General features: G+C 54.1%; 3 protein-coding genes and 2 non-coding genes across 23 annotated transcripts; 3 read left to right on the top strand and 2 right to left on the bottom strand.

Annotated features, from left to right (window-relative positions):
• The first annotated feature begins 15,155 nt into the window (after nt 1–15,155).
• MKI67 (marker of proliferation Ki-67) lies at nt 15,156–39,834 on the top strand. 3 transcript variants are annotated; one of them, XM_066238350.1, is made up of 15 exons: nt 15,156–15,376; nt 15,937–16,054; nt 18,806–18,884; nt 18,973–19,088; nt 22,732–22,798; nt 23,695–23,740; nt 24,240–25,250; nt 26,339–26,514; nt 27,278–27,596; nt 27,699–27,817; nt 27,923–28,094; nt 29,930–30,085; nt 31,188–36,913; nt 37,734–38,192; nt 38,648–39,834. In XM_066238350.1, exons 2-15 carry the CDS (start codon nt 15,963–15,965, stop codon nt 38,696–38,698), a joined length of 8,589 nt encoding a protein of 2,862 aa, XP_066094447.1. In that variant the 5' UTR covers nt 15,156–15,376; nt 15,937–15,962; the 3' UTR covers nt 38,699–39,834. The 3 variants fall into 3 exon arrangements, with proteins under 3 accessions (XP_066094447.1, XP_066094448.1, XP_066094446.1); XM_066238351.1 differs by having other exon boundaries at nt 15,905–16,054; nt 27,281–27,596; XM_066238349.1 differs by having other exon boundaries at nt 15,905–16,054.
• Nucleotides 19,632–19,707, bottom strand: TRNAA-UGC (transfer RNA alanine (anticodon UGC)). Its single transcript has one exon. It is a non-coding gene; the product is annotated as a tRNA-Ala (tRNA).
• Nucleotides 39,835–42,376: 2,542 nt separating the features above from the next.
• Nucleotides 42,377–181,517, bottom strand: PTPRE (protein tyrosine phosphatase receptor type E). 5 transcript variants are annotated; one of them, XM_066238543.1, is made up of 22 exons: nt 181,270–181,517; nt 124,085–124,107; nt 78,338–78,456; nt 73,794–73,890; nt 73,455–73,528; nt 71,441–71,577; nt 66,108–66,198; nt 62,348–62,424; nt 61,639–61,675; nt 61,058–61,155; nt 56,632–56,751; nt 55,251–55,414; nt 53,860–53,995; nt 53,438–53,587; nt 53,022–53,115; nt 51,872–51,948; nt 50,976–51,110; nt 47,306–47,431; nt 46,326–46,492; nt 45,149–45,284; nt 44,754–44,862; nt 42,377–44,503 (listed from the first exon to the last, which is right to left on the bottom strand). In XM_066238543.1, exons 3-21 carry the CDS (start codon nt 78,447–78,449, stop codon nt 44,788–44,790), a joined length of 2,103 nt encoding a protein of 700 aa, XP_066094640.1. In that variant the 5' UTR covers nt 78,450–78,456; nt 124,085–124,107; nt 181,270–181,517; the 3' UTR covers nt 42,377–44,503; nt 44,754–44,787. The 5 variants fall into 5 exon arrangements, with proteins under 5 accessions (XP_066094640.1, XP_066094641.1, XP_066094639.1 ...); XM_066238544.1 differs by having other exon boundaries at nt 42,377–44,203; XM_066238542.1 differs by having other exon boundaries at nt 42,377–44,862.
• Nucleotides 87,584–87,659, top strand: TRNAP-GGG (transfer RNA proline (anticodon GGG)). The gene has a single exon. It is a non-coding gene; the product is annotated as a tRNA-Pro (tRNA).
• A 10,069-nt stretch (nt 181,518–191,586) lies between the features above and the next one.
• Nucleotides 191,587–208,155, top strand: CLRN3 (clarin 3). 13 transcript variants are annotated; one of them, XR_010726666.1, is made up of 6 exons: nt 191,587–191,988; nt 199,288–199,467; nt 204,789–205,382; nt 206,678–206,756; nt 206,943–207,089; nt 207,607–208,155. XR_010726666.1 is itself a non-coding variant. In XM_066240173.1 (3 exons), exons 1-3 carry the CDS (start codon nt 191,760–191,762, stop codon nt 205,067–205,069), a joined length of 690 nt encoding a protein of 229 aa, XP_066096270.1. In that variant the 5' UTR covers nt 191,587–191,759; the 3' UTR covers nt 205,070–208,155. The 13 variants fall into 13 exon arrangements, 1 of the variants encoding a protein (XP_066096270.1); XR_010726660.1 differs by having other exon boundaries at nt 206,678–206,719; nt 206,983–208,155; XR_010726659.1 differs by having other exon boundaries at nt 206,959–208,155.
• Nucleotides 208,156–258,073: the final 49,918 nt, after the last annotated feature.

The raw sequence follows: 258,073 nt of genomic DNA, 5'->3' as shown, positions 1-258,073 counted from the left end.
TGTCAAGAATGAGTCTTAGACGGATGTAACAGAGAGAATCTGGTCATTTTTTAAAAATAAAACATCGTTCAGACTTAAATATAAATAAAACTTTCTCTGCAGACCGGTACCAAATGGCCCACAGACCAGTACCGGTCCACGGCTCGGGGGTTGGGGACCGCTTGCTCTACAAGCCAAGAAGAGAAACTCTAGGAGAAACCCACCCTGTGGACACCTTGAACTTAGACTTTCAGCCTCCAGAATGGTAAGGACGTGCATTTCTGTGGGTTAAGCCCCTCAGGCTGGGGTCCATAGTTATGGCAGCCTGAGCAAACCACGTCGGGGTCACACTCCTCACGCAGCTTTCGAGATGCTGCAGACTCTGGCCACCCCCACCCCCGTTTCCTTCCGTTCGCCCCCATCCCTGCTCCCCGACAGCCTTCTGCCCTCCAAACCCCACCTGCTCCCCGTGGGCCTCCCAGAACAGCGGTGGTGCAGACCACTCCACCACGGAACGATAAAAACTTTTGCATGTAATGCTGGCCTCTCAATCTAAATCTGAGATTTCTTTCGGCCTAAAGCCATGTATGTGCACTGCATCCCATCCAGCACCTTCGACTCAGGGGCAGGAGGGTCGCCTCACGACTTACGCAGTGACTGGGGGATTTCGCCTGCACAGAGATGACCGATCCGTTACATAAACAAGTTCAAGTATATCAATAGCGATATTCTTCACGTGGCTCTCACCATGTGAGCGGCTCGCTGCTAAATGCCTCGCCCGTATTAACTCATTTAATCCTCGTAAGGAGTCTGTGAGGGACCCGCCACTACGACTTCCCTTTGCAGACGAGGGACCTGTCAGGCTGGTAAGTGGCCCAGGAAGGAACACTGAACGCAACGCCCGTTCCTGTCTGGGCCACAAAGACCCGACGTGGGAAGAATCCCCAAAGGTGAGCTGTCTCAAGTCCCCCAACTCCCCAGTGGAACGAGGTCCGTCGGCTGGTATTTTTAACACGTCTCCACAGTTAGAAATTTCATCTGTCCATCCTTTTCTTTCCATCCTTAATACATGAGAAAGTATTAGACTTAAAAAAAAGGTTCATTTCTAAACTATCGTGTGTAAGCTAGGCAGATGATAGAGTTTGGGGTTAGCAGAAAAATTGGACGGAGAGTCCGGTGCAGGGGTCCTTCCCAAGGTGTGAGCCCCATCGAGAGGGGGGCAGCTTCCTGAGCCAGCTTCCCCCGGGCTCACCGCTATCACACTGAGAGTTAGCAGTGGGCACCGTCCTTCCCTGAGCCAAGGACTGCGGCCGGCATCCCTGTGAGGACTTGGCCATTACCAGTGGTCCTAATTTCCCAGAGAAGCCCAGGTACATCGTGCAGCCAGAGTTCACACTCAGTAAGAGGAAGAGGCGAATGAGGGCTGTGTCCCCAGCTTGGAAGGAGTATTTAGGAGCTTTGAAACTGAGACCCTCATACAGACTTCCTAAATACCCGCCCCCTGGGTCCCGTGAGGTCTGGTGTGAAACAGGTACTCTAAGTCACCAAGCGGTTGATGCCAATAGGAGCAAGACACAGTTCCTGACCTCAGGAAGGTCACAGATTTCTAGCATCTGCTGCCTCCCAGAAGAGGATTAAAGAAAAATAAAATAAAAAGAGATTATGAATCCCCAAGGGTTGTGTTCCAGGACTGGGAGAACAACCGTGTTAGTCTGTGAGGGCTGCCCCATCAAGTGCCACAGCCTGGGCAGACCATAGAAATGTATTTTCTTACCGCCCGGGAGGCTGGAAGTCCAAGGCTAATGTGTCCGCAGGGTTGGCTGCTCCTGAGGCCTCTCTCCTTGCTGTATCCTCCTTACGGTGTCCACGGTCACCTTCCTTCTGTGACCTCGTGTGGTCTTTCCTCTGTGTGTGTGTATCCTAGTCTCCTCTTTTTATTAGGGCCCCAGTCAGACTGGGTCGGGGCTCACCCCAATGACCTCATTTTAATTTCAGTTAGCTTTTTAGAGTCCTTATCTCCAAAACCAGTCGCATCCTGAGGTACTGGGGGTCAGGACTTCAGCACAGGAAGTGGCGAGGGGCATCATTTGGCTCAGAAGAGCCGTTTTACACATTTTATCTCATTGCAGTTCTCCAAAGAAACCCCAAACTCCAGTATTCCTGTTGCTGTCTTAGGAAGAATGTCCCCGCAGAGGGGACAGGTGAAGAAGGAATGTGACCACAGCTCCCATCTCGCTACACCTGCGGCTGACTCACAAAGGCTCATTTCCACGCCAGAAGACTTGTGGATATTATGCAGAATATGGGGGGGGGGGACCAGAAGGCTTATCACTTTTGTAACATTTTAGAAATAAACCTGGTTATTATTCCTAATTGGAACAAATATTCAATTACAAGTAGAGCTTGCTAATGGAAAAGGAAGGTTTTCAAAATGTTAAGCATGTGTTTAAACATTCAGTGCCCAGCGTCCATGTCCCAGCAGTGGGACCTCACGGCTCCAGCTGGTCCTGAGTCTGTTTCGAGGCAGATGGACCCATGGCCACCGAGGCTGGTGCTAGAGCCTCTGCCTTCCCCTCAGTCATTGCCTTATGTCAGGTGTCTGGGGCTGCAGAATCACAGAAAGTCCTGCACGTCCCCTGCTGCCCATGGCCCGTGTGGTGGGGACCCAGCTACATCCCTCTCTGAGCCTTAATGTCCCATCTGTGAGATAGGGATGACTCTTCTCCCCTGCGACCATCAGAAAGGTGAAGGAAGTGTAGGACACAAGATTGTCATCCTGGCTCGCAACACGCAAGAGATGCTGCTGCCACGGTCAGTGTTAACGGCGTCATTGTTTGTATTAAATGACAATAGGAAGCAAAGTGTCAGTCTCTGGTCAGGGCCAGCAGACTAGGCTGACCTCGGCGGGGTGAGAAAGGATGCTTCCCCGGCACAGGGCTGGTCCATGCTGCCCGTGGAAGCCTTCATCTCTCCGGATGGATGCTGAGCTCGAGGGTGGCCACTGGCCTCGGCGGCTGAGTCCCGACCCACCATTCTCTGCTCGGGCCATCACGGCTCCCGACGTTGGCAGGTGGACCCCAGAGTGCCTCCTCGACCGCTCCGTGCTCAAGTAAGCTGCCAACAGCTGACATACCTGGGGTGAAGAGGGTACTTAGGTAGCCTCAAAACAAAAATAAACCCTTTGGGAGCCATGAGAAAACACCACCTGACTTAGGTGTTCGGGGTAGATAGAGCCACAGGGTCCAGATGCCCGGCTTGGAAAGGTCTCAGCTGGGTGATCGTAAAAACATTACCAACCTCCCTGTGCACTGGTTTTTCCTTGTTTGTAAAACGGGAAACCGGGCCACATGAGAGGCACCAGGTGGTGTGACATTTAAAGAGCCCTCACTCTCGGAGTCCTGCAAGTGGAGGGTCAGCCCCGAGAGCCAACACCCAGGTGCCCCTCTCGCCCCACCCAGGTCCTGTCCGCGAAGGAACAACCACAGAACCTAGGGCACAGAGGAGACCCACAAGGCTCAGCAGAGCACGTGACAGAGGGCTCAGAACCCTGTAGCTAACCCGTCACGCCGTGAGCTCAAGCGAGCAGAGTCCAGCACCCCGCCCATGCCTCTCTCTCCGCTCAACCTTCCTCCAGAATTTGCCTGGAAAACATTTTGAGCAGCAGAGCAGGCAGAACGTGAGCAAAGGGGGCGTCGTGCACGTCCAGATCCCAAAGTGACATCTTCCTGGTGGTATTGCTGTCTGATTACGGAGAGCTTCTTCTGATGCCATGCCATGCGGTCCCTCTAGTGACACCCAGGACCTGCTAGAGTAGCATCTCGGGTACTAGTAAGACTCAGGGATGTTTCTCTCCTGCAGGCTCTGGGCCCTTTGACAACCTGGACTGTCCCCTTCATCTTCTTAACTCACTGCCTGGATAGATAGGAGACGCGGAAACACAAATTTACAAGTCGATACGTACGTAATAAAAGGTTCAAGGTTCCAAATAATACATTCGTATTATTCCAGCTGTAGTGAATTAATCCAAGGAATTAGCTCCACATGGTAACCACAACCCAAAGACTTCCTGAGACCATGAAAAGCCATTTCTCCCGTAACAGCTTGGAGCAGACTTGCACTCAACTCCAGGAAGCACTTTTCAGTTGAAAATGGTTCCCGCTACACACACTCACACTCACACACACACACACACGCACATACACACACACACCCACACGCACATACACACACACACACACACATGCACATACACATGCACACACATACACACACACACATACACACACACATGCACATACACACGCACACCCACACGCACATACACACACACACATACACACACATGCACATACACACGCACACACACGCACACACCAATCTGATTCCAGCAGCACTTGGTTTGGATGTTGTTTGGGGAGGATGAATGAGTCCAGAAATCTGAGCGGACAGTACACTTCCTGGAGGGGGGGGGTCCGGGAGTCTCCTGGTCCTTCCTCCCCAGGGTGACGTGCAGTCTGTGAGGAGGACAGCAGGGTCCCGGAGTGGGTGCTGGCTGCCTGTCTTCAACCCTTTATGTCAGCACGTTTCTGAAAAGTGCGATGACCGCAGGCATCCACGCTGGGTGGGACCATGGAACTGTCCTTTTCCCTATGTCACGTAAACGTGTGACGACACGGGGTCCTTAGCACCAGTTCCCGGACTGCAGCTCCCTGCTCTGGCTCTGCACCTGCTCTGGCTGGCCTTCTGCGCTCACACCCAGGGCGCTGCCGTTGTCAGCGGCGCGGTCACCAGATGGCGCTGCGGCCCCAGCCATGGCGCTCTGAGTCACATGGGCCCCGCCCGCAGCCCCGCGGAGGCGGCGGCGGGTCTCAGCCTGGGGGCGGAGCCAAGGCTCCCGCCACCGGGTGCTGGAGGCGGGCTGGATACCAGTGTCCTGATCTTTGGCTCTCAAGAGAGGCTAAAGGCTAAATTTTTGTTTGAAAAGCTACCGATTTTACTCTCCTTTAAATGTTTTAATAGAAGCCTCATGTGGACAAACAAAAAAACAAAATTCTGCAGAAAATAACCGCTCTGGGTGGTCCGATCATACATTTCTAACTGGGCAGGCCACTGCCATGCAATCCACACCCCCCACACTTTCTTCAGTCTTCCTTGTGTTCCCTCCTTCACTTCCAATGCGTAACAGAAACGGCAAAACTGATTTTCCAGAACATTTTAGATCTCATCCCCTGGCCTATGGAGTCGGTTTGGGCAAAATAAACTCCTTTAAAAAGTCTTCTACCAGTGTGGATGTTTCTTACCTGGGGACCCTTTTCTTAGGTGCAAGCAGGGTCGTGGCTTGGGGAAGCGGGGAGTGTCACAGCAGGGCTGAGGCTGCTCAGATGACGCAGGCACACCCACGTGGTCTCCCCCCCCCCCCCGCCCCCCAGAACCAGATGTGACCCCAGCCACTGATCTGACTTCTGTCACAGAAGAGTCTAGAAATTCACATGAACGAACATCATGTGTACTGGTCAGTGTCTGAGTTCTTTCGCCCAATGGGATAATGCTTTTAAGATTCAGCCACAAGGTCACATAGACCAATTTCTTGTTTGCTCCTCGGTGGTATTTCACCCTATGAATGTAACATTTGACACTGAAACATATTCTGTCAGGAAACATCTGGTTGCTGGAGAAGTGGATTATTCCCAGGTTTGGGGATGTAACAAATAAAGACCACATGCCAGTTATTTTGTGGCAAGGTGTCCATTTCTCTTGGTCAGAAGCCCAGGAATGGAATTGCTGGATAGAGCAAAGATGTACATTTAACTTTACAAGGAAGTGCCCAAGAGTTCTGCAGAGCGGTCACCCATTTCCATCCCTACCGCGACTGCGACATATGAGGGTCCCCCTCACTCCCCAGCTCCAGTCCTCACCAGCCTCTGCTGCTCTCTGTCTTATCCATTATAGCCATTCTGGTGGACGAGTAATGGTATCCGATTGCATTTCCCTGGTGTTTGGGGAATGAGTTCTAGTTCCCTCTATGTGTATTTATTTGAGAACGTCTTTATCTCACCTGCATTTTAACAGCATCTTTTCCTTGGGAATAAAAATCCAGGCAGATGGGTTTTTCTCCCAGCAGCTCTTTCCTATCCTACCAGGCCTTGCAGTCTCGCCCTGGACTTGTGAAATCCAGCCATTGGCCTGGACCCCTGCAGCACCCCCCCCCCCCCCCCCCCGCACCGGCCCGCCAGCTGTCTTTGCTGGCCCTCCTCCCTTTCCTGGGCCACTCCCCTCTTTCTCAGCAGTCCCAGCTCCACTCTCTGCTCCCTCTGCACAGTGCGCTCCCCACTTGGTCTCACCTCTCCGCACCCCCACGGAAATCAGAACGACCTTTCTGGAAGTAACTATGTGACTGTCCTGAGGCTCAGTTCACACAGGAAAAGATGGATGAATTCTTCCTTTCTTTGCCAGAATGGACTGGTTTCAATGAACTTCTTTTCTTTCATTCTTTTTTTTTAAGGAATTGCTGTGAACTTGAGGAATTCTCTCTATTTTATGTATGTCAGTTCACTGTGGTTATTATTTTTACTGAAAGTTAAAGCCCCCCCCCCTACTTTGCACAGAAAGGCCTCTTAACAGTGGCCCCTGGGTCCTTTAAATGTGATCCTTACTTTTCGGTGTGACCAGAGACTCTAAGGTCCATACCTGCCTGGGTATGGAATCTAATGTTTCCATGAGGAAACTGGGTTCCATTTAGTGGGAAATGACATTGAGAAACCATAAGGTAACAGGTGAGGACACATGTAACTGTTGGGTAAGGTCAAGGTTTGTCAGTGAATATATGAGGAAATCTGTCTTTTTAAGAAATTTTAAGAGTCAATGCATGATTAATTCATACTGACATTTCCAACTCCAAAGTAAGTCAATGAAGCAAGGAGTCAGACTCTCTTTGTTGATGTTTAACCGCTAACAGCACCGGGGCCCCACCTGCCTCTCCTGTCTGCCCCACATCTGAGCGAGCAGATGAGAAAGCCGGGGGCTTCCAGCCCCCAAGGCCCACCACCAGCTGCCTCTCTTGCTGCCCCCTCCCCTGACACAGGAACCCACAGTCAGTCTTGTTCCCTCAAGCCACGTGAGACCTACGTGAGAGGCCAGTCCTAGTCCCCAGTTCTGTCCCCAGTTCTAGTCCCCTCAGTTCTGTGAGTCACCAACTTTCCACACCCTCTGTGGAGGAGGGAACGGGGGGGATCATCAGTCTCTACACCCAAGCCAAGTTTGGGGCGAGGGTCCCTCCTGCTCTTGTAGGGGTCACCGTGGAACACCCCACTCTGGGTTCATGGTCAGAGCCTTTTCTCTTGCACTAAAAAACTGTCTTTCTTGTGTTCACATTATTACTTAATTGCTTTATCCTGTTATATATAAGTTCAGAATCTATTACTACCAATGCAATTACGGAATGATTATCAAGGGATGTACCATGAAGTTGTTGTGGTTTAGAGGTCTTTAAATCATTGTTCTCTGGGTGACTATGTGGGCTGCCTGGAATATACCGTTACTTTCATTTTAATTTCTACTTTTAGGGTTTTCTATTTTTTTATCCTTTTATTTAATTGGTTTTATATTTATGTAAATATTAACATGTTTCCAAAGTCAAATCTATCACAGACGTAGCTTCCCTCCTCAGCCCCCTCCTCCATTTTTATATTCTGTGACCTATCTTTCCAGCATTTATTATAACTAGAGCCAATATGCATATATGTCCATAAGCCCATTTATTAGATAAACAGCATGTGACAAACAATATTTTCCTCCTTACTTATTGCATTTGGTAATATTTGGAGGCAATCACTCCAAAGCAATACACAGAAACATTAAAATCTTGTGTTAATACATATAGAATAATTGAGGTCACTTAAAGTTTTTGGGTCAATTGGTATGTTAAATACCACTTCTGTTATATTTATATCTATATCTATATAATATCTATATTTACATAATACCTATATGATATCTATATCTATATGATATCTATATATATATAACAGAAGTGTTATAGCTATATATCTGTTATATATATTAGTGAGAGAAAGAGAGAGGGGGGGCAGACAGACAAGAAGGGAGAGATGAGAAGCATCAACTAGTGGTTGGGGCACCTTAGTTGTTCATTGATCTGTCTGTTACATTTCTGAAGATCTATAGATGTAGTTCTTAGTCTTTTACTACATGTTCCATGCTCTCTCTCCTGTGTGTTTTGATAGTGACAAGTGTTTGTAGTTAAGGTCTCATGATTACAGTTACACTAATGCCTGTGTATATTACCTTAGTCATTTCTCTGAGTCTACTGGTGCCTTAATATTAGCATTTGTTGAAAATTAGCTAAAACCTCCTCTGATACACTATTTAATTTGCAGTGACATTCTTCTCCTCCTTGTTCATACCTAGCAGGCAGTCGGGAGCCTCTATTTTCCCTGTGCTCTCTCCCTCTGCCCACGCCCCACAGCCGCTAGTGTGTGTGTGTGTGTGTGTGTGTGTGTGTGTGTGTGTGTGTGTCTACTTTGTCAGAGCACACACCCTCTGCGGAATACATCCTTCTCCTGAAAACCACTGCTGAGTCTTAGTTCTGTGCATAGATTCATACTTATCGTGTAACATTGAAACTTCGTGACCGTGTCTTCTTTCCTTTTGGTTCATGGAAGCTTGATCTGTAGTAATTTCTCCAAGTAAGGGTGAAGCACCACCATCACCGAGGTCTTCCAAGTTCAAGGTGCTTTTTCTGCAGCCTGGACACATGAAGGTTTCTTTGTAGACCTATCTTGTTGATATGCCTCTATTGTTCTCCAGGGGAATAATTCTCTTCACTTTTTTCTCCTTTGTTACAACACTTGGGCAGGACACTCCCCTGCAATACTTTTCTCTACCATTAGAGTGAGAGGGCTTTGCCTATTTACAGTATTAAGATAAGAGGTTAGACTTGGGGTCCCCAAACATTTTACACAGGGGGCCAGTTCACTGTCCCTCAGACCATTGAAGGGCCGGACTATAAAAAAAACAACTATGAACAAATCCCTATGCACACTGCATATATCTTATTTTAAAGTAAAAAAAACGAAACGAGAACAAATACAATATTTAAAATAAAGAACAAGTAAATTTAAATCAACAAACTGACCAGCATTTCAATGGGAACTATGGGCTTTCTTTTGGCTAATGAGATGGTCAATGTCTGGTTCCATATTTGTCACTGCTAGCTGTAACAAGTGATATGACACGCTTCCGGAGCCGTGATGCGTGCGTCCTGCATCACCGGAAGTAGTACTGTACGTGAGTGACGCCATGCTTTGCTTTCACTGACCACCAATGAAAGAAGTGCCCCTTCCGGGAGTGCAGCGGGGGGCCAAATAAATGGCCTCAGGGGGCCTCATGTAGCCCGCGGGCCTTAGTTTGGGGACCCCTGGGTTAGAGGACTGTAGTTTCTCCAAGTTGCCTGATTCCCTGGTTTATATGTGGACTCTCTCTAGTCTTTGCCACACCCAGAGGTAACAACAGTGATTTTATTGGCATCTTCTGAGTGTCCCCTATATGCTGACATTTGGGCTGTCATTTGCCTGTGGCTACCCCAGTGTCCTCCACTTGAACTGATGCTCTTCCTAGACAGGAATGGAAATGTACCCAATGTCCTTTCTAACTTTATTTTACTTTTATGTTTCCCACTTTAGAGTCAAGTGAACATACTCTGGGATTTGCACTGTGGGTTTTGGGGTCACCTCTGAAGATGGCTTTTTTTAAATCCCATCTGTCTCTGGTCCTAGCAGAAATGTCAGCCACACATAAAACTTTGTCAAAAGGGCTAGAGCGTTTTATTCTTTACACATACTGGCCCAAGCAATCCAACAAGGGGCTTCTCAGTATTCTTACGACTGACTTTTAATATCCTGCTAACTCTGCAGAACAAGAATTTATATATTGGTTAAATATATAAATTGATAAGGACAACTCAAGGACTTTAACCGATAAATAAGGAAATGGCATGCAGAGATTGTTATTAAAAAGATAAGATGTTTAAACAGGCAAGGGAAAATGTGCACCCTTACTAGCAATTTTTAAATTCAAGTTGAAACAAATATCCCATCTTTGGCTCATCAATGTAGCAGAAAATTGCAAATGCACAGAGCAGGTAGTAAAACTGGCTGTTCTCAAGCATTTAACTAGATACATGTTACAACCCTCTTAAAAAGCAAGCAATTCAGGGGTCCCCAAACTTTTTACACAGGAGGCCAGTTCACTGTCCCTCAGACCGTTGGAGGGCCACCACATACAGTGCTCCTCTCACTGACCACTAATGAAAGTGATGCACCTTCTGGAAGTGTGGCGGGGGCCGGATAAATGGCCTCAGGGGGCTGCATGCGGCCTGCGGGCCGTAGTTTGGGGACGCCTGAATTAGATGATAAGAAGCACATATTTTTTGATCCAGCAACTAGATTTGGGGAGATGTAAGCTGCAAACATAATCTGGTATAACAAAACAAGGATTTTGCTCAGTGTGTTCATCACACCATTATTTGTAATAATAAAATATAGGAGGGGAAATTTTTAAGTGTCCTAGCACAGGGAAGTAAGGTTCTGAAAGTGTTGCTCACCTAAAGTGAGTGTGAGGTGTTGTTATAATGCTAAAGGGAAGCCTAACACAGTGGTCTGTGCTTGTGTGCGGAGATAGGTAATGCCTCTAATGTAAAATAAAGGTTACACAGACAAAAAAACCAAACCACAAACCAACCATGATTCTATACGGTCTACCGGAAAGTTCTGTTTGTTTTTGGAATAAAACAAAATACAAATTTTTCTTACCGTCAATAAACTGTATTAAATAATATAATTGCCATTATTATTAATGATTTCTTGCCAGCGTGAGGGCAATTTGTATATCCCATTTTTGAAAAATGTTTTATCTTTTGATTTGAAAAATTGAGCCAGTGCTTGTTTGATATCTTCTTCATTTTTGAATTTTTTGCCCTTCAAAAAATTTTGTAAGGACAAAAACAAGTGATAGTCAGAGGGTGCTAAGTCCAGGGAATATGGTGGATGCAACAGACATGCTTCTGTAGCATTTCTTCCTTGTTGAAATTTATAAAAATTACAGTGGTGTAAATGAACTTTATCAGTAGCCATGGGTACACTATCGTTTCACACATAAGACTAACGTGAATCAACTTTGTTTTAGTTAATTTGCTACGTTGGTATGTATACATTAAATGATAAAAATAGAGAGGCACACATGCACCAAATAAACATGTGCTTACGTGTCGACACTTGTGATAGAAATAGACAGAACTTTCCGGTAGACCTTATATTTGTCGTGTGTGTTCAGATGACTTATTCTTCTTTCTACATTTGTATGGTTTTCGACTATCCTGTAACGACCTTATAGATTAGCTTCTTAAATTTAAAAAGTGTTTCAGAATTTTGTTCATGGTTTTCAATGCCACGTTTGGTCCCATTTTCTTTTTCTAAACTCGGAGAGTAGACCGTGAGGTCCCAGTTTTCCTTTGTGCAGGCTGAACAAGTGCAGGCATGTCCGGTTGATGAAGAAACCGCCTTGGCTGGAGCAGGTCGTCCCTGGTCAGGGCACCTCCAGGGTGATTCCACCCCAGGCTGGTTCTGAGAGTGGTTCATCCAGTCTGCAGGCCTGTCCTCTCCACTCCCAGGTTGGAGCTCCCGCTGGGAGGGAGGGGTTGAGGCTGGAAAGATCCGGGAACATTTGAGGAAGACAGAATCCCCGTAGCTGGAGCACAGAGAGACTGAGAGACCTCAAAGGCCACCTCTGGTTTCATAGGGTCTCAGAAGGAGTTTGGTTTCTATTCTGAAAGTAGTTAGCAGACTCGGAAGGGTATGTTGTAAGCCAGGAAGTCACACGATCGGGAGTTACTATGCAGCAGCTCACAACTGTCTATGGTGATCAACCTACCTACCCAGTGTCCTGAGTTGGGGTTCCAGAAGCCAGCAGGGTTGTCACACTACCTTCAGCGTGGGGACTTAGGGAATGGGGAAGTGCTGGCAGAACGGAGTCAGGGGAAGAGGCTGGTGCCACACGTGCTCAGGAAGAGTTGCACTAGATCAGAGGTCCCCAAACTTTTTACACAGGGGCCAGTTCACTGTCCCTCAGACCATTGGAGGGCCGGACTATAAAAAAAACTATGAACAAGTCCCTATGCACACTGCACATATCTTATTTTAAAGTAAAAAAACAAAATGGGAACAAATACAATATTTAAAATAAAGAACAAGTAAATTTAAATCAACAAACTGACCAGTATTTCAATGGGAACTATGCTCCTCTCACTGACCAGCAATGAAAGAGGTGCCCCTTCTGAAGTGCTGCGGGGGGTCGGATCCATGGCCTCAGGGGGCCGCATGCGGCCCTCGGGCCGTAGTTTGGGGACCCCTGCACTAGATGAACACCCAGACAGGCCAGGTGAAAACAAAAAACAAGGAAACCACGTAGGGACAGAGGCTGAGAAGTCAGGAAGGGGCAACGCCCCAGACCACCTAGTCACCCCACCTGTGGCATGCTGGTGAAAGGGAATGGTCAGTGAGGAATGCAGCTTCTGACCTGGGTGAAGAGCCACTGGGATGCTGGTCAGGGAGCCCATGCGCACAGGTGTGGACCACGTAGGCTTGGGGCCCGGGAAGTGAGTCCAACTTTGGGCTGATGCAGCCAGGCCAGTGCCCTGGTCCCAGGTCAGTGCCTGGGTGTAGTGTAGGGAAGGGGCTGGAGCTGACAGCGACCAGACATCTCGGGATCCCAGGGGCTCAGAGATGCAGCTGACCTCTGGGAGGGAGGGGAGAATGAGATCCATTGCAGAAGGGCAGCAGCCCACTCCGGGGCCACCTGTCCCCTCCCCCTGGCCCCCACTCTAAGGCCCTTGCTTCTGGATTGGAACTCTGGCTGGAGGAGGGGCGATTAAGAGGCAGGGAAGGGGAAGTGAAGTTGTGAGTCTAGGGGCTCCCCTGATCTTACTACAACCCCTTCCTGCAGCTGCCCCAGCGTCCCAGGGACGGAGTTTGTGAGATGATCTGGCAGGAAGTCCAGCACCTCCTAGATCCAATTAGGCTGCTTGAGAGGGGGTCACAGAACATCCCTGAATCTCTGAGAAGAAGCAGTCATTAGAGTAACGAAAGCAGCATTTCACCAAGTGATCAGGATGAGCTTGTTTTTGATGGTGGGGAAGCAGTTGGACAAGGAAACTCATCCCCTGAAGGTTAATGGCATCCATGCATTTAAATGAGTGCACCAGTGGGGAAGTCCCGGGTTTAATTCCCAGTCAGGGCACACAGGAGAAGCAATCATTTGCTTCTCCATCCTTCCCCTTCTCCTTTCTCTCTCTCTCTCTCTTCCCCTCCCGCAGACAAAGCTCCACTGGAACAAAGTTGGCCCGGGTGCTGAGGATGGCTCTATGGCCTCTGCCTCAGGCGCTAGAATGGCTCTGGATGCAACAGAGCAACGCCCCAGATGGACAGAGCATCACCCCCTGGTGGGCATGCCGGGTGGATCCTGGTCGAGCACATGGAGAGTCTGACTGCCTCCCTGCTTCTTATATCAGAAAAATACAAAAATAAATAAATAAGTAAATAAATAAGTGCACTGTCTTTGTCACAATTCACATCCCTCCTTAGGATTGTTTCAAAAGTCTCATGGGCTGCCAGTCTCTGAACTGTCACTCAGGAGCAGAAAGGTTCAAACTTGTTTGTCTCTGGGTTTCTTTACTGTCTTTAACACCTTTGAGGACCACTAAGAGTTTTGGTTTATGTAGGCTATTAACCGGATAATTTTTTAAAACTTTATTTGCCAATTGTAAAGCAGTGGTGAACTTGTTTCATGTTAAAATAAAAACAGATTTTTTAAAAAATGGGTGAGAAGAGCAGCATTATTTTATGTTTAGAAAAACATAGCCGGATTCTCACTTCTGCTTCTGCATGTGGGGAACCGCACCCTACATTCATGAGAAGCTGAGTGGAAGAGGCTGAGAGCATCTGGTGTTGTTACAAACGTGGTTTTCAGCTCATGGACCCCCCTGAAGGATCTCTGACACCTTCAGGTGACCATGCCGTGAGAATCCTGACCAAGGCTACCCAAGCTCCAGGGGGTGTGGGGTGAGATGGAGGGAGATGACAAGCAGGGCCAGCATGTTGTGGACCCATTCTCTTAACCTCCACGGGGGCCCAGAGAAGCCCCCACCCCACCCCTACCAGGCCAGTGACTGCAGGAAGAAATCCCATGGTTATTTAGAATGCATCCATTCTGTGGGGTTTCATGGGATAATAAATATTCTCTAACAGGAAACTGTAGTAAACCTGTGCGCGTAGTAGGGATAGTGTTTAGGTGAATGATGGCTTCTAAAGCCGAATCGTCTGCAGGCTCTCAGAAACAGAAGTAAATCGAAGGATGTGGTGGTGACCACATGGTGCTGTGTACAGATGATGGCTTGTAGAACTGTGCACCTGAAGCTTGTATCGTTTCATTAGCCAGAGTCACCGCCCCTACATCCAATTAGAAGATAATTTTAAAAAAAGACAAGGACAGGTTCAATACACACATAGCCTGTAGCCTCGGGGTTTATTCAGCAGAGAACATAAAATATAGAGCAATGTGTACATCAGGATCTTTTTGGGAAGAAAACAATACATGGATCATTGGGGAAGAGAGGCAGACATTGTTTATACTAGACTGCTCACAAAAATTAGGGGATCAGGGAACGTGCGAGTACTCCACTCATTTGCATATTCGAACAACTTATCATATGCTTTTCTGTTCTTGTTTAATTTAAAAAAAATCAGATGCTTTTTTTTATCGCTTCATCTTCATTTTGAAATATCCCCTAATTTTTGTGAGCAGTATAGATACTTGGTTATCTCTGAGGAGATACAGAAACTTAAAACAATAAAAAAGTTTAAACCTTCCAGCAGTGCCAGAGTGACAGAGGGTGCGGCGCACTGGGTCTTTTAAAAAAGGGGAGGCCAGAGGAGTTCCCGCCCTTTCCTGCAGCGCCCAGTGGGGTCGCGCGGGGAGCCCGCCCTCCAGCCCTCGACCCTCCTCATTGGTTAAGCGCCGCCCCGCTGCGTCCAATCGCAGCGCTGTGCGCCAAATGTGATTGGCTGTTTTCATTTGAATCGCGAGAGCGCGGCGGGCGGTTTCCGCGCGGGCGCGAGCAACGCCGGGCGAGTCCGGGAAGCGGCTGGCGGGCCCTCCGCGAAGGGCAGCGGGCACGGCGGGCACAGTGGACACGGGAATCCCGGGCGCTGCGGCGCGGGGCGGGCTGTGGACGCGAGCGGACGGGCTGTGGGCTCTTCCCGGCGCGGACCTGCGTGGCGCCCGGACGGGCGGCGGACGCACGAGTGGCGTGGCGGGCGGCTGGTCCTGGGTGAGTCGGGGCCCCGCGGCGGCTCCTTCCGGGGCGCGGACCCCAGGGTCTCTGGGTGGGGGGCAGAAGAGCTCTCGGGAGAGGGGACCCTGGCGGGCGACTCGTTCTGGCCGCGAGGCCCCGCAGGGGTCAGGTGCCACCACCGTGCGCGCATTGCGCCCGCACCCCCAGCCGGCCGCTGAGACCCCCGACTCCTGGGCTCTGATCTGAGTCCCCAGAGTGACAGCCCCCCGCGCGCATTGCGCCCGCACCCCCAGCCGGCCGCTGGGACCCCCGACTCCCGGGCTCTGATCTGAGCCCCAGGAGTGACACCTGCCCCGCGCGCATTGTGCCCGCACCCCCGGCCGCCCGCTGGGACCCCCGACTCCTGGGCTCTGATCTGAGTCCCCGGAGTGACACCTGCCCCGCGCGCATTGTGCCCGCACCCCCGGCCGCCCGCTGGGACCCCCGACTCCTGGGCTCTGATCTGAGTCCCCGGAGTGACACCCCCGTCCTCCGCCGCGCTTTCTGTATTTGCCATTTCTTCAGTGAGTTGGCTGCAGCCAGACCTTTTTGTACAGACGGCGCCCCAATATTTGTTGAGAACATGGGTCCCCCGGGACGCCTGGTGACCATCAGAAGGAGCGGGGTGGACGGCCTCCACTTCCCGCTGAGCCTGAGGACCTGCTCTTTCGGAAGGTGAGCCCTGTGCGCGCGCGCAGGGGGGAGCGGGGGGAGCGGGGGACGGAACCGGACAGTTTCGCTTAAAAAGACCTGAATAGCCTGGTCACAGGTGCGCGGGCTGGCACCAAGGTCACCTTAGCTGGGGACTTCCCGTGTATTTATTGTCAGCCTGACGGAGCTGTTGGTACAGAGCAGTTTGGAAAACAGTGCGTATGGGCCAGGTAGTCATGGGTGTTTGAGTAGAGCGTACATGTTCAAGTGGCCGCCATCAGCACCTTTACAGGGAGGAAAAGGTAGATGGTTGTCCCATCCTGATGCAGGGCAGGAAGACTGGAGGAGAGGGGGCTGCTCCTCTGAGCCCCTCCCCCCACCATGAGGCTTAGTTAATGAACGAGGGGGGCGCCTAGTGCTCTTGTCTGTCTATTGGGAAAAATGAACATGGAAGGGAAAGGCCGCCTGCTGGTGTTGGGAGAACTCCCCCTCTCTGGATGCCGCCCATGCTGTGCTTGGTGGTAGTGGTGACTGTGGCCCCTACAGAAAGCAGCAGGGTTAATTGCACCCCTCTGATTTTCTAACGGGTGCCCCTTTAACTCTACTATTTAAAAAATATATATTGATTGATTTGAGAGAGAGAAACATCAATTTGTTGTCCCATTTATCCATGTATTCATTGGTTAAGTCCTGTGTGTACCCTGACTGGGGATCAAACCTACAACCTTGGTGTATGGAGGTGACATTCTAGCCAAGTGAGCTACCGGGCCAGGGCTCACCTGTGCCCTTTTAGACAGATGATAGGTTACCCTCCCTGCAGAGCCCCACCTGGTGCCACCCCTGACCCTCCCCTTCAGCCTGCACCCCACCTTGGACATCCCAAGCTCTTGTTCTCTTGGGTGCTGTTAGCCAGTTTGAACTTTATGACTGGGGTGTCCCAGCTTATGTACGTGATTCCTTTCCATTTGATTGATGTACGTTTTAAACAACTTTCATTTTGTTTTAAACGTTACCTGAAGAGAAGCCTTGACTGAACACTGCTCTTTCCTAGCACCACCATAGTGATGGGTCTGGCTTGTCTGTCCCACCACCCAGCTCCCCAAGGCTAAGGCTGCTCAGTTAATAGTTTCGTCGTCAGGGCCTGGTGTGGGGTCTGGCAGGTGAGGTCGGCACTTGGCACTTGGGCTGGAGAACTGGGCTCAGTATATAGCCGCGGTTCTTAACTGAGGGGCACTGTGCTCCCAGGAGACATTACCCTGTCACCTGGATGTGGGAGGCTAAGGCCACTGGCACCAGTGAACAGAAATCAAGGACAGTCCCCATGATAAAGAGTCCTGTACCCCAGCATGTCAGCCACGCCCAGGTGAAGAACCACTGAACTACAGGGGTCCCAGTTGGCAGTCTCCTGCCTCACAATCGCTCAGTTCTAATGAGATGGCCTCTGTCTTGCTAGAATGTTCTTCCTACCTAGAAGTTAAATTTTCTAGCTGTTCACCTTCCATAGCTTCTTTCCTAAAGGGAAAAAAAATGTGTAAAAGCACGCTGGTATCAGGTGGTGGTAATTGTGGTTTATTAGGCAGCTGCAATTAAGTTTATTTTTGTGCACGTTTTTGTACTTTAGAAATCCATTCATAAGTGTTTGGTTGTGGGACGTGGGTAGGAAGGGAATTCTTAGACTCCAGAGGTTTATAATGAGAACAGAGTTCTCAGTAGAGTATATGTATTTTGAGTCTATACTCAAACAGAGTATAGAGTTCAAACTTATAAAACCACAGATGGTTTCGTGAACAGCCAGGGACCGCACCGGGGACTGCTGATGGGTCCCTGTGCTGCCTGCACAGGGCTGAGTCCAGAGAATGTTTTGTTGCTGCTGTCACTTGAAGATTAGTATTTTTAGTGAGACTTGTGAATCTGTCAGTTAAGGGAGTATAGTTTTAAAACAACAATAAAAAGTTCACCAGTAATAGTACTTACAATGGGCCAGGCAAATGACAGATGTGCATAACTCATTTAACCATCTGAAGAACACCATGACAGAGGAGCTAATGAAATTCTCTTTGGGTATGAAGAAACTGAGCACAGAGAGGTGCAGGCGTAAAATACAGCACTTAGGTGATGATTAAACCTTAAACTGCACATAACAAATAAACATACCCAAACCATTATGTCAAAAAAATAAAAAACCTCAGTGTATGAAAAGTAATTCATTCTCTAGACTGGTGTAAAATACTCCTTTAGTTGGGTCTTAACAAGCATAGATATTTTAGTAAAAGGCAAATAAATTTTATATTGTAACATTTTCTAATGTAATGATTTTTATCCCTTTGAGTAGTACGAACATTCATGTACGTCCTTATGCCTCCTGACCTTCCAGATAACAATCATTTTTATTTTAAAAATGTGTAAGGCAACATTAAAACAAGGCAAGTGTACTTCTTGTTTCCATCAATCGGTTATCAAACAAACATGATTTTAAGTTAATAAAACTGTAACTGGAACTAATTTCACTTTTTGAGAGAAAAAAAAACTCACTCCTGGGGGTCAGTGAGCATGAAAAGAACTCACTACTCGAAGGGTTAAATGCTCTAAGTTTTAAAGATTTAAATTATTTGTAAAATTTAGAGGTCCTTGATCTCACCCAGTTTGTTAATTTTTTTTTATATCATGACATTTATAGATCAAAGGTATAGTAGTCAAAGGCTGTTTAATTTTGAAACACTGATGTCATGTTTTCAAATGCGACAACCTAAAAAATCTTTATTCTTTTCAATTAAGGAGTATCGAATGTGACATTCGGATCCAGCTTCCAGTTGTGTCCAAACTGCACTGCAGAATTGAAATCAAGGAGCAGAAGGTTATTGGGGTTTTTTGGAAGCCTGTTTTCGAGAAGTATTTACTTATTACTGTGTATTACATGTTTCCCCCTCTTTTTCTACTTTCAGGCGGTCCTGACTAATTTCAGCTCCACAAACCCGACACAGGTGAATGGATCAGCCGTGGAAGGGCCCGTAGAGCTGAAACATGGGGACCTGATCACGATCATCGACCGCTCTTTCCGGTCAGTGGGCAGAACGGGCCTTCTGCGTCACCAGACACCACCTCGCAGACGCCCTGGTTCTTCTGTAACGTGGGGGAATGGCAAAGGGTCTGAGGGTGTCGTTCTCCACACTTGTTTCGAATCTGAAATCACATGGATGCGTGGGGCTCATGGGATCCAGCTCTAGGGTTTAAAATAGAGTGCCCATACCGTGCCAAAGAGGGGTGACCTGGTCCTATCGGACTTTTTCTTTGTTGTGTTGAGGAATTGTATTTATTTATTTATTTATTTTCTGAAGTTGGAAACGGGGAGGCAGTCAGACAGATTCCCGCATGCGCCCGACTGGGATCCACCCAGCATGCCCACCAGGGGGTGATGCTCTACCCATCTGGGGCGTAGCTGTCGCAACCAGAGGCATTCTAGTGCCTGAGGCAGAGGCCATGGAGCCATCCTCAGTGCCCGGGCCAACTTTGCTCCAATGGAGCCTCGGCTGTGGGAGGGGAAGAGAGACAGAGAGGAAGGAGAAGGGGAGGGGTGGAGAAGCAGATGGGCGCTTCTCCTGTGTGCCCTGGCTGGGAATCGAACCCAGGACTTCTGCACGCAAGGCCGACACTCTACCACTGAGCCAACCTGCCAGGGCTAGTCAATTGTTTTAAACTGAGTTATACTCATGGGCAAGGTTACAAAGCGAGATGAGGGGAACAGCTACCTGGGATCAACACATGTGATCATTTTGTGTGTGGAGGTGCTATAACCCCCGGACCACAGACCATGACTATATTTGGAGATAGGGCCTTTAAAAAGGGGATTAAGTCGAGGTGAGGCCTTCGGAGTAGGCCCCCATCCAACCTGACTGGTGTCCTTATAAGAGGAGGAGATGAGGAAATGGAGAACCAGGGGAGCAGTGGCGCAGAGGGACAATCGTGTACTGGTGACGAAGGGAAGTCAGCCAGGCCCAGAGGAAACCAGCTCTGCCGGCACCTTCGCCTTGGACTCTCAGCCCTCCAGAACTGGGAAGATACGTTGTTTCAGCCACGCTGGGTATCTTGTTATGGAAGCCCTAGCTAGCTAACCCACCACCCGAGACGTAACATTTCCGCGAGCTTCTTCATGTGTTTCCTAACCACTGCCTCTTTGCGTCACAAGCAAATCACTGCCGTTCCTTTCCGGCAGCACGAACGTCTCTGGAGTGTGATCCCCAAGCCTGCATCCCTAACTACTGCGGTTTTGTCCGTCTTGATTAAACCCCATCAATTTTTTTTTAATGACATCAATTGACAGAAATTGCAAGTAGAGATTTGGGTTTTTTGTTGTTGTTTATTTCTTTATTTATTCACTTTTAGAGAGGAGAGAGACAGAGAGGGAGAGAGGAGAGAGAGAAGGGGGGAGGAGCTGGAAGCATCAACTCCCATATGAGCCTTGGCCAGGCAAGCCTAGGGTTTCAAACCAGCAACCTCAGCATTTCCAGGTCGATACTTCATCCACTGCGCCACCACAGGTTAGGCCTAAACCCCATCAATTTAATGCCAGAATGAAGTGTGTGTTTGAAAGCACCTTCTGCTTGTCTGGTGGTGAGACTCGGAGCACGATGTCCCTCGCACTGTCCAAGCATCTCACTGACCTGATGTGCGTGGCTATGGACACAATCAAACACACTTGACCCACTCTGGATGGACAGTTGAGTCATTCCCAGTTTTGAAATGCATCGGGGCTGCTTTCTGATTGCACCTGGCTGATGTTTTACTACTCTCTGTGTTTGGAAAGCAGGGTGGTCCACAGCTGCCGGGTGCGGTGTTGTACAAGCAGGGGTCAAATTGCTCACTAGAATCGCAGTCATTCCCTCAGCCCTGCCCCCCATCTTAGCTGCTCCGACTGGTTAAGTTAAAATCCCACACTGAGGATACTTTATTCTTTTTCCTTTTGTGTTTTAGTTCTGTCAGTTTTCATTCTGTGAGGCAGCTCTACGGCGTGTTTGCCTTCAGAGTGATCTAGGTGGCTGAAGTGCGACCACTGATCACCTGGGTACCTTCTGTGCCTTTTGTAGTGATTTCAGGAGGGTGGCATGCTCTGGTCTTCTCTACTTGCATGCTTGAGGGTCAGGCAGCCTCTTAGAACCTGCCGTTAGGTGCACTTCTGTGTATAATTGGCGTGTCTTCTTGAGAGACGGACCGTGTTAACCGTGATGAAATGTGCTCCATCTCAGACAGGCTTTGCCTGCTCTGTCTAAGGTGAGCGTGGCCTCCCCAGCCATCCCCCGGGGGCTGTTTGCAGGTGTATCTCTTCCACCCTTCTCTGTCGTCCTATTTGTTTCTTTTTTTTTTTTTTTTTTCATTTTTCTGAAGCTGGAAACGGAGAGACAGTCAGACAGACTCCCGCATGCGCCCGACCGGGATCCACCCGGCACGCCCACCAGGGGCGATGCTCTGCCCATCCTGGGCATTGCCATGTTGCGACCAGAGCCACTCTAGCGCCTGGGGCAGAGGCCACAGAGCCATCCCCAGCGCCCGGGCCATCTTTGCTCCAATGGAGCCTTGGCTGCGAGAGGGGAAGAGAGAGACAGAGAGGGAAAGCGCGGCGGAGGGGTGGAGAAGCAAATGGGCGCTTCTCCTGTGTGCGCTGGCCGGGAATCGAACCCAGGTCCTCCGCACGCTAGGCCGATGCTCTATTTGTGTCTTGAATCTTGTGTCCCTTGTAGGAACATACTGTTGGACATTTCCCATCCCCTTTGCTGAGCAGAGCTCCGCCTTCTTGGCCTTCCCTAAATACTTTCTGTTGTTCCTTCCTAATGTCTGGGTCCTTTCTTCCCCTGAGCATTTTAGAGACTTGCTTCATTTGCAAAGGGCATCTGTATTTAAAGCTCTTTGTGGGAAGCATTTGATATGCCAGAACTATTTCCCCAAAGCCACAGTGCTGTCTTGAGTTTAGATTAATTGAGATGATAGAATATTCCCACAATGACTAGGAGACTGGTCTGAGGAAGAGGGACTTGATCCAGAACTCGGCTCTCCGTGAGAAACAGTCCCAGAAGCCTGGTCACACTCGGGGGCTTTGAAATTCAAATCAGGCCATTTCACGGGGGCACCCCGGTTCTGTCCACCTCTGAAAAGGTTTGTCTGTGGGTTGAGACCCGAGGCCTGTAAGTACAACTGTGCATCTTGCTGAATGTCTCATCTCCCTCCAGTGTGCCTGTCTTTGCTCAGATGGGGTCGGAGTAAATGGAAGGTGAAGAGATAGTGATCTGAAGTTGGAGCACACATAGCTCTGTGGTCCCCGTAAGTGAACATCCCTGTGGCTAAGGTGCCAGACGGCCACGGGCTTCCTGGTTAACCTTCCAGGCCGGCAGTCTCCATGAACGTGAGCTGGTGGAAACACAGCTCTGTGCTCACTGCCTTTGGTTTGCGGGAAGGAAGTCCTAATGGAGCTGGAATCTGCGTCCCCAACCTCAGACCCTGCTGTTCCGAAAGATACTTGAGACAACGTATCTGTCCGTTTGTTTTGTTTCTTTCCCGCTAAAGAGCACTTTCCTCACCCTAAATTTGTTTCCAGGAATCAGGTAACAAAATGAAGCGTGTCCCTTGCCCCTTAGGTATTAATCAGATACACAAGCTTTACCCTCGGTTACAGATCTGTCATCTGAGCACGTCTGTCGTTCTGTGCACTTCAGGTATGAGAATGACAGTCAGCAGATCAGAAGGAGGTCCGCTGAATTTCCAGGACAGAGACGTGAACAGGTGACTGACGAGGGTGTTATCAGACTTGGGGCTCTGATTCTGTTGTGTGAGGATGGGAAATCACTTATGCGCACATTGATGAACAGTTTCTCATGAGGGAGGGTGACTTTGCAGGTATAGTAGGAAAGGGTAACCAAGGTATGAAAACACATTGAATTTGGATTAAAATCACTTAAAACTACACTTCTGCATTTATTTAAAACGAGAGGTCTGAGTCTGTCTTACATTCTTGGCCCCAGAGTTCCTCATGCCCGATCTTGGAAGTCTTGGGCTGGGACAACCCCAGCATGTAAATAGAATGCCCAGTTTTGATAGGTGACCCCTGACTCTGGAAGAGTTACCGCCCTCTGTGGGGTGCTGGGTCTGACCCTGTGCTCCGAGCCGACCATGCCATGCGTGTGCGCTGTGGCTTCTGCCTTAAGTTCTGGGCTCAGACTGGCCCGCGGTGTCCGCCAGCCATGAGCACGCAGGCTGAGCGGAGCCTCAGCTCAACCCCAGGACCCGGAGCCGGGTTCTGATGAAACTGACTATAAAGTCAGGGCTTCTGTGCCTTTGGCAGGTGCACAGAGGCTGAGTGTGGGGGACGTTTAATTTTAACTTCCTTCAGATGATGAGGAGAAAAGTGTGCGGCAGTTGTAACAGCTGACTGGGCTTTTACTTACACAGTTTTCAGCATCAGGCCTGTCCCTTATTCCATCACTATGTTCTTAAATCCGCCAAGAAACACTCGTGCTTCTGAGTGCTGCCACCTGCCTGTCCCGGCTCACGTCTCAAAGTCTCTGAAAGTTCTCTGAGAACAGCTGGGCAGGGAGGACATCAGGAGGCAGAATGTTGGAGTAAGTTTGTCGGTTCCACGCAAGTTCCTTAATCGCTGTTCTTCCTTTGCCCGTTCCCAGGCATCTCCACGTCGGGTCTCGAGGTCAAGCTTCTCTTCCCAACTTGGTTAGTAGTTTTTCGCTTTGTTCGGATCCTACAAGGTCAGGCCTCTGTGTAGCATGAGGACGGGAAGGGGACAGCTAGACCACCAGTGTTCCATGTCCAGGCTCACAGAGGTTAGGGAATGTGTCATGTGATGTGACCCCATAGGCCTGGTCACATGCCCCTGAGTGGACTTTCTTCCCAAGTGCCGTGTGGGGTCCCGTGCTTATTGGAGAGTTTGCGTGTAAAGAAATGGTCTTGCTCAGTTGTCTGCTTAATTCTCAGTAGATCAGTAGCATTTGATATCTCTGATTGGTTCCAGGAGGCTAATGTGACTTATTTATTTGGATCATAATGTTAGCATCAGAACACTGTTAGGACACGTTCTGGGCATGCGGGAACCTGCAGGCTGAGTGAAAAGCTAGGTTATAAGGCAGTGCGAAACAGTTTGAGGCCGTGAACGCTGCCCATGACAGTTGAAAAAATCTTGAACTTGTTTTTTATTTCATAATTCACTGTCAAGGTGCCACTGACGGGGAAGTTCAAGGTGCCAGCGATGCCCGTGCGCAGCTCACTGGAAGTGTTCCAGGAGGGCCCCCAGGACCGACGGAGGATGTCGGGACGGCCCGCGCCAGCACCACACCCCAGGGTCGTCCCTCAGCTGCCCCCGCAGCGGGTGCCCCTGCTGGGGGCTCTGGAGAAGGCTGCCATGGGGCATCAGTGAGCGGGAACGGAGGACTGGGGTCTCTCCCCGCTGCACAGTGTCTCGAGAAGGATGGAGAGAACGAGTCTCCCTTTAGGAACCTTTATGAGTCTATGAAGGAAGAGTTAGATGCAAAGTCAGAGAAGAAGAATGTTCTGCAGAGTCGTAGACGATCAGGGTCACGGGGTCCTCGTGCAGCAGAAGCGGGTCGTGCTGGTGGTTCACAGGGCGAGGCACAGCTGTGGGTCTCACCCACGCCTGGGCGCAGATCCGGGTGGGGCACTCAAACCAAGGCCTCCCCAGCCCCGGGACAGCGAGGGAGCCGCCAGGCGGAGGAAGAGGGAGCAGGAGAGGGACCTGGTCCGATTGCCAAGGCCACCAGGAGTCCCAGCATCCCCCCCACAGAGACGACGAAAGCCAGGACCCCTGCCCAACATCCACACCCAAGTTCCTCCCGGAAACGCCTGAGCGGTGCGCTGAGGGCCAGGGCGGGGTGCAAGTCTGTGAGTCCGGGTAAGAGCAAAGGCCTCTGGGCGGACAGAATGGCGCTGACCCCGCAGAAGCCCTTTGCTAGTCCAACGCCCACCAAACCTGCACATGCTGGCGACTTCGGAAGCACACCAGAAAAAGTCTTTTCCAGAAAGCGGCGGATCAGCCTGCCCCCAAATGTCGACAGTCTTGTTACAGAAGCAGAAATTCGGAAGCAGTCCACGCTGGCTCCCCTGACTGTCCACCCGGAGAAGGTCAGAGGCGGTGCCCGCGGCTCGCCGGAGCGGCTGGGCACCTCGGCTGCGGCGCCTGGCCTCCATTCTGTCGATGTCAGCAACTTCGGTAAGTTTATTGAACTTGATTTTCTCCAGAAGTCCACATGTCCCTCTCGGCATGAGTTCCTGAGACCTTACCGATGTTTCTGTGCGGAGAGCCTGTCCCGCAGACCCGGGAAATGGGGCGGGGGTGACGTCCGGAGGCGCAGGTGGTTCGAGAGGGACAGATGTGGCGCGGGGGCTGAGGCTGCCGACGCCTCGTCCAGCTGCCACCGCCTAGGAAGGGGCACACTCGCTCTGCACAGGGGGCGCCATCGGAGCGACCAGGCAGCTGTCCCGTGAGTTTGATCCTCTTAGTCAGCGGAAGTCCCTTGGAAATCTGGTATTCCAGGGTGGCCCTCGGGGTCTCCGCCAAGCGGGTTCTCAGGAAACACAGCAGGAGCGCCCACAGGAACAGGGAGTGCTATGTCCACTTGCAAAGGGGGAAGCTGATGACCTCACTTCCCGCAGTGAGTGCAGAGGTAGGGCCTCTGCAGCTGGCTTGTGGCCCCAGGGCAGCTGCACTCTGCAGGGCTCTCCAGGCAGCTCCCGAGGGGCGCCCAGTGCAGAGGCATGCAGCTCCCTAACCTGAGGTCCGCGCTCCTCGGTCACAGTGTCCCTGCCCGTCTCGTGAAGGGCGCGGCACCGGGACAAGGACCGGTGGTGACCAGCGCTTTGTAAAGCCGTGTCATCGGGGTGGGGTCGCATGACTGACCCGTGAGAATCCCCTGCAGAAGTTCCCCAGGTCATTCTGCTCACCGGGCCGGTCCAGGTGAGGTCCAGGTGTGCGTCTTCCGGGGAAGTTTTCTCGGGTCAAGGCTGAAGCATCCACCTCCTGTCCCCGTTGTCCCCCAGTGCCCCAGGGAGAGCCAGCGCGCCAGGCCAACTCCTTTATGAGTCTGTCCCCAGAGGTCTTCCCACATTTTAATGGACACCTTGGTGCTGTCATGTGGTGACAGACATTTTGGTGGTGTGACCCCGATCCTTCCTGAGCCCCACGAGAGACTTGAAGCTGTGGAGTCAGGGTCGGGGGCTAGTGACTCCAGTACTTTGAGACAAGTCCTAAGTCCTGGAGTGGTTTTTCATCCCCGTTCCCATCTGTGCTCATTACTTTAGAGGAAGTTGAGGGGGTGCCCGTGAAGCGGAGACGCGTCTCCTTCGGGGGCCACCTGAGACCCGAGTTGTTTGATGAAAACTTACCTCCTAACACGCCTCTCAAAAGAGGGGAAACGCCGGTGATGGGGCGGTCCCTCGGAATGCACACCCCTACCTCCCTGAAGAGGATCATCAAGGTATGTCCGGCTGCTGGCTCTCCTGCCCTTCCCTGCCATCCGCGCCCAGGGTTACCGTGAAAGCTACCCACTGAACAGAATCTGAGCATGAAGTGGTTGTTTCTTTTAGAATTACAAGCCGAAAGGGAAATGCTCAGCCCTGAGCCGGCTCACTTAGACTGTGCCGTCCTGGTGCTAGGCCTCTAGACAGGTCTAGCCTCGCAGCTGACCCTCATCGGAGGCGGGGCCATCTTGAATTGCTTTTTATCCCGAAAGGCACAACAGGTGCCTCTGAGCCCTGGAAGTAAGCCCCACCCCCCATGCAGACAGCGGATGTGGTCACACCCCACCCCTGTTTGCTGGGGCTCGGGTCAGGGCCCAGCCTCTTCTCATGGCTCCCTGCACCTTTCCTCCCGGAAGACCCCAGCGAAGGCTCCTTTGCTGCCTTTGTTCTCTTTTCCCTTAAATGTTGGGGACGGGCCCCCACCTCTGCCTTGCCTTTGACAGACAGGTTGAAATGTTTTGGTGCTTCAAGATTTAAACAGCTACAATTTTTTATGTGTGTTCAACACCAGGCTGATGCAAATTGTTTGAGAATTTGGGAGCAGTACAAAGTGGTTCACGGTGTCGGTGGGGCATACTGGACATGAGTTTGTGTGTTGTGTTTGGTTGCGGGTTTTTCCTATGTTAGAACACCTAGATTCTTAATGGGGTAGAGCTTCGGGGGTCCTTGCAGGGGTGTGCTATCTGGTCAGCTTTCCTGAGAACCTTTCAATCACGTCAGAAGCAGCCCCAGCCAGCAGGAAACGAGGATTCTTCAGAAATCCCTTTGGAAGTGACCCCCTGGAACACGTTGGTGAGTTCCCCTGCTCGCAACCCTGTGAAAATGCTTCCAGTTGCCAACGGTGGGGGCCGGAGGTCGTCCAAGCCCCCCGCCTCCAGTGGCAGCGGGTCTACGCCTCAGACAGCCGTCCGTAAGCGGGCCAGGAGGCGGAGCAGTGGTGGGCCTTCCAGGAGGGCGTCCCTGGGTCGCAGCCCTCACGGCCTCCTGCAGATGACTCAGGCCCGGAGGAGGAGCAGGGCCTCGGAAGCCAGTTTAACAGGTGAGTGTCGCACTGCGGAGCGGGCTTCGCCGTGACTCCACCCCCTGCGGAGGGCGCCGGTTACGGGAAGCCTTTGTTTACATCGTCTGCTCCTCTTGGCAGTGGCAAAGTCGTGGGCAGACGTGGTGAAGCTGAGTGCCAAACCAGCACCGACCAAAGTCCGGAAGCACGGACCCCCAAGGCCACCGCTCAAAAGGCCGCGGAGGATGAGCACTCCCAAGGTGCGTGTTCTGCCGCGGCCCGCCCCTGCCCGTCACGCCGTTCGGGGTTACAGTAAGTGGGGGTCGGTGCCCTGACCTTCTGTGCTCTCCTGCCCTTTTGTCCAGAATCCTCTGGACAGTGTGCACAACGAGTTCAGCACGGGCCACGCCAACTCTCCCTGCACCATCGTAATCGGGAAAGCCCACGTCGAAAAGGTCGGCATGCCGGCTCGGCCCTACCGGATGCTCAACAGCTTCGTGCTCAGCAGGAAAATGGACTTCAGTGAAGACCTTTCAGGTAAACACATCGGGCTGGGTTCTTCCCAGCCATGGCCTTTAGACTCGCGACAGTGTGGGCTGCTGTTGACCTGCTCTGAGGGGGACGGGGGACCAGACATCCCAGTCAGTGTCCTGGAGTCCTGTCCACCCAAGAAGGGAAGCAAAGCGACATCAAGGAGCCAGGCTGGGCCTGTGGCATTTGGGGACAGTGTGTCCTGTGGGGAGTGGGTGGGAAAGGTAGATGCAACACCTTTGCCTTGGAGAGCCATGCAGGGGGGAGGCTGGAAGCTGCCCCGGGGGACCCTGGCAGACCTGCCCTTAAAACTGCTCCTTCCCTGCCCTTAGATGAGTCGATTGCCCCGAAGCTAGAGGAAACAGGTTGGAGCAATATTTTGCTTCAAGATTTCCTTTCCTTCCATGGAGCAGAAATGTTTCATGAACCCAAGGCCTGTGAAGAGGTCTCCTCCGAGCGGTCATAATGTCCAGCCAGTGCTACCGTTCTCATTAGAAGAACACTTAGAGTATAGCGGATCGGAACAAGGCAAGACCCAGGGTTAGGGCTTCATGCCACCCAGCTGGACCGGTGGTTCCCACTTTGCACATTTGTGGAGAGAAGGGAGCCTCGAATCTTTTAGGTGGAATTTTGTATTTATTTTGGGGCAGATTTTAACAGGAGAATTGTTGTATAAGCCGTCTAATGTACCCTCCGGTTAGAGTCACGTTGGATCTCAATGCATTTAGCTTAAAAAAAGAAAAGAGAAAAACTCAACAGGGTGGAACAGTGCAAACCAGTCTCCACGGAAGCTCCATGAGTGAAAGTGTGCCACGCCTGCACCACCCAGTACACAGGCATGTGTACCTGTGTGTCCTAGTAAACAACGAGCACGTGTGTGCGCTGATACATGTCAGGCAGCACTGGCAGCAAAGCTTCAAAAAGAATTTTAAGATAAAATAAGTGGGATTAACATACTCAGATACTTCCCTAGAGTCACCAACACCCACCCCCTGGTGTGGGCGTCTTCGTGGTCAGACACCAGCGTGTGCTGAAGGCTGAGGCCGGGGTGTTTGAGGTCAACGCTGGCTGAGGGGTGCTCACCTGAGCTTGCTGGTTGGGCGGACTCTGAACTGACACCCAGCACAGTCTGTAGACGGACTGGACAGTGTTCTGATCCAGAAGGAGGACCGTGAGGAGACTGGGCTGGCATGAGTTTTCATAGAGCTTGATTTCCATTTAAAGGTCTGTGTTCCTTTTGTTTCCCGTAAGATTACAGTAATACTACTATTTGGTGCTAAAATGAAAAGATGGTGATATTATTACCTGACTACTAAAAATGGGTAGCCCTGGTCACTTAAAATTTAGGGGTATTTCACTTGTACATAAAATTCAGAGCCGGGTAACCTCAAACTTTTTGACGTCATCCCGAGGTCGCAGGGTCTCTGGATGCCTGGGGGCAGGGCAGGCACTGGGGCCTCGTGTCTTCCGGCCGGTGGAGTCTGGGACAGCGTCCTCCACAGGGCAGGCACTGGGGCCTCGTGTCTTCCGGCCGGTGGAGTCTGGGACAGCGTCCTCCACAGGGCAGGCACTGGGGCCTCGTGTCTTCCGGCCAGTGGAGTCTGGGACAGCGTCCTCCGTGTTTTCTTCCCCAATAGAAAGGTGGAGGGGAGGACCTATAAGATTGGGACATCCCATTGCCTTCTTTTAAAACAATGGGTTATTATCAGTGTCCCCCTCTCTCTGGGACCCTCTTCTCCCAGGAGTGCTAGGGGGTGCGCCCTCAGGGGCGTCGGGACCCACAGAGTTGTTTGTGTAAGGAGCAGTGTTCTCATCGCTTTTCTGTTGTCCTCATGGAACAGGGCTCAGAGAAATGTTCAAGACCCCGGCGAAAGAGAAGTCACAGACAGTGAGCGGATGTCCCACCTCTTCCTCAGATTCAGAGGATTTGCTTGGAAAAAAGTTGCAAGTACCTCTTTCAGAAGAGAAACGCCTGCCAGGCACCCCCAAAACTTTTGGTTGGTTTACTTTTCTTCCCCCCTAACACTTTGATGTGCTGATGGTGGTTTTTTTGTTTTTATAATAGATATTGTATTATTTCTCTGCAACAGTTACTCCTGGTAAAATACTGTTTGCATATTCTCTGTTTTATTATATTTTAGGGAAATTCCTATTGGCAGTTCAGTGATTGGGTTAAAAGAAATCCCTTTAATAATCACGCTACCTGTGTACTTTATTTACTGTAAGAGGGTGATAAGCAGAAAAGCGTAATGATCTCGTGTCATACTTATATGCAAAGGACTCAGAGTCAAAATGACTGCAAATTACCGAGAGAAAGATGACAGTGTGGACACAGTGGTTACCCTGCAGCTCCTCTGGAGGGAGCGTGGCGCAGTGTGGGTGGGCAGTGCGAGACGGGGCTGTCTTGCTCTCCCATTTGGTGCTGAGTTTATGCTGTAGAGTGGACACCTCGCTACCCTGAAGATACTTCCTCAAGTTGCAAAGCAGGCGCGTCCAGTGTAACGTGGACACTGAGTTTCCTACCTGTAAGCCATATTGCATTGGTGGTTCAAAAGAAGAAAGAGCTGTTTCTCATGTTTGAAGAAAAAGAATGTCTATGTTCAGGTCACTAAGACATGGTGTGGTAGCCTTTAGGAGAGCCTTCTCTTTTTCAAAATTATTTATTTGAGAAAGAGGGGGGGCATGGGCTTGCTGCTCCACCCGTGTATGCATTCATCAGTTGACTCTTGTGCGTGTGCCCCAACCGGGGAGTGCACCTGCTACCTGGGGGAATCAGGGCAGTGCTCCAACCAAGGGAGCTACTCATCTGGGGCCAGGAGACCCTTGTGGAGGAAGTTTTTCCTTTAATGCCTGTGGATTCTAATCACCAGCTATGTATGTAGGGCCCTACTCTAAAAGACCAAATAACATTATTCTTGAGTGTGCATAGTTCATATATCAGACAGATTTATAACCACGTAAGCAAACTTACATTGTTAGTAAGGTGGAGATGAGGGTGAATTATTGTGTCTTACACAATATTTTATGAGGATAAAATAGCAAATTGACACGATACAGTGAAGGGAATGTACTTACTGTGTGTGTTTTCTTTTCTCATAGGCGAGAGGGTATTCCCCTGCGTTCAGAATGCACCAGAGGACACATCGGACAAAAGGTCTGCCAGCCCTGCCTCAAGACGACAGTGTGTTCCAGTGAACAGACGTTTGGAGACCCCGCCACCCAGGGCAGAGCCTCCAAAGGCAGCGTCCAGGGCAAAGAAGTTCCGGAGGTCCGTGGGGCTCAGAAACACACAGGCACCTGGGCCAGAGCTTGGAAAGGAAGACACAGACGTGGACACTGTTGGGACCGTCTCAGGAAGATGTCTGAGGAGCCCACCAGCACTACACCTAGAGGAGAGAGAGATGTGGGGGAGTGAAGGATCCTTTGAAGCATGTACGAAAAACATCGAATCAAAAGAAAATTCTGCCAAGACGATAGCTGTGAGGAGATCAGAAAGGTCCTCAGAGCTGAAATGTACACCGAGAGCAGACCTGGTCGCCATGCAGAGGTGGCAAGAGGCGGCGCGCAAGGAAGAGCCGCTGGGCTTCCATGGCTTCCTCCAAATCCCGGGTCCTGCTGGGGAAGCAGTGGACGTGCAGAAGAAAGCCATAGTGACGCACTGTGAGGCTCCCAGATCCGGGCCAGTTGGTACGCCAACCACGATGAACACACGGCTCAAGACGCCACCCCAGGCTGCGAGTGTAGATGCTCTCTCAGCACTCAGGAAGCCCACACACACCCCAGGGGTCCCAACACACACACACAGAGAACCAGTGGCTGGTGCCAAAAGCGCTAGCGCACTTCAGAAAACTCCAGAACAGAAACAGAACTCGGCAGAACCTGTAACAGGAAGCAGGAGGAGGTCACGAACTCCCAAGAGGAAGGTCCAACCTATGGAAGACCTGGCTGGCTTCAAAGAGCTCTTCCAAACACCAACTCACACAGGAGAATCAGTGACTGAGGAGGAAGTCACTAAAATATTGTTCCAGTCTTCACAGCCACAACCGGTCAGCACACCCACCAGCATGTCCAGGCGGCTCAAGAGGCCTCTGGGGAAACTGGACATGGAGGAAGAGCCCTCAGCACTCAGGAAGCCAACATCAACACCCAGGAAAACCATGTGCTCAGCCAGAGAATCAGTAGGTGATAGAGATACCAGAGCGTTTCAGGAAACTCCCAAACAGAAACTGGACTCAGCAGAACCTGTAACAGGAAGCAGGAGGAGGTCGAGAACTCCCAAGAGGAAGGTCCAACCCATGGAAGACCTGGCTGGCCTCAGAGAGCTCTTCCAAACACCCAATCATGCAGGATTGCCAATGACTGAGGAGGAAGTCACTAAAATACTGTCCCAGTCTCCACAGCCAGAACCAGTCAGCACACCCACCAGCACAAAGAGACACATCGGGACACCTCTGGGCAAAGTGGACGTGGAGGAAGAGCTCTCAGCACCAAGGAAGCTCAGACCAGCCCCCGGGGCATCCACCTGCTCACACAGAGAACCAGACATGGCTGATGAAGATGTCAAAGCATTTCAGGAAACTCCCAAACAGAAACTGGACTCAGCAGAACCTGTAACAGGAAGCAGGAGGAGGTCGAGAACTCCCAAGAGGAAGGTCCAACCCATAGAAGACCTGGCTGGCCTCAGAGAGCTCTTCCAAACACCCAATCATGCAGGATTGCCAATGACTGAGGAGGAAGTCACTAAAATACTGTCCCAGTCTCCACAGCCAGAACCAGTCAGCACACCCACCAGCACAAAGAGACACATCGGGACACCTCTGGGCAAAGTGGACGTGGAGGAAAAGCTGTCAGCACCAGGGAAGCTCAGACCAACACCAGGAAAATCCACCTGCTCACACAGAGAACCAGACATGGCTGATGAAGATGTCAAAGCATTTCAGGAAACTCCCAAACAGAAACTGGACTCAGCAGAACCTGTAACAGGAAGCAGGAGGAGGTCGAGAACTCCCAAGAGGAAGGTCCAACCCATAGAAGACCTGGCTGGCCTCAGAGAGCTCTTCCAAACACCCAATCACACAGGAGAGCCCATGACTGAGGAGGAAGTCACTAAAATACTGTCCCAGTCTTCACAGCCACAACTGGTCAGCACACCCACCAGCATGTCCAGACGGCTCAAGAGGCCTCTGGGGAAACTGGACATGGAGGAAGAGCCCTCAGCACTCAGGAAGCCAACACCAACACCCAAGAAAACCATGTGCTCAGCCAGAGAATCAGTAGGTGATAGAGATACCAGAGCGTTTCAGGAAACTCCCAAACAGAAACTGGACTCGGCAGAACCTGTAACAGGAAGCAGGAGGAGGTCGAGAACTCCCAAGAGGAAGGTCCAACCCATAGAAGACCTGGCTGGCCTCAGAGAGCTCTTCCAAACACCCAGTCACACAAGAGAACCAGCGACTGAGGAGGAAGTCACTAAAATACTGTTCCAGTCTCTGCAACCAGAACCAGTCAGCACACCCACCAGCATGTCCAGGCGGCTCAAGAGGCCTCTGGGGAAACTGGACATGGAGGAAGAGCCCTCAGCACTCAGGAAGCCAACACCAACACCCAGGAAAACCATGTGCTCAGCCAGAGAATCAGTAGGTGATAGAGATACCAGAGCATTTCAGGAAACTCCCAAACAGAAACTGGACTCAGCAGAACCTGTAACTGCTGTCACTGCAAGCAGGAGGAGGTCGAGAACACCCAAGAGGAAGGTCCAACCCATGGAAGACCTGGCTGGCCTCAGAGAGCTCTTCCAAACACCAACTCACATTGTGGAAACAGTGACTGATGGTGAAACTCAAACACCTTGCAAATCTCCACAAGCAAAACCAATTGTTACGCCAACTAGTATAAAGAACTATCTCAAGACATCTCTGTGGAAAGTGGATATAGAGGAAGAGCTCTCAGCACTGCGGACGCCTACACATTCACCAGGAAAAACACCCCGCTCACTCAGAGAACCAGGAGGGGGTGATAAAAGCATTGAATTCTTTCAGGAAACTTCAGCACAGAAACTGGACTCAGCAGAACCTGTAACTGCTGTCACTGCAAGCAGGAGGAGGTCGAGAACACCCAAGGGGAAGGTCCAACCCATAGAAGACCTGGCTGGCCTCAGAGAGCTCTTCCAAACACCCAATCACGCAGGAGAGCCAATGACTTATGAGGAAGTCACTAAAATACTGTCCCAGTCTCCACAGCCAGAACCAGTCAGCACACCCACCAGCACAAAGAGACGCTTCAGGACACCTCTGGGCAAAGTGGACGTGGAGGAAGAGCTCTCAGCACCAAGGAAGCTCAGACCAGCCCCCGGGGCATCCACCTGCTCACACAGAGAACCAGACATGGCTGATGAAGATGTCAAAGCATTTCAGGAAACTCCCAAACAGAAACTGGACTCAGCAGAACCTGTAACAGGAAGCAGGAGGAGGTCGAGAACTCCCAAGAGGAAGGTCCAACCCATAGAAGACCTGGTTGGCTTCAAAGAGCTCTTCCAAACACCAAATCACGCAGGAGAGCCAATGACTTATGAGGAAGTCATTAAAATACTGTCCCAGTCTCCACAGCCAGAACCAGTCAGCACACCCACCAGCATGTCCAGGCGGCTCAAGAGGCCTCTGGGGAAACTGGACATGGAGGAAGAGCCCTCAGCACTCAGGAAGCCAACACCAACACCCAAGAAAACCATGTGCTCAGCCAGAGAATCAGTAGGTGATAGAGATACCAGAGCGTTTCAGGAAACTCCCAAACAGAAACTGGACTCGGCAGAACCTGTAACAGGAAGCAGGAGGAGGTCGAGAACTCCCAAGAGGAAGGTCCAACCCATAGAAGACCTGGCTGGCCTCAGAGAGCTCTTCCAAACACCCAGTCACACAAGAGAACCAGCGACTGAGGAGGAAGTCACTAAAATACTGTTCCAGTCTCTGCAACCAGAACCAGTCAGCACACCCACCAGCATGTCCAGGCGGCTCAAGAGGCCTCTGGGGAAACTGGACATGGAGGAAGAGCCCTCAGCACTCAGGAAGCCAACACCAACACCCAGGAAAACCATGTGCTCAGCCAGAGAATCAGTAGGTGATAGAGATACCAGAGCGTTTCAGGAAACTCCCAAACAGAAACTGGACTCAGCAGAACCTGTAACTGCTGTCACTGCAAGCAGGAGGAGGTCGAGAACACCCAAGAGGAAGGTCCAATCCATGGAAGACCTGGCTGGCCTCAGAGAGCTCTTCCAAACACCCAATCACGCAGGAGAGCCAATGACTTATGAGGAAGTCACTAAAATACTGTCCCAGTCTCCACAGCCAGAACCAGTCAGCACACCCACCAGCACAAAGAGACACATCGGGACACCTCTGGGCAAAGTGGACGTGGAGGAAGAGCTCTCAGCACCAAGGAAGCTCAGACCAGCCCCCGGGGCATCCACCTGCTCACACAGAGAACCAGACATGGCTGATGAAGATGTCAAAGCATTTCAGGAAACTCCCAAACAGAAACTGGACTCAGCAGAACCTGTAACAGGAAGCAGGAGGAGGTCGAGAACACCCAAGAGGAAGGTCCAACGCATAGAAGACCTGGCTGGCCTCAGAGAGCTCTTCCAAACACCAACTCACACAGGAGAATCAGCAACTGATGGCCAAACTGAAATACCCTGGAAATCTCCACAGGCAAAACCATTTGCCATGCCTACGGGTAGAAACCGACGTCTCAGGGCAGCTACGAGGAAAGTGGCCGTAGAAGTTGTGCTCTCGGCACCTGGGCAGCCCACACAGACATCAGGGAAAACCATGCGGTCCCACAGACAACGAGAGGGTAGTGATAAAGATGTCAGATTATTTAAGGGAACTCCAGAACAGAAGTCAGACCCTGCAGAAAACCTCTCTGCAAACAGGAGGAGGCCAAGAACGCGTAAGGAAAAGACCCAGCCCCTGGAGGACCCGGCCAGCCTCCAAGAGCTCTCCCAAAACCCAAGTCACACAGATGAGCCCGTGACCATCGTCGAAACCACTAAAATCCACTCCAGATCTCTGCAGCCAGAAGCCATGGTCCTTCCAGCACGTACAAGGAGACGACTCAAGGCCCCTCCAGGAGGGGTGGATAAGCAGGAAGAGCCGTCGGCCCTCAGGAAGCCCACCCGGACGTCAGGGAAAACCACGCGGTCCCACAGGCAACCAGTAGAAGGTGAGAAAGACATCAAAGTGTGCGAGGGTTCTCCAGCGCAGGAACTGGGGCCTGCGGAGAGCACCATAGGCCGCCACGGTCAGCTAAGGTCACGGAAGGGAAAGGCTCAGCCCCCGGAAGGCCCGGCCCGCTGTGAGCAGCCCTTCCAAAGCTCAGATCAAGGCCAGGCACCGGGCCGAGATGCCGCGCACCTGACAAGTCCACCACGAACACCAGAACAGAGCAAATCCCTGGAACCATCCAGAAGAGTCCTCAGGGCCCTGACCGTAAAGCCCATGGGCGACCTGGTGGGCGGCACGGACCCGGTGCAGCCAGAAAGCAAAAGCCTCGTGTCCCTGTCCCTCAAGAAGAACCGTGAGGACGGCAGTGTCTCCAGCGCGAGGAGGAGGCTGCGCACCAGGGTAGGAGACCCTGCAGAGGAGAAGCTGCCTCAGAAGAGACGGCGGACAACCCCCTCAGGGAGCCGCGAGCCCCCCGAGGTCCCCGTCCTGAGGAAGAGGCAGAGAGCCTTGGCGGAAAGCTTGGAACCTGTGGTGGACCCGCCCAGCAAGACCATGACAGCTAAAGATGAGGGCTGCCCAGTGGAAGCCGTGACCTCTGCAGACAAGGTGAAGGGGGCCCCGGGGGACGGTGCCTGCTCCGAGCTGTACTGGGGGTAGATTGCTGGGACTCGAGGTGCCTCGCAGGGGTCCTTCCCCCAGGGGCCCGCCGCCCCTGCTGAGGAACTGCAGAGCCCAGAGCAGGGTCCTCGGGAGATTTCGAGAGGGCATTTGGGAGAATACCCAGCCGGAGTTACCACCCCAGATCCTGGCAGGTTTTTGCAGGAGGTGCATGAGTTGTGCTCATCCTCAAAGATGCAGGGAAAAGGGGACCCTGCAGCCGGGGTGGGGGGTGGGGGGTGTGTACCTCGTTAAACACCATCAGCGGAGGGACTTCCTGACAGGGACATAACTGTCCACTGTCCAGGCTGCTCGGTGGAGTGGTTACTGCTGTGTGCAGAGGTCTGCACACTTCCAGGAACTGATCCTTTCCTTTCTGCTCTAGTGACCGTTCCAGCAGCAGGAGTTCACTCACTGCCCAAACGAGGGGCGTTTTTCTAGAATGCCCTCCAATGCTTCTTCTTATGACCAGATGTAACGCCTGTGACACTGACATTTATACCAGATTCCTTGTTTATATGTATACTTTTTTTTTTTTAATTTTTAACTGATTCTGTGGCTTTATGTACGGTCTGTCGGCAGAGGAGGCAACCTCTCCACAGGGACAGTGACCGTCTTAGGTTACTCTGGCATCTTAGAAAATGAACCCCGTGAAATGTGCCCATGTGTTGTTCCCTGGAGTTGGCTTCTGACTTGGGTGGCCTGCTGGGCTCTCAGATGCGCGGTGCTCACTGTCGGTGCTTCCCGGGGTGTCTTTTGGATATTTTAGGGGCTGTCCCTGCGTTCCAGACGCCCAGGTAAAACAGAGGGGGCGGAGCCACGGCCCGAGATCCCGGTACCAGCAGAAAAGGTGAAGACCCGGAGGAACGGAAGGAAGCCCCTGAACACCTCCCAGGAGGCGCTGACCCCCTGCCCCGGAGGGGAGGCCGCAACGTCTGCGTCGTCGGGGCACGAGGGCCAGGGCAGACAGATGTCCCTGAGGTCCCGTGCGCGGAGGAAGACGCCCCTGCCTAGCGGGGCTGGGGACAAAGCCCGGGCAAGGGGCGCGGAGACCCCCGTGAAGACTCAGGACCAGACGGAAGGAGCCCCGCGTTCAGGCATCACGCGCTTGCGGTCCAGAAAGGCGACAGTCCCTCCGCCAGGCGACACTGTGGAGGAGAGGAGGCCTGAACCGAGAGAACTGAGAGTGACTCGGAACACCAAGAGGTCCACCGAGCCCAGGGAAAAGGCAAGTCGTTGACCGCTCTGCTTTTTAACTGGTCCTGCTCTAAGCGTTTGTGTGGATTTTCTTTTCTTTTTAAAATTAGGTATCAATTTAAAAGTAAGTTACAGACTTTTCCATCAGGAGACAAAATAAGTTTAAAAAAACTGAAGTCAACACAGTCAGAGGAACAAAAAGTACCTCTCTCAGGAGGGACAGGGCGGGGCCAATGGAGGTTGACAGCTGTTCGCATGGAAAATAGTACAGTCGTGAATAAACGGTCTTACAAACATGCGCTCTGTTCTGCGCCCTCCCCACTGCAAAGCTGCTTTTGCCCCAGCCTGTGTTTTAAAACTTGTCCCCGACCTCAAAATCAATTATCAGAAAGCATTGCCCCTAGGAAGGATTTGGGTGTTTGTAGAGTTGGTTACAAAAGTCGCTGTTTTAAATGACTGAGGAGGTGTACTTTTCTTCCCAAACAGGAACAGGAGGATGCGGGCATCCAGAGAGCGAGAACCAGAAGGCGGCGTTAGCGACGGAGCTGGGGAGGGAGAGGGAGCAGTGTGTTGGGTTCAGCTTTACGTTCCGGGGTGACATTGGCTGTAAATGTAGAAGTGAATCCTGTAAATAATTCTATTGGAGTGTTTTAAGGGACCAAAGCTTTTAAACATTAGTGGCTCTGCACGCTCCATTCAGGAACCCACACGGAGGTCATGAAGGGGGCTCCGGAGGCTCCCGAAATGATAAGAATTGGGGTTGGGAAGAGGGGTGGCAGTTTGAGCCAGGCTGTGGCCTTCAGCCTTGCCACACACAGTGCTGAATCAGTCCCCTGGCTCAACCCCAGGCTCGAGCACTTGCATTGTAAATACGTCTTCGTTTGTCCCTCATCGGGACCCCAAAGGCAGGGGCCGCAATCCTCAGGAAACGTTAGGGGTAGATGAGTGAGTAGGGGTTCACAGTGCTCACAGGATACGTCTTCCCAGTGGTGGACACGTGTGGCCTGTGCACGAGGGCTCTAGGTGACCTGCACAGGACAGTCCCACTCAGTGTCCTGACCACTGAAGGGAAGAGAAGTGGTTTAGAGGGTGGCTTGTGACCCCTTCTTCCTGGACAGGGGTCGCTACACAGGAGGGCTGACTGGCCGCGTGCCTCTTTCAGGTGAAGTGAATTTGCAGCAGCTGGGACGGCTCTCCTCTGAGGAGCCCCCGCCCCGGCCAGAGTGGGCTCGGTTCTGAGCGGAGACACTCCTGCTTGTGCTGTGGTGTCGTTTACACGTCCGTCCCAGGCTCTCCTCGGGCCCTGCCCCCACTTGGGCGCTTTCTGTGGGTGCCTGTCATCTCCTGGCACCCAGCGCCCACTGCGCACAGGAAGCAACACCAGGGCCGTTTCTGAGGGCCGCACGCGGCGGGGCCCTACCCCCAGAGGCCCACACTCATCGGCAAGCCCGTACCTTCTGGTCTCGCTAAGCCCAGCTTCTTCCTTCTGCATCAGGCCAAGATGCTCCTCTAGCTGCAGGGCATCTGTCACAGTCCACTGTGTCCTCCTGTCCCTCTGTGTCCCCTAAGGGCACACGTTTCATCCTGTCTGGAATCCTGTGCCCCTGTCTGTCCTCTTGTCTCTGTCTGGCATAAAGCAGGTTCAAATAAAAATAAACATTTTTGTTTATGAATTTAGTTGTCTGTCTCTGCTGGAAGCTGCTGTGGGCGTTCTGACTGCCACTGTGTGGTTCTGGACGGCGTTGTCTAAGCCCTAAGGGTTGGCAGGTTGAGGGAGGCGGGATGGGTAGGGCGTCAGGGTCCGTGTCCGGAGCTGGGCTGGTGACCGAGCTGTGGAGAGGAGTGGGACCCTGGTGAGCAGGTGGGGCAGGGTTTCAGGAAGTGCAGCCTCACCAGAAAGGCACTTCATTTGAAGGTGCATGGCGTGTCCCCAGGGAGGCCAGGTTCAAGGAAAGGAGAAGCAAGAACAGGGCTTTTCTCTGAAGGAGTTGCCCGTGAAGCTCACAGGCAGAAGCATGTCGGTGAGCCGCCCGCCTGGAGCACAGCATAGGCCGGTTAGTGAACGACCCCTAACCAGAACCTTGGAACTCGGGGCCCATCCCGGCCTGAGCTGCTGCCCACAGCGTTTCCAGAGCGGACGGGGTGGTCTGGGGGAGAACACTCCAGGGCCCCCAGAGTGCAGGCAGCAGCCGCAGGAGGCACCCTTCACTGTGCATTTTTGGGGGTGCAGGGGAAAATCAGACCAATTCTAACCAGCCAGGCTGAGAACAGACTCGCTGTGGGGCCGTGTAAGGGCTCAGCCAGGCGCTGCTCAGAGGGACTTGCTCTGACGGACGGTTCTCAGTGAGCAGAGCCAGTTTCACGTTCAGGCCTTCAGGGTTCTGACTGGCCTGTCTGGTCCAGTCTTTGCTCTAGGTACCAGCCCACTCGCACCTCGAGTAAGACCCGCCCCCACCCAACACGCGTGCACATACACTCACGCATGTACACGACACAGCCTCCTGAGGCCGTGGCTCGCTCGGGCTGGTTGAGTCCATTGGTCCCTGACTGATTGACGTCCTCTGTGCCCTTGAGGTCCGCCTCCTCGGGGTGTGGCTATGCCTCCACCTCTGCAGCAGGACGGCTGGGGGGAGGACGTCCACACCTAGAGTAGCAGCGAGGGGCCACTGACCTAAGGGGCGAGCAGGCAGGCCCACGAGGGACAACCAATAACTAAGGGCCCACAGGAGCAAACAGCATTTCCTTGCAGGTGATTTTTTTTTAGTAAGAGGAGGGGAGGCAGAGAGATTGACCAGCATGCACCCTGACCGGGACCCACCTGGCAAGCCCACTAAGGGGTGATGCTCTGCTGCCCATCTAGGACTCTTGCTCTGTTGCAACTTGAGCCATTTTTTAGAACCTGAGGTCCACGGAGCCGTCCTCAGTGCCCTGGGCCAACTTGCTCTAATTGAGCCATGGCTGCAGGAGGGGAAGAAAGAGAGAGAGAGAGAGAGAAGCGAGAGGGGGAGGGGTGGAGAAGCAGATGGGCACTTCTGTGTGCCCTGGTCGGGAATCGAACCTGGGACTCCTGAACGCCAGGCCAACGCTCTACCACTAACCCAACTGATCAGGGCCCTTATTATTATTATTATTATTTTAAAACAAACATAAGAAGGCTCGCAAACTTTATTAATCAATGCAGCGAATAATAAAAGCATGTTTCAATCCCACAGTAGGTCTAGGGTACCTGACAAGAAGCTGGTAGGGGGCAAGGAGGGAGTTGGAGGTGGACTGGACCAGGTGGAGAGAGCCAGGCACTGCTGGAACCACCAGGTGTAGGTATGAAGGGTGGCCTGACGCGGCTTCAGCCCTCAGGAGGGAAAGCAACAGGCAAGGACGTCCAGCTCCCCCTGGCAACGGACCTCAAGCGGGGCTGTTGTCCTTACAGATCTGAGACACCACTGCTCAGAGCTCCGATTCCTGCCTGGACGCCGGCAAAACACGGCTCCCTGAATGGCGAGCTGTGGCCCGGGGCTTCCTGTCTTCACGCTCAGGTCCCTGGACCCTCCGAGCGCTGGGGCCACCGTGCCCTCCCTCACCCCAGGGGCTGTTCCTCTGTCAGCTCTGAGCTATTCTATAGAAGTCCTCAAATGAATTGTCTGTATACATCAATGCTGATGTCCACGTGGTCTTGTCAGAAAGGACTTAAGGCAACAAGAATGACAGGAAGGGGTTTCCTCCAAGAATGAGACACAGGCTAGGAGTCAAAGGAAAGCTTTATCCTTGCATCGGAATGTTTTCGACCTTGCAGTTGCATATACACAGGATTCAGCAACATTCATGGGCATGGGCATTGCCATCATCAGAGCAAGATCAAAGGATCAAAGTCCAAGAAAGTGTGACAGTTGGATCTGGAGTGCATACATAGTGAGATTGCACACAAATTAAACGCAACGTAGTTAAACAAAAGTATCAGTAATCAGACATTTAAAAAAACATTAATGTGGTCATGTCTCCAAACGCTGAAACAGGTCAGGCTCATTTTTTAAAAGTTTTGTGTTTTTTTTAAACAAAACATAAAAATACTTTTAAAACACTGCTATGCATTCTTCATGAGCACGTGGAGAGAGTAAAAGTGAGTCACACAGTGACCGAGAAAGCACGCCGATCGAAACCGTAGTCTCCTGATCACGATTTGGCATTTGAATTCAACTGCATGCAACATAGAAAAACGCGTGGGGGGAGGGGGAGACTGAGGTCAGCAGGGCGCCGTTTTATGTCCAGTGGACTTTCTCTGACCGAAGGGGAAGCCGAGCTCGGTGTCCGGGCTGCAGAGACAGGCAGCGCATCTCCGCGTGCTTGCCAGGGCTGGACGGGGACCTAGAGCAGACAGACCTCCCAGGAAGGCCAGCGCTGCCCTCCTGCCTGGGGGAGGGGCCCTGTGTCCACAGGGCCGTGGCTTCTGCTTGGTTTCTGAAACCGGAAGGGCCCAATGGGGTGCCAGTACGCCGGCCGGCCGTGGACAGCAGCGATGGCCCAAGGGGGAACAGAGAACATGCCGATGGGGCCGCTCCCCTAGGCACTCTGAGCAGGACCCCTCTCCCCCAGGAGATGCCGGGCAGACCCGGAGAGGGCGTGGGGGACTCTGAGGAAGCCTCCAAATTTTGGACCCCAATCCGTGCCCTTCCTTTTGCTTGGACCCCTCAGATAAATGCCTCGTCGCCTTCATGGCCACCAGCCAGCTGTTTCTAGGGTGGGAGCAGGACCACAGCTCTGCTGTCTCCCCTCCTTCTGTCAGAGGAAGGCGCTGGGCGTGGACATGAGCAGCGGAAACCCGAGGGGCCCACCTGTCTCGCCGAGCGCCCCGCCTTTTCCTTGGGCGAGGTCCCTCTTGTAGTGGAGAAAGGGGCAGGGATGGCTCAGCCCAGGGCTTCGCTGGCTGGCGCAGGGCGGCCTTCACCAAGTTGTGCTTTTTCTTTCCCGCTGGGGCGGCTGCTGGGGCCCTTGGGTGGGGCTCAGGGACAGGCAGAAGCCTCGTGACCTGGGAGCCTGTCTAGAGCCCAGCCCGGCCGAGAAGGTGAGCGCTCACCGGCAGAGAGCCCAGGAGGAAGAGTGCCCTCTGTCCCGTGGAAATATCCAGTAAGGCCTTTGTACGTCCCTTTAAAATCAAGCTGCATGTGTGCCGTCTGCAGTCAGCGAGACCAGGTGCCTTTTCTTACATTGTGCTCATCTGCTGGGTACCGCACGGCCGTAGAAGGATCACTGTTACTAAATTAAACTTTTCTACATTCGTTCTCCCGCCTTGTTTTATTTACTTTTTTATTTTTACTCCATCAGCCAACTCTATGTGGCAGTATGACCACTATCATCCAGTGTCCAAGGACTCAGTAGCATTTCCATCCAAAAATAAGTTCATCTTTCGATTAAGGACGTCTCTTTTCTCTTAATTAAATATCGAGGAGTGGGACTTTAAAAAAACAACAACTGTATAAATCTAGATTTTAAGATTTCTTTTTTTTCCTTTCTTTTCTTTTTTTTTTTATTACAAACAGTCTTAAGCTCTTTTACAAGGAGGTTCTTGAAGTACCAAAACGCTTCTCGGGAAGTTGAAAAGCATAATTGCCTAGTCTCTACCAAGAGTGTGTGTATGTGTGTGTTTGTGTGTGTGTGCACGCGCGCTCCTGGCTTCTGCGGGTGTCGGACTCTGGATGGGAAGTGCTTGGAGGCCACCACCTGCTGGGGTGGGAGAGGGGAGGATACCTCCGGACCCCCCCACCCCGCGCTGGCAGCTGTAGCCACTGCAGGGGAGGGGAGTCAGAATGTCAGAGGGTTTCTTCTGAGTCAAACAGGCAGAGGACGCTGTGGGAGTGCAGCTCCGATGGCTGTTTTGGCTGCAGCCAAAACCAGGGGAGGAAACAGGACCACCTGCCCGGGTCTCCACCTGTGCGCTAGCCACGGAGGCACGGACACAGCCTTGGATAAGATGCTTATTCCAGTCTGGCTACACAGTCACCCGCTGCGCTGCTGTGTTTCATACCGGATGCGGGTTGTCAAGTCCTCCATCTTTAAAGGGTCAAAGGTAAAAAAACAAACAAACCACGTGGCCTGAGCCAAGGAAGTTGTCACAAAACGCCCTCTTTTCTTTATCTTGCGTCCTCTGGGGCCGCTGGGCTTCCAACACAGGCTGCCGCTTGGGCCCTACAACCAGCGTTAGGAAACTGAATTTTCAACTGGTTTCTGCGACCCAAACGGACTGCTTTCTCCTAACTGTTGTGTTTCAGATTTTGCATGAAGCACACTTGGCATATTAACGGTTTATAACATTTAGAGGTGCTGACTTGTGAAAAATTAAACAACAGGAACCTAATGAAAAATTAAAATATTGACTGACGTTAGCAGAAATATATCTATACATATAGATATAGATCTTTATAGGATATTATTTGACCTTAATACATTATTCCAGTTTTTAGGGGGGGGGGCGATATTCAAGACATAATAACTTTATAGCAGGCAGCCCTTCAAGCATAACAAAATATATACAAAGAAATTAGAAAGGATATTAAGGTCAACTATGAAATAAATTAACATGGTTTTTACAAAATATACTGACCATTAAATTAAAAAATATTTTAAGGCAGGAGTTTTCATTTGAAATTAGCATAATCAGAAAATATATCAATAAAATCTTGTACCACTTTGTAGCAGAATTCATACTGTTCCTGAAAAAGAAAACCAAGAATACATTAAAAATGGCATGCAAAGAATGGTTTGAATAATGTAATTAGGAGGAGCATTAAAAAAAGAAGACATAAAAAAAGTCTATTTATTAGAATACTACGTTCCTTTCTGCACATCTGCCTCTGTTACATAATTCAGTTTTCAGGCACTGAAGTTTCCAAATAAATCCCCCCACCCCCAGCCCCCCCGCGCCCGCCCGTAGACAATGCCAACGGTTAGTTTTAACTTAGCGTATTTTTCCGGAACCTTCCCTGGCCGGTCTCTTACCAGGGTTTGCACCATGTGTGGCCTCTGCAGCCTCAAGCTCTTCACGGCCTGGAACACATCCAGGAGGCCCTCGGCTTTCACTCTCTCCAGAATGTTGCTGAGCGCTATGAACGTCCCTGTCCGCCCGGCGCCCGCACTGCAGGGAGAGAGCGCTTCATGCAGGTGACCGCAGCCAGCACCCACGGCGGTGACCGGTGACGGTGGAACAAGGCCACCCTACATATGTCCCCTGCGGAGGCCCCTCGTGAAGGTGGTGGTGGGGCCTGTGGACTTTCAACGATCATTTATTGATATGCAGCTCAGCTTTTCAACAGCAGCAGCGTATCACAGACCTTGTCACATGCCCGTCTGATCACAGCAGACGATACCTCGCGAGTGGGGTCAGGGCCAGTCACCCAGTCACAGGAGTTTACGCTGCTGTAACCACGTCCCTCTTCCTGGTCTGGGCGAGGTCCCTGGATCTCCAACAGCACCGCAGGCCCAGGGCGGGGGGGGGGGGGTGATTTGTTAGAAACACAAACCCTCCCTGTTCGGGTCCCAGGGGAGGTAAGGGGCGGGCTGACTCTCAGATTCCTGTGCCCCTGCAGGGACCTGTCCCCGCGGCTGCCCTGTGGACCTCTTCACCTTTGTATCCCTGGTGCCCACCTTGTTCTGAAACTCAGACTGGGCTCTGGGGCGCAGCTCATGAAGGAACTCATTCCTAGTTTATTCTACTTAGGAGATGTCTATAGACACCTGGGGTTGAAAACAGAGGCTGTGCTCCCCCTTATGGGCAGGTGGGCAGTGTGCCCAGGTGCTCCCCAGGTGCGAGCCTTCCTGGGGTGGTGACGTCACGGCCCAGGAGGAAAGCATGCAGACGTGAGCCATCACCCCGAACCAGAACAATCTTTCAAAATGAAGACAAATGCCTTTAAGTTCAGGACTGTGTCTGTCTGAGTTGTGCTTGGGGACTTTTTCTTTGTTTTTTAGTTTTTGATGGCTTAAAAAGCAGAAGGAAATGTGCGTTTGAATCATTTCCTAACACCTCCCACTAAATGCATTCCCCACGTAGGATAAGGCGGCATGTATGTACAGGTGTGTGTGGAAGAGGAGGTGGGAACCGTCTAGGGACAACACTGCTGTCTGCGGTTGCCGGGAGCCGAGCCCGGTGCACGCCGGCCCCAGCAGGGGCGCTCACCTGCAGTGCACGGTGATGGGGTGGTTGCCCGTCTGCTGCTGCTGCTTCTGCACAGCCCCGATGAGGTCGATCATGCCCTTGCCCTCCGCGGGGATCCCGATCTCGGGCCAGCCGTGGAAGTGGAACTGGCGAACCACACGGGTCTGCTCCTCCTGGCGGGCCAGGGGCTGTAGCAGGACAGGGCGTGTCAGGCGTGCTGGGTCACCCGCCCGTCTCTGCCGGTCCTCCTGGGGACTCGGGACAAGACTCGGGGCTCGGAGGGGGCCTTTGGCACCACCTGGCCGGCCTGAGGGTCCTGGTCAGGCTGCTGTAGACTGTGGGCACCCTAAGGAGAGGCAGGCAGTGTCTCCCCCTGCGTGGGCAGGGTGCCCCAGGAGCCCCCTTTACAATGTATCCCTGGCAGGCCATCTTTCTTAAGAAGCCAGGACCCCATGTGACAAGACTGGACAGGAGTGGTCTGTGAGTCTGGTTTCTGGGTCGCTCTGTGACTGGCGTGGAGGGAACAGGTTTTGGGGTGAGCCGGGTCTCTGCTGGGGTGGCCGTCCTAAGCTCCGAACCAAGTCCTCTAGCTGAGTCCCCTTCCTCATGACCGACCCACAGGAGTTCCCATTCTTGCTCAAGAAGCAGAGCCCAGGACCCGGTGGGGACCGGGACAATCGGGGGCTCTGAGGAGGCACCTGGCAGAGAGCCCTGGAGAGGCTTGATGGCTTCGTCTGTCCCCTTTATTCCTCCTGCTCCTGGTCACCATCATGTTTCCTGAGTGGGGAGTGAGGCAGTGGCCATTCTGCCCCATCATCCTTGTGCCCCAGCAAGGAGGCAGGTGACCTTGGAGGTCTCGATAATGCAGCTCCCTAGACCCCACTCTGAGCTCTGGTACCAACGTGGGGTCCAGGAAGGGCCGGAGGAACAAAGACAGGCAGGGCCTCAGGGGCGGCCTCAGTGCACCCTGGCTGCGGTGCGAATCGCCAGGGCAGCCATACCTGACTGAAAGTGACCAGGAAGTCTCGTATACTGATGGCATCCAGAAGTGTGTCGCTCTTGATTTCGATCTTTATGTCTCCGTGCGTCACTGAGCCCTCTGCTGGCCAATACTGGTAGCATTTATCCTGGGGGGTTGTGGGGGGCAGAATAAAATTTTAAGTCTCGTCATAAGTAATTGGCTGCCCGCTGTTCTAACTCTATGATGCAGAGGCGCTCTCGAACCATTCTGACACACTGTGTCTGACCAAGGAAATGACACGGATACGTGTATCAGTGGCCATGAATGCCTGCTGACTGGGGAAATGGAACAGACGTGTGTATTTGGAGCTCTGACCAAGGACAGAAGGGAACCTCCCAGGAAGCGGAGATGATACCACACACGAAGCTGGAAGGCTGGGCTTCCATGGATCTGGGTTCTTAACTCACACACTAGAAGGGCTGGTACGAATGCCCAGCCTCTCCTGGCATCAGGCAGAGTATGACCTGCATGACCCTGTGCGGCTGTCTTAAATTTAAAAAAAAAAAAAAAAAACCTAAACAGGTTAGGACTTAAAAGTCAAAATCAAAATTGTGAAAGCCTTAGAAGCATTTTCATTTTGGGGAACAGAAGGATTTAAACAATAAGACTCCAAAAGAGGCCCTGGCCGGTTGGCTCAGCGGTAGAGCGTCGGCCTGGTGTGTGGGGGACCCGGGTTCGATTCCCGGCCAGGGCACATAGGAGAGGCGCCCATTTGCTTCTCCACCCCCCTCCCTCCTTCCTCTCTGTCTCTCTCTTCCCCTCCCGCAGCCAAGGCTCCATTGGAGCAAAGATGACCTGGGCGCTGGGGTGGCTCCTTGGCCTCTGCCCCAGGCGCTAGAGTGGCTCTGGTCACGGCAGAGCATCGCCCCCTGGTGGGTGTGCCGGGTGGATCCCGGTCGGGCGCATGCGGGAGTCTATCTGTCTCTCCCTGTTTCCAGCTTCAGAAAAGTGCAAAAAGAAAAAAAAAAAAGACTCCAAAAGAGTTAGCCAATCACAACAGAAAAGACTGCAACGTCAAATTACAATAAAATTCACGTCACTTTGTCAACAAGCATCATTGAGAGAGTGAAAAGGCCACCAGCCCTGGTAATAAGGTCCTTGTAATACGTCAAAGCAACCGAGGATTAGGATGAAGACTAGGGAAAGAAAACCCAGTAAACAGGAAAGGGCAGACACTCAACTAGAAAGACAGGCACAAGGCACAAAGGGGCCGCCTTGTGCGGAGGACACAGGCCGTCTCTAACCACGTGAGGTGACGCCTGACCTCACAGGACACAGAGAAGCACACCAAAGCCACAGAGAGGGAACGTCTCCACCCGCCCGATGATCAGGAATGAGGCTGGCTGACCCCACGGGCACGTGGACGAACGGAGCCTCCCAGAATCGCCGATGTCGGCTTGGGGAACTGCAGCCACCCAGGAGAGCGAGTCGGAACTACCCTCCAAGCGCACACTCGCTGACACTCTCCAATGTGGCCGGCTGCCCCTTTGGGACACAATGCCTTGTGCAGCATGAATCATGGACATGGATGTCCCCGTAGCCCTGCTTGTAAAACAACGAAATGAACCCACCCTGTGCCCACGACAGGAGAAGGGACAGCAAATGTGCCGGGTGTATGGACTATGTAGCTGAGCACGGCGAAATGGTGATGAATGAAAGCCGTAGGCGTCGGCACAGAAAAATATCACAGTGCAATTCTGAGCAGGAAAAGCAAGTCCCAGAAGAACCCATACTGAAATGATACCCTGTAAATATGGCAAAATAAAACAAGCAGGACTGATCGGTAGTTTCTCTCCACATACACACATACATGATATAAAAGATACTTTTTAAAGCAAGAACGCTTCCACTTGGATGGTTTGTGTGTGTGTGTGCGTGTGCGTGTGCGTGTGTGTGCATGCATGTTTATTGTCCACTAGGATGTCTTTAAGCAAAAAAGACAATAATCAGTGTTGGCGAGGGTAGGGAGATCAGACCCCTTGCACGTCGCTGGTGGGAACGTGAAACGAGGCGGCTGCTTTGGACAGCGGCCTGGCAGTCTCCAAACATGGTCAGTAATGGCAACTGCCGTGAATGGAGAGCGAGCATAGGGCCCAGCAACGCCACCCAGGCAGCCAGCCACTCTGGAGACATGAAAACCGGTGCTCAGGTAGAAACCTCTGAACATGAAATGCTCACACCAGGACGCGTAACAGTTCCAGAGCGGGGACAACTCAAGTGTCCATCGGCAGGGGAACGGACAGGCCGAGTGTGGCCCAGCTGTACCACGGAAGAGGATCTGTCCGTAAAAAACACATCAAAGGGCTCACTCATGCCACCACATGGCAGAACCCTGAACACATCATGCCAAGGCAAAGAACTCAGTCACAAAGACACACCATGTGATTTCATCTGTCTGAAGCGTCCAGAACAGGCCGATGCAGAGACAGAAAGTAGATCAGTGGTGGCTGGGGCTCCAGACAGGGGGAATGGGAGCGACTGGCTGCTCATGGGTCCGGGCGGGGTTTCTTTCCAGGGTGACAAGAATGCTGTGGAATCTATTAGAGATTGGTGATGCAGGCACAACTCTGTGAACAGGCTAACAGCCACTGAACTGTGTGTCCTTTAGAAAAGATAAGTTGAGGCCCTGGCCAGTTTCTTAGTAGTAGAGCATCAGCCTGGCGTGTGGATGTCCTGGGTTCGATTCCTGGTCAGGGCACACAGGAGAAGTGACCATCTGCTTCTCTACCCCTCCCCTGTTGCTTCTCTCTCTCCCCTCCTGCAGCCATGGCTGGATTGGAACAAGTTGGCCCCTGGCACTGAAGATGGCTTCATAGCCTCTGCCTCAGGCACTAAAAAGAGCTCAATTGCTGAGCAATGGAGCAATGCCCCAAATGGGCAGAGAATCACCCCCTCCTGGGCTTGCTGGATGGATCCGGTCAGGGCACATGCAGGAGTCTGTCTCTCTGCCTCCATGCTTCTCATTGAATTAAATATATGTGTGTGTGTGTGTGTGTGTGTGTGTGTGTGAATTAAATTTCAATAAGATTGTTTCTTTTTAAAGCAAAGAAATCAAAACACTGGTTCAGGGTCACGGTCACAACTCAGGGAAGCGCCTAGACAGAAGTGTGTTGCTGGCAACAAGTCTGGGTTGGCAGCTGCATGGTGGGTTCACAAATACTTACTGAGGTGTTAAAGGAACACAGAATACAGGAAGGCCGCAGGTGGAGCTCCAGGAAAGCGAAAGATTTCATTCCCTCCACTTGACCAGGACAATGTCAACTAGGCACATATACCAACACCTATGTCTTTATGTCTTAAAAAAAGTGAAAATGAGTCATGTGTGTGTGTGTGTGTGTGTGTGTGTGTGTCTGTGGCAAGTGCAAAATAGTGGAATTCCAAGGCAGGTTAAATAAAATCTAGCTGGGTAGTTATCGTAAAAGGAGGGAGGGAGGGAGGGAGGGAGGAAAGGAAGAAATGAGGAAGGAAGAAGGAAATGAAAGTGACACGAGACCTTCTGCAGCCCAGACCTCGCTCAGTATTCAATGCTGGGCCACCTCACGGGACAGCAGGTGGGACGTTGGCCATGAATCACTTGCCCATCACAGTGGGTGGGCGGGACCTCAGGGCAGACTGACCACCCCTGGAGCCTGGGCCGGGCAGCCCCTGACCTGCTCTCTTTCCTGCAGCTCGGTCAGCATCACGACAGTGTGGCACTTCCACTCCCAGATCATCCGCCAGAAATCCTCCACCGTGTGCGCCAGGGGCCCCTGCGTGGCGATGAAGTAGTCCTTCTGCCGGTAGCCCTGCGGGCGGAGCAGAGGGGACAGGCTCACTTTCTCCATCCGTCCCACCCCCGGCTGGGGCTGCAGGGCCGCTGGGACCACACGAGGGAAAGCACTCTCCCTGGGGACTCGGCCTGGGCTCAGCCCCCCCACGCCGTGCATACATGCACCCGCTCGGGAAACAGGTCAGGACACCCACGTCCTCTGCCCACGGGACGCCTCAACCTCAGCGCCTCTGAAAGGAGACTGGGAACCCCCAGGAGGCCAGCGCATGCCTCTGATTCTAACGCATTTTCTAAGTGTCCCAGCGGAGCTGGCGTTCTGCTTGTGCAAAGGAGCCTGGGTGCAGAGTTAGAAAAAGTGGGTTCAAATCCCAGTCCCTCCGCTCGGGCCCAGGACACCTCCAGCCCAGTATTCTCTTCCGTAAACTCTAACGCGGATGTGGCTCTGCGCCCGTCACACTGTCCTGCAGGAATGCACTGTGGACACCACAGGAGGGAAAGCCATATACAACTGGTGGCGACAGAGGCCCAAGAAAAATCACTATCTATGAAAAGCAAAATGAAAACAAAAACAGCAAATTGGCTGGCAGTGTGTCTGTCTCCTCTGTTTCCAAAGTTCATTATTCATTTTTTTGTTTTTGTTTTTAAAAGCAAGTCACTCTAACGAAAGCATTAGGATTTCTGGGGGCTTGACAAACCGGTCTGAGGGTGACACGGTCACCACAGGCCTGTGAGGCAGGGTCTCCCTCGCACACGGCGCCTCGGGGGCCCCGGACTTACGTCGATGAAGGACGCGTTGATGTAGTCCGTGTACTCCTGGCCCCGCTTCATGGACAGGATCACCCGGTTGAAATCGTCTGCAAGGGCAGTTTGTGCCTGTCGTTAGCGAAGCGCCACCCTGCCCAGCACACTGAGCCCGGTGGCCGCCAGCCTCCAGACCACGGCACTTGTCAACAAAGTCACTCAGCAAGGTCAACTCCTTGGAAGGCTGACCACACAGAACAGGCAAAGTCAAGCGGCCAGGGGAGGTCTGTGCTGTTTGTTAGTCAGTTTGTTTGTTTTTGCCAGGAAGCTCTGAAAAGAGCCCCGCGATGGTTTTCACACTGTCACGAAGTGAGATCGTTCACACCAACCCGTGCGCTGAGCGTGACAAATACCGTGTTTCAGGGGTAAAAGGAATGTGGTCTGGCAAGCAAGGCAGAGTGGTCAGAGGGGGACATCGTGGCCCCCACGGCTCCAGAGCCCAAGGCCAAGGAAGTCTGCACACAGACAGTCCCTGCACACGTTGTGTGCCCAGTGTGGCCTCTGGGACACGTCTGTCTACAACCCTGTGGGCATCACAGGCTGTGTGAGTCCTTTGGGGAGGGGTCTGCTTGAGGCACCCCCTTGTCTCAAGGCCAGCCCCTCCTCCCATGGTTCCTTGGATCACTGGGGTCCACTCTTTGGCCCTCCCTCACTCGAGACCCCGTGTGGGCCAGTGTGCCCAGCTCCACTCCTGCCCATGTGTTGCTACCCCAAGGCCTTTTCCTAGAAGGTCTCAGTTGAGTTTCTTCGAGTCTTGCCAGGCAGCCTGGGCCTGGACTTCTGCTCTGTGTAAAGGGGATGCCAGGCTTCCACCCAACCTTGGGGGAGGAGTCAAGAGAATGCAGAATCAGGCAGTCCCCTGAGTCATGCCTGAAGCAACTCTGCTTCCAGGAAGTCCTCCCTCTCCACCTCTGAGCCTGTCACAAGCTGCCCGCCTGACACACAGGAGGACAGTCAGGGTCCCTCGTGGCTTCACAGGTGGGCGTTCGCTTCCTGACACTTGACGGAGCCCCCAGGAGCCTGGCCCTTGGCCCTGGTGCAAGAAAGGAACCAGCCTGCCCCGTCCTCCCCCGCCCTACCCTGCCCGGCCCGCCGGGGGTTAACCTGAGGCCCCGGGCTGCCTTACATGGGATGATCTGGATGACCCGGGCCTTCTTCATGTTCGCTGGCAGGTTGCCTGTCCTCATGTTCTCCTTCATGATCCGGACATTGGTCAGTTTCTGCAGCCGAACAAGGACACCACCACGCAGTTACAATCTGGCATTCCCGAGCTCATCCTCAGCTTCCTAACTCAGAGCAGCCGTGTCCTCCTCCATCCCACACACTTGCTGGGTCCTGGGATGTTGACACGTATGACGGCACTGTCCCCAGCCCGGCTGGTGGCTGGGCTGCTGGGCTCCAAGAGCCCCGGTCACTCCTCCCTGGACAGTCACACAGGACCAGCTCCCCTGCCGTCTCTGGGCTCAGTCAGCGGGGCAGCGACAGAAAGCAGCTTCATTTTTACACGGTTGCCTCCCGCCTCCGGGGTCGGGGGCCACTCACCCTGAACTCTTCCTCCAGCCCGACCTTGTCGAAGTGGGTGGTGGTCCCCTGCAGCGTCTGCAGGTGCTTCTCCAGGGAGGACACGTCCAGTTCAGTGTCCCCATAGAGGTAGTACTCCAGTAAGGCTTGGTAGATGAACGTGTACTGCATCTGCGGAGACCACAGCAGGGGGCCCTGGAGTGTGCCTGGCAGCCCCGGGGGACACAGGGAGGTTTGGGGGCAAATCAGTGACCACGTAGAGCGACCTCGAGTCAGGGTCACAGACAGCCACATCACTGAGGATGGTCTCCTCCCGGGTTTCCCCAGGATGCTGTCCCCCATGCAGCACTGGGGGTGGGGGGGTAGCCTACATCGGGGCCCCTAAGGCGTCTGGCTTTGCTTTGTGAAGGAGCTCAGACCGGATTGGGGCGGGGGGGACTCACATCCGTCTGAACCATCTGAGGGCGCTGACTGCGGATTCTCGCTACGAACTCGAAGACGTCCACCTTCTGCTCTGCGTGCATCATGTCCATCATGGCGTCGATGACGATGAAGGTGCCCGTCCGGCCCACGCCCGCGCTTCAGGGACAAAAAAAATGATGCCACGCTGTGAGTCACATCCCCTCCCCCCCCACCCGTCACCGCACCCCGGAGCAAAGGACAGGGCCTGGGAACATGCCCACACTCCAGGATGCAGGGACAAGCCTGCCCTTCCTGGGGAGACTGACACCTCTTCCCTCAGCCCCACCGTGTTCCAGTGGTTAAAGCGCACATCTACAGCGAGGCCACCAGAGGGCGCCGCAATCCCAGTAAAGATGATCTAGAAACTATTCAGAAACCTTGCCTGTTCAACTCAGTGCTGTCTTCTCGTTACAACTCATGTAATTCCCTTTTTAAAAACATTGTCACCCTAGAGATGGCTTTTCCACTCTCTTCATGAGAAAAGAGGCCTCCTAGACCAGGGTCTGCTGGCCCATGAGCCAAGGTCACACCCATGGGGGGTCTCAGCCCGCTCTCTGGCGTCCCCCCCCCCCCCCGCCCCGCCCCGGACCCAGCCTAGGGTGCCTGCTCAGCCGTCTCCTCCCTGGGAAGCCACCTCGACTTGATTCTAGGGTTCGGACTCTCCCCCCCGCCAGCATCGTGCCCGCTCCCCCGCCCTCCCCTCCCCACCTTGGTCTCATCTGGCTTTCCAGCGGACGGCATGGACCGGCCACGTTGGCCTCCCCTCACCCAGGCCACGGCAGCGGGCCTTCCAGAACCTAAGGAACTATCCCAGCAGCAGATGGCGCTTACGGGGGTGAAAGCCCACCCCCAGACGCCAGCCCCAGGCCCCTCCAAGGCTGTCCTTCCCAATACGGACGAGGGAACCAGGGAAACTGAGGCTGGGCGGGGCGAAGTCCCACGGCGCGGGCAGCCTGGGTGCAGACCCGGGTCCCAGGTCACTGGCCTGGCCCTCTAGGCTATTAGCTCCCTGTGCCTGGGGCCGCGCAGCCCCTCTGAAAGACTTGGGGGGCTCCTCGTGGCCGTGTGGCCCCATCTCTGTTCCTGGGGTGACTCAAGGGCCTCATGGTTGGGAGGCCAAGGGGACCTGCCAGTCGCTGTCCCACCATCAGCCAGCCTCTCGGCTCGTCTGTTCTGGACATCGGGGTCCCCCTCACGGCCACAGAAGACAGGGCTCTGCAACCACGGGATGTGTGAGGCGGGTTCTCTGGGCTGCTGCCCAGTGACTGCGGGCTGGAGTGTCCCATCACTCGCCCGCCCCTCTGCCCACCCCACTATCGGCACATGGGGCCCGAGTCTGCGCACACAGCGGGCTCGGGGGCTCTGGACGCACCTGCAGTGGACCACGATGGGCCCGGAGTGTGCGAGGTTGAGAGCCTTCACTTTCTTCAGGAACTTGAGCATCCCAATGGGGGTGAACGGCACCCCGAAGTCGGGCCAGCTGGTGAAGTGTAGCTGGGACACGAGGCGGGGGGCCTTGCAGCCATCGGGGAGCTGCTGCAGGGACACGGAGAGGTGAGTGGGGACAGCTGTCCCTCCCCCTGCTCCCGACACCGTGGCTGTGGCAGCTGTGGGCACACAGGCAGGGAGGCCCCCTCAGTGGTGGCAGGACACCCCGAGCGGGCAAGCCCAATGGTTACCGCCTGCTCCGGACACACTGCGCTGCGTGTGGGGCCCCAGGAGCAGCATACAGGCACCTGTCCCACGACCAGGCCAGTGGGTCCCCAGGGCAGCCAGGTGCATACCTAAAGCTGGCGCAGGCCTCGGGGACCCCACGGGTAAGCAGGGGTCCTTGCCCTCCTTGCCTGGGATCTGGCGTGGTTACCCACGGTGCACCCGTCCACCCTCACATGACCTACTCTGGGGGGAAAGATGATGCTGGGGCCCCTCTTATAGGAAAGGCCACTTCAGAGCCCCTCAGACGTTGTTACCCAGAGCCCGTGAGATGGCTCTGGACCACGGTGGATCTGCGTGTGTGTGTGCGTGTGTCTAAATGTGCACGTGAGTTTCTGGGCGGCAGGCAAGCAGGGCAGCACAGGAGTGACCAGGCTGTGGCTTCCGGGAACCTCAGACTCATGGCTGTGCGTTCTGACTACACCAATCCTCCACTTTCCATTCTTGATGACCTTCTGTTTTTGCTGAAGTCTTTTTCTTTTTCCCCCTATCTCTCACATCTCTGCTCCATATGCCTTGGAGACACACAGGTATCTTTGCGGAAACTGCCTTAAAACCTCCTGGGGGAGAACCAGCCAGCAGGAAATATCAAGTGTGAGCAATAATGAGGAAGTGTCAGGCATAATTCTGAAACTGTGTAAACAAAGGCCCTGACTCATGATGCCAGTGTGTAAAGTGGCAGCTGTCACTAAGGGGAACCCACCCCTACGCCCCTCTGACTGACCCCCTTCCTCGTCCAGCGTGGTCCGTGGGAGCCAGGAGCATCCCACACTGTCCGGGGCTCGTGGGCACCTGCCTCTGGTCCTCCGCTGTAGATGACACACTTGGCGCACATACCCCTGTCCTGTCCCTACCTGGCACCTTGTCCGGCCTCAGCCCCCGCTCAACGAGAGCCACCACAATGCGGGGAACGGGGAGCAGAGCTGGAGGGAAGCAGGGAGAAGCCCTTCAAGTCACAAGCTGCAGACCCGTTTACTCCCGACCCCCCCACCCCCTTGGAAGAAGTGCCGCTCAAAGATGCGGTACCTTTGCGCACTTACCGACTGGATGCAGAACTTGCGGACAGTGTAGTCCACCAGGATCACGCAGTCCTCCACGCACACCCGGATGTGTCCGTAGGTCCAGCAGCCCTGGTCCGGCCAGTATTGATAGCACTTCTCCTGCACGGGGCAATTGAATAGAACAGGGGGCCTGTGGGCGCCTTTCATGGCCCTGGGGCCTGTCCCCTGCCATGTTCACAGGTCGCATGCCCATTAGGCTCCAATCAAACTGTGCTCAGAGCTGGGAGGGAGCACGAGGAGGTGTCTGCTTACAAATGGGGAAACTGAGGCCACGCAGCTGCCGCGGGGCATCCCCGTGCCTCTACCGGGGGGCCTTTCGGATTCCGACGCCTGATGTCTCATGCATTCATCCGCTCACCCCGCTGAGCCCACTCTGCAGGGCCGGGAACTTGGCCAGAAGGGGTCGGTCCCCAGGCCCCTGGTCTGTGTGTTCCCCGAACACTCCCACTGGGCTTAGCGGGGGGGTCCTGCTCAGCTCGGCTTGCTAAGGACCACTGCCGTCCACTGTGAGGGTGGGGAGCTGTGGCCACTCCACGAGCCTCATTTCTCCAACGAGAACAGGGCTGGTACAGCATGCGCAGGGCCTGGCCACGTTACTACGGAGAGGCCACTTACTGTCCCTCCCCTCCCTCCAAACTCCCAAGGGCCCCAACGCAAGCTCCCAGAGGGTGCGGCCCGGGCCACCCCAGCACCTAGCCAGCGGTCAGCCCTCCGGAACCTGAGGGCCCACGGAGAGGGGAGAGGGGTGCTCAACTCCAGTCTGGTTGTCCACAAGCCTCCTCAACAGTGAACAGTTCATCCTGAAGCGGTCAAATCACGAGAGCTAATCATCTCGGGCCCCAGAAGGCCTCTGGGTGTTTCCAAGGGCCCCGTGTTTGTGTTCTGACACCCACGGGACAACTTCCCTCCCTACTCCCTAGCCCTGGGTGTGTCCAAAGTGGCCTCAGGAGAAGCAAACCCCCAGAGGCTTGGTTAGGGCCTGTCTCAGACTCCAGGGGGTCCCTCAAGACCCTCCTGAGCTTCTCGCTTTGTAAGGCCCCCCCCCCGGGCCCCCCACCCACAGGGCTTGGTGTGTGAGGTCTGCACGCTGGGGGCCTCCCGGCCTGCCCATCACACCAGGGACGCCGCCCCTCCCTCTGCACCACCGGGCGGTGACAGGGCAGCGGCAGCCTTTCACAACAGGCGGCCAGGAGGCGGAAGCTGTGGGACAACCGCAGCAGAGGGCGAGCCACGCGGATAAGGGGCCTGGACTGAGAAACGAGTTCGCGGGAGCTGTGGGGCAAGCACAGCAGAGGGCGAGCCACGCGGAGAAGGGGCCTGGACTGAGAAACGAGTTCGCGGGAGCTGTGGGGCAAGCACAGCAGAGGGCGAGCCACGCGGAGAAGGGGCCTGGACTGAGAAACGAGTTCGCGGGAGCTGTGGGGCAAGCACAGCAGAGGGCGAGCCACACGGAGAAGGGGCCTGGATTGAGAAATGAGTTCGTGGAAATCAGGAAGCGAGCACCCTGCTCTGAGTCACAGACGTGGAAAAATCCAGAGGGAGGCTTCCAAGTGACTCCAGAGGGAAAACATCAAGTGACAGTCACGGAATGACTGGCGGGGGAGGTGGAGGCGTGCTCCGGGCCCCCTGCTTCTGCGCTGGTCTCCGGCCTCTGCCTCTGCGCTTCGTGTTGGGAAACAAGTCCCCCCCCACCCCAGCAAGGCTGGTCAAAGCCACATGGCTGCTCCCAGGGGGCCCCACGCTTCTACCCCCCTTCTTCCAGGGCTCTGCTCAGAGCGTGGGGCCCCTCTGGTGAATCCCCTCTGGGGATCCCCAGCCTCCTCTTGTCACTCTCTCCAGGGAGAGAGGACCTGGCCTGGGCAGGATCTCCCCCCGCCCCCGAGAAGGGCAGCTTCCCAGGCCCTGTCCCAACTCCTTCAAAAACACAACAGAAAACCTCCCTCTACCCAACAGGAAACGGTGGTTGGAGGCTATTTCCTGCACCTGCAGTGGTGGCAGTAGCTCTGGGGCCTCTTGGTGCCTCTGGGCTGGTCCTGCCTGTGGGCCTGGCCTGCTGCCCCCAAACCCAGTGGAGCTACCCAGCGCCTGTCATTTCCACTTCAACCCCCCACCCCTAGCCAAGCAGCCTGGGCTTGGCTGGGGACAGGCCAGCTTGTCCCATGACAGTGAGGGACAGAGGAGAAGCAGAGGCAGAGATCAGTACCTCTGAGGTCCCATGTCTGAACCCTGGGACAGATGGCTGTGGCCAAGCTGGGCCTTCCTCTCAGCCTGCTCCTGGGCTCTGACCCTCGGGCTAGAATGTCTAGAACAGTCTCCCAGCCTCTAACAAGTTTGCTTCCAGCTCCCAATGAGCTCACTTCCTAAGAGACAGAGCCCCGGAAGGCCCCCCTGCTCACCCTGTCTCAGCCCACCACTTGAGCCCCAGGCCTGGCTCCTTGCTGCCTTTCTAGCCCCTGCCCTGACGTGGCTCCCTGACAGGCCCCCTGATGTGGCGCCCTCCCTGACGTGGCCCCCTGACATGGCCCCCTGACGTGGTCCCCTGACGTGGGCCCCCGACGTGGCCCATGACATGGCCCCCTGACGTGGGCCCCCTGACGTGGCCCCCTGACGTGGGCCCCGACGTGGCCCATGACATGGCCCCCTGACGTGGGCCCCTGACGTGGCCCCCTGACGTGGCCCCCTGACGTGGTGCCCTGCGGGGGGGGGGGAGCCAGGCAGCTGCTCCTGGCTTTGCCAGCACACCGCCCTGCCTCTCCACGCTTCTCTCCAGCTGCAGTTGTTAAAACTCCCTCCAGTCTCTAAGTCCGGTCACCAGCATCACCCCCCCTAGGTAAGCATTGGTGCTGGCGTCTGGCCATGACCCCAGTGGGGCTGTCCCACCCTGACCCGCCCTCCTTCACGCCTCAGCGGTTCCATGGCACTGGGTTCTGGGTGACTGCACAGGGTCCCTGTCCCTCGGGCTACAGTGAAGGCTCGCAGTCCCAACCATGCCTCTGTGCCTCTGCCCCAGGGCTGTGCCTGGAGCAGACAGATGCAGCTTCAGCCTGGCCATGTCCTCCCTGTCCCTAACACCCCCGCCCCCTTCACTCTCCATTACTGTTAATGTCACCTCCCTCCTGACAAGCGGACAGGCCACGTGTATTTGCCTCCGCTGGGTGCCAGCCCCTCCCAGTGCAGTGGGCGCTGCCTGGAGCAGGTTTGCGGCTGGTTCACGGCACCCCCGCCCCCGACGGGACACGGGACAGTGCCTGCCCGCGAGGCAGAGGCTGTATGGGTCACAGGTAGGGGACGAATGAGAAACTGCTAAGTACGTGGGAGGATGAGTCAGCGTTTGCTCCACGTATTGTTTTTCAAAGGCATTTCTCAGGTCTGGAGAAGAAGTAGGAAGCCGTTTCTATGGATTGTCTGAGGTCCCACCACCTCACAGCCTCAACGTATAGGAACATTCACAATGCTACACCCACTGCACCCGTCATGGAGTCGGGGCCGCCCAGCCAGCCGGGGTGGTGGGGCCCTGGGCTGGACAGAGGGAAACCCCTCCCTCTCGGTCCTGACGTCCAGAACAGTGAGCTGGGTGGATGGAAAGGGGAAAAACGTCCTAACCCTGGTGAGCTCCTGAGAGGCCAGCCTGGTGGACCTTACGAACTCAGAGACAAAACAGAATGGCATGGGGTGAACGTGTCAATTCCTAACGAAAAGCGAGGAATGATGGGGCCGTCCCGTCCCATCCCGGGCCTGTAGCGTCCTCGACGAAGGCCATCTTTACCGAAAGTGAGCCTGCCTACTGTCTTTCTGCATCTAACACAACAGACCTGCGGAGCGGCAGGGTAAGCCCCTCTTTGCAGACGTCCCCTCGGGGCACCGGCAGAGCCCCAGGGACCAGGGAGCCCCCCCCTTGTGGTCGGGTCCCCTGAGGACCAGCTCTGGGTGCTGTCAGTGTTCAGTATGAACTTCCCTGCTTCCCCCGGTGTCAAGAAAGTGTGTGTCTCTCCTCTCCACTTTCTATCTAATTCCAGACACCTGCCCCCTTGTTGACTCCACCGCTGGGTTCACATCCCACCCCCACGGCTCCTCCGTAGACCCTAACGTATGAAATAACGGCATCGCTGCTCCTCTCCGAGCGCTTCCTCAGTCCGTCATCTCTCAACCAGGCAATTGCCCGTTTGGCTCAAATCAGCTCTTAAACCTTCTCTCCAGGCCTGGGTGTTTCTTAAGTGTACAGCTACTTGGAGCACAGAGAGTGGATTTCAAGGTAAAAACGCTGTGAGCCAGGGGGTGTTCCCCCCCCCCTTCTGCAGCGATAAGGGAGAGAAACAGGGAAGGGAAGTAGTACCCCACCCCCACCCCCACCCCGCCAGCACCAGCCACAGAAAGAAAGTACTACCTAGTCCAGGGGCGGGCTCACCTCCTTCCTCTCTTTCAGGTTGGTCAGCATGACAATGGTCGAAGACTTCTGCTCCCAGACCATCCTCCAGAAGTCATTGACGGTTTCCTGCTTGGGGCCTGTGTGCAGAGGGGACCCCAGAGTCAGGCGCAGGGAGAGGTCGCGGCCGGACCCAGCCCAGGCCACCTGGCCCTTGGGGGCCCTGGAGGGCTGCTCCCCCCACTTCTCTGAAGCCAAAAGGACCGGTCAGTCCAGTTCCCACCCTACAGAATTCCAGAACCGGCAGGGCTGGGAGGGACCAGCAGGGCATAGCCTCCCCACCCCGTCCCGGCATGCTCCCTGCGACCCCCTGCTGCAGGGAAACACTCAGGGACCTGAATGACCAGCCCCCGGGGGGCTACAGTCATGGACAGGAACAGGTATTCACGTGAGAGTCGGGTCTGTGGCTGCCTGTCCCAGTGGGTTGTGGCCACTCTGTGTTGGCTGGTCTCAGGACCAGACCCCGCTTGAGAAGCAGAGTCAGAAAGAATGTGGTGTGTGTGTGTGTGCGCGCGTGTGAGTGAGTGTGTGTGTGCACAGTGAGAAAGTAACAACAAGCTTACCTTGAGCTGCAATGAATTTATTCTTCTCCTTGTAACCCTAGAAAAACAAAAACAGATTCATAATTTTTCCAAGATATTCCAGCTGAAGACAGTTGTTAGGAAAGCAATATGTACTCATCATGAAACATCTGGAACACAGAAAAAAAGTAGAGAGAAAATTTACCAGTGACTGCAGAAGTAACAAATGCTACTTTTGTATCTCCCTCTCTAATCTTTTTCTTTTTTTCTGTGAATACCGAGACGCACACACAGGGGTAGAGATGAAGATGCTGATGTATTTTTAAGTGGCTTGTAGGTACAAATTCTCTTACACTGTATTTTCATGATAATTTTGTAATTTATAGTAAATACTCCTTTAAGGTTCAATTAAAATGGATGCGTGATGATCCACTGTGTGCAGTTTATCCACAATTTATGTAACTGGTCCCTCCCCTTCTATATTGCCAGTGAGATAAACAATGCTGTGATGGACACCCCAGGTACTTCTGTGTCTCAAACACAAATCCCAAAACACAGAGCCCAGTTCCGAAAGTGTGGCTGCCTCTCCGCTGCCTGTGCCGAGGCCCCACCGCCCGGGAAGCTGCGACCATTTTCATTCCCGGACCCAGAGAAGGAAGCCCACATGGGTCACGATTCACACTCAACCCCCAGAGGGTCCAGGTGTGCACGTCCTGCTGGGCTGGGGGACAGGAGAAGGATGAGGACTTACATCTATGTATGAAGCATTAATGTAGTCTGAACAGGGGGCTCCATCTATTGGGCTCAAAATCACCCTGGAATGGTCATCTGTTTAAAAAACAAAATGGTATCAGGATAAGGAAGTCATGCCTGCCACAAGTTTCTTCTCTCCACAGCATTAACACGTTACAAAGGACATAACAGGGTCTCCCACGGCGACCAGGGGGCGAGGTCAGAGGTAAGGCCCAGAGTGGGCCCACCCACCACCACACAGAACCAGACAGTGGCGCGTGCGGCCCTACTGTGTGGTGGCCGTATTCTCCAAACCCCAACAGGGCCTCGGCATTGACAGGAACAGGTGCGCTCGGGAGAACTTTTGGGGTTCACTCTCCCAGGCTTCCCGGAGGGAGGAATGTATACCTCTGTGGACAAGTGGATATCTGGGTCTGGGGTTTGGGGGCACTGCAGACCCCAGTTCTCATATTTCAGGTTTGCCCCAGAGACGAAGGTGAGATTCTGGCCTGGGGGACAAGCAGCTTTTGAGTGGGAGGGCTGACCAGGAGTGCTCTGCGTGAGTGTGGCATGTGTGGGTGTGTGAGTGTGGGTGTGAGCAGTGTGTGTTTCTGGGTTCTGCATGGGTGTATGCACCTGCCGGGGAGGTCTCCACCAGCTCCATATGACTTCGGTGGGTCTCTGTCACCTCTCCGGCCACGGGCCCCGCCCTTCACGAAGAACACGCAGCACTGACAACTGGGTCAGCAGCTGCTAGAAAGATGGCTGTGAGCCAGGCTGCATCAGGCCATGTGTATTCTCTGATTTTACAGGAGTGCAGCTGTTGCACGGGCCACTGCCAGTGCTGTGTCCCGCCCTGGGCCTGGGCCAGGGTGCCTGCAGCAGTGCGCCCAGGAGGAGAAAGTGAAGGGTGTCCAGGCCTGGCCCAGCGCCCAGAGCGAGCCGCCCTGAGTGACTCATGCCGCACGGGCACAGAGCTCGGTACCCGCTGGGTACTGCGTATCCATGTACCAGGTTGATTACTGAATGATTCCGTGTCTGTGTCCCCGCTCTATCCCCTCGTCGCCATCACAGGACCGAGACTGACCAAGGGCGGGGCTGTCTGTGGTGGGGATCAGACGCAGAGCCCCCAGGTCCTGGCTGCTGTGGCCCATCCCCCTGAAAGGTGGCTGGTGGCTGGGCATTGATGGGCCAGATCAGTCCTGCTGCTTGCCCAGAATGGGCCAGTGCAGCCCTCAGGGACAGTCACAGCCCAGAGTGGTCAGGGTGTGAAATCCCAGACTCACAGCCACGCGGACTAGGCCATGAGACCCTCGTGCTCGGGGGCCGGCAGCCCCGAAGCAGAGCGTAGGCACGCAGCCGGTGGAAAATGATGAGAAGCGTCCACACTTTGAGGACAGCTACAGAAAGCAGAGGTAAAAAATAGACCTCTGGTTAGATTTAGAATCTTGCCGTGCCTAAGCTCTTCCTGTCTCTCTAGTCTCAGAAGTCACACTTCACTTTCCAAACATTATTTCCTGAATCTATCAGCTATAGGTGGCATTTTCCCAGAAAATGGGATGCTTCAGCACCGGCCAACAAGCCTTTCCGTAGCCCAGCCCCCGGGACACCCCTGGCATTTTGATCTCTGTCCTCAGAGCTTATGAGAGCCACATCCATGGCTGTACTCCCCCCGCCCCTTCCTGGTGCTGCAAGTCTGGGATTGGGGGACGAGGGCGGAGTCAGGGAAGGTGACCAGAGCTGTGGGAGTGCACCTGGCCCCTCCCCCAGCCTGCTGACCTCACCCCACCCTGATCCAGCCCACTCCAGTCCTGGCCCCCAGCTAGACCTAGGGGGTCTCTGTCCAACTTCAAATACATCGGACAGCCTTTCACTCAACCTTTGTTTGGCTGATCCCAAAGGTCAGCTACTACCCACTAATGATCTCTGGGGCACACATGGGCATCTCTGTAAAAGCAATGTCCCACTAATGTAAAATATGTCATAGGTGGCAGGATCCCCTGGCCCCTGATGACCGCTAGCACCCTCACTCTTTTCTGGGGGCTCCTGGGCTGGGAGGGGCTGAGGCAGGACCCCCACTCTGGGTGGGGAGAGAGAACTGATGGGGGATGTTAGAAATGCCTGCTCTGGACTGTCACACTATATTCCACCATCAAGGTCAGCCTCCTTCCACAGGGCAAGTTGGGGACACAGCTTGGGGACAACATGCAGGAGGCAGGCCCCGCCCTTCCCCCTGCTGACCCTCGGGGCAGGTGGTGCCCAGCACGTCTGGGCCGAGGAGGGAGTGATGGGCACAGGGCCTCCCCACACCTGGCCATTCGTTCCTCAGCCATTCAAGTCCCACTGAAAATACCATTAGCAAAGTGAACATTGCCTTGAAAGGAGACAGGGTTTAGTGAGGAGAGATGCAGGTCAGGGGCCCGGACAGTCCTCAGCCCCAAGTAGGTCCCCGACACACGTCTATTCCGCAGACCGAGGTAGGAACTAAACCAATTTAATTGAGCTCATTATACTAATGATAGTGACTAATTTCCAAATATCTCGGTTTTTACCTAACACGATTACTCCAAAGACCCTAGACCCCTGCCGGTTGTCCTCTGCTTGAGCTGCTCCACCCCCTCTCACTTCCCCGTTTCCTCATGGCCCACACCCAGGCGAGCTGCCACCCACACAGTATGTCCAGCAGCTAACCCTGGTCCCTCCCCTCCCCACACACAGCTCAGCCTAGGGACCACAGCGGCCACCTGACTCCTGTCCCTGTGGCTCCCCAGCCTCCTCCACAAATCCATGTGGGAAGGAAGACATTTGGCCAACGTCCCTAATTGGAGTGGAAGGCAGGGTTGGGGGTGGGGGTGGCTATGCAAAACCATAGATCGAATGCATGCGAAATGCGAAAGAATTCTCTCTACCAAGAGCTGAAAATGCAGCTGCCACACCGATCAGGTGACTACAGAACAGGTGGACTCACTTCTAACCCCCAAAAATGCGACCAAGGGCCCACTGACTGGAGCCCTTACCTGTCTAGTTCCTCAATCCTGCGGAGAGACTGCCCGAGAAGGGAGGGTCCTGGTAACAGGGGTGAGGGGGAGACCTTGGGTTCAGGGTACAAACCGGAACTCAGTGGGGCCCCGGAGGCTGCTATACCGTTACTTGATGGGCAGAGCCATCAGGGCGGGTCTAGGCTACACGAAGGACATCGCGACCCTCCTAGGCCTGCGTCTGCAAAGGCAGCTGGGGGTTTGTCTGGGTGGCGAGGTTGGCAGTGAGGCCCCGGGAAAGGTTCATCTCACCTCCTCGGCCCACACTCTCCCGCCCATGCCGAACTCTAGCGGCTCCGGTTAAAATCCGGTTTACTGGAAGCCTTCCCGCAATGTTGCCAAAGCCCTACAGGGTTCTGATTTCTCATTTCCACCGGGGACCTGCTGCTGGGGGCCCAGAGCACTGAGTCCCAGGGCCAGCAACTTCCCCGGCCGAGGCTCAGGACTGGACCCAGGAGCCGGACACTGCGGCCAGTGCGGGTGGCCCCTGGGCAGCCAAGGTCAATGTTAAGCACAGGCTTTACAGCCAGACCCTCGCCAACCAAAGTGGCCCGAGTCCGTGTGGCCGACAGGGGCCTAGAGGCCAGGCGCAGACACTGGGCGGCCGTGCCCACATGGGCGCTGACCTCCAGGCACCAGGTCCTCATGCCACTCGGACAGGCACCGTCACCGGGAGCTGCAAGGGAATTTGGTGTTTAGTCAAAATGTCACCAACCATGCAAAAAAAAAGTGAAATCTTACTGGGAAGGATGTTGGGGTATCTGTTTTTTTCTCTGTTTTCTTCTTTATTGGCCTGTTCAAAACTTCCTTGTATGTGTCCCGACGGCAACGACTGGAAGAAAGTGCAGAGTTAGCACTACACGTGACCCACCCTCGTGCCGTGTCACGTCCCTGTCCCTTGGAAACAGTCTCTGTCCCACCACCTCCTGTCGCCTCCTGCCCACCAGTTCCTCTGTCCTCCCGTCCGTCCCCCCCGTCCCCGAGGCTGTGCCAGGCACTGAGCAAGGACACGAAGGAGTCACAGTCCTGTCTTCCCTCGGGTGCTCTGTCTGGCGTTGAGGGCGACTGAAATGTGGGCAGGAGGATGGCCCCGTAGCTGGACCCTAAGCTGCAGAAAGGCAGGGACTGGCCGTGTATTGCCACCAAACTCCCGGGACCCCCAGCTCCTGACCCAGAGCAGGTGCTGCGCAAACGCATGCGGACTGACCACGGCTGAGCTTGGAACCAGGAGAGGGAGGGGCAGAGACACGCGTGTGGAGGGTCAGAAACGGCCCCGACGCTGGGGCTGGGCAGCAGGACGCAGGTGGATGATGGGGAGAGAGCCCCCTCTAGTCCTCAGCGTGCTTTAGACTGTGGACCAGAGGTGTAGGCTCCGCGGGGCATGTGGAAAACAGACCCCTGGCCCCACACAAAGACCCCTGGGGACCGGTACTGGTGAGGCACCCGGTCCTCCCTTCGTCTTCCATGAGGAAACTGAGACGTGAGAAGGAGGTTCTGCTGGAACCTAGGACCTGGGGTGCGGCAGGTGTGAACCCAGGGTCCTGACTTCTGGCTCCTTCCACCACGTGGAGCCCCTCTGACTCCTGCTGGCTTCAGCTGCTCTGCGATTGCTGGCTGCTGGACTCCCCTCCGCTCAGGGGAGCTCCCCCCCCCCACGCAATGGGAAAGAGCTTCTAAACCCCAAATCACATCCTTCAACATTCCACCTGACCGCTGGCTGGACCCGGAGCCCCAGGATCCCCAGGCGTTAACGTTCATGTTTATCGAGCATGTGTGACCTTCCAGGCACAGTGGGAGGGGCTGGGCCACCTGTTCCGGCCTTCGCAGCTCACCTATCATTAGATGACACCTGGAACGAAAGCCCAAGGAAGCTATGGCTTTGTCCAGAGTCAAATGGCAGACAGTGGGTGGGGACCTGCAGTCTGGCCACAGCTCTAGTGCCCAGGAGAGGGGGAGGCCTCGCAGCACAGCCCCGGCTCGAAGCCTGGGTCCTGAGTTAGACCTGCCCTCTGGGGTACCCGGAATTTCCCTCTCGCAAGTCCACCAGCTTCTCCATCACACACTGTAGGCCAGTGTGCTCTTTCTCCTGTTTCGGGGCCACCAAACCCTGTGTCCAGAGGCAGAGGCACTGCCAGGGCCAGTATGGGGGGCAGCTCTGCCCCAGACCAGCCCCTCTTCTGCCTGGAGCACCGGGTGCTTCATCAGAGCTGTCTTCACATTGACCTTGACCCAACCTAGACACGAAACTTGTGGTAACACTGCAGAGCCTTCTCTTTCTCTACGCCCCAACGCTTTTTTTGAAAATAAACACGAGGCGTGGTCACAGTGATGCGTGATGGCATGTACTTTTCCAAACCCACTGGAATCCTAACTCCGACATGACATTGGTCAGCTCATCAACTGTAACAAACCGACGGTAACAAATCCATACTGGCTCATTCATTGTAACAAATGTAGCAATGGGTTACTCATCAGGGGACTGTGGGCAAGAACTTGATACTTTCTGACCAATTTTTCTATAAACCCCAAACTGCTCTAAAAAAGTCTATTAAAAATAATAAATCAAAGAGAGAGAGAAGAAAAAAACAAAACGGCTCCGCAAAGCCTCCATCCTCCTCAGAACGTGAGGCGGATGCCGGGGGGTGGGTGGGGGCTGGCCGGAGTGGCCGGGAGGGGCCCGGCCCGGCAGCCCGACGGCGTAGCCTGGCATCTGCCCCAGATGGAGAAGGAGTGACGACACCAGCTCTGTGGGCGGCACAGAGTGTCACTCGAGGTGACAGAAACAATGTGCTCTGGGCTCCTCACATGCATCCGGGTTCCAAGCCCGGGGAGCGACCGGCCCAGAGCAGCCTGGCGCTCTGTCCTGCCGTCCGCCCGCCCAGCCGCCCATCGCCAGCGCCTCAGCTGTCTAGGACCTGGGGGTGCAGCGGGGCACGTGGGGGCCTGGGCTGGGGCTGGGTTGCCTGCAGCGCCAAGCGTGAGCCAAGCATGCAGCAATTAGTCAATAACACCGTGCGATGAATTATCCGATTAGATGCCTGGCTGAAGAGAGTTTGTTTGTTTGTCTGAGGTGGGATTGCACTTCCATGACTGTGCACATAAGCCAGCGTGTGTTTGCCCTGGGGCAGATGGCAGCTAACTGAGCCGGGTGTGGGCTGTCCCAGCAAGCCCAGGGGGCGGGTCTGGCTTGTGTGCTGTGCTGGGACCTCTCCTGGTGGCACTTCCCCTGTGCCTCTCTACAACAGTATGACTGGGCCAGGCTCAGGCACCTGCTGGGACAGAGGCTCTCGGAAGAGCCTGTCTGCAGAGGGGGCTTCCCTGGCCCCCAGGTCACTCATCTACAGTGACTTCCTCTGAAGGCCTGCCCAGACTTTGCTAGGACAGTGTTCCACCATTGCGAGGCAGACACCGCAAGACTGGAGGTCACAGAGGTCGCCCTAAAAAGGACGGCAGTCCCACACACCTTGTGGGCATACGGGGCAGAGCTGGGCACACAGCTCACCTCCTTAGCAGGTGACATACGAAAACCCTGCGGGGGCAGGGAGCACCCTCACTCCCACAGTAAGGAAACTGAGGCCGAGGGTCAGTAAGTTGTCCCAGCCCTCCAGTCTGGCAAGAGGCAGACCTGGGCAGGTGCTCGAGCAGCTGCCGCCAGCCCCCACGCCTCTGTCAGCCCACGGCCATGGCACTGACCCCAGTGCTGGACCCTCGCTGTCCCCCTCTGGCTCCGCTCGGCTCTGGTCAGCAGTACACAAACACCTGAACTCAGTGGGATCCGCTCCTTGGAGACCCAGCTGTCTCCCTTTCCCAGCTGCAGGGAGAGGGAAGGAAGAGGGTGCAAGCCCACGCCAAGCGTGCTCCTCTGCGAAGCCGGGGGTGGGAGAGCAGCTGGCCCTGGAGGCCCCAGACCTCTCAGCAGAAGGATGGGGCACAGACGTGGCTTAGGACGCGGCCACCCCTCACTCGAGAGGAGAGCAAACGGGGGTCCGCAGAGTGACGGCCGCTTGTCCAGCGTCCCCTGGAGCCAGGACCAGGTTCCACAGCGCTGGACTCCAGTCGAGCACCCTGTCCCCTCTGTCATGTATCCACCTGCCCTTCGCTGGGACAAGGGACTCCAGTGAGGACAGCAGACCGATGGCAGGGAGTGGGGCAGAGGCCTGGAGAGTGAGACACCTGACTGGGGTGAAAAATGGGAAGGGGGACGCCCAAAACCTTGAGATTCCACATAAAATAAGATGCCAATGCAATATTTCAATAAATAAAAAAAAAGAGTCTACATGAATGCAGACAAATTCCATCACAACCAAAATATCAAACTTTGAAGCCAGGACGATCAGTCAAGGGGTGGGGACACACCCCACGGGAACAACGGGAAAGATGAGTCAGAGCCATCCAGTCGTCCCTGAGGGGTGGGCTCGTACGTGCCGCACGGACCCCCACTCACAGTCACTCCGATAGTTTTAAATGCTGCATTAAAACATTATTTACCTGGATGGCCGAGCGGTTGTGGTGCCTCCTTCAATTCTGTAGGCGGGGCACGGGCCTCCCCTGCCTGACCCTCTCCCTGCCCCCCCCACGGGATTCAGCAAGCTGCCCCAGCCCGCAGGCAGGTAAGAGGCGGACTTGGGTAGGTGCTCGGGAGGGGTCCACACAGGGAGGGCCACCCTGGCAGGGGAACCAAGACCAGAAGGCAGGGGGGAAGTCTTGTCCCTAGAAACTTGGAGAGTTATTTTAAGAATGTGGAATTCACTTCTCTTATCAGTCTGAGAGATTGCAAAAAACAATATTGCTCAGAGCTGTTTTTCACCATGACCTAATTTCTCCAAAAAAATGAGGGGCGGGGTGGGGGGGGGGAGACACACATTTGGAAACAATGAAAAGGAAGCAAGATAAAGGCAGATGAGACTCATGCTAAAAAAACAGTAAGCCGAGTGCACTGCAGCGCCCTGTCCTCCTCCCGGCCTCACAGCAGACTCGGTGAGGAGTCAGGAGCCCGCGGGGGATTCACGCACGCCGCCTCCAGACGTAACAACTGCACACCTGTCCGCTGCGAATGGAGGCCCCTGTCTCAGCCTGGCGCTCGCGCTGGGAGGTCACTAAGGCGGGCCCCCTGCTTCACAGGAGACAGAAGCTGGCTTCCCTGGTGGGCCAGGGCCCAACCGGCAGAGCCAAGGCGAGTCAGCGCCCGGCTGGGAACCCGTCCTACTCCACGCTCACCCCGCCGCCCACGGCCATGGATGAAACGTGGGCGATGCAGAACAGAACACGCAAGGGACAAATCCAGAGGAGCAAACTCCAAGTCACTTCCCAGTGTCTGTCTGTCTCCCTTCCTCTCGCTCTCTCTCTCTCTGAGTCACAATTTATAGGATATCAAATAAAAAACCAACAGTGCGTGGGGAGGTGTCCCTGACGTGTTTGTTATTTCTGGCGGAGGGTGAGTGGAATCAGTTTGCTGCCACGGGGACCGTACCAGCTGGTTCAATGCAGCACAGTTAGCAGCCACCACGGCTAAGTTCATGGAAGTCATTCATCCGAGAAGCAGCCACAGGACAAAGCGAGCTGAGACTCAGGTCACCCCGACTGGGACGGGCACCACAGAGTGGGCAGGGGTAGAGCTCTTGTCCTGGTAAGGCGGTCCCCACGCCTCAGGGACCTTGTGACGCTAGATCAGGGGGACAGTGCCTGCTCTCATCAGACGCCGCAGCGCCCAGACGCCTGGGGAAGGATGGTGTGGGGGCTCTGGGCTTCCCACGAGAAACTGTCATCCTGGGGCCTCTCAGGCCTACTCATCCCTGTCCTCGAGACCCCAGCATCTCTGTCCAGTGGTCTCAGGGCACAGCACTTCATGGATGTCTCCCTCCGCTGTGTCATTGCAACAGCGAGGAAGGGGCGTGTCCCCGGGGGGCACTGCGGCGGGAACGTGGTTTCCCAGGGCCCCCAATTTGGGACCGTGTCATAATGGACGCAGGAGCTCTGAGCCTTTGGGATCTTAACCTAAAGTAGAACACGGTAGTCCCCAAGCCTCCACTCCCAACCACGTGACAGACTGGGAGTCAGGGGCCGCCCCCACTCACGTTGAACTCCTCCCGGAACTGTTTGCAGTCATCTGCCGAGCGCACACGGGTCTCCTCCTCCAGGTGGGCCACCGGGATGGGGAAGTACTTCTTGGGCCCAGAGGGGGACCTGCTGAGAAGCATCACTCTCTGCTGCTCTGTGGGGACAAAAGATACAACAGGGAACACTCAGCCGTACTCCTGGGCGGGTGACTCATAAACCGGAGGGACCTACGCCATCCTGGAGAAATGGCGGCTGGAGGGGGTCGTCTCCTCTCGGATCCTGTAGCCTGAGCCCAGCGGGGCCCCCAGCACCTAAGTCTGGGGCCTAGAACACACCCACATCACTTGTCAGGGACGGGCGTACCAATGGCCGGTGTTAGCTGCTCTCACCAACCACAGATGACTTAACTTCCCACCCCCACACCCCCTTCTCCCCCACCTCTCCTCCCCTCCAGGCCTGGCTCCTTCCACCAGAGGTTCAGGCAGCCTCCGCCTCTGGCTGGCTTCCAGGGCAGGGAAGAGAGGAATAACCCTAGGTCTCCGGGTGCGAGCGCAGAACACACTGGGAACCGGGCCTCTCCTGTTGTCTTTGTAGCAAACAGCCCTGGTTACTCAAACCCCAGGAGCCCCTACAGAGAACCGTCCTCCTTTCTGGTTTCATGACTTTTTTTGGCGGGAGGTGGCGGGCGAGGAGGGAGGCATTGGAACAAAGATGGGCGATGGCCGTGCCTGGCGCTCCAGGACAAAGTGCACCCTCAGTTCAGAGTGAGACAGAGAAATGGCTGGGGTGCGCCGCTGCCCCTGGGGGACATCCTCTACAGGGTCACCCTGACAATCTGCCTGTCCCTACTCGCAGCAGAACTGCTCTGCAGCCCAGACAAACACTCCCCCCAGGGCTTGCTCGGAATGAAGCTTGCTGCTGCCAGAGCCACACCCTCCTCCCTCTGGTTCAGGCTGTGGGGCCCTGCAGGGGCGGGCAGGGCAGGAGGGTGGCACCGGAGGCCACAGCAGCAGCTGCCATTGGCCGGGGCCCCTCGGGGGCATGGCACCACTGCTGTCCTGCACGCAGGCCAGGGCCCTCGCTCTGAGCTTTTCTGTTCCTGCCTCAGGTCGCTTTAGCAAATTCCTTCTGAAGCCCAACAGTGGGCCTGCTCCCCAGACCACAGCACTGTCCATGGCCAGGCCAGACCACAGCACTGTCCACGGCCAGACCAGACCACAGCACTGTCCACAGCCAGGCCAGGCCACAGCACTGTCCACGGCCAGACCACAGCACTGTCCACGGCCAGACCAGACCACAGCACTGTCCACGGCCAGGCCAGACCACAGCACTGTCCACGGCCAGGCCAGGCCACAGCACTGTCCACGGCCAGGCCAGGCCACAGCACTGTCCACGGCCAGGCCAGACCACAGCACTGTCCACGGCCAGGCCAGACCACAGCACTGTCCACGGCCAGATGACTGCAGGAAGCTGTCGTCAGGAGGGGAACTGGACAGTGTCAAGAGTCTCTGCCTCTCGAGCCTTTCTCAGCCATCGTCTGCAGGTGGGAGGAGTAAAGCAATGGGCTTCTACGGAGCCTTTCCCAGTAGTAACTGAACTCAGAGCCTAGGGGAGGTTTGGAATGCCCCCCAGCTGACAGGCTGGGGAACCTCCCTGGGGAAACCCCTGCGCTAGGTCCTAACCCAGTGTGGTTTCTGGGAGCCCCCTGGGGCACGCGGACTCCCTGAAGGCGCGGTCTCATTCAGGATTTCAGAGGACTTAGAGAAACAATGCATGTTAGAGCCCTATAAAAAACGACAGGATGTGAGCAGCTTCTCCAAAGAAGCCACAAACTGGCAATTTTTGAGGGTCTGCTTCACACCAGAGAGAGAAACGAGAAAGGTTTAGAAACGGTGAAACTCTCGGGTGGGAAGGGCCGGCATTTTCACAAGTAAAAGCAGAAGTGAGGCCTCAACATCAGGCAGGTCGCCCGCTGTGCCGGGAGAGCGCCCCAGATGGACGGACAGACGGACGGAGGGCTGGCGGTCCTACCTTGCTCCTCCAGGATCCCATTGGGCATCTTCTTGTCGTTGGCGCTGACCGTGGCCTTCCTCTGCTTCCTGAACCTGAGAGACATGTGCGTGAGCGTCCAGCACTGGACGGTCCCCGGTCCCCAGGTCCCCGGAGCCCGGGCCATGGCGACACTCACCAGGTCAGCCTGGAGAAGCTCTTCCTGCTCATGGCTGAGCGCCCGCTGCTCACCACCCTCTGCCCCAGCGCCCGCCGCTCTCTGCCGCCCGCCCGGCCCCACACCCTGCGGCCGCCGCCGCCCCGTGGGCGCGCATTTCCTCATCAGAGCAGCCGGGGCAAGTCCGCGCGGGACACTCCTACCTGAAGAAGTAGGCGGCCGCCAGCAGGAAGAGGAGGAGCAGCAGCAGGGGGAGCAGCAGCCAGGCCAGCAGGGGCTGGGGGCCGGGGACCGGGGGGTCTGGGGACGGGAGACAGGGTCCCCATGGTGACCTGAGCCACGGGCAAGGATGGGGGCGGGGGGGTCTGGGCGAGAAAGGTTCCCAACACAGGATGGCTCCTACAGTTTGCAAAGTGCAGCCCTCAGCCCTGCTCCCCGGACCTCAGAACCGTGCTGACAGTTTACAGAGCCAAATGCTTTCCTGAGCATCAGAGCGTCACTGTACAGTGTGCAAGGCAGTCCACGGTCCTTGTCCAGCGGAGCCACCAAGGTCAGCGCTTAACAAGTGGCCGTGTTGACATCAAGAAGAAAACTTCAGCTGAGGAGCCAGTGACTTGACTCTGCCAAGGTCCCCTGGGGCAGGGAAGTGAAGGCACAACCCTGAGTCTCCCCCACCCTCCTGTGGCCTGTTCCTCAGGGTGGCCAGGGGGCCCACCTCTCCCCCTAACAGGGAAGTAGAGGAGGGGGACGGTGCAGACACCCCACTGCTCTGTCCCAGGTCACGCTGGGGAGCTCAGGGCCTCTGGAGGGAGCAGCCTGGCCTTCGGGCTGGTCAGAGGCTACAGCCACACCTCAACCCGACCACCCAGGGCTGTGAGTCTTGACCTCCCTGCCAGAGGAAAGCAGGCCTCCAGGCATCACCCTCGCTGTTCCTTGTCCATCCTCCACATCTGCCAGGTGGACCCCCTCAACTAGAAGGTCCCCCATCTCTGGACCCAGAGCCCTGTGGCTGCCCATGACCTGCCCCATAAGCCCAAATTCCAAGGGCTGCCGGCTTCAATCCCCACCCCGCCCCCATGTTCTGACTCAGCTCCTGCCTTTCCAGCCTGTTATACTGTCCCCTTCCCACCAAAACGTCCTTGCTCTCCAAGGAACACCACAAAGGCCCCCTCCTCCAGGAAGCCCACTGGGTTTTTCTCCTGTGGGTCCCAGAGGGGTTCTGCGTACCTCCAAGCATAGATGCCCCCCTGCAATGATCAGATCTGTGGGTGACAGCCTTCACTTGCATTTCAGGGGAAGCCCTCTCAGGTGACACTGGGCAGCTCTCTCCCAGTTCACAGAAGCACCGAGCATAGCCCTGAGCCCAGTGGGGGCTTTCCATGCCTACAGTCTCCCCTTGCTTTGCGCCCCTCCCTGTGTATCCTAAAGGTGTGACCTACATGACACCCCCCAGGCTGTAAGCTCCTGGGAGCAGGGCATCCCACCCTCTATCATCCTGGCACCATGCAAGTACCCAACACATATATTTCTAATAAAGGACAAAGTTGTATTGACTTGAGTGACTACTAGATTGCAGTACACTGGAGACAGCGGTCTGGGCTGAGGAGGTGGCCCCAGCCACCGTAAGCCATAAGCCGGGTCATGCTCCCCTTCAGGCTGGGCATGCTCACAGGCCGTGTGGCAGCTCCAGGCCAGGGTAATGCCAGGCTGAGAGCTGCTGCCCGGTCCAGTCCCCTCCTGGGGCCTCACCTGCTGCAGAGCTTCCCCGGGAAGCCCACCTGGCCCGAGGCTGCCACACCTGCAGCTCCACGAGCCCCCTCCCCACCTGCCAGGGCCCAGGCTGCCGGGGAAAGGCCTGATGCCCAGGGACGGAGCTGGGCCCGCCCCGGAGAGGAGAGGACGCGGCTGCCCTGCTCCTGTGCCTGGCCCCTCTCTGCCCAGCACTGCGGCCTCAGCGCCGGGAGAATGCCGTCGCCTGTGGCTGCTGGGGAGGCACCTGCTTCTGCACTGCATCCGCTGCCAGCTCAGCCTCCACCCCGACAGGGACTCACTGGCCAGGTCTCGGGCCCAAGGGCCGGGTGGCCCTGGCTGAGGAGACAGGCCTGCCCGGGGAACTTCAGTGGGCACCTGGACCCCAGCCCATTGGGGCCACAATGGGGGGGGCAGAGTGTTCATTTCTTGCAATTTTGCCAAAGAAGGCACCTACATTTTTATGTAAAGTTACCCGATTTTTATTTTTATTTATTTTTTATTTTTATTTATTTACTTTTTGTATTTTCCCGAAGTTAGAAGCGGGGAGGCAGAGAGACAGACTCCCGCATGCGCCAGACCAGGATCCACCCGGCACGCCCACCAGGGGGCGATGCTCCGCCCATCTGGATCGTTGCTCCGTTGTAACTGGAGCCATTCTAGTGCCTGAGGCAGAGGCCATGGAGCCATCCTCAGCGCCCAGGCCAACTTTGCTCCAATGGAGCCTTGGCTGCGGGAAGGGAAGAGAGAGAGAGAGAGGAAGGAGAAGGGGAGGGGTAGAGAAGCAGATGGGTTCTTCTCCTGTGTGCCCTGGCCGGGAATCAAACCCAGGACTCCCGCATGCCAGGCCGACACTGTACTGCTGAGCCAACCTGCCAGGACCGAGTTACCTGATTTTTTAATATTGATAAGTAATTCACCCTAAATCCAATGTCCAAACACCACATGGGCCAGAGGAAACAGGCACTGAAGGCCGGGCTGTGACTGGGGACACCCATCTGCTGCGGAGGGGAAGTTGGTGTGCTGCCTAAAAGGGAACCCCAAGTCACTTTCTGTTTCGTTTCACATTCGTGTGGCTCAGACTGCAGGCAGAGGTGGCGGGTGGGCACCCAGATGGCCACCCTGGAGCAGCCATCTGCCCAGCGCTACCCAGCAGATGCTCCCAGTCAAGTGTGTGTGTGATGTTCAGGCAAACGGTATGCATAGGTACACCTGCAAAGTGTGTGTGTGTGTGTGTGTGTGTGTGTGTGTCACACATGTGCGTGTGTGTCTGGCATAGACTATACGCCTGGAAACTGAACATTATGGGTTTGAGTGTGAGTTGCACACCTAAACGTGAGCTGCACACTGGGTTGTGCAGGAAGGCCCTGGGGGAGGGGCTGGGCCTTCTCAGCCCCCCCAGAGGCCCGGGACCACCCTCTGGCTCCCGCCTCGGCTCTAAAGAGCTCCATGTGCAGCCTCGCCAGTGTAAGGGGCTCCATCCTCCGTCTCCTTCTCTGTGCTTGTATCCCATTGCTGCTGCTAACCTGGAGAGTCCTGACCTGTCAGGGAAGCCTCTGAACCAGGGGTCCCCAAACTACGGCCCGCGGGCCATGTGCGGCCCCCTGAGGCCATTTATCCGGCCCCCGCCGCACTTCTGGAAGGGGCACCTCTTTCATTGGTGGTCAGTGAGAGGAGCCTAGTTCCCACGGAAATACTGGTCAGTTTGTTGATTTAAATTTACTTGTTCTTTATTTTAAATATTGTATTTGTTCCTGTTTTGTTTTTTTACTTTAAAATAAGATATGTGCAGTGTGCATAGGGATTTCTTCATAGTTTTTTTTTTATAGTCCGGCCCTCCAACGGTCTGAGGGACAGTGAACTGGCCCCCTGTGTAAAAAGTTTGGGGACCCCTGCTCTGAACTGTACGTGTGCGGGTCTCAGGGGATGGAGGAGAAGAGGATGGAGCGGGCGCAGGGGGGCTTTCCACAGGCCCTGGTGCAGAGCGAGGTGACCCCCCTCACCGCTCACAGGCCACTGGGAACCCCCCACGGGGAAGAAGCAACCACAGACGGGCCCCGGGCCCAGCCGGGACACACGTGCTGCCCGGGAAACCTGAGTCCACTCCCTGGAGAACCCTGAGCTCACTCTGCAAGGCCTCTCTCTGCATCAGGCATGTGTCTCAGAGGGAGATATTTCAAGGGGCACTGAAGAGGCAACTCTCTGGGCCACGAGCGACCAGCCATGACAGACCACCTATGGTGACCTCTCTCACAGACAGAAGTGACGGCTGACGCTGGTGAGCCTGCTGGTTCCCAGCGTCCTGACCTCTCCATCCCACAGCACTGCCAAGGGGTCAGGGCTGTGACGGTCCCCATCTACCAACGGGGGTACTGAGGCACGGAGAGGTTCACCCCCAAGGTCGCTGGGCCGGCGGGCAGTGAAGCCAGAACTGCACACTCACCTCCCTCCTCTCTTAAATCCTTTAACACATGTCTCCGAGAGGTCAGGGTTTTTATTCTTTAAAACAAACCTAATGTCTATACCAACATCTTGTCTAAAAGTATTAATAACACTTTCTGAACTGGTAACAACCAACCACTCTGTCCGCATTTAAACACCCTGGGTTGGCGGTGAATGCTCGTCCCTGGGGAGGGCTGGCTGGGACAGGTTCCCCCAGTGGGGCCTCCCGCCCCCCATGGCAGCTGACACAGACTCTCAGTACGGGGTGGGGCCTGCCGCCTCCCTCCCAGACTCTGAGCTTTGCTCCAGCCGATGGCGGAGTCCCTGGCTCTTCTCACCGGCCTGCTTTTCACAGGTGTCAGACGGGCACAGCACACAGACCACAGAAGCCACGCCTCCCTCCTCCCTCCTCCTCCTCCTCCTCCTCCTCCTCCTCCTCCTCCTCCTCCTCCCGCAGCCAGGCAGCCACCTTGCGAGGCCCTGGGACCTCGTGGGCAGTGGGAGGGGGAGGGGCGGGGGCGGCGAGGGCAGCTGGGAAGGGGTAGCGAGTCCTCACCTGAGGTCGCGGAGGTCCAGTTGCTGTCCACTGGGGTGGTCTCGTTGGCCGCGAAAGCCTGGGCGAGCGGCCAGCTACAACCCGCCAGCAGCAGCGGGCGGAAGGGCTCCATGGTGGCCCTGGAAGAAGCGGGGACAGGCTCAGAGGACTGGCCCTCTTTCCAGGTGGACACACATGAGAGACACAGGCCGGACCATTGGGGTGACCGAGGGGAACAGTCTGGGAGCGCTGACCTGCCTGCCCGAGTCAGGGACAGAGCTCTCCGGGCAGTGGGCACAGCTTGTACCTTCACCTGGGAAATAACATCACCTTAGGGCAAGCCAGGTCAGTAAGCCCAGGAACCTTCCTCAAGGTCTGAGAGCTCCTAGTGCTCTGTGTGTCTGTCTGTCTGTGTTTCCTGTTGTGTCTGTGTGTCTGTCTGCTCAGGGCCAGAGGGGCGGCAAACAAGGTGCCCGGGGAGAAGAGATTCCAAAAACACCACGAGACCCTGGATTCCGTGAGGCAGCGTCTCAGACCCCCAGAGGCCCGGGCCCCAGCCCTCCTCACTTCCGCGTGACAGTCATCTGCTGACAGCTCAGGAGCAGGCTCAGCACAGCAGTGCTCACTGTGACAAGGGGCTAGGTTTCGGCTCGGCATCACGACAGCCAGGGAAGGGTCAGTCCCCTCGGGAAGAATCACAGGCTCAGGGAGTAGATGGGTTAGTTAGCCTGTGGTCACTAGGCTGGGAGCCGGCTCATCTGCACAGGGTCCTTCTCTGCTGCCCCCCGTCCCCCCCCCCCCCCCCGGCCACACCGCAGCCCACGCCACTGGTTCTCATTCCCAGCGCTGGCCTGGCCTCCTTCTCTCCTGAGCTGTGCCAGCAGGCCCCCCCCGACTGTCAGGGCCCCAGGTCCCCACAAGCCTGAGACCAATTCATCATCTGAAAAGCCCAGCCCAGTTCTCTCACAGCATGGAACAAAACTGCTAATGAATGCGGCTGCTATAATGCTTGCTTCTAATGTGTTTGACTCAAGTTACAAAGTAACTGATTAGGTAGGAAGTATTCACTGACTTATTACAACTCAGAGATGCAGAATTCCTAGTGGAAACATTTCCCCGCCCACCCCCATCACATCATCCCATGCCCTCCATTTGAAAATGCCCCTCTCCAAATGCTGACCAATCTAAGAGGAGGCCGACTCCCTTGAACTTTCAAAGGTCATCTCATCCTGCATCCAAAGCGCCAGGTGACCTGCCCCATTCGACCAGCAGAGGGTACTACACTTTGCAGGATTCAAACCCGTCCCACCACCACCAGAATACCTTGACAGGAGCAATCATGTTAGGAGGCCAGTGACAAGGTTCCAGTCCCTGGAGACCCAGCCTCAAAGGGCTGGTACCTGCTCCCTGACAAGTACAGATACGAATCAGCACAGAAATACAGTGTGAAGGAGTAATTGGCTCCACGCTGAATTTTTAACGCTTTTATTTACTGGGGTTACTGCGCACTTTACAAGGCCTGCGTCCTCTGCGGCACAGCCTACATCGGATCTCTGGGACGGAGGCGATCAAAATAGATTATTTCCAACAAAGCCGCTTTTCCGTTCATGCCCAGCAAACATCAGCCAGCGACTGTTCTGCCTGGAGTGGTCCCTTGACTCCATCTGAAGCCTTTTCAACACTCCTTGTTGGGCAGCCACTCTGGGGCCAGCCGGGCGTGTGGCCTGGCCCCAGATGTCCCACGGGCCCAGCGAGTCCTCCCATCTCCGGTGCCAATGCCCACGCTGGGCTGGCTGACTGCAGGGGCTCCGTCAATGCTGGTGGACAGTGACGGTCCCCAAGCACCCCAGAGAGAGCATGAGGGATAGGACCTTCCCGCTCAGTCCCACAGCGAGCAGCTGCGGTTGGTCTCGGGTGCTCAGGACGCGGCTCCTGGGCGCTCTCCCACAAGGATGCAAAGTCACCTGGTGGCTTGCTTCCACACCGAGCATCTGGCGATAGTCAGTGAGGAGCCCGGGAAACAGGGTCTTATTTCTGCTCCCTTGGAATTTGTCTTCAAGAGGTGGACAGCCCCGAAGGTCAACAGCCACCGGACAGGTCATATAAGACAAAGAGGGGGACGTACATCCAGAGGGGTAATTGTGACCAGGGCGGGGGCAAGCCCCCCTCCTGGGGGACAGCGAGGTGACCTGAGGACACGTGATCAAGGCGGGCATCCCAGGAGAGGCCGCAGGGGCAGGGAGGAGAAAAGCTCAGGTGTGGGCAGCGGTCAGGGCCCGGGGTGGGGCAGGAAGGGCGTGAGTGGTGGCAGGCACAGCAGGCCGGGTCAAAGAGGGCTGCCAGGTCTCTCAGGGTGGAGGCTTCTTCCTTATCCCATCTCTCCCCTCCTGGCCTGGGGCTCCGGCTCTGGGAATAAAGGCCCCAGAAGCTGACGGAGCAGCAACCCTGCCTTTCCGGCCCCTGAGCTCTGGCGGGTCACCCAGCCATGCTGGGAACCAGGCCCCTCCTGGAGCAGAACACGCTGTCCTGTCCCCGCCTCCCAGTGGACTCTGGGGTGTGTGTGTGTGTGTGTGCGTGTGTGTGCGTGTGTGTCCTCCAGCCGGGCAGCGGCCAGCAGTCTCTGAAACCTGTCCACACGTGGGGGCAGAGGCAGGCCCAGCACATCCTGTCCCTTGTTCCCACAGCCTCTCATGGGAAACGCCGGTCACAGTGACCTTCAGTGGCGGCTGGAGAAACGGCTGAGGGTGAGGGTTTCAATTCCTGTGTGTCTAGAAGACAGGCCACCTGCTGTCACAGAAACACGCACAGTCCTTACTTGCCTGCAGGTGGGGACAGCTCCTCACGGCAGCCCCCGAGTCTGAAACAGTGGCTAAGAACGTCCACTTCTCCTTTCTGGAAGGTTCTGCGATAATGTACGTGACAGCTGGGTAGTGAGCCTCAGTGCTCCCTAGGAGTTCACGGAGTCACCTGGCAATGTCCAAAGCTCACTGTCCGCAGTCTCCAGGCCAGAGGGGAGCGGCCAGGCCCCGGACACAGTCGGAAGCACCCAAGGCCATGGCCACGGTGTTCCGACTCGCTCTGCGGGGCCGGGGAAGGCGCTGGGTGCACGCAGGCCTCTTGGCCTTTTGGCTTCTGCTGGAAGCGCAGGCTCCTGGGTGGCCTCCCACACGTGTCCCCTGCTGTCCTCGCCGCTTTCTAGGCCACGGTGGAGCACAGACACTGTCCCTGAGCTTCTAGTGTGGGGGCAGAGAGCAGGCCGGAGGTAGAGCCAAGCCCTGTTGACTGCGGACAAGTCCCCCAAGCCCCAGAATTCCCTTGATACCTGTGGGGTGTGAGTCTGTGAGGGGTGAGCTCTGGGGTACACAGTGTCCCCCCACCCTACAGGCTGCAGAGAATGAACAGTGGTTAGAAGACAGTCATCGTAGGCTCTGACACACGCCTCAAAACAGACGGGGAAGGATGGCACCCGTTCTCTGAAATTGTTACTGAAACACAAGTCCAGCTTCCTCCGGGACCCTCCGGGACCCTCTGGGATGCTCCAGGACCCTCCAGGGCCCTCCGGGACCCTCTGGGACCCTCTGGGACGCTCCGGGACACTCCGGGACCCTCTAGGACTCTCCGGGACCCTCCAGGAACCTCCAGGACCCTCCGGGACACTCTGGGACCCTCCGGGACCCTCCAGGACCCTCCAGGACCCTCTGGGACCCTGCAGGACCCTCCAGGGCCCTCCGGGACACTCTGGGACCCTCCGGGACCCTCCAGGGCCCTCCAGGGCCCCCCGGGGCCCTCCAGGACACTCCAGGACCCTCCGGGACCCTCCAGGACCCTCTGGGACCCTGCAGGACCCTCCAGGGCCCTCCGGGACACTCCAGGGCCCTCCAGGACCCTCTGGGACCCTGCAGGACCATTCTCCACTATGCTCCTCTCAGCCCCCACCCGTATCCTCCCGCCAAACCCTCCAGGCATAGGGGTGTCGGGGCCTGGCCTGGCTCTCCACGTGCCGACCCCTCACACCACTCACACCACTCGCTGTGATCTTTCCCACGACATCTGGACTCGGTCACTCAGAGGGCAGGAGGATTTCTTTCTCAGCGTTAGGGAAGACCAGAAACTCAAAGAACCAAGATGCGTTTTCCCCGCGAGGGAAAAACAAACCCAGACCATGGTCCCTCCACCTTCAGCTGTGAGCACATGTCTACGCGGGTGCGAGATCAAACGGGAACGAACACTCCCGAAGCGCAGCCACCGGCAGAGCCCGCATGCTGCCAGAACGCTCCTGAAGCGGAGCCGGGGGCGGAGCCCGCACGCTACCAGAATGCTCCACGCTGCCCGAACGCTCCACGCCCCCCCCCCCCCCCCCCCCCCCCCCCCCCCCCCCCCCCCCCCCCCCCCCCCCCCCCCCCCCCCCCCGCCAGCCCGCCGATCTGGAGACGGCTTCACGCGTTCAAGGGAAAAGGTGCCCAGAAGGTGCTTGGGGTCTGGGCTGGTGAAGGTCGGAACTTAGCTGTTCTTGAACAAAGGTAACTGCATCGTCTGATGAAAAACCACGGAGATGCCATTAAAAGTGAGGCTGGCAGAGACGCCCCTGTGATAGCAGAGGGGCGGGGGCAGAGGAGAGAAATGACCGTGTCCTGGCCTGACTGTCACAGGGCAGGGCCTGCCGCTGTCCATGACGTCCTCCAGGGGGCCCTCGTCTGACCTGGAGAAGACAGGGAGGTGACCGTCCACTGCCCAGGCTGTCAGGGCAGCCAGTCTTGGGAGAGGAATGGGGGACAGTCTTTCTGCAGCCGGGGCACCTGGCACCTCCTGGGCTCTGCGGGGGTCAGGCCACAGGGCTGTCCACTGTGCACACACACCGTCCACACGGAGAATCCAGTCTGGGGTTCCTGGACACACAGAACGCTCGGGGTTCTGGAAACTGAACTCTGGGCACTCCCTGGATGGTTGTAGCCACGAGAAGTACCAGGGTGTGGGGAGACGGATGCCTCCCCGTCTGTACACACCTGTTCCCCACCACCCACACAGGCACAGACCAGGTGTGTCCCGAGATGCCACTGGTCCCTGGAGACTACACAGACGCCCAGGGGACAGGTGCCCCAGGGCGGGGAGGGGGCTGGGGAGAGGTGCCCCAGGGCGGGGAGGGGGCTGGGGGGGAGGAGGAGCTGGGGACGGGTGCCCCAGGGCGGGGGGGGGGGAGCTGGGGACGGGTGCCCCAGGGCGGGGGGGGGGGAGCTGGGGACGGGTGGAGCCCTACACCCCTGCAGCAAGTCCTGGTGGGAAAGCCCAGCTGGACATCAAGGGCGCTACAGACAGCGCTGTCCTCAGACCTGCAAAGGTGACAGGTCTTCTGACCAGAAGGTGCTGTCACTTGTATGTGAGGGAGGGGCTCTGCAGCTCCTCAGCAGCCGCCCCCAGACAGAGAGGGGCTCTGCGAGGAGCCTCTTAGCCCGGTCACTGCAGGCGCCTCTTCCGAGACCCGTCTCCACGCCCTCATTCCCCTGTGTGCCCTTCACTGAACGTTCCAAAGCTCCCCCCTCCGGCCCGGCCTCGTGACACCGGGTACCGACCACACCGACACCTGGCCAGAAGCTTCACCGCGGGGACAGCTTAGAAAACTCAGCACCCTCCCTGAGGAGGAAGCCACGCCCGTGAGATAGTATTCCAGAGACCTGCATTTCTGTTTCGCACGTTCTCACTTGTACAAGCACCAAGGGACAGTCTTCCCTGAATGAGAGAGGAGCAGACGGAAATTATTTTCAGGAGTTGGAGCCGATCTCTTTAACAGAAATTACCGGGCATGACCACGCTCTGAGGTACACTGGGACCACTCATATCATCGAAACTCTCCGTGGGCCTTAAAGGACAGCGCCTGAATAAAACTAGTTTTCAAATAGCCCCCCGGCCCCCCACTCTCTCCTGCTTTGCGACCTTGCCTGGGCCCCGGAGCAGGTGGGCTGAGCCCCGGCGCTGGTGGGCTGAGCCCCAGAGCAGGTGGGCTGAGCCCCGGCGCTGGTGGGCTGAGCCCCGGAGCAGGTGGGCTGAGCCCCGGCGCTGGTGGGCTGAGCACCGGCGCTGGTGGGCTGAGCCCCGGAGCAGGTGGGCTGAGCCCCGGCGCTGGTGGGCTGAGCCCCGGCGCAGGTGGGCTGAGCCCCGGAGCAGGTGGGCTGAGCCCCAGCGCTGGTGGGCTGAGCCCCGGAGCAGGTGGGCTGAGCCCCCGTGCTGGTGGGCTGAGCCCCGGAGCAGGTGGGCTGAGCCCCGGCGCTGGTGGGCTGAGCCCCCGTGCTGGTGGGCTGAGCCCCGGAGCAGGTGGGCTGAGCCCCCGTGCTGGTGGGCTGAGCCCCGGAGCAGGTGGGCTGAGCCCCGGAGCAGGTGGGCTGAGCCCCGGCGCTGGTGGGCTGAGCCCCCGTGCTGGTGGGCTGAGCCCCGGAGCAGGTGGGCTGAGCCCCCGTGCTGGTGGGCTGAGCCCCGGAGCAGGTGGGCTGAGCCCCGGAGCAGGTGGGCTGAGCCCCCGTGCTGGTGGGCTGAGCCCCGGAGCAGGTGGGCTGAGCCCCGGCGCAGGTGGGCTGAGCCCCGGAGCAGGTGGGCTGAGCCCCCGTGCTGGTGGACTGAGCCCCGGAGCAGGTGGGCTGAGCCCCGGCGCAGGTGGGCTGAGCCCCGGAGCAGGTGGGCTGAGCCCCGGCGCTGATGGGCTGAGCCCCGGAGCAGGTGAGCAGCTCCTCCTCAGGGGCCTGCAGGCTCGGTGGGGTCAGTCCTGGTGAGCGGAGGTCTGTGTCCAGGGCGCTCGCTGCCGGCCCAGCAGAGAAAGGCAGAGTCAGAGGGCCTCTTGCACGAACAGGTAGCTCTGGAAGCGGAATTATCGGGCTCTCCTCTCCAAGTCCATCGTGGACCCACTGGACTCCCTTCCTGCCATCCTCAAGTGTCCCCAGGACCAGCCGGCCACCTGGAGGACCTTCAGGCAGGGAGGGCACCGCTTGGGGGAGTGGGCACCGAGGCCAGGTGGTCACGGAATGATGGATGAGACAGTATTTAAAAAATAATTTGAGGCCGCCAGTTCTCCGCTCCTTCAGAAAAGCGGCTCCTTGGCAATGCTCATTAATCTTCCTTTTAATTGGGAGGAATTAAACGGAGCAGCACCAGCTCATGACGCAGCACTGACGATGTGTTTCACCAGTTGGACGGGGCGGGCATATTTCTGGAAGGCAGGATGCTGCCTGCTTCTTGGAGCGGAAGCGGCTCATCTGTCTTCACAAGCAGACGGTCCTGGGCTCACCAGGGACCATGGGCCTCCCTTGAGACGTGGCTCTGAGAACCTGGGGGCACACAGCTCAGGCTGGGAGCAAGGGTGCCGGAGTCCAGTCTGCAGGAGGGATCCTTGCTGCTTAGTAAGGTCAGCAGAATCTGACACTGCGACAGAGTATCTTTATCCACTCACCCCCCCCCAGCAGGCAGTCTGCCCTCTGTGACAAGGCAGTGGCTACACGATGCTCCACCTTACTCTCTCCTGTCCATGTGTCGCGTGAGTCTTCTCTCTTGTTTGAGGTTTGGGGGGGATAGAAGGAGAGGAGGAGAAGGATGCCGTGTGTAAGCGGTCACGAGGCCGTGTGGAGAAGCGTCCGGGTCTGCAGGCCACGCGTAGGATGGGGGGGTCTGGCTGCTCCCCCCACCCCGTCCACTTCTGTCCCTGACTCATGGCTTTTACTGCTGTGGGCCGAGCTTTCCATGCCTGCGTCCTCTCACGCAAGACCAAGAATGCGTGGCAAAGTAAAGCATCTCGGAAGAAGGAGGGCATGCTCTGTGGGAGACACGAGGCCCGGCGGTCCGCCCGGTGCCGGAGTGTGCCGGGTCCCTTGGAAACGCCAGGTATCCACCTGGGGAAGAGGAGTGTGCTGGGTCCCGCGGAAACACCAGGTATCCTCCTGGGGAAGAGGAGTGTGCCGGGTCCCTCGGAAACGCCAGGTATCCGCCCGGGGAAGAGGAGTGTTTGGCTGTGGGCGTCCCGTCCTGGCTCCCTCACACTAAAGTGGGGGTGATCACCTCTTAACGGCACTCCTCCCTCCGCTGCCCACCTGGCACCAGGCTCAGAACCTGGAGACTGCTTCCTGGAGCAAAGGAGAAGAAGGTCCGTCCAAAGGCAGGACGGGGTCTGAGCTGAGCGTCCTCCCCGGAGCGCCGCCGACTCCGGTCCCCGATGCTGACGGGGTCACAGGAGTGGGCACCAGTCTTCAAAGAATCTGGGGAATCCGTTCTGTGCAGGGGGAAAGGTCCCGATGACTAATTTCAGGGCTTTTTACATTCACACTGGTGTAGACCCATGTGCACACCTGTGGCTTATCCTCTGAGACTAATTTCATCAAAGAACTTTTAAAAACACAAGGACGATGTAAAGCTTCAATGCACACCAGCCATCGATGTACTGGTCCACACGGGGCTTCCCGCCTGCCACCACTGAGCTGACCAGGTGCTTGAGGTCCAGTCCAGCACAGGCGAGGGGCCCTCCCAGGGACAGGGCAACACTTTTCCCGGGCTACCAGCAAGGACCTGTACGAATACTGGTGTGTCGGTCGGTCTGTTAAGGGGTCATTTCTATTACCCAAGGGCCATGCACTAATTTGCACAGTTCCAATTATGCACCTTCCTCTTTTCAAGATGTAGAAAGAGTGAAGAGCTGATTCTTTAAGAGTCCAGTCTTTCTCCATTGCAACAGAGACAACAGAACCACAGGCCGCTACAGACACAAGGAGGAGGCGTCTCCAAAGCTCATTTTCAGCACCAGGAGCCATAACACAGTCCGTATAATCACCAGCAAGCCCACTGTCTGCTCACCCCTGAGAGAACATGACACGTACCACGTTCCTGGAGCAGGGGCCAAGTAAGACAGAAAGGAATTGTAGCTAGATTTGAATTGGCTACTTTTTCCTCCTGTATCGAAGAAAACCATCCTTCTTACCTCAAAAGCAAAGAAAGCAACACCCTCTACGTGTAACTGTCCGTTCCTGAAAAGGGGGTCACATAGAACTGAAGATGACGATGAAGGTGGGTGGCCTCATCTCAAATGACTGTGAACAACAGACACCTCCGTTCTTCACGGGCTTCCAAAATCACCACTGGATCTTACCGAAACCGAACTATTACCACAGAATAGATTATTTGTGTTCCAGAGGAAAAATAAAAATGCCCGGAGATCACACATTAACCCCTACAGATGACAAGTGAGAGACCCAACAGACCCCGACGACCTTGATACTTTTTAAAAAGATGTCATTACAGGCCCTGGCCGGCTGGCTCAGCGGTAGAGTGTTGGCCTGGGGTGCAGGAGCCCCGGGTTCGATTCCCGGCCAGGGCACACAGGAGAGGCGCCCATCTGCTTCTCCACCCCTCCCCCTCTCCTTCCTCTCTGTCTCTCTCTTCCTCTCCCGCAGCCAAGGCTCCATTGGAGCAAAGATGGCCCGGGCGCTGGGGGTGGCTCCTTGGCCTCTGTCCCAGGCGCTAGAGTGGCTCTGGTCGCGACAGAGCGACGCCCCCGGAGGGGCAGAGCATCACCCCCTGGTGAACAGAGCCTCGCCCCTGGTGGGCGTGCCGGATGGATCCCAGTCGGGCGCATGTGGGAGTCTGTCTGACTGTCTCTCCCTGTTTCCAGCTTCGGAAAAATACAAAAAAAAAAAAAAAAAAAAAAAAATGATGTCATTACATAGAGTTAAATGCACAGACACCGAGCCTCTGGTTTGATAAGTTCTGCCAAGTGCAGTTCGCACCCCAACCAAGGCGAAAGACGTCTGATGTGTCTCCAGAGATCTCCTCCTTCTCCCTCTTCCGTCTCGTCTTCCCTGCCCCAAGAAGCACACACTATTCTGATTTCTGTCCCCGGAGAATGGTTAGCTTTGTGTGCCCTTGACCTTCGTAGAAATGAAACCATATGGGCTGGAGTCCTGTGTGTTGAGTTTCTTGGCCTCAGCAGGGCATGGAAGCATACAGCTGTGGCTTCGGCATGGAGTTCACGCCTCTCAGAGCTGAAGAGTGTCCTTCTGTGTAGCCACCACAGTGTGTTCATCCATCCTCTCCTCTTGGTATGCATTTGGGTGATTTCCCTTTTCTTTCTTTCCTTCTTTCTTTTTTTTATTTATTTTTCGGCTATTATACGCAACGCTGCCATGAACTTGGGTAATGGTCTTTCTGCGGACAAATGTTTTTCATTTCTTAGAGGTGAATGCCTATCGAGTGTCGTTGCTGGGTTTGAGGAGTAGGTCAGTGTGTGGTTACAATTTAAAAAGGCTTTTAATTAGCCTGAAGTATTTAAAGAGGGGGCGAGGCCACATACAGAGTGGAGGTGTGGCTTCTCTGGGGACAGTCCTGCCGGCCTGCATTCTTTTTTTTTTTTTTTTTGTATTTTTCTGAAGCTGGAAATGGGGAGAGACAGTCAGTCAGACTCCTGCATGCGCCCGACCGGGATCCACTCGGCACACCCACCAGGGGGCGATGCTCTGCCCCTCCGGGGCGTCGCTCTGTTGCGACCAGAGCCACTCTAGCGCCTGGGGCAGAGGCCAAGGAGCCATCCCTAGCGCTCGGGCCATCTTTGCTCCAATGGAGCCTCGCTGCGGGAGGGGAAGAGAGAGACAGAGAGGAAGGAATGGGGGAGGGGTGGAGAAGCAGATGGGCGCTTCTCCTGTGTGCCCTGGCTGGGAATCAAACCCAGGACCTCTGCACGCCAGGCCGACGCTCTACCACTGAGCCAACCGGCCCGGGCCCAGCCTACATTCTTGCATGGCTGGGGGGTGGGCCCCTCAGCTGGAACTTGAGATTGCCGAGGGCCACGTGGCCCCTACTCTGCCCATTCCTGGCTGGGTCACCCCTACTGCCTCCTTTGTCACACAGCTGGGGGCTGTCCCTCCAGAAGTGGACAGACACTTGGTCCAGCATCTGGAGGAAGGTGGCTCTCCAGCCCCAGAACCCTCCCTGGGGACTCCAGCAAACAGAATATGAGACTGCAGGGGTAGGGGTGCAGGAGGTCTGATTTTCTTCCCGACTCAGAGCAAGAAGCTTTAGTAATTCCAAGGGAAGCATTTCCCTTTCAGGCCACGGCAACCTGACCTGCAGTTGTGGGGGGGGGGTTAGTTTGGTCCCGTCTCCCCGAATATGCTGCAGACACACAGGTTTTAATCTTCTTTTATTAAAAATAGATCCATCCTTCTCGCTCGGGTCTCTGGTGTACATAATCTAATTAGGCCAGCCTATCAGGGGTGTGTCACTGTCCCTCAAGAAGGAAAGAACTGCCCCCACCTTTGGAAAAAAAAAAGGTTAATTGGGACAAACAATGAGCATGAATTATTTACAATTCATGCACCTCTGCTTCTGTGGAAGAACATCTGCCTCCAAACCGCAACTAAGGAAAGAAGTCTCCGTAGCCTGTTACCCAAAGGGCCGCTTTCAGAACTTCCCAGACCCCTCAACCACCGGGGGTACACAACCCTATTCCTGCTTAGAGGGGCCACAGGGGAGGGACAGGGTCCCTTCTGAAGCCGTGACCCACTTCATGCCTGAAGCAGGGACGCTCTTAGGTCTAAGACATCTAAGTCCATGGAAGACTCATTCATTCAACTACTTACTGGTATTTCCTGCATAACTGTGAACAAAAGTCAACAGAGCCCTGCCCTCGGGCACCTCCCTTCCCGCACCTCTTCTAACCACCGTGGGGCTGTTTGTTGATACAATTGCTCTTCTCAACAGACTCTAGCTTGTAATGCAGTGGTTCTCAAAGTGTGTGCCAGGGCCTAGAAGATTTCCAGGTGTGCCCTATGGTATTCCAGAGAAATATGTGCCCATTGGGGACCAAAAAAAACCAACAGGATTTTTGGAATTTAGATTTGGGGGGGACAGAGCTGTGGGGAATTGGCTGTAAACTGACAGTCTGCCCAACCCCCCACCTCACCTGCCTGATTAGGTAGCAAAAGGCTGTTAAGCTGTGGTGCTGGATTGTTTACACTACCCCCCATGTTCCCCGGAAAGACTGGAGGCAAGTTTCTTCTATCCTTTGTTTGGTGTAAAGTTAGATGATATGTATGGTGGGGGTTTTCTGCACTCAACATAATTAAGAGCAAAAAGAGAGGAATTCTTCAATGTATTGATGAGAAAATGAGAGTTTGCCTTTCAAATATATGCCCAAACACTGAAGAAATCGCTAGGACACATCAGGCTCATGTTTCTCATAAACACAAGAATGAAAAAACTTAACACATTCGTGCCAGGACCTGCTGAATTTACTAAATCTTACTCAGAATGTATCTATATATATAAAAAGATAACTTTTTTGTCTTTTTTTTAACCCTTTTTTTTACAAACTCTAAAAAGCATAACTCAAAAAATGTAACATAAAAATGTTTTTTAATGTCAGAATAAATTTAATGTTGTACTTATTTTGTTTAATTACCTTGAAAGCATGCTTGGACTTCATATTTCTTTTTCTTTTATATTTGACTTAATTATTATAACATATTTCTCAGAAATTTGTATATAATGCACCTTCAATTATTTGTAGGATTTTAAATGTGCCCCGACTTCAAAAAGTCTGAGAACCACTGCTGTTGTGTCTAAGTCTTTTCTCTCACCAGCTCCCGGGGGGACACTCAGAAGTGGAATTCTCCCTCCCCTTCCACATTCTCCCCACAGAGACCCGCCCCTCTATTTATTATGACCCCCCAATGTCAGATCGGCAGGGCCACTCCGTGTGTTTTCCACCCACAGTCTCAGGGGGGGATAGTTCCTTTGCCCCCGTTGACCCAGCTTATCAGTGGGCCCCCATCCGCGACATGGCACCAGCCTGCGGTTACCCGGTCCTTCTCGATGCCCGCGCGGTAAACTGCACCCCATGCCACCTACTGGTGGAAGGTGGTAACATCAGTGCAGCAGTCAACCAAAGACATTGCCTTTTGGGGAGTTATGTATAGTAATAAATAGGCGCTCTTTCATAGGAAATTCATGCCCAGTGCATAAAACGGTTTGCTCTCACGCTGGGAAACATTATGACACTCACGATTTTTTTTTTAAAGAAAACGCTGATGATGTTCGCACGACCAGAAGCCGGTCTTGGAGATGTGTTTGTTCATTCATTCGACAAACGTCTGCCCAGTGACTTCTGGACACAGAGCATGACAGGAGGGCTGGCGGAGGCAACAAGGCTTGACACGGATGCAGCTGCCTCCCGTGGATTTCTACATGAACGAGGAGATCAGCTCTCCCCTGGAAAAATGACTTCAGTGGGTCAAGGTGTAGGGGGTGGGGTGGGCCACCACTTGAAAGTTTGCTCTATGCCTTGCTTTCAACATAGGCTCTGCTGGGTGCCGGAGAGTCCACAGGGCCCGGACCCCACTCGTGCCTTGGGGAAGCGCCCATAGGCAGGAAGTGGTGCCTCTCCTGTGTCCAGTATGCAGTGAGTGAGCATGACGACCCCTGAGGTGAGCAGAAACCCAGACGTCAGCCGCGTGGCTGTTGGAGGGAGGCTGACTGCTGGCCTCCTTCCTGAGTGCCAGCCCCCGCTGTGCCCGTCTTGGTGCGGAGGCCTCACAGGGGTCTTCGGCCCCACGAGGGTAGAAGTTGTCTGTGCATGTTTAACTGCTTGGGCTCCTGGGTTCCTGAGGGAGCATGACCTCAGAGCTATCCCTGGGGCACTCATTGTCCTGGAATAGCCCTTGTATCTCAAGGGGAGACTCCAGGAAGCAGCCCACCCAGAGACAAGAGCCCCGACAGGAGAGACTGACGGCTCTGGGCGCACACCTGGGCCCTCCACCTTCCAGGAAAGTGTCTTGCCTCTCAGAGGAGACTCCTTCCTCCTCGGTGACCTGCGGGCACAGTGCCTGCTCATGGGGATCCGTGGGGACACAGGCAGATTCTCTGGCCCAGGTTCCGCTCTGAGCTGGTAGGAGCCACATTTCTGATGTCCAGGGCGTGGCCTGTGCACTGGCACGTCCGTCCGATGCATCCACAGTTACTGAGCCCCTCCTTGGACCGGAAGGCAACGGCGGTACCCTGGGTGGGTGCAGGGAGCCCCCAGGATGCTCAGAGCCCAAAGGAGCAGACGGATACATAATAACAAGTGTGGTGTAAGAAAGAGGACGCCTAGAGGGGCAGGATCATCCAAGTAGAGGGGGGTTTAAGTGATAAAAAGCATTATAATTTCATGTTTTGCTTTATGAGCTCTAACTTGCACCCGAATTTGGAAGCATCAAGGAAGCAGGCTCTGCCGGGTGAGGAGGGGAGGGGAGGGGAGGGGAGGGGCGGGGCAAAACGGGCTCCTGTCTCCACGCATGCGCTGTCGTTGCTGGACCGCCGGGTGAGATTACAGAGAAGACCAGCAGGTGGCGCCGTCGGGGAAGCCATGGAACCGTCCACTAGCACCTGCCTGGGCTCCCAAACCCTAAACCAGAAGGTTCCTAACTCACACCTCCCACGTCAGGGTCTCACCGCCACCCAGCATCTTTCCAGGGCCCCTGCACTCCCTCCAGGGAACGACCCCACCCACACCAGGACAAATACCTACTAACTGTTATCTTCTCCATTCGTTATGCTGACCTGATGAACTAGGAACTGGCATTATCAGATGCATCAGAATTCTCCTAACCGGCACCCTCACGCCCACTTCCCAGCCTGGCGTTTTGTTTTCTGATCTGTGGGTCCATGATCTCTCCCTGAGACACCAGAAAGCAAACAGCACCTGGCGCTGTGCCCACAGTAACAATTCTTCCATATGTATTAACATTGGTGATCCTGGGAGCTATAACTCAAAGTAGGATGATGTGCAGGGACAGAGGCTGCTGCCAACGCAGACAGGGGACTTCCAGCACATACCTGCCTATCGCCACCCTGTTCCATGGGTCCTGTTGTAGTAATATAAGGTTATAGTAATTAAATATCATATATAGAAATATAAAAAATATGGAAGATATATAAAAGTAATTAAAATAATATTAAAAATAATTATTAAAATTAAAGTTATGCCATTTGAATAGGAATTAATATAGTGGGTACAAGTGTGATAAACAGACTCTGACTTTCAAGCAGGGCCCAGTTAGTCTGTGTGTGAAGTTATACATAGATAAGAAACCACATCTTAAAAAGTGGTTTGATGTACACATTTCAGTTAATTAACATAAAAAGGGATTCCCTGCGAGGAATTCCCCAAAAGGTGGTTTGAGGTGATAGTTCTGTAGATTGACACCTGTTAGAAGGCGTTGGCCAGAAAAGGTACTAAAGCTGAGGGGCCCCCTGCTGCAGTAGTCGCCCAGACTCCAACGTTGATGTGGACTGTCACGCCGCTCTGAGCTCTGACCAGAGAAAGCCGAGAGGAGCACGCCGACGGGGCACCCTTAAGCTGTACCCGGGCACACCAAAAGGATTTGTGAGTAATAAATTGCCTGTGTGATTATTGCAACTAACTTGTGTGTGGTTGTGTCTTTCCTCTGGTGGTTAGTGTTAGCACTGATTAATAACATCCTCATAGCTGCCTCAAGAGTAGTCTCGAAGAGGCTGCCAGCCCTGTTGATAAGCAGGAGTGTCCCACTGCACAGGGAAGTCGAATTAGGGACCCCTGATCGACCTAGAGCTCGGGCTCTACTGGGACAGGCCCATTATCAGTTACTTAATAAACCAGCTGATGTGTACCACCAGGTTTGACGTTTGCATTGGGGGAGCCTAAGTTGGGGAGAAAGAAAGGAGGAGAGAGAGGAGGCTGGGGAACCAGGGAAGAGCAGAGGGTGGGAACTGGATGGGGTGGGGACAGCACAGCCCTTTCCTGCTATGGGGACCACACCTGTCGCCCAGGGAGGGAGAGCAAGTTTTTTTTTTATTCCTCCCAGGGATAATGTCAGTTCCTCAGACCAAGCTGTGCTTGGGGCTATCCTGGGCAGGGTGGGGTATGCAGCAAGAGCCTGCCTCGGGGTCCCTGGGCTCAGGTGCTTCCTCTGCAAAATGGGGAGGAATCTCCAGTTTGGGGATGAAATGAGGCCATGGGTGGGCAAGGCCAGGTGTGCAGAATGCTATGCACTGCCATGTCATCCCGGCCAGGATAGGTGGACCTGGTTCACGGCCAGCAGAGAGCCTGGAGTCTGGGGGCTGCCCAGAGAGAGCGCTCCCCAGAAGAATGACCGAGTGGATGGAGGGTGACTCATTCCTGCGCACGTGCTGTGAGCTGAGTGACCACGAGCCCTGGTGGCCCTGGACAGTCAGTTCATGCCTGCTGCCCAGTGTAATTGTCAATAGCATCCTCTCTCTCTCTCTCTCTCTCTCTCTCTCTCTCTCTCTCTCTCAACACTGTGAAGGATGATCAGCTATATATCTTCCAAACTAGGAGAGACAGAGGGAGGCGAGGTCATCATTCTTAAACAACAGAGAAGTGCGGTTGTCTTAGTCTGAGATCTCAGCAAACAGACGTGTGCTAAATTAAATCCCATTCAACCTAATGAACGGCGTTGAAACATCGAAGATGTCAGAGAATCCTGTTTATAACCCCAAATTACTGGATTGTTTCCAATATCCTTCAGACCACAGCTGCTCTCTGGGCAACACGGACCCTGGAAAGAGGCTGGGCCACCAGGACGAGCTGAGCTCTATGGTCCATGGGCTGTGTGACCTCGGGCCTGTTCTTTCCCTCTCTAGTCTGTAAAGTGAACAACAGGGTGACCTCACCCTGCCGCTGGGGCAGATAAGGAGAAAGCCCTTCATACCCTTCTGGATTGTGACTAAACACTTCAAACAATGTCCAACTCAAAGGCCAACACACGAGAAGCAATGGAACCAGTTTCATTCTCCTAACTGGTGCTCGGAGTTGGGGAGGAAGCCCCAGGAAGACCCTCCTTTACAGTCTCAGAGACTCGAGGCCCAGAACAACCCGGAACGGTTCTGAGAGACAGTGAGAGGCCTCAGGTCCGTACACCCAATGGCACGGACAGGAGTCCTAGCTGCGGCTTTGCTCTCCTCTGGCCGCCCGAGAGCCTGCCTGGACACCACACCTCCCGGACGTTAGGAGGGGTGCTTCCATCATCCTGTAATGGGGGTACACCACTGCAGGGGCAATACTGTAGCAGGGCCTCCGACAGGGACTTCCAAAGTGGTCCCAGACCTAGAAAGTACTCCCTGGGAAGATCTGCAGAGGACACAGGAAGTGTGCCAGCACCAGCCCGACCAGAGACCTATGTCTCTGTCATCACCTCAGGGGCCAGCGCTGTGCGTGGAACTCCCACAGGGCTTGCTGGCTGGCTTGCCGGCTGTGCAGGCCCCCGGGGGCCTGTGCTTTTGGATGCTTCTGAGAAAGAGCCAGAAACTTCTAGCCCAGGGGTAGTCAACCTTTTTATACCTACCGCCCACTTTTGTATCTCTGTTAGTAGTAAAATTTTCTAACTGCCCATCGGTTCCACAGTCATGGTGATTTATAAAGTAGGGAAGTAACTTGACTTTATAAAATTTATAGAGCAGAGTTACAGCAAGTTAAAGCATATAATAATAATTACTTACCAAGTACTTTATGTCAGATTTTCGCTAAGTTAGGCAGAATAAATCTTTATAAAACAACTTACTATAGTTACATCTATCTTTTTATTTATACTGTGGTTGCTCCACTACTGCCCACCATGAAAGCTGGAACGCCCACTCATGGGCGGTAGGGACCAGGTTGATCAGCACTGTTCTAGCCTCTGCTCCCTCATCTCCTGCTCCCTGTCCTCACTCACTGCTGGCCCGTGGCAGGTGTGGGAGCAGAAAGCCTAATGAAGATGTGACTTCAGCCTGCACAGGCTGAGAAGGACCAGACGGACCCATCCCCAAGCCGAGACCGCAGGGGAGCCCCTCGCATCCCGTTAACCCTGGCTGGTTGTCCCTGAGGGTCACTACCTCCACCCGCACTCCAGACACCCCAGGCTGCTGGGGAGAAGGACATTGGTCCACTTGATTCAGAGATGGAAGGACTGGGTTTCGAGGCCATAACATCGTTGACATCATCCCGGGCCCTTGAAACTTTCACTGAGAATCACTAGCTTTTCTCGCTCCTGAAGTGATGCTGTTTCAGGCCCCCAGGCCTTCTGGCCCCACTGGCCTGGCCTTCCAGCAGCTCTAGGGGGACACCAGCGGCTGCGAGGCTCCGAGAGGGGGCGCAGGCACGTAGCAGGAGGGCAGCGGTTTCCGAGTCTCACCCTAAGTCAGCACCAGGATTCAGGAAAGTTCCTCTAGGGAGGAATGAGGGGCCCAAGGCAGAACATGCGCCATTTTACTAGAAGCCAGCTGAGCTGTGCCGATGAGTGACAAGAAACAATGCTGATGGCAGGGACACTTACAGGGCACCAGCTTTGGCCGGGGACACGGGCCCATGCACTTGACTCATATACACGCTTGACCCTCGCCTCACAGCAGCCCTCCAAGACTGTCTCAGGCCCTCATCATGCCTGTTCTACAGCGAGGGGGCTCTGAGGATCAGAGAGGCTGAGTCACTTGCCCAACGCCACACAGCTAGTACTAGGGCACAGCCTGAACCCAGACCTGAGCAGCCTGCAAACAACCAGACCTCAGAAAACCGCATCTCCATGGTCCTCATGCGCCTGTCAGACCCGGGAATTATTCTGGAAATGCCGTGCGCTTTTTACCAGGAACATGGGGACTCTATCTAAACTGAAGAACATTTCGTTTCAAAACAAATGGACAGCCTGACCAGGCGGTGGCGCAGTGGATAGAGCGTCGGACTGGGATGCGAAGACTCAGGTTCAAGACCCCGAGGTTGCCAGCTTGAGCGCGGGCTCATCTGGTTTGAGCAAAAGCTGACCAGCTTGGACCCAAGGTCGCTGGCTTGAGCAAGGGGTCACTCTGTCTGCTATAGCCCCACGGTCAAGGCACGTATGAGAAAGCAATCAATGAACAACTAAGGTGTCGCAACAAAAAACTAATGACTGATGCTTCTCATCTCTCTTCGTTCCTGTCTGTCTGTCCCTGTCTATCCCTCTCTCTGACTCTCTGTCTCTGTTAAAAAAAAAATAAAAAGAAAAAAATGGACTCACACTTCGTAAACTCAAAAAAAAATTACTGAAAATATTTACTTTACTCCCCCCTCGCTCTCCCCCACCCCCCAAATTCATGAATTGTTTTTGGCCCTAACAGATGTGAGCATGTTGTGGGTTCGGGACTCCAAATATCTCTCTTCAGAACTTCACTTGAATCGGTTATACCTGAGAGACGCCCCCGCATCAGACAATGCATGTTTAATAAATATTTGCTCGGCGTGTGAACGAAATGGCCAGAGAGAGCCCGAGTTGGGCTTTTTCTTTCCCCCAACCACAGAACGTCTCTATAAACACCAGCTGCAGCTCCTTAAATATTTACCCATATAGAATCACAGACTCTTATGTCCTTGAATTCCTCGTTCTGTTACAAAAAGAAAAAAAACAGAGAGAGAGAGAGACAGAGAGAGACAGAGAGAAAGGAAGGAAAGAAATCTCAAAGGAAACGACTGTCACGGTCTGCTAGAACGTCAGGCAATGAGAACACAGGACCTAGGCCACCGTGAGCACGGGAGTTTTATCGATTCTGTTTAGAATGTTCAGGGCAAATAAGGGCCGAGCGCTTTAAGAACAGAGACGCTGCCGCGAGCTGTGTCCGACTTTGAAGTCCCTTTCAGCAAAGAGCCTCCTTTTATGTGAGAGACCTCCACAATGAGGAGGAGGAGGAGGAGGAGGAGGAGGAGGAGGAGGAGGAGGAAGGAGCAGAGAGCAGAACTCTTCTTCTGGGGAAAGAGTCTTCCATGATCCTCAGCCGAGTCTTAGGGGCTCTGGAAGGCCTCTTCCGTTGTTCCCCTGTAGCCGTTCTCCATTCTTTCATCCTCCCCAAATGCCCATTGACCTCCCCTCTGCTGTATCTCGGGTGGGGCGGGGTCAAGCAAACAGAAGGGGCGGGGTCCCTGCACCGGAGTCCTCCAGGTCCCCGCAGGGACGTTTCCACTGACGACACAACTCTGTGCTGGCACACAAGCGTGGCGGACCATAGACCTCCCAGTTCCTGCGTGGCTCAGACAGGAGGGCACAGGCTCGAAGAGAGCAGTGATTTTCACGTCAAAGCGAGTTAAGTCCCAAGGAGGCACCTAGAAATGAATGATGCGGCAAGTAAGTCCTCGTGCCCTGATCCGTCCTTTAAGTCAGCTTTCTCCTTGGTTTGGGACATCGTGACCAGGGACCCTGGCGACAAAGGATCCCGCTGAGGTCAGGACTCCAGAGAGAAGGTGGATGGTTGAGGTCTGGTCTTAGGAAACCCAATGATATTGTCCTGACCCCTAAGGCCTTCCATAGAAAAGGACAAACAGAACAAAGGGCCACCCTGCAGCAGATGCTGTGCCGCCCAGACGGACGCGCCCCTGCAACCTCAGAGGTGACCTGCCCGCACACAGGGTCTTTGCAGGTGGAGTTGACAGGAGGTCATAATGGGTTCGGGTGTCCTTCTGAGAAGAGGAGACTGCACGGAGACACACAGAGGAGGCCATACAGGGAGGTGACCTTGACAATCGTCTCAGCGGAGATGCAGAAGATGAGTTTTGAAATCCTTGCCAAACACTGGCCCTGGGCAAGGCTGCCGCCGGGCTCAGGTTTGCTCTCTTTCTGCGGCAAAGGCAGGTGAGCAAGTGTCACAGAGATGGCGAGGACACACGAGATCCAAGCGGCGTCCCTCCTTGAGAGTGAGGAAGACCGGACAAATGGGAGGGAAGAAGGGAGGGTTTGCTCCCTTCGTGATTCAAGTATCTTCCCTGCTTTGCTCAGGCTCCACCAGAAGGACTTCCGTGCCTCAAAGGACACCATCAAGAGAGCAAAGAGGTGTCGCGGCGGATGTGTTCTTCCCTTCAGTGGGTTGGGGTCTTCATTTAGCTGTTGGTTTTCTTCGCTGTGCCAAAGCTTTTCAGTTTGATGGAGTCCCGTTTGGTTATTTTTTTTTTCTTGTTTCCCTTGCCTGAGGTGATATGTCAGAAAAAAACCACTGTGATGAGAGATGTCTGAGATTTTAACTGCCTACTTTTTTTCCAGGATTTTTATCGTGTTGTAACTTACATTTACATCCATTTTGAGTTTACTCTTGTGTATGGTGTAAGATGATGGTCTAGTTTCATTTTTTTCTTTTGCATGTATATGTCCAATTTCCCCAAAACTATTTACTGAATTGAATGTCTTTAACCCGTTGTATGTTCTTGCTTCCTTTGTCAAATATTGAGTGACCATAAAGGTGTGGATTTATTTCTGGGCTCTCTACTGTGTCCCATTGATCAATATGTCTGTTTTTATGCTAATGCCATGCTGTTTTGACTACGATGGCCTTGTAGTATAATTTAATATCAGATAGCATGATTCCTCCAACCTTGTTCTTCTTACTCCAGAGTGTTGAGGCTATTTGGGGTCTTTCAGGATTTTATATCAATTTTTGAAATATTTGTTTTGGTTCTGTGAAATACACCATTGGTATCTTGATAAGGATTGCACTGAATCTATAAATTGCTTTGGGTAGTATGGAAATTTTAATAATGTTATTTCTTCCTGTCCATGAACATCATATATGCTTCTACTCATCTGTGTCTTCTTCAGTTTTTCTTCAGTATCCTATAATTTTCCTAGCATCTGTTTTTTACATCCTTGGTTAAATTTATTCCTACATACCTTATTTTTTTGTTGTTGTTGTTGCAACTGTAAATGAAATTGTCTTCTTAATTTTTCTTTCTGATAGGTCATTGCTGGTGTAAAAAATGCCGCTGGTTTCTGAATATTAATTTTGTATCCCACTATTTTACTGAATTCATTTACGAGTTCTAGTCGTTATTTGGTGAAGTCTTTAGGATCCTCTACATACAGCATCATGTCATCTGCAAAGAATGACAGTTTTATTTCCTCCTGTCCAATGTGGATGCCTTTTATTTCTTCTTCTTGTCTGACTGCTGTGGCTTGGACTTCCAGTACTCTGTTGAATAAGAGTAGTGATAGTAAATATCACTATTGTTCTTGATCTTAATGAAAACTCTTAGTTTTTGCCCATTGAGTATGCTGTTGGCTGTGAGTTTGTCATAGATGGCTTTTATTATGTTGAGGTATATTCTTACCTTCTGGGAGTTTTAATCATAAGTGGTGCTGGATTTTATCAAAAGCTTTTCCTACATCTATTGATATGATCATGTGATTTTTAGCCTTTATGTTGTTTATGTGATGTATCACACCTGTTGATTTGCAAATATTGTACCCCAAACATCTAAAGAACGTATACAACTCAACACCAAGAAGACAAACAACCCAATTAAAAAATAAATGGGCACAGGACCCAAATAGACGCTTCTCCAAAAAGGACACACAGATGGCCTAACAGACATATAAAAAGATGATCAACGTCACTAATCATCAAAGAAATGCAAATTAAAACCACAATGAGATATCACCTCACTCTTAGGGATAGACCCAAAAGAACTAAGTCAGGCGCATGAAAACTCACACACGGGTGTTCACGGCAGCACAAATCATAGGAGCCCAAAGGCAGAAAACCGCTGAAATGTCCATCAGCCGATGAGTGGATAAACAGTGAAAACGTGGTCTACCCCTACAATGGGATATTGCTCAGCCATGAAAGAGAATGAAGCAGGGACAGGTGCCACAGCAGGGACCACCCGCAGAGGTGACAGAGGCCAGACGCCATGTGCACATTTTGCGTGGTCTCACTGATACGGAACATCCAGAATCCGTGAGTCAGCAGAGACAGAAAGCAGGCCAGCGGTTGCCAGGAGCTCGATGGGGATGGGCGCTGGGGACTGACTGCTTCGTGGGCACAGGGAGTGAGTTCCTTTGGGGGTGACGAGAATGTCGGCCGAATGTTCTCGCACCATGGTGAGTGGACTCAAGGCCACTGCACGGTCCTCTGTAAACGTGGCTCATGCTGTGTGGTGTGAATTTCACCTCAATCAAGAGGAAGCCCCTCAGGACCACCGTGTCCTGGGCTTTGGGATAAAAGGCACCATTCCCAGCAGGGCCTTGTCCACAGACAAGAACGCTCATGGAACGCAGTGGTTGGGGTCTGCGGGCTCAGTGCTGTGTTCTCAGTGCTAGCGACTCACTTCATCTCCCCAACAAGAGATGGGGACCGTCACCACCCTTACCTCACAGGTTAGGGACCTGCGGCACAGAGACATGGAGTCCCTTGCCGAAGTCACACAGCTTGGCAGACGACACTGCATCCTCTGGTGGACCAGGCAGACACTCTGGCACAGGGGCCAATGCTACAGACAGAATATTCTAGCTGGCATATGGGGGCCCTATGTGGGCATCCAATGTCTACACCACGCCCCCTTCCTGATTAACTATTTCTCTGATGAAACCCTGGTCCTGCATTCTGTGGGCCCATCGTGCTAAAAGTACACGGTGAGTGTGCGTTGCAAATTATGCTCATTATAAGCAGTCATAGGACAACATTTAGACCAGGGGTCCCCAAACTACAGCCCGCGGGCCGCATGCGGCCCCCTGAGGCCATTTATCTGGCCCCCGCCGCACTTCTGGAAGGGGCACCTCTTTCCTTGGTGGTCAGTGAGAAGAGCATAGTTCCCATTGAAATACTGGTCAGTTTGTTGATTTAAATTTACTTGTTCTTTATTTTAAATATTGTATTTGTTCCTGTTTTGTTTTCTTACTTTAAAATAAGATATGGGCAGTGTGCATAGAGATTTGTTCATAGTTTTTTTTTAATAGTCTGGCCCCTCCAACGGTCTGAGGTTACAGTGAACTGGCCCCCTGTGTCAAAAGTTTGGGGACCCCTGATTTAGACTAATGAAGGTGTGTCTCATCCCTCTCGCTCTTAGTTTAAAGCCTGGTGGCCCTCCGGCGCCTTCAACCACCAGTGAATGGAGTACAATGTACACTGAACTTTCTAGCTCTGCAAGATCTCTCTATGCCTAAAAGCCACTTACTGACAGACGTGTGCTGCATTCTCACGTTTTCTTTCTTCTTTTTTTACACTATCATCCAGATGAATGTAACAGAGGATAGTTTTAAAATACAAACCATGCCTTTAACAACAATAGTGCCAGGATTTTTCAATGCACTAGCAAATGTCCCGGCAAGTTTGTTATCCCAGAGCATGGCTGACTTTTTGACTTTGTTTCCCAAAGAAACCCAGAATGACAGCTCTCCTGTGGAACCAAGAGGCCACACGGAGAAATAACGAGAACCGCAAAGCCACGCCGTCTGGGCACCGGGCACGGGGAGACATGTGTCGAGTGCATAACAAGAATCGCCTTATCTGGGTGCCTCCAGCATCCCGGAGGGACATTCTAACTTACAGAGGTCAATCATCTCCTGAAGTCTCAGGGCAAGAAAAGTGCCGGGTCAGCACTGGAACCTGATGTTCAATCCAAAGCCCACGCCACTTTTCAACACTTAAAACAACACAGCTCTGCACGCTCATTTGCAGAGAGACAGAGCGCCATGCATGGGGCATGCTGACTACAAGTACTACAGAAGGAGTTCATGTCATTTGTTCACTGGTTGGCTTCACTTACTCAGAAGTGACAGCACACACACACAGCACATGCACAGCACACACACAGTACACGTGGTCCACACACAGCACACGCACAGCACACACACAGTACACATGGTCTACGCACAGCACATGTGGACTACACACAGCACACGCACAGCACACACACAGTACATGGTCTACACACAGCACACGCACAGCATACATATAGTACATGTGGACTACACACAGCACACACACAGTACATGTGGACTACACACAGCACACGCACAGCACACGCACAATATACATGGTCTACACACAGCACACACAGTACATGTGGACTACACACAGCACACACACAGCACATGTGGACTACACACAGCACACACACAGTACACGTGGCCTACACACACACAGCATACACATAGTACATGTGGACTACACATAGCACACACACAGCACATACACAGTACACGTGGTCTACACACAGCACACACAGTACACGTGGTCTACGCAGAGCACACACAGTACACGTGGTCTACGCAGAGCATACACAGTACACGTGGACTACACACAGCACACGCACAGTACCCATGGTCTACACACAGCACACACACAGTACACGTGGTCTACACACAGCACACGCACAGCACATGTGGACTACACACAGCACACACACAGCACACACACAGTACACGTGGTCTACACACAGCACACGCACAGCACACACAGTACACGTGGTCTACACACAGCACACGCACAACACATGTGGACTACACATAGCACACACACAGCACACACACAGTACACGTGGTCTACGCAGAGCATACACAGTACACGTGGTCTACACACAGCACACATACAGTACCCGTGGTCTACACACAGCACACACACAGTACCCGTGGTCTACACACAGCACATGCACAGCACACACACAGTACATGTGGTCTACACACAGCACACACACAGCACATGTGGACTACACACAGCACACACACAGCACACGTGGTCTACACACAGCACACGCACAGCACATGTGGACTACACACAGCACACACACAGCACACACACAGTACACGTGGTCTACACAGAGCATACACAGTACACGTGGTCTACACACAGCACACACACAGTACCCGTGGTCTACACACAGCACACGCACAGCACACACACAGTACACGTAGACTACACACAGCACACACACAGTACCTGTGGTCTACACACAGCACACACACAGTACCCGTGGACTACATACAGCACACGCACAGTACCCGTGGTCTACACACAACACACGCACAGTACCCGTGGTCTACACACAGCACAAGCACAGTACCCGTGGTCTACACACAGCACATGCACAGCACACACACAGTACACGTGGTCTACACACAGCACACACACAGTACACGTGGTCTACACACAGCACATGCACAGCACACACACAGTACACGTGGTCTACACACAGCACATGCACAGCACACACACAGTACACGTGGTCTACACACAGCACACACACAGTACCCGTGGTCTACACACAGCACATGCACAGCACACACACAGTACACGTGGTCTACACACAGCACACACACAGTACCCGTGGTCTACACACAGCACATGCACAGTACCTGTGGTCTACACACAGCACACACACACTCCCCTTCCACAAAGGACAACGGGAGCCCATAAGCTGACTGGAAGGTGACAGCAGCCCTTTTTCACACTGTAGGTAAAATACAATCAAGTTTTCTCCTGTCGCCTCCCTAACAGGAGCCAACAGGAATGTTGTCTTTTAGTGAAAACACAACAAAGCCAACATTTAAAGTGAACCCCAAATCTTGTTTGGGATGTGATGTGCAGCTCCAATGCACAGGCTTCCCTTCTAGCTGGGCGTGGGTGACGACGCGAGTGCCAGGCCTGGGGTGGCAGCTTCCTGCTCCTGGGCACCATCTCCGCCTGAGGCATGAGCTGTCTCAACATTGCTGAGCATTCTGGGGGAAGTGACCCAAGTGATCTGGGGGAGTCCTGGGAACACAGGGATGCCTGGCCGTCCCTGAGCAGAGTGTGAGGCTTGTGGGACCCTCCACATCCCAGGGAAAGACGGACACGCTGGGAGAAAGCTGACTTAAATGAGCTATGCATTATTTATGGGACCGTTACCTCTGTGAGCCCTGCTGCCCGGACTAGCAGGTACAGGTCCTCAGAAGCCGCCACATACACAACATCTGGCATGCAGCAGGTGAAAAGTGTTGGGAGAGACCATTCGCCTCTATATAATAATTCGCCTTGAAAGTAAATTTATGCTTCAATCCCTGGCCGGCTAGTTCAGCAGTAGAGCATCAGCCCAGGGGTGTGGAAGTCTCAGGTTTGATTCCCAGCCAGGGCACACAGGAGAAGTGCCCATCTGCTCCTCCACCCTTCCCCCTCTCCTTTCTTTCTGTCTCTCTTTCTTCCCTTCCTGCTCCATTGGAGCAAAGTTGGCCTGGGAACTGAGGATGGCTCCATGGCCTCCGCCTCAGGCGCTAGAATGGCTTTGGTTGCAATGGAGCAATGGCTCAGATGGGCAGAGCATCGCCCCCTGGTGGGCATGCCGGGTGGATCCCAGTTGGGTGCATGTGGGAGTCTGTCTGCCTCCTTACTTCTCACTTCAGGAAAATTAAAAAAAAAAAAAGCTTTGCAAAGGTGGAGTGACATGTATTAGGCTTCAAATAAATCAGTGAGAGAGGAGGCATAACATCCAGGCTGGCGGCTGGGAATCATGCAAGCTGGTGCCCAGCTGCTGCAGTGGGCATCCTGCCGGGGCAGTCAGAGCCCGGTGTCCTGTGCCTAGGAAGGAGGAGGACAAGAAGGGAGCCTACCCAGCACCCGCAAGGGCAACCCCGATCCCACCTCCCCCACCCTCTGGGTTTCACTTCAAATAGAAGCGACTGCCAGCGTTAGGCTCCTAAAGGGTGCCCTCAGGGCAAAGCCGGATTGAAATGCAACCTAAGTGGAAGGACATGTGCAGGACACCTATTCATAGTGCCCGTCGTGTAGCTGGGTTTCAGGATGAAGTTCTTTCCGTCTACCGTTTTCCACTCGGCAGAAGGAACAATTCTATTTCTGGCCTGAAGCTGCTTTGAAGAGTGAGCATCTCCCATCAAAAATATCTGTGTGTGAGCGCGTGTGTGTGACTGCGCTTCCTAAAATAAAAAGGGACACACACCCTCACGTGTTATGCTTGCGCAAGTCTGCCGTCCAAAAACTGAGGCTCTGTCACTGCTGGCTCTTAACCAAGTTCTTCTTCAATTGTGACAAAGAGGAAGATTCTGGACAGCTTCTTTATTTCACATCCTGTGGGTCAAACCACGTCCCGGCTATGTGGCAGTTTTATAAAAAAGTGCCTGTCCTGGTGGACAGGGTTCGCGGGACCGCGGTCTGGAGTTTCCCAGCAGGAACCCCGGCACCAACGCAGGTCCCAGGACCGGCCCCGGGCTGCACTCGCTCTCATGCTGTCCTGGGAACTGGACGCTCGGTTTTCCCGAGTCCGTTCTTGGAGCCCGGGACTGTGTTCGGGACTTGGGGACTCTCTGCCGTGGCCTTCCCAATGATGTCTGCCTCCGAGGAAGAAAACGCCAGTGTCCGTGCCAGAGACGTGTGTTCTGTGCAGCGGGACTGTGGGGACCAGGCTGTGAGCAAGCTCCTGGACCCCATGCCCCGAGGCGGCCCTCGGCCCGCTGCTTCTCCAGCCCCTGCTGCCACCCGCCTGCCGTCCCTTCCTGGGCAACTTGGAGGATCCTCACCTCAGCTGTCTGCACATCCATCTGTTTCCTGACCACGCCTCTCCTCATTCACTTCCCGCTGATGAGGCGCTGCTGAAGCAATTGCTGAAAACATCTGGGCTGCAGACAGCCAATGCGCGGGCGCACCCGCCGGCAGCAGGACCTGAGATCCTCCGATTCCCGAAGGGGGCCCTTAGGTCCGCCGGTCGCCATGGCGACGCTACAGCATTGCTGTGTTCCACAGCAATCCACAGCTGCCCCAGCACCCGCCCGCCAACACCGAAACCATTTCTTTGCGGGGAAACAAACACCTGGCCACGTGAAACTTAAGTTATTGACTCTTTGCTTCATCCCCCCCGTGGTGACAGTCCGGGGCAGCTGGAGGCCTGGTGCAGGCCAGAGGGAACACACAGAGGGTTTGGGAACAAGAGGCATCTTAAAAGGCCTTCCTTCACTCCCCTTCGTGAATTGAAGGGGAGATTTTCTTACCACCTCCAGTGGCTGGAGAAACGGTGTTAACAAGAGGTAGAAGTAAAACAGGGAAGGAGGAACTCCACATTTTGATGGTTGGGAGGTCACTCTAATTGACCCTCGTTTTCGAAACTCTTATCTCGCTTTTTTTTTTTTTTGCTTTTTTTTTTCTGAAGCTGGAAACAGGGAGAGACAGTCAGACAGACTCCCGCATGCGCCCGACCGGGATTCACCCGGCACGTCCACCAGGGGCGACGCTCTGCCCACCAGGGGGCGATGCTCTGCCCCTCCGGGGCGTCGCCATGTTGCGACCAGAGCCACTCTAGCGCCTGAGGCAGAGGCCACAGAGCCATCCCCAGTGCCCGGGCCATCTTTGCTCCAATGGAGCCTTAGCTGCGGGAGGGGAAGAGAGAGACAGAGGAAAGCGCGGCGGAGGGGTGGAGAAGCAAATGGGCGCTTCTCCTGTGTGCCCTGGCCGGGAATCGAACCCGGGTCCTCCACACGCTAGGCCGACGCTCTACCGCTGAGCCAACCGGCCAGGGCTTATCTCGCTTTTTATTTGTAAGTAACGTCTACAGATGTGCGCGTGTGCACACACACCCACACACACGAAGGGGGAATAAATTAATATTTTCAGTAACTCTTTTTGGGATTTATGAAGTGTGTGTCCATTTGTCCTGAAATGAAATGTTCTTCAGTTTAGATAGAGTCCCCATGTTCCTGGTGAAAAGCGCACGGCGTTACAGAACAGTTCCCGGGTCTGGCGGGCGCATGAGGACCATGGAGATGAGGTTTTCTGAAGACTGGTTGTTTGCAGGCTGCTGAGGTCTGGGTTCAGGTTGTGCTGTGCCCTAGTGCCAGCTGTGTGGCGTTGGGCAAGTGACTCAGCCGCTCTGATCCTCAAAGCCCCCTCCTCCCCGCCCCCATGGAGTACACACACATGCTTATATAAATTCCTGAGGTCTCTAACTTGTGAAGCCTAGCTTAAAAAAAAAAAAAAGAGGAAGACCGATAGTGTATCACTGGGACTCTTCAGTCTTCATCCTCTGGTTTCCTCAGTGATGGATCAGTCAAGTGCTGAGCTCGCCTTGAACTCTGGGATGCTGGGCCTCTGAGGTTGGAGTCCTTGAATCCAGGCTGCGGGGACTAGTGTCCATCTCTGAAAGGGCCCACATCAGAAGAGGGACATGGGAGATTGCCTTGAAGTGGCCTGGGAAGGAGCCTCCTATTGGAGCAGGTGGGCTTTGACCTTCAGAGCAAACACGGGTTGATCTGGACAGGCGGGGCCAGCTTATCAGCTCTCCTCCCCTCTCACCCCAAACGGTGTTGAGAACTCCTGGCTTAGACTCCTGATAACATGGTATCAAACAAAAGGGGACTAATCACCTGTATTGAACTGCAGAGGCCACTCTTTGGAAAAATGAGGGTAACTGACTCATGCCAAACTTCAGGGAAAGTGTTAAATCTAAGTTTGTCCCAAATCTGTTCAGTGAACCTGAGTTTGAGGCATGTTATCTCTACACTCTGGTCTTTTCCTCTGTCCCGTATTTTTTGGGTTTTGCTTTGTTTTTCTTTATCTTTTTCTTTTTCTTCTTCTTCTTCTTTTTTTTTTTTTAGCTACAACACTATGAAGATTGGCCAGGCTCTAAGATGAGAAGGTTTGTTGTTTTAGGAGCAAAGAGAGAACTTGCTCTGAGTAGGAAAGAATGCCGTAGGGGTGGGGAGGGGGGGGGCTCAGACACCAGGGCAGCCACGAAGAATAGGCACAGTTCTTGGGACACCACTTCTTAAAGAAAGGAGGAGGCTGCGACATTTACAGAAACTCCCCGTGGCTGGACGCACCAGCCCCCAGTGTGAGTCTGTGAGTGCAGAGGCTGCTCGGGTGGGCGGGGCGGCCTCTGCTCCTCTCTGCCTCCTCCTTCCCCGGGGGCAGGGGTGGGGGCGGGGTGGGGGTGGGGTGGGGCTGACAGGGAACCTGCCTCAGAGGGCAGGCCAGGACCTGTGCAGGGGGGACGGATGGAAACACGCCGGCATGGGTCCCAGACTCCGGTGCCACGCTTAGAAAAACTGGGGATGCCTCCGGTGGAGGGAGACTCTTACGCTGGAGACTGCACAGTTGAGTCCTGCGCCATCTCATTAACGACGACCCAAAGTTGGTGCATCACGCAGGACACGTGGGGGCTACCATGGTCTCCTCTCACACTCCACCCACTGGTGTGCCCCAAGAAGCCACCAACGGCTGCCCAAACCCTCTCTTAGCTGTTGGCTTTCTATTGGGGAAGGAGTTATTTTAACAGGGCAGGTTTTAAGAATCCCCCCTCTCTGTCCTACCACAGGAATGGGAGGTTTCAGCCCGCTGAACTGCCTTCGGTGAAACGTAGGTGAGGTTCTACGTTGCCGAGCAACAGACACTTCCAGCACTGCCTGTCCTTCTTAGAGGACCGTCTCCCTTCCAGACAGTCCGCCATCATTCACAGCTCCACATCCACACTGGCAAAAACACAGGAGACGCATATCACCCTGAAACAGACGGTGGCCAGGCGGGGTCCCAGTGATGAGATGTCCATGACTGGAGTGGTCCTGGAGACATAAGGCTCTTCGGCACCTGGGCTGGTGGTGGACTGGGGCCCATGGAGTGGGGTGGGCTCACCGAACTCAGCAAGGAAGCGCCCGTTTTTAGAAATTTTGGAAACCAGAGGTCAAATCCACTCCGTTCAAGGTGGTCGGTCTGGGGTTGTCTTCAGTGTGTGTGGCGGGAGTGTGGACGTGGATTGAATGCCAGACGAGGCCGAGAGAATGATTATGTGCCTAGCCTGACAACTTTGCTTGAACGCTCAGCCAATCCGTCGTGACCCCTCTGGCGACGCCGCCTGCCCCAGGCTCCCCGTCATGCCATCCAGGAGAATTAATCAAATATCGCAGCGCTGCTGACAAACAAGGTTTCCACGTAGGTGTCTGTAAGCAGCTATCGCACGCGGCCAGTTATGAAACCACAGGAAGCCTTGGGTTCCGTCCAGTTTCGAACCCCCGCCTGTAGGCTCTGAGCCATCAGCAAAGCGCTAGCTGCGTGATGCTGTGTTGCTACTCCGAGTCCAAGGACCCTGAGAATTTAGAGGTCCTCGGGGACCCATCGATGTCCTTTAAATAGGGGCCTAGCAGGCACATAACTGGTTTTCATTGTCAGGCAGCCCATTAAAAGGCAAAGCAGGTGTTTGAACTTGGTCTCCTGGCTGCCACCCCCACGTTCCAGCAACCCGCTGCTTGCAGCCTGGGTCCTCCTGGTGGTGGCCACCATGGACGGACGCCCTTTCCCGCAGAAGGGAGAAAAACGAATGACCTCCATCCAGTTCAGACGGAGTCCCAAAAGCTAAGGGCTACGCCCACCCACTCATGCCACCAACTACTTGCATCGAATTTCCGTGTTGAGAGAAGAGGAAGGTCTTGAATCAGTCAGGTAAAGATAGAGTACAAGATGATGACTTGTGACCAACTTGTAGGGCTTACGCACCGAAGAGAATGACCAAGGTTCAAGTCCAGCACCTGAGCCGTGAACTCGCTGCGTGGCCCCGGGCACAGCACGGGGCTGGACAGTGTGTGCGCGGTGGACGGGGTGGTAAGAGACAGACCAGCCTGCAGGGCGGCCCCAGGACCCCCTGAGAGAGGCTGGGGGAAGGCTGGACATGCACCTGGGCCCGGCGAGCTCTCCGCGCCTGGAGCTCCGTCTCACCTTCGCACATCCAGCTGCAGGGACTGCTGCTCTCTTACCCTCCACGTCCTGGGAAATGGGCCTGCGGTGACCGAGGAAGAGACACGAGTGAGGTGGAAGAGACCTGAGTACGCGAAGGAAGCTGGGCTGACCTAAGCTGACTCTGTGTGGTGGCAGCGTGGGACCTCAGCATTCACACCTGTGATTGTTGTCATCTGTGAGTTGGATCAGAACCCCCTGGATTTCAGCCAGGCAAGCTGCTGATCTTTGGGCAGCCTGTCATCGCAGAAAGCACCACCTTCAGAAGCTGAGGGTCACCGTGTCACTCGCTGGTCTCCCAGCAACACTGAGAGCACCGTCAGCCCCACAGCTCACAACTCATTAACCCTGTGTCCCAGATGGCCTTGACTCTGCTCTGCCACCTCTCTGAAGTTTCCAGCGGCAGGGGCTGTTCTAGTGGGAACCGTCCACGCCTCCTCCTCAGTGCCTGGGCTTCAGACAGGTTTCCCAAGAGACAAAGTGCAGCGTGCTCTCCAGAGATGTGACAGAGGAGAAACAAGAGGACCAGGCTGCGTGGTCCAGAGGACGCATGGTCATCTGTCACCCTCGTTAACCAGGCGTGAGCGGGGGTGTGGGGGCAGGCTGGACTTGGCCCTTTCTGTCATTCCCTTATCCTCAGAAGTCACAGCACTGTCAACCGGGAGATAGACTTTGGGCTTCCGTCCCTGGGAAGATCTCAGAGACAGAACACGGGGAACAGTCAGTCTCCCAGGGAAGGGGGCAGAGAGGTCTCCTGCCACTGTCCTTGCTCTGCTCTGATGGAATAAGGGGCCATGGGATTGGGGCTGAGGTCAGATCCTTGGTGAACAGCCCAACAGTGAATAACAGGTCCTCGTCTTGGACCCCATCTTTAATTGACTTCAAACATACCCCTTTCAGTGTTAGTAGGTGGCTTTAAGTGGTGGGTGGTCCCTTAGCTCTTAGTAACTCTTGGGGGTGGGGAACTAAAAAAAGAACCACCATCAGAAACCCAGACTGAGCTGAGACAGGCAGGTCTGGCCCAGTTTGGGGACCAGTGCTGACCCGGAATGTACTGCTCCCCCATCTCCCCCAATCCAGGCAGAGAGTGAGTCAGAAGTAGCCACACGCCATCTGCAGTCTGCCTCGAAGCCACAGAGGGACACAGAACTTGGCCCTATCTGGGAAAGCAATCAGGAAACCCAGTCTGGTGCTGGACGGAGACCCCCAGGGGGTGCTGGCTGACTGGCACTGGACAGAGACAGTCCCCGGGGATTTACGGAGACCCCTGGAGTGCTGGCTGACTGGCGCTGGACGGAGACAGTCCCCGGGGATTTACGGAGACCCCTGGAGTGCTGGCTGACTGGCGCTGGACAGAGACAGTCCCCGGGGATTTACGGAGACCCCTGGAGTGCTGGCTGACTGGCGCTGGACGGAGACAGTCCCCGGGGATTTACGGAGACGCCGGGGGTGCTGGCTGACTGGCGCTGGACGGAGACAGTCCCCGGGGATTTACGGAGACGCCGGGAGTGCTGGCTGACTGGCGCTGGACGGAGACAGTCCCCGGGGATTTACGGAGACCCCCGGGGGTGCTGGCTGACTGGCGCTGGACGGAGACAGTCCCCGGGGATTTACGGAGACGCCGGGGGTGCTGGCTGACTGGCGCTGGACAGAGACAGTCCCCGGGGATTTACGGAGACCCCTGGAGTGCTGGCTGACTGGCGCTGGACGGAGACAGTCCCCGGGGATTTACGGAGACGCCGGGGGTGCTGGCTGACTGGCGCTGGACGGAGACAGTCCCCGGGGATTTACGGAGACCCCGGGGGTGCTGGCTGACTGGCGCTGGACGGAGACAGTCCCCAGGGATTTACGGAGACGCCGGGGGTGCTGGCTGACTGGCGCTGGACAGAGACAGTCCCCGGGGATTTACGGAGACGCCGGGGGTGCTGGCTGACTGGCACTGGATGGAGACAGTCCCCGGGGATTTACGGAGACCCCTGGAGTGCTGGCTGACTGGCGCTGGACGGAGACAGTCCCCGGGGATTTACGGAGACCCCTGGAGTGCTGGCTGACTGCACTGACCGCTCCATCTCGCTCCAAAAGCAGAGCAAGCAGTTTCCAGTCAGGACCCCACCCCCCAAACCCACGCACCGCCCGCCAGCACTGCGTGCGGGGACAGGAGACCCCTGGCCGCACGAGGGCCTGTTCCCGTGAGCGGGGGCGCGGACAGTATGACCACTGTCCGTAAAGAGGACAGAAGACCCCTCTAGAAAGTAATGACGGAATCAGGAGGCACTGAAGCTCTAGCCCATGACAGATCAGGTAGGTTCCTGCAGAAAAGAAACCCCTGATCACAAAACCACAGGCTACCAGTCCGGAGCTCTGACCGTCACTTCTCAGGCTGGGGGTGGCTTCCCACTGAGCTGTGAGCCACCCAGGCCCCCCCCCCCACACACACACAAGTGGCTCAGTGTGTGGGGCTGATGCTCGCCAGCCACACTCTGGAAGTTCCAAGCCATCTTATCTCCGAATTTCCGTTTTGTAAACGCCGTCTGAGGGGACAATGGCCCGCTATGCCACGGGCTTGGAGCCTTGATTCACACTTAGTGTGCCTCCTGTCACCTCCCCGGGTAGGGTCTGGACTGTCCGCCTCCTGGTCCCTGATAGCACACTCCACCTACAGGGTGGGGGTCCTGGTCTCACTGTCTGAGTGTCCCCAGACCCCAGGAAGCCCAACATTAAATAGGAGGTCAAAAAAAAAAAAAAAGAAAGAAAAGAAAAAGGAAAAAACCCACCATGGTAATGATAGGTCTGGCGAGAGACTACAGAAGCGAGGAAAAAGCTTTTTTCCTGCTGTCTTGAACCAGAAATCCAGGCTTTTATGCAGCCAGTGCAGTCGCGCTAAGTGCCACCCCGGGCACCACAGACAGCAAAGGCGGAGCGGTCCCCTCCGTGCACTACCTTCCCCTCCCTCCTCCACGCTCCGCGTCCTTCACGCGTTCGCTCACTCCCGCATCAGACACAGGCATCCTGAGGTCCGCTAGGTGCAGGCAGCCCCCCGGGGCTTCAAAGACAACAGGGACACTGCTGTCCTCTAAGGAGGTGACAACCCCCGCAGGGAGCCAAACCAAATCGATTGTGCTCCCTCTGCGCGACTCTAACCACGGGTTCACCGCGTTCATTTCAAGTGACGTGCTGCACTTTGTATCAGTCACGGATAAAGTAGCAAAGAGCAGTTATATATATATGCCTTTCTACAGCTGAGCAGATAGCTCGAGGTCAGCAGGCCACACTTTGCATTTGCCTTTTCATTTCCCAAGATCAGTGTTTAATTTTCTTTTAACCACATCCCTGAAGAAAGCCGTTCACTGTGGGTTTAAGAGACTCAGACAGAATCACAACCGGATTGCTGAGGCCCCGCGGAGACCCTGTGGAGATGGGGAATCCGTCTCCCACAGGACCTGTGATTAGGTCAGGAATTTCTGTGTGTCCCTCTTCCCAGCGGTCGGCTCCTCTAGGGGCATCTGGCCACTAGGTCCTCCGACTAGGGGCAATTTCATGTCCACCCCCCCCCCAGATTTCTCAGAGACACTGTTGTTACCCTTGGACATGTTGTATTACGTAAAACAGACAAAGTTTTATGAAATGCGTCGTCGCCTCGATGAAATAAAAGTTGAGTGGGGTTTTTTGCTTTTTGTTTTTTAATCTTTAAGATGCATTTAAGAAAAGACGTCCACACTGGCGAACAATGAAGACTCCCCTCTGCGCTATTACTGTACACACCCAGAGTTGGGACGTGGGTTTCTGGTCAGGTACTGGTCTTTGGACTTGGTCCCTGGTTTCCGGGGGTGGCCCATCAGCAGACAAAGCAGTCGAGGCTGCTGGTCCAGGCTGGTGCTTGGCCCCCTCAGAGCAGCCAGATAGCGCCCACACTCCTTCCCCTAGGCCTGGGGCATGGTGAACAGCGCCCTGGCACAGGGGGTGTCTCAGTGGGGACACCCAGTTCAAGAAAGCCCTGACCCCGGGCCTCAGATGTCATTTAAAGCAGATCATCCTGAAAGAAAAGCATCCCTCCCCCCCGCCACCTCCAACACGTCCGCCTCCCGCCCCTGTGCTTTCTAGCGTCCCCACCTTGCACACGGGTGACGTTTTGTGCTGTTCTTTTTGCACTAGAGCCCTTCTGTGTCCCCTGAGGTCCCATCTTGGACAGACGTAATTCTAGAGCCTGGCCAGGGTGGGCGACTCAGGAGAGGGGGGACCTTAGGAAGCGGGTGGCTTGATTAAAGCCACACAGCCAAGGAGGATAGATGTCAGGCCTCCTGACCCTCCCCCTGCTCCCATCCCCGCCCGGGTCCCCCACCCCTCCTCCTTTCCTGGTCCTCTTGTTTCCACCGCTGACTCTACTAAGCAGTCTGCCTCCCTACCACCCCCCTCCCCAAACCGTCCTCTGTTTTCCTCTGATGCGGACCCTCTCCTGCCCTCTGGCCCTTCTCGGTCTCTGTAGTGACGCCCCTCTTCCCGAGGCAGCACGTGTATGCCCAACGCTGGCTCCCTGGTGCGGGGTGGAGGGCACAAGGTGTGATGGCATGTCCCCCCAGCTCACTGGCCTCTGTGCTCAGGCCAGGCAGGATGTGTCACTGAACAGACAGATGGCCACACCCTTCCTTCCTCTGCAGGAATGGGGATGAGGTGAGCAGAAACAGAAGGGAGCCTGAGACAAGCCAACAACTCCGGTAACCAAGACAACCTCCCCCCACCCACCCTGAGCCACTGTCAAATAAGGTGACGGACCAGAAGGGGCGACCAGGTCCCAGCTGGGCAGACAGAGGCCACTTGGAGTAAACAGAGTGGACAGGCAGGAAGCATGACAAACACTGTGGAAATGGATTATGTCCCTACGTTTCCGTTAGGGAAAACCTACCACGTGGCTTCCCGAGTGGAGTGGGTTTGTCATAACACAGGAAAAAAACAAACAAAAAAACCCTGGTTTAAAAAGTTACACAATTCTCAAAAACATCTTTATAGACAGAGACATGCTAGAGTGTTTAATGAGGCGCCATCTCCTCTACGGGAGAACCCCAGGGCCACAGCGTGACATCATCACTGCCATTGACCAAGAGCCTGGGGACGTTACCACATCCCCTGTCCCACATGCCCAGAGGACCACAGCGCTCAGGTTAGCATCAAAAACAATATTTTAAAGGAAACATGACTTAATCCTCAGCTCCAGAGAAGAAAAACACTCAGCTTCTGGCTAGTGAATCAGTCATTAAGAATTAAATAAATCCACCCACAACGGGAAACAGCCTGCAGTACGTCAGGGCTGGCTTCGCAGGGGGAGGAAGCCTTGGAAACAGCACTGCACTCACAGGGAATCACAACCAACTGGGGCTGCAGAGACCCCACGGAGACCCCGCGCCTCCCACTGTGCGCCTTCCGGACCTCCCCACATCTCAGCCACACGCACTCCCCAGCCTAGCTTTCCCTGAGAGCGCTCGGAAGAGGGGGTGGCGGTGGCCCTGGGGGTTTCCATGGTTTCCGACAAGATGAAGCGATCTTCCTTCCCAGGGAATCACTTCTTCATGTCGAATAAGCCATGACACCCCCCCCCCCCCAGAGCCACCTGCCCCAGTAGACATCAGAACAGCGGGCGGAGTCCCCTGTCGTGGTGTGATTCACTGACGTTTCGGCTTGTGTGTCGGGACCGGAGCCCACGGGCCCCCAGCCCTGACTCCCTGCACACCAGCGACACCCTGGAAAGACCAAGGCTGCTTGTGAACCTCGTTTCTCCCCCGTTAGTAAAGTCCCCCCTTTCTGTGCTCCCGCTTCTTCCGGGAGGCAGTGGGGGCGGCTGCCCGACGGAGAGATGGCAGGAAAGAGGAAAATGCCCAGGGCAGCTTTCAGAGGGGAGCTCGTTACAGATGTACATCACATCCGATGGGCAAACTGCGTCCCGGACGGGAAGGCGACAGAGGCACATGGCCCCAGACATGCGTGACACGCAGCAATGGCCGCGTCAGGGGCACGGCTGCTGTTAGCTCAACACCCAGAGAGGCGTCGCCCGGGATCACAGACCTTCACGCCCTGAAGAGAACTTTAAAAAATATCTCTCCCTATGTAGCCTCTCACTATGTAGACAAAGGAGGCGTGGCTTGGGACCTGTCCAGGTCATTCCGCGTTCGAGAAGGACACTCTCTTGCTGCCCGTTCCTTTTCTAAGCTCCCTGTGCAGAAAGACACAATCAGCACTGGTATCTCCGACCTTGGTTGTTTTTTGTTTTTGTTTTTCAAGAGCTCACACAACCGTGAGCCCGCAGGGGAGGAACGTCAGGTGGGCAAAGGGACCAACCACTGGCCACATCTGCCGTCGAAAAGGAAGCCTTGCCTGACCAGGCGGTGGCGCAGTAGATAGAGCGTCAGACTGGGATGTGGAGGACCCAGGTTCGAGACCCCCGAGGCTGCCAGCTTGAGCGCGGGCTCATCTGGTTTAAACAAAAAACTCACCAGCTTAGACCCACAGTCGCTGGCTCCAGCAAGGGGTTACTCGGTCTGCTGAAGGCCCACGGTCAAGGCACATATGAGAAAGCAATCAATGAACAACTAAGGTGTTGCAACGCGCAATCAAAAACTAATGATTGATGCTTCTCATCTCTCTCCGTTCCTGTCTGTCTGTCCCTGTCTATCCCTCTCTCTGACTCACTCTCTGTCTCTGTAAAATAAAAATAAAAAAAGAAAAGAAAAGGAGGCCTGGCAAGTGTGTGGACGGAGATCAGAGACTTGATTTGGTCAGCAGATAATGTGTGGAAATCGTTGGAAACCCCGAGACAAGATCCACTCGAGGGTTCGGAAATTGTTCCAAACTCTCGATCTCCTGGCAAATTGTGGGCAGAACCGGCGGGAAGGGGGTCTTCTGTAGTCACGTCCTCCGTCCAGTCCTGGAATCACTTGCAACATGATTATTTTTTCATAATGGAAAGCTCTGTTTCCTGTTGGCTGGCAGGTACCTCCCAGTCTGGTGGAGGTGAGGAGAGGACCTGGCACAGCGTGGGGGACGCCTGCCCCCTGTGGCCGCAGCCGCTGACCTGCGCTCTGCTCCCTCTGCGCTCTTTCTAAGGCGGAGGTGAGAGCGCCCCCTTACACTGCCTCCAGGTGCCCCCGAGCCACAAGGGAGATAACAAACCTGGACATCTTCCTCTGCCGGCTGCCACCTGCTCTCCCAGCATGGGGGGGGGTTACCACGAACCCAGGGGCTATCAGCAGGAGGCACTCCAGCTATCAGTTATCCGGCAAAACAGGAAATAGATCATCAGGTCCTGTTCTGCTGACTAAAAATCTCACCAACATGACGTCTTTTTAAAAGAATGAATTTCTCTGCCCACCACAGGCCACAGGGTACCCACCATGCACGGCAGCTTTTAGGAGGAACCTGAACAGACAGTGGGACCGTGTCTGAGAGCAAATCCATCTCGGTGGATGAAGCTGTTTGAAATCAGTGAAGTACCGTCAACATGTTTTGTGTGGTTTTTTTTAAAGTTAAGTTCAATCAGGCCTTATCATAAAATAACACAAATGCCTATTTTGTTCTTGTGGGGCTCTTTTTTTTGTTTGTTTTTGGGGTTTTTTTTCTTTGCTTATTCTCACTTCCATTTAAAACAAAGGGAGGAACAGCCACTCAGAGGCTCCGTTCTGTGACCACAGCTTTGCTCAGCAGCTGGGATCTCCCCTTGTCCCACATTTGAAATACTTTACACTGAACTCTGAATCATAATAAGCAGTTTTTTGGAAACCACCTCACAATCGGCAATTTTTTAAGCTGAAGGCATCGAACCTCCTCGTGGCTCCTCGCCTGGCGCGCACGGGGATGTCCCCCAGCAGAAAAGCACAGAGGTGGGGGAGGGGAGTTCCCATAGCAAATGGGGACTGTCGCTGGCCATGAGAATGGACTCCTGACTCCGAGGCTCGGTGGGTCTGAGAACCCTCCCTGTAACACGCACAGCAAAGGTTCTATCCATCCCGTCTTCTTCACCCGGCGTGACTGATGCCGTTCCTTGGGCAGACCAGGGGACCTAAGGTGGGCCGCACCATCTGCCCCTACGAGGTGAGGACAGCCTCGCACACAGATCGTCGGCCCCGCCTCGTGGCCGTGGACACAAGCTCCTGGAAGGTCAGCTCACTGACCCCGCTGCCCGGGACCTCCCCCTTTCTCAGCACGTCACTGTGGACTGAACTTCCACGTCCTGTCACATCTTGCTGTTCGGGAAAATGAGGAGTGAGGTTTGGATAAAAATAGGAACTGGCCCGCTCAAAATGAGTGGGATTTTAGCACGTCGTCCAGCCAGCCCAGGGCCCCAACAATGGCCGGGGGTGGTTCTTCCTCTGAGGAGGGCCTCACCTTGGGTTCCTGGCAGCCCGACAGCCTGGCAGGCCCAGGGCAGAGGGCAGCTCCCCACCCCACCCCGGGGCCCCGCCTGGCCTGGCTGAGCCGTGGTGGACAGGAAGGGCTTCCCGGACAGAGCGCACCCCCGACTTCCTGCTGGGGCTGGACGGGGTGAACTGAGCCGGCCTGCCAGACTTTCACTGCACGGGCGCTGCCTCACAGCGTTCTGCATTTAAATACCTCAGGCATCTTATTACCACAGCAACCACAACACAATCCCCACGCGGGAGCCTTTCCCTTTACCTGGGGTCCTCCCAGAACGACGCCGGGGAGCCATCCCGGTCGGCGGGGATCCATGCTTTCAACCTCCTGCCTGTCGGCCACCGGGATTTCTCGGAGGAGAACTCCAGCTCGGGACCGGGGTTTGCCGGGCGCCCGGGGATGGGACGGGAGCTCATATAGGAGAGCCGAGTTCCCGTCCCTGCCGAGTGGAAACTGTGACCACTCACATCCAGGCCTTTGCGACATGACAAACGATTCCTCAGTGGATGCCGTGAGGAGGCACTTCTTGGAAGAATGTTGAAATTTTCCTGGCTGGAGGGGGTGGCAGGGGTGGGGGGTGGAAATGGAAAATAAAGAGGGATGAATCGGTCATCGTCAGATCTGAAGGCATTCTTCCACTGGGCCGTCGGCTCCTCGTTCAGTCTCTGGGCGACTAACTTCTCCGTTGGGAGAAACACTTTGTGCTCAGAAAGGAAAGCCGTGGGGACCGGGGGTGCTGAGAAAAAAACCCGTAACACAGCAGAGGAAGGAAACAGGGATCGGACCTCGCAGGATGTGCTCAGGGCTTCGGTGCCGTGCACATCTCACGCGCGTCTTGCTGCGGGCTCAGAACCGGCGCAGGACACGCAGCGCTGTGCGCGGGCGCGCGGAACCCCAGGCGGGGCGCGCGCGGAACCCCAGGCGGGGCGCGCGCGGAACCCCAGGCGGGGCGCGCGCGGAACCCCAGGCGGGGCGCGCGCGGAACCCCAGGCGGGGCGCGCGGAGAGCACGGTCATGGCGGCTCGCCGGCCCGGGCAGCACACACTTGACTGAAAACCCTTCAGGCCCTTTTCTTCTGTCCTGCCACGGTGGCCCTTCAGAACGGCACCAGGGATGATAAATGACGCGGGGGACAAAAGACACACAGATCGAAACCATCGGGGGGAGGGAGCACGAATCGTTCCCGAGGGCAAGGCCGGTAAACGGATATTCTAGGTGAAATTTCAATTTAAATCCACTGTTACTTAATAGCTGTGCTCAGTTTGTTTTTCTTTTATATTCCGTGGCTATTCCCATGAAACCAAAGTGAAATAGTCGAATTACAAGTATAATTTAATCTTACTTACTGGGGATACCCTTTGGTAGAACAACAGAAGACCTCAAAGGGCCTGAAGAGAAAATATTTAAACCTTAATTCCGTGCCTTCCATAAATTCTTAATTCTGAAATTCCATTGCATTATTTGAGAACTATGCAGCGAAGACCCACAGAGTTGCAAGCATGCTCTACGGGGGGAGACTTTGGTCATATCCAACAAGCGATATGAACTACAGTATTACTTCCCAGGTTTGTTTTTAAATACGAGAAATTAAAAATATGAAAATGGGTGAATGTGCTAACAAACACTCCTCTTAATCCAGTTTAATCCAGAAAATATTTACTTTTTCTTTTTTTAAAATTCAGGCCCTGGCTAGCGGGCTCAATGGTAGACTGGGTTCAGTTCCCAGTCAAGGCACACAGGAGAAGTGCCCATCTACTTCTCCTCCTCTCCTCTCTCTTTTTTTCTCTCTCTCTTCTCTTCCCACAGCCATGGCTCGGTTGGAGCGAGTTGGCCCTGGGCACTGAGGATGGCTCCGGGCACTGAGGATGGCTCCATAGCCTCCACCTCAGGAGCAAAGAACTCAGTTGCTGAGCAACAGCACAACACCCCAGATGGGCAGAGTATCGCCCCCTGGTGGGCATGCTGGGTGGATCCCAGATGGGGCGCATGTGGGAGCCTGTCTCTCTGCCTCCTGTCTTTTCATTGAATTAAAAAAAGAAGAATTGAAATGTTAACATAGCATTGGTTTACTGAATGAAGAGTCAGGGACTGTTGCTAGAGAGGAAGAGTTCTCCTGAGAGCTGTGACAGTGCCAGCAGACACACTGCTGCCCAGGTAAATTTTCTCTCGAAACGTTGAAAATGATTGCCATCCTTGTGTGATGACGTCAATAACAATTTCAAGTGCTTCCTCTGGGTCACCTCACTACAATGTCACGGTAGTCCTAGGGCTCCACCGACTGACGGGGAGGAAGGAGGCATTATGCCCACTCAGCAGGTTGCTACTGGATTCCTCTGCAGCCAGCTGACCACATGTGGACGGAGGTCTGGGGACAGTCTCCAACCTCAGGACACCTCCTCTCTCCCACACTGCCCAGGGGTGAGCCACTTATGCAGTTCTGACTGACTCAAAAGCCAAGTTTCCAATTCCACACGTTAGAAATAAGTTCTTTTCTGTCGGTGGAAATCCTGACGCTCAGGGACAAGGCACAAATGTTTCACAACGAAATGGCCACAAGCTTTAAAGACCAGTCTGAGGTTCTAGCCGGACGCCCAGCTGTGGGTCCCAGCGGTCAGGCAGCCAGGACTGTTAGGGGTTCATGCGTCCAGCCCCACTGGTTTCCCCACCTCTGAGAGAACGAGTCCCAGAATCAGAAGCCTGTTTACCCCAAGAACACACACAGCTTCCTAACGCGGAACTTTGCTTCCCCATTGACGCGGAAGCTAAGGGTGGGAAGGCCGGGCCCAAGGACAGGGAGATGCTGCCCAGAGCAGCTCCGGTGGAAACAGAGGAGAGGAGGCAACACCCGGAGGAGTGCTCAGCGACCTCTGGATGGTGGACGCACTTCTGAGAGTCGGTCACCGGCTCTGAGATCACGCAGGGAGGTGGGGAGCCCCGGAAGCCCAGGCCGCGGGATCGCAGCTGAGAGAGCTGCTGACCACTCACGGTAGCAGGTCACCTAACCAACAGTCCAGGCGCTCCTGAGGCCGGCGGGCGGGCGGCAAGACTGGGTGTGGGGGGGCTGGCGCTGAGCCGAGAGCCCAGGAAGAAGCCACCGTCAGACCCTTTGAACGAATCAGGACCGGCTGCCTGCACTGCGGAAGGAGACAAGTCCAGGGGCCCGACCCGAGATACTTCATCCTGGCACCACGGGGACCCGCTGCTTCTGCCGAGCAGGTGATGCGTCCATTCACAGCGGCGTGAATGAGCCAGTACTCCTCGCTGGGGGTTTGCTGGCAATGGGGTCTGCTGATCTCTTGTGACTGAATCTCTATCCCATTAACATCATTCCACTAACAACCATTCTCTGCGATCTCATGGCTGACAGATGCTGTAGACCAGGGGTAGTCAACCTTTTCATCCCTACCGCCCACTTCTGTATCTCTGTTAGCAGTAACTTCTCTAACCGTCCACTGGTTCCACAGTCATGGTGATTTATAAAGTAGGGAAGTCACTTTACTTTGTAACATTTATAAAGCAGAGTTACAGCAAGTTAAAGCATATAGTAATAATTACTGACCAAGGACTTTATGTTGGATTTTCGCTAAGTTTGGCAGAATAAATCTTTATAAAACAACTTACTATAGTTAAATCTATCTTTTTATTTACACTTTGGTTGCTCCGCTACTGCCCACCATGAAAGCTGGAACGCCCACTAGGGGGCGGTAGGGACCAGGTTGACCACCACTGCTCTAGAGTCTAGGACATCATGGCATTGAGAAAGGACAACATCCGATGATGGAGTGACACAGAAGGCGGATGACACAACAGGCTTAGCAAGCAGGCAGCAGACAGAGACTGTCCCCTTCTCATCCTGATTAAGTCGCTGATGACGTTTGGCGTTCCTGCGAGACAGCAGCGTGGAACGCAACCAGAACTCACTCACTCCCAGAGCACCCACAGCATTTAGGCCTGGATAAAATAGGGCCACAAAGGGTACACCCCCCACACACACACACACTACCACCAAAAGAGAAGGCCCACCAGGGCATCAGAACTGGCCTACTGATTTCAGGATAGTTCAGAGCAAAGTCCAAGTATTTCAGACAAGGTGACGCATTTAAGAAATACAGCTTCCTAGGCGGCCCGTACCCGGGTCCCCTTCTCGAAAAGGTGAGCCTCCCCACCCACGGCAGGTCAGGGCCAGGTGCTACCTGCCCACAGGTGGCGGCCCGTCCAAAAGCTCTTCAATTTTCCTCCCTTCAGTGTCATTAGGGAACTTGACCCCAGGACGTTGGTTGTTAAGTAGAACACAAAAAGGGGATGGTGTTTTCTTTGTCTCAATACTAGGACATCAAAACCAAAGGCAATGGTGGCCTGGATCTCAAAAGGCATAAAATTAGGTGACGACAACACTTTTCTTTCTTTCTCCCCCCCCCCCTTTTAAAACAAAAGGGCCATCCAGAAAAACTTCCCTTCAGTAGCGGATCATTTAAGAAGCAATTACCATCCATGCAGTTTGGTGCCACTGAGCTCCCTATAGTGATCGGATGTGCACCGCTGAGATAAGGCAAGGCCCTTTCAAAGGCAGGACAGCTCAGTGAAAGGGAAGGGAGCCCGCGGAAACTGTGTTCTCAACAATGCACTTCAGGACACCGAACCGCTGAGCCAGATTTTAAACTCTCTCTCTCTCTCTCTCTCTCACACACACACACACACACACACACACACACACACACGAACAAGGGGTGATACAACCTGTTCGAGCAAGTTAAGGCATAAAATTCAAAAGAACACGCTGACCACATGGCCTTCTTTCTCAAGAAGATAATGTTTCTCTAACCATGAAACCCACCCATGGTTTTTTTTTGAAGGGGGGTCATTGACGACACATCGGAAATAATTTAAAAAAAATGTTGTACTCACCCAGGGAAAATGCTGGCTATAGTCTGAAAAAAAGAAAGAGAAAGAGAATGTTAGCCTCCTGGGTCATAGGTTTAGTTGCTAATTCTAGCCACTTCTGTCTCTATGTCACCGGTGAAAGGTGTCCATTTTTTTTCCTCATTGTTGGGGTCTCCCAGAGGGCCTTTTTTATCTACAGGACCATAAATGGTTTTTTGCTGAAATCAGCGGCTTTCACAAGTGTCCCACCCCCAACACTCCTATAATCTCTGGCGGTCAGTTGATGGTGGAGGGTTAGTGGCTGACCTTGATCTAAAATGTGTGCCCCCAAAATGCCCCACCCATCAGCGGCTCCTCCTTGTAGGCTTCCAATGCCCCCCCCAGGCAGTCCCCTCTGCCCAACTTCTCCAGAGAGAGCTGCTTAAGACACACTCCATTTAACCTTTATTCACCTTACTCACTCCCCACGAATTTAAACTCTTAACAGTTTTTTTCCCCAAAAGTTTTATTGAGATTTAACTCACACATCATAAACCAGGTCACCTGTTTTAGAGTGTATATGATTCAACGGGCTGTAGCCCACTCATCAGTTTTGCAAACATCACCATAATCTCATTCTAGAGCATCGTCATCATTCCGAAAGAAACCCCAGGCCCATTTATCAGCTCGTGAACTCCCCAGCCCTGCTCCACGTTCCAGCCCGCCCTCTCTCCACAGCCCATGACCCCAGGGGCCACTGACCCACTGGCTGTCTATGGGTTGGCCTACTCTGGACACTTCGGATACATAGGACCCTACAATACATGACACGTGCAGCTGGCTGTTTCCACGTAGTACAATGTTCGCGAGGTTTGTCCACGTTGGCACCAGGACCAGTAATTCGATCCTTTTTATGGACGAGTACGGCCCCCCTGTATGGCTGGGTCACATTTTGTTGTCTATTCACTCCTCAGCGGACCGACCCGGCTCCCCTGTTCTTGTTCAAGTGGCCAGCAGGCAGCCTCACCGGGAGGGCTCTGAGCCAGCACTGACCTCCAGCATGGCTGGAGACAGGCTCAGCGGTCATCCCGCACTTGCACGGCAGAGAATGGACTTGGTCGTCACTATGTGTAAACGGCTAACGCAGAACACAGCGTTTTCTCTCTCATTAGGCGTGGCCGGGTCAGATACCATAAAGCAAAGATGATCAGGACTCTATCTACACTCTGCAATTGTAACAAGTCGTACTAACTATAAACAGCTGATTGTGGGGTCGGTTTGGAGGGAAAGAAGCAACAGTAGCAGTTCTGGCTGCTAAGGAATTTTAAATCCACATGGGGGAATCCACAGCTATCATGAATCTTAATGGTGGAAGATTTCATGTCTAACCCTTCCCCCCACACACTGGGAACAGGTAAGGATGTCCACACTCACCACTCACACGTAACATTGTACTGGAAGTCCTAGTCAACGCAAAATAGACAAGAAGAAGAAATAAAACAAAGAAATTGGAAAGAAAAAATATTAATACTTTCTTAATTCTCCAAAAACATGATTGTCTACAAGAAAAATCCCAAAGAATCTACAAAAACAGTGACTGGGGACTCTCTGTGGAATGATGTCAACAATCATAGGGTTTGCAGAGAGCCACAGAGCACAGTGTGGGACAGCAAACAGAGGCAGGTGAGGGGCACCGAGGCGGTCGTGGGAGGATGGGGACCTTGGCGTCTCTGTGGGAATAACTTATTATAAGAGGCTACCCAGGCCAAGCCCCAGAAAGTACCTGGGAAGATGTGGGAGAGGACACCTTGTGTTGTCTGCCTGGGACCCAGCACGGGGACCAGCCAGGAGCAACGGTACCCTTGATATTTCAGGGGGGTTGACAGGAATGGTGAAAACTACCTCCCACGCAATGCTGAGTCATGCTAACGTAAAGTAAGGCCCAGGGACAGGCCGGAGCAGGGCTGCAGGCTCTAGTCAAACCGAGCCACAAACCACCAGGAACATGGCAGCCCCGTGAGAGCCAGGTAGGACTCTGTCAGCGGCTGCTTCAATAAGTGAACAAAGCATGACGAACTGCTTCCCAAACCCAAATGATACTTTTAAACTAAGCTCTGAATGAATGCTGTTTTCTTTTCTTTTTTTTTTTAAACAAAGCAAGAACACCCAGGATGGCAGACTCTACAAAACAGATCAGTGTCCCGGTTTGGGGCCTCACACTTGTCAGCGTGAAACCACAAGGGGCAGCTTCTCTAATACACGAGTACAGTAAAAACCAAGCAACCCGCATGTCCCCTAAGGCCAACCTTGATCACGTGGACACTTCCTGCAGCCCAAGGCCTGGAGGCCAACGGCTACTATGGGACCGAGCAAGACTCTGGACAAGGTGAAAGGAGCCCATTAGGAAACGGGGGAGGGGAGGCTGGACCCACGGACACATCTGCTCCACTGGGGGTGCAGGGGGAGGGTGGGCATTGGGGTGCTTGCACAGTGTCCCTCCACAACTGAAAGGGTCCCCGGTCTCATCTAGAGTATCACCGTCCTCTTAAAAACAGAAAGGAGAGGGGCTGTTAGATTTATGGTCGGTCAAGGACCTCGGCGGGCGGCCGGTGATGCTGTCTCTCCCACGGCCCACAGCTCACGCTAGGAGGCAGGCTGAGTCCCATTTCAAGGATGAGAAGATTGAGACTTGACCGCTGTCACACACAGAGCAGGGCCGCGGGCAGCCGGGATCCAGAGACAGGCCACGCAGGGGAACCCAGCCTCCATGATAGTGACGTTCATCTCTATTGTTTTTCTGCATCCTTTTCCCTGAGTGAAGCTAGAATTTCTTTTCTTTACATTCTTACTGTCCGGGGCCCAGCCTACCAGTTGAGGGTGTGGGGTGGGCATGAAGGATGTTCTATTCAGGGCGACACGGATCCTGGAGAAGCCCTCACCCTAGAAACGGCTCCGCCGTGGTCTGAGCCCCAGAGAGACCTGGAAAGGCCCAGGCGGCCACACACTTCCTGTGGGGGGCGGTGCGTCTGCAGGCATGGCTCAGCTCACAGAGGTCTGGACCAGCTGACCACGGAGGTCCGTGCCGGCCACACAGGCATAGCCACTCGCTTCCCGAGACCAGGGGTGGGGAGGAAGCCCAGCGAGACCCTGGGAGAGAGGTGGTGAGAGGACACGGAACAGGTGAAGTCCACCCTGGGGGTGAGGGGGGCCAGGTCAGGCTGGCGGCTGGCGGCTGGTGGCTGGCGGCTGGCAGGCAGGCGCTCCCGCAGGAAGTGGGCTCACTGCAAGGTTTGGCCCAGATGGCTCATGAGATAGAGAGAGAACCAGCCACACGATTGTGCACCCCGACCTTGCAAGACAGAAGATGACAGCATTGAGAATCAACCCATTGGAGCCGTTCCGATCCGAAGGGGAAATTTAAATTATTTCCAATTTGTCAAGTGGTGAGGTGGACAGAACCGGGCATTCTTCCCAGATTCAGACTGAAGAATCCAGCCTCCTCCCTGCTCACCCCTGGCCCGCGGCACCGTAAACACCGCAGCGGGCGGGACATCTGTGGCTCAGGCTGTATCTACAGCTTCTCCTTTCCAACGGGCAGCAGCATTTAGAACATTTTGCAGAGAACATTTGCATCTAAAACAAAAAATGTTTGCACACCTAGTTCTACCTGTGGAACATATCCAGAATGTAACCTTATAACAGGTTAACATGTTACAGAGCTGAGGGCACCTAGGGAAGAGTCCAGCTAGTGCAATTAAACACCACGGACTCTGGCCTGGAAGGGAACGTCACCGGGATCGGTCAGAACAAAGCTGTCCCGACCGCATTCTTCCGGGCTCCCCGTCACTGCCCAAAAGGCACGGCATTGTCCTGATCCACTTGAAATAGTGAGAGGTGTCACTCACTACCAATTATGTCGACAACAGCTGGGATGACTCACTTGGACAGACGGTCGGAAAAGCAGGAAAAGCGGTCAGTACCCGTGAGAACACAGCAGTGACCCTGTCCCAGGCACTCTGTGCCTGGCATGGGGGGCGTGCCACCTCAGGGGGTCACGTTCACTGCCCGCGGGGTGGAAAGTCAGGAGGTGGGCAGGCGGGGGAGTGTGCACAGGGCGCCCGGACTCACCTGGGCGCAGGTGCGCACTGATGCCACTCCGCCAAGTCTCACTGTTTCCTGGTTTACCTTCCAGGCCTCAGCAAAGCTGTTCATTCCTGTCCTTCCCACCGCATGGAAAGGTCTGGAAGTAGCTGCTGAGACCAGCTGGGGGAGGGAACCCTCCCGAGTGGCCGGAGAGGGCAGGGTCTTCCTCTGCCCCCCTGCAGCCAGCACGCCGCCCTGAGCAGGTCGGAGGGCGGGGGCAGTGGTCCTCACGACAACGTTGCTAGCGCCAGGGAAAGAGCCCTTTCCTCAAGCAGCCAGACCGCCAGTCTAAGAGCAACAGGCAGCTCTTCAGAATCCTTCAGGGGCAGCTGCTACGCAGAGACCTGTGTGCATCCCTCAGAAGCCGGCATGAGGGGAAGGAGACACGGTCGGGATGGTCCTAGAACTGTCCGACACGGGTAACCGCCGCTCTATGAGTGACGGTCCTGTCCACACGGCAACAGCACACAAACGCAAACATCAAACGGGCGAGAAAAGCGAGCCCTCTGGCCGGCCTGCAGGTGACTTTCCTGAAGCATGCCACCCCCCTGCAGGGCCGCCCCTTCACAAGGGGCCGTCTGTGAGCCTGCCCTCCCTCACTTCTTGTTTTTAGTTACGCACCTGTGACCAAGCCCGCTTCTTCACTCAGCAACACTCTTCTTCCAAATGGGGTCCCATCCAGAGCCCCACTGACCTGTTCTCTTGCTCCTGGGTGCTGGCTCTTGTCCACCCCTTCTCAAACTCACCCCTCTGGCTGCAGTAAACTGAGTCAGCTCAGCCGAGGCCCGAGAACATGTCGGCCAGTGCCCTCCCACCCTGGAGGCCCCGTGCCCAGGGCGGCCCAGGCTCCTCATGTCACATCGAGACGTTCTCCGTACCAACTCCGCACCTCAACCTCTGTTCCCCAGTTAGCAGAAAAGTGAGACCAGCAGGCATCCTGTGACCCCGTGACCTCTTTCCTTTCTCTCCACCACTGCTCGCTGGCCAGGAAGCGCAGCCTGGAATAAAGAGACTGGACGACAAACTGCCCACTGATGGAAAACGTGGGGACCAGCTGACCACAGATGGTTTCTGAGCCTGTTTCTCTGGACCCCCCTTGTTGGGAGAAGTAATTTTATAATCTATACACAGGGCCATGGTTTTCTAGAGAAACCAGAGAGAAATAGCCAAGTGCTGAGAAGCATGCGGGCCCGGGGGGACGTTCTCAATCCTGTGATGAACAGGTAGATGAATGTCATGTTCTGTGATGGAGTAACAGAAATGTGATCCCAGCCTGCTGTGGCCCAGACATATCCGAGGACTGTTGTCACCTGGCAGGTGATTCTGTAACATTCAGTTACCCTCAAGCTTGGCGCTGGGGGCCAGGTCTGACACCACCCCAGTATGAAGGGTCCCCCGTGCCCACACCTGAACCTGAACACGCCTACATGTCTCCACTGACCGGGTGAGGAGGTAGAGAATGGCCAGCTCAGGGTGGCAGTGACCTCACCCAAGAACTGCTTCGTCTGCAGGCCCTGGGCCTCCTTGCTGACCTGTGCCAGACCCTTGATCACACTTTACCTGATGCTGTCATCTCCTCACCCCAGCGGGGTGAATGGGGCAGAGAGGGGAGCATTTCTGGAGAGCAAGGCCAGCTTTACTCCTCTCACTGGGGTCACGTTGTGCAAGGGACTCAGGATGGGCTTGCTGGGTGCGTGGTGCTCATGGTAACTGGCTGCTAACTCTGATGCCAAAGGCATTTTCCTTCTCCTAGTAATGCGAGTTCACTGAACTGCAGAGAAAATGATTTATCTCTTATACTTAGATGGTAAATGGATGCCTGCAGGTGTTATTTAATATAGTGCCAATCTGAAATGCCCCACCGCTCACCAGGAGACCCTCGGCCCATGACCAGGCTGCTAACTGTGCGTACACAGGGCTATACCGGTGACTGTCCTCACATTCAGCTGGACACAGCAGCAGCTGCAGGGGCCCAGGGCGAAGTGACGGTCCCCAAGGCCACCTAACGGATGAGCCGAGCACTAAGCAATTATCCAGGAGGCTCACCATCCCCGTGGGCTCAGAAGGAAGGGAAAGTTAAATCGTGCTTCTTAATTTAAAACTAAGCATTGTTGCTGTTAATTAAAATGCTCGTTACCACCAATCCCGTACAAGTGGCAAAGGAACAGGTCAGATGGTCTCCTGCACCTGGGTTAATCGAAGCAACTTTATTAGCCCACAGTAGTGACGGCAGTCAGTGAACAAAGGACATGGTGGTGTTGCTGATTGAGTTGGCAAGGACAAGCAGAGCAGAGAATGGTGGTGGACGGCCCTCTGGATAGCTTAACAGAGCCTGACCGTTCAGGGAGAAAGCCTCAGGTGAGACCACAAGTGACCGACACCAGGTTCACGACCCCCTCTAACTCTGGGGGTCCCCCTCCTACTTTTATCACCAACTCCCCTTCCAGTGTCCCTCCGAAACTCGCAGTGTGCTTGTTGACCGTGGTGTCCAGGGAGGGAACTTCCTGGAGTCCCCGGGCCCACACGAATGGTCTTTCGCCGTCTTCCAGACGCACCAGTCTTCCCTGCCTCATGCCTTTGCTCACGCTGTCCCCAATCGAGAGCTACCCAAAGCTGCGAGGTGGGCTCAGGCCCACCCTCCTGTTCTGACCCTCCAGGCTTGTCCGAGCCCTGCAGACTTCCCTGACCCTCCCTCCTGGGGCTCTGGAACCAGAACGCTGGCCTTGCTGCCCTGTCCCCCGCCTGCCTGCTCCCTCCAGCCGCCCGGCCGAGAGGCACAAGACGGCAGGACTCAGGCGAGGGCCCGTTTGCCACCGTCTCAGCTGCCCCCTCCCCATGTGGGCGGGTTCAGTCCACATTGGACAGATGGCCAAAGCAAGGTATAGACCATCCACTGAGGACGCAGGTTTGGAAGCCAGTTTGGTCCTTTCTGGACAGAAGCCCCGTCATCTCCAGGGTTCCTTTCCCCACCATGTGAGCCGTTCTGCGCATGCGCCACGCATCAGCAAACACCAAGGCTGCGTGGATGAGTGAGATGGACACGCCCACCCGGCCGGCGCGCTCACTGAGGGTCTGCTGTGGGCAGGGCCGCGCCAGGTACGGAGAACTGAGAGATTCCAACACGAAGGTCATGGACAGGAGTTGGAAGGTTTTTCCCCTGAAGAACGTCCACACGGCAGGTGTCTACACAGACCCCTCACACGCAGGGGCGGGCACTCCGGTCACGGCGAGCCCGGGACAATGACCGACGGAGGCAGCAGAGCCTAACCCTGCGTCCCAGGCCCGCATCAGGGCTCCCGTCTCGAGAATGAGATTCCCAGATACACGACACCAACAGCGGCGGGGAAGCCAGGGAGTGCGGGGTGGCAGTCTGGAAGTGGCAGAGGATCGGAATCCTGGCTTTGACCTTGGGACACGTCACTTAGCTTTGATGAGCCTCAGCTTAGTTACGGGGGTTACAGTCCTTACTGGGCTGGGTGGGCAAGTGAGATCACCCTCACCAAAGACCCGGGACCGAGCTCGGGAGTCCGCACGCCCGGACGGAGGCCTGGACAGGATGCCTGGAGAGAGGACGGGAGGGGCCGAATGTGGACAGTGCATCTGGGAGCAGTCACGAGGCCGCTCCGATGGTCCAGCTGAGGGCGGGAGGTGCACCCCCCCACCCAAGGGCGGGCGCAGCAGGGAAGCAGCTGAGGTCCGCGGCTATTCAAAGATCCAGGGGCAGTGCCCACCATATGGGAGGGGGGCGGCCATAAGTGAAGAAGAAGGAAGGGGAGGGAAGAAATCAAGGTGACCTCCAGCCTGAACGGGGCCCTGGGGAGAAGGCTGGCTACCCACCAAGGTGGGTTCTAGACTCAAAGTGCCCAGGGAGTGGCTCGTGTGAGCATCCGTCACGGACGCCCCGAGCAGGTCCCTGAGAGACTGAGGAAACAGACTACCATCACAAGAAACCGCGAAAACCTTTCTGGAAAAGGCACAACTCTTTTTCAGGAACACAGTGCCTGGAGCATTGACACTGGTTAGTGACTTCTAGGAAAGACTCTGAAAAGGAGGAAACCAGATAAGTAAAAGATCTGCCAATTACCAGTTATTTTGTAAAAATAAAATATATTTTTGTTTAACGATTCCCACCCTCCCTATCCCCCCCCCCACCTAACTGGCCAACCTGACCCATCAGCTCACTACTAGGAATCTGTGTGGAATGCAGAAAGAAGAGGCTAGCTCTAAAGGGGGCAGGGACAGGGACAGGGACTGCCCCAAGCATCACCAGTGTCATCTGAAAGAGAAAGAGCCAGGTGCTCCCACTGAACACGGAGCTCACAATGGGAGGTGAGCCCGGGGTGCACACACCGCTGAGCTGTGGTCAGAAATGTCCCCCGGCTTGAGGACAAGCACCTATTTTTCCTCCGGCTGCCACTGATCAAGTTCTGCGGCGTGAGTCCTCCAGAGGGAAGAACACTGAGGCATTCACTGGAAACAAAACCACATTATCGCAGCAAGTATGCCGCGAGCCGCTCCGGGGTAGCCGCGGCACAGACGTGTAATGTCTGACCGGGTTGTTTGTCTGCCTACGAAGGTCAGCCCTCCTCCTCCCGGGAAGGCCGCACGCCCGTCATTCTCAAAGAAAACTGTTTTCCTTCTTTACAACGCGAGGCATCCTCTTAGAATGCGTGGATTTGAGCGGCTTCTACGGTCTGGATAATCCCAGGCGTTCAGGTCAACGTGGAGACGTCAACAGGGGGCAGGCAGGCACCCCAGGCATGACCCGCGGCTGGCCCAGTGATCCAAGTCCGAGGGAGGGAGGGAGACGCAGAGTGGGTGCTCCCCCAGCCAGAGCCCTGCCCACTGCCCCCGTGGAAGGCTGGGTGACCTCGCCAGCTGGTGACCCTGGGCAGGTCCAGTGTGGTCTCTAGACTTCGATGGCCTTTACACATGAGGTCATGGGTAGCTTCAGATGTTGGTCCAAGGACGCAGTGCTGTGTGAATGAGCTTGTGACCATGAGGCCCAGGGGCTGTGGGTGGCAGTGAGGTGGAGCCACGTGTCCAGGGGTCAGAGTGGCTTGGATGGTCTGTCCGGCACCATGCTGGGCACTCTCAGTCCAGGGGCCCATCTAATCCCCACAATAAACTTTTTTTTTTCCTTTACGGGAATGTATGAGATAACAGAAGCTGAGCCCTGTCACATGCCATCGTGGAAGTCAAGTACAGGACATGCAATTATAGGAGAGTAGAAAGACTATTAGGAAATTATGATACCAAAGAAATCAATCCAGGGACATGCCCACGGCAGCTGTGAAGCAAACTGCAGGTGGTCAGTAAGAGGCAGAGCTGGAAGCCACATCCCACCAGATCCACCTCCCAGCCCCTGGACATCAAGGCCCCCCAAGGCTAGGGGCTCCTTATGCTTCAGTCAAGTACTTCCTGGGAGACAGGCTGCATGTGGAGCAATCCCCAGGGCCATACAAGAGGAGGTGTCAGGACCCAGCATTCAGAGGGAGGACACTGGCAGGGATGCTCTCTCACCCACAATGCTCTGGGGGTCACGAAGCACCATTTCCTGAAGAAGTCAGAAGTTTGCCTAACATGTGGTGGCCGGGGACACAAAAGCATCCTCCTCCTGCCTATGCCCAGACTCAACCTAAGAGTCATGAGCAAATTCAAAGCGGGAAGGCTCACTGAAATCAGGGCTGGGTCACCGAAAAGAGCCACGCTCCGGAAGCTGAATCTGGGAAAGCCGCGTGGAGCTCAGGGCCACACCTGGACTCGGAGGTCCCCAGTGAATCTTCTCCAGCTCCCGTGGCCGTTCCAGCGGGAACTCCCGCCTGGCCTGCACGGGCCACCACCCTCCTGGCCTGTATCTCTGGGGAGAATTGGGAGTCTTGATCAAAAGCAGCCAAGTTTCTAACGAACTCCCTTCCATGTAAACTAAACTGGAAGTCACCTGTTCTAGAGAGTTTCCCAAGAACCACCTTGAGAAGCAGCAGCAGCCACTACAGGACTGCATGGGAACCTTTTATCAAAGAGCTGAAATGCCCCGTAACCCTGACGACAGCGAGGCCAGGACTGCCATGTCCGGGACCTGTGCATCAAACCTCAGGCAGGCGTCATGTCACCAAACTCCCACCACAGAGTGAAGCGCTGAGAATGACCCCCTCACCTGATGGGGGAGAGAACAGAAGCTCCAAGGATGTGAGTGATGTCCCTACATCTCATGTCAAACCTCGTCCTGAACTGAAGTCTGCTCCCTCCCGACCCGTGCTCTGTTGCTGGTCCCTTGTCCTGGGCTGGACATGCTGTGCGCAGGGGGGTCCTTCTGCACAGAGGACCTCTGTGGGATTTGAGTGGGTTGCCAGTGGGTCAACCTCCACCACGATTTTGAAAAACATTCAGCTTGAAGTCACAAACTCATCCAGATTCTGGAGGTCCGGCAGGGGGAGCAGAGACAGCATGCCCGCCTCACGCAGGCATTCCAGAGGGCTCCTGGCTCTGGGTCCCGGTGCCCACGAGCCCTCGGGCCATGCTCAGGAACCAGAGGACTTTGGGGACACGTGTCCCCAGCTCACTCAGCTCCTGGCCGGCCAGAGCTGACACTCCCTCTGCTTCTGCAGACGTGCAGAGGAGGCACCTCCGCGCCCCATCCTTCCCCCCTTCCTAGAGGCCGACGCCAAGAATGCACCTACCACGAGGACATCTGTTACCTTCCTCATCCTCGCAGAGACCCCGCGAAGGCACACGAGCATCGCTGCGTCCCTAACACACAGCAGCATGGAGCGCTGAGGGAGCGAACAGACCCCATCAGATTACTCCAGACCAGGGGTCGGGAACCTATGACTCGCGAGCCAGATGTGGCTCTTTTGATGGCTGCATCTGACTCACAGACAAATCTTTAATAAAGAAAATAATAACGTTAAAAATATAAAACATCCTCATGGATTACAATCTATTCATTTCCTAGCGCTCATGTTCATGGTTGCGGGTGGCTGGAGCCAATCACAGCTGTCCTCCGGGACAACACCAAATTTTTACTGGATGATGTGTAATGTACACGGATCGTTGTGTGGCTCTCACGAAATTACATTTTAAAATATGTGGCGTTCATGGCTCTCTCAGCCTAAAAGGCTGCCGACTCCTGCTCCAGACTGTACGCCCCTCCACTTCAAGATATGAGGTGTGCGTGCGCATCAGACGGCGAGGCAGAGACAGGGGAACCGAACCCGGACGCCAAGGTGCCAGCTTCCCACGTTCAATTTACCACGACATCCTCAGGCTGCTATTTTCTAAGTAAGGGAGCAATGCATGCTGTGGAGAAGGAGAGGCTGTCTACGGCCACACCACCCTGAACGCGCCCGATCTCGCCTGATCTCGGAAGCTAAGCAGGGTCAGGCCTGGTTAGTACTTGGAGGGGAGAAAGAGAGATGACTCCTCCATCTTGGGGGCACGGGGTGGGGGCATGAGGGGGGAATAATCATTGTGGCACTCCTCCTGATCAACTGAATAGCTCAGGCTTTTCCAAATAAAGTTGTCCTGCAATCCAGCACCAGGAAAGTGTTTTGATTTCCTGAAAAACTGGGGACATTCTTCTCATCACAATGCGAGCATTGTGTTCTCATTTTCACCTTGTCAGCCAGGAAGCTGAGGACTGAATTTAAGGAACGATGGCAATCACATCTTATCTCCAGGGAAACGGAGCTGGCCCTTATCGAGTGCCTGCGTGTGTGTGCAAGGTGCTGCCACAACGTAGCTTTCACTGAAGGCTCGCCGTCATCCGGTGGTTATTATTCTTCCACCCTCACAGCGTAGAAAACCAGAGTCCAAGTGGAGGAAGTCGGGAGCTCCCTCACTCAACGAGCACGGGGTGACAGCGGCGCCCAGACCCGACCCACCTGAATTACGAACCATCCTGATACAGGGCAGCCTCTCCTTCCTCTAACCTGTCCCAGGGGTACAGGGCACAGGCTACCAAGATGTCACTAGGGGCACATCTACCTGCAGGACCGAAATGGTGGACACTTCCCGCCCTGAGCACTAGTTGTGGCAGGCAGGACTCCTGGATGCTAGGACACATCTGCGAGCATTTTGTTGGGACAGAGCCAGGGGCTGGAAGGGCATGCTGAGACGGCCGTGCCTTCGCCCAACGTCAGGTGACCGCTGGTGGCTGCCACAGAAGATGACGTCTGGGTACCACCTTCCCCTCTATCCCCCAAACTAAGAGCGGCTTCCTCCACTCACGGTCCAGAGTGCAGATGACGTCAACATTCAGGAACCTTCCCGACAACACAGAAGCCAAAGTGCCCTGTTGAGTTCATCGTGATAACGGAGTCCAGACGACTGATTTCCATGGGGGTGACGCCTTCCCAAACACACGGTGTGTGAGCCGGTTCATCGGCCGAGGATGGCCCTTGGGGACTGACCACTGAGAAGACTCTGTGACCCATACAGGGAGCACCGAAAGCCAGGGTGGCGAGGCCCACAGACCACTGACCACGTCCACAGCGCCTTGCACGTCGTCAGTGTGCAATACACACTCAAAAAGGACTTAACACACTCTGTGATCTTGCTCATTTATATAACTTCAAAAGCAGGCAAGGTGAGTGTGTGATATCAGAGGTGGAAGAGTGGTTCCCCCCAGGAAGGGAGGGTGGAGGGTCTGGAGCAGACCAGAAGGCTTGGGTGTGGGGGTCACGCTGCATTCCCGCATCTGGGAGCTGGTGCCCAGCTCAGTGGGTGAAGACCAGGGTCCCCCGTGCTCATGAACTGTGTGCCATCAAGGCTGTTCCAATTTGATCACTACTTTGGATCATTGCTGGTATGGCTTCTTAGCCTGTCAAAAATCAACAAAGAAATTCACTAGCTGCTGCTTCTTCTTTTTTTTTTTAAATCAGTTTACAAATGTGGTCAACTGAGAAACGTTCCCGTAGCACCCACACTGCACCCTGTCAGGCGACGCTGACCGCCGGCCCCCTGAGAGAGGTACCGATCGGGGACTGTGCCCTGGACTGGGACTTTGCCACCCAAAGCCTGGTTTCTCTCAGAGAGTAACCTCATTTGCCTTTAGACATAAACTTTATTTGAAAATGATTTTCAGAGTTTTACCTTTCTTTTTGCAAAATGAATGAGGAATCTCCCACTTGTTCATAAACCTGAAGGGTGCTAGTCCTATAGGTGACCCTGAGCCTTCAGTTGCGAGAGGGATGGCACTTCAAGGCCCTGCCTGGGCGGAAGGTTACTGTGGTCAGAGCTGTGGATGTGGGGTCGGACATGCATCGGTCCACCTGCCACCACGGAGCCCGGGCAGGTGACCTCACCTCCCGGAGACAGTGTTTCCACCTGCAAAATAAGGAACTCCCACTTTACTCTGGGGTGGTAGGTCGGTGGGTGACCGACGTGTCCTGCTTGACCCAGAACTTCCCGGTTTTACACTGGAAGTCCTGTCTGCTGCCATACCCTCATCCCGGGCAGGTTGAGTGGCTGGTCCCCTGTGGTGGAGCGGGACATGCCAGGTAGCGTCCGTGATAACGCACCTGCTGTGGTGTGTCTGGCACACGTCACGTACTCAGTAATGACTGACCTGACCTTGTATTGTCACCAGGAACACAACTTCTTGAAAAGTATCCTTCTGTGTGCGCCCTGGCAGTGATGCACATCAACACATCATGCCTGAGATCCCTCCATCTTCCCTTCTGCTTCCTGTCCCACTTCAGAACAAAAAGGACCAGTAACCTTTCAGTAGCTGTCATCAGACACGAGGTCTCCTCACCCCTGCCGAGGCAGGGGGTCCCGCTGACCCACGATGCGGTGTCTGTCCGCCTGGGCTCCCACTCCTCAGAAGAAATGCCTGCCCACTTGTGAGGGCAGTGATGCCGGGTGGGGGTGCCCCGTGCCTGAGCTTGCTGCGTTCATGCCCCTGCTCACTGGGGTCACCTGCAGCCCACCCAGGGAACCAGTGACCCAGTGGAGGTGTCCAGGGGTGGCCAAGAAGAGCAGTGCAGAGAAAGGGACCGGTGCAGAAAGAGAGGAGAGCCCAGTGTTCAGGGGTGTGCCCACTGCCAGTGCAGGTAGTGTCCCCTGTCCTGTATGGGACAAGGTGAGAGTTGGCCGGACCCTGAGCCTGCCAGGGTCTGAGCGCTCTGCAGGGGCTGCTGGGCAGAGACAGGGTTTCGGGGCTCAGACCCTCTGCACCGGAGGTGGGGTCCACCTCCTTAGCTCCTACCGAGCCAGTTTTATCAGGAATGGCTGGCCACCAAAGGTCATGTACAGGTATGCTTTATATCACTATAAGAGGGCTACAGCATGAAACCGCTTGTGTATTTGTGTTTTAATATAAACTATAAGCAGAATGCAGCAGGAAGTCATGACCCCCTCCTGCTGTAAGGATATGTGGACACTCCTGCCGGGGAGCTCGCCTCAGCGCCACTGCAGACATCTGGAAGGGAATCAGAGAACACGCGCGGAACAGAAAAACCCCACACCCCCCGCAGAGAGAACGGCCCCGAGGTGCGCCTTGTGCACATTTCCATGGGGATGTGAACCAATTTAAGGACTTTAAATAGCCGCAGAAATGGGGAGGGGGGGAGATTGCACCCTGTTCGTTACCATGGGAATTACTAATTGAAGCACTTCCTCTGTCTTTTAAAGATCTTTGCCACGCGCATAACATTTAGAGTGATAAAATTTAAGGGAGGCAGTGCTTCTTTTCTGCCACTAGATGATTATATAAAATACAAATACCAACGTGGAGGGTCCCATTAAAGAAGCTTCGTAAGAAGGAACACCCGCTTCTTGTGGTAGCGGCATACTTATTATCAACACGTTCCACCGTGGACCCACGCTCAGAAGTCAAGTGCACGATCATCAAAGGGTTCTGGCAAGAGACGCATAGGACCACCTGTGTTCACAGTATCCCCAGGAGAGAACACACCAGAGGCGGGCTGAACGGTTGCTGTCACCCACCCAGACGCAAGAGGCTCCCTGTGACCCAGAGAACTCGCTCACCTCCCGGGGAAACAGCGAGGAAATCGCCAGGGGAGCCTGCGCTCTGAAAACTGCATGCCAGACGGTGAGCGCTCACGGAGGGGACACTCTGCGGTGTTCACGTGGCAGAGCACGGAGGGGACACTCTGCGGTGTTCACGTGGCAGAGCACGGAGGGGACACTCTGCGGTGTTCACGTGGCAGAGCACGGAGGGGACACTCTGCGGTGTTCACGTGGCAGAGCACGGAGGGGACACTCTGCGGTGTTCACGTGGCAGAGCAAGGAGGGGACACTCTGTGGTGTTCATGTGGCAGAGCATGGAGGGGACACTCTGCGGTGTTCACGTGGCAGAGCACTCTTTGTTTCGTGTGTTTGTTTTTATCATGACTTAAACAGAGTCTGCAATCCCCAAAGAACCGGTCTGTACCCGAGCACGAAGAATGACTTGTTGCGTAAGGCGGGCACCCTTGGGGTAAGAAAGACTGGCACAGGCATTCGGGTTTATTAGCAGAGATGTAAGCCTTTCCCTGGAAGTTGAGACTCTCCCACCGTTAGCCGAGGGCTGAAGAAATGACATGAAGAACTCCATCAGTTCATAGAGACGGCTAGAAGCATCATCTACATAAAAAAAAAAAAAATAGATTCCCAAACGTTTAAATTGAATGAAGGCAGAGAGTCACCCCTGCTGGCCGGGCGTGGGCAACGGACTGCGACGAGACCAGGATCGAGTGCGTGTACAATGATCTGGGCAAGGTGTGGTCCCCACAGGGCAGAGGCCAGGAGGAAGAGATGAAAACCCAGGGCCAGCACTCCCCTGACCCTTGCTTGCTTTAAGGCAGGAGAGCGAGGCAGTTTGCCGAACGATGGAACGTCGAGGGACTGAGGCACGGAGCCTTGCTGCTCCTCCAGGAGGGAGAAACCCGCCTTCTGTCAGGGCACAAGGGCCAGGCGACTCTGCAGACGGACACAGGGGCTCTGCTCGGACCGGCCGGCCGTCCTCACAGCCACAGCACAGACCTCCTTCCTGTTCCCAGGACCCTGGGTCTTCCCAGAAGCGGAGCATGAGCAGTGCTTGGCACCAGGCTGGTGAGCGGGTGACCTCAGGTGCCGGTGACCACGGCAGCCCACCTGCAGGTAAACACACACACGCACGTACAGACACATGCACACGCACACGCTGCCTCCTGGGTGAGGCTGGAGGAGGCCCCCCTGGCACGCCTTCTGTCCCCTCCAGGACGGCAAACACTGTCCCTGCCCACTCGGACCTGTCGGCTCAGTTTGGCCACACGAGCTGTGCAAAGAGGACTCTTCCCTGGTTACCAACGACCAAGTATACGCGTCCCTAAAGTGTGTCCTGAACGCCGACCATGTGCCGGGCTCTGAAGGTACCACGATGGGCCGTCTCAGAGCCCCCGTGGCTCTCGGGCAGCTCCCAGGGTGCCAGGGGAGACACACCAACCCTGCGTCCACACCAGCATGTGTTCACATTGAGAGGATGCAACCCGACCCCTACTGGCCGTCCGGGAGGGCTTCCCACAGGAAGTGGCCTTGGCTGAAAGCTGAAGGAGTGGAAGTGATTAGACGTAGGGCGCTGGCGAGCGTTCCTGACACTCCTGCCGACCAGTGTGTGTGCAGCGTGGGGAGGGGCCCAGGCCATGGGAGGCCTTCTGCCGTATCTGCCCGCCCACCCCCTCTTGCACAGGAGGACGCTCCAGCACTGCGGGTCAGCCGCACTTTGGTGTGTGTCACCCGGCGCGGTCCACCCAGCCGCCATCTCATGGGCTGTCATCCCCAGACCCTGTTCCCCTGCCGCCCAGCCTCACCCAGTCCTTAGCCCGTGACACCCCCAACTGACGTCCCCAGACACACCTTTTCACTTCCTCAGAGGAACCTGAGGACACCCCAATTTATATCCAATGACCCCAACCTCGTTTTGCTCCCGGGCCCTGGTGTCCGTGGACAGCAAGAGCCCGTCCTCCCTCCTCGGCGTGACCTTAGCCTAGGGTTCTAGGCTTCAGCACGTTTGACATTTTGAACCAGAGAACCCTTTGTCATTGGGTGGGGCGGTCTGTCCTGCACTCCTAGCCTCTCCTCACTAAATACCAGTATCACCGCCTCCCCCTCTCCCCCCTGCATGACAATCGAGCCTGTCTCCAGGTTGTGCAAGTGTCATCTGAGGCCAAATGTCCCCGGTTCAGCTCTGATTACGTCTGCCTGGATTCAATCAAAGGTGTCACCATTTCCTAGTCACCTTTCCGGCCCTCGGAGCAGCTCTGGTGCGTCACCGTGTGTAATAAACGCTTGCCTGCATGATGAGTGGACCCCTGGAGTGCGTCCCAGATAATCTGCAAGCTTCCTCCTGCTGCTGGCCCACGGCTGTCTTCTGAAGAAGCAGATGGGATCAGGCCGCGACCTTGCTCGAGGGCCGGCTGTCTGTGGCTCCCCGTGACGTCTCAAGTCCTTGCAAACTCCTTCTCCAAGCCACCTCTGACTCAGCCCCACGTTCACCTGGCACTGACCTCACACCAACATGCACGCCCGCTTTCTTCACAAACACATCTTGGCCCTCCCCCACGATAAACGCGTGAGCCCCGGGGAGAGCCCGGCAGGGGTCTGGGACACATTTACAGAGAGGAGGGACGGCAGGAGGGAGAGGGGTCTGCGCCAGGGTGCAGCTCAGACCACCCGGCGGGCCGTGAAGGTCAGCCTTAGCACGTGAGACAGCCCAGGGACGACACCCCTTCCGAGCAGCCAGGTAAGGAAGCCTTTGTGGAGAGCGAGTCCTCTGTCTGGGCCTGTGAGGGGCTCCAGCCCAGCCCCTCACAGAGGCCTGACCCCGGAGGCCAGCTCGCAGGGTTCCTCTCTCAGAGTCAGTGACGGGAGCCATCAGAAGGCTTCTCGGGAACGGGGCTTTGCTTCCCTGGCCACACCAGAGGAGGCCATACCCGGGCACAGCCCCACACCCCACGGGCACCGGAACAGGCGGGGTCCTAGCACGGAACCTGCTCTGTCGCCTCTAGGGCACCCCAGCTGCAACATGAGGGGGCGGGGGCCCTAAAAACACCGAGAGTTGTCGTTTGGCTGAGGCTGGTGGGAAATGCTCGGGTCTAGTTTCTACAGCTGGCTGACAAGCTCCCAGGCAGGGAAGGGGAATTGGGGGTGCAGGCCCAGGACTGGGGGCCGCCTGGGGGCCGCCCCCGATGCAGGGTGGCCTCTGTCTCACCGGCAGAGGGTCTGTGCCCAGCGCAGGTCCTGAGCCCTAGAGGCAAGAGGGCCACCAGGAAGGAGGCACTTCACCTTGGTCCTGGCCCCCTCGCCTGCCTCATGGCGCTGGAGGGTTATCAGAAAGGACACGTGTGGCCTGGCAGTGTCCACACCCCAGTGCTGTCAGCCGCCCCGCAGGTGCGGGGAGCTGTCCCTGGGGCTTCCTTCCCTTCTACGGCCGGAGCCAAAAGCCCTGGACAGCCAGACTTCTCCCCACCCCGGCCCCGTGCAAGCAGGAAGGACGGCACTTTACTGTGTTTCCCTGTTGGTGCTGAAAGTTTTTTAAAAAAGTAATAAATGCTGATTGTTCAATGAAATTAAAACGACCCAGTAACACATGGAGGAGAACTCAGAGCGCCTCTCCCATCCCCAGAACGAGCATCTGCTGTAGCCTTGGCACAGAACGAGGGCCACTGTGAACCCCCTTTCTCTCTCTCACGCCCTCACTCATTCCACAGGCACCTGCCAAGTACCCACAACACGCCAGGACCAGCTCCGCCTGGGGACAGAGTGTGAGCAGGATGGTCCAGGCCCTGATCAGGACGGTTTACAATGTCAGGAAGACAGGAGTGATGCTATCAACACACAGACATACATGACTAGCCAAGCACAGGGACAGCTCAGAAGGGACAACCAGATGCTAGGGAGAGAGAGTCACACAGCTGTGTGGCCGCAAGTGCGCCAGCCGGTCCCCAGGGCTGTGCTTTCTCCTGCCGTGCCTGGCACACGGACGGCACGGTGTCACGGAGCAGGTGTCGCGGAGCAGGTGTCGCGGAGCAGGTGTCGCGGAGCAGGTGCCGCGGAGCCGGTGCCGCGGAGCAGGTGCCGCGGAGCAGGTGCCGCGGAGCAGGTGCCGCGGAGCAGGTGCCGCGGAGCAGGTGCCGCGGAGCAGGTACCACGGAGAAGGTACCACGGAGCAGGTACCACGGAGCAGGCGTCACGGAGCAGGCGTCACGGAGCAGGCGTCACGGAGCAGGTGTCACGGAGCAGGTGAAGGGTGCCTCGCCAATTCAAGACGTCCACCCTGTGTGTGCCGGCCTTGATTCACTCTCAGGTTCCGGGCCACCCCAGAGCCTCCCGGGGGGCCCCACGCCCCCTCCAGGCCATTGTGTTTACAGAGTCCCCAGTCCTGGGCGGAAGGAGAGGTCCCTTCCTGGAGAAAAACACCAAGCCCCCCGCTCCTCGTCACACGCTCCCCCAGCCACGCCGCCCAGAGAGTGGCCTCTAAGGGAGCCGTGTTCTCAGTTCTCCACGCCGGGCGCCTCACACGCAGCTCCTAACAAGCCCGCTGTGTTCTCAACTCACCTCCCACCAAAGGGGGGCTGTCACCGCGGACACCGCGAAATAATTAGGCTACAGCTGGGATACTTTGCTGAATGTCTAATCATCCTCGTTTTGTGTGAGCTGAAAAAAGGACTTATGTGCCCCGAAGAAGGCCACATACACGCCGGGCACGTGGGGGGTGAGCGAGACCCCCTTCACACACACAGGCTCCCACAGCTCTGCTTGGGAGAGCCAACGCATTGGCACCGTCTGAATGCACACTCACAGCAAGGACGGGGGGGGGGCACGTGTTTCTGTATCAAAAAAAGTCCCCCGTTTGGGGCCAATGGAGCACAATGATCACGAATTCAGGCGAGGTCTGGGCGATGGCAGCTTCACACATTGATTGAACCGACTGTTGAAGGACCAGGTGAAGGAGGGGTAAGCCCCGACCCCAAGGAAGCACGACAGGACGGGGAAGCATGCAGCGGGAACCCCTGAGGGCAGCTACCCCAGAGCCCAGTGCCAGGAGGCGCCCACAGAGGACCTTCTAACAGAACAAGAAACAAGAAACCTTGATCCCTGGGTCGTCACATGGATGCGGGCTCTTGACTGTCATGCAAAGAAACATGGTCATAACCTGAACGGAGTATGGAGGGGGGGCAGGGCCATGGGGGGACCCCCTAACAGGTTAGAAAAATGGAACTGGAAGCGGTAGGAAAACAACATTCAGCTGACCGGACTTCCTCCTGGCCACTGCTAGCCTGGTTACAAACATTCGAGACGCAGCGTCAGTCACAGAGGGGGACTAAGAACAAAAGCAAGAAGAAAGAGAAAAGAAAGAAAGAAAGAAAGAAAGAAAGAAAGAAAGAAAGAAAGAAAGAAAGAAAGATCATCTCAGCAGCCGCACGGTGGCGAAGGCTGTCCTCCATGCGCATTTTTCACCGTTCCCCATCCGGACTGTGGCTTGGGCACTGGCTTGCTAAGAGTCTGCTCACCACGGAGCACACTGTGGACCTGTGGCCTGCAGGGGTCCCACGGCCATCCCACCCTGCCCTTCACAGTCCACGGCAGGTGCACCACCGACCACCGGGCGGCAAGCACCCTCTGTCCCTGGAGCTGGGCACCAGCACACCTGCCCGAGCAGGGCAGTCAGCCTCCTCTCCCGCCTGCTCTGCTCCCTCCATTCTCCCGACCTTTGATTGCCCTGCCTCTCCTCTAGCAACAGCCGGCAGCCTTTCCAGCCTCCCCGGCAGGCTGGATGCTCCCCCGACTTCTGTATCTCCATGTCCCCTGCAGCACCAAGGGGCTCCCCGCTCATCTCCCTTTGAACCAGTTAGTAAGTGTAAGAGCCACAACTGGGGCCCTGCCCAACCTCAGGCTAGACACATTGTAACATTGTCACATTTAGCCTTAACCTCACAGGCGGTCTCCAAGGTGGGCATCATTATTTGCACATCACAAGCGAGAGAGAGAAGAGCTGAAGAGGCAAGGAGACCAGGATGGCCAAGGAGACCAGGATGCCTTGGGCCACCTGCACCTCAAGGTGAAGCCTCGCCACAGAGCCCAGCCCCTTGCAGACACCTGCCCAGCCCTCTTCAGTGGACATTCACAGAGTCACACTGGGTCTGGACAGGTGTTCTGCACAGGTGACTGGCTTCTTTCTCTTCTTCTACTACAGCGTTGAAGAAGCCAGGAGAGAACCCAACAATGGTGACTACCCCCCCCCCCCGCGGGGTCAGGAAGGGTTACAAACACCGTGGAGAGTGCACGACGTCTGTGTCTGTTTACCTCAGAGTGGGCAGGTGAGGAGGGAGAGGTGACACACCTTTGGGAGGAAATGCATACAGCCTGGCCCAAACCCTTTGGAGTTTTGAGAAAAAGAAAACTCAATCTTGGGCCAAACACCTCACTCCCGTGGGCCTCAGTGACTGTCCCGGGGATACACGAGCCAGCTCCCTGAGGACGTGCTGTGACAGTGAGTCTTTGGTTTACTGACAAACCCTGTTCCTGTGGAGGAAGGCCAGGCACACTCTGTCCATACCAGCATCCTTTGCATTCTGTGTTCGTGACACTTGTCCTGGTATAGCGGCCCCTCACACAGGAGCCCAGAGCAGAGAGAGGAGCTCAGGGTGCCCAGGGACCAGGAGCTGGAAGTCTGCTGGGCACGCTGCCCACGGCCAGGCACGAACAGCTTCCCCCCCTGCCCGCGCTCTGGGAGCCCCCCGCCCACATCCACCTCCGGCCCCTCAGGCCCTGCTCTGCCCCGTCCACGTGTCTGCGGTGGCACAGAGGAGGGTGCCGGAGTCCAGCTCCAACAGCGGCATGTACCAGCACTGAGCTGAGCCCTGGGGACAGGGACGGAGCGGGGGCCACGGGGCCCACCCTCAAGGTCCAGTGACAGAGTCGGTTTCCGGGCAGATCCACGCTGCCACGCGTGACAGGTGCTGCGGCGGTCAGGACAGTCCGCCCCTCTGCACAGTCCACACCCCGAGTCTCCCCTGCCCTGACGGAAGGGGCTGCCATCCCACCACCTGCTGACTCAGGTGGGGGCCGTCCTGACGCACCCTCCCCTGACCCTGTCAGTGTCATCGAAGTCACCGTTTCCTACCGCAGTGCCTCCTGACAACCCGACAACGCGCAGAACCAGCCCGCTCTCTCCCTCGCCCCGCTCTCTCCCTCGCCCCGCTCTCTCCATCTCCTTTTTACTCACGGAGTTCCGAGGCGGTTTCCTCGCATTGAGACAACCTTCCAATTACCCCTTGCTTCCAGTCTTGTGTCTCCACCTGGAGCTGAACAGATCTTGAACACACACAGATGCACTCGTCACTCTCCTGCTTAGATGCCGGATGGCTTTCCACACTCTGTTCACACTCCTCACAAGGTCTCTTCATGGTTGGATCTTTGCCTACTTTTCTAGATCATTCACCTATTTCCATCTACCCATTCCTCCCTCCATCCATCCTCCCATCCATCCATCCATCCATCCATCCATCCATCCATCGTCCATCCATTCATCATCCATCTATCCATCCACCTGTCCATCCATCCATCCTTCCATCCATCCATCCATCCATCATATATCCATCCATCCATCCACCCATCCATCCATCCATCCACTCGTCCATCCATCCAGCCTTCCATCCATCATCCATCCATCCATCCATCCACCCATCCACCCATCCATCCATTCATCCATCCATCCTCCCATCCATCCATCCATTCATCCATTTGATCAATATTGCATCCCTCCCAGAGCTGCTCCTCTGGCCCCGATCACCATGCTGTCGTTATGACATGGCATCTAAGGTCTTTCTGTTACCCTTCCAGCCCCAGTCCTGCTTTGTATGTTAGTCTGGTTTCCGCATCCTCATTAGGTCCTTTGTGCAGAAACCCTGGACCTCATCCCCTGGGGTGGTAGGGGCCTGACTGCTGCCCTCAACCCCGTTCTCCGGCTGACACTCCTCCTTGATGGGAGCCCCTTCACCTGCTCTTGGGTTCCCAGCACTGAGGTCCCCAACTTGTTGGGACAGCACCCCTACTTTTTATTGGACAGTACCAATGAAACCACTTCTTCCTCCCCCAAGGTCTGCAGCCAGATCAACACCCTGACACACACACACACATCTCAGCCAACACTCAACTCTGGGCATGGTCACTCCAGACCACCTATCAGCTGGCAGATGTGAGGGCCAAGAAAACCTGGGACTAAATGTCAAGGTGGGGTGGGAAGGGAACAGACAAAATCCCTGTGGGAAGTGCTGACCCACCGCAGAATAATGTGGCCCTGAGCCCTCCAATTCCATGGGCCTGAGAACGTGAAATCCGGGCACCTGCCACAAGGGCTCCACACCATTCCAGGCGGCACGCCTTTGGGGCCACAGCCTTGGAGGGCAGGTCCCTTCACCTTCACCTTCATCTGTTAGCCTCTAAACTGGGGCTCTGAGGCCACAGGAGGCCTCAGGCTGCTCCCAACCCCCCCCCTCCCAACCCCCCACATCCTCCCAGAAGGAATAAGTTGTGACAAGAAGCTTCAGGAATCACCAGAGTGTGGGAAGCCCTTCAGGCTAGAGGGAGAGACATCAAGATAGGCCCAGCAATGCGTCACTCAAGGTCATTTACAGAGCAGCAGAGCCTGGTGGTCAGACCTGGGTGGGGCCCTCGTACAGACAGGTGAGGGGGAGAAATCAAATCACCGTGCTATCCCTGCTATGGACCAGAGTTTTAGAGATGAGCACATTCCACTGAGGAATTCAGAGAAACGCAAATCTGTGCAAAGTTGATACAGACAGGCGCCCATGCTGCTCTGAAAGGCAGGCATCCGGATGGGTTTCCTTAAATGACCTCTCTGGAGCTGACGAGTTTATGAGATCTCACTGTTTTCGTTGGGACAGGATGCCGTGGTGCCTGGCAGATCTGCAGGAGAAGGATCATGTTCTGAAAAAGTTGTTGTTGGGTTTCTGTTAGACTGAAGAGATAAGAAAGTCACGTGGTCCAAGATGCAGCCTTCAAGTGCCTGCGCTGGTAACATTTTCTTGTAATTGGGGTAAAATCCACAGAACATAAAATTGGCCATTTTAACCATTTTTAAGTGTGCAGTTCAGTGGCATTAAATACATTCACATTTTAAAAATAATTAAAATAAATAAATATCTTCCCGTTGTTGTGCAACTATCACCACCATCCTCTCCAGAACTTCTCATCTTCCCCAAACTGAAACTCTGTCCCCACCAAACAGTACCTCCCCTTCCCCTCCCCCACCCCCGCAGACACCACACGAATTTCTGTCTCTCTGAATGTAACTTATTTCTAGGAGCCTCAGATAAGTGGAATCACACAGCATCTGACCGACACTGAACGTCCCCAAGGGTCATCCGCCCTCTAGCGTGTGTCAGAACTGCACGCCTTTTCGACTGTGAATCAGTGAGTCACACTCCACCCTGCGGTTGGTCAGAGCTCACCTGGCTCAACCAGCCGTCCGCTGACGGGCGGTGCACGGTCCCGGTTTTCGCTCTGAACATCAAGGGTCAAACCGGGTACCCTCAAAGGCGCAGGTCTGCCAGGTGATTTTTATTTTTTTCAAAGTAAAGAATTTTGTCCACCTTAAAGAAACATTTTTATACTTAATGAAACGTCCTTTTAGACAGGTGGCTGGACAGTACACACGCCCACACCCGACATCCTCATTTCCTCGCCAGCCTGCCATCCCCAGTGACAGCTCCAGCCCCCGACAACCAGCGGTACAGCGACAGTCCTCAGTTCCCTGGGCCCACGATACCCTCCTGGAACGTCAGGCTCTCTTCACTGTCACCCTCCTCATTGCTTCTGACAGGGTGACCTCAAGCTCCCGGGCACATGGGCACGCCCGCAGACTGCAGCAGAACCGGCCTGCATCGGGGTGCGCTGACCTATTTATTTTTTCCCTGCGAGATATAAAAAGACACTCAGCTTTGCTGAGAAGCGTCAACACGGTGCCTGTTTTCTTTGCCTTTTTTTTTTTTTTTTTTTGTCCCTCCACTGGTGACACAGCCGGGTGGCTCAGATGAGATCAGAGGGTTCTGCTCTCACTGTGGCTCTGAACTGGGGCCCGCAGGGAGCGCTGGCTGCCCCCCAGCCCCGGCCACCTGGACTGGATGTAGGTAAGAGCTCCAGGGTCCGTGGCCACAATGAAGGGAGCCTGGACTTCGAGACGGAGCCTTCGGGAGGCCCATGGGGATGTAGCTCCTGTAGCTTTAGCGAGACGGAGGGGTGGACTTGGACTGCTCAGCAATGCATAGAGAGGACAGGGGAACGGAAGTGAAGAAATGAACCAGAAGTTCATCAATTAAGCTGACTTCCCAGACAGCAATGCAGCCAGGGGGCCAGGAAACATCCTGCTCGACCCGCCTGGTACAAAACATAAACATTAAAATAAAAGTGTATGTATTGAAAATATATATACATACACACACACACACACACAAACACACACATATAATTTTCTACCTTTTAAAACGGTAGCATTTCACAAAAAAACTGGATGTCCAGCTTCTCTAAAAAAATCAGAAGGTACGCCTCCTGGGGCTGCATTCTCTATGTCCGCCTGGGCTGACCCCGAGCAGGATGCCCCTTGTGGCCAGGACAGGTGCTGCTCCTCCCCGCTCGGGTCCACCCAGCCCTTCTGGCCCAAACACCACGCCCGGCCGGCACCTGTGTTTGCGACCTCTCCTGGGCTGCTGCGTGCGGCATGGCACAGACTGGGCCCTCAGCAAGGAGGTGCTGCCACAGGACAGCTAGCTGGCCATTGTCCGGGAATCCAGGACGGGGACAAGGGCTGTGGAGGGTTTTCATCGGAAGGAACGTTTCATCAGCAGTTCATCCAAGCAGCCTCCGCTCTAGGGCCAGCTCACGTCTTCAGTGGAACTGGCCTTGACCTCCCAGCCGCAGCTGGGCTTCCTCCCTCCCCAACCCCTCCCTCCACGCTGCTCGCTCCTGTTCTGCCCCCTCCTGTGCTTTGCTGGCACATGGCTCCCTGTTCCGAGAGCCTCTGCCAGCTCAGCGCTTCCCCGGCCCGACGTCCTCTCTGCTCGGGCTCAGGTGGGAAGCCCCGGGTTTGTCCATTCCCCAAGCATGTGCTGAACCCCTTCTGAGTGCAGGCTCTGCCTGGCACAGCCTCTGGGGAACACAGACAAGTGAACTGGGGGTCACACACGGCAGGACAGGCAGGCGCCATGCCACACAACACCCTGTGCACTGAGCGCTGGCTTATTCTGTGTCTTCACACGACGTCCATCTGGGCCATGGTCTCACGCCTATCACCTAGAACCACAGCTGACGCACAGCAGGAGCCACAGCAACACCCCAGTGAGGAGGGACGGTCCTGGTGCAGGGGCAGCAGAAGGCCCCTTCCCCGGGGAAAAGAAGAAGTCCCTGGGTTTCTCAGAAGAAGGCTGCGGCCATACCTGAGCAGCCTCGGCTGAGGGGTGCATGCGGTGGGGGCATCAGGCTGTGTGAGCACCAATGGTGAGAATGTGCCATTCGCCATGAGGGGCGTGAGCTGCCTGCCTGTGGGTGGGAGGGGGTCGGAGGTCAGCAGGGGTCCCAGAGGGACCTTGTTCTCTGGCTGAACAGACAGGATTCTCCCAGGAAGATGCTGACGGGCGTTTAGTCAAGACAGCACTGGTGTCGGGGCTGGGTTTCCAGAAAGAAGTTCTGGGAGTGTGTGTGCAGGACAGACCAGAACTGTCTCCACCTGCCACTCCTTGGGGTCCATCTCTTCCCCGCAGGCCCGGCCCTACTGGGCTCAGCATGGGGCTCACCATAGAAGCCGTTTCTGTAGCTGTGGCCTGCCCCGGCCGGCAGGCCGTGTGGACTACATCTTCCAGGGAACTGCCTGGAACCCGTGAGGTCCCCTCTCTGTGTTCCCCCTGCACATGGAGATACAGGGACCTGCACCCCACTGACCGTTCAAAAATGTGCATGACAGCTGCTACTGATCACAAAGAAGCCTGTGTTGGGGCTGCTGGCTTGTTTTTTGTTGGTTTTTTTTTTTTTCTATACTAATGAGATCTAAAATGTCAGACTCTGTGTTCATTGTCCAAAGACAAAGGTTAACAAGTTCTGCAGGTCTTCTCTGCAGAATGGAAGTGTTAAAAACAGAGGACGAGGAAGAACCACAAGAAGGGTCCCAAGGCGTTCACTGACGGAAAGATCCCCCTCAGGGTGTGAAAGGAAAGTTCTGAAGTCCCATTTTACTGGGAGAGCCACCGTGAGACCGGCACACACGATCTCATCACTTGCTGAGATGCCTGGATGGGCGGTTTCCCTGGACAGCGTGCTTTTTTGGGCTAGCGAATGATGGGTTAGTGCACGGCCTTCGTTCAGAAAGGCATTCATAAAACTTTGTTCCAAAGGGAGGGAACCCTTTCCTAGTGGTAGCAGGCTCTGGCGTGTTGGCTTCCTCAAGTTCTTTGGAGAAGATCTGATAACACAACATCCTCATTCACTCCACCTGGAGCGCCCCGGGGTGGTCAGGTTCAAGCAGGATCAGAGAGCAGGGACTCGGTGTCAAGACAGCTGTACTGCCTCCCAGCAACATCTGCCCTGATAAAAGCAACTGGCTTCACTTCTGTTTCTCCATTTCCAAATCGTTACAGTAGCAACCATACAATCCTATAAGTTGACACAAGTCGCACCAGTAGCAAACAAAAAAGAAGGTAACATCAATGTATCTTCAAAAGTAACATTGTTCCTGCAATTCTACTTCTGGGTAACAATCCAAAGGAAATGAAATCAATACGCCTAAGAGATACCTGCACCCCCACAGGCATTGCTCACAATAGGCAAGATATGGAAACAACCTGAGTGTCCTTCGATGGACATGTGATTACACACACACACAATGTTATTAAGTGGCTTATTTTTAAAAAGCTTAGGCAAGGAATCCCCCCTCCTTTTTTCCCTACTGAGATATTGACTCTACCCAGATGAGAAATGACCCTGGGACTCTTGTCCCCTCATTTGCAAAACAGCATCCCTGGTTCAAACAATTGCTACAACCTCCTTTCAGCCCGGGAGGGGGGGGGGAGCCCCAGATTCCAATTATAAATCACACTGGGTTTAATCTGGGCGAGGGGGTGGAGCTGGGAACCTCCTGGTTTTCAGCATTTATGATCCGAGTGACCTGCACTGGGTGCTGGTGGGGAATTTTAATCAAGGGATGGAGGAGGGGGCGCATTGCATTTCCGGGGAGAGCGCAGACTCCTTACAGGGCATCAACGTGCATATAAAAACAACTTAGGCCACACGTTTTAAATCCTTAATCCCGTGAAGAGAACATTCATTGGCAGCAGCAGGTCGGGTCTCTGGTAGCAGCCCCTCTGGTTTCTGGTTTTGTGGATTGTTCCTGCTCGTGCAGGGCTGAGAGCGCCTGGGTCATGTCTGCAGGAGGGTGTGTGTAGGTCCAGGCCGGGGAGGAAGGGGCTGGGGGCCTCGATCTCAGTACGCCGCTGGTTCTCAGACAGGCTGGCCTCCTTGGACCAGGGGTCATTACTCATGGCCTTTCAAGGACACAACAGCAGCGAACACTTGGTCATTGTTACACTGAACCGGAATTAGACACTATCAGCGCATTTATTACCAGCAGATCAGCTGCGGGAACAGTGCTAGGCATCCCGTGAGCTGGGACAAGGGGCCAGTGGGGGGTTACGACACCCACGGCCTAGACTTCAGATCGGCTCTCCGGTGGGGTTACTGATCCAGGAAACCGAGGTGTGCGAGCGAGCATGCGCACGTGCGCGCGCGCGTACATACACACACACACACACACACACACACACACACACTGGCCACTAGTAATTCAGTACCACAAACATCAACTGAACAGCTCAAGTTATCTTAACAGACAAACCCCAAACCCATACCCATTTATGAAAACAGTCTTGATACAAACTACGGGACTGCTTCTCCTATGCCGTGATCAGTGAGGTTTGTCATTTTATTTTATTTTTTTAAGAACAAGGCAGAGCCCTGGCCGGTTGGCTCAGCGGTAGAGCGTCGGCCTAGCGTGCGGAGGACCCAGGTTCGATTCCCGGCCAGGGCACACAGGAGAAGCGCCCATTTGCTTCTCCACCCCTCCGCCGCGCTTTCCTCTCTGTCTCTCTCTTGCCCTCCCACAGCCAAGGCTCCATTGGAGCAAAGATGGCCCGGGCGCTGGGGGTGGCTCTGTGGCCTCTGCCTCAGGCACTAGAGTGGCTCTGGTCGCAACATGGCGACGCCCAGGATGGGCAGAGCATCGCCCCCTGGTGGGCAGAGCGTCGCCCCTGGTGGGCGTGCCGGGTGAATCCCGGTCGGGCGCATGCGGGAGTCTGACTGACTGTCTCTCCCTGTTTCCAGCTTCAGAAAAATGAAAAAAAAAAAAAAAAAAGAACAAGGCAGAGAGGCCTGACCTGTGATGGTGCAGTGGATAAAGCATCGACCTGGAGCGGTGAGGTCACCAGTTCAAAACCCTGGGCTTGCCCTGTCAAGGCACATATGGGAGTTGATGCTTCCTGCTCCTCCTCCCTGTTCTCTCTCTCTCTCTCTCTCTCTCTCACACACACACACACACACACACACTTCTTTCTGTCTAAAATGAATCAAGTCTTTAAAACATTAAATAAAAAAAAGGAGAACGAGGTAGAGGACAGTGCTGTCACCATTCATCAGATGACACACAGCCCCAGGGAGGTCTTTAGGAGCAGAAAGTAATGTTCAGCTTTAGGACAGACACAGGAGGCGTACGTGTTCCATGGACGGAGAAGGGTCAGCAGCCAGGAGCCTCAGGGGAGCGTGTGCCCCGCACAGTGTGTCCTCGCCTCAGGGGAGCATGTGCCCCGCACAGTGTGTCCTCGCCTCAGGGGAGCGTGTGCCCCGCACAGTGTGTCCTCGCCTCAGGGGAGCGTGTCCCAGAGCGAGGCCCAGAGGCCCCTGCTACCTGCACAGAGGAAGGTGACCAGGACAGCCCTTGACGTTAGACCAAACAATCTGTATTTATTTGCCTCTGTCATGCGGTTTGGAAGCTCAACTTAAATGAGCAACAGGAGCTCCTTCCAGGCGCTTTGACCTTAGCAGGATCCCCGTGCATGGTCCCTGTGTTCGCCTGAGCTCTTAGTAGGGACCTGTGTTGGGCACTGGGGGCGGCCACGGTCTCCCTGACGCATCCAGTATGACCCTGCAAGGGGTGGTGCTGGACGCGTCTCCAAGCCAGGGCGCTCGCAAATCAGGTGAGAAGGGGTGTCCTTGGATGGAGATGGGGCCCCGCCGGGAAACAGGGGCTCCCAGGGGTGGGGTGGGGAGCATGGAAGGAGCTGCAGGGCCCAGACGCCAGCTCAGGCCAGAAGGGCCACACTGTGTCATTAACAGCTTCCCACAGAGCAGTCGGCTGTGTCTGGACACCGTAGGAAAGGACGAGGAGGAAGGCTGGGGATGCCCTGAGATAACCTCACACTCCCCGCCAGACATGGCCTGAGGTGCCCTGGGTTGATTTTTGTCACAAAGCTCTGCTTTACTCAGGGCCAAGCAGCAGCCCGCCTGGTGGCAGGGCCACCTCTCTACCACAGGGACAGGAAACCTCAGCTGCCTGAGCATGGGAGGGGCGGCGAGGAGCCCACACCTAACTGCAGCCGAGGGAGCCGCACCAGCAGTCACGTGGCCAGTGCCAGCCTCTCCATGGAGATGGGCGGGCCGACACAAAGGTACGCAGAGCCAGCACTGTGGGGGGGGGGGGTAGGGCGTGACGCACGGTGGGCAGGAAACACCTTCAGGAGGAACAGTCCGTGTTGCCAGCCACAGATAGAGAGGTCCCCTTCACCTGGTCTGAAGGAGGGGGCCTCCCAGCCAGAACTGTCCCAGGGACCAGAGCCTTAAGGACCCTTGGCTCCCTCCTGAGTCCGTGTCTTATGGATGGGCCACCATCCCACAGCTGAGCCAACAGTTCCCCCACATGGTGCTGAGCTCCTTGTGCAGCAGGCATGCAGACATCTGCTCCCCAATACCCCAGAATCTCTGCAGAGCACCAGCTGGGGACTAGGGGTCAGTTCCCCTTCCTTCCCCATAAAGGCAACACGGGACCAAGGACATCTTGTCCAAGCTGGGTCCCATCAGCCCCACTTTCCTGAACCAGGGCTGAGCTCGGGACCTGACGAAAGCCCCGTGTCCATCAATTTCTACCCTGGGGGAAGAACGCAGCATTCTGGGAAACTCGACCCCGAGCCCAGCTATCTACCAAGTAAACGAGGTTTCCCAGTTTGGAGAGATAGCCAAGCTCAATTTGCAGATAGCATCTTACTTCCTGAAGGGTGGATTTCAAAGGCACACACCAAAAGGCAAATGTGTGTGTGTGGTTCTCTCCCCAGAGCAAATAAATACTCTTGCACATTCAAGGACAAGAACATCTTTTTCTTTCAATCGAAGTTATTGGGGTGACACTGGCGAACATAATTATATGGGTTTCAGGTGCCCCATTCTACAGCACATCTCCGCCCATGGTTGTGGTTCACCGCCCCAAGTCAAGTCCTCGTCCACGCCACTTATCCTTCCCACACCCTCCCCCACTCCCACCCCGCAATCTCCGCACTGTCATCTGTGCCCATGAGTTTTTTCTTTTGTCCTGGGTTCATCTCTCCACCCTGAGAACAGTCAGCCTGCTCTCTAGGCAGGAGTTGGTCTCTATTTCGCTACGGTCACTGCAGCATTATTTACAATAGCCAAGGATTGGAAGCAGCCCATGTGCCCATTGGTAGTTGAGTGGATTAAAAAAAAGCTGTGGTATATTGACACAATAAAATAGTACGCAGCCATAAAAAAGGAAGGAAATCTTACCCGTTGGATGGACCTGCAGAGCATTAAGTACAGTGGAATAAGCCTGTTAGAGAAAGACAAGGACCAGAGGATGCCACTCATAGGTGGACTCTAGTGAACAAGAACATCTTAACAATATTCACACTCAGGCTTTCAACAGTGAAGCTACTGTCTGCAGAATGTGTCTGCAGGGCCGCCGGCCCTCAGTGGCCTGCTCGTGGTGCTGAGGAAAAGGGGGAGTCAGACCTCACCTTTTCTGCTTTGGTTCTGAGATTATCTTCTGCAAAGAGCTTTTGTCATAGAGACCTTGTCTATCACAGTCCCAGACTTCTTCAGAACAAGCGTCAGAAACGCAGCTGAGTGAGTGACAATCACTGAAACCTCTCTCTCTCTCTCTCTCCCTGGCTGTTTAAGTAGCAGGTGTCTAGCTCATCCTCAATTACAAATCTCGTTCTTAGACATTACTTCATTAACTCCTGCACGCCAGATCATCTTTCACAGGCCGGGAACACTGAGGCTGTCACAGGACTTACCCAAGGCAGCCCACCCTGGAGGAGTGGGGGAGGTGGGATAGAAGGAGGAACCCCGACTCTCTGACCCCAAGCCCTGTGCCCCACCCCACGGGGCAGATCTGTCTTCCCAGCTGAGAGAGGTGGCCCCGGGCAACCCCAGGAAGGATCACACGGTGTGCGTTCTGGATGACGTTCTCCGATCAACGCCAGCCAACCTTAGACACACTCTCCATAGAATAATTAAATGGCTTCTTAAAAATTAATTTGGGATTAAGCTTGCAAGGAACCTCCTAGGAAACCTAAAAGATCCCACACATTTGAGCAGGTTTTTATCCGCTCACAGAATTCTCCCAGCATTTAATCCGGCCTCCACTGTATAAACAATTCCTCGTTTTCATCCGAAACGTGTGGTATGTGGCTGTGTTTTCAGGAAAGAGGGGGGGAAAATCATCTTAATTTATGTAAAAGAGGATTCCTAAAGATAGGCCTAACGGAGTCCCGAGGCGTAAACCCCTAGCGGTAACTAGCACAAGAACTCCCCCGCACGAATTGTCCTGGAAACGGAAGCAGCCCCTGTGACGCCACCAGGCGCTCGGGAGACCCGGAGCCGAGCTGCCCTGCTGTGAACGTGTGTGCGCAGAGTTCCACACGTGTCCCCCTCGAATCCCACCCCTCGTCTCCCCGTGGGACACTGAGCTTGGCGCCGTGGGGAAGGGACTTTGCAGATACACTTCCGGGTGCTAACCTAACCAGCTGATTTCACAGCAGGGAGGCGGTCCTGGATGATCCAGTCACAGGAGAGAGGGGGCTGTGGCAGGAGTGGTGGGCACGGCTATTCCAAGAATGAGAGGGACCCCGCCCACCACTGCTGGCTGTGAACAAGGGGGCGGGGAGGGGGCCAGGAGCCCGGAACTGGGCGTCTAAAACGTGAGCACCAACCCAGCCGACAGCCAGCACAGAAACGGGGACCTCACCTGCAGGACCTTGGAAATGGACTTATCCCAGCGCCTCCCGCAAGAAGCATGGCCTTCGGACACACGGACTTCGTGCTGTGAGGCTCTCAGCAGAGAACCAGAGGGGCTGGCACAGGCCCATGACCGGGTTCTGACCTGCGGAAGCCACAGGATGAGAGACGGGGCATTGCTTGAAGCAGCTACGTGTTTACCGTGATTTTCGCTCCATAAGACGCACCTGACCGTAAGACACACCTAGGATTTTAAGGAGGAAAATAAAAAAAAGAAAATATTCTGAACCAAATGGTGAGTTAAAATATTTAATAAAATACTGTATTTTTCGCTCCATAAGACGCACAGGCATTTTCCTCTCCACTTTGTGTGTGTGTGTGTGGGGGAGAATAGTGCGTCTTATTGGGTGAAAAATATGGCAGGTAGTTTGCCATAGCATCAGCAGGAAGCTGACCTATCCAAGTGACAGGGGCCGTGAGCACTCATGAGTGCAAATGAGCAAAGGCTCCCCTACCCCATCCTTTCTCTGCAGCCTAAGGGACAGACAGGAGGGGACTCGAAGAAAGTGACAGGCCCACATGACATTCACAAGAGGACGAGGACCACACTGACCCTCCATTTTTTCAGAGGGACAATCGAGAGCTAGAAGATAAGCCGTTTTCTTAATGTTTTATTCCTCAGACCATAAGCACGAACCACACATTTGCATAGGCTTGGCCCAGGGCGCCAAGTATAAAATTCGGGGCACCTGATTGTACTTAACGCTCATTCTAAAGCAATGATTAACACATGGCAGAGTGCCTCACTGTGGCACAATTTTTTTGTGCCAAAATTCATTTGCAATATGTACACTCCAGGTACGTCTCGTTCATCCCTACCTCCGTGCCCTTTTCTGATGGAAAAACAGAATCCTGGGTAAGGGCTTTCACTGAATTAAAATGAAATGTCATAGCATGACATTTCTCTACCTTCTAGTCCTCCCTATATCCCTAAACAGGAAAGCTGCAAAACAAAAAACTCACGCATTTTATCATAAATAAGCGTTAGCATGCCTGCCTGACTGGTGGTAGCGCAGTGGATAGAGCGTCGGCCTGGGACGCTGAGGGCTCAAGTTTGAAACCCCAAGGTCGCCGGCTTGAATGTGGGATCATCAACATGACCCCATGGCCACTGGTTTGAGCCCAAAAGTCGCTAGCTTGAAGCGTAAGGTCGCTGGCTTGAGCAAGGGGTCACTGGCTTGGCTGGAGCCCCCCCCCCCCCATCAAGGCACATATAAGAAAGCAATCAATGAACAACTAAGGTGCTGCAACTACGAGTTGATGCTTCTCATCTCTCTCCCTTCCTGTCTCTCTCTGTCTACCTCTCTCTCTCTAAAAATACACAAATAAGCATTATCATTCCTAAAAAATGTTAACCTTTGAAACCTGACTCACAGATTTGTTTATGACTATGTCAAAATTTAGCAGCCCATTTAAAAGGGTTGACAAGAGATGTTAAAAAAAATAAAACACACACACACACACACACACACACGTACATCTCGACTAGATAAATCTGGCAAACTGTGATAACAAGTCAGAGATCAGGACAGGAAAGCCCATCAGCCCACGGTGCTGATAACCACAGACAATGATCAGACATCAGACTTGCCCTCGTGGTTTCATGCCGCGTTAAGAAGGCGCTCCTGATTCTAAAGGTGGAGGCAGCTGGCTCTCCTAGAACAGGCTGGTTCAGAGATTTTCCTGCCATGCCGGATTCCTCCCGTTTGGGCGAAGAATCAAAGACAGCCAAAGAATTTCCTAAACATAAATAGAAGAAATGTCTTGGCACCCACGGAGGAGGAGGGAGGCATACGGAATCCCGCCCCTACTCGAGGGCGATGCTTTGAAATCCCATTTCCATGAAGGGGGTGGCGGCACACTCCCTCGCTGGCAAGCCGCTACCTCCGCAGGGCTCTCTGAGCGAGGCGGACCTACCGCAGGAAATGCACGCACGTGGGGAATAAAGATACCCTGCGGCTCGTGTGTCTCCCAAGGGTGCTCAGCCCGTTTGGTGACACGAATGCCTTTGGCCTGACTGCCTCACAAAGCTCAGTCTCAGAAGCATGATTTCATTACATAAAATGAAACAGAGTAGAACTAACAACTTGATTTTTTTTTAAATGGGCAAAGAGATCAGAACAGACTCTACCAAAGAAGACAGATACACAGTTGGCAAATTAACACAGGACAAGATGCTCCAGCCCATCAGTCATCAGAGAAAAGCAAATTCAAACTGCAGTGAGATGCCAGCCGCCGCCTACACACATGGTTACCATCAGCAAGGGAGAACACTGACAGCATCAAATGTCGGCAAGGACACAGAGCGACTGGACTGCTCACCGGCTGCTGTGGGACAGCCAATGGCACCCCCCCCCTGGAGAATGGTTTGGGAGTTTCTTAGGAAGTAAAACATACGTCACGTGTGATTACAAATTCCATCCTACTTACTTATCCCAGGGAGATGAAAACCCAGGTTCACACAAACACCTCTAGATGCACATGACGACAGCCATTTTGATTTGTCAGTGCCCCAAGCTGGAAGCAACCCAAATGCCCCCAGCGGGGGACGGCGAAACACAACGCACACTGTGGTCCGGCCATACAATGAACTATGCAGGGAAGGGCGAGGAATTAGTGATCCACACCAAACAAGAACAGTTCTCAGATCTACATGCTAAGAGAAAGAAGCCAGAAGGCTACGTGGTCTATGATTTCATTTACAGGTTCTTTTTTCTTTATTATTAAGTGAGAGGTCGGGAGGCAGGGAGGCAGAGAGATAGACTCCCACATGTGCCTTGACCAGGATCCACCTGGCAAGCCCCCTATAGGGCGATGCTCTGCCCATGTGGGGCCGCTGCTCTGTTGCTCAGCAACCACGCTATTTCAGTGCTTGAGGCGAGGCCATGGAGCCATCCTCAGTGCCTGGGGCCAACTTGCTCAAACCATTTGAGCCATGGCTGCAGGAGAGGAAGAGAGAGAGAGAGAGAGAGAGAGAGAGAGAAGAGAGAGAGAAAAAGAGGGGAGGGAGGGGTGTAGAAGCAGATGGTTGCTTCTCCTGTGTGCCCTGATTGGGAATTGAACCTGGGACTTTGACAAACCAGGTCGACACTTTACCACTGAGCCAACCGGCCAGGGCCAGAGCCAGGCAAAATTATAGGAATGGAGAACAGATCAGTGGTCACCAGCGGCTGTTAACATTGGAACTGGAGGGTTTGATTGCAAAGTCGCAGCATGAGTGAGGTTTCCTTTAGGAAAGGGACGAAAATCACGTTGTCTCAATGATGGAGGTGGTGGCACAGCTCTGTGCCTTTGTCAAAACTCATGGAGCTATATACAGGAGTGAATTTTCCTGTGAATACATTTTAAAAGTGAATTCCAATTTTGTTTTCTTTAAATTGTTCCCACTGTAAAAAAATTTTTTTAAGGCATGAGGGACATATTAGAATGATAAAGGAAGCCAATTATTTGGAAATAAAGGTGCAGATTTTTTCACGCCTATGTATACAGACCCTTGGATTCCCTCCACAAACTCCCAAGGGACCCCAAGTTAAGAATCTTAAGACCAAGAAGCTCAGCAACGTGATGGAGAACAGAGTCCCTGAAGCCAACACAGTTTGAAAGGCTGGTTGTCCCTGCGCATCTCTGGGGCGCCTGCTGCACGCGGCTCACCTCACCACACCTGGCACAGCATCAGAGGGCACAGTGTCCCAGTGACCCCTCTGGAAATCTCATGCCAGATTTGCAGATTCGCTAGAAGGCAGTGACCATGACTCTCAGACCTGTGTGTCCCTAGCCATCTGGCCAGGTGAAGACTTGACAAACACCTGTCTCTGTTAAATGTGTAAATAAAATGTCCACCTTCACGGGTTTCTTAAGAAAACAGGCCCTGGCCGGGTGGCTCAGTAGTAGAGCATCGGCCTGGTGTGCAGAAGTCCCGGGTTCGATTCCCGGCCAGGGCACACAGGAGAAGCGCCCATCTGCTTCTCCACCCCTCCCCCTCTCCTTCCTCTCTGTCTCTCTCTTCCCCTCCCCCAGCCGAGGCTCCATTGGAGCAAAGATGGCTGGGGCGCTGAGGATGGCTCCTTGGCCTCTGCCCCAGGCGCTAGAGTGGCTCTGGTCGCAGCAGAGCGATGCCCCAGAGGGGCAGAGCATCGCCCCCTGGTGGGCAGAGCGTCGCCCCCTGGTGGGCGTGCCGGATGGATCCCGGTCGGGTGCATGCGGGAGTCTGTCTGACTGTCTCTCCTGGTTTCTAGCTTCAGAAAAATACAAAAAAAAAAAAAAAAAAGAAAACAGTAATAAAGTCCATTTTTATCATAATACCATCAAAGCAATAATAAAATGTACTTGCCTTACAACTCAGACTCCCAAGTAATTTACTTAAAATGTTCTATAAATCCTTACATAGAATCACTTACACCTATAAAAGGGTTTATAACTTTACTATTTACACAGCACACGTCATGGAAGAAATGAACCTGAAAAATTACAAGAGGACAGACCCTAATTACAGAAGCCACCATGAATGCAAAGGCTCTCTTAATTTTGTTTTACAACGCATATTAAATAGGACTTCATCTCAAATACAATGGTTTAGTGTTGCAGCTGAACCATTGTAGAGCATTGTTCCAGGTGCACTGATGCCTCAGATTTGATACCCGGTCAGGGCACATATAAGACGCAATCAATGAGTGCAAAACTAAATGGAAAAACTAAGTGGAACGAATTGATGCCTCTTTCTCTCAAATCAATGAAAAAATTAAAAAAAAACAAAAACGATTAAGACCTGTCATTTCAAAGTGATTTGAAACAACAAGCAGTGTCACTGAGCTGACAATTAATTAGGTTTGCACTGCCAACAAATTGAATGCGTTCAATTTATTCACAACCACCTCCACCGCTAACAGACACGCCACTTGGCATGGCCAGTCAGCGGGCTCGATAGTGACCCTGGCCTCTGACCCCGCTCTCTGTTCTTTGTTCCACTATAAAGATGGGGCTAGCAGAAGGACCGCAGGAAACCAAAGGTTCTCATGGTCTTCTTTTCTGCTGCGATATCATCAGTGCCACAGTCATCTAACACCAAATACTGCGCTCGCCAAAATGCCACCGCACAGGTATGTGCAGCATTCCCCATACCCAGGCTGCGCTCGCCGCTACCCAGGATGGCATGCTTGCTGTTCATGCAGCCGGCCCTGCAGATGGGGAGCCAGCCTCCGACAAGCCTGCTGATCTAACCCAGCGCGGCGGACCTGTCACACGCCAGAAGAAACGGCTCCCTCCGGAGGGGCGCACAGAGGAAAACCGTTCAAGACGCAGAGAGAGGAAATGGATGAGCACTGGAAAACCGCAGAGGAAGGTCGGACCGAACCAGTAATATTTATACAAACCAACGATCCCGGGAGCGTTTACGGACCCGGTAAGAAGCTGCCTTATCAGCAGGACGTTTCCCACGGTTTCCTTCCTGCTCAGAAATCCCAGGCTCTGGGGGAACACAGGGGCCTGTCACTGACAAACACGATTTATACCGACCAGGGAGCAAGCCAGGAAACAGCCAGGTAAACAAGACAAGCGCGGGCCACGGCTTCTTCGTGAAATTAAAGGGGTTTTTAAGTTCCTTCTGAGGCCACCGGAGACAGGTTGGACAGACGCATGACAGATGTGGCGGTCTGAAGGCGTGTGAAACCTTCCAAGCACAGTTACTTCGAAGTTGGGCTTTAACCACAAATCGGAGTTGCTAATGCAATTCACAGATCCTGAGTTAAAAGTTCAGTTCAGGAGAGCTGTACGGAGGAGATCAATACTCTTTCTAATGGTTTGGGTAGAGCGCATCCGTTTTTCTTAGGCAAAAACGTGACGATGCTTTGTGCGCCTCACACCTACATACAATATATAATAAAATATGGGAAAGTGATTTAGAAGGAACAAGGCTGTGGTTCTTTAAATACCAGCGATTTAAGGATAATAAACACACCAAAATGCTCCTGGTAAGCAGGAATTACTCTTCTCTCTTCACAGTAAAACCTAATCAGAAGTCTGATTCATGACCGCTTGACGTCGAACCGTGGACTCTGACTCACCTGTGCGCCTATCTAAGTGACCACTAACATGCCCCGCTCAAAACTTTATCTACTGTGTTTTCTTTAGCCACATATTTAAATCAAAGCTGTGACCACCTAACCAGGCAGTGGTGCAGTGGACAGAGCATCGGCCTGGGATGCTGAGGACCCAGGCTCAAAAAACCAAGGTCATTAGCTTGAGTGTTGGCTCATCTGGCTTGAGCGTGGGATCGTAGACATGCCCCTATGGTCGCTGGCTTGAGCAAGGGGTCACTGGCTCGGCGATAGTCCCTGGTCAAGGCACATATGAGAAAGTAATAAATGAATAGCTAAGGTGCGACAACAAAGAATTGATTCTTCTCATCTCTCTCCCTTCCTGTCTCTCTCTCTCTCTCTTTCTATCTATCTCTTGCTATAAATAACTAAAACAAACAAACAAATAAATCAAAGCTGCAACCACAGCCATCTCAGAACCATGGTCTGGAAGGCAGGAGGCACAAAAAAGTTGCCGCCCAGCTTCCCAGGCTGACGGCTCCAAGCCCCGCCGTCCGCCTCACGCCGCCCGGTCTCCAGGTCCGCCCAGACTGCCTGCATTGGGACTAAGGTGCTCCTACCCTCCAGGCCTCCCACGCTCCACCTCCCTGAAGGTGTGTGAGAGCCTGCCCCATGGCGAGGCCACCCCGGCCCACCTGCCCGCTGTGTTTACTCTATGGGTACCAAGAGGTGAGAGCTCTGAACATGTCCGGCACACGGAAGCACCTGAAGAGCCACTGTTCTTAGCCTGTCTCTCTGACCCTCTGTCTCCCTGTCTCCCTCCCAGTCCCTCTGTCTTGCTCTCTCTCTTTCAGTCTCTACCGATTAGAACAGCAGCTTCTGGACTGGTGTCCCTGCCTGCTTCTGATCCCGCATCTACTGATCCTCCTCGCTCCCATGGCCACCAGACTGTCACAGGCACCCGGGGGCCATCACACTGTGCAGCAGAGAGGCGGAGTCCCCTGGGCCTGCTCACTCCGCCCACCTGTCCGGCTCTGGCTGCTGGCCTGGGTGCTCCGCCCTCAGCTATCCCAGAAACAGGAAAGCAGCTCTAGGAAATAAAACAAAATGTTTCCACTGCCAGGTAATGAAGCCCTCTTCCAGAAGGAAAACAACAATGTTACTGGTGAATTTTCCAAATGGGACCGACCAAGTGTAACAACTCAGAATGTCTGATTCTCTACTCCCTCAACTGCTCAAGGTGCTCAGATGAAAACAGCCTCGCAGGTAAGAATATAATCAATACAAGCTTTTAACAACCTTTCATAGTCTGCACTTCTTTCCAGCCATCAATTTCGATGGAGAAAGGAAAAACAAACAAACAAACAAAAAAGAAACTCTTGCCCTGGCCAGTTGGCTCAGTGGTAGAGCGTTGGCCCAGCATGCGGAAGTCCCAGGTTCAATTCCCGGTTAGAGTACACAGGAGGAGTACCCATCTGCTTCTCCACCCTTCCTCCTCTCCTTCCTCTCTATCTCTCTCTTCCCCTCCTGCAGCAGAGGCTCCACTGGAACAGTTGGCCCGGGCGCTGAGGATGGCTCCATGGCCTCCGCCTCAGGTGCTAGAATGGCTCCAACAGCAATGGGGCAACGCCCCAGATGGGCAGAGCATCGCTCCCTGGTGGGCATGCGGGTGGATCCTGGTCAGGTGCTTGTGGGAGTCTGTCTGACTACCTCCCCACTTCTAACTTCATAAAAATACAAATAATAATAATAATAAAATAAAAGAAACTCCCGTTTTCATACACCATTGGATGTGGCGATCAGGGGTCTAGAAAGCGAGACATTTCCCCCTAAGAGCAGCAGGGGAACCCTAAGGCTGGACACTCCTCTTTGAGAAAACATAATCCACAGTCTTGATCTTAAAAAAAAGAAAAAAGATTGGTTAAGAAGTGATTCTTTGTTCTCCCAAAGAATTAGCTGCTTCGCTAGAGGATTATCTACAGATTTCTGAAGGTACCGGGTATTAAGCTCAGCCCGTGTACATAAAACAGGAGTCAAATTCACATAATCTTTCAGGGGCATATTAATATTGTGGAGCTGCATATAACGTAGAGGCAGAAATAACCTTGAGCTCAGGACAAAGCAGGGAGCGCGAAGGTCTGCAGTTTGAGGGCTTCCCTCAGGGGCACCCCACACACACACACATGAACCATTGGTGGTTCAGAGAGCTGTACCTCCCTCCAGGGGGGTCCCACCTGCCATCCCCCCCCTCCATGCACCTGCAAGTCTGGCAGGGAGGTGACACAGGTCCCAAGAGTCCATCCTACCGAGACGTTGACTCTTTGGGCCAAGCTGCAGATCCAGGATGCGTGGGAACTCCTCGCAGAGGCCACGGCCACAGCGAGGGCCTAGTGGCCACTGTAGCCAGCAGCACCAGCAGCCACCGGCCGCAGGCCACCTTGCTCTATCGAGTGTTTCCTGGGGCCCGGCCAGGACGGTGGTTCAAGCCGCAAGCCCCTTGGGTGCCTGTCCTTTTCTGAGCCTGGTTCTCCAGCCTTCCGGTTGATTCTGAGAAGTAACTACCCACGCATCTGTCCCGTTCCTTTTCCTGGCCAGTCAGCCAGAGTCCGAGTCGGAGGGGGACAGCTAAAAGCCACAACTAATACTCCCAGGATGACGAAAGAACGAGGGTCCCTCACCAACACCTGCTCTTCGGAAAGGGCTGGTCGTTTTTCTCGGCAGGAGCAGGGCTCACCTCTGTGGCCAACAGGCATCACGGAAAGGACCGTGTGGCCGTACTGAAGGAGGTTGTGGCGTCGCCTTGCTCTCTCTGGGACCACTCTCCCAGGGTGGGGGCTGCTGCCGAGTTGTGAGGACGCTGAGTCGTCCTGTGGATGAGTCCACACACGGAGAGGAACTGGAGCCGCCTGCCCACAGCCACCGTCAGTCATGGAGACCAGCCTCCCCCACCCCAGCCAAGCCTTCAGGCGGGCCAGCTCCAGACGGGTGGGGTGGGGCATCTGTCCACTGTGTGCAGGACCTCAGAACACTGCGGTCCGGGCTGAAGGCAGCGCCGGCGCAGTTCGCAGGAGCGGCCTCCGCAGCGAGAGCCGGTGAGCGCTTCCGGTCACCCCGTGGGCCCCCCCGCAGCCTCTGCTGCAGACAGAGTCGGTCCCCACAGCTAGCTAGCTCAGCTGTGCTTGTCCCCGTTCTTCACAACGTCTATATTCAAAGTGTATGCTAAGAAGAGATTTCAGCAAAGACAAAAGCGCCAACCTGTGTGGGCCCGTGCCCCTCGAGGGGACCCTCCTGGGCACCAGCCGAGGCTGTCCTGGCTGACCAGGCAGATCTGACTGCTCTGGTCAGTCACTGCTTCTCAGCCAGCTCAGGGAGTCAAGGTGGGCGGAGAGGGACACGCCCACGGGAGGCTGATGAATTCCTGCGACAGACGTACCTCTGCGTGACCCTGTGTCCTAAGAACACCTTCCCCACCTCCCCCCAAGCCGTTCCTGGGGCAGAGGATCCGGCCTGTGGCCCTCTTCCTTGTCCCCAGGGGGAGCACAAACTCTTTCTCCATGAAAACATGTGACAGCTTCTTCTCACTGGGTGTCCCTTGAATTCCAGACACCCAGTTTCCCTGAGACATCACCCACCTTGCACCATGGTTAATTTTATTTTTCACACATCTTGACACAGTGCTCACACCTCCGCCCCCACGCACCCTGGGCTTGCCACGGGCATCGCGGGGACCGCGGGCCCCTGCAGTCAGACAGGATGGCACAGTGTTCCCACAATTTCACTCGGATCTGTGCTGCTAGTTCCCTCTCCTGCTTGCCCTTTCTGAAGGTCCCCCAATCCCAGGTTCATGCAGAGCGGCACGGAGAAGTACAGTAGCTGAGGTCTGGGCACTACACGAGAGAGAGAGTGGCCCCCAACACTTGTATTTTGACAGAATTCTTCTCAAAGCAGAAACTCTCCGTAGAGCCCTTAAAATAATTCTAAATGGTTTTCACATCAGAAGCAATGGGCAATCATTCTGTCATCTGGATCCACCCAAACTTGTCATACTCAGCCCTGGGCACTCAGGTCCCTAGGGCCTACATCAGGTTCCCCCCCCCCAAGGGACCCCTGAGGCAACGCCCGGTCCCAGAAAGGCTGCCCCCTCTGGGCCTCCTCTCATGATGAGCAATCAACCATCCCTCTGAGACGAGGCAACACCAGGGAGAAAACACTGAACATTTCTTGGACCAGCTTTGCCATTACTCATTCTGGAAGAATGGCCTGCCAGCCGCTCTGGCCGACGCAGCAGCACAGGGTGAGGAAGCGGCCAGGGACATGAGGTGGCCACCAGGGCCGGTGTCTGGGGTCAGAGCCCTCACCCCACCCACTCCAGTGTCCCCAGCGGAGGTGAAGGGCCTGCCGGAGAGGAGAGTGAGCTCAGTGAGTCCGGGGTTCTGGATGAAAAAGTCTGAGCGGTGACTCTGAAGAGTGGCAGATGAGGGAGGGGCGGAGCTGGGAGCCAGGAGAGGGCAGGGGAGAGCCCGGGAGGGAGCAGGCTGCCCTGCACCCAGCCCTCTGTGTGTCGAGTTAGGAGCAGCGTGGCAGGAACCCACAGCAGCAAGACAGACAGGACTCGAACAGGAAGCCAGGCAGAGCGCCACCTCACTCCTGAGGGTTATCACGGGCAGTGGCTGTGGTTCTGGGGGGCAGCTGCTCAGCCATTAATACCACCTAATGACGACCCACTGCTCCGGGTCCACAAGGAAGAGGAGAGGAGGGCATGGGGCCCGGCACGCAAGGCCATCTCAGGCCATGTCGGTGACAGGAGGACCTCAGGGAGGCCCACGATGAGTGTCCCAGGCCTGCTCACCACACAGGGCTTCCAGGGCCAAGCACCTTGGGGACAACTAGCCCTACGCTGGGTTCACACTGTTCAAACCCCAGCCCTGCTCTGCCTTCCCAGGTTGACTGTCTGAACCATGGGCTTTGCGTCCCCAGATCTTGTAGCTGGCAGGCCCAAATTTTTAAAATAGTGTCAGGTCACAGAAAAGGGGACACAGGTGCGCGCGCTGACCACCTCAGTCGCGCAGACTGAGGGAAGGGACCCCTGTGGGGGCCGAACAGCTGGCCCCCTGGGCGTCTTCCTGCTGCCCCCAGGCTTGGCCTCGACGCCGACCGCACGGGGCCTGGCGCGCTTCCCTGCTCAGACCACTCTCGTCACCTGGAGAAGCACGTGGGCCCTCCCAGGTCACCTGAGTCCCCCCTTTCTCATATCATGTGGTTTGGAGGTTGCTGTCCCCCCTGGAGTGGGGGAGGACATGGTGCCCAGCCTGGACTCACAGGACAGGGCCATTCCCTGCCACAGCGCACGCTTTGGGGCCGGCATGTCGCCCACTCCTGCCAAATCAGTGCCATGGAGACTCGGCCCTGGGTCCGCGGTGGCACCTGCCGGACGCCTCTCCTCTGCAGGGGGGATGGGATGGGAGGAGCAGCTGCTAGGGTCACCGCAGGAGCAAAGGGCGAGGGAGGGAGGGAGGGAGGGAGGGAGGGAGGGAGGGAGGGAGGGAGGGAGGGAGGGAGCGCCGCGACGGCACATCGGAGCTCTGGGTCCAGCTGCCCCTGAACTTCCAGCAACATGAATCAACAGAGTCCTGGGTGACCCGGGAGGGAATGGAGCTGTTTCCGCCTCTGACATTCCCTAAGATCCCCGAAACCATGGAGCAGAACCCCTCCTAGTATCTGTGGCGACCTCGCAACCTTCCCACGCACTAAGGTCCCCTCGGGAGACCAGGGAAGTCGGTGGAAGCAGAGGTTAGTTCTAGACTCAGGTATAGACTCTTTAGTGGACGCTCCAGAGACGGCACCCCGGGGGGCTACAGCTGAGTCTGTAACAAGGTTGCTTCCCTCTGCCCGGACGCTGGGGACCCCCATCTACCAGCACTGGTGACCGAAGGACAGGGCAGTGGACCCACGAGGAGGTGCACACCCATCAGCTCCCTAGAGGTCTGAGCCCTGGCTGAGAGTGGGGAGCTCAGTGGGCCCCATACCAGACTCAGGGGAGAGAGGCAGCAAGGAGCTCATCCCAGATATCAGGCCTCCCAGGTTCCTGTCCCCTTCCCAGGGGGACCCGGGAACGCTTCTTTCACAAGTGGGCTTAACCAACTGGTGGCGGGGTCAAGGCTCAGGTCACCAGATAGCAATTGCTGCATGAGTGTCAATGCACATTCCGACCGTCAATTAAGTCCAGGTCATTCCCGCGGTCACACCACAGCCACCGCCATCAGTGTAGCCATCAGCCCAGGGTAGTCACCCTGAGAAGCAGGGCCACCTCCCTGCTGGCCAAGGCTAAAAATGGACACAGCATGCTGTGCCTGGCCGTTCCAGTTCCCAAGATGCCAACCCACTGAAGAGAGCGCAGTCTCTTTCAGGCGCGCATAAATCACCGCTGTGCTGAGAGGAAGAAACTCCACCGCACGGTAAAATAACCAGCATGCTGCCATTGATTTCTGCCTGGCCCTGCCCATCCATTCAGGACATGCACATTTGTATAACAAATCACAAATCGTCTGCTAACAAAAGCAAGCAGGACACACACACACATACACACACACACACACACACACATACGGCTGTCTTCTGAAATACCCCCTGGTCGCCATTGGCCAGGCAGGAAGCACACTCTGAAAATGGGGCTCGCCTGACCAAGGCCACCCTGGCCAAAGATGGATGCTCAGAGGGAGGGAGATCTGACGTCTCACTCACCCCGTGGGCCCTGCTCACGTTGGAGCATGCTCCCTCTAAACACAGGAGACGCGTTGTGCTCACTATGGAAGCAGAGGGGGCAGGGTGGCTCCCACAAACCCCACCCAAAGAGGGGAGCGAGGGCGAAGGGGCCTGTCCACCCGGGGCAGCGAGAGCAAGAGGCCAGGTCCAGGTCAGGACAGTGTGACCCGGGAGCAGGCAGTGTGACCCAGGCAAGTCTCTCCAGCTCCTGGTGACTGCTGGCAACAAGCACCCTCCATTCCAAACAGAGAGATCAGATGTTTCGCCAGACTTCCCGGAGCGATACCCTGGAACGTGCAAAGGTGGCGTGTAGCCGCAGCCGCTGGCAGACGGAACGACCCGCGCGGAAGGGCACAGACAAGGAAGGCGACTGAGGAAACTGGAAGGAGCAGCGGCAGCTCTCCTCTCTGTTTCTGGTCAATAAAACAGACGCAAGGGTGGCTCTTGGGTGTGCGGGGAACGCAGTTTCCTGAGCAGACACAAATCCGAGGGACCTGAGCCAGAAGGGGACCTCAAAGGGGAACCATGATCTCACACAGGGGATGGAGTGCCCGTCCCTCGGACCAGATTGGACTCTCACGAGTGTCGGCAGGACCCCGAGCCTTTCTGTCTCCAAGGTGCACTCCTCTGCAGCCCCGAGCTCCCCTCCACGCAGTCACCCACTGCTCCCCAGACAGGGAGTGCTACTCCTCCCTGCCAGCAAGCACACGGAAGCCCCCTGTCTGGGGTGTTCCAGCCCCACAGCTGCCGAGAAACATCCTGTGAAACCAAGCCCGCTCTGTTAGTGAAGCCCTTCCAGGCCCCCCCAACACCCCAACACTCTGGGCCTCTGCCCCCCCTCTGTGGGGCATTACACTGAACACGCCCTGACCATGACAGGGTCTGCCCCCCACCCCCATGGACGCGGGGCACTCCTAGGACAGCATGGGGACTTGCTTTGGTAACTCCAGTGCTACACACAGTGCGTGTACACCACAGGGACTCAGTAACTCCTTCTAAGCCATCTCACAGACGCGATCTTAAACACTGCCCACATTTGATGAAAACCAAGAAATATCCTTTGAAAGAACATTGTTGGCGAGCTACAGACAGGCCTAGCTTGGCACAACGTAATGCAAAATGATCACATTTCAGGCTCCTGCATCTTTGTATTACCCTGCCTGGGCCAAAATCAGGACTTGGCTCAAAGGAATGTCAGTGAGGCAGACGGTTCAGGTCTCCCGTAGACGAGCAAACATCGGCTGATGTTCGCAAACCCCGGCAAAAATAATAATAATTAATAACAATTTATGGAATTACTGATACACTTTATTAAGTGCTGTCCCAAGCTGAGGACTAGAGGGAGCTGAGCCACCCGCCCGCCCTTCAAAATGAAGGATGGGGTCACGGCTGTCAAGTAGTTTCACGTCTAGTCCTTAGACGCGCAGCCGTTGAAGAAGCGGACGCCCGCTCTTGCGAGCCCGAGAACGCGGATGCTGGCAAAAGGGCGTCGGTAAGAAGCAGTGACTTCATAGAGTGATGCCGCTGGCTGTGAGACGGCCTGGAATCATGTGGCTGCAAAGGAAAGTTTCTTTTTAATCAAAAAAACTTGAGTGTGCTCATGGTCAAGACAGTGGGAGGGTTTTACTTTCCAGTGTAAGCAGCTCAAGGATTTCCTTGTCTTCGGAAGAGCGCGCAAAGTGTTTTCTGGCCACTAAAGCGACCGCCCTCAGGTGACCTTCTGTTACCCCAAGATTCAGGGACTGTAAGTCCTTGGATGTGACCAAAGGGCACGATATTCTGGCATGTTGTTCCCTTCACGCTGACCTTAACCCCACCCTGCCCCCATAATTATGAGCCAGCTTGTTTCTGAGACTCAGAGTGTCCGGTTCAGAGGACCAGTTCATGCACTTGACCTAAGTAAGCAAACACCACCCCTTGGCTCTCTGAAATTGCCCCTGGCCGCACCCTGATCCTGAACTCATGCCTACAAGGGCCTGGGGTCCAGAAACCCCATTCTGGGCTGAAAGGGAATTTGGAGGTGCTCAGGATGACCTTGAACTTGGAGTAAAGTTGACCAGCCAGGAGGGCCTCCAGGAGGAGGTGAGGCTCAGGGAAGTTTTCACACTCTTACGCAATCGCGAGGACCCTACAGGGAGCACACCACATTTATAATAACGCCCTCTGGTTCTAAGTCCCCTGGCCCTCACCTTCTTGGTCCCCCTGCATACACGCAGGCCAGGTGTGCATGTGGCCGCACGCGCCGGGTGGCAAGCCTTCCTGTTACCCAAATCCTTTTTGATGATGAAATACCTGGTCCATCTTATTTTCTATAAACAGAGGCCTCCTCAGATGACAAATATTGGGGGGTCAAACCTCAGCATCCATGAGTCTTGGTCGGTCTTTCTCTCTCTGTCTCCCTGTCTGCCTGTCTCCCTTGCCCCTGGTCTGTCTGTCTGTCTCTCTGTGTGTGGTCTCTGTCTCTCACCCCCCGCCACACACACACATTCTCTGACTCCCTTTTCCGTGTGTAGAGTAGCGAGGAATGGGCTGAAGACAGGAAAGACCCGGAGAGCAGCGCGAACATCTGTAGGAAGAATCCCGTGCCCACAAAACCGCCTCTCTCGACTCCTTACTTTGCTGGCGGGTGGGTCTTTCTGGAATCCAGACAGTGGGCCGAGCATTCTGCAGGGAGGGTCTGTGTGGACTCCTCGGGGGAGGCGGGACGCCCATCGCCTCTAGAGACCCACTCTGTCTCCTCCCAGAAATTCCCAGCCTTTCAGTGAGATCGCTCTCTGCTAACACGTGGGTCAGTCCTGGGGAAAACTCTGATGAGAAAACCTGACTGCTGGTGTCCCCCAAAACCCGCTGAGCCTTGTCTCTTCCTCTGCCTCCTGTCCCTCTCACCCCCAAGCTCCCAACAGGAAGTGAGTCAACACTGGACTCAAATGTGAGCGGCCCAGGAGACAGCCCTTGTTACAGATGTCTACCGATGCTATGTTGCAAACAGCAACATGAAAAAGCTTCATCCCATGCCTAGAATCCAGACAAACAGACTGGTAGGAGGTGAGGTGGCGGGGAAGCCCCAGGCCTGTGACTTCAAATCATGCAGGTGCACGTCCCCACTTTGAGGCTGGCCTTTTTGAACCGGAGAAGAAAGGAAGGCCAGACGGAGCTCGTGGGGTTTAACGAGGAGCCTGCCCGGACAGGGGCTTCCACGAGCCCGGGCTTGGCTCCAGTGGGTGCACCCCGCCCTCTGCAAGGGCACTCGTGCGTGTTGGCAGAGGAGTCAAGGCCAAGTCTGCAGAAAGACAGCTGAAGCCTGCCGCGCAGAGACAGCCCGGAAAACATAAACTTCTGTTGGCATGAGAGTCAAAACACAAAGGGTTAGGACAAAGGTCGTTTAGAGTAATATGTTGCAATCAAGTCGCTATGAGACGGGGCCTCTCAGACATCGTGGCTGAGAAGAAAAATGGAACTGATTTGCTCCCTCATACTATACCTGGTGACTAACATCCGGCTGGAAGCTTCCAAATGTATCAAAGGACATTCACAACCCAAAGTGATGTCTGTGTGCGTAGCATGGGAACTCGGGGACCGGCCCCGAGGACAGAGCCAGGGTGAGAGAGGGCAGGTCAGCGCTTGGATCACTCGAGCTTCCGACCCAAGTCCTGTGACCCAAGTCCTGCTCCCTTTGGCTCCTTGGTGGTGACAGCCAGTGGTCTAGCCCGCCACGTGATGAGCACCGGGCCCGGGTCCCCAGGCATCACTTCAACCCTGTTCAGGAAGTGTCCTTGTCCCCGATAGAATGACCAGGGACGGCGTCTGCTTATCTGATACCCTCTCCAGGCCCTCCTCCCCTCTGACAGCTGACAGCCTGCCCTCTGTGTGGAAGCCTGGCTCTGCTTGGCTCATTTTGTCCATTAGATGCCACACGTGAGCACCTCGAGGTCACACGGGACTTGTCTTTCTCTGACCGGCTCATTTCACGTAGCACAATGCTCTCCAGCTCCATCCATCCACGCTGTCACAAAAGGTAAGAGGTCCTTTTTTTACAGCTGAGTAATAGTCCATCGTGTCAATGTAACCACAGCTTTTTCATCCCCTCGTCCACTGGAGGGCACTTGGGCTGCTTCCAAACCTTGGCTGGTGTAAGTGATGCTGCAGTGAACATAGGGGTGTGTAAATTCTTTCACGTTAGTGTTTCTGGTTTCTTCAGATATATTCCCAGAAGTGGAATCTCTGGGTCATAAGGTAGGTCTATTTATAATTTTTTGAGGAATCTCCATACTGCTTTCCACAGTGGCTGCACGAGTCTTCACACCCACCAGCAGTGCAGGAGGGTTCCCTTTCCCACATTCTCACCAACATTTGTTTGTTGATTTACTGATGAGAGTCATTCTGACAGGTGTGAGGTGATATCTCATTATGGTTTTAATTTGTATCTGTCTGATGATGAGTGACAGTGAGCATCTTTTCACTTGTCTAGTGGCCATCTTTACGTCTTCTTTGGAGAAGTGCCTATCCAGGTCCTTTGCCCATTTTTTAATTGGATTGCTTGTTCCTTTGGTGTTGAGTTTTACAAGTTCTTCATAAATGTTGGATATTAACCCCTTAGCTGATGTACCATTGGCGACGATGTTCTCCCATTCAGTCGGCCGATTTTATGTTTTGTGGACGGTTTCCTTTGCTGTGCAAAAAACTTTTTAGTTTGGTAGAGTCCCATCTGTTTGCTTTTTCTTTGCTTCCTTTGTCTGAGGTGATATATCAGAAAACGTATTGCGATGAGAGATGTCTGAGATTTCACTGCCTGTGTTTTTTCTAGGATTTTTATGGTACTGTAACTTACGTTTAAGTCTTTAATCCAGGTTGACTTTATTCTTGTACAAGGCATAAGAAAGTGATCCAGTTTTGATTTTTCATGTCTGTCCCATTTTCTCAGCACCCTTTACGGAACAGACTGTCTTCACCCTGTTGTATGCTCTTGCCTCCTTTGTCAAATATTAAGTAACCATAAAGGTATGGGTTTATTTCTGGGCTCTCTATTCAGTGGCATTGATCTACAGATTTGTTTTTATGCCAATGCCATGCTGTTTTGATGACTAGGGCTTTGTAGTTCTTTTTGATGTCAGGTCGCATGACCCCTCCAACTTTGTTATCTAAAAAAAAAATTCCATTAATTTGAGAGAGAGGGACAGAGAAAGGAAGGGGGAAAGAGAGAGAGAGAGTAAATGAGAGAGACCCAGCAACTTTTTTAACTTATTTGTTTTATTTCATTATATAATCATTGGTTGCTCTTGTATGTATCCTGACCAGGGGTTGAACTCATTACCTCTGGTGTGCTGGGTCAACACTTTATCCACTGAGCCACCTGGTCAGAGCTCCAACTTTGTTCTTCTTACCTAAGATTGCTGAGGCTGTTTGGGGGCTTTTGTGGTTCCATATGAATTTTTGGAATATTTGTTCTAGTTCTGTGAAATATGCCATTGTTATCTTGACAGGAATTGCATTGAATCTATAGATTGCTTTGGGTAGTATGGACATTTTAATAATGTTAATTCTTCCTGTCCATGAACACGGTATATGGTTCCACTTGTTTGTATCTTCTTTATTTCTTTCTTCAGTGCCTTATTATTTTCCAGGGACAATCCTTTTGCATCCTTGGGTTAAATTTATTCCTAGGTATCTTTTTATGCAACTGTAAATGAGATTGTTTTCTTAGTTTCCCTTTCTGATAGTTCATTATTGGTATACAAAGATGTAACTGATTTCTGAATATTTATTTTGTATCCTGCTACTTTATGAAATTCATTTATGAGCTCTAGTAGTTTTTTGGTGGAATCTTTTGGGTTCGCTACATATAGTATCATGTCATCTGCAAATAATGATAGTTTTACTTCTTCCTTTTTAATCTGGATGCCTTTTATTTTTTCTTCTTGTCTGACTGCTGTGGCTAGGACTTCCAGAACTATGTTGAATAAGAGTGGTAAAAGGGGGAACCCCTACCTTGTTCCTGATCTAACGGGAAATGCATGTAGTTTTGCCTATTGAGTATGATGTTGGCCTTGTGTTTGGTGATTATGTTTGAACTGTTTAAAATAGACCCTGGCTAACTGGCTGACTGAATAGAGTGTCAGCCCAGTGTGTGGGAGTCCTGGGTTTGATCCCCGGTCAGGGTATGCATGAAAAGCAAACATCTGCTTCTCTTCCCCTCCCTCTCCCCCTTTTCTCTCTCTTCCCTTCTTGCAGCCAGTGGTTTGACTGGGTTGAGTGTTGACCCTAGGTGCAGAGGATAGCTCAGTTGAAGCACATCAGCTTCAGGCACTAAAAATAGCTCAGCTGATTTGAGCATCCACCACAGAAAGGGGTTGCTGAGTGGATCCGGTCGGGGCACATGTGGGAGAGTCTGTCTATCTCCCCTCCTCTCGCTTAAAAAAAAAAAAAAAGACATCCTTTAAAAATATTTATCTTTGTCCCTGTTTCACTGGGAATCAACAGGCAAGGATATGTGTATTGTTTTCATGAAACACACTGTGAACAGTTCTCATTTCGCAAGCGTGATCAGCCCCTTTGAAGTGTTTGTGGAGTTGAAAGAAAGGCGGGAGGCCCAGAGTTCTGGCTCCAAGCCCGCGGCCGCTGTGGAGTTCAAAGGGGGTGTGAACCACATCAGAACTCCCGGGCGCAGCACCTGGACAGGGCGGGCCGGGCGGATGAGGAACAGCAGACCCAGGCAAGAAGAAAGGGGAGCTGGCTTGGTAACCCCTCAGGGCAGGGGTCTCCCCTCCCACTTCCGGCAGGAGCCTGGTCCCCGCACCATGCACCTGTGCCAGCCGGACGCCTCCTGCAGTTCAGTGAAAACCCCTCACCTTGGGGCAGCGGGCCTGAAACCCCAATGCTCTGGAATAGTACCCAGGACTCTGGCTTTGGAGGAGAACCCAAATGACAAAACAAGAAGTGAGCCCTCTAACGTAAATGTCAGTATGTCTGGGGTCAGGATCTAAAATTACAGGCATGCTCAAAGTACCCACGAGCCTAATCGCACTCTGGGTGATTCAGTCGGTACCCTGGGCAGAGAGAGGGAGAGGGGGCCCACGGGGTGAGCCCCAGATGGGAGCCATGGGTTTGGCCGTGCACACGGGCTCAGCACCGCGTGGACGAGCCGTGGAGTGGGTGGCATTGGTCAGCACACCGGAGCTGCTACAGGTTCAGAGGTGACGTGGTGCCACCCTCTCTCTTGTCAGCCCTAAGTTTTGAGGACTTCAGGGGCAAGGTGTAGATAGCTTCATAGCTTTTATGTGCCCATCTAGAAGCTTCTCCGTTGACCCTGGGTTCGCACACCTGGTTGGCACCCACTCACACGGCTTCCTGGCGCTGGGTTTGGCTATTTACTTCAATGTTTTCTGGCAAACAGCCTGGTTGAATTTCGTCCACGAGCCCCAGATGAAGTGCATGAAAACTTGCATTTCCGCCTCATAAAGAGCTCTAACAGCAAACAGTCAATGGTGCGTGTTCAAGAATGGGCTTGTTCATGGGGCACACAGTAACCTTATGAGGTTAAAATACTTAATCATGCAAAATTTGCATGATCATCCAAATTGTGCTGCAATAAATAAATAAATAAAGTCACCTAGCACATCATACTATATTGACGTGACCTAGAACTTTGGCTTGTAAAAGGCAGCTCACCTATTCATACGAATTTTGACTTGGTTCATGTATTTGTTCAGAGGTCACTGGGCTCTTAATTTATGCCATTCACAGCCTTAGGCGTTTCAGGGGTGTGATCACCACAACTGACTGAGTATCAGGCATGTGCCTTGCACGTGACATGTATCACCTGCCACGCTCACCCGCAGTCACGTGGAGTACAGGTTACCCCTCCCACTGCAGAGAAGAAAACACTGAGGCGAGGGTTCTGAATAGCTGAGCTGAGGTCACACAGAGCCAGGATGTATGTGAAGCCATCACACCTGCACCGAAAGTCCAAACCCTCAGACACACGCCTTCCATCCTAAAAAAACACTGACTCCCAGGGTAGAGGGGATCTGCCCTTTGAACAAGTCAACTGGAAATCAAACTAGAATCTGGCCAGTCTGGCTCTGAGGCAGGCCCTACAAAGAACTAACTAAAGCAAGAGAGATTTTCTTAGGCGGAGGGGTCAGGAAGGCTTTGTGGAGACTGAGGCATTTGACGTGGGCTTTGAGGTATGAGTAGGAGTCCTTTGGCGGGAGATAAAAGGGAAGGAGATACAGAGCAGGGGTCTGAGCAGGCTCCGCCTCCAAGGATCTAGACAGCACCGGGGGTAGGCCAAGCTGTTGGTTCACTAAGAGACGGCACACCAAAGGGGGAGATGGTCTTGGAACACACAGTTAGTTCTCTCCCGGTGATAACCGCACATTAGAAGGCCAGTCTCTATCCTAACAGATACATTCATTCCTGTTTTGACTGCAGAACCTCTGTGTCACTGAAACGTTATAAATGAAGAAGATGCACCCAGGGAAGGAACAAGGGGCCATTTTCACAGCGTCCCCTCCTGGCTCCCAAACCTGCCTCCTTGGGGACTCACTGGTCCCGCTCAGTCCTGGTAGCACATGCGTGGGGCTCCTCCAGAAGAATTGGCAACGTTGCCCCGAGACAGACCTCACTCGTGTCTCCACAATCCAGCTCAATCTCAATCAACAAAAATGTGTGGCTGCCTCCCAACCACCCTGACAGCCACTAAAAATACCCCAGCTCGTCTCCTCCAGCAGAGGTGCACCTAAAATGTTTTCCTTCCTCGCGCGATCTTCTGCCCCATGGCAGTTAGCACGAACCTACTGCCGGGTCCTTGGCTGGGAGCTTGAGTATACCACTTGTGCTTAGAGGAACTGCACGCCAGCTCAGCTCTGCACAGCGGGCCGGAAGCCGGTGCCTTCAGATGGATAAAGAAAATACCAGGAAGCGTGGGGCTGAGCAGGGGAAGGTCACATATTTGATTTGGGGCACATTTGCCATCCCAGGAGAACTGTCACGGGGACAGCTGGGCATGAGGATTGCAGAGGAGTGGTCTGGGCTAGAAATGAACCTCTCTGACTGGGAAGGAGTTCATTTGGATAAAAGGGGGTGCCTTAGGTGGAGATGATGGCGGTACAAACAGAATCAAGAGGACCAGCAGGGAGCGCGGTGTGGAGGAGACGCGCATTTTGACCAACTGGAATTTGCATTTCAGCTCTGTGACTAACCAGTCGTCAACTACTGTTGATTCCTCACACATCCATCTTCATTATGCCCCCCTGCCACCCCTCCCCACCCCCATGCTCCCTGCAGCCCCTCTCAGGGGTTGATGGACTTTCATATGGATCCCTAAAGGGAAGGGATCACTCGGTAGAGCAGGGGGCTCCAGGCCCTGCTGCAGGCTTCCGTGGAGGCACTGACCAGCAGTTCGTCCACCCAAGTGAGAAGTGGTCTCCGTGGGTATGGTTTTAGAACTAAAAACACCCAGATTTGTCCAACAACCCCGCCTTCTCAAGATGCAAATCTAGTTCCTTGCTCATGTGGACACAAGGGAAGTCGGGTTTGGGGGAGTCAGGATGCTGATTCAGGCCCCACTAACACGAATAACAAAGATCTCTGCCCCCCCCCCCCCCGTCACGACCAAAGGCAGTGCCACGTCTGGGAAGAGAGAGTGCCACTCTAGTCCCTTCTCACGGACAGCGTAGCCCCCACCTCTTGGGCCTGTATGTCACTACACAGCTTTTTGCTCCCGGAAGGCTCAGAGCCTGTGCTCAGGAAGCCCAGAACACACCCCAATTCTCACGCAGGGCTCAGCACCCTACCAGCCTGGGCCACCCTGTACGCACCCTACCTTAAACACCATCCTTTGACTTAGTGATTTTGGAAAGATGCGTCCCCTTTCTCCAACACACATAATTTAAATGGTCATAAGTCTTTATTTTGCAGAGGTAGGAGTTCACCAACCTTTGGGACATAACAACCCCCAGGCACTCTGGGTCAGGGAGCACCAGAGGTCAAGAGCAGCTTGGACATGAACACAGTGACTCTAAAGCACGTGACCACCCTTTGCTGGTTTTTAACCATTCTAAAATACAAGCACAGAGCCACATTCTCCTTCCCGCGAGTTTCCTGGATAGGACCTCTCACTGAGTGGTCCTCATCCAAGGCAAGTCAGCGTCAGAACACTCCAAGTGGAACTGTTCAACCTTCCTAAAAAGGCTGGCCAGGCCAGGAAGGAATTTAGGTCAGTCCAGCAGGTCACGCAGGGCTTGGCTTTGCCTCTGCATCCTGTGGGCTGGAGCTGGGCTTCCCCAGATGGTCCCAAGGAGCCCGCAGGCTTGGCACCGCACGGACTTTTCAGCCACAGGTCACCCATCGACACCGCAGACCGTGGCAGTTCGCCAGAGCCAGCCCGGGGCCTGCCCCCTCCCTGAGCCGACCAGCGTCACCCACTCGGCTCCAGTCCTGGGAAGGCACGGACGCGGGACCGCCGAGCAGCCTCCCGGCAGCAGCTCCCGCCCCTCCGGAGTTGGCGCAACTCCGAGTCACTTTCTCAAAAGGCTCCTGTGTGGGTCCTGGCGAACGCGTAGCCCCCAACACACCCGCTGGCACCCCCTCTCGGTCTGGCCCGCTTCCACACACGTCCCTGTCGCCGTCCCGCTGGCGCTGCTGCCACCGGCAGGCACAGGCTCCGCCGGTCCGTTTACCGAGAGCGAGCGCGAGGGCTGCCTGTGGGTGGTCAAGTTGGGCTGGGGACCCCGGGGGGCCGATGCCCGGGGTCGCGCGCGCCCCAGCCGCCGGCACCCGGCTCGCGGACCCGGCACCCCGGCGCGGCCCCTCCCTCCTGCGGCGGCGGCCAAGGCGGCGTCCCCGGCCTGCTCCGCTCGCCCTGGGCGCACGTCCCCCGGAGAGGCGCACCTGCTCAGCCCGCAGCCCGCGCCCCGCACCCGCGCCCGCGCGCGCGCTCACCTCACGGGGGCCGGTCCGCTGGTGCCGATCCCGCCGCGGTGGCGACTCCGCATCTCCCGGGCGCTCGCCTGCCGCCCTCCCGGGCGCCCCTCTGGCCCCGCCGGGCGCAAAGGAGGATCGTGAGGACGCGCGGAGGACGCGGGTTCGGGGCGCCGCCCGCGCAGCCCGCCGTCCGCAGCGGAGCAGGAAATTTGTCCCGCCGGTCCCGCCGCCTCCTCAGCTCGGGCTCGGGCTCGGGCTCGGGCTCGGACTCCGCGGCGGGGGCGGGGGCGCGGCGCTGCGAGGAGCGGGGGCGACGCCTGGTGTCCATCGCCGGGAGCGCACCCCGGGTGCCCGCCCCACCTGGGGCCGCGGCCCCGCCCGGCAGGGACGGCTGGAGGCCCGGGGCGCCTAGCCACCCTGAAGGTCCCTTTAGCCAGGCTGCTGCACCTTCTGGGGAGACCTTGGCTGGGCCCCCGCTGCCTGGACCCAGGCGCTCATGGAGGGCGTCAGGGTGTAACAGACGCTCTCACAAGCAGGGAAAGGCCCTTTCTAGCCAGCCTTGGCCTGGGCACCAGGAAGTGGCCTGGCTGGGGGTCACGCAGTCTGTATAGAACATCCGGTACCACTACTGGTTCAGAGAAGTGAACTCGGCTGAGCCTGGATCCTCTTCCGAATAAGGGTACCCACTTGGGGGAGTGGAAAGGGGGCCTGTTTGTCATTAAGGCGATTTCTGGCAAAGGTACATACCTCTGCGTTACAGGGCTCTCCTGGAGCTATTTGAGGAGTTTTGGAGGAAGGGAAACTCCAATCAAAGGGCAGGAAGGATACCTGTTGTCTCGCTGTGGCTCGTAACCTCTGTGTGGTGCCCTCCGGGTTGCTCCAAGGCCTGGCTCTCACAAGGAATGTTATTACATCCCTGTTGTGGAGACCTCACTCATTAGGGCTTGTGAATGGCAGTTAGCACAACCTAACTGAGTCAGTAGCCAGCAGACAACTCCCTGGGCTCTTGGGGACAGAGCAGCATACCCCAAACACTGAAGAGTGACGGGCACCTACTACTGGCTGAGACCATCGTAGAGGACCTGTCCATAGGGCTGTGTCCCTTCCACAGGGGGTAAAGGGCTGTGGAACCAGTGGAGAACTTGAACTCAACTTTCCTTCCCGGCCCCGAGCGTACTGTCTCTGGAGGCTCTGTCCTGCGCCAGGTCTCTGAACACCACCCATGCACAGGGAACTCAAAAAGGCACAGCCCCTAGGGACGCCTCTCCAAGTGCTGGCCCTGCTGGTTTCTCCGCCGTCTCAGACCCAGCTCCTGCCCTTCCCCACAGCCCTTCCACAGGCACCCCTGTCTCCACCCCAGGTCTACCTCTGCCTCGCCTCCGACTCCACTCTGTCTAGCTTCCCAATGCCCCTAGAATGCTTCCCCTTCTCTCCTCTGCCCTCCCTCCATCTCTCTGATCACAGCAACGGTCCCCCCACATCAGACTCGCTCTTTCCCAAGCAATCCCTGCTTTCCACACCATGTGGGGGCCCTCTTAGAAATGAAACCGGGTCATGTCAACCTCCTGCCACAGAGGCTTCATTAAAGACAGAACCCAGATTTCCTGAGAGGCTCCGCCTTGAAGTCTTAGCTGCTCCGGAGCCTCTGGCCCCTGTTCGTGGCACTCCAGCCCTTAGCGCCTCCTCTCAGTGATGGAGACCAGCATGTCCCAGTGGGGGTGGGGAAGTGGGTTTTCCCCCTCTGTACCTGCTCCCCCCCACACACACACACCACCTCACAACGCTCTCCTCTGCTACCATCTTGATGTGCAGTCACTTGTTTGGGGCCAATCTGTCCTGGTCTTCTGCCCCCTCCCCAGGGCTGTGCGCTCCCAGACCCTTTCCCTCTCTCTCTAGAGCTCAGGACACAGCTCCCCTAGCGGGGAGGTGCTTAGGAAAAGACTGTGGGCTGACAAAAGAGAGGAGGTGGGGCCCCGGCAGGCAGCAGCAGCAGGCAGCACTAACTCCCTGGAGCTCAGCAGGGTGGGCGGCTCCCTCCTGAGCATGCCCCCAAGGATTGCCCAGGTTGGGGTGATGGGGACTTCACCCAGCTTTCAGTTCCCCCACGGTGACGGCCCACAGGGCCAGGCTTCTGTCCGTGAAGGCCGTCATTTGGAAGCTCTGATGAGCACAGCTGTGCTTGTTAGCACCGCAGGGCTGCGGAGGCAGAGCCTGGGACACAAGAGGAGAGAGACAAGTGCCTTTGTCAGACATCTGCTGTTGGAAAGTCAGCAGTCCGGTGACAGGAGGAGGGGCAGATGGCTCTTCTGTCCTGGTAATATCTTCTCTGCGGGACCCCGAAGATTCTTCCAGGAATTTAGCAATATCCCTCAACATTTTCTAACATCTAAAGACATTCCTCATGGACACACGGAAGCAGAACTGTGTTGATTTCCATACGGGACCCTTGAGCCTTCCTAATCATATTCCTTCAGCCTCTCTTAGACTCAAGGCCTTTGCTGACATGAGCCTCAGTTTCCCTTCTTTTTATCCCGAGCCTTGAGGACCTCCCCCAGCTTTCTGCCACCCCAAACACCTGGCCATCTTCCTCTTTTAGGACCCCAGGACTCAGCCCTTGTTCCATCCACAGCGTCCTCATTAGCCCCTTCCACAGCCGTCAGACTCCCCCCTTCCATACCCCCCACCCCCCAGACTGCTCACCAGGCCCTGCACCCCTGCCCTCGGAAGCCCAGCTGGGGGCGGTTCCCCTCTGGCTGTTAGCATTGACTGGAGTCCTGCTGTCTAGTTCCTCATCTCACTGGAGGCCCAGCCATTTGGCTTTCAGCGGGGTCAGCCAGGTAACACTATTCACGCTGCAAGGGCTCAGTAGATGTCCATTCAAATGAAAGCACTCAGGCCAGAAATGCTCTCTGGGAGGCTAAGCCAGAAAGGCAAAATCAGTTTGTTGAAAGCAAATCGGAGTTCCTTTGAAGCACTGCACAGGAACACCAACATAAAATGACTTTAGGACAGTGGTCCCCAACCTTTTTTGGGCCACGGACCGGTTTAATGTCAGAAAATATTTTCACGGACCAGACTTTAGGGTGGGATAGATAAATGATCACGTGACCAAGACAAGCGTCAAGAGTGAGTCTTAGACGATGTTACAGAGGGAATCTGGTCAATTTTTAAAAATGAAACATCGTTCAGACTTAAATATAAATAAAACAGAAATAATGTAAGTTACTTATTCTTTCTCTGCGGACTGGTACCAAACGGTACCGGTCTGCGGCCCAGGGGTTGGGGACCACTGCTTTAGGAGACTCTGTCCCTAAACCTGATACAGGAACTGTCCCCACAAGGACGGAACTCAGGATGGCTGTTTCCGTCTGTAGAATGTGCCAGAACAAATGCCCCTAATGAGTCCAGAACTTCCTACTTTACCCTTACTCAGTTATTTCTCCCCTGCCCCCACCCCCGCATTTCTAAGTCACACCCAGGTGTGAACAGTCGTTAACCGGTGACATCAAGAGGACTGTTCCCTTTTTTAAAAAATTTATTGTGTTTATATTGATAGGTTCTAGTGTCCCTCAGAATGCATCTCCCCCTCCCCCGTGCTCCCCTCAACATCCCCCTTGTCCCCCTCCCTGCAAAGCCCTCTCCCCTTCCTTCCAGGATGATCCCATCCTCTCATCCCCTTTCCCTCTGTCCTCTTTCCCTCTGGTCCCTGTGACCCCACCTCTGCCTCTATTCCGTTCCTCAGTTCACATTGTTCATTGGATTCCTCAAATGAATGAGGTCATGATATTTTTCTTTCTCTGCCTGGCTTATTTCACTTAACATAATAGTTTCCATGTCCATCCATGTTGTCGCAAAAGGTAAAATTTCCTTCTTTTTCATGGCCCCATAGTATTCCATTGTGTATATGTACCACTACTTTTTAATCCACTCGTCCACTGACGGACACTTGGACTGTTTCCAGATCTTGGCTACTGTAAACAATGCTGCCATAAATAAGGGGGATTCATTTCTTCTTTTGAATCAGTGATGTGGTGTTCTTGGGATATATTCCTAAAAGTGGGATAGCTAGGTCAAAAGGCAGCTCCATTTTTAATTTCTTGAGGAATCTCCATACTGTTTTCCACAGTGGCTGCACCAGTCTGCATTCCCACCAGCAGTGCAGGAGGGGTCCCTTTTCTCCACATCCTCATCAGCACTTATTCTGTGTTGTTTTGTTAATGAGTGCCCTTCTGACAGGTGTGAGGTGGTATCTCATTGTGGTTTTAATTTGCATTTCTCTAATGATTAGTGATGTTGAGCATTTTTTCATATGCCTATTGGCCATCTGTATGTCCTCTTTGGAGAAGTGTCTATTCATTTCTTTTACCCATTTTTTGATTGAATTTTTGTCTTCCTGGTGTTGAGTTTTACAAGTTCTTTATACATTTTGGTTATTAATTCCTTATCAGACGTATTGTCGAATGTTCTCCCATTGTGTGGTTTGTCTTTTTTTTTGTTTGTTCTTATTGTCTTTAGCTGTGCAAAACCTTTTTAGTTTTATATAGTTCCATTTGTTCATCCTGTCCTTTATTTCACTTGCCCATGGAGTTAAGTCAGCAAATATATTGCTGCAAGAGATGTTGGAGAGCTTACTGCCTATGTTTTCCTCTAGGATGCTTATGGTTTCACGACTTACATTTAAGTCTTTTATCCATTTTGAGTTTATTTTTGTGAATGTAAGTTGGTGATCTAGTTTCATTTTTTTGCAGGTAGGTGTCCAATTTTCCCAACAACATTTATTACAGAGGCTTTCTTTACTCCATTGTATGCTCATACCTCCTTTGTCAAATATCAATTGTCCATAAAGGTGTGGGTTTATTTCTGGCCCTTTGGCAGGTGATTCCTCCGCTGTGGCAGGAACACAGCTGTTCTCTCCACCAGGTGCTCACGGCATGTGACTCCTGTTTGCTCCTTCTCGGGTTACTCTCCATTGTGGATGACACACATGTATGACATACATGTGACACAGACCCTGAGAGTACCATTTCATGGGTAAGTAAATGCGTAACCGGTGAGCTGCACATCCTTATCAGGATACTAAGCATTTCCACCACTCGGGAGAGTTCCCCCATGTCCCTTCCCAGGAAGTCCCTCACTCCTGCCAAAGGCAGCCACTGTCCTGACCTCGGTCACACCTGGTCTGGATCACCTTGTAAATGGCACAGTGCAGTATGAAGGCTTTTATTTCTAGTTTCTCATATATGGCAAAATCTTTTTAGCAATGCATGGCTTATTACCTATACCGATGTTTAGGCAATGTACCTTTTTTTTTTCTCTAGTTGTTTTTTAAAATTTTCTCTCCATTTTTCTTCTTATAGAAATTTGATTAAAATGTGTTTTTCTTTAGTTTCCTTTGTGTCTATCATACTTGGGATTTGTTGCGCTTCTTGCTTTATAAGTTTATACTTTTCATCATATGTGGCCATTGTTCAGCCATTGTTTCTTCGCAAACGCGTCCCACCCTCTCCCATTTCTGGAACACCCTGATGTCACCTGATAATTGGCACCCAGGTCACTAAAGCTTGTTAGACCTGTAAGCCTCTTTCGTTCTCTGTTTCAGTTTCGATCATTTGTATTACCACTGTACAGTTAAGTTCACAGATCTTTTCTCTGCAGTGCTTAATCTTCTGTTACTTCCACCCAGTGAAAATGATCATTATAAGAGGGAAGGCCCTGGCCAGTTGGCTCAGTGGTAGAGCGTCAGCCTGGCGTGCGAGAGTCCTGGGTTCGATTCTCAGCCAGGGCACACAGGAGAAGCGCCCATCTGCTTCTCCACCCCTCCCCCTCTCCTTCCTCTCTGTCTCTCTCTTCCCCTCCCACAGCCAGGGCTCCATTGGAGCAAAGTTGGCCTGGGTGCTGAGGATGGCTCCATGGCCTCTGCCTCAGGAGCTAGAATGGCTCTGGTTGCAACAGAGCAACGCCCTAGATGGGCAGAGCATCGCCCCCTGGTGGGCATGCCAGGTGGATCCCGGTCGGGCGCATGCGAGAGTCTGTCTGACTGCCTCCCCGTTTCCAACTTCAGAAAAATACAATAAAAAAAAAAAAGGATTTTATGCATTTAAAAGGGTGCCTCCTTACAGGAAAGTTTGGGCCACCTTGAGGTAGCCTTTTTATGAAAACGGCCCCCATGGATGGGTGATGCACGTACGTCTTATGACAAGAATGTAAGAGACATGGATTAATTGTAAAAAGAGGAAAATAAACACTATTATAGCTCTAGAGCTCCGGGTGCCAACAGGTGCATATTGGTGGGTGTTTTTTTTTTAAACCCTCTGATGTTTCATAACCCACATGATAAACAGAAGAAGAAATAAATCAGCAGTGAAAAATGATGGCAGAAAAGGAAAAAAAGGGATGACAGCTTGTCCCCGTGCTTTCTGGCACCGCAGAGAGCATTTTCTCTCCCTGCATTCCTAGACGAGCCTCTTCCAGAGCACGCTTCCGCGTGCCGCGGTGTGTGGGGAGGAGGTCAACGGTGAGTGCAGGGAGTCCAGGGTTCAAGGATGACCCCTTGTTATTGCGTATACCGGTTACCTATTTATTTTCATGTCCCACAGAAATACCAGGTGCATTGAGGTTGCTTTTTTTTTTTGTAATTTTTGATTACCACCAAGCTAATGCAGAGAATGTCATAGTCAATGAACTTAAAAAAAAACAGGAGGAAGGAAACAGAGACATGAGCACAGATGTAAACACGGCTGCAGGCAGTGATGACCTAAACACGGAAGTCCTGAGCCAGAGACACCTCCTGGCGGCTGTTACCTCCCTCTCACCCGGAGTTTTGTCTTGCTGTCTCCTTGCCTCTGACAGCTTCATGTCCCAGGCTGTGTTCCGTCTGCAGTGGCCTCGTCACCATGGGCTCTGACGTCGCTTCCTCACGCACGTCTGGCCTCGGTCTGCCCCGGCCCGTCCTTCTTGCGGTCCCTGTTCCTGGAGGAGGCTCTGCTCTCCTTTTGCTCCTGACAGAGGGGCTCGTCCCCGGTGCTCTGCCCTGGGACAGTCCCAATCCTAGGGGCCACAGGTTCTGCACTTGAAGCATGATCACTGACTCTGCCTCCCCAAATTCCAAGGGAATCCCTCCAAATTTCAACAACAAGACTCTGTATGCCCAACGCTAGGGGGTTAAGATGTGTGACAGCATTAGCTCTGGACTAGGGTACAAGCCGTGACCTCAGGGGCAGGACCGTGAGCAACACAACAGATAAAAAGAGACAAGACAAGGTGGGTCCCATTTGAGACCCTGCTCCAGACTGGATGCGGGGCTTGGTACCCCGAACTCCAAACTCGTGTCAGCCAAGGCAACTTGACTCGGGAGTTTTGTCAAAGCTCCTTACCTTCTCCCCTGCAGGATGCGTTCGGGGGGGAAATCGTGATAAAAAGGCAGCCAGCCCCAAACTGGTATTTGGAGCAGATGAGGCACCGTCAGGGTAGCTGAGGTGAGACAGGTGTCGGGGGCAGTCACTCACAACGCGTGAGGACAGAGCGGTGGTCGGACGGAACCGCCCACCTGAAGCACAGGCGGGAAATGACAAGGGAGGGAAAGAAACATCAGGAAAGAGAAAAAGAAAGTCCACGTTCATGAGGCTGGGACAGCGCCCCCTGCAGTGAAGAGCAGTTCTCTCTGCATGGACGACACTGCACAAGAATCTGTACTAAGAATTCGGTGCGACAGGGGATTCCCAGTGGGGTAATCGAGTAACAGAGAGGACGGGAGGGAGAGGGAACCGGAGTGAAGGAAACGAATGGGAACTCCGAACCACATAATGTCAGGTTTAATATGAAAGTAGTTTCTGTTTTTGTTTTTTTTTTTAAAAAAAAAGGAGGGACTGAACCGAAAGACAAGTTATAATGGAGCGATGTCACAGTGAGCGCAACGGGAGAAGGAATGAGGAAGAAAATGGTGGATACAGAGGAGAAAGACACCCCAGCGCAAGGTGTGCCCGGAAAGGGAAAGATTTCAACAAGTGGAGCGCAGGACTCAGAAATACGGTACAGAAATCCCTCTGCAATGAACAGAACGTGCTGATTGAAAAGGCAACCTATGACTGAGGGGGGGGGGGCGGGGATAAAGGTACAGCACAATGTATACAAAGTGTATCTCCGTTAAGTTTCATTTCACAGATAAAGATTTTAAAAAGAATAACTTCGCCAAAGAAAGTGTACGGTCAGCAAAAAGATGTGCGACGTCACTGAGGTAGCGAAATGCAAATCAGAGTCACAGTGAGCTCCCACGAAGCCCTCAGATTTTAAGGGACCGAGCAAAGTAAGTGCTGAGTGGGGGCACAGGGGGCAACTAGAACTACCACCTTCTGCTGGGGGGAGGGGGCGGGGCACCCCAGTACAGCGACTTTGCAAAAACACTTGGTCAGTTCCTTCTAAGTTTAAATACATTTACCACATGTCCCAGCAATTTCTCTCCTAGACGTTTAGGAGGAAAGAAAGCATGCATCCGTTTGAACTCAAACGTTCGTAACAACTTCATTCATCATAACCAATAAACAAGCTCGCATCGACTCAAATATCCTTTGACAGCCAAATGAGTCAACAAATTCTGGTGTATCCTGGTGAACCTCAAAATAAGCCAGACACAAAGACTCTACTGCAGGGGTCCCCAAACTTTTTACACAAGGGACCATTTCACTGTCCCTCAGACCGTTGGAGGGCCGGACTATAAAAAAGCTATGAACAAATCCCTATGCACACTGCACATATCTTATTTTAAAGTAAAAAAACAAAACGGGAACAAATACAATATTTAAAATAAAGAACAAGTAAATTTAAATCAACAAACTGACCAGTATTTCAATGGGAACTATGGGCCTGCTTTTGGCTAATGAGATGGTCAATGTCTGGTTCCATATTTGTCACTGCTAGCCGTAACAAGTGATATGACGTGCTTCCGGAGCCATGGCGCATGCGTCACCGGAAGTACTACTGTATGTGAGTGACGCCACCACATACAGTGTTCCTCTCACTGACCACCAATGAAAGAGGTGCCCCTTCCGGAAGTGCAGCGGGGGCCGGATAAATGGCCTCAGGGGCTGCATGTGGCCCATGGGCCATAGTTTGGGGACCCCTGCTCTACTCTATACTGTAATGTCCCATTGTTATGAAATTTGAGAAAAGGCAGAACTAGAGTGACAGTGCCCTGGCCAAGTGACTCGGTTGAATTGCTGTCCCCACAGACTAAGGTCGTGGGTTCCATCCCCCATCAGGGCATGTGAGGGAATCAACCAATGAACACACAGATGGGTGAAATAGCAAGCTGATGTTTCTCTCTCAAATCAATTTTTAAAAATTAAAAAGATATTGACAGAAAAGCAGATCATAAAATTGTAACATAATGCAATATTCCCTATAACACTGTCCACAATTTTAAAACTTAGTAGCCAGAATTTTCCAGCACTAGAAAATAAAAAGAGAGAGAACTTCCTTACATGTTGCTAGTGGGATTATGTATCAGAGGCCAAGTTTCTCTTGATATCAAAAGTCCCAAGCTGTCTGCCCCAACCAGCCACTCTTCTCTGGGAATTTATGTAAGGCTATAATTAACAGTTCTTATCTAAGCAAGTTGATGTGAGCAAAAAATTTCATAATAGCTGAAATGTCCCAAACAGAATATTGTTTACATGAATGATAGTGAACCCATAAAATTGAACAGTATCCAGTGATATAAAACGTTGCAAACATTTATCAAAATGGCGTACCAATTGTTCCCAAAAATCAATAAAAATCCAAATGAATATTGTAAGACCACGTTCTTTGATCAAAAGCATTGGAAAGTAAAATAAATAATACAAATAGAAACAACACTACCATATCATTATTTTTGCAAACTTACTCCTCAGGAAGAAAGAGATTTAAAAAAATGGCAATTTCAAGATATGAAGTGACAGTTTACAAAACAGCACTCTAGGACACCTTTAGCAAAGGTTTACTCTCCATAGGGTTTCCTTCTGGAACATTTGTTAGGGTCCAGTCCTTCATCCAGTAAAGCAGTTTGTGAAGGGGCTGAGACTCTGTGTGGTTGTCTGCTAGCATCAGCAACATTTGGGAGGTCTAGGTATCCCACTTTCTTGCTGTTCTAGGAATACTAGTCCCTTCCTGACACAGTAAGCGAACTTGCTTCCAGGGCCCTCGATGAAGAGTTATAGATTAATCATGCAGTTGAGGAAGCCTTGGGAAGATCACGCCTATCCCTTGTTCCTGCTGGTTGGCTGTAACCATAGCAACCCCCTGCCTCTAGACCAGAGTCCAGTTATTGTAAATCTTTACGGCCATGTTCATAGTCCAGTCCTCATTAGTTCCATGACAAGCAAGCTGTTTTATTTCACAAGAAAGAATTAGACTCCGTTTCTACATGCTGGGCTCTACATAATAAGATCCACAAATAGAATAGAAAGATATCTCTCTCTCTCTCTCTCTCTCTCTCTCTCTCTCTCTCGGACCCTTATTTTCCGGGGGGAAAAATGCCTACAACAGAGAAGACATTGATGTTCTTATCGAGTTTCTTCACAAGCTTCGGGGCTTTCGTGGTAATTTGTGCAATTCTGGGGACCCATGAATGGATCAGTAGCACCATGGCGATTAGTGATTATTTCTCAAACGGTAGCATTATCATCACCTACGGACTCTTTCGTGGACAGAGCGTCCAAGAGCTGTACCATGGACTTGCGGAGCCAGACAAACATTTTGAAGGTAAATGAGAAACCGATTTGAATGGGGGTCGTGTGATTGGATGGACTGGGTAAGACTCATGTCATCCAGTATTTTTAGCCCCTGCTCCTGCTTCATATGTAACATCTTTAATATCTATTCAGACCTATAGCCACTGTATCATAATGTCAGCTTACTCTTTTCTGGTTGTATCTACTAGCACATGGTCTGAATTATTGTAGCAGAGGCTCTGTTTCAGAGATACTACTGAGTTTACTGACAAGTAAAGAAATGATTCAGGGGAAACTATGTTGCAGCAATATGGTGTCCATCAGCCAGGGGAACCTATTTCTTTACTCTTTCAACTTGGATTTTTGGTTAGAGGAACAGTTTCTGTTCAGAATGTTACTGAGTGGCACCCTTCCAAGGAAAAGATCAAGCGGAGAATGTGGCCCGTGTCTCAGTCCTGTACCTCGAGTTCATTTCTTGAACCAGTTTGAGTTTGCATTTTTTGCCTCCAAAAATATCCATGGCTGCCAAACAAGATATTAATTTCCCATTCGTTCTATTAATGCTGTATTTGACAGGCAATGCCTAAATTTTTCCTCTGATTTCTTACATAATCATGCCCTGCGCTCCATGGGTGGGAAATAACAATGCAGTTGAACTCACTCCTTCTTTGACTTTCTGACGTTTGAATGCATACCATTATGTTTTCTACATTTGAAAGCCACCTTTGTAAATTATTCAGTGGCGTAAATGGATTTTGCTCTGCACCATGTCGCTGATGGGCATTGCACATCGGGAACTGTGCCTTCATTTCTTCCTGACTCATAAATGAGCGTCATTTTCCACCAGATACAAAGTTGCATCTGAGTCCTTCCCAAATGCACAATGTGGTATGAGTTTGAGCCTTGGGCACTCGCTCTGGGTAAAGCTCTAGTTTGTGACTTTGTTAATGAAACGATCTCCTTACATCCAGAGAAGCATGCTGACAGTTCCAAGCTAGAAATCCGTCCATTAGAAGCTAGCACAAGCAGAGGTGCCCCTGCAGTTACAGCGGGGTCACACACCTCCTCAGCCACCAGCCTCACCCTCTCTGGGAAATGAGAGAAACCCAGATTGTCAAAGACGCAGTCACACGCTCGGTTCTGTGAATAGCATCTTCAAAACCAAAGAAGAGTACTAGGTTCTGAATCTCCAGACACATTTAGGAATTTTTTGTTTGTTTGTTTGTATTTTTCTAAGGTTGGAAATGGGGAGGCAGTCAGACAGACTCCTGCATGCGCCCAACCGGGATCCACCTGGCACGCCCACGATGCTCTGCCCATCTGGGGCGTCGCTCTGTTGCAACCAGAGCCATTCTAGCGCCTGAGGCAGAGGCCACAGAGCCATCCCCAGCGCCCGGGCCAACTTTGCTCCAGTGGAGCCTTGGCTGCGGGAGGGGAGAGAGACAGAGAGAAAGGAGAGGGGGAGGGGTGGAGAAGCAGATGGGCACTTCTCCTGTGTGCCCTGGCCGGGAATCGAACCCGGGACTCCTGCACGCCAGGCCAATGCTCTACCACTGAGCTAACCAGCCAGGGCCACATTTAGAAATTTTGAAATAGGCGATCACACCCTGTGAATGCTTTGGTTTTCACAGCGTCTCTTTGGAAGCAGTGGTTCCAGTTTGCAAGATATGGTTTCACTGGGCAGGAGCCCTGCCCACCTACACGCTGAGAGGCTCCGAGGAGGCTGGGGCTGGTCAGAGCCAAGCTCGACAAGCTTGTGTGTGATGGAACCGAGCTCCGTGGGGTTGGGATGGCAGGACAATGTGGTGAGGGACAGCCCTGATGTGTCAGGACCAGGTGGGCACCCACTGCAATGCAGGGGGGGGCTTGAAGGAGGTGGGACATTCACACTCGCTTTGCCTGGTTCTCTCTCCTTTTCATCTGTGTTCCCGAGAGCCACGTCCCCACCTCCTCTGGTCACTGCCAGCCTCCAGGAGCCAGAGAAGATAGGCCCTGTCCCCATCAGTGATGGTAATGCACAGCTACTCTGGTTGATGATATCGGAGCCTTGGAAGGCTTCACTGCTGGCAACCTTAGCCGCCATTGAACATGTCTGCCGTTCTCTGGAGACGATGGAAAAAAGACGTATAACTAGCACGTATATCGTGACATCCGGCTGCGGCAGACCCGTGGATGGTCCCCAGGAGAGCTGGACTTCCACGTCACAGAAAGATGTGGCTGCTCTCCGGCTAGTGTCCCATGACCACACGGGGCTTGTTTCGAGTCAGAAACCAATCACTGGCAGCACAGTGACATCTGCATAAAGGCCACTTTCCCGCCTGGCTGTGATAAATGGATTTTTTTCCCCATCTGTGAAGTTAAACCATGCCAGCGTGGCTGGGATAAGGTCACACTGAATATCTCCGAAGCACAGTGAATGTTGCAAAGCTCAGCTCTGTTTCTGCGTAGGCTATGCCACGCTGTGCCAATCTGGGCTGTGGATTCTGACATGAAAAAAAGCAGAACGGAGTGATGATGGCTGATTTCAGAGTGCAGAAGGAATTCAGTCAACAATGGGTCAATTGGTGGGGAAAAGAGCAAGCCCGGCCTGTGTCACCAGATTACTTGGGCAGTTCAGGCTGACAGGGAGACCGACAAGCCTCATCCAGAAGCATCCAGGTTGTCCAACATCCAGATGAAAACTGAAACATTCTCTGTGTCCACCAGCCAGCTTGTTGCCTTGGCTACTCCGAAAGTCCTCAGTATTTCATTTCATTTTCAAAAACACCTCCCTGAGCAGCTGCCCCGTGACCGAGGAGCTTGGATACTGAGAAGCATTGCACACAGCTCCTGGTCTTGGTGGCACACCATCGACGCTTTCTAGAGAAAGACCCCACGCCTGTCAAATCCAACGGTCCACAGGAACCGCCAGGCAGAGGTGTGTGCGGGTGACCATGACACTGAGGGGGCGTTTCACCACAACCTGGGTCCCCCTGCTTACCAGTCTCTCTTCCGCCCACCCTGGATGGGTCCTGGGGGAGCTCAGAATCGTACTATCAGCCCAAGCCGAAAATAATTCGGACAGAGAATCTGCTGCAAAATCAATTAATTATGATCAATTAATCACTTCTCCAGAATCTACCAAAAAGCCCGCCCCGTCCGTCTGCCACATGTTTCCGGGGAGGAGAAATGTATCATTTGCCCCCAGAGACAGGACCACGCAGAGAATCAGAGTCCACGGGGACAGAAAAGGCATCACTGTGCTCTTCTCCCCAGGAGAACCCTGGTACACTTCCAAGAGGTTGGGGACACCAGCTGGGACGTCCCACGCTCTGGGATCTGTGGACCTAACAAGCTCCTGCCAGGGTACAACGTGGTCCATGGAGGGAGAAGCCCACCAAGCCCAGCTCCTTCGTGACCAGGTGCCGGAGGAGGGGTAGAGGCTGTTCCCACACCCCCCACCCACCCACAAAGCCATGGACCCTCCCTCCATTTCTGAGGACTTACAGAAAACCAGGACCAGGAAGGCCAGATGGCTAGTGGGTCCTGAGGGTTAAACTCTCATTCACGGGGAGCCCCTATACCCCGACAACCCCATTTCTGCACGCTGCACACCCCTTGGCTGCAGGGTCCTGGCCTCTCTCCTGGGGCCGCCTAAATCCAGACAATTCGTTCCAATAGGGAGGTGGTTTTCCTGGTTCCAAAGCAGCACCCCCCTCCCCCCGCCCCGTCCCGAAAGGGAGAGAAAAGAACGGAAAGTACTTGCTCACGTTGGAGGCAGAGAGCAGCTGTCAGATGCTGGGCGGCTGATTGTTATTTCAGTATTGCTAACTTTCTCTGAATTTCCAGCTTTCATTGTCTGAGTTCTGAGGTAGGATGGGGCGGGGAGACGCAGCTGTCACACCTGCATGGTAGGGAATTCAGAACGCTGGAATAGACTCTCAAAATGTGGCAGCTGACATTGAGATACATTGTCACCTTCATACATAGGAAAGCATGAGTCATCAGGTTCCGCGCTGACTCCCTTCTGACAAATCGTGTCTCTCTAGTGGGTCTCACCAACGGCCACAAGCAAAGCTAACCCTGGCTGTCACTTTCTAATGGACTCGGGAAAAGTGGACCGTTCACCACTTGCGCGTGAGCATCCGTTGACAGCTTTTCGTAAGTGTGTGAGGCAGAGCGGCTCTCCGGGCTGCCTGGGACCCCGCACGGTTTCCACACGGGAAGTTTCTGTTTCCCAGTTTGGTACCCACATCGTTTCCTCTTGGCTAAGGAGGGGTCCTTTGGCCCCCAGCAAACTTGTGACGCCCAAGGAGCAACGGGGCGAGTGTGGACCAGAGGGTAGCATTGACCCTCTGAACAGGTGTGTCCTGCTGCTTCCCGTGACACTACCTGGTGTCACCTTCCCCTGGTTTCAAACAGGCGTGGCTAAGTTATGGCCGTATGAGTCCCCCGAAAGTGAGCCAGACAGAGAGGCAAGAGGCTCCGCCTGAGGTCAGGGTCCAGTCCCAGCCAAGCGGCCCACCGCCCGGAGGGCAGGCATCCCTCGGACCCCACCCATCCTCACCTGGGCAACAGGTAGTGACAGGCAGGACTACATTTTTAGTTTAACCAATGATCCCTCACAAGGAGGGCTGTGCAGACAATTTACAGAAACTGTGGGACAGCTGAGACCCCCCCAGGTGTCAGTGGACTGGACCCAGGGGGTGAATTTGGCTCCCGGGTGCCTCTCACCGAGAGAAGCAAAGCTTCCCTGGCCCCAGAAGCATCCCTTTCCAGGCGATGAGCTGGTTATTGCCAGTCTCTGTCCTCTCTGTCTCCCCTGGGGTCCAAGGGACCTGTGGCTGTTCCCTCTTTTCCCTCCTACCCACTTCTCTTTCCGGCACACATGATGCCACACCCTCCTCCACCCCCCTAGCATCCCTTTGGCCCTGTGCCCGCTGACTGCTGCCTATGGGGCCCCTCCCTCCATGCTCTGGGTTCTATCTAGGGACGCTGGCCTTCAAAGGGTGCCTTCTCTCTGGGCATGAGGGTCTTTACCATGAGATTCCCACATTGAGGGCTGACAGATGGCAGACCTGCTGCCAATCTCTTTCATGCCCGCTGTCCATCCGGTGACAGTCTTCTGCTACAATTCTATTGATTTACAAGAAATCTGAACTCATAGAACGTGGATGTTGGGCCCTGGCCGGTTGGCTCAGTGGTAGAGCAACGGCCTGGCGTGCAGAAGTCCCAGGTTCGATTCCCGGCCAGGGCACACAGGATATGCGCCCATCTGCTTCTCCACCCCCCCCCCCTCCTTCCTCTCTGTCTCTCTCTTCCCCTCCCGCAGCCGAGGCTCCATTGGAGCAAAGATGGCCCGGGCGCTGGGGATGGCTCCTTGGCCTCTGCCCCAGGCGCTAGAGTGGCTCTGGTCGCGGCAGAGCGACGCCCAGGAGGGGCAGAGCATCGCCCCCTGGTGGGCAGAGCGTCGCCCCCTGGTGGGCATGCTGGGTGGATCCCGGTCGGGCGCATGCGGGAGTCTGTCTGACTGTCTCTCCCTGTTTCCAGCTTCAGAAAAAAAAAAAAAAAAAAAAAAAAAGAACGTGGATGTTAAACATGAGGAGAGGGCAGATCTGTGCGCAGGGAGCATCCGACCTCATCGGGGTAGCTGTGCCCGCTCTGGCCTGTGCTCCCTGAGAGGCGGCAGTGCACTAGCACGCGGAGACAGGGGCTGGCACTCACACTGGAGTTCACATCCCTCTTCAGGCACTGGGCAAGGCTGCCAGGCAGGGAGGAGCTGGCGGATTCTGTGTTGCTCCAAGGGGGACGTGAGGACCCTGGAGAAAAGTCGTAGAGATGCCCATTTGGGCACAACACAAAGAAGAACTTTTAAACGACGAAGGCCACGCAGGGTTGGGAAGGAAAGGACTCCTGGCTATCAAGTGGGCATGCCGTGCCCTGGGGTCTCTTCTCGGCTCCCAGGACCCTGTTCTTAGGAAGACTGTGGTTTCCCAGGCAGAGCTGAAGGAGCACCAGCCCCCGCGCCCCCACGAAGGAGAAGAGCCCAGTCCTTCCTGGTTTCTGCTCTCTGAGGCTGCTCTGCCCGCAGGGTGTGAGAGAATCCCGCTCTCTCCCTGGGGCCCGGGAAGCGAGAATGGAAAGAGAGGCTTGGACCTTGCCTCACCCACCCCCATCAGGGTTTGTCTACCTGGCTGTTCCCGAGGGTCCCGTTAGTGTGTTACCAGTTTCCCCGAATTCTTCAGTCCTGTGTCGGTGTAATGTTCACAGCACATCTCCGTAAACACCTTGTGGGATGTGATGGCATCTCCCAAGGGCCTAAAGCACGTGGGTGGGCTCGGAGAGGTCTGTAAAGGCAGGCTGGAGGTCCAGGTCAGTGTGGGGGCGGCATACCTCCCTGCTGGTCATTTGTGTTGTGAACAAAGGAGTGAGCAGGGCAAATAGATCATCAGAAGGGTGGAGGACGCTTAGAAACAGGAGGGCAGAGTGGACCCTGTGGCCCATGGCCCGGGGCATCCTGGCTTCCATTCGACAGGAAGTGCCTGGTCATGTCCCCAGCTCCTCTGCACCCAAGAAAGATGCAAAGTTTATAAAATTCTTTCAGGATGCTGAGACGTTTAGCTCAGGAAGAAATAGGATGGCTCACCCAAGGGCCACCTTCCTCAGTCAAGCCACATGGGCTCTGGGTTCTCTCTGGCTTCAGGGAAGTCAAGTTGTCCTCGGGGAAGTGGGGATGTCACCTCAGTTTGCACACACACAAGTCACTTACTTCCCTCCCGCCAGGGACAGCCTTCAGCTCCCCCCTCCCCGGTCACTTTTGTTAGCTTCTCTCCTCCTGGTCTTCTCTGTAAGGTTCGCCCCAAGCTTCTGAGTGCAGTTTGGGGATCTGAGGGGGTATTGGATCCTCATGGTCACAGGTTTTCAGGATGGCCCACCCTGGACCCTATACGTGTCTCCGAGTGGAAGCAGTCAGTGCCCCGATTAATCTGTGATAATGTCCACTGGTCAGGGTCTGAGGCTAGCATGGACTAAGGAAAGGCTGTCCCCCTGCAGCAGTTTATTGAGGAGATGTGGGCTTTCCCGGGGGACTTTAAAACGAGGAAGGACCCCATAACCTGAAGCACTGCAGTGCCCCTCTCCAGCCTGAGGCGCCAGCGCTGACCTGAGGGGCAGGCGTGGGGATTCCCCACTCCTTCCTGTCTGGCAGGCCAGGGAGAAGCCGCCTGGGCATCTCTGACTGGGGTACCTCCCTGGGCATTCTGCTCAGGGACGCCGGACGTGTGCGGAGTAGCCTCCCGACCGGAGTTGGTATCTGCACACTGAATGACGTCCTCACCCAACTTTGTTTTAGTTCTAGGGGTCCTGAGCAATTCTCCCCATAAGACTCTGCATTTGGTGGTCATCCTGTTCCTGTCCCTCAGCTTGTCCATGTCGCTGCTGAGTTCTGGCTTCACCTTCTACAACAGCATCAGCAACCCCTACCAGACGTTCCTGGGGCCGATGGGGGTGCACACCTGGAGCGGGCTCAGCGGTGAGTACGGCCTGCGCACCCAGCGGCTCCTGGCTCATCATCATCCCTGTCCCCGCTTCTCACTTGCTCGCGGTCACGTCGAGCCCCACCCACAAAGGCCCTGCCGTGGGCTGGGCGCTACAGTGCATCTCTATATATTCACAGCACTTATTAAACATCGCCGGAAATAAGAGTCAATGTTAGAGGCATCAGTGAGAGGCAAGGAGAAGGTGTGCTAGGTGTTAAAATATATGACACACAACAGCCTTTGCTTTTGAGTATCAGACGTGAGAGATGGAACAAGACACACATACAAATCATTAAACACGCACTGGGCTCCTGATGTGTGTTCGCCTCTACATCAGTCTCCATGGGTTGTGCAGAAGCACATACATGTGCAAATACACACACACATTCACGCACGCACACGCATGCACACACACATATATACTTCTTACCTCCGTCTAACAACAGTCAAGTTGGGCTAGAATCCATGACGGGTCTGTACGATTGACGATTGTGCCCCCGAGGACCACAAAGAACACCGCGCGGGAGAATCTGGTGCCCACACCCTTCCTGTGGGCGACTTGTGTGGTGTTGCCCGGCTATTTGATCAGTTTATCAGGCAAGGTGCTGGGGTGGGGTGGGGGTGGGGCTGTTGCCCAGATGGGAAGTGGTTCCCAGCTTGAGTCACAGTAGGTCCGACTCTCACTATGGCTCCACGTGACAGTGGCCACCACATCTTCCCGGAGGCATGGTCGAGTGTGAGAGCCTCTTGGCCCCTGGCTGGTGGCCTGGTGTCTCCTGCTCTCTCCCTCTCTCCCCCACGGAATCTTGATCCCGAGAAAGACCCAAAAGGGGCCCATCCTACTAACGTGGAAATCCCAGGGGGTGCATCGTAACCTAGCTGGAACCTTTCCAGCATGGGCCGGGGTCTCCAGAGGTGAAGGTGTCGGGAAGTCCCATGCGGGCCCTCGGGCAGCTTCCTCCCATCCTGAGGGGAAGGGCCATCCTTACCCGAGCCCAGCGCAAGTGGCTGGGGGACCCGTGTCTTATGCGGTGGCTGTGACAGGGATGTGTGCTGGACGCTGTGCTCCTGATGGAAGGGCCCTGACCTTAGCCCTGGCCTGTTCGAGTCCTGTCCAAATAGCCACTGTGGCAGTTTTCCGGCTGATGTTAGTCGGGGACACCTGTGATCCAGCCCTGTCCCGTAAAGCACGGGTATGAGCGGGAGCCACGCAATTCACTGACCAAATGGGGAGGTTTTTAAAAGAGCAGCCCGGGATCATTAACCCAGAACACCAGGTGGACCTCGGACTGCCCCCGGCAAGCCCGCGTGGGTGGCCGAATCGTATTCTCACTATTCCCACACCCGCCGGTCCAGCCACGTTCGTGCACGACCAGCCCTTTCCTTCTTTTCTCTGCTCTCGTTGCCTGGTGCTGAGAGCCGAGGACCCCCAGACTCAGTGGGTGCCACAAGGTCCCTGCCCCGTGAGTTCTCTGGCTGCCAGTCACACCGTGACGCTGTGTCGGAGGCTGAGGGACTTGGGCACAAGCTCCCATGTCCTCACCCACGTGCCAGGGGTTCCCAAGCTGTTTCTCTGATTAGCCTTGACCTTCCTTCAACCAAATCAAAGGCAAGACTTTTGGCTCTCATTACCAGGGTATAAATAAATAAATACAAAGATTGTTTTAGTTTTTCTGCTCACGTAATTAAGACATCAAGAGAAGCTGGGGCTCCAGGTGCAGAGGAGTCAGGGTCCAAGCTCACAGGATCAGAACTGGTCCCCCCCTCCAGCGTGCTGTTTCCAGATGTTTCCCAGGGCCCCTTTGTCGTTAAGCAGCTAGGCTGGTCCTCCTAATTGCAACATGGCTGCCAGCCCTTCTTGGCTCATCTTCTGTTGAACCAATCACAGAAGAAAAGACTTCCTTCCCCCGCCCCTCAAATCTGACCCTCACTGGAGCTGCGCCCTCCCTATTGCCTGGAGCAATCCCCATGGCCTGCAAGGTTGAATTCACAGACTGACTAATCCATATGATTTGGCCAAGGGCACCTATCCACCTTGGAGCCGCCGCTGGGGGCGGAGTCTGAGCCACTGGGGGCGGGGTCTGAGAGGGAAATGAGGTTGCAGCAGCTGAGGGGAGGACCCACAGTGGGTCTGCAGCCTTTGGGGTTCAAAGCCCAACCCTCAAGTCTGCAAGAGGGAAGCCCGCCTTCCCCAGGGCTGGCTTACTGACCTCCACGGTTGGGTCCAAGGAGACTTGGCCTGCGGCAGAGGCCAGATGCATGCTTGCGGAGGAAAAGATGCAGATAGGAAGCGTGGACCTGGAACGCTGGGGTCGCCAGTTCAAAACCCTGGGCTTGCCCAGTCAAGGCACATATCGGAGTTGATGCTTCCTGCTCCTCCCCCTTCTCTCTCTCTCTCTCTCTCTCTCTATATATATATATATATATATATACATACATACATACATATATACCTCTCTCTCTTCTCTAAAATGAATAAATAAATTAAAAAATAATTTAAAAAAAGAGAAAGACTGAATAACCTTTCAAAACCACTTATAAAAAGAACATGCAAATAGGGGTTATAGACTTCCCCTCACTCCCCACCTACTCCTCACAACAAAGAACTGCTTGACCCAGAGAGAATTTGGGCCACATTCCTCTCCCTGCTTGGGGCAAGTGCTAACACAGCGGAGGCTGCTGGTGGGCGGTGGGCGGGGAACAGCCCAGGACAGTGATGTAAGGGAGGGAGGAGGTTTGCATCCCACTGGCCTGGAGCTGAGAAAGACCCTGGAGTCAGGAGCTCAGACAAGCTGGACTGTCCCTCAAGAGCCCAGTCTCTGGGGACTCCGCCTTTTCTTCATATGGGCGTCCAGAGTTGGAGAGCTCAGTGAGACCTCTTAGTTCACCCACGTGCCTGCTGCAGAAAGGTTTTGTGCACCAAGATGCCTTGGGTCGTTGTGGCCAGAGGGAAGGGGTCCCCTGCCCATAGGGAGCCAGACGGAAATGTAGCAAACCTCTGGGGGGGGGGATGCACAAACTCCCTGTGGCCCAGGGAGGAAGAGGAAACGGGTTCTTTCATTGTTTTTTCAGAGAGCAGAGTGGATTCTGCCTGCAGGAGAAGCGCAGGAGAATCACCATCACCCCCCTTGACCCAGGCACCTGTGCCCTCTGACCCTAGCTTGACCTTGCACCACACCTGCCTGGCGTGGTCAAACTCTGACCTCAGGGGACACAACTGTAGGGGCTGCGAGTATGAGGGAGCCAGGGACAACTGTCCGCTCCAACCCTCTTGTTTCTTAGCCAAGGATGCCCAAGAGCACAGCGTGAGGGGCGATGGGGACGGGGCAGGACGGGAGGCCAGCGTCCCGAGCCTTCTGTCCCGGGACGCCGAGCGGCAGGCACTGAGCGGTATCTCCTGCCCCCGGGGGGCTGAGGTCAGCGTAAGTGTCTGCGTGCTCACCCCTCCCCTCCCGACTCAAATCAAAGCCATGTGCGTCCCCTCCAACAAGAAAGTGATTAACCCTGTGTTCACGCTGCCCCTTTGTGACTAAGCTTTTATTAGAAGCTTCACGAGGACGTGATGAAGGGAAATGGAAGGGTGTGGGCCCATCGGGCATCAGAGGAGGGGCCTTCGTATGCCGGACAAACCACTGCATGGAGGACACTCCGAGCGCCTCCTCACACGGAGCCCTGGCATTGGGGCTTTCCGGAGGGCCGGTGGGAAATTCTCTGGTGTCAGTGATGGCCAGGACATGTTTGATGCCAAAATGTCCGTCTAGTTCTGGGTACACGTCAGCAGAGGGAGATTCACGTGGCGTGTGTCCCTGAGCATGACTGTCTGGGGCACTCCCGAGAGCCGCCTGGTGTGGTCAGACCCCGACGCCAGCAGACGCGATGTCCGAGTCCTCACCCTGCCCCTCCTCCTTACCCAGTTGGACTGTGATGTGATTCTCATACAACTCACCCACTTAGAGTGCACATCCACTTCCCTCCGCGTGTTCACAGACGGGTGCAGCCACCCCTACACCGTCCAGCGGAGAACACGTGCGTCACCTCAGAGAGGTGCCCCGTGCCCGTCAGCTGACGCCCCTCCTCGCTCGCAGCCCTTGCCCCCAGATCTAAGCAGCCGCGTGTCTCCTTCCTGCCTCTAGCATCTTCCCCTTGGAAGATGAGGGCTGAGGTTCAGAGACGCTAGAAAGTCTCCGAGGCCCCACGCGGCAGCCCCGGCCGGCTCCCCTGACTCCTCAACCAGGCTCTCTCGCCAGGGCGGCTCTCCAGAGCCACTGCCAGGGCACCTCCTCGGGTAGAGGACGTGTGGAGGCTCAAGAGGGGGAGGCAGAAAATTTAAACATTCTTTTCTGAAGTGCACGTGGTAGGTAAGCAGATCCTTCCTGGGTAAACGCCCTACTCCCTTGCGTAGAATGAAATTCCAGCTCCCCCACCGGCGTGCCAGGCTCTCCAGGTGGTCTCATCGTCTGTATCCAGTGTGCTCAGGATCCTCAGACCCTCAGCCGCCCACTCCCAGTCAGCTGGGCTTGTCTCTGACCACCTGCGTGCTCCGAGCTCATGCCCACCACGGGTCTTTGTTTGGGCTGCCCGTTCTCGCTGGGACGCTCTGGTCCTTCATGAGCCGTCTAATCTTTTTTCTTCCATCCAGTCCTCTCTGAACACCTGCCCTCATTCAGCACGCCTACTGTGTGCACTGCCCTGGGAAGGGCTACGGCACGGGTCCCCAAACTACGGCCCGCGGGCCGCATGCGGCCCCCTGAGGCCATTTATCCAGCCCCCGCCGCACTTCTAGAAGAAGCACCTCTTTCATTGGTGGTCAGTGAGAGGAGCATAGTTCCCATTGAAATACTGGTCAGTTTGTTGATTTAAATTTACTTGTTCTTTATTTTAAATATTGTATTTGTTCCCGTTTTGTTTTTTTACTTTAAAATAAGATATGTGCAGTGTGCATAGGGATTTGTTCATAGTTTTTTTTATAGTCCGGCCCTCCAACGGTCTGAGGGACAGTGAACTGGCCCCCTGTGTAAAAAATTTGGGGACCCCTGGGCTACAGGATACGTCTGTTGCTTAGCAACTCCAACGTACAGGGTCTGAGCCCGAATGGCTGCTCTTGGTCACACAGCAGCCTGCACACACGTTGGATCTCGTGCCCGGAACCAAGCCCGTGTGTCATATTTCTTACGTGTTTCCCCTTCGTGCTGAAAGGTATAGACCACAGAGTTGATTCAGGTAACGCTCACAGAGCACAGGCTCCTTAAAGAGCAAAAGCGAGTCTGAACCAAAGCGGTGTCCCCATAGCGTTTACGACCCTCTCTCGTTCCAGCGTCCTTCACCTTCCTGACCCTGTTCCTGTTCCTGGGGAACGTCCTGGCCAATCGCCTCTCGGAAGAGCTGACCCTGACGCTCTACCCACAGTACCCGTCATCCACCCACAGAGGGACAGCCCACACTTTCGGGTACTCCTTCTGGCTCCTGCTGCTTGTCATTCTTCTGAACATCGTCACCGTGGTCATCGTCGCCTTCTACCAGCGGGCCAGGACCAAGCGGAAGCAGGAGCAGAGAAAGCCGATGGAGGACGCCCCGAGGGACGGCATTCTGTTCTGAGTCCTGTCTCCCGTCGCGCGGCCAGTTAGGTCCAGTCGGCTGCCGGCCCGCTCTCCGAGTGGTCACTGGCTAACCTCTCCGGACAATCAGCACGGTCAAGGGCAGCCCTGGGCCGCTGTCGCTTTGTGATGGTTTCCGTACCTCATGACACCATGGTCTGCACAAACAACGTCTCCTTGGAGACGGCCCTTCCGCGAGGGTGGGGGAGAGGGCGGGGAGAGCTCTCCTGGGGCCTGTGTGCAGTTCAAAGCCGCAGGGCAGCAATGAGCCGGCGGGCCCTTCCAACCCCGGCTCACTCTCCGGGATAATAAAGGTTTGTGTTACGCACCGTTTGATAGGGAGGCTAAAATATATTTTTGGTTTAAAAGGATTGTGATAAGTCCAGTTGAAACTGAAGTGTAAGATTGCAACAAGTTCTAGCAATGCCCCTCCACCCCCGCCATCAACTGACCCTCTGCTTAGTCACTGTGGTGTCCATACACATGTAGGTGGCAGACAGGAGTGGCCCTGCCCAGCCAGAGGCTGAGGGAGAGGTGGGTCAGAGCACGCTGGCTCGCTCGCAGTCCCTGAGCCAGGGAGCTTCATCCTGTCACTCTGTGAATTGGGATGACAAGGTCCACTCTCGGGGTCGTGAGGGTGAGCCATGGCCAGGTGTGTATGAAGATCCTGGTCCTTCAGAACTGTGAAGGTCAAGGTGAGAGGGTGTCTCCACCCTGGGCTGGCTACCAAACTCTTTTGCTTTGCAAATGAGCGGCAATTACCGGGCAGGAGAGTGATAGCTCCGCCCCACCATCCAAAGTGGACAAGTGGTGAGACAAGGTCTCAGGACCTTGTTCCTTTTTACCGACATGTGACTCAGTTCCACAAATATTTATTTGCATCAGGCAGATCGTAAAGGTTGGGGGGTGGGGGTGGGGGGACACAGGACCCAAGGATGAATGGTCCCTGCTCTCTGAGCTCTGTGTCTGACAGGGAGGGTGTCCTCCCTGGCGTGTCCTCCGTGACTCAGGCCCCTTCCGCTGCCTCTGTGGTTCTCACAGGGGATCCCGTTTGCTCAGAATAAAGACACCCAGCTTGTTTCTAATAGAGCATCAGGCAGCCTGACTGGCAGCCAGAGCTAGGCAGGGTGGAGTCTCCCCCGCCCCCCGCGTGACCCTCCCACCCCTACCCAGAGGAGGCAGGAGGTTTAGGGACCAAACAGAACGTGAGGCCAGGGTTACTCACGGTGACCGGGGTCACCAGTTTGCTGAAACGGCACTCAAGGAGGAACCGAAAATCACGTGGGAAGTCTGTGACACCCTGAACGCCCCAGGCAGGACTGTGCCACGCCGAAGGACGCTTAGCTTCTGTTCCCATTCCTCACAATCTTCCTGCTGCGCGTCCTCACGCCTCCTGCCCAGAGACTCCGGAAAATAACCGCAGCATCCGTGAGATTTTCAGACCGCATCCTCATGGAGGCCGGCTTCACACAGACGACACAAGTTTCGTTTTCAACGACTTGAAGCGTTGCGTCAAAAAAGAACACTTGAGATAGAAATACATTGTATTGCATCACTATTCGTTTTCAACATACTATATATTTTTTTAATTCTTTCCATTTATTTTTAGATGCTGGTTGACAACATACAGTAAGGAGTACCCTAGCTCCAGGTGTGTGGCATAGGGATTCGACATCTATGCCTTCCTTGTGAGTGATCACTACCTGTCCCCCCCTGCGGCTGTCTGCGCGTTCCTGGGTCGTCTCCCATGACTTATTTTGTAACTGGAGGTTTGAGCTCCTCACTTTGCTCATGCTCTCCCAATCTCCTCCTTGGGCAACTTCCAACTGGTTCTCTGGGTCTCCCAGTCTGTTTCTGTCTCGTTTTGAGCAAAGTGCTTTCATCACGAAGCTCGTCTGGTCTCCGCCCTTCCAGCCCTCCCCGTCAGGGTCAGGCTATGAATTTTGACCTTGACCCTCTGCGGAACGCTCTGCCCAGCTCGTTATCTGGAAACACGGGCACTGCCACGAAGTGTTAGACGGGTAAGTCACTCGTCGGAGGGGAGTGTCTGCTTTTTCTCATTCGGTGCGCAGGGGTGGTGGAGAGCTCGGAGGGTCTCCCGGAGTCCGGGGTGGCTGGGGTGGGGTCCCCTGGTTCCATCCCACGGTGACTGCAGCCAACGTTTGTCTCTCGGCATGCCCCTAAACGCTCTGCCAGCGAGATATCAGCAACTCCACACAGGAAAGGGCCTGCGTTGGTTTATCATTAACCCCATTTTATGGGTGAGTCACTGAGGCTTCCTTGGCTAAGGGGTGTGTCCAGGTGCTGCCGCAAGGGGACGGGCTGAGATGACATTCCGAGGCAAGCCTGCCCGTGTCTCCGGAGAGGCACCTGGCGGGGGCACCAGGCATATGGCAGGGGTACAGAGGAGGGCCGTACAAAGTCTCAGGGGCATATCCCAACAATGCACTCTGGACTCCATCCCCCGGGCACGTGGCGTCTGCAGTTAGCAGGGCGTGCTAGATTGCTCGAGTGTTTAATCGATTCACTCTGGATTAGAAATGTAACCATGTTCACCAGACAATCCACACACACTGCATGTCGTCCTGGTGCACGGAAGACAGATGGCCTCCAGCACCGCTGCAGCCGGGACGAAGGGCACGGTGGCCGCTGGGTCGCGGGCCGCAGAAGGCACGTGCATACGTGGTCGGAGACTTCGGTGTCTGCAGATGGGCGGCCAGCAGACATTTACGGAGCACTCAGTCTGCGTGAGACATGAGGTGGGGGCTGGGGAGCTGGCCACAGGCACAACAGGCACGGAGCTCGTGGAGCAGCAGGACAGACGGACATCCAGTCGACACCAACAAGGAGCTCTGGAGGCAGAATGGCCGGCTGCTCTGGGGCACCCCAGCGGAGACCCGGAACTAAAAGTTGGAAAAGCATGAGAAAGCGACAGCCTTTATTCCCCTCTGTGACCCCAAGCAAGGACTGCAGTAAACCCCAGAGAGGCTCGAGTCCCACCCGGCCGGCCACACGGGGGCAGTTAGGGACACTCAGATACAGTGAGCATCTTGTGCAAAAATAAAATTAATAATAGGGTCAAAGAAATGTTAGTTCTTTTTTTTTTCTCTTCTTAATTGCATAGAGCTTGTTTATTTATTTATTTATTTATTTATTTTGTATTTTTCTGAAGCTGGAAACGGGGAGGCAGTCAGACAAGACTCCCGCATGCTCCCGACCGGGATCCACCCGGCACGCCCACCAGGGGGTGATGCTCTGCCCATCTGGGGCATTGCTCTGTTACAACCAGAGCCATTCTAGCGCCTGAGGCAGAGGCCATAGAGCCATCCTCGGCACCTGGGCCAACTTTGCTCCAGTGGAGCCTTGGCTGTGGGAAGGGAAGTGAGAGACAGAGAGGAAGGAGAGGGGGAGGGGTGAGAAGCAGATGGGTGTTTCTCCTGTGTGCCCTGGCCGGGAATCGAACCCAGGACTCCTGCACACCGGGCCAATGCTCTACCACTGAACCAACCGGCCAGGGCCTTTATTATTATTATTTTTTTTATTTTTTTTATTTTTGGTGGGGGTGGAGAAGCAAATGGGCGCTTCTCCTATGTGCCCTGGCCAGGAATCGAACCTGGGTCCCCCGCATGCCAGGCCGACGCTCTATCGCTGAGCCAACCGGCCAGGGCCTTTATTATTTTTTTTAAAGAAACATTTCCATGATAAGCACCACCAGCTCTGACCTGGTCAAAGCACCAAGTATGCAGGACGCATATAAGTCTATCAAATGAACCCGCACTTTGGGGATGTCACTTTACTGTGTGGTATTGCTGAAACATCCCCTTCACTATTTACCTAACTGACGCCCACCAGAGAGTCACGACCCTCAGGTATACTCGATAGGGTGTGAAAATTCACCTTGTGTTCCAGAAGGAGACTCTGAACACACCCTACTGTTTGCAGACCTCCCCCCACTGCTCCTATGCTGAGCGCCACAAAGCCTCTGTTGTGCTGCTGAGATGCCCCCAGGTCTCCCACCTGTCCCACCTGGGCGCCCCGTGGCTTTCTGCTGAGCGCCTCCCTGTGGTGGGTGGGTTGGGGGGCTTGGCTTTGCTCCTACTTGGTCAGGATCTCATGTCCTTAGCCTGGGCCCCTTTCTGCTCACCCCAACCTCCTTCTCGTATCTGTGAGCTGCAGGGGATGCCCCTGACCAGGGGTCAGCAAACTATGTCCTGTGGGCCAAACCCAGCCAAGTCCCTGCTTGCATGCACAGCTGGCCGGAACATGGCCATGCCATGTGTCCACACTCTGCCTGTGGCTGGCTGCTGCTGGGTCACCTGGCAGAGCAGCGTACTACAGCTGTCCTTGGGACAGCCTGAGGCTCATATAGCCAGCTATGCATACCTCACACCTGGCCCCGGCTCCTGGCCCCCCTCCCCCCTAGCTCCTGAGCCTTCTCCATGAGAGCAGCACTGCCTCCTAGTGGGCAATTTGGAAATCGTGTTCCCTGTGAGCCACAGAAATAATCATTCTGTCTTACATCTGTCTTTTTTTTTTTTTTTTTACAGAGAGAGAGAGTCAGAGAGAGGGATAGATAGGGACAGACAGACAGGAATGGAGAGAGATGAGAAGCATCAATCATCAGTTTTTCGTTGCGACACCTTAGTTGTTCATTGATTGCTTTCTCATATGTGCCTTGACCGTGGGGCTACAGCAGACCGAGTGACCCCTTGCTCAAGCCAGCGACCTTGGGTCCAAGCTGGTGAGCTTTGCTCAAACCAGATGAGCCTGCACTCAAGCTGGCGACCTCAGGGTCTCGAACCTGGGTCCTCCACATCCCAGTCTGACGCTCTATCCACTGTACCACCACTGCCTGGTCAGACCATCTATCTTTCCTTTTAGTTCTCTGTGGCTATGCTTTATGGTAGAGCTACGGCATGATCTTTACCTTTTTGAAATTTGGAGCATGGTTTGCACTTTGCTTTGGGGGAATTAGAGAGTGTTTCTTACAACAGCTGGGCTTCCTTTCTGAGGCGGCGAGGACAAGGTCTTAAAGAGGAGTTCACCAGGCCCAGGACTCGGCCCACGGGCCCCTTCCATGGGCCACCTCTAGAGGGCAGTGTAAGCTCGTGGACCAGCATAAGACTCGGGGACCATTCTCCCATAGGAACCAAACTGGGGAGCAGGAGCCACCCTGCCTCTACTGGGATGTTCCCCTGGGGATGGCCTGTGCTCAGAGATGCTCCCTCCCACAGGGCTCTGCTGCCGCATCCCCCACCTCCCACAAAGACCCCCAGCGGATGGCATTTGCATACAAACTGTTCTGAGCAGGCAGTGAGGAGATCTTGCCTATTCAGCTAAATCAACCCTTTCTCCGGTTTGTTTGACATTAGGGTCTTTGGTGGGAGCCTGGATGTTCAACACTGACCTGCAAGTAAAGCAGTCACTTATGAACGCTGAGTTAGCATTTTGGGGGAGGCTTGTATTATTATTTTTTTTTTTAGGTTGGATTCTTGCCCATTTTTGAGCTGTTTTTGCCAGTAACCTGGGGTGTGCCCCCCAGAGCAGGACAGGGCACCTGTGGCCAGGCAGCTGCCTCGCCAGCCCTGTGGGACTGGAGGGAGCTGGCGGCCACTCAGTTTCAGGGTGAAGAGATCCGTGCCGGGAGGTGGATCGGGGTGTTCTGGGACCTGCCCGTCATACCTGTGGGCCAGTGAGCTCTTCCTGGTCCCCAAGTCTCCCCTCGGGCCCCTCTTGTGTGGAGAGACCTCAAGTGATGGACAACACCTGCTGGAATGTTGACAACTTAGGAGGGCGCGTTACTTAGAGCCACTTTGAATGAGCAGTTCTAAATCCTGACCAGGATTTAGCATAGATGCACGGGGCGCGCTCTCTCTCTCTCTCTCTCTCTCTCTCTCTTCCCTTTCCTGCCCCCCACCCCCGGGCCAGCCCTCCCCTGGGATGGGTCCCTTTTCTGTGCCCACAGACCCCCCCCCCTGCCTTGCCATCTCCTCTCCTCCCTTTGGGCAGCTCTTTCCTCCTGGCCTTGGACTCACACTCAGCTTAAAATGTCCACTCACCAGTCCCATCTCAGACGCTGACATTCATAACAGCTTCCTCTCAGTCCTGAAGCAGGGTCGCCACAGGGGACCCTGCCTGCCTGCCTGCCTGCCTTCCGAGAAGCCCATTCAGGCCAGCAAAGCCCGAGTCCTGCCCAGTGACAGCTGCTCCTTGGGGCTGCCTGTCCCTCTCCCTGCAGGAGTCCCTGCGTCCTTTCTCCCAGCACACAGCCCCTGCCTCGGCCCGGGGCCCTGCTGTGAGACAGCTCTCTGGCAGTGGGAATTTAGATGTAAACCTCATTGTTTTATTGAGTTTTAAAGAGAAGAACAACAAGCAGCCGACAGCAATGGCTTACAAGTTATTTTCTAATTTATTTTTATAACGAGTTTTCCCTGAGTATTGATTGTGGCGGGCTCTGGGGCCCTGAGAACTGGCCCCTCTCCTGGGCTGGTGGCACGAGAGAGGCCTCTGCTGGATAATTAATTTGTGTTTTTAAAGGCAGCTGTTGGGAGGCAGCTCCGACCAACCGGGTGGGGGGGTGCCCTGGGGTGGGGTGGGGGGTGTCCCTGCACAGAGACTTCCTCCGAGGGGGGAGGGGGGTGTCCCTGCACAGAGCCTTCCTCCGAGGGGGGAGGGGGGTGTCCCTGCACAGAGCCTTCCTCCGAGGGGGGAGGGGGTGTCCCTGCACAGAGCCTTCCTCCGAGGGGGGAGGGGAGTGTCCCTGCACAGAGCCTTCCTCTGAGAGGGGAGGGGGGTGTCCCTGCACAGAGCCTTCCTCTGAGAGGGGAGGGGGGTGTCCCTGCACAGAGCCTTCCTCTGAGAGGGGAGGGGGGTGTCCCTGCACAGAGCCTTCCTCTGAGGGGGGAGGGGAGTGTCCCTGCACAGAGCCTTCCTCTGAGGGGGGAGGGGGGTGTCCCTGCACAGAGCCTTCCTCTGAGAGGGGAGGGGGGTGTCCCTGCACAGAGCCTTCCTCTGAGAGGGGAGAGGGGTGTCCCTGCACAGAGCCTTCCTCTGAGAGGGGAGAGGGGTGTCCCTGCACAGAGCCTTCCTCCGAGGGGGGAGGGGGGTGTCCCTGCACAGAGCCTTCCTCTGAGGGGGGAGGGAGTGTTCCTGCACAGAGCCTTCCTCTGAGGGGGGAGGGAGTGTCCCTGCACAGAGCCTTCCTCTGAGAGGGGAGGGGGGTGTCCCTGCACAGAGCCTTCCTCTGAGAGGGGAGGGGGGTGTCCCTGCACAGAGCCTTCCTCTGAGAGGGGAGAGGGGTGTCCCTGCACAGAGCCTTCCTCTGAGAGGGGGAGAGGGGTGTCCCTGCACAGAGCCTTCCTCCGAGGGGGGAGGGGGTGTCCCTGCACAGAGCCTTCCTCTGAGGGGGGAGAGGGGTGTCCCTGCACAGAGCCTTCCTCTGAGGGGGGAGGGGAGTGTCCCTGCACAGAGCCTTCCTCCGAGGGGGGAGGGGGGTGTCCCTGCACAGAGCCTTCCTCCGAGGGGGGAGGGAGTGTCCCTGCACAGAGCCTTCCTCTGAGGGGGGAGGGAGTGTCCCTGCACAGAGCCTTCCTCTGAGAGGGGAGGGGGGTGTCCCTGCACAGAGCATTCCTCCGAGGGGGGAGGGGGTGTCCCTGCACAGAGCCTTCCTCTGAGGGGGAAGGGGGGTGCCCCTGCACAGAGCCTTCCTCTGAGGGGGGAGGGGGGTGTCCCTGCACAGAGCCTTCCTCTGAGGGGGGAGGGGAGTGTCCCTGCACAGAGCCTTCCTCTGAGAGGGGAGGGGGGTGTCCCTGCACAGAGCCTTCCTCTGAGAGGGGAGGGGGGTGTCCCTGCACAGAGCCTTCCTCTGAGAGGGGAGAGGGGTGTCCCTGCACAGAGCCTTCCTCCGAGGGGGGAGGGGGGTGTCCCTGCACAGAGCCTTCCTCTGAGGGGGGAGGGGGGTGTCCCTGCACAGAGCCTTCCTCTGAGAGGGGAGGGGGGTGTCCCTGCACAGAGCCTTCCTCTGAGAGGGGAGAGGGGTGTCCCTGCACAGAGCCTTCCTCTGAGAGGGGAGAGGGGTGTCCCTGCACAGAGCCTTCCTCCGAGGGAGGAGGGGGTGTCCCTGCACAGAGCCTTCCTCTGAGGGGGGAGGGAGTGTCCCTGCACAGAGCCTTCCTCTGAGGGGGGAGGGAGTGTCCCTGCACAGAGCCTTCCTCTGAGGGGGGAGGGAGTGTCCCTGCACAGAGCCTTCCTCTGAGAGGGGAGGGGGGTGTCCCTGCACAGAGCCTTCCTCTGAGGGGGGAGGGGGGTGTCCCTGCACAGAGCCTTCCTCTGAGGGGGGAGGGGAGTGTCCCTGCACAAAGCATCTCTCCTCAGGGTGGTCCCTGCACAGAACCTCCCTCCACAGGGGGGCGGGGGTCATCCCTGCACAGAATGGGGGGAAGGGGTCCTTGCACAGAGCCTTTCTTGGCAGGGGCGTGGTGGGGGATCCCTGCACAGAGCACTCTCTCCGACACTGACAGCCTTTCCAGAGTGATGGGAGCAGCTGCTCACCTCACTGGGAGTGTGAGGTTCCGGTTCCTAGCGGCTGGATAATCCTTCCTGGCACTTGTGTGAATTCTGAGGAGACAACTTCCTTCCAGGGCATTGGGGGGGGGGTCAGTCTCAGCAGCCCCTTCCCACCCGCTCCCCTTTGATGGGAGGCAGCCTTCCCACCCACTACCCTTTGATGGGATTACAGGGGGCAGGCAGGCTGGTGTGGGGAGGATTCATTTCATCTATCAGGCTCTGACCGGTGACCTTTGGCGGGTCAACCCAGAAACATTCCATGGCCCGAGGGACACGCATTTTTTCTTCTTCCAAAATAATTTCTCACAGCCTCCTTCTAAATTCTCTCTGGACAAGAGTCTCCAGAAATGCGTACATGTATCACCATTGTCTAAATAAGACCCCTCATTCTCTTGAGTAGACCTCTAGGAGGGAAGTCGTTATGCTCTGTTTTGTTTCGGTGTCCTCTCCTTTGGACATTAAATGTCCATATTTGGTTTATCTGAATTAAACCAGGGGGGTTAATTCTCCAAACAAAGACCCAAAGAAGCCCGTGTTGCTAAAACTTGGTGGAACCTTCCTGCAAGGTGGGCCGGGGGGGAGGGCCATGGTTTGTGTGCTTTAAGGATATGCAGAAGGCAGCGAGTCACATGAGGCTGCCATTGTGAGGTCCCTGGGTCTCTGGGCTGGGTGAGGAGTGACCCCACAGGGGCTGTGCTCGCTTCTCTGTGTCTGTCACTGTCCCCCGGGGTGTCCTCATCCCTCAGGCCTCAGAGCAAGCAGGGACCCCACCCCACGCACCCCTCTACCCACCTTCCCGCCTGGAAGAACCTTTCCGTTCATCGTATCTCTATCACTTGATTTAATGGTTTGCCTGATTCAACACATCCGTTCCCTAAACTCGGAGCTCCGTCAGGGCAGGCCCCGGAGTGCGAGGCTCCTGACTCAGAGTTGGTGCCCACGTGCCCGTGGGGAGAGGGAGTGGCGGGAGGTGGTGAAAGAAGACCCTGATGTCTTCGGAATCCTGAGCAAAGACATAGCTAAGCATCAGTGTCCTGCAGGTGGGGGGGGGTTGTCTGCCAGGGTGGCTCTGGGCCCCCCTTCTGTCCCCAGTGCACCAACAGGAGGGTGGTGGGTGGCTTCTCCCTGGGGCCTTATGTGGTTGTGGGACAGGCAGGCCAGGGTGACAGGTGTGGTCTGCACAGTGATGGGCCAGAGCAGGCAGAGTGAGTTCCTGCAGAAGGGCATCCATGGCCACCGTAGGCCAGGAGGGCGGGCCAGGGTTTGACCCGGGGCTGATGTGGGACGCAGGGAGGACCGTGAGTTAGCCAAGGTGGGAAATGGGATGATGGCTGTGGGGTGGGAAGGCAGGACCAGGATGCCCTCCAGGTTTCTGTGGTGGGAGGCAGGGGTGGAGAGTGGGAAGGTCCTATACTTGGCGAGGGCCACTGGAGGCAGGGCAGGACTGGTCAGTGGGGAGAGTTTGGGTGCCTCTGGGACGTGGGAGGGAGGCTGACCGGGAACCAGTTGGCCATGCCTGCTGGGAGCCCTGAGAGTGCCCCTGATGAAGCTTCAGGTGTCATTAGTCTGGGGGATGGGCGCAGAGGGAGATGAAGGAGGGGCGGGATGTGGGGGGGGGGGGAGCAAGCAGGGTGAGGAGGGCGGAGGGCTGAGCCTTCCCTGGGAACACGCTCTCTCCCAGCTCTGGGTGAAGCCCCAACCCGCAGCCCCCACGCCGGGTGAGAGGCCTCCCCGGAGGGGTATCTCCGCCCCCAAAGGACTGCACTGAAGAGATAAAGCCCTAAAATGCCCCAGATCAGTTTCAAACCTGAGACCTGAGTCAGGATGGGTGAGTGACAGGTGTGATAGAAATCTCCCTCCGTTTACCTGTAAACAGAAGCCCACAGGGACCAGATTCCCGCTAATCCCTTCCTCTCTCAGCTGTCCCCTTCGTTTCAACAGAGGATGACAAGGATTAAAAGACCCCTAGCGAGGGAGAGGCCCTGGTCTTTGTCTTTTCCTGAGGGAGACTTGGTGCCTGGACACTGCCTGCCCCTACACACACACACACACACACACACACACACACACACACACACACGGCCTCGGTTTCCCTCTCTGCCCTCCACATTGACAGCGCCAGCCCTGGTAGAATGCTGGATCCAGGCGGTGATGAGCGGAACCAGCACACAGACGGTAATGTTTCCCAGAGGACAATAAAAACATCAGCCCCTGAGCACTCATGGGATCCTGCTGCACGTGGGGAATGGTCAACCGTGGCAAATGAATGGACCAGTGGAGCAGCTGGTGTTCTCCAGCACCTTGCAGGACATGCTCTGGGTGGAGCTCCCTCTGCCCTGGCAGGGTCCCCAGGGTCCCATGGTCTGTCTGCCGGGGTTGTCCCTGTGCCCCCACGGTCTAGGGTGGCCTGTGACCCACCTTCTTCTCTACCTTCAGAGAAGGGAAAGCACCTTACACACAGAGCTGGCAGTACCCTGGGGTGTCTTGAGCATCGTTGTCCCCAAGCTTACACACTCACCTGCTGTCCAGGTGTACAGAGGAAACCGGACGTGCAGGATAAGTCTTACCTAAAAGACATCCTAAGGAACCAGAGCTTTCCACGTTAAACGGAGGCAGACAGACACACACCCAGACACAGAGACACACACCCACAGACACGAACAGACACACATACACACACACACACGCTGTTTTGCAAGTCGCTTCAGGGTCCCTCCGAAACCCTCGGTCATGAAGGCTGCACCTGTGGGAAGAAAGATGTCCAGACGTCACATCCACGTTAGTCTCGGGAGCCCGGTCTCTGGTTTTCTTCTACTTCCAAAGCACATGTTCATAAAACAGAAAGAGAACAGTCCCATGTCAGAGGGAGAACGTGACTCAACGTTTAAGTAGCCCAGGACTGAAGCCAGCGAAGCCCTGCCAGCCCTCGGGGGAGGGGGACTCTGGGCTTCTCGAGGGCTTCCCAGTCCTACAGAAACACGAAGCCCTGGGGGGTAGCCTGTCGCGCTGGGTAAGGCGCTCCTGTGCTAGCACCCCTGAGTGGACGCCACTGTCAGCATCCTCTGGTTTCCATGGTGGCTTCTCTGGACAGGCGGCTCACCAGGGAGTTCCTACCCTGTGGAACACTGACTCTCAGGATTGACAGTGCAGCCCTTCCTGAGAGTAGGCTTTTTTTAAAAAAGGAAGAGTCACCTTGACGGTGAGATCATCTTTACCATCGGGCCCCCTTCCATGTCGCCTGCAAGTCAATTCAGCAGACGGAAGCTCTGGGTCTTCAAAGTTGGTGTTTGACTTTGAATTCCGCCTGGAAAAAAAAGTCATTTCTGATGGGAACTCGGGGGAAGGCACAGTCCTACGTCCACCAGTGCCATGTGCCCGGAGCTGTGGCCGGCTAGCCACCAGCTTCCTGTGGGCAGAAAGGCCACAGACTGAGTTTTCAACGTGGAGGAGGAAGACCGTGCTGGGAAGGTCGCTGGATTATGAGTCAGCTGTCACCGTGGCCGTGGGTCAACTGCTTACCAGTCCTGGGACCCTGGGCAAGTCAACGGGGTTCCATCACAGTCTATAATCAAGGCTCAGTCCCATTAATGCCATTTTTTTTTGTTGTTGTTTTTTAATTTGGCTGATGCAATACATTAAGATAATGATGTAATGATGTATTAGTCAGCACTAATTACATAGCACTTGCGAGGTGCGAGGACCGTTCTCAGCATTTTGTATCTACTATTAATCCTCACACTAACTATGAAGCAGATACTGTGACTACCCCGATTCACAGCTGGGTGCACTGAGACCCAGAGAGGCACAAAGACATACGACTGGCCAGCTGCCGAGCTGGGGGTGGCGTGGAGAAGCACCCAGGCATCTGGAGAGGTTGGCAGCAACCAGAATGAAGATGGGGACAGAGGCATGGAGGGGCCGGGGCGAACCCCGGAAGGGGACGAACCCCGGAAGGGGGACCCTACAGCCGTTTTCGTATTTGTGTCCTGTGCACCTCTCTCCAGCTCGCCTCGCCGCTCACACAGGTGCCCGTCGTTAGTGTGCGTCCACCGCCCAGGCTGTGGCGGCTCTGCCCTCTACCCCAGAGACCCCCCTCTTGGCTTGAAATCCATGCATCTACGCTGGCTTCATTGCCCCAGGATCGAGTCTGCACTGTGCCTTCAGCAACGCACATCAAGCCAACTTACTACCTTTTCTTTCCTCCCTGCCGAGGGCCAGCCACGGAGCTGGCTGACTCCTCCAAGCCCTGCCCAACCCCAGGTGTGTGGCCCTAGTGGGCAGGGTGTGTAACTCGTAGCCACTGATGCCATGTGACACCTTCCAGGGAAAATCTTTGCTGGCGGAGAATGCTCCGATCAGCTCAAGACAAGGGTTTTGGTCAGATCCATCCTGAAGAGGTTAGGAGCTGCCCCAGAGAAAGCTCACTGGTCCCCAGCTGTGTGCATGGCTTTGCGAGTGACAATGTGACCCCTGGAGAGTCACCTGTTAGCCCAGAGGAAGCACTCTTACCAGAGGCTGGCCCACTCCCCAATGCGCGGCCCCCATCCAGGCCTGTGATGTGAACACATTCCTTTTCTTCTTTTCTTTTTCTTTTCTTTTCTTTTTTGTATTTTTCTGAAGTTGGAAACGGGGAGGCAGTCAGACAGACTCCCGCATATGCCCAACCGGGATCCACCCGGCATGCCCACCAGGGGGGCGATGCTCTGCCCCTCTGGGGCGTCGCTCTGTTGAGCCATTCTAGTGCCTGAGGCAGAGGCCATGGAGCCATGGCCGGGGCCAACTTTGCTCCAGTGGAGCCTTGGCTGCGGGATGGGAAGAGAGAGACAGAGAGGAAGGAGAGGGGGAGGGGTAGAGAAGCAGATGGGTGCTTCTCCTGTGTGCCCTCGCCAGGAATCGAACCCGGGACTCCTGCACGCCAGGCCGACGCTCTGCCACTGAGCCAACCGGCCAGGGCCAACACATTCCTTTTCTATGGCTCCCAGAATCTCTTCTCTCTTGTGAAGACTTCCGGGCTGCATCGCACCATGCAGGCACTGGGGTGGGGTGTGGGGCGGGCAGTACCGATTGGAGAAGGCCCTCCGAGCCCCAGGCTTGTCTCTTGGCTTTGTGTCTGGGAAGGACTCCTCTCTCCTTCCCCTGGTCACTTCGTTGAGTCAGCTTCAAGCTCCAGGTCTGGACGCTGGCTTCCTAATTGTTTAGGGACAATTTCTTAGCAATGCAAGCTCCCTCCACCTCAGAAACCACCGACAGCCAATCTGCTGGCCTCAGCTCTCAAAGATTTATGGACATAGCCTCCAGCCCAGTCCCCCAGGGAATGAAGCTTTATTTATATAATAAGGTTTAGAAAATCAACCCAATTTAAAGCTGTGGAAACCAATAAGACCACAACCCCCCCCCCCCTGACAGATTGCGGCTGTGGGACCAGCTGCTGGGGTGAGGGCGGCAGCGATGGCGTGGAGGGGGACCAGGGGACCCCTCCAATGACCTCACTGACCTGGGCTCTTGATTTACCTGGCCACCTGGTGAAAGGCCACATCATGGCACCTTAAATCAACCTGACAGAGGGACCTGCCAGCACTACCTCATCCGTCTTCATCTGTCTTTCCCGATGGAAAGAGGAGCCCTCAGCCAGGAGGGTCCCCCGCTCTGCCTGCCCCCCTGTAGCAAGAGACTTTTAGAAGCTCCCGAACAAAGCAGACCTTTTGATGGTACTTGCCCCCTTCCCGCCGTGTAACTTCTGAGCTCGGTGCTCTCCTGATGTCCAGACCACGCTAGCTAATCTGAACCTGGGGATCATTATCCACAGTCCCGCAGCGGCACGGCCAGGATCCCTCCGGCTCCAGTGACTTCTTGTCGTTCTCTGTTTTCCCTCTTTAGGAAACGAATGGCCACTCTCATGACAAACTGAGAGGCTGAGGAAAGGCTTAAAAAACGCCTACGTCTACATTTAAGACCATCCTGGCTAATACGTCCTAAGAGGAAGGTCCAGGATGCTCACGTCGACCACTGCACGCTCTCCGGAGCAAGGATCACTTGGCTGAGATGTCTCGCTCACAGAACGTTTCTTCGTGGAGGGCAGTGAGGCCCTTCCCTTCTGCGGAACAAGATAAGGATGCTAAGCACTGTGACATGAACACAGACACCCCGGGAGCCGAAAACTTGTGGAAGGAGCCTGGGACTGAAGGGAGGGGGGAGGGCAGCTGTTGCAGGTGGAGGTGGAGAAGTGAGGGTCTGATGCAGACCCTGCCAGCTGGCCGTGCAACTGGGGAGACTGGTTTTGTTCCTCTTGCAGGTCAGAGTGTGACAAGCCTGCTTGTAAGAGTCCTCGTAGGGGGACTTGCTGCTGAGGCACCATGTGGCCCCAGCAGCGAGGGCGTCTGGGAAGTGCTGGGCGCTCTGTGACTCTGCAATCTCGCGCTGAGCCCACCACGCAGACAGCCAGAACGCTGCCACCCAAAGGCAAGCATCATGCCCCGACAGGGAGGTTGATGACGGACAGGGTGTGACAACGGCCTGATGTTACCTTTTTACTTAGAAATGCCTTGTTCTTTCTGGTGGTCCACAGGACAACCCACGGTATGGTTTTGCTATCCACCCCCTTTAAGAAGGGGGACCCCATCCTGGGAGGGATGTGGATTGTATCTGGCCCGCCACACGGGTGGGAGCAGCTACGGTGGCCGTGGAGGCGTCCGTCTCTCCTAGTAACGCTCTTATGAACTTGGATAAGGCTTTACGGGTCCATCCTTGGGAATCAATCCTGAAGTTAGAATTTGGGGGCGTTCCCCCCAACAGTCCTGTGCTTTCCTCAATGGAGATCCAGACGGCTCCCTCACACGAGGCTGCAGCTCTGGGGACTGGAGACCAGTTTTCCCCTAATGTTGAAGTCATTCTGTCCTCTGTCTGTCTGGTCCCAACCTTCCCGCTCACCCCGGTGCGGTGGTTAATTCGCCTCTTCCAGTCAAAGAAGGTACTGGAAGAGTTGCATCAGATGGCCGCTTGGCGACACCTGTCCTCCCAGAACACCACCGAGTGAAGGAGCAGTTGTCTTCCTTCAAAGGCTCCTGCAGGCGGATGTCCAAGGACCCATCTGCTGTCTAATGCCAGCCATTCTCGACAGCTGCCTTGAGAATTCGGAAAGCTTGTCCTCAAAGGACACACAGAGGGGTTGGGGAAGTGTGGAGGCTCCTGGCATGACTCTTTAAACAGAGAACCAGTTGCCCCTCCATCCCCCCAAGTCCGTACGACGGTCCTCCTGTCCCCAATAAGAATTCATACTATCTTCCCACAGAGAGGGAGACGCATTGAATTTCTCCTCCAAACTCTTCTAAATAAATCAAACAATGAGTTTCTCTGAGTTTTGAACCTGTCACTGGAGTGAAGAAAGCTGTACACCCCTTTCATCTTTGTTTCCCCCTAGGGTTTTCAGACGTGTGCAAATGAGGACATCCCCTAATGGAGGAGGCCGAACACTTCCCGGGGCACAAAAAGCAGTGGGTGTCCTTTGTTGGCAGGAGAGCTGGGGGACCCCAGAGTGAGTCCCCAGGACAGTGGCGTGGAACCACAGTGGGTGATGGCTCCACGTTCGGGAAAAGGCAGGTTTCGCCATCTGTCAGATGACGTCTCCGTTGCCTTTGCGTTCTCTTCCGTTTTTTAACATTTGTATCAGTTCGAAGAAAGGACAGCAAACAAACAAGCAAACCAAAGAATGGACACAGACTCGTGTTTTCCTTGTGCGTGGGAGGAGGGCTGAAAGAATGACACCCTCACGCATGTGTCCCATGCTTGTTCCCGGTTTCCTCAGTGACCGGTCGTTTGAGGTGTTCTGAACGTGCCTCTGCAGTCACCCTCTGCACTGCCGAGACGAACGATGACTTAGGGGTGCAGTCAGGGGGGAAATGGGCTGTGCATTATCTACAGACTCTGTGTGTGTGTGTGTGTGTGTGTGTGTGTGTGTGTGTGTTACTGGTGACAGATATTAAATGGCCACACGTAGACCAGAGAGCCCTAGTGGGGTGGACTCCAAGTCATCTGGCTTTTCTTGGTTTCAGTGGTTTTCTGCACAGGGGTCCCCTTTATCCTGTTGACCGTACAGGACGGGTGGGTGGCTGGCTGGCATGTTTAGGAAGAGAGATCCAACACTTTTTGAAGAGGCTGTTCTTCCCTGTGCCTGCAGGGTCCCGCCTTTTGCCTGACCCAGTTTCTGTCCTCGGCCCCCACCGCGTCCTCAGGACTCTTTGGGACAGTGGTGAAAGGGAGTATTGATGTCAGAAGACGCATGAGCTCAGGGGGCTCCAAGGGCCATTCCCAGGACCGGGTCTCTGCCCGCGGCCACGGCCTGGACCCATCCAGCCAGTTTCCTGAAGCTGCTGCTGTCACTTTCCTGATCAATGAGGGGGAACTTGCCCTGGGGACATGGATCCTTCATTCACAGGCATTAGAGGCAGAGTGAACTCTAATGCTATACTCTTCAGGGACCTGGCACACTGGCCCTATCTGCAGACCCACTGAAGATGGTTCTGGGCTGCGGGGCTAGCCTCCTGGCCCGGGAGCCTGTGTGCTCTGGGTCCTGACGGGGGTGATGGAGTCTGCTCTCAGAACGCCCGAGACCGACCATCCTGGATGGCGCAGGAAACAGAGTCAGGGATTCACTCTAAACCACACAGCCAGGGTGCCAAGTGTGGTGGCAGCCTGCTCTAAGGCGCTCCTTGGCCTCCACAAAGCCAGAAACTGGTGGCATCTTCAGGCAATGAAAGGCCCCACCGACAAGGTCTGTCAACTTCCTCTGGTGCGTCCTCACTTTGAGGACCAGACCCGGAGACGGAGACTTGGGGACTCGGAGACTCAGAGGTAATGGACCAACAGCTCCAGTGTACAGACGGGGGCAGGGGGTGGGGAGGCAGTACGCAGGCATGGACATCTCTCTAAGAACTTTCCCACTGATCCAGCCACCACTAGGCGATCAATCAATCACAGGCCACCTGCTCTGCTCAGCACGGTGCCTCTGGCTGGGTCTCAATGACTCAGAGAAGATGGCCCCTTCCCTCCAGGGGCTCACGGTCACATGCGTGGACTGCCAGCACCACTGTAGCCGGTGTTGGACCCCTCTGGAGGTGGAGAGGTAGATGCCACTGGCTTTCTCTCTCTAAGGAGCCCTCCCAGAGGTGGACAGTCTGGAAAGTGGCTCATAGACAGCTCAGGGCCATGTCAGCCCTGTGAGGTGGGGGGCAGGGGGCAAGTGCTCGCCCCCTCCTCGCAAGAAATGCCAGCCCCAAAAGGGTCTCAGAAACCCCCAGGTCAGGGGCTGCCTAACAGAAACCCTAGCGATGATGGAAACGTCTTGTTGTTTGCATTGTACAATGCAGCAGCCGCCGGCCACGTGTGACTGTTGAGCACTTGAATGTGGCCAGTGTCACCGAGGAGCTGAATTTTCACTTTCACTTCATTTAATTTAAATGGAAATTTAAACAGCCACATGCGGCTAGTGGCCACCCCTGGAGACTCCTCAGGTGTTGGTGGCCCGGTCCTTTCCTCAGACCCACGGAAACGGTGGGGACGCAGGGAGAGGCAGCAGACAGCTGGGAACCAGGGTTCTGCTCTCGGGCCACTGAGCCCTTCCTCCAGCACGAGAGGCAGGCTCCCCACTGACAGGAGGCCGGGGTCTGCCTGGCTGAGCAGCAGGGACACGTCCCGGCGAGCAGGTGGTGGCTGGTCCGGGCGGGCGCTGGGCGGCTGCCAGAGAAACAGCATCAAGACCCCTGACCTTGGAAAAGCAGAGGAGGGTTAAGTGCTCGGGCCTCACAGCACGGAGCCCCTGTGGGCCGGCCACGAGGTCCAGGCTTCCTTGTGGGGCCGGCAGCACCGTGGCAAATATTTCCTCCCAGATGACTTCTTCAGACACCCCGGAAGCCTGGCTGACAGTGCTGGCCTCTCCGAGGACGGGGGAGCCTCTGAATGCCATGCTAAGCAGTGTGCCTGAGGGGTCTTATTTTGTCACTGAAGGGTGCCAGCTCTCTCACTGCAAAAGTATACATTGCGTGGGGGGCACATTGCGTGGTGCACGTTGCATGGGGCACATTGGTGGGGTGCACATTGTGTGGGGCACACATTGCATGGGGGCACATTGTGTGGGGGGCACATTGCGTGGGGTGCACATTGTGTGGGGTGCACATTGTGTGGGGCGCACATTACGGGGGGGCAAATTGTGTGGGGGGCACATTGCGTGGGGTGCACATTGTGTGGGGCGCACATTGCGTGAGCACATTGCACGGGGGCACATTGCATGGCGGGCACATTGCATTGGGGGCACATTGTGTGGCAGGCTCATTGCGTGGGTGCACGTTGCGTGGGGGGCACATTGTGTGGGGGGCACATTGCGTGGGGCGCACATTGCACGGGGAGCACATTACGTGGCGGGCACATTGCGTGGCGGGCCCCATTGCATGGTGGGCCCATTGCGTGGTGGGCACATTGCATGGCGGGCCCACTGCGTGGGGGGCACATTGCGTGGTGGGCACATTGTGTGGGGCACACATTGCACAGGGGCACATTGCGTGGCAGGCACATTGCGTGGGGGACACATTGCGTGGGGGGCACATTGCATGGGGCGCACATTGCGTGGGGGGCACATTGATGGGGTACACATTGCGTGGGGGGCACATTGTATGGGCGCACATTGCACGGGGCGCACATTACGTGGCGGGCACATTGCGTAGTGGGCACATTGCGTGGCGGGCCCATTGCGTGGGGGGCATGTTGAGATAGACGCATGTTGTGTGCAATACATACACTGAGCCAGAGGTCCGGGCAGCAGGGACAGACTTGCTTCCCTCCAGCCGTCTATAACATCCAGACCTGCCTGTCAGGTATGTTTTTTTTTAAGTGGATTAGGGATCAGGGTGAGGAAAAGACCAATCTAGGCTGAATTGATAAAATGCCTATAATTTACAAAATTATGCAGAAATCAAAACCTTCACTTTCCTCTCCATCGAGCATATCCTGCCGGGAAAATTGAACCCCCGCGTCTGCACTGGTGCTGCTGGGTGCGGGGGCACCTGGGTGGGTGTTCGGTAGAACTCCGAGCAGCCCCCTGCGGGTGGGGGTCCCTGAGCCCCCGGAGCCGCCCAGGCCGTGAGCTTCTACGGACTGTGAGTCTCTCTTCCCCTGAGGCGGGCCGTGGCTCGGGCACCCTCTCTCTGCCCCTCCCTCCCAGGTGTCTGCTCCACTTTCCTTTGGAAATTTGCTCCACTTTCCTTTGAATAAAAATGCATTCTCACCCTGTCCTAAATCGAGAAAAGACAGAGTGAGCTGTGCAAGGTCTGAGGATCGTCCCTGAGGCCAACGGCGAGCACCTTGTCATCACTATTCTGTGTGTCACCCCCACGCTCCCACCCATTCCCACCCCCTCAGTCCTGCTCTGTGCCTCGGGAGGCCACCTCCCTTCTGAGGAGAGAGAGGACAGGCTGGCTTTGCTCCCCCTCCTCTTGTCTGGGGCTGCTCTGGAGGGGACATGTGGCTCTGTGACACCACCCCTTTGAAACGGGCCCTGTACAAACTCAAGGGAAGGAAGGACCACTGCTCAAGCTCCCCCATGTGTGTCCCAATCACAAACACACCTCGAAGGATTAGGGACAAACATGGCCTCCGTCACTTGCAAAGGAACATGCCGCCCCAAATACAGGGGAACTTGTCACTTTAAATCCTGCCACAGGCCACCTCCAGAAATGACTCTTTGGCAGAGGGATTATTTTGAGCTAAAGGCAGATGCAAAAAAAGAAAAAAAAAAAAAGGAAAGAAAAGAAAAAAAGCTTTTGATTACTCATCACTGCCTAAACCGAGAGGCTACACTTCCCCTTTGGTACAGAAATGCACACGGAGAGGACGTTTTCCTTTTGTAGAGCTTCTCTGTTCCAGGAAGAGAGCCGTTCCTGGAGACAGCAGTCCCCACGTGAGAGGCTCCCACCTGCCTAACCAGCAGCCCTCGCCTACCACGCACTTCCTCCCCACCCATTCCCAGAACGTGCCCCCAGCCCCTTGCCCTAAGACCCTGCAGGAGCCTCAGTCGGCCTCCTCGAGCCAGTTTCTTTGTGACCTCCCATCTTCCTCTTGTTCACCTGTCTTTATCAGCTTGCCTGCTGGGCCCCAGCCTAGGAAGCTAGAGGAGAAAGTTTCCCTCCTCAACCCTTGTATCCCCAGTCATCCTCTGTCCCAGGACTAATGCCCCCAGCCCCAGGGGGCCTGTCTCCACGCCCCTCCCCTGTGTCCTCAGAGTACAGCCGTTCAGAGGAGCCCCCCCCCTTCCCGGACCCTGGGGCCCCTTTTTCCCTGCTCCTCCTGCTCCGATTTCTGGTTCTGGTGGAGTCCACACAGCAGGCATGGACACAGCTGTTATCAGGACCCATGGCCTCAGCTCTGCCAAAGCCACGCTGTGCTCTGTCACCACGCAAAGGTCATAGGCGTTGTCTTCTGCCCCTCCCCATGGTGGAACGTTTTGATAAGACACGTATCAAACCCCACGTGGCTACTACTTCAGACAGGCAGCGGGATGAACAACTTCGCCCTCGGTTTAATTTGGGCACGATGAGAGCACAGGAGAGGGCAGAGCAGTCGCAACAAATCTCCCTGAATCAACAATGAGCCCTGCCTGGTCTGTCGTGAAAAATCCAATTAATTTGATACCCACAGTTAAATGATGCCCACAGTGACTTTCTACACACCATTGCTTGCTGTTAATGGTGTTAGCGAAATCAAACCCAAGAAGTCAAGTAGGTCATCGTTTGGCTATTTTAAATTAAAAAAAAAAAATTTTAAATGTATCTTTTCTTTTAAATTTTGTTGATTCTTAAAGAGATGGGGAGGGAGAGAGAGAGTAAGAGAGAGAGAGAGAGAGAAGCATCAATTTGTCATTCCATTGATTGATGCATTCACTGGTTGATTCTTGTATGTGCCCTGGCTGGGGATCGAACCTGGAACATTGGCGTATTGAGACAATGCTCTAACCAATGGAACTACCTGGCCAGGGCCTTTAAATATTTGAGGGGGAAAAAGAAACACCCAAAAAAACTAAAGTGAAAGAAAAAGTACATATGAAACAGGCAGCTGAAGGGACATCCCAAAAAAAGCACCTCAGAAAATGAGAACAAAAATGAATAAAAAATAAAGATGCCTGAGTATGAAGAAGTCACTATAAAATAATTCTGAAACTAACCACTGTTCAAAAAGCTACGGTCTCAAATAGAGAGCCAAACAGGCTGAATCCCACACGGCTGTGTTCAGTTTCCTTGGCAAAATTCCAGCTCTGAAAAGTTTCAGAGGGAGAGGAGAAATTAATATTGCATGAATCTAGATATTGCTTTCAGAGACACTGAAATTCCTTACTAAATGAGAATGATTTATAGGATAAGCTTAATATATTTTGAGGGTTTTTTTTGTCAGTAAACACAATTTATCAAGAGACCCCCATTACATTTTTTTTTTTTTAAATATATGTAAAATACATGGTTCACTTGTGAATTTAAGTATTGCTTAAAATATGATTGCTGATTCCAACTGCTACGGCCTTTCAGGGCAAACTCCCTCCACATTGAATTTAAGAAAGGACATAACTAAGTCAGAACTGCAGTCACTCCAGAAATGCTGCTCATCGGGCATCAGTGTCAACAGCACACAGATCGTGTAAAAAAAAAAAAAAATCTTGAACACAGAACTTAATTTCTGTATTTTCCTGCAATGAAGGCAGGGAACATACATTTGGTGGATTAAGTATATACAAAATGTATAGGTTATGTAAGCATTTTAGTTTGTCCAAATGTTGCTAGCCTATCAACAGACGACCCAGTGAGGGGTTGGAATGCTGACACTCGTGACCGGCGGCTTTCAGACACACACAACGATAGCTTGACCTGCCTCTTCCATGTTGTCATCATGAAGGAATATTTATCAGGGTGGGAGGACAGAATGCATTTTATTTAACAAGTCGTTAGCTCGGTCCATCACTTAACCTGCATGGGCATGCCTGCCCCCCCCCCCCCCCCCCGCTTACGTCCCCGCCCCCACCTTCAGGCCCAGGAACATTCTGGCTGCCCACTCCTGCTACTAGCTGGGGCCACCGCCTCCCCGGTCCCTTAACCCAGTCCACAGCCTTCCTTATACGGTCTGCAGGTCAGTCTCTTTGAGCGCTCTGCCTACCTCGCTCCAGAGCACTGACCGATGCTCCCCTATGTCAGGATGTGTGACAATACTGTCTCCTTCCCTACCTCCTCCGGTCCTTCTGCCTCCACCCTGACCCTGACATGACAGAGCCACCAGGCTGCTCGCCTCTCCCTGCCCTGGACGGGGAGCTCCCCGGGGTCTCTGACTCACTCTCCGCTGGAGTCCAGGACTAACAACAGTGCCCGGCCCATAGCAGGTGCTCAGTAAATACTGGTTACGCCAATGGCTGAATAAATGCAGGGAGGAGAGGGGTGCGGGAGGGCCAACAAGAGCAGTCAGTGCTCCAAGCACAGGCCCAGGGCACCTTCTCCACGATGGAGAAATGTGACGGGAAGCCACCGGAAACAGTATTTCAAAAAGAGCCAGACAGTCACCTACCACAGTGTGCAGCTGAGGAGGCTGTGATGAGAGGCATGTGGTGGGCAGCCCGTCCACACGCGTCCCCCACACCCCCTCCCTCAGCTGTCCACACATGTCCCCTGAACGCCCCTCCCTCAGCCCACAGGGGTGCTGCTGGAGGCTCCGCCCCACCGGGGTCACTCTTAGATCAGCTGCTCTGAAAGGGAGGTGGGACCAGGCAATCAATGAGTAGAGGGATTTGTGGGCTGAGCCAGTGGAGAATGATCCACTTCGTTTGAAGAAGACACAGTCTGGGGAGCAGGAAGGTTCCATGTGTCCACTAAAAATAAGATCTCATATTAAAATAAGGCTCAGCTCACCTAGGTCCTGAGAGGTTCCTCTCCTTCTCGTACGGCGCCGCTGAGGACTGCGCTGTCCACCCACCCAGCGATGGGCTGCAGACACAGCGCTCACTGGTTACAGGGATTGCTGCAAAAAAAAAGGGTTAGATTGTGGGAGGGTCAGGCTGCCCGACTGAGGAATGCACGGTCTGGCCTCTGTCACTAGAAGCGGCGGGGTCGGCCGCCCAATGGAGAAATGGCTCCTTGGCAACGTGGGGTGACAGCCACGCACTTCACGGCCATCAGGGTCTGCGTGGGGGACGCTTCAGGAGGTAGTTAGTAGCCCGTGGGCCGTCTCCGGAAACACACATTTTGACGCGTGCCCCAAGGAGGAGAGGGAGTGGGACCTCATCCCTCATCGGTCTGGTGGGCAGAGCAGGCACCATGCCAGCTCCCCAGGGGTGAGGGTCTTCACCTTGTGCCTCACTCACTCTTTTTACGACAAATCACCCCCCTCCGCCAGTTCTTAGGTCAGGGCCATTTTGGGTTTTCTTTCTTTCTTTGTTTCTAGAGTCCATCAAAAAGACCCCAAACATCACTGAGAAGCAGCTGCAGATAAGCATAACTGAGTGCTGCGAGCCTTTATTGAGCACCTGCTGTATACTGCGCTCGCAGTCCTGGGTCAGGATGGGGAAGACAAGCTGGGTTATGATCCGGCGTCCCCCCCCTCAGGGAGCCGAGCTTGGAGCGGGGAAGCTGGTCATAGCGAACACGGGCTGCTAAGATTCACTTCAGAAGAGAGTTTTGGCCCTGGCCAGTTGGCTCAGCGGTAGAGCGTAGGCCTAGCGTGCGGACGACCGGGGTTCGATTCCCGGCCAGGGCACATAGGAGAAGCACCCATTTGCTTCTCCACCCCTCCGCCGCGCTTTCCTCTCTGTCTCTCTCTTCCCCTCCCGCAGCCAAGGCTCCATTGGAGCAAAGATGGCCCGGGCGCTGGGGATGGCTCTGTGGCCTCTGCCTCAGGCGCTAGAGTGGCTCTGGTTGCAACATGGCGACGCCCAGGATGGGCAGAGCATCGTCCCCTGCTGGGCAGAGCATCGCCCCATGGTGGGCATGCCGGGTGGATCCTGGTCGGGCACATGCGGGAGTCTGTCTGACTGTCTCTCCCTGTTTCCAGCTTCAGAAAAAATGAAAAAAAAAAAGAGAGTTTTATTTCCCACCTCCCTAACTAAATCCAGACGCCCATCTCTTATATCTTTAACACCAATTGAACAACATATGTGAGACTCTGTGTAAGACAACAGTTCATAAAAACCCCTGGACTTGGCAAACGGTGTATGACCAAAAGTGCTGTTGCCCCACCGGTGTTCCCCAAACCCTATGACGTAGCTACGGCTACTGCCCCCGTTTCATAGAAGAGGAGCCTCAGGCTGGGTGGGGGGAGACCAGGCAACTTGCTAAAGTTACTCAAACCCTGGTTGGCCTGATTCTGGGGGCCTGGAGCCAAACCCCTTCTGGATACGAGGTGAACAGTAGGTAGGAATGCTCTCGCGCCCTTGTCACGGAAATGGGGAGGGTCGCGTGCATGGACATAATCTACGCCAAGGAGTGAACAGGGTGGGTGGCCCACCTCTGGCAATCCCTGGCCCACGGGATCCAGGGCAGGGTGTATTTGGGGTTGGCCCCAATACTTTTGCCTCCATTTGAACTTTTCAGAAACCCTCCTCGAAGGCCCTCCTCCAGCGGACCCCACCTCAGGCGGAGACCTCTCGTTGCAGGGAACAGAAACTCACTCGAGTGAGCTTAATTTAGAGGAGACAGTCTCGCTGCTGAGGGCGCTGTTGATGGTGTCAATGGTCATCGATGCCGGCAGTGCTGATAAGGGTGACTACAGTGAGGAAGAGAGGCTTGGGATAGGAGTGGTGGGTGGCTTTGCCGGTGAGGGGGCGGCGATGGTGGTTGGGATGGTGAATGTGGTGACCATGATGGGGGTGACAATGGTGGCAATGGTGATGACAGAGGGGAGGGTATAGGGATGGTGATCGTGGCTATGGTGTCATGATGGCGGTGATGATGGTTTTGGTGATGCTATTGATGATGGTGATGGTGGTGAAAATAATGATGGGGTGAGGGTAGTGGTAGTGGAGGTGATGGTGGAGAAAGGGATGGTGGTGATGATAATGTTGCTGATGAAGATGATGGTCATAATGGTGGTGCTTCCAATGGCAATGGAGGTGGTGATGGTATCTTTGGGTTCTCACAGCAGAAAGGAGGGTCAGAGGTTACCAGGGGCTAGACCTGGGCCACGGGAGGTCAAGATGTCTCCTTTCCCTGTCTCCCTAGCAGCACATGGTTTCTTGTCTCTTCTTCTGCCTGGGCCTCTGCTGCACCACCGTGTGTCAAACGGTGACCACTAGCCACCCAGCCCTAGCTGCACAGCACCTCCCAGTTTACAGCTCTTACCACCTGACTCGCTGTGGGCCTCCTCAGGTTTTCCAGAGAAAATAAACCGGATAGGCTCAGAGCAGCCAATGACGGCATTTCTCCCCAGTCAGCTGTGGCCATCCCGCTGGTCGTTTGATATGAACAGCGTTCCCAGGACAGTAAAAGGTAGCTCCTCCCAGAAAACTGTGGGCCAGGGAAGGAAATGACAGGCCTCTCTGAAACCGGGGTACCAAAACAGAAGGAGCCATGGGGGACAGATTTGCTGAAATCCAGGGAGGAAGGGTGTCAGGTGAACACCTACCTTTCCATGTTCATGTCATTGTCTACAACTCTTTATTTCTTTTTTAAGATTTTTATTCACTGATTTGGGGGGGGGGGGAGAAGGACAAGAAAAGTTGCTTTACTCTAGCTGTTCATTGGTTGACATATGTGCCCTAACCCCAATAATGTCAATTAAAGGGAAGAAGGCAAAGTGAGTGTCTATATGATAGATAACATTCAAAAACAGTAGAGACTAGTTAAGATTAGCTCACAAAAGTTTTTTCTCTGAGGGTGATTGAGGATGATTTCAGCTTTTGGAAGCAGACCAGGGTCATCACGAGCAAATAGTCATGCAGCCAATCAGAGAGGAGCCTGCATTTCACAGAAGGAAGGGGCTCTGTGTTGAGGTGCAGAGTCTTCCTTCCTTCCTCCCTCCCTCCCTCCGTCCCTTCCTCCCTTCCTCCCTCCTTCTCTTCCTTCCTCTCTCCCTCCCTCCCTCCCTCCATCCCTTCCTCCCTCCCTCTCTTCCTCCCTCCCTCCCTCCCTCCCTTCCTTCCTTCCTTCCTTCCTTCCTTCCTTCCTTCCTTCCTTCCTTCCTTCCTTCCTTCCTTCCTTTTTTCCTTCCTCTTTTCTTTCTTTTCCTTTTCCTTCCTTCCTTCTTTCCTTCCTCTTTTCTTTCCTTTCCTTTTCCTTCCTTCCTTCCTTCCTTCCTTCCTTCCTTCCTTCCTTCCTTCCTTCCTTCCTTTTTTCCTTCCTCCTTCCCTCCTTCCCTCCTTTCCTCCTTCCTTCCTCCTTCCTTCCTGGTAATGGTCAGTGCCAAGGATATTCCAGCAGAGGTCACACTTTCCTTTGAGATAATGCATGTTTTGAGAGAACCGCCAAAATGATTGTCCTGGGCTGTAAATTTCCACAGTGTTTGGAGAGATTCCACAATGACACAAGGCTATTGGCAAGGTGGGGACACCGTCTCAGAAACCTAAAGCCACCAGTCAGCTGCACATCATACTTCAGTAGATAACAGCACCCACACTGGCCACGTCCAGATGCCCAACAGTGGCCTTCCCTGTGGCCATTTGCATTTGTCCCTTTTGGATGTGTTGGCTAAGCTAGTGACAGGCACCCCTGACATTAGCCTTTGCCCTAGGGCAGCAATTTCCAACCTTTTTCACCTCAGGGCGTACATAAAGCAATCAGTGGAAACTCTGCAGCACACCAAAAAATATAGTAAGTTTTTGCCAATCTGCAAAAAATAAAAAGATCGGTATAAATTTGATTCATTCACACCAGACGGCTATTGTTGTGTTGGCTGTGGTTATTTATTTTTTATTTGACAATCTAAAGCAGGGGTCCCCAAACTACGGCCCACGGGCCGCATGTGGCCCCCTGAGGCCATTAATCCGGCCCCCGCCGCACTTCTGGAAGGGGCACCTCTTTCAATGGTGGCCAGTGAGAGAAGCACAGGATGTGGACGCAAAGCACGGCGTTGCTCACGTACAGTACTACTTCCGGTGACACGGGATGCATGCGCCATGGCTCTGGAAGCGTGTCTTATCACTTGTTACAGCTAGCAGTGACAAATATGGAACCGGACATTGACCATCTTATTATCCAAAAGCAGGCCCATAGTTCCCATTGAAATACTGGTCAGTTTGTTGATTTAAATTTACTTGTTCTTTTTTTTAAATATTGTATTCTCATTTTGTTTTTGTTTTTTACTTTAAAATAAGATATGTGCAGTGTGCATAGGGATTTGTTCATAGTTTTTTTATAGTCCGGCCCTCCAATGGTTTGAGGGACAGTGAACTGGTCCCCTGTGTAAAAAGTCTGGGGACCCCTAATCTAAAGGAAAAGGGGCCAGTGCTCCTGGCTAGAGAATCAGGTATTTGCACGTTTTAAAAATTCTTGCAGCACACCAGCTGAAAACCACTGCCTTAGAGGATAGTAGCACTGGGGCGTCCGTCTCAAAACCATGCTGGTCAGCAGAGGACAGGACCTGAGGAACCCTCAGGACTGTGGCTGCCCAGTCTCAGCAGGATTCTGCACTGGGGTCTGAACCTACCACTGGCTGACCAGGGGCTTCCGGTTGGCTGAGCTGTGACCCCATCGTTCCTGAGGTCAGCGAGGGAAGGCTCCATGGAGGAGGCCTGAGAGGTGAGCAGGGCCCCAGGAGATGTGTGGAAATTGGACTGGCAGAGAGGAAGGGAAAGAGGCTGTATCTCAGGAAGAGTCTGAGCCATTTGCGTGGGAAGTCACGCAGGACATTGATTTTTTGTTGTTGTTTTTTAGGTGAGTGTCCATTCAGCTTCCAGCACTAAACGCCACATAACGAGCTACGATTCACTGAACACATAAATCTTCTTCTCTGAGCTCAGCTCTCCCCCTGCAGTATCTCCCCCGGGTCCTACCGTTGGGAAAGCCAAGGTCAAGTGGTCTGCCCCCGATTGTGCAGATGCTACACAGGGAGGCCTGCAGTCAGACTCCAGAGCCTCCTGAGAGGGCCTGACTCTGAGCTACCTGTCACAGCACAGCTCAGCTCACAACAGCCTTTCCTTTTCTTTCCTTCCTTCCTTCCTTCCTTCCTTCCTTCCTTCCTTCCTTCCTTCCTTCCTTCCTTCCTCCCTCTCTCCCTCCCTCCCTCCCTCCCTCTTTACTTTGGCTGGTTAAGTTCTGCTGGGGAACTGGTGTGTAATATGTTACATTTAAAATGCAACACTTTTAGCACATGGTCAACCCCCCATTCCTCCCTAGGTCCTTCCCATGTCTTTATACTACATACACACACACACACACACACACACACACACACACTACCAATGATAACAATGTAAAATCCCTCATGTGAGTTTTTGTCCTTCACGGGGCTTATGTGTGTCTGGGACACCGGATAGACATGGTGTATACAACTGAGCGGGTGTTTTTAACCTAGGTTTTGTATGCCTTGCACACTTTTTATGGCCCAGTTCACTTTCTGGCTTAGAGAAAAGAGGCTAAGTAGGCAAAATTGTTGAAAAGAATACATGACTAGGAATGTCAGAAATATTAGGGTCTTGGCCAGCCAAGGTCGGAGGGAGAGCGCGCTGAGGAGGAGACACCAGCTCTTTGCAAATCTCCAACCCGTGGTAGGCGCTTTGTGTCTGCCGAATAAATAAATGAGTGGAAGTTACACCTGAATCCCACCGCTGGGGATCTCCTGGTCAGTACATAGCCTCCATTAACGGTTCTATCTAAACAGATTCTTCAGAAGTACAGGAAATCAGAGCAATGCCTGAAACACCACTGGCACGGAAAGCCCGGAACGGCGGAGAACCTACCGGCAGACACTCTTCAGGGTTCCCCTTTGTGTGAACCAAGCATCAGATCCAAAGTGCTCGGGGCCCGTGAAGTGGACAGAGGTGTCCCTACCCCCACCAAGCAGAGAAGGGGGTTGGGAGAGCCACGGAGCTTCCCTGAGGTGGCATGTGACTTTCAGTGACAGATGTCTCCATCATCGTCACATCAAGGCTCCTCAGGGTGGGGCCCGGGGAACTTGGAAGTTTGGATTTGGCCCAGATGCAGGTCTGGGGTCTACAATCAGTGAAAGGCAAGAGCTGCAAATCACAAACCTCAGAATCACGAACCCAGACCTCTGCCCTGGGCTGGTCCCGACATCCAGATGCGCCCCCTGCTTGCTGGGTCCACAGTGTCTGTTTGTCCATGCCAGAGCAGAGGATTCGCGGCGGTTCTGGAACAGGGCGGGTCAGAGCTTTCTCTTCCGTCCTCTGCATGTGCGCACCCACCCTTCCACACGCTGACTGGCTGGCTCCGCCTTGCCTCGTTAATGGCCGGGATGTGGGATGGGTTCAGTCCTGGGATCAGATCCGTCCCACGGCGGGGGAGGCCTGCTCAGCCAGCGCCCGGGTCTCCACACCGTCCTCGGCCGTGTCACCGGTGGACAGTGTTACCTGGGAGCTGGCAGCGGTCTCAGGTGTGCTGACCCCAGACAGCACTGGGTCAGTGCAGCAATTTCATGCGGGCGCGAAAGGGCAGTTTGCGGTGGTTGTCCTCTTCCTCTGTTAAATTGTGGAGCTGTTTAAATTCACCTTGGGGGAAGCTGCAGGAAGTGACAAGGCCTCAATGTGGCCTTCTCCCTGGGCAGCTGTCTGGACTGGGGACAGGGAACCATGTGTTCTCTGCCCCTCTGCTCCTTCCTTATGATTCTATCCTGTGGTGGGACACCGCAGAGAAGCGCCCGTGCGCTGGTTTCTTCCTAGGGAACCCCAGGGAAGGCACACAGAGTGCCCCTTAGGGCAATCCTAACTGCAAGGCACAAAGCTTATAATAAATCAATGCTATTCACATGACTCCTAGAGCGCTGGCTCCATGGCTGTCAACGAAAGGTCAAGGGTTTTATTAAAGACTCAGGCTCCATGAGGAAGACACCAGGATGAACCACCCCACACACGCCGACCCCAAATCGAACGGCTGCTCAGCTGGAAGCGGTGTGGATGGGGGAGGTGGTGCTAAAATGCGGGTGGGAGGGACTGAGTGTGAGCAGCAACAGAGGCGACCCCCACACACACATTGTCAGTCAGCTCCGGAAGACTCCCCAATGGCCAAATATGGCGTCCTTTTGCTGAGGATTAAGATAAAGAGAGAAGACAGTATCCCTAACCAGTGGGGGGACGTGAGCTTTCCTAGAGTAACGTTTCCACCCAGCTCAAACAATACGTCCTGTCCACATACTGTGTGGGGTGACGCAGCAGGCAGTGTCCAGAAGGGGGTGCTCTATGGTCATTATTTCCTAAATTGACTGGAAAAAAAATAGTCCCTTCCCCCCAAAACCCCCAGACAGGATGACTCCGGAGACCCAGTATTTTGCACTTGCTGGGAGATTAGCAGGGGTTGGAGGTAAGGGAACACACAGGTGCAGAGGACAGGAGCAGGGCGCCAAAGCCCCGCATAGATGCAGAAGGAAAGGTGAGTCTGGCCACGGGGGGCCACGGGGCCAATAACGTGCAGAAGTCATCACAGAGAGAGAAGGCCGGAGGTCTCGGGGGCGGGGGGGGGGGGGCGCAGGATGGAAATAGGAGGTTTGTGCTCGCATGTCCTTTCCTGTTTGCTGGACTCTTGAATAAATGGGCCCCCAGCCCTCAGAAAAGCCAGCAATAACTTTGCTCCCATCTCATTAACCGTGGCTTTGTTACTTGCTCCAGCCCCGCCCCCATCCATTCCGGGGGTTCATTCCCTCAAATCTCTGGGCAGGAACACCACTGGAGTTTCTAGAACAGTGGTTCTCAACCTGTGGGTCGCGACCCCGGCGGGGGTCAAACGACCAAAACACAGGGGTCACCTAAAGCCATCGGAAATACATATTTTATTTAAAAATGTATTGTATAATAAATATGTATTGTATAATAAATATGTATTGTATAATAAATATGTATTTTCGGATGGCTTTAGGTGACCCCTGTGTTTTGGTCGTTCAACCCCCGCCGGGGTCGCGACCCACAGGTTGAGAACCGCTGTTCTAGAATGTAAAATCATCTCTCTCTCTCTCTCTCTCTCTCTCTCTCTCTCTAATCCTTTTTTAGCTCAGCCAGTGGTCTGAGCACAACCTCTGGGAGCTGACATGCTGTCTATACCCACTGAGGTGACCTTGGGGAGACACCCTTGTGTTTTCCCCCTCGGTATTGACAGTCAACAGCAAAGAGAGTGGCCCCAACTGTTTCGAGTGTCAGCGAAGGCAGCTGTCGTGATGTTATTCCGACCGGCATAGAAATGATATTTACTGTAAAGCACGGGGGTTGCTTCCTATCTCCCAAACATATTTGAAAAGGAAATCAGTTCCCTGTTCAATGACAAGAATGATGTCCCAGATAAGCTGTGTGTGTGTGCACACGTGTGTGTGCGTGCGTGCGTGCGTGCGCGTGTGTGTGTATGTGAAGCTCTTCTCTGTCCCGGGCGCTGTTGGCATAGGGCTGGAAGAAAGGGCTCTACAGACACTCCGACTCCAGAGTCATTGGAGGGAATGCCAGTTGGCACGCAGCCCGCCTCTTCAGTTTGCAGGGAAACACTCTCGTGAAGAAAGGAAGCCACACTGACCCGCCTCTTCATCTTATCAGAGTTCTCCACACTCCGTGAGGGAGGGAGGATTTTGGAGAGCTGCCTTGTGCCCCCCACCCCACAACGCACACACTGGAAATGAGACAGCGTATCGGTGTTTACCAGGCTGCAGTCCATGTCAGAAGCTCAATTGCGGTTGCCAGGACAACCAGAGGCTCCGGCACCTCTCCGCAACATCACCTTGGCTTTGCCTGAGTCATCTCCCCAAGTGTCTGGAGGGTCATTATCCAGTGGACATTGCGACCTGATGTTGTACCTATAGGATGTAGGTACAAAGAGCTCGGGCAGAGCAGGGACATGACCTGCAGGGATGATTAAACTTGAGCATGCTGAAAAAAGGAAGAAGGAGAAGGAGAAGGAGGAGGAGAAGGAGAAGAAAAGAAGAAGAGGAAGAGGAAGAGGAAGAAGAGGAGGAGGAGGAGGAGGGGGGGGAGGAGGAGGAGGGGGGGAGGGGGAAGGAGAAAAAACAGCAGCAATGGTCAGTCAAAAACCCATGTGAAGGCTAGCAGGTCAGGACATTCTCCACCGAAGAGGCGTGAATTTGGTCCAAGAAAACAAAGCCATGTGTCATGCATCTCTGATGAAGTCAACCTTAAGAAAAAGACAGGTCCCAACACAAGGGCCGGAAGCCTCTGCCGGAGACGGGGAAGCCAGAGGACGCCAGGAGCAGCTAGACGGAAGAAGAGGGAGTGTCTAGGGAGAGAGAGGCACAGGTGTCCTGAGAGCTCGTTCAGTCCTTCCCTGGAGGCTGTGGTCTTCAGCATGACGCGGCCTAGGCTCCCTCCAGGTGCTGCTATTAGTTCTGTGACTCTGAGGATGTTACTTCCCCTCTCTCAGCCTCAGTTTCCTTGTTGGACAAGTGTGGTTTGTAATTTTCACTGCTGCAGGCTTTCTGGAGTATTAAATATCGCTATGCGTGTGAGCACACTGTGTCAGAACACGGTGAGGGCTCAGAGACATCCCTGGCTTTCTCCTTTGGTTTATTAGGCATTGCCAGGTGATGTGGTCACTCAGATGAACATATTTCACTCCCTACCTACAAGGAGCTGAAAGGCTAATGGGTGGGGACAAGGAGGATAGGTATGACTCTCATGGCAACGCAGGTGTCCAGTCTGAGGGCCAAGGAACAGACAGGTGGCTAACCCTACTGTACGGGTTGGATGAGGCTCTGGGGGTGGGGACCCCCAATTATGCCTTACAGGAAGCACTGGAGTTCACCAGGTGAAGATGTGGCTGGAGGGCATCTTTGGCTAGGCTGGCACTGTGCTGAGGGACTTCTTGGTGCGTGGAGAAGCTACAAGTGCTCCAATGAGGCTGCTGCATTAGTCAGTCACCCCACGTCCTTCAGCACCAATGCCTCTGGGACAGTTTTCTGGTCATGTGTGTGTCATGGGGGGGTTCAGGGGGGGGGTGAACACACTGCTTTAAAACTAAGAGTTCAAGGCCCTGGCCGGTTGGATCAGTGTAGAGTGTCAGCCCAGCATGTGGAAGTCCCGGGTTCAATCCCTGGCTGGGGCACACAGAAGAAGTGCCCATCTGCTTCTCCACCCCTCCCCCTCTCCTCTCTCTCTGTCTCTCTCTTCCTCTCCTGCAGCCAAGGCTCCATTGGAGCAAAGTTGGCCCAGGCACTGAGGATGGCTCCATGGCCTCTGCCTCAGGCCCTAGAGTGGCTCTGGTTGCAGTGGAGCAACGGCCCCAGATGGGCAGAGCATCGCCCCCTGGTGGGCATGCCAGGTGGATCCCAGTCGGGTGCATGCAGGAGTCTGTCCGCCTCCTCCCTCTTCTCACTTCAGAAAAATACAAAAAAAACCCAACAAAAAACAAAACAAAAAAACTAAGAGTTCAAGTTGTCAAGAAAAATACCCAACTTCTTTTTACTTGCTTATTTTTATAAACAATAGTTTGATTGAGATATAACTCACATATTCAATTCACCATGTAAAGTGTGCTGTTCCATGGTCTGTAGTGTATTCACAGAACTGTGCAACCATCATGACAGTCAATTTTAGGGCATGTCCCTCCCCTCAAAGGAACCCCCTGTGCCCATGACTCACTCCCATGTCCTTCCAAACCCCCTCCCCCCCCAGCCCCAGACAACTACTAATCCACTTTCCTTCTCTACAGATTTTCCAATTCTAGACATTTCATATAAGTGGAATCCTATAATATGCGCTCCTTTGTGACTGCCTTTTTTGACTTAGCATAAGGTTTTCAAGGTCCAATTCTGTGGTAGCGTGTTTTAATTCTTTCTTTCTTTCTTTCTTTCTTTCTTTCTTTCTTTCTTTCTTTCTTTCTTTCTTCTTCTTTCTTTCTTTCTTCTTCTTTCTTTCTTTCTTTCTTTCTTTCTTTCTTTCTTTCCTTTCTTCCTTCCTTCTTTCTTTCAGCCAAATAATATCCCATTGTATGGATAGACCACATTTATTTATCTATTACCTGGTACTTGGCTGTTTGCAGCTTTTGACTATGATGAATAATACTGCTGTAACCATTTATTTTTTGCGCAGACATATGGTTTAATTTCTCCTGGGTATGTGCCTAGGACAGAATTGCTGAGTCACAGGGTCATCTCTGCTTAATCGTTTGAGAAACTGGCAGTTTTCCAAGGAGATGGTGCAGTTCGCAGACCCGCATACATGGTCCTGTTTCCTCCCATGCTTACCGATACTTGGGATTGTCTGGCTTGTTAACGTTGCACTCTCCTGGTGCGTGTTAAGGGGTATCTCGGCGTGGTTTCTATTTACGTTTCCCTGAGAGAAACAATGATTTTGACCATCTTTTCATGGGCTTATTGGCCATTTGTAGATCTTGCTTTTATGGGCCATTTGGAGAAATATCTAGTCAGACACTTTGCCTGTTTTACATTGGGTTGTTATTTTATTACTGAGTCATGAGTTTTCTTTACATAATCTAGACTCAAGGCCTTTATTGGATGACAAAATTCTCCCATTGTGTGGGTCATTTTTTCACCCTTTCATGGTTAGTGTCCTTTGAAGCTTAAGTCTTTAGTTTTGATGACGTCCGATGTATCTATTTATTTATTTTTTATTGTTGCTTGCTCATGTTTTTGAAACCTAATGACACATAGTTCTAAAATGCTGGATAGTGGTCAGCCTTCTGCACATTTGTGCTGGTGTGCATAGATAAGAACTGACCATAATACCTGGGAGAAAAAAGTGCTCAAGGAATGTTGGTTATAATAATGGAAACAGTAACAATAACAACAATAAATAAATCACAATAATTATTATACAACATGTACTAGGCAAGTCACATAACCTTTGAAACAGTTGTTTTCCTACCTAGAAGTGGATAGGAAATAGAAGGAACTTCTAGTTTGAGCGCCTGTTGTATGCCAGGTACTGTGCTAGGTATTTAAATAGGTGAATGAGAACCCTGAGGCTCAGAGAGGTTTAGTGATGTCCTCAAGGTCACACAGTAAATTGTGAACTGGAATAGACTGGAACCCAGAAGAGACTGACTTTAATATCTGTGCTTTTTCTGCCATTAATGTCATACCTCATCATAACGTACAAAACGTCTTCAGGACAGTATTGTATAACCCTTTGCTCTGGACAGCTCTCCAAGTGTCAAATTGTCTGACGCAAACTCAGAGTTAAAATATCAAAGATATGCTCTGAAAATGTGAGGTGACAGGGTTTTCTTTTTGTTCTTTGCAAGCTGAGGCTCAACTGGATGGCATTTAATTAAGGGTAAAAAATATTTGCTTCTAATTTAAATTCCAGAAAGGAGCTGTCTAGAGCAAGAGGGAGGCCAGCCAAGGTAGTGGGAGGGCGCAGGGAGGGTCAGAAGTGAAAATCCCCCGATGTGCATGATGTTTCCTGCACCTCAGGTTGCAGTAGACCTGGGGGGGGGCACCTCGGTGGAACCTCCCATGCACGGCTCCTTGTCTCTGGCGTCAGCTTGGTGATGCCCCTGATGCCTGAGCAGCTGCTGACATGCCCAAGAGTCAGAGCAGGTTACAGGTTGTCCCTGCCTTTCGAACGGTCGCTTTACGCCACCTGACTTTTACAAATACACACACTGGGACCTGTCTCTGACAACGGAAAAAGTTCGAAGAAGATTTTTCCTTTTTGTGAAAATAGGCAAAAAGCGAAAATAGCTTTCAGTGTTTTTGTGGCACTGTGAGCCATTAGAGAGGCAGTGGGCACCCCGAGCAGTGAGAGAGTTCCCACCCAGCTCCTTCCTGGGACCACAGTCAGCATCTCAGCCTCCAGCCCGGGGCATAGCGCTGTGTCTGAGCATCTAGCTTTGCCTCCATTGATTCTGTGAATTGGGTAGCGAGATGTGTCCTGAGGGACTTGCTTCTTGGCTTTACGCTGTTTGGACTCACGGAAGGTTTAAACCTCTGCTTTTGGATAGCAAGGCAAACCTGCTCTTGCTGAGCTGGTTTAAGTTGAACACTGGCAGTAGGTGAATGATGGAAGACCATGAATTTAACTGATTCTGAGAGATCCTCTCTTTTGGAGTTGATGCCATCCTGTGACACTTCTCCAACTTGTCCCCCAGGTGTGGTAGAAAGGCTAAGCCAGGTAAGAAAGCCAAGAACTGACTTTGAAAAAGGAGAGCTGGAGTCCTTCAAAGACAAACATACACCCCACTTTTGGCAGGGGTGCTTGTGGGCATCGAGTTTCAGGTTAAAAGTATCAGTAAATAATACATGCTTTGCAGGTAAATACTGGATTTGGAGGCTGAGGGGCAACCCTAGCCTGCTCTGGTTGTATGCAAATCACTCACCAATGTGCAAGCCAAGGGTTCCGGGTGGTCAAACCTGGCCAGTATCACAGGACTGGGCAACCCCAGAGAGAGGAGAGAGGGGAGGGAGGGAGGGAGGGAGGGAGGGAGGGAGAGAGGGGGAGGAAGAGAGAGAGAGAGAGGAGGGAGAGAGAGAAGGGAAGAGAGGGAGAGAGGAGGGAGAGGAGGGAGGGAGGGGGAGAGAGGGGGGAGAGGGGGAGAAAGGGAGAGAGGAAGAGATAGAGAGAGAGAGAGGAGAGAAAGGGGGAGAAAGGGAGGAAGGGAGGGAGGGGAAGAGAGAGAGTAGTTAGGAGGGGGGAAGAGAATTCCAAAGTTAGATTTCCTGAACGACAGGACATGAGAAGGACTTTCTTCATCTGCTCTCTCTCCGTCTCTCCTTTCTTCCACCCCACATGCTTTTATCACACACGTTGTAACATCTCTCCAGGCCGGGCATCAGATAACGACTTCACCATCTTCCCTTGTTCAACACAGTCAGCATTTAAGCCCCAGGGACCAGACAGCAGGACTGGGACATCACTGCTCACCAGTGAACCTCTGGACACGTGCACGGTGCGGAGTCTGCACACGAGACACTCCACTCACGTCTGAGGGAGGAAGGATGGACTTGTTGGGCCCATCATTACTTTCTCAGTGAAACGGAGGTGGGACTTGGCACGCTCCTTGCACCCAGCATCAGGGTGTGGGTGAAGCTGAGTTTGAATGCGAATTGAGTGTGCCCTCGCCGCCTGTCCCTGTCCCCACAGCCTAAGCTATCAGAACGTCACCTCAGACACGGATGCCGCACATTGGCTCGTTCTCCCGGGCAAGCCGCGGTGAAGAGGCGCTGAGTTTGCACACACTAGCAGACGCCTCCGAGGCTTTACCTGTCTCTGCGGGGGTGGTGGCCCCACAAAACCTCAGGGTCCCAGCTCCTCCCACCTTTCTGCTCTTCTGTTCCCACGGCCTTCCCTTCTCCTCACACCTTCAGAATGTCGCCCGGAGACCCAGCCATCACGACTGCATTTCATGCAGAAGAAAGAGGAAGAACCCAGAGCAAACAGGGGCCACAGGGCAGCACCCCATCTAAATACACCCCTTCCTAACCCGATTTTAAGATTTCACTCCTTTAAGGTTTTACTTGTTCATTTTTTTTCCACTTACATCTCTGATCATAAGCATTTAAAAAATAAAATAACCGTTAATTTTTTTTTTTTTTTTGGTCTCAAAATACAAGATAAAAGGCCTTGATCCCGTGTAACCGAATCCAGTGGACACGAGATCACCGAGACGGCTGTGTTTTCCTTGCATATCCCTGCGCCCTTGATGGGAAACGATCCGCGTGAATGTTTGGAATGTGGAGGCAAAAGCAACACTCGGGAGATAAGTTCTCCTTTCATGATCAAAGGGGAAGGAAGCTTCACAAGCACGAAATAGCTCGGGCTCCTCCCAGCCTTCTTGTGGGGTAACTTGAACGTCCAGCGGGAAGCTGTGCATGGTTTGCGGATGGATATTCCTGCGCAAGGCAGGGCTGTGAGGGATCCTGGCAGGTTGACGGTCATCGCGTCTTCTTTATTAGGGGTTTTGGGAGCGTCTCTCTTAACTGTCCAGCCAGGGGGGACGTGTGGCTCTGTGCTGAGCCCAGCCCATCAATACAGCACGAAGACAGGTCAGGGCATTACAACAGTCACGAGACAGGCAGACGCCACTGGGTGTGAGGACTCTCCGAGCTGGTGCTTGATTCCAAGGGGTTTCCACGTTTGGCTTTGCAGACTATAATTTATTGATGGCACCAGTGGGGTCCTGGTTAAGTTCCTCATTTTATTTAAAAAAAAAAAAATATATATATATATATATATATATATACACACACACACACACACACACACACACACTCAAACAGTTAATATTTTCATCTCCTCAGACAGCATAGTTTCCAGTATCAGAGTACACACGTATATTTATGTGCACACCCTATTATATCTATTTCCGATCTTTTCTGGCTCTGACATCAATGTCTACTGCTCTGTTGTTTCTTTAGAAAACCAAGCCAATCTGGCTATCCACAGCTATTATCAAATAATGTGTATGTCTGTACGTACAATCTATGTACACAGTAAAATGACGTGCATCAATCACAGCTCCGGGGTCTGGGGTCTGGGCGGGTCTCGCAGTCAATGGCACTAATTAAAGCGGATTCACTGTGTCATAGGCCCCAAACTCGGAGGGAGACCGACGTCGGGGGACAGCCTTCAGCTCCCCCGGGCGTTGGCAGGCCAGCAAACAGAGGTGCACTCCCCAGGACTAAGCCGGAACCTGCTCCCCACTCCTCCTCGGGAGGCAGGCCTCCCAGGGGGTGTGTGGGGAAGCGCCCCGGGGTTGAACCCTTCCGGCTTAATTCACAGTCCTGGCGTGGCCTGTTTGAGGCTCACTGGTCAGGTACTTCCTGTGGAAGGGCATGGCGACAAGAATCTAGCGACTGTGTTTGTGGGCATCAGGGGCAATTACTGCGGAATAGGCACATGGGTTTTGTGGTTGTGGGAAGACTCAGGCCACATGATTCGGGTCCACGTAGGGCCAGCTGTCCACATAGTGGCTGTGTCATTTCGCACACGTGACTCAACCTCCTCTGTGGCTGTTTGTTCACTGATGAAGAGAAGATGGCCTAAGTCTTACATCACAGAGTGGGAGGGTCCCATGAATTAATTTTTTGTAAAATTAGAATAAAGTCTGGCACATCGAATGTTCATTATTACTATTACAAACAAACTTTTAGAAACATCCTGGACCTGAAGCATAAACAATAACATGCATTGTGCCCCGACCCAGTGCCAGGCATTTTCTGGGCACTGAGGGTATAGTTTCTCGTTCAGTCCTGACAGAAAGTGTGAGAGACGGTGTGTCTTCCACCATGGGCGGGGGGGATGGGAAGCCTAGGAGTGAGTTCTATAAACATCCCTCCACAGTTGTGCTGATGGTAAAGTAGAGCCAGTGTGTCAGAGTGTGAAGTCACTACTCAAGTCCTTTGTACTCTATCACAATCATTTCTAAGAGCAAGTGGCACAGCCCTTAGTACTCGGAGCCCTCCCACCCTGCCCTGGCCAGCCCCTCTTGGCACCATGAGCATCCACCCCTTTGCTGGTCTGCCCTAGGCATCAAGTCTCCACTGCCCAGACGACCCATCCCCTGCTCAGCCTCCCACCCTCAGTGCCTGCCACCCCATGCTGGGACCGTGCCACCCTGAGCTGGCATTCCCCTACAACACTCTCTTTCTCACCACTAAGCCTCTGCATGTTCCTGCAGCCGGGAAGACCCTTATATTCTCGTGCGGAGTTTTATTTAAACAAAATCATGGGTCACAATAAAACACAGGCCAAATGGCTTGGAAACCAACCTCAAGGCCATAAATGTCCTTTGTTTGTTAGTGGGCTGTGGGAAAAACGGTCTCTCTGCGAGAGAAAACAGACCAGGAGACTGATGATGCATTTACTTGGCGGGCTGAACTCAGAAAGCTGTTTATCTGACTAAGAATCAACTTGACGGTCCCTCGTTCTTTATTGTTAATTAGAGGCTCTCCTCGGTGTTCCCTGACATTCAGCGCACGGGGAAGGCGGCTCCCTGAAATGTCAAGACAATTTTACGACGGAGCCTGTTTTAATTTCTCAAAGGCTTACATGCACTCTAAAGTTGGTAAGACAGGTTTGAGAAAAACGGCCTGGAATCATAAAAAGGTCCACTACCCGGTGCGTGGTGGTGGCTCATAAAAGATGCCCGTGTTTCACGGATTACACGGGAACTGAACACACAGAACCTTTCACCCTCTCCCCTCTTTGTTCCTCTGAAATGTGACTGCAGCCTGGGGACTTGCAGGAGAGAGGAGCACCACCCTGGCTACTGATATTCACAATGCTTCTGGGCCCTGGCCGGGTAGCTCAGTTGGTTAGAGCGTCATCTCCCTACACCAAGGTTGCAGGTTTGATCCCTGATCAGGGTACATACAAGAATCAACCAATGATGCATAAATAAGTGGAACAACAATTCAATCTCTCTCGCTCTTTTTCCTTTCTCTCTCTAAAATCAATCAATAAAAAAAAAATGCCTCTGGCAGTTTGGGCTGTGAACATATTAGAAGGCTGTCTTCATCCACTCCCTAAATACTCTCTTCTGCCAGGGACAGTCGTCACCCAAAAGCTGAAATCTCATTGGTGCCAGACTGGTAACAGGACAGGAAGACAGAACTCTCGTCCCAGACAGCAGCCCCCCACCCCTGCCCCCAGGGCAACTACAGTAGGGTAAGTGAATGTTTACGGAGCACCTACTAGACAGCAGGAAGTGTTCTCTAATTGAGGTCAGCATGCTGGCCAGCCACACACCGCCTCTGTCCCCAAGTCTTCTCTGTCTTTGCTTTGTTTGTTATCTTTGTTTCCAACCTTCTAGAAAGCCTAAGAGCCATTCTTAGCCCAGGGCCATACCAAAATCCAAACATGCCCCCCCCCCCAGAGGGGATGGGGGATGGAGGGTGGGGGATGGGAGATGGGGATGGAGAGTGGGTTTAGCATCAAAAGAGGAGTGAAGAGCACAGTGAAGGTGAAGGACAGGCCACACCCAGAAGGCTCCCTGCAGGAAGTGCCGGGGTGGTGAGGATGACCGCAGAGGGCGCCCTGGGAGGGGGATTTGAGCAGAACAGCTGCAGGTGCAGAGCCTGAGAGGCCAGAGAGGCAAGGAAGGAGTGAGGCTGGAGCCGCTGCACCCACTGGGCAGCTGGTGGGAGTGAGGCCCGGGGAGGGCAGGGCCGCAGAGCCCGGCAGGCTGTGTCCCGGTTTGGGCTTCAGAGGAGGAAGGGGAACTACCAGAAGGTGCTAAGTCAGGATGCCATTAGGCTGAGTCTGCAGAGGGAGGTGGGCTGGAGGGAGCGACAGGCAGGGAGGGCTGGTGGGCAGGTGAGCAGGTGCTGGCCGAGAAAGAAACAGGGGAAGCATGCAGGAGAGACACCCAGAGCTTGGACCTCTCCAGGGACCAAGAAGTTAGCCAGCCCCTCTGGGACAAATGAGACGTCAGACAGCATGTCTCAGATCATAGGGAGGTGACTGATTAGGGAGAGGGGCAGAGGGCATCCAGACCAGCCTGGGCTGCTCCTACCCTTCCCACAGCGCTTGGGACCTTTCAAAGACAAACCAAGTCCCCTCTGTCCTCTTTCAAGTTAGAAACGGCAAGCAAGCTTCTGCCAACACGGACAATGGGCAGGTCCAGGGCCTCCTCTGGTGTCCAGGTGCTCTTATCCCAAACACTCCGCGGTGTGACCCTGTCCACCCATGCCCTCGTCCTGTATTTACTGAGAGCTCGCCAACATGCTCCACAGCTGGGGTCTTGGGAATAAGACAAGTTGTCGGCCTGCTTTGTCCACGGGGAGTTGGCAATCTAGTTGGGGAGGCAGGCAGACGATGTAGTCAGAACACAGCAAAGAAGAAAACGAGGTTAACAGTCGCTGGTAGGAAGAACATGCAGTGGGAAGACAGGGAGCGATGCACTCACGGGAGGGCGGCTTCCAGAGGCCACAGGACGGGGAGAGGAGCTGCCCACGCTCTTTACCGCCCCTGCTCAGCGAATGTGAATTCCAGGCGAAGTTCCACCGTTTTCCAGAGACCCTGAGTATTACCAGAGGTGAATGAGGTGGCCTCTGTCTTGGGAAACCGACCTTAGCCACCGTATGAATCGCGAGCTGGGAAGAGTAGGGACTGGCGAAGCAGGGGACCCAGTTCTGGTTGGCATCGTGTCGTCCTGACCGACTGAGCTGCCGGTCTGTCGCCTGTGCCCACAGTCAGGCCACCGGGTGGGTGCACAAGTCTTCCCTTTCGTGTCCTCCATGCCAACGCCGCCTCCGTCCTGAACGCTGGAGAGAGTCGTTAACCGATCCCCAGGCTGGAGAGACAGGAGCCACTGGATGATAACAACCCCCATTCATTACTGAGTGATTGCAACAAGTTGAGCGAAACTAATGACAAATGTTTCTTGCCCTCCAACAAGGAACTTTGTGCCAAACTGGCTTTTGACGATGCTTTTAGAATAGTAAGAGGTCACTGTAAAACTTCCCCCAATGTCATATTCCTGCCATACAAGAATCAGTGAGATTTATTTATTCTTTTTAATTTTTAAAATTTTATTTAGAAAATTAACTTTCACACGGTGACATGGTTCAATAAGAAATCAGTGAGATGTACGGTGACTTCAAGCATACAGATTTCTGCATCTTGCTGGGCTCGGTTCTACCTTGGTGGATGAGATGTGCAATGAGTCGGCTGACCACTGCTTTGATGACGTGTGGCCCAAATGTGTTCTCTCCAAAGCCAGAGGACCGTCAGGGTGATGTGGACGGAAACACGACAAACTCAGCGCCCCTCCGCAGGCTGCACGCTCACATCCAGGGCCGGGGCGGAGGAGGACCGCTCGCTACCTTCCCGGAAAACAGAGACCCTAGACCAGGGGTCGGGAACCTTTTTGGCTGAGGGAGCCATGAACGCCATATATTTTAAAATGTAATTCCGTGAGAGCCATACAACAACCTGTGTATGTTATGCATTATCCAATAAAAATTTGGTGTTGTCCCGGAGGACAGCTGTGATTGGCTCTAGCCACCTGCAACTATGAACATGAGCGGTAGGAAATGAATGGATTGTAATCCATGAGAATGTTTTATATTTTTAACGTTATTATTTTTTTTTATTAAAGATTTGTCTGCGAGCCAGATGCAGCCATCAAAAGAGCCACATCTGGCTCACAAGCCATAGGTTCCCAAACCCTGCCCTAGACAGAGAGGCCCATGTGATGTATGACCAGCTCATACAAGCAGATGCAATGGGACCTTCTTGTCATTTCACCCCATGACCCCTATGGTGGGCAACCCGGGCTCTTATAGGAAGCTCCGTTTCCATTTCCACAGTTAAGATGAAATACTCTGCTTGGTCAGCAATAGACAGGGAGAAGCAGCCCATCACTGACATAGTGTTCAGCTGGGGAGAGACAGACACACTCCAAAACAAGCTTTTTGGAGGCTTATCGGATGCAGGACATTTGAATTAGAGGAAAGAGAGAAGCCCCTTCAGCCTGACCCCTTCCCCTCACAACCCTGCCACATCCCCAGTACAGGGCATCAACAAGGATGGTCTGGGAGGGTACAGGTGACCACCACTTGCCCAAGCAGCAAGACCAGGAAGGCTGGCTTTCAGCCAGTAGAGCTGGATAGAGCTATCCTACGTCTTTCCTACAAATGCAGTTAAAAAGAGATTTTGGTAGCAACAGACTTTTTATTGCCACTGTTCATCAACCTATCTGTAAGTAAAAACTGAGGCTGTTCTTCGGAGAAGGACATTGGGAGGAATCGTTTCTGAAAATATTTTCATTTTTATTACATTTCATCCCTTCCCATTCCAAGAGAACAATAAAACTTGATGACATGTGTAATTGGATCAGAATTTTTACTGCAAACTTGTAGACGCGTTCAGTTCAATATTGAGATGATGTCTCAGTGAAATATCTGAAGCCAGCAGGGTACATTCAGGGAAGGCGTGTTGTCTACGGAATGTCACCTGCAGGGGCGGGGTTGCTCCTCCAGCTCTGAACTGCTTCTGCAGGATACTTAAAGCTGTGTTTGGGCCACTCACTGACCCTCTCTGAGCCCTGCTTCTTCTCTGCGGGAAAGCTGAGTTTGCGTCTCTTTCCTGCGGTTAGAGTCCAGCAGACATCCTGTCTATAAAGTCCCCTCTTGCTCCCAGCTGGCACTGGGTGGCAGGTCTTCATCAGGATTGTTACACAGGCCAGCCTGGTGCGTGGGAGCTGGGTTCCTTCCCTCCTTCCTTCCTTCCTTCCTTCCTTCCTTCCTTCCTTCCTTCCTTCCTTCCTTCCCTCCCTCCCTCCCTCCTTCCCTCCTTCCTTCCCTCCTTCCCTCCCTCCCTCCTTCCCTCCTTCCTTCCCTCCTTCCCTCCCTCCCTCCTTCCTTCCTTCCTTCCCTTTCTCTCCTTCCTTCCCTCCTTCCTTTCCTCCTTCCTTCCTTCCTTCCTTCCTTCCTTCCTTCCTTCCTTCCCTTTCTCTCCTTCCTTCCTTCCTTCCTTCCTTCCTTCCTTCCTTCCTTCCCTCCCTCCCTCCCTCCCTCCTTCCCTCCTTCCTTCCCTCCTTCCCTCCCTCCTTCCTTCCTTCCTTCCCTTTCTCTCCTTCCTTCCCTCCTTCCTTTCCTCCTTCCTTCCTTCCTTCCCTTTCTCTCCTTCCTTCCTTCCTTCCTTCCTTCCTTCCTTCCTTCCTTCCTTCCTTCCCTTTCTCTCCTTCCTTCCTTCCTTCCTTCCTTCCTTCCTTCCTTCCTTCCTTCCTTCCTTCCCTTTCTCTCCTTCCTTTCTTCCTTCCCTCCCTCCCTCCCTCCCTCCCTCTCTCCCTCTCTCCCTGCTTTCCAGAATCACATAGTCTTTATTTCTCCTGCTTTCTAGGGCATAAAAATATTCAGAAGTATATTCTTTAAAATGTTCACCCACGAGCTGTGTTCCTCTCAACCCAAGGGGCCTGCACCCCTACATTCAAGATCCCCACTCTGCCTTGAAGACCTTCCTTGGCCTCTTGCACGAGAGCATTTACGAAGCATTTGATTTGATCACCTCTAGGGTGAGCGTGTCCTTTGAAAACGCCCACAGAACCATGTCTGAACTGGTCCAGTGGATTTTGAGACATGGTGTGTCGGCAGCAGCTAGTCATTGTACACTCAGTTATGCTAAGAGTCTTTTTTTTTTACTGTGGACACCCCATTAGGCTGTTGAGGGAGCTTTGAGGTTACCATGTGACGGGAGCCCCTGTGAAACCTGAGAGGTCAGAAACGTCTGGGAACGTCCATCATACTAGGTACTTGAAAACGCATAACTTTTTCTGTGCTATAAGCCTCGCTTTAATCCTGTGCCCGCAATGAATGCACGCATGTGCTGGGTGCACTCACAGACCTGCACACGCAAACCCTGAAAAGGAAGAGCCGTCCCTGCCATTGAGGGAAAAGTGTCATTGATAGAGCACTACTGTCGTAGAGCCTTATATTTCTTTTGTTTCTTCCACATCTTTCATGTATTATGTATACTAACCAGGGCATTGTAGAAAAAAATCAAAGCAAATGTGAACACACACACACACACACACACAGTTTAGGGGCAGTGAATCTCAAGAATTAGATAACGGGTGAAAAAGTACAAAGCTCCAGCTCTAAGTTAAGTAAGTTCCAGGACAGACGTAATGTAGAACATGGCAGCGGCACATCATAATACTGTGTTGTGTCTTTGGAAGTTGCTAAGAGAGTAGATCTTAAAAGTTCTCAACCCAGGCACACAAAAAAAGAAACAATTTTGTAATGCTGCGTGGTGATGGGTGTTAGCCAGACATATTGTGGTCATCATTTCATAGTGTATACATTATCAAACCATTATGTTGCACACCTGAACCTAATAGGATGTTAGTGGTTAATTATGTCAAAAAAAAAAGAACTGCATAACAAAAGATTCTTTCAATGTTTTTTTTCCTTCCTGTACAATTTCTTTTCCAGTGTTGCATTCAGTAACATGACAAAGTACTTTCAGTTTCCCCCAATTAAAATATATGATGTGATTCATTTATTTTTATTTTTTTAGCAGAAATTAAAACGTTTCAGACTCAAAGAAGGCGACGTAAACAAAGCAACAGGGCAGACCCGTTCCACTCGGGACTCCAAAGGGGCACGGGGAATTAACCGCCAGATCTTCAAGACTCCTGAAATAGAAACCTTTCATTAGAGTCGTAATTGTACTCACCCCAGAAGTCCACCTTCCCCTCCGCGACCTGCCCTTAGGCTCTCTGGGGGTAGAGCGCACAGGGTGGAGTGAGGTCCGGTCACAGGGAGCAGAGCTGTTTGGCTCAGGTGCAGAAGTTAATGTTCGCCTTGGGCGGCTGGACCACTGGTGCGTGGAGGGGGGAGGGCGGGCCTCGGGTGACAGATTAGGGGGACGCCTTAGAGGCCTGGAGACAGGCAGCGCCCTGGCCAGGGCTACAGGAAGGCAGGAAAAAATGTCTGTCACACACACGTTCTTTGCCTCTCCTCATCTTTTAGTCTCTTGTTCAGCTGAGCTGGCCCCCCCACCCCTGCCCATGGAAAGAGCCCAGAACCCTGATTCGATTTCTGTCCTCAAAGTCCTCCTGCCAGCTGGAGAGCTAAGCCTTGTTCTGGAGGACGGAGTGTAGACTGGGGGTGAGGCGGGGAGCAGAGGGGACAGGGAAGGCTGGCCTGGAATATCCCCGGGCACCATCATTGGCAAATCCGGAATCTTCCCTCAGATCAGAGGATGTGTAGTTGACCTTCTACCAAGGTGTGGCTAGGAAGGTGTCAGCCTAGATTCCCTGTGACATCACTGGTATCAGTACAATCACGTTCATGTTCCTAGTAAGGCGCTTAACGCGGACTAACCACACTACACGGGCCTCACGTCCCCCTGCCCCTCTGAACGTCCTGTCCCCCAGCGCCCTGTGGCCTCTGCACACAGCCCTCCTGCATGGGGGGGGGTTCTGCACATGGACAGTGGCTCCTGGGGCTCTGTCCCATTCATTTCTGTGTCTGGAGGGTCCAGCAGAAGACCTGGCCTTCTGTGAGGGGCATTCAGGCCCACCACAGGCGTGGGGGGCGGGCTTATGACCGGAGGAGCACCTCTGATGAGAGGGAGGGTGTGTGGCCAGGTCAGGGTTCAGCTCGACTCACTCATCCACTCATTCGTTCCTTCATTCACTCATCGGCTCCTGCCTGGGTGTCTACACTGCGGATGTTACTGTGAAATAAAGCAGGCAGGATCCTCCCCACATAAACCACAACTTGGTGGTGGGGGGGGAGGGATGATACAGTCTGTCCAGGGCCTGAGGGAGCAGAGTGGAGGGGCACCTGACTCTGACCGGGGTTGTCAGGGATAGGTTCCCGAAACATGAGGCCTCTCTAACACCTGTAAGATGGTATGGGATCGATTCTCGGCCAGGGCACACAGGAGAGGGGCCCATCTGCTTCTCTACCCCCCCCTCCTTCCTCTCTATCTCTCTCTTCCCCTCCCACAGCCAAGGCTCCATTGGAGCAAAGATGGCCCGGGCGCTGGGGATGGCTCCTTGGCCACTGCCCCAGGCGCTAGAGTGGCTCTGGTCGCAATAGAGCGACACCGCGGAGGGGCAGAGCATCGCCCCCTGGTAGGCAGAGCGTCGCCCCCTGGTGGGCGTGCCGGATGTATCCCGGTTGGGTGCATGCGGGAGTCTGTCTGTCTCTCCCCGTTTCCAGCTTCAGAAAAATACAAAAAAAAAAAAAAAAAAAGACAGTATGGGAGGCAGGGGGTTGAGGCCAGGGGTAGGGACACTCCTGTCCCCCCAGCTCAGGGGTATCTGTGACCTCTGGGAAACGCATCGATCACTTGGTCAGAGCCTCAGTGTCTCCACCTGTGAAGTGGGGACAGTAATACTCGCCTCACTGAGTGGCGAATGAGATAACGTCTATTAAACATCTAACAGGCTCCTTGTCACTTTGTTTTCCGATCAATGTCCGATGGATGAATGTATGATTCTTGGTGGTAAAGAAACAGTAGCGTAGCGGGGGGGGGGGGCAAAGGGGTCTATCATGCTCTGGGTGCCACTCACAGAGGAGCGCCAATGGTCTCCAAGACAAACAAGAAAAGCCTAGCAGAAGGGGAGGGGGCGCCAATGAAGTGTCGTGCCCCGGGCGCAGTTATGTTCACTACACTACTGTAAAAAAAGGTTTAATGATTCATCCGTTCAATTTGCTTGATATTGAAACAGGGGTACAAGTCTTTTTTTGGGGGGGTGAAATTCCAACTTACGGTACTATATGCATTTACCCTTCACGAACTGAGTAGAACCAGAAAGATTTCACATTCTCTGTGCACAGCCGCGGATGATTGCTAATCAAAGAGTTAATTTATTGGCCCTGGCCGGTTGGCTCAGTGGTAGAGTGTCGGCGTGGTATGTGGAAGTCCCAGGTTCGATTCCCGGCCAGGGCACACAGGAGAAGCGCCCATCTGCTTCTCCACCCCTCCCCCTCTCCTTCCTCTCTGTCTCTCTCTTCCCCTCCCGCAGCGAGGCTCCATTGGAACAAAGATGGCCCAGGCGCTGAGGACAGCTCCTCAGGTGCTAGAGTGACTCTGGTCGCAACAGAGTGACGTCCCGGATGGACACAGCATTGCCCCCTGGTGGGCGTGCCGGGTGGATCCCAATCGGGCGCATGCGGGAGTCTGTCTGACTGCCTCCCCGTTTCCAGCTTCAGAAAAATACAAAAAAAAAAAAAAAAAAAAGTTAATTTATTGCAGGTGCCAAGCCATTAGCCTTGAATCATCATGTGGTTTAGCACATCTTACATTAGATTAAGAGAGAAAAAGTTTCCAAAACTTCTACTGACGGATGCCGGGACATGCCAAGGGTGTCCGTACCCAGGACCTCTGAAGGGGGGATAGCTCTGCTCACACTTGCCTTCACCTGTCCCCCTCAGATGACAGCTCTTCTAAGAGGACAGGTGTTATGTTAAGGTTCTTAAATGGAGCCATGAAGAGGGAAGGGAGCAAACTGGACTTGCCCCAGCTCTGGGCAGCAGTCAGCTCCTGGCCCAAATCCCAGTGAAGTCATAAACCCCAGAAGTTCAACAGCTCCTGAGTCAGCGGAAGGCGGGGGACTCAGTGAGGTGTATTTAAAGACTCAGCACCATGATTGCGTGTTCACAAACGAGATGGCTTATTGGTTTGACCGTAAGGTCATCATTTTGAAGCCCAATAGTCACCACAGTCCGGGTTGATGTTGCCCCTCCTCTGGCTTGTACCCCGAAGGCTGCTCGCAAGGGCAGCAATGGGCACGGGCCACTCACTGCAGGCTGAGCACAGAGCCCGGCACATAGCCGGTGCCAGCAAAGACTTAGGGAATACATGACGTTTTATTACCACACATGGGGCTCAACTCCTCTCGTATCTGGGATGTTTGCGTGTTCCTCTTCTTGTGAAGTCAAATCCTGGATGCAAATGTGCGATTCTCACAGGACCGCCTAAAAGCAGTATGCCTTGGGGTACGCAGGCCAGGTGTTGTGATCACCTCTCCCTTGAACCTTTTGGCCAAGACAGGGGTCTGTGATGTGTGCGTTTATTTGCGCATACGTGTGTGGGTCAGTGCGTATGCAGGGGCATGACTGAGCGTGCGCCGTGGGAAGGCTGCCTGTTGGCGGGGGTCCTTTTCCGCTCTTGCTCGATGAATTCTGGAGCTCACTCAGTCCTTAGACTCAGCTTTCCCGTTGGCAGGAATGACAATGGACTACAGTGTCCTGTTCCGCTGAAGATTCACAATAATTACCATAACCTTCTTTCCCTGAATGGAACATACCACGTGGGTGGGACGGACACACTCAGGAAATGAAAGATGGGAAGTAGCACATGAACATCCCCAGGAAGCACTGCTCAAGTGCAGAACGTATGTTCCTCACAAATAAACACATTCAGTGTTTTCGACACGTGAACCACAAACGCCCTTCTTGGAAATCCAGTGCTCACTTTTTAAAAGATGAGTTACTAGGTTTTAAAGATTACTTTGAACAGATCTTTGAGACTTTATCACCAGTGTTTCTTCTTTGCAGGGGGTTCCTCTTCTGCCAATGACTTGTTAAGGTTCCAGGGGAGACTACAACTCATTCTATTGTAACGTTGTTTGGTTTTCCGTCACCTGAAAATCTGCACTACTTTGTGGCCATGGAAAGAATTCCTAAAAACCTGGTATTCGGGCTACTGTTCTGGTCCTTCCCCTCTGACGATGGAAACACCGTGTTCCCGTGTGCGTAAATTTCAGCCCCCGTGCCATGTTTATGCAGACTTACAATGCCACACCACCATAACATCATTCAAAGGCACCTCTTTGCAAAAGCTTATGCTTATTTTTACAAACAATCTGGAATTTTCTGTAGCTTTGCTGTTTCAGAGACAACAAGGGGACGGAGAAGTAGAGAAGCTAGAATCTGAGCACCATGCTGGGGCTCCGAGCCCCAGGCTGAGGGTGCTCCCGGCCTTGGGGCAGCCGTGCCCCGGGCTGACCAGCAGGACTTGGTCCTCCACCTGCCCGTGCACCTGCTTTCTGAACTACGGTCAAGTTCGCCGAGTCCCTGCCAGAAGAGAGAATTTAACAAAAAACTGGTTACAGCCTGCTTCGCTCTGTTTATTATTTTGATTTTAGTGCAGTTTCTTTTCTCTGGGACACAGAGACATGGCTCTGATGGCAGCCACGTCAGGGTCCACACACGGCACCCTGGCTCGTCACCCCCTGCCCCGTGTGAAATACACGCAGACTCATGGACTGCCACAGGGAGGGGTGGATTCGGAGCTCCAAGTACCCTGCCTGGCTAGAACTGTGTTAAACTGTGCATTTCCCGTAAAGATTCTATTTGATTACCCCATTCCCTATCAATAGTGTGAAACTTGAATGGACGAACAATTTTTAAACCATAAAAATTGATTTTTAGTCAAAGAAACCAAAACTTGGAAAGTTTCTTTAAAAAAGTTGCTTTCCCCGATTTTAACAGAAAATCCATCATTGGAACAACAACACCCCTGTGACCCAGTTTCTAGCGGTCACGCAGCCACGATACAACATGCTCACATACATATTTGTCAGCCAATTTTCTGAAAGTTCCGTTGTCAAATTGTACACTGTATTTTCCCAATATTATCAAACTAATTTTTTTTAAAAAAATAATTTCTCTTCAAGTTTTCAGCAAATGCAGCATCTAAACTGGAGATGTTGGAAACAGTGGTAGAATTTTCAAATGTTTGAAACAGGCATGTACATTCAAGTCTCATGTACTGGTGTTTGCTTTTAGCATTATAGTTTATTAACATGGGCTCCAGGGAACATTTGTTTTTACTTATAAGGTAAGGATTTTCTTTCCATGTTCTGGCCTTTTTTTTTTTTTTTTTTTTTACAGAGACAGAGAAGGGGAGAGACAGACAGGAAGGGAGAGAGATGAGAAGCATCAGTTCTTCGTTGCAGCTCCTTAGTTCTGTTCATTGATTGCTTTCTCATATGTGCCTTGACTGGGTGGCTACAATAGAGCAAGTGACCCCTTGCTCAAGCCAGCGACCTAGGACTCAAGCTGGCAACCTCGGGGTTTCGAACCTGGGTCCTCTGCATCCCCCTCCAACGCTCTACCCACTGTGCCACCACCTGGTCAGGCTGGCCTTCTTTAACTCTGTTACATCTGGTCAGTGTTTCCCCAGAAGGGAACTGGGGTGGCTGTCCACTTGGCTGGCACTGCGCCATCACTGATGGGAGAGGCAGGAGGTGAGACGCTGAGGGGTGGGCAGCAATCTGGCTGCCCCGGGACTCTGGGAAACGCGACCAGGGCCAAGCACACCCCAGTTCTTGACTCGTTCTCTGCAGGCCTCAACCTCCTCTCTCTCTCTCCTTCTTTCAGCCCCCCCTCCTCCACACCCATTGTCCATCAGCTCAGACTCTTAAACCCGCTGCCCTCCTCCAAGTTCACGGGTCCTCTCCCTTCTCTCTCCCAGCGGAGGCCCCCTCCCCAGGGCAGGGAAGGTGAATAACAGCCTGCCAAGGGCCCAAGCTCTGGGAGATACCATCATGACCAGGGGAGTTGGTGGGAGGGGGTCTCAGCTGCCAGAAGTGTGAAGAGTACCAAGGTCAAGCTGTCACCTCTTAAACACTCCAAGATCAGCTTCCTGAGTAAATGCCAGTGGGGAGAGGGGAGCTGCAGTCCACACAGGAGGTGGTGGGCTGCTCTGCTCTGGTGCACAGGCAGTTTGCACGGATTGGGGGCTGGGGGCCAGAGAGGGGAGAGGAGAGCGGAACAGGAGGTGGACCCTGGGCCACCTCCCCTGAGCACCTGTGAGTGCAGGTGGGCTGGGGGGCGGGCAAACCTGAGCCCACCCTGGGACTCCTGAGAGCTGGGTGCTTCTCCTGTGGTCCTCAGAAGT

The sequence above is a fragment of the Saccopteryx bilineata genome, chromosome 7, assembly GCF_036850765.1.
Source record: "Saccopteryx bilineata isolate mSacBil1 chromosome 7, mSacBil1_pri_phased_curated, whole genome shotgun sequence".
Classification (NCBI taxonomy): Eukaryota; Metazoa; Chordata; class Mammalia; order Chiroptera; family Emballonuridae; genus Saccopteryx; species Saccopteryx bilineata.
Note: the sequence above shows the minus strand (reverse complement) of the source record. Positions and strands in the feature narration are given on the sequence as shown.

Bases quoted from the DNA above. Each gene is read 5' to 3' on its own strand.
- MKI67 (XM_066238350.1), top strand. From the start codon at position 15,963: ATGGGTCCCCCGGGACGCCTGGTGACCATCAGAAGGAGCGGGGTGGAC. The intron at 18,885-18,972 runs GTTATTGGGGTT...TTCTACTTTCAG, and splicing joins TTGAAATCAAGGAGCAGAAG to GCGGTCCTGACTAATTTCAG. The intron at 26,515-27,277 runs GTATGTCCGGCT...CAATCACGTCAG, and splicing joins CCCTGAAGAGGATCATCAAG to AAGCAGCCCCAGCCAGCAGG.
- PTPRE (XM_066238542.1), bottom strand. From the start codon at position 78,449: ATGGAGCCCTTCCGCCCGCTGCTGCTGGCGGGTTGTAGCTGGCCGCTC. The intron at 71,578-73,454 runs GTAGGACCGCCA...TTGTCCCCACAG, and splicing joins TGGGATCCTGGAGGAGCAAG to AGCAGCAGAGAGTGATGCTT. The intron at 53,996-55,250 runs GTGCGTCCAGAG...TTGTCCCTGAAG, and splicing joins CCCATCGTGGTCCACTGCAG to CGCGGGCGTGGGCCGGACGG.
- CLRN3 (XM_066240173.1), top strand. From the start codon at position 191,760: ATGCCTACAACAGAGAAGACATTGATGTTCTTATCGAGTTTCTTCACA. The intron at 191,989-199,287 runs GTAAATGAGAAA...ACTTTGTTTTAG, and splicing joins GCCAGACAAACATTTTGAAG to TTCTAGGGGTCCTGAGCAAT. The intron at 199,468-204,788 runs GTGAGTACGGCC...CTCTCGTTCCAG, and splicing joins CACCTGGAGCGGGCTCAGCG to CGTCCTTCACCTTCCTGACC.